This window comes from Populus nigra, chromosome 2 (genome assembly GCF_951802175.1).
Source record: "Populus nigra chromosome 2, ddPopNigr1.1, whole genome shotgun sequence".
Taxonomy (NCBI): Eukaryota; Viridiplantae; Streptophyta; class Magnoliopsida; order Malpighiales; family Salicaceae; genus Populus; species Populus nigra.
In genome coordinates, this window is record NC_084853.1 from 41,098,062 (window position 1) to 41,343,032 (window position 244,971).

Here is a 244,971-nt window from a genome sequence, read left to right on the forward strand (position 1 = left end):
GAAGACGATAAGAGCGTCCACAGCTGGAAGATCTCTGAATCTTGCATTTGGACTTGATTTGGAGCATTGATAAGTTGTCTTTCCCTAGATTCCAATATTTCAAATATATAGATATATATGCAATCGCACATCAAATAGTTTTTTTTCTTTGGGTTATACAAGTGAAATAATTAAATACATACCATCAATACATGCATGCTACTTACATTTTACTATACATCTATATTACAATTACAAATAAAATTAAAAGGAATTAGCACTGTGGATTGTACATAGTATAATCTATAGTAAAATGTACTGGTCACTCCCTTAAAAACATTAAGGGTAATTTTATATTTTTATATCTTTATTGTATAGTGTAATTGCTTCTATGTACTTGAAAAAAAAAAAAACACAGCAAATATTTGAGAGGTTTTTTTAAAATTTCACTTTTTTATAATCTAATTACCCAATGATCCTTGGGATCAACTTTTTTTTCCCCTAAGATAAAAGGGTATTTTCTGTTTTTTTTAATCTCAATTTTTTTTGTAATTATCACATGGAATCAAGAATGTTATGGTCTATTTATAAATAATAATAAAAAAAAAAATGGTTGGTGTGTGCAAAACATGCACTAGTAAGTGAGAGAGTCCCATGCTCTTCGGGTGACATCTGCGGCACCTCCTGAATTATATTACTTATCAAAATAATACTATTATTTAGTATTTCTTTTATCTGATGCAATTATATTTGTGTTTGGACTTTCTTAATGGGATCCTAGCTCCCCTTCAAACAACTCTATCGTTAGCACCGCAATCTTCATAATCTTATAGATTGAAGAATCACAAACACTAGTATTATGAGTCCTAATTTCTTTATAGATTGAAGAATCACAAACATCAAATTTCTTTATAGAACTAGCTGGTTGCAAGTTTTCAAATAAAGGAGCAGTGCATGGTGATCAAGATTCCTTCTCGATTTGCAACACTTTAGATGCAAGATTATATGCAAGGACGTATTTGTTAAATCTTTTTAATTAAGAATAAATCATATTGTTATGTTTTCTAATTTCCCCTCGCTGCTCCTCGTAACAACAATACAAGGTAACTTTCATTAACATACATGAATGAAAGTGCTTAAAACACACATCAGTTCAATCAAGATCTTAACTATCCACTTGAATTTATTATGTTAGAAGGAAAGGCAGAGAGATTTAATTTTTCATCTTGATTGGCCTTCGCGAAGAGCAGCACCATCGAACATTACTAGCGACACTTTTAAGGACATTATATATTGGCCCTTGGATTGGATGCATGAGTGATTTAAAGGCAGGAGAACTCAAATTTTAAGGGCTAATGAGCCAGGTATCCCCTTCGACATAGTAAGTTCCGATGAAAGGCCGGGCCTCTTCATCTGTCAAAACACGAGCCCATGCCACGCGTCCGGTCAGGTTGGCTCCAGGTCCAGTACACATGTATTCTCCATAATACACTCTCCTGCCAAACATTATCGGAACAACAAAGTACTCTATAATTAATATTTGATTTTCTTGATTTAAATCTTACATGCAAGTGAATATAATAGGAGAATATACCGGAATATAATCTAATAATTTAGATTTCTAGGTTGAATATTTCTTCTTTTTTTTAATACCAAAAAGTAGATAATTATAAAACTATTAAATTTGTACAGATGATTGATTATATTAACTTACGAATCGCGTCGCTGGTCACCCCAGTCGTTCCAGCCTTGAGGAAGAATTATTTTGTCCATGAAAGTGTAAGAGAAAATAACTCTGGAATAATCACCCCAAGCTCTGCCGAGGTAAATCAGACCACTCCCAGTTATTGTAGAATCCTTGAAGGAAAACCCACTTGCCAATGACGAATTGCTGCGCTTTTGAGCAGTCAGGGATGCCACTTTCTTGGCAATGGAATTCAAATGGCAATTCTGCACATAATGTTTTACGTGCTTAATTTGCTGTTAGGAGGGCACAAATCAGAACTACTAGCTTAGCAGACAAAAATCAAAGCCAGCATTCACTTCAGAAAGGGAAAGAATCAAGGGAAGACAGTCCTATAACAATCCCCACTGTACATCTTCAGATTCCATGGGCCTCCAGTGGACCCTTAATTATAAGTTGATTAGTTATAACCAGGCGATTATATACCCTTCAACAAATATTCTTGACACTCACGAGCCAGACCGTAATAAGAACTAACAATAGGGACGTAGACTAACCTCGTAAAAGGACCTGCCAGAGCCGAAAATAAAATCAACCGAGCCTTGAATGAAGCAATTATTGAAATAGTGAAGACCCTTGTGGTCATATAGAGTGTCTTGATTTCCAAAAAAGCTACAGTTATAAAATGCCGCCTTGGTCCCTGATATACGAAGTGCTACGGCTTGCCCTTGCTTGGTTCCAATCACATGTGGAGCTGTGTTCTGCATCAATTCACAGAGATTTCTTTTGTATTAATTAATTGCAATTCAGTTCCATAATTTAACCCTGTTGCTTCTTGTTCGGTCTTCCTATGAAACCTGGACGTATATATACTCCTCTGAGTGTGAGCTCATCATGATGTAAAACAGGGAATTTATCAAGGACAATGGACAATATCATCATCAAAGGATTTGCAATTTAATTTATAATTGCTCCTGGTTTTATTCGAGCCCAGTTTTGCAGTCCCGTGAATAGACACTAGTTTTTGTCGGGAATTTTGGAGTTCTCGAGCAACAATGGAATCTTTGTGACGACCAACATGTCATTTCATACGTGTGAAGCGTTAGCTAGGCTGCTGAATTGCCGAGCAGATCCAGTTTTATACAAGGCATGAGTTGCCTTAACAAAAAAAAAAAAAATACTTCTACTTTATATTCTTAATATTTCATCCAAATGTCGAGGGAAAAAACGAGAGAGAATATTAAGAAACAAAGTTACTATCCACACAATTATAGGAAACTTGCCAAAAAAGGCGCTTAAAACCTGGTCTTTAATCAAGCCTTGTTTTGATCATGACTTTTAGCTCTTACCTCAAATTTCATGCTGATGGCAACAAAATAATTTGCATCTACGGCAACAGTTGCACTTTGATATGTTCTCAATGGCTTCCCATCTTTTCCTGAAACCGAGGCAGTGTCATTGCCAGTAATAGCTGGTGGCTCACTCGAGTCGCCTAGAAATGTAACAAAGGGCAATGTTCTAGGGATAAAAATCTTTTCCCTGGAATAATCCTCACATCAAGTTAGTATCTTCATGAGTAGAGACAATTAATCCTGTATTAATGTGATGTACAGCTTTGACATTTAGTGGATTGAAAACGTACCTATACACACCAGGTTTGATTGCAATTATAACCCTTCTGGTGTTGTATGGTGGAATGCTATTGATAGCTTCTGTTATGGTCTTAAAATCTCCAGTCCCGTCTTGGCTTACAGTCACCCTGACACTGTTCATCTCAGCTTGCCGTCGAGAACTAATTTGCCATCAGCGCCTGGGGTCTGAACGGTAGATTTTGCCATCAACATGGCCCTCTTTTGGTGATTATTAACATTCCATGACACCCACCTGCTGTAGTCTCTTTCTGTGTCTAATAAACTCCACGAAGATGACTTTAAACAAAAGACAGATAATAAAAGAAAGAAGAGAGTATTTAGATAAAAATGGGATTTTGACGCCATAAGATTGCTCGCAGCACTGCATGATTTCTTGCCATGGTATGGGAATATAAAATGCCAATGAGGAGAGGGTTTGAAATCGACATTGTCCAGCACTGTATTTACAACATTATCCCTTTTGCGCGTGGTCTCCACAGATATCCATTATGATCGAGCTTTGAGGCTGGATATCACAAATTTTAGATATAAAATTAGCAAAGCAAAAGGGATGAGATATCATGCATGATGAAAGATGCAGAAAACTTACAGTAACACAGGATTGAAAATTACATGGAATCTTGAAAAAAACTTAATGCCATACTGATACGATTGATACGATAGGGGCAAAAAAAAAAAAAAAGTTAGATTTGGATTCTGATATAAAATACATAACTGTTTAGTTCCATAGCAACAATTATAATTCTCAATCCAATCGTTAGATCGGGTTAAAATTTTATATGGAGTATCCTGACATGCTTTCCTATCTTGAGTTAAAATTTCAGGTCAATCAGAGTTCAAGAAGACATCACAATATTGGTCAACAGAGGCTGTATGAATTTTGTTATTTACTTTTTTTTTGACTTGTGAACTTTTTATTTGGCTAAGATTCTTTTCTTAGAAGGATATGACAACTGATTTTGAAAAATTTGTAGTCTTGCAAAGATATTTAACAAGCAACAATATAGTTTTCATGTGTGGTATGAACTCCATATTAATGTGGAATCCTTATGGTGTATGAAAACAATTATTCTATCATTATTATAGTAGAAATCTATCATTAAATAAGTTTTCAAGTCAGTTAAGAATATTTTACAAACAAGAAAACTAAAGAGAAGACAACTTCAAATTTGATTCTCCTAGCTTATATGGAACTTCTAAAGGGCAACAAATCTGATCTTATCATATTTAGGATATTAAATTTGAATTTATTATTGTTATTATTATTTTCTTCTTAGTTTAGGGTTTATTTATATTATTTAGGTTTATTTGTAAATGAGCATCTTATAAGTCCACATAAGGGGTCCATTAGGGTTTGTTCAGTCTAGAGTTAGCATAAATAAAAGCATAACCAAACATGTAAGGTTAGACAATTCAGATTAATAAAACTTCTTATTTGCCACACTTGTTGTGTGCTGATAGGATAATCTCCCTTTCTTGGTTCTCTAAAGAACTAAAAAACGACTTTTCGAAAAACAACTGACTTCGTGGCGTCATCTTTATACTTCTCGTTCGCGAATTAATATTCGTTGAGTGGAGATTTTCATTTTCAATAGTGTTGGTGTCTAGGTACAATTTATCTTTGTGTCACACTCTTATTAGACCTAATTTACTTGGCTTTCCAGGAATTGATGTCTTTGCGTATGGGTTGCTTGACCGCGTGTTCAAGAGGTTTGCATCATTATGATGAAAGATGCAGAAAACATACAGTAGCACATGATTGAAAATTATATGGAATTCTTGTAAAAAACTTAAAGCCATACGATTTTTATATGATGAAGTCCCAAAAATCTAAATAGTTTAGGAATAGGGTTTCCAGATTGGATAATCAGTTAATCAATTGGTTCAAATAATATCATTCATTTTCTCTAGCTAAGATGTTTGATAACTTGTATTTGACGCTTTGTAAGCCAATATGGCTTGTAGCTGGTACCTGTAAAAGATCTCCTTTAGTGGAGGTGAGACTCTCCGATACTTAAATAAGTATCTTTTAAGAGAAAGAAAATATAATAATATTTTAGAGAGAGATAACCTGAATATATATATGTAATAGAAAATAAAAATTGTGAACTTTTGTTTTGAAAGTCTCATGGTGTATTTATAGCTAATACGTTTTGTCTTTTTGTGAATAGGAGGGTCTGGAGTGTAATTTTACCCTAATAACATTTAATGAGAGATAAATATTCCTTATATCTATATCAATGTTTGATGGGATTATGATGTGTCCTTAGGGGACTTTTATACACCTAAAAAGTGTAAGAAAATTAGGGTTCAAGAAGTCAAATGTAATTAAATTCATCGAGACTGAGTTCTTCTTCTAAGTTAGACCCAAGAGAGGATGTTCATTCCTTTGGGTATGTCAAGGGAGAATGGTCATTCCCTTATACTTGCCCAAGAAAGGATGCACATTCCTTTGGACCTGGCTAACTACCAAGTCCACGGGCTTTAGGTTTGACATGTTTGTCAGATCCACATTACTTTGGACCTAGCGGATGACCAAGTTCAAGTACCTTGATTCTGACATGTTTGTCAGACCCATGTTATTTTAAACTTGACTGACTGCCAGTCCAAGTACTTTGGGTCTGACATATTTGCCATATCCATGTTACCTTGGACTTGGTGGACTGCTAAGTCCATATGTCTTGGGTCTGGCATGTTGACCCATGTTACCTTGGACTTGGCTAAATGTCAAGTCTAAATACCTTGGGTCTGACATGTTTTCTAGACCTACATTATCTCATTCCATTGGATGTGCCAAGGGAGGATGATCATTTTCTTAGGCGTGCCCTGGGTTTGGCACACTGCCTATCACAATCGTGTCTGGATTTAGCTAGCGTCAGACCCAACATGCCCGGGGCTTAACATAGTGCCAAGTCCAATCACTGCTGAGTCTGGCTAGTGTTCGACCCAGTGTTCTTAAGGATCGGTACACTGTCAAACCCAATCATGTCTTGATCTGATTAGCACCATACCCAACGTGCCTAGGGCTTAGCACACTGCCAAATCCAATCGCGACTGAGTCTGGCTAGTGCTAGACCCAGTGTTCTCGAGGATCGGCACACTGCCAAGCCCAATCATATCTTAATCTGGCTAGCACCATACCCAACGTGCCTTCACTAGAACGTGCTTGTTTTCCTAAAAAAATATACTCGTAAATCTTTTTTAATCTAGTGTTTTTTTGGTTAAGATATACTAATAAAAACTTGATTGTGTCTGAATGTTGCAATAATATTAACTGGGAGAATCAAACAGGTTTGAATCTTCTTCTGTATAAAATATTGATAATCGGGTCATAATTTGGAGTATTTAGGTCGTCATCATGTGTGCATTGAAAACACATCTTTGCTTTTTGCGGATTTGTGGTCTGAAAAGTGAAAACACCATATTCCTTGAACCATTGGTGATCAATTGCATTCAAATGACTTAATTGGCCTTCAATTATGATTACATTAATTTTGGGTTCCCATGAAGATACATGATGTTAAAAGTCCTATGCTCCCTTTCTCTGAGATCATTATCGCCATTAAATTGAGGCTAGCTCGATCACAATTCATGGATTTAAAAGCTAGCTAGGTTGATAGATTATAGAACTTCTAAAACAATTAATCCATACTTCACATTTTAATGTATAGAGTGCATCTGTTCATGTAGATATGCAGACGTCCTCATATTAACGAGGGAGAAAAGGAAAGAAGATGCACAAACCAGCGAGAAAGGGGCATTCTCGGAAGAGGGCTATCAATAAACCATTGAGGATTGGTTGGATGGGGTCCCCTACTCTTAATTTGCTAAATTTACAGAATTTGGAACCTATCTCATCCCTCAATGGTGGAGTAGGAGTGGGAATGGGAAAGTAGCTGTCTTCCATTTTCCTACTGGAGCTTGGGCATTCTCTCATGTAGGTGGAGTACCAGAGGAACCAAGTCTAGTGCTGTCCAGAGATTAGCCATTTTGTGAATATCATGCATGTGCCCAGCAGGCCACTGATAAAAACTTACCACATGGGTGATGGTGCAGAAAAGCCACCTTGTTGGCTTCCAGAGTTCCATTGCCTCGATCGCTTTAAAGCCAGGGCCTGAAGGACTACTCAAACCAAAGCGAACGATTTGGAGCACTACAGAAAGCCAACACTTGCATATGTATATACATGAGCATGGTTGTCCAGTTAGTCTGTATAATTACGAATCCCTTCTTAAAACTGTTCTATGGCAAGAATTGGTCAGTAGAGTCTATTCTTTGTTTCTCTCCTTTTGTGATCTTCATTCATAAATAACAGTCAGCTAAACATTCCTTATAACCATATCACCGGGAAAATCCAAGAGGAAAGAAAATGAACGAAAGACAATAAACTTTGGTTTTGTTTCAAATTGTAAGAGATAGTCACACCCTCGAAACAATGTGAGCACATCTGTTCATGCATGTACAATTTAATGTTGAAAACTGTACAGGTCCAATATCATTCTTCATTTTCCCCAAGGAGTGTAATTTCTTGAAAATGGGACAAGAGCCAACCCCACACAACTATTTAGCACTGGAATCAGGTAGACTTGTTACTTTTGTTTCTTCAATCTTACATCTTTCATGTGTACTTAATTGCTTATGAATAACTGTAAGAAGTAAGTTGATGTTAGCAACAAGATTACTTCGAGAAATAATCTAATTAAGTAGTTTAAATTTATATAGTTTAAATTTATTTCTACTAGAAAACATATTAGTGATATCTAAATGTTTTTTATGTTAAAAAAATTAATATGACTTTTAACACGGGAAATAATCTAAGTAGTTTCTAAAACTACAAGAATTAATTAATTAGTTTTATTAAACTACAAGGACTAAGTTACAGTATAATTCTAAAAATTTAAAACTCGGTTATACAAATGCAAATGACTCATGGGAAAAATTATAAAAAATAAAATAAAAAATAGATATGCCAAGAAATGCACTCTATTTTCACTATCAAAAAATTAAAAAATGTCAATGGGATATTTTGTCGATGCTTAGTTAAAATTCTATTGGTATTAACATTGTCAATAGAAAATTGTTATTGAAAATTATCTTATCAGGTTTTTTTGTTTCATCAAAATTTTCATCAACAATCGCTAATACTGACATAATTATCAACAAAATTTTTATGTAAAAAAATTAAATTTTACCGTTTATTTTTCATCGGCACTTAGATTTCTAATGGAATAAAAGATTTTAAAAAAATTGCAAACCGTCACCAATTTCACCACCATTTGTTTTTTTTTTTGGCAACATATGCCATTGATAATTTTTGTTCCGAAAGTCCTAAACATTCCATAAGTTTTGTCAAAAATTCTAAAATGGTTGTGAGCACTCCGGTGGAATTTTCAACAAAAATACTAATGGAATTGCGATTTCGTAAGTGTTTTGACTGTTGTTTTTTCTTGTTATAATCCTCAAATCAAGAATTGATAATAATAATAAAAAAAAAGGCATAACGAAAGGCATCTTTACAAGTCAACAATAACTCACAACTACAAAAAAATAAAAATAAAATAATGAATATAAATTAGAAAAATATACAACAAAATTATATGAGATTATTCAAAGTCCACGGCTGCTATAGACAATGTGACATGTATCCTCTTTCATTTTCACCAAAACTTAATTGAGTGAATTATTATAACTTAATCGATATATAGTTTAACAAAATTAGTTAATGGACCCTCATAATTTGAAAAATAATTATATTGTTTCTTAACCATCTTGGCCACTAAATGCCTAATGGGTTTATTAATTTTTCAATAATATTTAATTGTCTTTTCATTCATATCCATCTTGAGTTTGTTAATAGAAAATAAATAAATAAATGCAAAACCCATTAACTTGAAAAACATTCATTGTAAAAAGTTTGATTATCCTAACATTACGGTCAACTTAATGGTTATTTGTGTAGCTAATTTTTTTTTAAAATATTTTTAAGGTCAGAAATCCCTTCATAAAGCTGCATTTAAGTCGTGCCTCTCTGCGGCCTCGTTTCCACTTGGTGTGGTCACGCAAACGTAAGCAATGACTGCATTTTATCTCTTATAAAATTGAAGCAGCCTCAAGTTTTCTTACCACCCACTAAACCGTTTACTTGGAGTTTACTAAGCAATTTGTCACTGCATCTAGAAAATTGGAATTTTTTTTTCCTTCATGCGTCGAGTCCTGTATTTTCGTGATTCAGAAGGCCTTCACCGAGTCAGAGGCAAGAGGCTTTTGGCTGCTATTATTTTTTTCTAACGTACTGTTTAGAATTATTATGCACCCACTCAGATCATTTGGTGCGTGCACTGAATTTCTGCAACATGAAAAATTTATCAGAATCGCTCGTCAAACCATCAGATGTCCTTCACCAAACCTCTCCATTGCTCGTGTTCTTCTTTTTCACCCTCCCCTTTTCGACATTACAAAATATCTTAACCTGTTAGCTGTTCCCAGTGATAAACGCTCACCGTTATTTCTCTGAAGACCAGGACAATTCTTGACCTCGGAGGCTGAGACCTGAACGACCAAGGGCTGTTTGGGGTTGCGAGTCAACTCATGTTTTATGATTTTTTAAGTGTTTTTTTTAGTAAACACATATAAGTAAAAGTAAAATCATTAGGATACACATGATTCTGATCACATAGCATTCTTGAATAAAAAACAAACGCCTCCTTTGGATTACCAAAATTTGCATAGGCTTTTATCATGGTAGTATACATAATTAATAAGTTTCTTGGGATATCAACAGTATCAAACAATTTTTCAGCATAATTAAGAGAGCCCAAATTGTTAAATGAAGCAAATGACAATAAAAGGCGGCCAGATGCATGTTTTTCTTTGATAAAAGAGGTTTTTTTGAGAAGGGTGTGTAGTTGTATTGGTTCTTTGGGTTTTTGTTGTTTTGGAGAAGAGACATGGCATGGCCAGGTTTGCTTAGTTGTTGTTTTTGTTTTTGTGAAGTGTTGTGGTTTTGTTGGGTATTGGTAAGAGTTAAGGAGTGGAAGAAGATATGCTCATGTCTGGCAATCTTGGTTTTCGAAAGAAAAGAATGAGATGAATATTTTTGAAAAATAATTTTCAATGTTAATTATAATTGAATTCTTCATAAACCAAATCAGAGGTTGCTTTTGATTTGCTTTTGGTAATATTTATAAATTGAATTTCATTTTAAATTCAAATTAATATCCTAAAACATTTTTCAAACATTCGAATTAATTTAGCCATATGAATTGAATTTAATTTCAAGGCCACAAACAGCTTGTATAGCTGTCCATATTAGCCAAAGTTTTTTTTTCATTTTTTAATTGTAGCCTTTTATACCTAAATAGATGACCAAATATTTGAATTTTTTTAAGAAAAGAAAAAAATTCAAAGATAAAAGATCAAAGTGTAAAACTGTTAAGGAATAATATAAAACCAAATCTTGAAACCCATTTAATAGCTTCAGCTTTTAGGTTGATCCGATTCTTTATCATGATATCAGAGCCTTATTGATCAAATGATTACGAGTTCGAATCTCATCATCTTCATCTTATTTTAATTAAAATTAATAAATAGCATGAGGTAATGTAAGCCTTTACTAGTTTCAAAATAAAAAAGCTTTCAATTGAGGTTGTGTGTTAGAAAATAATATAAAATAAAATTATAAAATTTCACCTAACAACTTAAGCTTTTGGGATCTCACCTAATAACTTAAACTTTTAAGTAGAATTGTTTTTTTTTTTTGTAAATAACAATGATAAATGTCATGCCAATCTTAAATTTGCTTGAAAAAAATTATGTTCAATCAACTTATTTTCTTTTTTAGTACTCTACATTTCCTTTAGTTTTTTCAATTTTATTTTGGTTCAAAAATTTATTTTCTTAACATTTCAATCTCTAAGTTTGATATAGGAGAGAAATGAAGAAGAGAAAAAGTTAGTGAATAATCACTTTTCGGTGATGAAACTCATCGTTATTTGTATCAACGATGTTAATTCGATAATGATTTTTTTATATATATATAAACATGCTTGAAGAAGTAAATCATGTTTCATTTATATTTTTTTTATTCGGTTGATTTTCATAGTGATTTTGAGGTTAATAAGTGGTTTATGGAGTTTTTTTTTATGATGTTGTTAGGTGAATACAAGTTAAAAAATAAAGTTTTAGAAAAAAAAAAAACCCAACCCTATGTTTTGGCTACCATAGTGGTGTGACTGGATTCTAGACCTAGTATGTGACATGTCTCCTCTTAATAATTAAAAAAAATGGAATAAACAATGCATATAAAAGAAATCAAGCACATGCTTGAGTTTTTTTTTTATTATTCTTTTTCATTAATTATTTTTTCTATTGAATTAGTTTTGTATTTTATATAGTGATTACTCTTTTTAGTTGCATAATATTTTGAAAAGATTAGTTTAATTTGTCATATAAAAAAACTTAAAATAAAGAGGATAGCTGGTGTAAAACACTTGCATAACATATACATCTATTTTTTATTTATATTATGAAGATTATCTCTCTATTTTAATATTTAATTAATATTAACAACTCTTTTTTATTTATCAGTTCATATATTTTGTAATTTATTTTATAAAGCATAAATAAAATCTTTTCATTTCTTAATTAAAAAAAATTAAGAATTGAACTTCATAATTTGTTTCGGTTTACTTTCTATAATGTTATTGCATTCTCAAACAAATATCTTGACAATGGATTAATACTTGATATTTCGAGCATCAATTTGTTATCATATAAATAAATAAAAAATATTTTCGCTAAATATTTTTTATTAAATTCAGTAGAGTCCACGACTATGATCTCGAGTTTAGTGGATTAATAAATTGACAAAAATTGATTTAATATGTTATCGTCTCAATATTTTAAAAATCATATTATGTTTTTATTAGTCGTCCAAGTTGCTTTTGAATATGTAAAGTTAACCGCATCATATCAAAAAAGCTCATAGAAGATTTGATTTTAAAATTGAGTTAGGTAAGGAATTGAGTCGAGAGATTTTAAATTTAACCGAAGCTTGATAACACTGTTAAAAAAGTTTTTATTATTTAAATATTATTTTTTTACATTCTAAAATATTTTGGCCTAACCTAGAATATAGCATGTGACATTTATCTAATAACTACCTCTTAAATAAAAGCTTCTTCGGCAATCTTAAATATAACAGTCACAACTATTAATTAAAAAGCTTGCTTAACAGGAGCCTGTACAGGTCCTCTAAAACCTCAGTCCTAACTTGATCTTCTTAATTGTATTTGATTGTTAACAAAAGGGTTGGGTTTGCTATGGTTACTTCAAATCACTTAATTATAATGATTTTAATTAAGGTTAGTGAAGTAATAATATAATATTAATTAGGATGCGCGCGGTAAGTGTAAATACCTAGAAATTTGTAACCACTTACGAAGGGTTTCTTTACAGTTTTTTTTTTATTAAAAATATTATTTTATCTTTTCGTAATTTAACTAACTACTTTATTAAAAATATTATCGTCACTTAATAAATATAAATATTTAATAGCTTGTAACTTGAAAACACTAGTATAGTTGTCGTCACTTAAAATAACCATAGCAAACTCTATAAAAAGACGGTGAAGATTAGTGATTTTAGAGTGTTACACTCTAAAATCACTAATCAATCAATCAATCACAATCAATTAATCACCGATTTTTTTTTTTTCTATTTTATTTTCTACTAAATTATCCTATTCACACCATGAGATTTGACAACCGTGCTCGAGATTGTAAGTGTTTTATTTTCTTGGATTTCTTTTGTTCACTTATTTCTTTTTGATTTCGACCTTTTATATTAAGATTGCTAAGAATTAATTGTTTTTTTTTTAATTTATTTTTTATAAAGCTGATTTGATCTATTATAAATTTAACATGTCAGTACTTAAGGTTGATTCGAGATATTTTATATATTTTATTATTTTTGTAATTTAATTTTTCAATATTTGATTATTTTAAGATTTAACTTTGTGATTTTTTTTAATATTTTTTTTTATTGTTATCAATTTTTTTAAAAGATTCGATTTATTTATTGTTACTGTTTTTTTCATGAACACGAATTTTTTTCATTCTTTAAAACATCATTGCAGTGCCCAAGCATCGATTTTTTTTACGTTATAGAAAAACCTATGTAGTATTTACAAAGACTTGTAGATTTACTTCTTAATTTCTCATGAATAAATCTATTAAACTCGATCGGAAAAAATATATATTTGTTCCGATGTACGACGATGGTGTTGTGAAAATAAAAATGACTATGACTAATGTAATATGTTTGATAATTTTACAGCTGACTCTGAGTTGGTCTTCGTTGATGTTCACATTGAGGTATACGTATTGAAGTATTAGAGTCGTTTGCCCAATGAGTGATTGCTAATAGACTTTTTAGCATCTCAGGAAAGCTTTGTTTCAAGAGTTGCGGCAGGTAGTGCTTCAGTCGAGGAAGCCTTTACCAACCGCTGAATTAATCCTTATGGCTGCCGGAGAGGGACCCGTCTGATGTCAATGCATCCATCATCCACGTTTACATTCTGTGTTAATTAGCTAGTCTGCCGTTCTAGAGGATTTTGACTCCAAATTAAACACTTTACATAAAATGTGTAATTTGTGAAACTGGCAGCCAAATACTATGTCGATTGATGATTTCTTATTCACTTTCCTTCCTTTGATCTTAACTTGCCGACCAATCCTTCTTCTAGGTCGTGTTCCCTTGATAAACTTGTTGTTTGCATTTTTCACTTAAAATTAATTGCAGATCCGTTCTTGAACTGATGTTTAGACCGTAAAACACACAAGTGACAGGTTTTTTCTCTTACTCCACCATGCGGGCCAAGTTCAAACTCCCACAGGAGTCTCATCAGAAACCTTTTCCTTCCAGCGTGGGTCCCGACCTCTACCAATCCGACTCTATATTATTAGACTTTGATGGTAAAGTATAGTTGTCATGACTCATGATATCAACTTTTTTTTTTTTAATGATAAGTATCATCTTGGTAACTATTGCTAGTTACATGAAGACAATCTTATATATTATGAACGGAATTCTTAAAAGTGATTTAAGCAATAAAGAACTTATCGTTGCGATCCTAACCCCCTTGAGAGTGAAATAATTAATTTAAAATTGGAGGTGGAGAGAGAGGAAAGGAGCAAGTGATTGTTGCTCGCTCATCTATATATAATCGAAGCACTTTATTGATTTTGTTACGTCCGTCTATGCACACACACCATGCCATATGAAATTTACATAAATTAATATTGAGACCTTTGATCACATGTAGAATCGCAAAATGTTGAATGACTTGATGCGTCACGTAATTAAACGGATTGATTCACAAGTCCTAAGCCCCCATGTGAAAATCATGATGATCACATTAGCTGATGATGCAAGAACCAAATATTCTCTTCACTCCACAAATTCTCCATGGAGTCACCGCCACCTGTTAAGCCATATCTTCCTTGCTCCATGCCTTGCATATCCACTCCATGCTGGTCCCAATCCCATGACACCGAATCATTTTCCGGGTATGAGCATGCCCCGTTTTGCGTATAGTGACTGCAGGGTGGGTTTTGAGAATTTGTCAGGTCCGACCCGGAAGAAACCTGGGCATCCAAGGAGTCTGAGTAAGTACAGTTACTCGATATCTCGGGCATGAAATTCGGGCCGATCAAATCCGACCCGGATTCACTTGCAGCAACTGGGATGTCAATCTGGCTGGAATGGTATGTGGGAGTGCTGATGATGGATTGATCCACGGGAGATTGGGATTCAGCCTGGATCCTTTCAATTAGCCGGGGTATCCAAGCATAACGCATGGTGTCTCGAAATTGTTTGCTATTAACATCACATTTAAGCTGCTTTGCCTGCTTCTGGACTCTGGTTCTCCAGTAGTTTTTTATCTCGTTGTCCGTTCTGCCTGGTAACTGCTGTGCTATTTTCGACCACCTTAAATGTTTTAAGAAGAAACAGATATTAATTAGTGTAAGCTAGCGCTCTTCTTAGCAAAACAAATCATGCAGTAATTATATCGCAAGAAGTAGCCGAATATATATACCTGTTGCCCCAGTGAGAATGGAGTTGAAGAATCAGGAGCTGCTCTTGAAGGGTTATATTCCCACGTCTAACATTTGGGCGCAAGTAGTTTAACCATCTTAATCTGCAGCTTTTACCTGTCCGCTTCAGCCCTGCAAATGTTTATAATCAGCACTAAAATCAAATAAGAACTGATAAAATACTTATGCCTGTGAAAATTCTGATGCTGGGAAAGCAAGTCCTTTCAAATATTTCTAATACTAACCTGCACAGCGAGCAGCCGTATTCCATTGACCTTCACCATGGTTGGTAATGTAATGAGCAAGCAAGGAGTCTTCTTCAACTGTCCATGGTCCCTTCCTCGTGCCCATATCATGATCTTCAGTACTTGCTAGACCATGCTTTCTTACTCGAGCATCCATTTCTTACTAATAAAAGTAAGGATTTTGAGAGAGAGAGAGAGAGAGATTGGAGTTTTGGGTTTCGGGTAGTATGAGAGAGAGGGGGGATTCTAGTGTGGATTAGTCTTGAAGGACAATTGATCATAGATAAGGGAGTATTATATATAGAGTGTGGCCAAGTGGAAAAAAACCGAGGGAGAGCAAATTTAATTACTAATATGATAATCTATTTTTCAACTAGATTAGCATGTTTGGTCCAACGCGTAACTAGTTAACTATCATGCTTAGGTCAACTTTACTATTGTATAAATTATAAAATTTTCTTATCTTCTTTAGAATATCCTTACGTATGGAGTTTGACCCCTTGACTTTTCAACATTTCTAACAGATGCACACTGGCACAAGTTGGAGGGTACTATCATATGATGAAAACCATGGTCCAAAGATGATTTGTTTTTGTGTGTGTGAAGCATTCTAAGATGAGTGCTGAGTGCTACCCTTTTTTAAGATGTCAAGATCATCATCGTCCTTTTTTTTTTTTTCTTTTTCTTTTTCAAGGTGTTCGGATGTCTTGCAATGTTTTGCAACATGTGACGATGATGACAACCCATGGTTTCAACGAGGATTATACATTTGTGTGACCGACCACTATATCAAGCTCCTTAGCCTCCGGTGCTTCAAGATACTGTCTCCCCTATCCACTGGGCACCGTGAAGATCCGGTCCAAAAAATTTGTTTGCTGCTGAAAAAACCAAAATCAAGAAGCAGGTGAAAGAAAGGATTCCAAAAAATTGAGTTTATTATAACTGACTGAGTTCTTATAGTTTTATCAAAGCTAATTAATTAATTAACTAATTCTTATGATAATAATTACATGATTCTTTGATTAGTTTACGTTCATCATCTCCATTCAAGTGGTTTTTTTTTTTAAAGTACTTTCTTTTCTCATCAATTTTTATCATTTTTCCACTTCACTTTTCTTCTCCTACTTTTTTTTCTCAAGGATGAAAAAAATAAAATTAAGAACAGACAAAATTAGCAAAGAAAACTAAGTTATAAGTGAATCTAAAAATATTCAGATTCAACACATATATACACATATTAAAATTAAGAAGAAGAAAAAAAAACATCGATTGACATGGAAGAAGATTCAATGCGTCCCTAGACTTGTATTCACCACAAATACTACAATTACCATTTTACTCTTATAAAGAAAAATCAATTAACTATTTATTAAGGGTGAAATTGTTTTTTCCACGTATTAAAAAAAAATAATTTTTTCTTTTAACTTTTTTATTTATAGCAAAATGACTAAATTATTTTTTTTAAAAAAACAATTATCTATATGGAGCCTAGGGTCTTTTCTTTTACATTTCCCCTTTTAAGCATAAGAAAATCACTAAATTGCCCTTAGAAGTAAAACTTCTTTAACTAGCATCCAATGGCTTTTTTTTGTATTTTTATCATATTTTTTTAATAATAATTAAATTTACTTAGAAATAATTTGATCTTTAAATAAATATAAATATAATTTTTTTTAAAAAAAGTTGCTAGCACATGGAAAGTTCATGCACTATTTGTGTGGTGTGTGATGAGGTATTCAGTGCCAACGGTGGCTTCCATGGCGTGTTCGAATCGTCTCGATAGCCTCTTCATCACTAGGAGGTCCATGTGGCATACAGACCTCCGGTTTGACATCGGCAACCAAGGTTGTTAAAATCGCGTTTTAACTCGTAAAATCGTACGATTTTATGAGTCAAAACATGCTTTACGTGCTGAATCGTTTGAAAAAATCGAAAATGGGTGAAATCGGGTTGACATCGGGTGAAATCGTTAAAATCGAATGAAATCACGCAAAATCACGTTTCAAAACCGATTTTACAATTGTAACAAATTGCATGCACTGAAACAAAATGTCCCCCCCATGATCCATCTGTCAGACGCTTATTGGCTGTGGAAATACACAGTCACGCCACGCGGTCTTCACTCTTTAGCCTTCAGTCACAAAAGAGTCTTCAGTCTTCACTCCTTCTCTTTCACCGAACAAATCTCTAATCCCCTTCTCTAATTAACCAACCGGGCACCGATCACACCAGATAAGCTGCTTCCAGGGATTTCAGGCTATATGGGCAAACCGGTCATTTATGAGGCTAAAGAGATTATGAAGGGAACGATGGATCTAAATGAACATTATAAGAAAGGAGGATCAGTATATAGGGCCAAAATCAATGGCCGGGTCTTGGCAGTGAAGAAAACCAAGGATGATGTCACAGAAGAACTAAACATTTTGCAGAAAGTCAGTCATGCAAATCTGGTTAAACTAATGGGGATGTCATCTGGATTTGACAGAGAAGGAAATCGCTTCTTGATCTATGAATTTGCAGAAAATGGGTCGCTGGAAAAGTGGTTGCATCCCACCTCTAAATCTTCCTCAAGCTCTGCAGGTTTCCTCACTTTGAATCATAGCCCTATAGCAATGCAAAGCAGACTTCCCCCCGTTTCCAGAGTGGAGCAGAGAATTTCTTTTAGCAACATGATTGAGAGATGCTTGAAGTCATAAGAAAGCTAGAACTTCGAGTCGAGTGAAGAAAGAATTCTATTCTTGATAGGCGGCAGCTACCCTGCTAGTGTGGCATAGACTTTCCTCTTAGAACCCTTGGGTTAGGACACTGACCCAGCGTCACCAGCAAAGGATGATGGTAGCTTTATTTCATTTATGTACTAGTCAAAGGCTACATGTAGCACTAGATGTGGCCAATGGTCTGCAATACATTCATGAACACACTCAACCAAGCATCGTTCACAAGGATATTCGAACAACGAATATTCTTCTCGATTCCGCATTTTGGGCGAAAATAACAAATTTGATGTATTTGATTATGGAGTTGTTTTGTTACAATTGCTAATGAAAAGTTATTTAAATTATGTATAAATTTTTATTTGAACTATATATTTTAAGATGTTTGAACTATGTATGAATTTTTATTTGAAGCATGAATTTTTTGTTAATGTATTTTAAAATTCCTTACGATTTTACGATTTTACGATCCGTTTTTACGATCCGAGTTTGTATTGCATTTTCCATGCCATGTCAAAATCGTAATTTTAACAACCTTGTCGGCAACCTTTCTTTTACTTATTCCTTTTTTTTCTCTCCTCCTCAACTTCTACATCTGACCCTTTAAATTTTCAAAGTAGACCTTTAATTTGTTTTTTCTTCTGATTTGATCTCTCTTATTTTAATTATTATTTTTTTATTTAAAATAATTTATAAAATTAAAAACTTTTCAATTTCATCATCTTTTGATTTTTTTATCTGTCAAATTTGATCACTATTCTTTTGATTGTTATTTTTTTAATCATTTTTTTAATTGAATTTATTTTTCAATTTCATCTCTTGACATGTGATTTCATTTTACTTTTATGTCAAATTTTGTTTTTATTTTTTTAATTCCTATTTTTTTAATTTTTCATCATTTTTTATTGAAACTTTCTTTTTCAAAATAATTCCCCAACATTTTGTTGATCAAGAATTTGACTTTATGATTGTTTTAGGCTTGCCATCTATGGAGTAATCCTCACCTTTGGATATGAATCACAGGTTTGAAAGGTTAGCTTGGGTTGACTCAAGTATTATTTTAGGTTTTTTTTTAAATTGATTTTTTTTTAATTTTATTCTTTAATATTGGGTTTGTTAGAGATCAAGCTTAATTAATTTTTTCTCTTTTCTTTTTATGAGGTTATCTTGATCTCATATGTCAGCCATAGATTTAACAGGTTAAAACTTGGGTTATTGTTTTTGTTTGATTTTTTTGTTGTTATTGTCCTTTTTGTTTTATCATATTATTAATTAAATTAATTAAGGTTATTAGATCCAGTCTAATCAATAATTTAATTTTAAGAGTTTTTTATTTTTTTAAAAACACTATTATCGCCTAGCATCCTTTTATTTACATTAAAAAAAGTTCATAATGATTTTCACTGTATCTTCCTCATTATAGAAATGACAGTACGAAAATTACGTGGGAGATTTGGTTTTGTGGAATTGTTTATTTGTTTGTTAGATTATTGGGTTTTGAGTTTCTACTGTTAATTGTTGGAATTTGCACACTCGGATGTGAAAGTTTTAAATAATCTTGTTATACTTAAATTTGATCAGTACAATGATGTGTTAGTGTGTTTAATTATGATGATGGAATTAAGTGGAATAAATTTGTTAATATTGGTTATGTAGGTGAAATGTGAGAAAATAAAAAATATAGAGATTGATGAACCTGTGTAAATCTTGGGTGTTTAAAATAATATAGATTGAGTTTATAATTTAAATGGTTATTTATTTGAGGTCTTGATTGATATATTAATTTAGTAAAAGGATGATGAGGTATTTTTAAATTAGTATAAACAACGGGTTAAAATGATTTGGGTATTAATTAAAGATGGTTTTTTTAAAACATTAGAGGGGGCATCCTAGATTCGACTAACAGTTAAGAGAGTGTATAGTAACAAAGTTTCAAGTAAATGCCTATTATCTCACCTTTTTATTTATAGAAATCTTGTATCAGTAAAAATAAGCTCCTCCAAGCAATAAATTTTCTTCCACCTTAGTTAATTTCCTCCCGAGCCAAATTTGAGATTATGATTAGGGCTCATAATAGTCATTACAAGATCAATAAAATGTTGATATAACAATTAAGGTATTGTTATATACCTTTAAAAATAAAAATACAAGTTAGATATGTAGAAAGCGCATTTATTACCAGAAACAATTACGAACCTCGAATGAGACTAGTATCATCCTTTAAAAGGATGTGAGAATATCTGGATAAGAATGAAAAAAATAGTATCCACGGGTTAATTCACTTTAAATTAAGTGCATAGTCTATCCATCCTCCCAAGAGGCTATAATATTTGAAGCTTTTAGCACAAATTGATGAAATTCTCCATAGTAAGCCATGTATCATTTGCGAGTGCACTAAAGGCTGGAGAACTTTCTAAAGTATGATCGAATGAAGTCTCATTAGGAATGATTCTAGGCCTAAATTTAATTAATCCTCTAATTACTCCCCAAGGGGGGACACGTACAAGAATAAAAGACCAACAAAGAAAAGAACAGATTCTCTCCTTTTGACACGTATCCAATGTCTCCACTTTTGTCTTCCAGAACCGCTACTTTCCACAACCACGAATTCCTTCAGCACCATACATTTATCCCATATATGGCTGTGAACGACTACAAGTCCATTAGTGATTTAATTATAGTACTGGAAAGTTCCTTGTTAAGGTACATCCCGGCTAGAATGTATTTCTTTCTGTGTTTAAAAAATATTTATTTTTATTTAAAATTTTAAAATTTTTTAATGTATTAATATTAAAAATAAATTAAAAAAAATATTATTTTTATATATTTATAAGTAAACTTTATAAAACAACCACGGTTACAATTTTAAACATTATCTTGATATTATATGAACACTTATATCATGCGCTAGATAGATTGTCGAGCTTTATTGATTCTATGAAACATAAACTTTGTATAACATTTGACTGAAATGGTGAAAAACTAAATTAAATCGAGAAAGAAAGAAGAAGAAGAAAGAACAAAAGGGTCAAAAAGCAATATTGTCGATCGAATAGAACAATAGTACTTACCCGATAATGGGTGCGGTAGAAAATTCCCCAAAAAGATTAAGGGAGGAATAAATCCAAAGGACTTGCTCGACTTTAGTCTTCGTTATTGAGGCACTAGTTCCTTTTGATCCGTCAAAAGGAAGATCACCTTCTCTACCATGAGTTCCATGCATTAAATGGTTTAATTAATTTCCAAAGAGTACGTCCAATTAATTAAATCTCTGGAGGAAATTAAACACCTTTAAACATCTTAAAATCTAAAGCTACTTGTACTCCTGATCAACCAAGGTGTTTTAGCTTTGTCCACTCAATTTGTTTCTTTCAGGATCATGTGAAAAATACATGCATCAATTATTAATATATGCACATATAGGTTTATTATTGATTAAAAGAAATTAATTAAACTAAAGGATATATATCCAGTTTTTATTAAACTATACGGGGGTCATTAATATTGAACCATCATAAAACTAATGAAGGTTATATTGTTGGGATATCTAGTAATTTTGACCGTATCTTTGAACGTCTAATTATATATATATATATATATATATATATATATATATATATATATATATATATATATATAATGCAAGAGAGCTGCACCAAAGTCTCACCAACATGTAAGAAAGAGATAGATGCATGCTTTCCGAATTAAAAAGAGCCGAATTAAAAAGAGATCGGTTTCAAAAAAAAAGAAAAAAAAAAGAGATCGATGCTTGTCCAAATATTCACAATAAAATTCCCATTCTGCATTTGCTTTTATAATGGATTTAGGACTTAGGTTTGTTGGGTTTTTTTTATATTAATGTGAATATCCGAGTCAGTTTGCGTGCATCTTAACTAATTTTATAAATTTTAAAGTTAACGATCATGTAAGCATTCAATAATTTTAAAGTTTGTAAGATTTAAACTAGTAATTTTTGAAAACCAAATCTAATCAGATCAGTTGAGTTATATCTCTGGAAGTTTGGATGGGGTTCCTTTCCTAGTTAGGGTTAGGACACATGACCAATGATAAAATCACGTGTGGATATAGGAAGATGGAACAGTAGGGGAAGATTGCTTTTACATGTTGCAAATGGTGGTCACGACTTGGTGCTCTGTTCAGGAGCAACAAAGCGGGAGTTATTAGTTTGTTTTTAATAATTAAGAATTTTTTATTTAAAAACCATTAAATTAATATTTTTTATGTTTGAAAAACAATTTGTTACATTTTCAAATTAAAATTTTCTCGACAAGTATCTTAAAAACACTCGAAACAGAATACCAAACCATAATTCAATGAAAACGAAATGCAACGAATCAAACATGCTTAAAGAGAAAAAGGAGAGGGGAAAGGGTTAATTTTGACAACCATGATGCTGTATTCCTGGCAAGTTACAGTAAATGAGCTAGCTAGGTAACTTTCCTTCAGACCAAAAGCATCAATTATGATCATTAAATGGACCTTGGAATCGGGATTTTTCATCAAATTCGTTTAAATATTCTACCCAGAGAAAGAGGGATTTGTTTTAAAAAAACTATCACGGTAATTGAAATTTTTTTAAGGGACAACATGATTTGAAAAAATTGTAGTAAAATAATATTCTTTTACCGTATCATTTTAAAAACATGATATTTATTAAATTTTTTTAAATAATTATCATGTTTTTAAATAACAACAATTAAATATATTGTGGCCTCTTAAAAATATAATAACTTACGCAGTAGTGTGGTTTTAGCCTTACACTAGAAAGAAGATTAATTTGTTGCACAGAGAGAATGAAGTTCCATGTTTTGGAAAGACTAAAAATATATTGAGAGAAGATTAATTTGTTGCTGAAAATATGAAAAGGTTGCCATTTGAGAGAGAGAGAATGAAGTTTTGGAATTGAAAATTAGCAAGTTTTCAAGGAAGGTGATTGAAGAGAGAAGCTGTGAAATTTGGAAGTGTGAAATTTGGAAGGCAGTCAAAATGATCCGATTGTTTTTAAAAATATTTAATTTGTTTGTGTTAAAAATAATTTTTTTTAAAAAATATTTTTTTAATATATTTTTAAATAAAAATCACTTTTAAAAACAACCACTTATTCATATAATTATAAACAAACAATAATCCACAGTCTCCTTCTTTTTCTCTCATCAATTCACAAGCACAACCTCTCTCTCTCTAATCTCTAATCTCTATGTTTGATTTGCTTGTTTGAGAAGACAAACACATCAATTTAATTAATGGTGTAGTTATAAATCATAGTATCAATTAAATTTTAATTATATGTGGCATCAATTAAATTGATCTCAAAAGTTACAAATCGTAATATTAATTAATTTTTAAGGTTCAAAACATGAAATCAATTATATGTTGTATTTATGATATTTTGTATTTCTGAATTGGGAGATTAAAAAACGTGTTATTTCATCCAATTTTTTTATTTATGTGTTAATTTATTATCATTATTTAATTTATATGCTAATTGTCCGAGAAAAAGCTGCTACCCATGTATTGGAATATACATATTAACTCTCAATTTCCACAGTTCATAAGATGAACTATCAATTGGTACAGGGCAAGCTTGCTATTTAATCGTAAACTTTGGGCCTCAAGACATGTCCATATCCATTAGCATGTGCTTAGATGAAGTACCACGACTACACCTTCATTGCAACTCAGTAATTATGAATTTCATTCTCATGTGGCAAGTCACAAACGAACTAGCACCCCCAAATTCTTGGTACTGGCCTACTGGTATTGCAACACAGTATGTTTTTTTTTTTCCAGTTTACTTGTTTCAATCCCTGGAAAATGATACTTCTTTTTTAAAAGTTTGAGCCTTGGGAAAACGAGGATGACGTCGATGAGGCGACGTCATCAGAGCTGAGCTGAGGCCAAGGGCATTTCAGTTGACAAATTGTTGAAGCTGTGGATAAGATTCGTTGTTGTTTAAAGTTAAACAGGATTAGCTGGGAAACGTCCGACTATCTTTAGTATTCTCAGCTTGCAGCAGTCAAGGATTCTGAGGCATCTCAGAGTCGCACTGACACCAACTAGGAGGACACATTTTTGTAGCATTCTTTATTGTATTGTATCTCGTTTATCGTAGCTCCCTTTTATTTGCAAGTAACTTGGATGAATGAAGAGGCAAAAGTTTGTCAGGCCTCTTGTGAAAATCTCGCTGATGTCAACTAGTAAAGTCTCAACAAATTATCAAAACCATGCTCTTAGGCTCGACTATGAAATGTCAAGATAAAGAGAAGGCGATGTCAAGAGCCCCAAATGAGCAAGCCAACCCCGAGAAATACCCCACGCCCCGCACAAAAAAACAGGAGGAGAACTAGAACAGAACTTCTTGCCAAGAAAGCTCCAACTACTGCGAGCATATTCGTGTAAATTAAATTGACTTTGAAAGTCTTAACACCGCAATTAGTGCCTAAAAGCATTACATTTTCACAGAAGTTCGGTTTATTCAGTCCACCACTAACTCCATTATTCGCTCGCTGTATGTAACCCCACCAAAACCAAATTTGCCTTTAATTCTTTTTAAAAGCTGTACAACATTAATAGCCTATGATCCTTTTTTCTTTCTTTCTTTTAAGGAACTTTAAAGTGGCTGCCATAAGGCAAGACCTCTTAGGCTGACTCAGTAAAGAAGAATCATAGTGTTTCATGAATAAATCCCTTGACATGCATTCAAGTGAATGAGATTTTGGAAACAATCCATTTTGGAAACTAAGATGTTTAATGCTAGCTAAAAACTCTTTGAGAATCACAGAACAATTGTCATCTGTGTTCTTCATTAACTGTAAATGAGTTAGTGAATTGATTTCCTGTCCAACCAAGATAGATCTCTCTTGCTGACAGCCATATTCAGAGAATTTCAATATGGTATTCATGTCTTGAATGCATAAGAACGAGTGGCAAACAACAGTACAGTTAATGACATTTTTTTATTAAAGAACAGATGAATTTGGAAAACCTTTTGCAGCTTCTTTGTTCTCTCTATCTTTACATATATCTCTCGCACTGTCTTTGTGTATTTTAAAAAATAAAAGGGATTTAGAAATTCCAAAAATGACTGTACAGTGGTACTTACCCGCAATTGGCCATCACAGAAGCAGAAAGATGTGAAATATCTGGATAATTTCTGTTTAGACAACTTACACTGCACCAAGTGCAGACCGTATGGAAGATGTGAAATGAGACGCAAGAGCCTGGGATGCAAATCCTTGAATTTGCTTCTTGGCATCTGAATATGAACAGAGTACCCTTCAGTACAAGAAAAGAAAATCTAGTTTTGGACTGAAGCTTCAAAGTGGCTATGCATAAGATTGCTTTAAAGAATTTTAATTGTTCACATAGTAACCAAGAAAAACAAACTACAGTAACATGAGGGTAAAATCATTCATGCTAATAATGTTAAGGAACTGATGCTGTGTGGTATCAAATTATAAACCAAGAACATAGACAAAGTCCACTCCAAAAATGCAACTTCTAAACTGTAGTAATGCAGGCAAAATACTGTTGTTTTGAGCGACATAGGATTTATTCCACCAAGTTTTTATGCAAGAAACAGCTCCTAATCTTGTTCAAAGGCAAGTAAAGATTGTATTCGTGACATGCTTATGAAAAAAGTCTCACGGTTCTGGTGATCGCAGTAACCCGTAACCATTTCCCAATAAGCAAAAATTTTAGGACAACTGGACTTGTCAGAACAACATGGTATTTACTTTCAGTTGAAATCTGATCCCCAGCAGATGCTGCCAAAAGAAAGCATGGCGATATTGACACGATAAAACGTTCCCAATATTGACATAAAAGTTGGATAATACTGGCACAGAAAGTTTGAAATATCCAAACCTTTGCGGCACTTGGTGAATGCAACAATGTTTGCTATGCCGAGGCTTGCACAAACAGCAACTACAAGGACATAATCAGCCTCAAACCTTTTAACTGAAAATATTCCAAGGATGACCCAAGCAGCAGCCTATAATAATAAGAATCATGTAAAGTGCCAGACTAAGAGTGAAGAGAAGCTAAGAGAAATGCATATGAGGTTTCCAGCCACAGGTAATTTATCTATTTTCATGAACTTAATGCAAACAGGACCCAGTACAAGCAGCAGGGCACCATGCTTGACGCTTACACGAAATTAACCAAATATTTTTTTAATTTTTATTTCCTCTCCCAAGGTAGTCATGGGATAAACAATCAACTAAGTTTCTGTCCAAATACTAGAATGCCTCTATATATTGTGCCCTTCAAGAAATAGCACAACATTACTTCATTTCTCACCATATCAATCAACAGTTTTTTTGCCGTTGATCGCCCTCATCATATGCAGCATGTTGAAACCATATTGCTCCGTACTATTGACAAATTCAAATTCTTTGTTCTTCACCCTCTCTTGCAGACTTCAAGTTTTCGTGTAATGCATAATATAAGCATATCTTACCACTCATCTACACCAACATCTCAACATAATAACAAAAGATCCCAACATTTTTTTATTTCTTGCGCACCTGGTATTAGGCAAAACATCACCAAAGTTTTATACTTAAATGAGATGAATAAAATCAGAGCATAAGACAAGTATCTCTACTCTTATTTTATCGCAATTCAGATATCTAAGAATTTTGGTATGCTCCTAGGATTGTTACTGGCAACAAAAATAACTTCACCCATCATTCTAAGAAGAACCATGAGTATGTTATGGGTCATACGCAACAGCCATCCAATTTTTATTTACTCGCATGCACATTAAGGAATAATGTCCACCAATATAGCCAAGAATCCTTCTTGTTCAGACGAGCTAATGACTGACTGCATCAAAGAAAAGGAAAAGCATGGGATGCACAGAATCAATGAGCATTAAAAATAAATTGTTGTTGCTGTTGTTGTAGAAACCATTTAACTTAAAAAATTAGTATCATGTTTGAAGTTGAAACCTGACACTCTCACCCTGCTCATTCCACCATCGAAGCGCAACTAAAATCCAAAAATCAAGGGCAGCAAGAAAAACCATGACCGCAAAAATGATGACAAAGCTGTAAAAAAAACAGGGCTGAAAGTATGTAGAAGTCTAAAATAGTTAATTACAGGGAGGTGTAGATTCTCCAAACAAAAATTACATAGATGTACTGACCTGGAAGAGGACTTGAAAGAAACATGTCTTTTGATTCGCATAGGTTTCTCTCATAATCAGATCCATTATTTGCAACAGTGTAAAGAAACGTCATGATCTGAGAAATGAACACAGTAAAGATGATAAATCCATTTAAGAAGATTTTGTGATCTTTCGTGTAGGTGATTTTACTTTACTATAGGAATTCAGTTCAGATTTTAGGACATTGAATCAACATCAGCATTCGCTGACCTGCTGTTATTAGCCTTTTGAGTTGATTTTGTGCAGCAAGGAACAATAGGAAGAAAAGGAGAACAGTGAAGGCTTTTATAAATTTTGAATGAGTTTTTCTATGCTAATGCTGCTATGGTAACTGCTACAGTTGAACCTACAATTTGAAAAGAAAATGGTAATTTCTACAAGTATATGTGAGAATAAAAGAAATGAGAAATGGTAATTTCATTAAATGTTTTTAATCACCTTGTTGATATGGATGTATATGTATAAAATTAGGTGAAGCTCCTCTGTCACGGATAGAATAAAGAAAACAAACTATTTTATTTTAAGGAGAAGGAAATAGATTGAGGTTCGTTCGTGGTTTCTACAGTAAGATGATACCATTCATGCGCTTGATTTTCTGTTTATCACTATATTGTTTTTTAAAGATGATACCATTCTCATTATATTACAATTACATTACAAAATATATTAAAACATTTAAAGAATTCAATGTAGCAGTGAAATTTACGTCCTCAAACATTTTTTTTTATTTCAACCTTTTCTACCCAATTTGATAATCAATTTGTTAAAATTTATCAATGATATACCAAATTCAAACAAAGAGGATCATAGTATAAAATAAAAAGAAATCACATGACCAATCTAAAGTTCAGAAAAAAGCTCATCTTCACCGTCATATACTTTTATTTTTCTTACATTTCAGTTCATGAATTAAAAAGAGAAAAGAGAAGATTGCTTGAAAATAATAAGAACAAAGAAAGTTATTATTTTAGTCACTTTTTAATGAAGAAACTTTTTGTTTTTGGTGTTAATAAGTTTCAATCGACAAGAAAAGTTGATCAGAGTTCTATTTTAATATTTTTTATTTGATTTATTTTTATTTTTTGTGGTGAGTTTATAGTGTTTCAGGGTTGTTAGATGATTTAGATAGGTGTTTATAATGTTTTGGATGAAAATAGATTGAAAAATAAATTTTTAACCCAAAAAACTTCTTCCATTGATTTTCTATCACCTGCTTAAGAAAAAAAAAATGCAGACAACATGTTGCCCGCTCTTCAAAAAAGAAAAAGAAAAAAACAATCTCTTGAATGAAGAATGCCTTCTAGAGCTCTTGTAGTGCCACTATGCCTGGGCGAATTCCCGGACGTAAGTGGTTGCCATTGCCAAAGCAGGCCACCAATGTGCTCGACAGCAACCACACCCGTGGCACCTCTCATAGCCTGAATCCGCCATGGACCCCCACATAACCATTCATACTCTGGCACCAAAGCTTTATGCACACCTGTCTTTAATACTTTAATTTTATGGCTGACAATCTCGATGTTAAAAGTTGATGTTGATTTACCCAGATACGTCAATCTGATGCCATATAGCACACCTGATTGTTAGTTTATAGATATAACAGTTAATTATCTTGATGGCTCGACAAAGGAGAGCCTCAGAGCACAATCATAATCAAATTGGAGGCTCTAAATTGTTCAGTTACATTGACTTTGTAGCTGCCAGTCCAATCTAGAACCCTGAAAAAACACCCAATTAATAACTAGAGCACAAAGAGGCAAGGAAAATTATATGAAGTAGTTATTAGTCGAGCAAGAGGTAAGGAAAATTCAAGACGATGATGTCAGGGCCCGAAATGAATTCAACAAGTGGCACGAGAAGAGACAGATGCAGACAACCACGCAGCCTTGTGGCGTGGCAAAGGTCCGTGAGAATATGAAGCAGAAACTTGATGCGGTGGATCCATTTAAGCTCCAGACACGTTCCATGCAGTATTTTTATTTTTATTTTGTCCTTGGAGTTTCTTGTCTGTTTTGTTAATTTGTATAGGCATCACGTAATTTTGTGTAAACAGGACAAATTAAAGAGAAGCGATGGTTTGGCCTGTTATGCCTTGGTTTCATGTCATTCTTCCATGGCATTGAAGTGGGGTGCGTTTTATTTCTTCTTTCAAATAGTGATGGCATTTGATAGAAGACCGATTGGGTCATGAGTGGTGTTCAATTTGTGACTAATAAAGGTGTCAACACCTTCCACGTTTCCCACAATCAATTGTATATTTATTTATATATGGAATCACCTTGTTTCTTTCCGCAATTATTTGGACAAAATTAGATAGGTTCTCATAATAATAATAAATAAATAAATATACAGCCGTTTAGGCAACCCAAATCGCTGGAATTTTCGGCCTGATTTATCTAATCCTGCCCTGAGATACTATTATATATAAACTTTTCATGAACATAGTTTTTTTTATGCACACAACTTTTTCTATGCGTAGCATACACCATTTTATATGCTAATAATACTATTCATTACTAACATTTCTACCAATGATATGCATGACACTACTCATCACTAACATTTCTATCAATGACAAAAAAATTATGACAAGATCCAATAACCAACAAGTCACCACAACTAAACAATGATGGCACACCAATTTCTTTACCAATAATTCGCTCTCCTTCTCTTTAAAGGAAGTCGAAGATTTGAGTGTATAAATGAACCTAGTTACCAAGCAAAACTCATATCCCATCCTTGGCTATAAAAGTCAGCCATACAAAGTCATGCTATTCTAGGCAGGCTATAGGCTATAAACTCTTTCTTTTCATACATTTTTCTTTGTATATTTCTTTTTAAATACATCACAGCCCTCTTACACGTGCTGACTTAAGTATCGTAGGGTCTTCTATTTTAATAAGGATCTTGGTTTGCAAGAAAGCTCATGGACCTAAGGTCAAGCCTAGTCACACCAACAACCTAGATGCAACCAAGAAAAATCCAATTTTTATATGAAGTTTTTTCAACTACATTAGTGGCGATGTCTATAGGAAAATGAACATAAGCTAGTTCATTCACTTTTACCCGTCATACTTTTCTATGGCTAAAGAAATTCCAGAATGAGAGAGAGTAATCGTTCTCCCTACCATAGAAACTATAGCTCCTCTAGCTTTCCAACAACTCTTTCATTAAAAGGACAAAGAGAGAACAATATTGTTCTAGCAATACAAGAACAGCTTCGCACTCTTCCATTTTATCAATAGAAAATACAACATACAAATCTGTTACGTGCACTAAAAGCAAAAAAAGACAACTCCGGTTTTATGAAGGAACATGACAAAATAATATTCAAAATATGCACGATACTCTCACTTTAAAAAGAAGTCATTCTTGCTATGAAAAGCACTCCTCCACATATCCTAACTATAAGTGCGATTATATCTCTATCAATCATTATTTGACTAACTCGTTCGCATGCTCCCTGATAAAAAAAAACATATGTGATATGAGATCAACGATTGTACGACATTCTAAGAATAAACATCATTCTTACCAAGTGGGAGACTCTCTACTTTATCATATAGTGCTACACATCCATCTCTCTAAAGAATATATCGGTGCGTAGGCCAATTTGAACAAATACGATGACCTTATATATCCCAAAAAGCACATACAAAATATCATAAACATTCTAGAGATGTTATGTGCAAAATTCTCTCTATAAATCTTCACGGATCTTTTAGGGTATGGTTTCATAACTTTGAACCCAACTTCATTATTAACCTTTATGATCTTTGCATCAAGCTTATCTCTCATTTCAACACTAGCATTCTAGCTAAAATGAGCACGACTAAGGTTATTGCTATCATTCAATAAGAAGATGAACACCAAAGCTTATCTTTATAAATTTAACGGGGAAATGCTAAACATGGAAGATATACCTGAGCCACTTATCATTGAGACCCTAATCAATGAAGTTCATAACTACTCATTATGAAAACACTTATATACACTCCCTAACAAGACTCTTCTCAATGTAAAACAAGTAATAGAGAATCATATTCAAGTACAAGAAGCAGGTGTCACCAGACAGGGACACTCTTATTTTTAAATAGCAGAATCTTAACACCACCATCAATCTCATACCAAGGCATCCTCTAAGATGAGCACCAAGGGATTAATTCATGGTTGTTTGACATTCTTTAAGCTTTTGACCCCTCCTCTTATCATTACACGTATTGAGGTGTTTATTGCCATTCAAAGAGAGGATTTCATAGGACATCCACCTTTAATAAAGAATGGAACAAACACAAGGAGTTCTAACAAGTTCTATCACTTTCACCATAAACATGGTTGTAACACTAAAGAATGTCATGCTTTGAAAAATAAGATTGAAATATTAGTGTCTAGATGACACCTTTAATAATTTATGAAGAATGAGATGCAACTTGAACAAGCATGAAAAAGATTCTCATGATACGTAACTCGAGATCAAATAATTCTCAAAATTGTATCTATCTTTTGAAATTTTTAAATAAAAGCAATAACTTTCTTTATGTTTTCAATGACTCTAGTGAGATGTTTATTACAATCTTCATTGTGAGATCTTCATATCTTATTTGAATTCTTAATGTCTCTAAATGTATCTCCATAAAAAAAAATCTATAAAATGAGATTTACATTGAAATCCCTATAGCTCCATGAAAAAACTTCATATGGAAGATCTCCATATTTTCATTGACATCTTCATACAACATCTCCTTACATAATATTTTTTTATGATCACAAAACATTTTTCATTTTCTATATAATAATATTTTTTATTAGAATTTCATGAAATCTCCTCTCATTTGCACACAAAAAAAAAACTCTAATATTAACAAAAACTATAAAAGACAAACATTTATTTCTTGGCATGACCACAAAGGTAAAATTTTCATATAAACATAGTCATAAAGGTAATAGTTATACAATAAGTATTTTTCTCTCTCACTTTTACTGATTAAAATCTTCCAAACATGATAACCCATCACCAATATTTCCATCAAATGCACAACAACTATGACATTACACAGTAACCAATGATTTATCATGGCTAGCCAATACAAGGTCATGCCACCATAGGCCATAAAAGTTTTGGATATATAAATATACTTAATCACCAATAAAAATCCAAGTACTATATTGGTCATAAAATTCATCAATACAAAGTTGTGCCATTATAGACTATAAAAATCAACCATAGAAAGCTATGTCATTTTAAACAACACAAGGTTTTGTCATTCTAAGTTACTCTAGTCCATAGACTTTTTCTCTTCGTATATTTTTCTTATAAACCATACATCTCTTACACTTGTTGACTTAAATATATGAAGGTCTCATATTCTAATATGAGACTTGTTCTACAGAAAAGCTCATGGACTCATGATCAAGCCTAATAACACTAACCAACAAAATACAGCTATAAAGAATCCAATTTCTGCAAGAAGTTTTTTTTCTAACTTCATTAGATTTCTTGTTAATATACTTTAACATTGTTTTGACGTGACTTCGATCTTGAATATTGTACCCAATTTGTCATAACTAGGCAAATCGTAAAAGAAAATGATATGAAGGAACTTCATATGGCAATAATTAAAATTGAAGAGTGTAGAAACATGTCTAATAAAAACAATTAAAGCATGTGAGGAAAGCATTGTAGCCTTCCTTACAAAACACTATGAATTGTTACAGTATTTCTCCAAATTGGCTTTTTCCCCTTCTTTTATGTTGCTTGAACACATGGTATTCTTTTTTTCCTTTTTCTTTTGTTTTTCTTGTTATGATTTTTTTAAAAAATATTTTTATTGATTTTATTTTTTAATATTGGAATAGTTGAGAATTTATTTTTGTAATTTGTTTCTTTTTATTTTGTCTTTTTATGAGTTTGACATGGTTTGCAAATTTATCAAGGTAACTCAGTTTACCCCAATTTATGGGTTTGATGGGTGTTTTTTTTAATTAAACACAATGATTTCTTTTTATGCAAATTTATCATAGTATGTTTTTTTATTCTCATATAATTAAAAAAATAGTTTTAGATAAAAACCATATTATTAAACTTTTAAAGTAACAAAAATTGAAGGGTGTGGGAAAACCATTGTTCACCTACACCTATTGCATTGTGGATTACAATAGTAATCCATAATGTTTTTCTTTCTTTTTTTTCTTTTTGAATTTTTTTATGATTTTTTTTTCAAATTGCTTTTGTCGATTTCATCTTTTAAAATTTGAATGGTTGAGAATTTGGCTTCGTAATTTGTTTCTTTTTATTTTGTCTTTATACGAGGTTAGTATGGTTTGCAAGCTTGCCAAGATAACTTAGATTGCCCTAGTTTAAAGGTTTGGTAGGGTGTTTTTCTCCTTTTTAATTGAAATTGAAATCTTTATAGTCTATTTTTTCTTTTCATATAGTTACAAAAATAGTTTTAGAAAAAAACCATATTGTTAGACTTTTCTTGGATTTATTCCTTTTTAATTGTCTATTTTTTTCACATATAGTTACAAAAAAAAGTCATGTTATTAAATTTTATAAAGTTCATGGATTTATTCATGGGTTTGGTTGGTTGACCTGGTTCGTGGGCATGACAAGTTTAACTTTTCTTTTAAATTAGTTTTTTTCATTCCATCCTTAGATATTTGGTTAATTGGAAACTTAGTTTCATAATTGGTTTTGTTTCATCTTTTGTGAGGTTATCGCGATCTCAAAAAAACATTTCAGTATTGGATTGATGTTTGATTTTGCAATCGTCTATTTTTGTTATCATATAGTTAAATAAAAAGTAGTTTTGAAAAAAAAATTATAACCTCAGTGGAGTTCATAACCCAATTCACATGTTTTACGTGCTAGCATGGATTATCCAATTCACAGGTTTGATAAATTTACTCATTGACCGAATAATTTTTTTTGTTTTTGGTCTTTTAATTGTTTTTTAATTATTTTTTTGTTTCATCTTTTAATATTAAATTGGTTGGGAAATAGACTGAATAATTATTATTTTTCTTTTTATAGAGATAATTATATCGAATAAGTGTTTATTTTTAGGTTAGTGATCAATTTTGTGAATATCTATTTTTATCTTATAATTAAATTAAAAAAAATTATCGAACCCAATAGTATTCATGACCTGGGTCATGAGGGGACCAATGTTGATATAATATGTCCTTATTTCACTATTTTTTTAAAAAAATTAAAGTCTTTTTAAAAGTTAAGTTATAGTTTTACTTATCATGAAAGTTTGTTTAAACTTATGAAATCAATTAATTTAAATTAAGTTAATTTTTATATAATTTAATTCGAAACTGAATAGATAAAAAAAATTAAATTAAAAAATTTCAAAACTAACACTGTTAATCTCAGATTTAATAATACTGTAAAAATTTCTCCACGCTATTAATGATTTTTTTATATTTAGAAAAACAACAGGACAACCCACGAGTGTACAGGACAATAGACCAGCGCCCACTATTTTACGATCCAATTCCCAATTAAAGCATTTCACCAAAAAAAAAAAAAGTTAAAACATGAATCAGGGAAAATTAATATCATTGACAAAATAAACTGAACAATGACCGATAACGACTTGGATAAAGATTAAATAATAAATTTTTTTTAGAAGTGTAATATTTATTTGTTTTTGTGTTTTAAAAATATTTTTTATTTTAAATTAATAAATATTTTTTATTTTTTTGATATCTGATATCAAAAATAATTTTTAAAAAATAAAAAAAATTATTTTAATATGTTTTAAATAAAAAAAAATTAAAAAAATAACTGCAATTACACTTATAAACATGTTTTAAATAATTTCTTTAAATAAATGTGATTTTATTTATTTTTTAAAATATTAAAGAAATTATTATTTAAAAAAAAAATTGGAAACACCAACAGTTCATCGTAGTCCGTGTAAGGGATGATTACTGCACCACCCCCGCGTTCTTAACAAGTATAGCTTCTTCTGGTGCCTTCCTTGGCCCCATTTTTGGAGGGCCCTTTCCAGAACGTTCCGGGAGGGTCCAGCTCCACCGTTGGATCAGTCATAGGGACACGTGTAGGGCAAAAAATCCAACAACACAGTAAAGAAGTAAAAAAAAAACCACTTTATTTATCTTATTTATACCCCACTCTCTTCAACTAAAGCATCACCTCAGGAACCAAAAACACGAAGCCACCAGCTAAAAACAGTCAGCTTTAGTTTTTTCTCCATTTCGTCTCTCTCAAATTCTCTTTCAAACCCTTCTCTGTAACCCTCATTCACCGCCCTCTCCCGCAACCGCAACCGCAACATGGCTCCTGAGCTTGTCCAGGCTGCTTTGAAACCAGCCGGGTTCACCAAACCTGCTAGCTTACCTAGCCGGGCTTATGTAACATTCTTGGCTGGTAATGGAGATTACGTCAAAGGTGTTGTTGGGTTAGCCAAAGGATTAAGGAAAGTCAAAACGGCATACCCATTAATCGTTGCAGTTTTGCCTGACGTGCCAGAGGAACACAGGCGGATTTTAGAGTCGCAGGGTTGCATAGTCCGGGAAATTGAACCCGTTTATCCACCAGAGAACCAGACCCAGTTTGCCATGGCTTATTATGTCATCAACTACTCCAAGCTCCGTATTTGGGAGGTACGTACTTAGTTACACGTGGATTTGTCGGGTGCTTCTTTCTCACACGTGTCAATCTAGTGTGGGAGCTAGGCTTGATACTTGCCTGACTTGGGTCTCAGCTCTGACAAATTACGCGGTATATTTTTATATGGACGGAAAAGAGCTTGTTTAGTAATGACTGAATCATCTTCAAGGAGGGCAACCTCGTCGTCTAATGAATTTTATTTTATTATGTCTTGATAATTAAATGCATCGTGCCGGACATTTATTTATTTATTTTCTAGAAAATGTGTTGAGGATGTTTATATTAATTTTGATTTTAATTGCATGCAGTTTGTGGAATACGGCAAGATGATATACTTGGATGGAGATATCCAGGTTTATGACAACATAGACCACTTATTTGATCTGCCTGATGGTCATTTCTATGCGGTGATGGATTGTTTCTGTGAGAAAACATGGAGCCACACTCCACAGTACAAGATCGGCTATTGCCAGCAATGCCCTGACAAGGTCAAGTGGCCTGCTGAGATGGGTCAACCACCATCTCTTTACTTCAATGCTGGTATGTTTGTATTTGAACCTAGTATCTCCACCTATCATGACCTCTTGAAGACTCTCAAGGTCACTCCGCCTACGCCATTTGCAGAGCAGGTATGGTGTTCTGGTCCGTGATTTTGAATTTGATGTTCTTATTGTGTTTAATGAAAGTTAAAGAGTTTTTCTAACAACCTTTTCTTTCTTTTTCTTTTTCTTTTTCGTTGACTTTTGGCAGGACTTCTTGAACATGTACTTCAAGGATATTTACAAGCCAATTCCTCTAGTATACAATCTTGTTCTTGCCATGTTATGGCGTCACCCAGAAAACGTGGAGCTTGACAGGGTCAAAGTTGTTCACTACTGTGCAGCGGTGGGTATATCACTTTTCCTTATTTTGTATCATCTTCTTTTAATTTGTGGGAATGAAAATCCGTAGTTCTGTTTCTGATTTACTGATGTACATGTATCTATATATAGGGCTCAAAGCCATGGAGATACACTGGCAAAGAAGAGAACATGCAAAGGGAGGACATAAAGATGCTGGTGGAAAAATGGTGGGGCATTTACAATGATGAATCGCTGGATTACATGAAATCTGTGGCGGATGGTATTGATGCTGAGCCAGTGAACTTGCAGTCATTCATTGCAGCTCTCTCTGAAGCCGGAGCTGTTCAGTACGTCACTGCCCCATCCGCTGCTTAGAGATGGAAGAGAGAGAGAGAGAGAGAGCAAAGCAACAACCTATAGATTTAGAAATGATCAGGGTGAAAGAGAAATGTCGGAATCCTTTTACTCTTGAAATTGGGGGCGGTGATTTCTTGTCTAGAAAGGGAATAAACTTAATTTTGATCGATAGCAGTCCTTAATTATCTTCTCTCTTGGTAGTTAATTCTGTTGATAATATGTGATGAGCGTTGTATCATGACTGTATGCACAGAGGTGCGCCATTGTAAGCTACTGGAACAACGGTGAAATGAAAAATTTGCGTATGATTAATTACTGGAGCAAGAGTAGTTTAATTTACTCCTCTTTTTTTTTTCTTTTTTAACGTTTTGCAATAGAACGCACGTGGTTTTACTGCAGCGAGTAATTCTTACTTTTCGTCTAAAATTACTGGTGCTTGCTCTGATCCAATTAAAAATCTGCTTTGGTTTTTCTTCCTCATTGCATGCAGATCTCTCTCTCACCGTTTTTTTCTAGCGAGTCCTTTCATTTATGCAATGATTGCGCGGTCAAAATGATTGGTGAGAGGTGATTTTAATTTTTTTTAAAAAAACAAATGTATGATAATAAAATTTATATAGATTTTTAATATTTTTAATATTAACACATTAAAATTATTAAAAATTATTTAAAAATACTATTATTTTGATATTTTTATGGTAAATATAATTTTCAAAACTATCTAAAAATAATTTTAAATGCACTATCGAACAGGGGTGATCATCTTCGCTTTGAAGTTAGACCATCAAGCATCTGAAGTTATTGGTAAGTACTGGAAAAAAGCTGACTCTTCACGACGAAATTTTCTCAGGCCATGCCATTCATTTGCTGAGAAAATTCCCAAAACAAAATCTTGTTAAAAGGTCCCCCACGAGAATCCATGTTTGCTGGAACAGGCAACTGAGTTCGCCTGATCATATCCATAATTGCACCACAATTGATGACACTTGATCTCATCATTCCCATCACCGTGTGACTCGGAACCGGGCTCAGTGAAACATATAATTGAATTAGAGGGTTGGTTAGGTTTGATTTAGTAATGTTATAGTTGTTATTATGTAAAATGTTTTTTATTTGAAAATGTATTGAAATAGTATTATTTTTTTTATTTTTAAAATTTATTTTTGATATTAGTATATCAAAATAATTAAAAAATACTAAATAAAAAAATTGATTTGAAGAAATGAATAAAATAAAATAAAATAAAATATTCAATTTAAAAAAAAATACTTCTAATTAAAACACAAAAATAATCAAGCCCGTACAGTGAGAACTCAATTCGTATAATTCAAGGACATTGGGGTTCTACCAGATTTCTTAAAAGGCATAATAAATTTGAAGGAGAGAAGAATTATCATGTGGTGTTCATGCAACTTCATTTTCTTAATTCTGTAATGTTTGTGTTTTCTTATTCATCAACTTGGATGAAAATATTACAAAAATATAGATTAAAGAATTATCCCATATTATATTTTTTTTATAAAAAAAAAAAGCGAAAGCATTTATAAGGCTAATTTAGCTAATTCCCCGTCTTTTTTTCATCTCGAATTTCTAAGAATCTAGGACCCAGTAATCACAACTCGCAAAAGCATGGTATAAGGAAGACACCAAACAACATGCACGCGTAGGAGGTAAAAGGAAGGAGAACATTCCAATGTTGGTACAAGATGAGACAATGAGGGAAGTGTCCCCGGTTAATAAAATAAATGAAGACAGGAAAACACTTCACATCAAGAGTTCGTATACCAATTGTTGTGCAACATGAACCTTAAGATTACCAAACGTCACTAGCCATCATAGGCCCTTGTTATGCCTTCTGATTATTTCAACCGACTCTTCAAAATGATCTGATCCTTCTGTTTTTATCATTCAAACACAAGATATGAAAGTGGTAGCACAAAAACTAAGGTCCAAAGACGGGATTTTGATTATGGGTGCTTCAATTTAGTAGCTTCTACAAATATGTTGGATGCAGGTTTTACTATTTAAACCAGTCATTCCGTATCAACCTCCTGTCGTCATCCCTGTCTTTCCTCCAAGCTCACCTGAAAATCATACATTAAAGAGTCCTTAGATGTATTTAAATATATACATCTATGCTTTCATAGGAAAAAAGCATTGCCACTATTTGTTACAAAAGCAATGACTAACAGTATGAACACTTCATTACATCAGAAACAGCCACCACTGCGAATCAATGAATCCACATCAGAAGTTACCTAAGCTGTCTAATAATTCAGAGACCAAGCTTTATCTTCTTTCACATTTGATATGTACTTGCTACCACCATGATTGCACGAGGTATAATGTCACATAATTATGATGGTGAAGGCATGATCATAATTTCTCAACTTACATCACATGAAATGGCTAGCCAGCTTCATTCAACATAGCGAGCTTAACATCCTGGACTTACTACATGGCAATATCAGTTTTATCAAGTTATCTAGTGCAAATTGTGGCTTTCTGGTAGTTCACAAGACGAGGTTTAGATGAAGCTACAAGTTCTGATGAGAAAGCATGCCAAAAATCAAACTAGGTTTTGTTTGCTATCGAGCCAACTGCCATGGTCCAACAAGCACTACTCACATTCCAATCCTATACATACTCCACGAGTAACATGGCAATAGAGAAGAAAATAAGTATGGGACAACAGGAGGAAGGGAAACATCTACTGACACAGTTTCCTACCTACCACCCTAGTCCAAACTGTTATCTGTAGCTAGTGTAGTAAAGATTACTCGTAATTATTTCCGCTCAGGTGTAACATTTAATGCAGTTATAGCCACACAGAAACGACAGAACCTTTCTGCAAGCTGGAAGGTCAGTACGGAAGAATAAAATCAGCTTTTAGATAAAAGTTCATTTAATTGTTCATGTGTCCCTTGTCCTCTATTTCCCTAAGAGCAATTGTATTCATACTGGTCTAGCTTCATACCCTTAAACACGACACATAGAAAGGGCGTTGCAAATTGCCATTACCACCACAATGTTTCTCCACAACATCTCATCTATCTAAAATGCAAGACCTCACACAGGCACAAAGAATCCTGAGGCTCCCAAGAAAAGTTGTCGCTTTCATTTTCTCATTCACATTAGAATATTAGAACTCTGAAATACCTGAACTACCTAAAGCTGTAACATGCTACCAGAGATACTGAGAACTTCAGTACCTAAATCTAGTTCTTCCATTTAGCAAATGGTGCTGCTGCTGAGATATCCTCAAAACCATAGTGCGCATTAAGAAAGAAAACTATAGTGGATGATAATTAATGATCACATAAATGATAATTACTGATCACATATAGCTCGCCTGTATTCCAAAATCAAACAAAAAGTTAATGGCAGATCATATTAACATGTTAAATTGACACAAGCAAAAAAAAAATGTAAGAGTATAAGATTATTGGACAATAACTCAAAGTTGCCATGACCCTCCAGAATTTAGATGTTCAAATTAGAAAACTTTAAATCATTAGCTAATTCAAAGTTATACAAACCAAATCTCAATAAAATGACTGCTTAAACTTAAATTTATGATATAAATCTAAAGGGCGTGCCATTTTGGTTTCCCAGGGCAGGAAAAAAAAACAAAGCAGAGCAAAATTCTTCAAAACTTGAACCACAATTCTCTCATGTTCAATAAGGACTTAAAAATCATTCATAAAGGACCTACAAGTGATATTATAACCATTCTCAGATAGTATTGCTACCAAAACAAATCCTAAAACGAAATCACATGCACAATGTGAAAATAAATAAATAGAAACAGAATCTTTTTTTAATAAACCAGGTCATATTATTAAGACAGAAGATGCAAAAATTATCTAATCACTCTTCTGCAACCACAAAACAAGGCAATGTCAGATCATTCTCTTTGAAGAAATGAAATCCATTGAATGTTCTAGAGAATGAATCAAATTTCAAATTGGATAAAGAAGAAAAGGAAGCAAAACAGCTAGAAATCAGTCAATAGAGAGAGAGAGAGAGAGAGAGTGATTGTTTGTGTACATTTGCCTTGGCCCAAAACTTTGTGGACGTTTTTTCTCCCAAAATGCTGAAAAATCTTCGATTTCAGAGGCAAAAAACTGTCATTATCAGAATAAGAAGACAGATGAATCATGGCCATCAATCTTCTCTGTGATCTTCTCCGTCATTGTTTCAGACTGGTTCAAAATAATTTCGATGTGAATCAAACAACAGAAGACTAAATTTAAAAGCAAATTTCAAAATCCAAAACTGAAGACTAGAATGACTAATGTCCAAGACAAGATTTACCCAAATTGCAGTCACAGCACAAGTTTAAAGTTTTTCAAATTTGAAAACAACAAAACGGGACATTGATACTTTACCTCAAAGCAGATCATGTTCACCAATAATCCCCACAAGAGCAGACCCCATCTTTGAAATGGTGAAACCTCTTGGCATCTCGCATGATGAGTTGTCTGCCAACAAGTTTCGAGATGATCTTCATCGCATTGTGGCAATCACCACAAAAACGAAGATTCTTGACTACTCGAAGAGGAGAACGAGCAGCTGTGGTCAGAAGACCATGAGCAGTAGCAAGTCTCTCACTATGAGCAAGAAGAGCGTCCTCCTTGCTTTCTTCATCTATGTCATGCAACACAAATCTTGTTACTGGAATATAACCAGCATCTTTCATTTGTGCCTTCATACCCCTGAGCAGGGCATAAACTCTATCCCTGTCAGGAAAAGATGTATCCCCCGCTCGATATTCATGGACCCTGCTCCTAACATCTAAAAGATTTTGACTTGCTGTCTTCTTCTTTTTCTCTTTTGCAATGTCTGAAGCTTTCACTGGTACAAGACCTGCATTAGATTGCTCATTCGAGCGGGAGGGATCTAATTGCTCAATAAGCTCAGCACAGCGATCTCCAAGCTCCAAGTGCCCATGTGCCCTGCAGAGATTCATTAAAGTTTCCCAAACATCTACACTAGGCTCCATTGGCATCTTTTCAATGAATTCCAAGGCTTCAACCAGATATCCGTTACTTCCCAACATGTCCACAATGCTCACATAGTGCTCCATTGATGGGACAATGCTGAACTCTTTCCACATGGACTCAAAGTGCAGCAATCCCTCATTGATATCACCCAAGACATTACAAGCAGAGAACACCCCAACAAAAATTTGTGCATCAGGTTTCAGTCCTCCTTGCTTAAACTGATTAAACAGATCAATGGCATCCTCCCCATATCCATTCTTAGCAAGCCATGTTATCATGATATACCATGAAGTCAAATTGCACTCTTGCATGTTGTCAAATACACTGAACGCTTCATCCATGGCACCACATTTTGAGTACATTTCTAAGATCTTATTAAGTGTGCCAACATCTAGAGGAGACTGTGATCTTACAATGCAGTCATGAATCACTCTTGCTTCCTCTAGAGCTTCAGCCTCTCCACATGCCTGCATCAACTGCAAATAGCGTGATAGATCGACAAAAACACTCTGCTTCTGTAACAACTGCAAAAATTCCACAGCTTCCTTCACCTTTCCCTCCTTGCAAAATTCATCCAGCTCCTCCATAGAACCTCTACTCAAGCTACTTTTGGAAGATTCGGTTGAATCCCCTTCAGGTTTAGCATAGTTTGATACTTGAGAAGCCTCCATGCTGCTCTGAAAAGAATTACAGTTTGGCTGATATTGTTCAACGTTCAAATTCTGCTGGTGTTGTCCAAAATATTGGTTCTGCTGGTGCTGTTCAAAATATTGGTTCTGTTGATATTGTCCACCATTTACCATGTAATGATCATTGGGACCATGGTGAAATTTCTCAACATTATGAGTGTAATTGCTATTCAGGCTTCTTTGTGAGTCTGAAAGACCTTGCGAATAAAACCCAGGCTCGTTCCGACTCAGTTGCGCATTTCCATGTCCTCCATAATACCCATTTTGACGATGCTGCCCACCAACCCAACCATAGTTCTGTTGAGAACTCCCATTATTACGTTCATAATAACCACTAAAGTTTCCATTTTTCTCAGCTCGGTTATTATGATTCTCTCCCCTGCTTCTTTCCCAGGAAGCTCCATCACAGTTTTGCTGAAAATCTACACGATTTTTCCCATGAAACCCAGTAGAATTCCCATTTTTCCCAATTGGGTTGTTCCATAAATCATTTCTAGGGCTTTCCCTAAAACCCCCATTAGGGTTTAAGTTGTTTCCACCAGAGTTTTCGTTGTTATAACCATAAGGCCCATCTGGTTTATGGAAATGCTCATTAGAATTCTGTTCGTGATACCCCTTCGAGTTTTGAAAATCAAATCTTTCAGTGGCGGTGCTAAGATTCTTGAAAAAAGTGATAGACTCGAAGCTTGAAGAGCATACCTTTGATAAAGAAGCGATGGATTTGATAGTGAGAAGCGAAGCTCTCTTTCTGGACATCTATGCCTCAATCAATAATATAGGTCTTGCTTCAAAGAGAGACAGAGGTGAGGCTCAGCAATTTGAGTGGCGAGGTCTAGGTTTGTTGGAGTTAATTTTTGAGCCGTACCAGATAAAAAAAAACATAAGCTAATATATGAGGTAAATTAGGCCTGGATTTCTCCTGTCAAGTTCAATGTCTTCGGTTCACAAGGCCCATTTTTCAGCGTCTCATCAAGTGTCAAATATTATACATTGTTGACGTTGCATCGTTTGAATGATTTTTTTTTTTAATATGATCGATTGAAGTAATTTTTAATATATATATATATATACACACACACACACATTATTTGGGTATGGTTAATGTATATTTTAATTAAAAAAATCAAACAACATATAAATTCAACTCAGGTTATGAAATGATAATAATACCATAAAAATTAAAATAAAATAATTATAAAGTTTAATTTTCAATAACCACAAAGTTGAAAGATAAATTTGAAAAAAAAAATAAAAAAAACGATCCATCAATCTAAATTAACCTATCAAATTCATGACTTAAATTATAAGATAAATTGAAATAAATTATGAAATTCAATTCATAATCTACCTTATGTTGAATGATGAAATTTAAAAACAAAATGCAATAAAAAAAAGTTATAAAAAATCACACGAGTCAACCCAGGTGAACTTGCACCTTGGATCAAGAGACTAGGATAACCTCATAGAAAGTAGGTCAAAAATAAATTATGAATTTCAATTCTCAACCAACCCAATATTGAAGAATAAAATTGAAAAAAAAATCAATTAAAAAGGAACAAAAAACACTCGAGTCAACCCGAGTTAACTCACGACGTGGATAATAAAACCAAGATAACCCTATAAAAAACAAAAAAAAACAAATTATAAAGTGAGAATTTATACTTTCCCTCAAATTTATTTTTTATTTCAATTTTCACCTTGATTCTTTCAATTATTATTTTTTTATTTTAGATCATTTTGTTTTTTTTTTTCAGTGTTTGATTTGCTAAAGATTGAGTTTCGTGGTTTTTCCATGCATGTTACTTTTGATTTAATGACTCGGGTCACGAATCTGAAAGGTTAACATGAGTCAATAAGCTTTTTTGCTTTTTTTCTTTTCATCATTCATCATTAGTTTTTTTAAAAAAAAACAACAAATGATTGACTTTGTGGTTTTTTTAATTTTTTTTCTATCGGGTTATCTCGATCTTGTGACCTGGGCCATGGATTTTGCAAGTTAACTTGAGTTGGCTCGTCTCTTATTACCAAGGTTACATATATATTACATTGCCTTAAGTTAGGTTTTTTTCTCCATTTTTATCCAATTTCATACTTTCGAAATGTATTTTTTCCAAGCTATCGTGATCTTTTTTTAATAAAAATATTTGTTTATTATCATTGTCTATTTTTTTATTGTCTAATTAAAGTAAAACCAACTTATTAAACTCAATTGGGGCTATAACACGAGTTGTTGATTTTTCTTATTTCTTCAAAACGTGTTTGTGACACCTAGACATCGTTCCTTACGAGAGAAAAATATGGACCCGTAGTGTAACATGGACCCACGTCTAGTTAACAAAAGATAAAACATGCATGGAAAACACTTTATACTATTAGTGAAAACATTTTTCACTAGAACAATGTTTTCATAGTTTTACCTTTCCTACCAAAAAACTGAAATTTTTTTATTAGGGATATTGAAATCTTTTCACACGATTTATTAATCATTACTAAATTGATGAGGACAAATAAATTTTTTTTATTTTAAAAGCACAGTGAAATGACTATAATACTCTTTGAAGAAAAAAAATAAAACTAGCAACAACGGGATAGTTTTGTATTTTCACAATGATTTTTCATTATTATTAGGTTAGGTGAAGGGTAATTTGGTATTTTACCTTTTATATATATGTGAAATATCAAATTGCCCTTAAACTTACTTGATAATAACAAAATAGCAATGGTAAAAGATAAAAATAACAAAATAGCAACGGTAAAAGATAAAAAGGCATGTTGATAACAGTTTTAAAATTTTTGTTTTTAATTATTCACTGTACTTATATATATATATATATAGTTGTGTCAATATATAAGAGGCGTCAGCGCCCTTCAGGTGACGCGTGCAACTCCTTTCATTGCCCAAAATCCCCTTTCGCTATGTCATTGAAAATGTCATTCTATCCTTTCTTTTTAGGGTAACACATGTAGTCATTGACGGCACAGTTTGTCATCAGCAACATTTTTTTCTCTCTCCTTCCCTTGAAATTCATGTTGGCCATTCAAAATTATAGAGTTGTCCTTTATTTTATAGGGATTTCCACTTAATTCTTAATCTTTTGATTTTTAATTTTTGTTCATGGTTTTTTTGTAAAACTTTGATTTTTTTTCTATTTCATCATTCAATTCCAAATTGGGATATATAGTTTTTCCAAATGTGGTCCTCCTACTTTTGTTTTTTTGGGTTTTTTTTTAAATTGATTTCTCTTTTCAATTTCATCATTCAATCAAGGAGAAAATTTATTTTGTGTTTTGATTTTGATCTTCATTCTTTTAATTATTATTTTTTTGTAATTGAATTCTTTTTTCAATTTTGTCCTTCAACATTTGGTTGGTTGGGAATTGAGTTTCATAATTTTTCTAGATAGGGTGTTTCCAGTTTAATAACCTGAGTCATAAATTTGAAAAGTTAACGTACATTGACATTTGTTTTTTTAAATGATCTTTATGATATTTTTTTTACTATGTTATCTCAATCTTATGACTTGAACCACAAGTTTAACATGATAACTCGGGTTGACTCAACTTAAATTATCAGAGTTACAAGTTTATAATATTAAATCAAGTTGACTGAGGCTGTTTTCTAAGATTTTTTTTTTTACCTAATTTCACATTGAGAATTAAGTGAGAATAAAGTTGCACCATTATTTTTCATCTGTTATCATTGCCAATTTATCTTCCTTCTGACATTTGAACATCATTTTCTGTGCAAACATTTTTTATTAGGAAAAAAAAGCCTTTAGAAGTGCATGATTCATAACTAGTTATCCAAAAAACTATTCACCAAGCGATATTAATATGTCCTCAGAGACAAATTACTATTCATTGCAATAGTATAATTACTATTTTTTCCCTTGATCATTTTATAGCTTAGAGGGTAAAGTTCTCTTGGTCATGTTATAACTTTGAAGGTAAAGTCCTCTTGGTCATTTTATAGCTTCGAGGGTAAGGTCCTCTTTTCACCATGACACAAATATCTTTTTAATGTATAGTAAAATTACTAATGTAATGCTTCTGTATAAGGGCGTTTTTGTATTTTTATATTTTATAGAATAGTAGAATTACTACATTAGCTTTACCATTCAAATTTTTTAGCATTGGCTTTAAGAGTTTAATTGTAATTTCATCGTAGTTTACTTGTCATTATTGTTTAATTCTAATGGCATTTTCGGTTTTGTACAAATAAAAAAAAACAACAAAGTTGTTGATGCATGCGTTAGTGACCTTCTGGCGGCGCGTGTAACTGTTTTCGGTTGTTGTAACCGTGTTTACATTGTATCGTTTGATTTGTCTTGACATCATCTTTATTTCCAGGTGGTGTGTATATGATGTATATGGTGGTTAAACGTGGTTTGACCTAAAATTGTTTTTTTTCATTCTCTTTCTTCCTTAGATTGCGTGTTGACCAAGCAAAAAATTATATCAGCCCTTCAATTTATTTTTTTATTTTGATTCAATCCACCTTCTCTTATTTGCATTTGTTTTATTTACATTGATCGTTTCTAATTGGATTTTATTTTTTATTTCATCCTTGATCATTTGAATTTTTTTTAATTTGTTTTGTTTTGAATCATTTTTTTAATTGATTTGTTTTTTTTTCTATTCCACCCCTAGCCATTTATTTTTATGTCAAGTTTGGTCCTAATTCTTTGAATTGCTATATTTTTAATCATTTTCTTAATGGATTTATTTTTTATAATTTCTTCCCTAAATATTTAATTTCATTTGATTCTTATGTCAAATTTATTTCTAATTATTTTAATTGGTTTTTTTTGCATTGTTTTTCTGATTGATTTTTTTTTTATTAATTCCATTCCTCAATATTTGCTTGATTAAAAATCTTGCTTCTTTGTTTTTTCAAGTTTGCCTAATGGGGTCACCTCAATCTCATGACATGGATAATAGATCTGAAAGAGTAGCCTGAGTTGACTCTCATATTTTTTAAAGTAATTTTTTGAATATTTTTTTTGCTGATATTTTTTTAGCTTTCCTATTTATAGAGTCTTTCCAATTTCATGTCTTAGGTTACATGTTTGATTTGTTGACCCGGGTTGGATGTCGGGTTCGCTCAAAGCTTTTTTGTTATCTTTTTTTTTTGACAAGTTTTTGAAATTTATATTTTTAAACTGACTTGTAATAAACTTCTTGATATGACCCAAATTCAGGGTTTCATAAATTACGAGTTTTTTAAGATTTGACCATGTTTAAGATGTTTGTTCATATTTGCTTGGTTTTTGTTGATATTTTCAATTTCACCCTTATGATTTTTTTATCTTTAAAATTTTATTCTTATTTTTTTAATTGATATTTATTTTATTTGGGATTATTTTTTATTTTTTTCATTAAATTGCATCCTCCTTGGGTTTATTCTATCAAATTTTATCCTCATTCTTTTTTGTTGGTTTTGAAAATTTTTATTAATAATTTTCTACCAATTTCATCCTTTGAAGTTAGATTATTTGAGAATTATGTATTTTTATTTAATACGAGTAAAAAACTTCACGGGATACAACTTTTAGAGATTAGACCAAGTTTAAGAGGTTTGCTCTATTTTTTTCTCATTTCTAATTTGATATTTTTTTTATCATTTTTTAGCTTTTGTTTTGTTATTTTTTTCAATTTATTTTTTGACCTTTTGTTTTCTTATTTTTTTCAGTTTGATTCTATCGGGTTAACCCTCAACATTTTTTTTTCTATTTCACCCTTATCATTTTTTAATTTATAAATAATCTATTACATTACAAAATGATTTTCAATTTCACCCTTATAATTTTTTTTTAACATTTAAATTTTAATTTTTTAAATTACAATTTTTTTGTTTGAGATATTTTTTTTTTCAAATTTCATCATCGTTGGGTTTTAGCATAATTTTTTTTTTACTATTTTGTTTTGCAAGTTATTCTATTAATAGTCTTTTAACAATTTCATTATTCAAAATTAGCAAGTTACAAATTTTTTAAATTAAAGTAGGTTTAGAAACTCCATTTAATTTTTTTTAGCTAATGTTTTTTTTTACAAAAAGAACTTTTTTTTCTTTAGATTAGATTAATATTAAATTGTTCGATAATCTAATAAGCTTAAATATAATTCTTTTTTTCCATTAATTGTTTGTCAATTTTTTTGTTATTTTTTTTTATTTAATTACCACTTAGATCTTGAATTTTTTTAACCAATCACCTTTTTTCCATTAAAAAATCACTTTTTTTCCATTAAGAAAAAAATTGTTACACGGGCAACGTATCCAGTACTTTCTATTTCCTAAGAGGGTAATGCCCTTTCAATATCTAGTCAAATGAACCCACACACTGTGCTGCTTCTCTTTCCCGTGGTCACTGGACCTCTGCTCAAAATAAATTGCACAGTAACGATGATTTCTGCAAAAAATTTACCAAATAAAAATGCTCTCTCGAGTCTCAACTTGCGATGCCTCTACTGCCAGCTCCACCTTTTCTGATACCTCCATTTGCTTACAAGGTTGACTGACCGCTTAAATACATTCGTGCTAAATTCCATAGGCACAGCAAATACTTTCACTTAGTGGAACACTAGACAACTAGGATAAATGGAAAAAAGTCTCAAGATTCATTACCTTAAAAAATTATCTGAAAAACAAAACATGCTATTTAGATAACATCATGAACAAAACGAAAATTAATGAAAAAATCTGAAGCTACAGAAAACAAACGGAAAAGTTTGCAAAAGCAACCACAAACATGTTAAGACAGGTAAGCTGGTGGAAAATCCAGAATACAAAACAAATATAGACTCTGTATTCCAGCACTCATTGCAATCGAGAACTTGGGAGTTATGCCATCTAAGCCTGCAGTCAGAAAGGCACAGTTTAGCTAACCAAATTATCAACCATCACATTCGAATAATCCAAATGTAGAGATACCACATGATTCTACCTTGTTTGCAATGTTGTTTGAGAGCCAGTCCAATCCCTCATACAGCCCTTCACCAGAAGTGGCACATGTGCTTTGGATATACCTGCAATGAATGATATAAACAAGTCTGTTAACATGAGAATGGTGGAATGCTGGATAAGGGCATCTGACAGATACAAGTTAGCTTACCAGTGGCGCTGACGAAGAGAGTGAAGACCAAGCTTATCAGTTATCTCAGCAGCATTCATTGCATTTGGAAGATCTTGCTTGTTTGCAAACACTAGAAGCACAGCATCCCTCAACTCATCCTGTAAATACAACAGGAGGTATTATTATCACAGAAAAATCATGCAAAGGTAACAAGTCAAAGTACAGCATGTATATTCAAGTTTAATCTGCAGCTTTTCATGGTTCCGCCCTTGTTAGTCCTAAGAAAATCTGAAGCATTGTGGTACCTCATTCAACATCCTGTGTAGCTCATCCCTAGCTTCAACCACACGATCCCTATCGTTGCTATCAACCACAAAGATAAGTCCTTGTGTGTTCTGGAAGTAATGTCTCCACAGGGGGCGGATCTGGAGAAGTTAAATAATAGGTCATCAACTGATAAATAAATTAAGGGATAGAATATTAAAATCTTTTGACTGATTGTAATGCATCTGAATCAGTCTGTGCTTTTATGATTTGGACATAACAAGAAAAGAAATGGCACAGGGATAAGAAAGCAAGCATCACTAGGAGAATTTGGCAGAGGCCACGGTCATGCATTTGACCATCCTAATAATCAAGCATAAGATTTATAAAAACAATGTATAGCATGAAAGAATGTGATACAGCTGCTGATGTTGTCAAGTGAAGAGGTGGAACAGCTGGAAAACTCTAGCACTAGTGAGTGTCTCAAAATGTAAGCCACCAAATAAAGCATTTCCCTTGATAATCAAAGGCAACAGCAGAGCATACACAATGGCATAACATATTTAGCTTATGAATATGTTAAGTGCTGATGGAGGAAAATCAAAACAGCACTAGACCGTCCATAAGCACTCATTTTCAAGTACATAGATTCAATAACTAAAGAAGAAATTTCGAACCATGAAGGCTTAAGTTCTAGAATGCAAACATATTTCATGACGTTCCTTGTTATTGAACCCAACCCATTGAAAGATACCCCAAAATGATAATGACCTTCATGCAAAAGTAAAAAAAGGCAAATGCACACTCATTAAGATACACATACCTTGTCCTGACCCCCGACATCCCAAACAGTAAAGCTAATGTTCTTATACTCCACAGTCTCCACATTGAATCCTGATCAAACATCATCATCAGATCTAAGCCAACAGAGAATATATAGGGGATAATAAATTTAAAATCAAGGTAATTAGTATCTTCTCATAATAATGTGAGACTTACCAATAGTAGGAATGGTGGTGACAATCTCACCGAGCTTGAGCTTGTAGAGAATGGTTGTCTTACCAGCAGCATCAAGACCCACCATCAGAATACGCATTTCCTTCTTAGCAAACAGTCTGCTAAACAACTTGGTGAAAGACAGCCCCATTTTCTCACGTCTGCCGATTACAACAATCCAAAAATCAACTCACTAATTGTAAATTCCCATAGCTAAATCAAATGCAATTCCACATCATTATCAGAAAATAGATCTCAATCACCTTGATTTAAAACATTGCACATTTTTAAAGAAAAAAGAATCATGAATCGGAATCCTAACAAAAAAGAATCATATCAACACACTAGATATGAACCCAGAGATTATCTAGACATTGAGTCAAAAAAATCGCCACAAACCTAGAGAATTCAGATATTCAATACATAATACATTCAACTGAAGACAACTTAGACATGGATTTAGACCTGATTTCCTACAGATCAGGTGCCAAACAGGATGTGTTGCATCCAGTGATCTCCAAATCTAAGGTATCATCGCACGATTTGATGTCATGCAAAAACAAAAGCATAATATAAAGCAAGATCCATGAGGCAGCATCACATCAAAATTAAGATCAAGCCATAACGAAACCAAATCGCGCTCTAAATCTTATATCAGACAAAATCAACAACATAAAATCCGAATCACAGAAATTTAACAATTCGATTGAGAAAAATATGGCATGAATTGAGCAAATGATCAGAATATAGGGTTCCAGACTTAGGGATCATAGAAGAGGAGGGGGGGGGGGGGGGGGGGAGAGCTACCTCAGCAGAGAGAGTACAGGGAAATTAAAATGAGGAGGAGGAGCTGTCCTTCACGGCATATATTCACGCGATCCAAGAGACTAATTGTTTGTCTTTATAGGGCTTAACGTGGATCCTTTCCCTTGTGGCCCTTTTCTATTTTAACTGTCAAGTATGCCGTTAACTGTCACCAAGAGGTTACCTGTTTATGGGTTTCTTTTATTACGCCGTTAATACCACGTTGTGGCCTGGCCTGCATTAGTTGAAGATTGCTGCCTGTTTGGAAATAGGAGAAGTGTTTCTCGTTTCGGGATCAGGACTTTCTGATCCCGACACTTGGAAATCCTGTCTTTTCCTTGTGTGAGGATATATTTTTTGAATTATAGGATAAAATTAAAAAATTAAAAAAAAAAACTGTAACAATAATTGTCTTAGGCATTTTAGTTTATGTTATAACATATACTTGGTTCGGGTTTGTGCTTTGTTGCGGGTTAGATCAAGATTTAATGATTACAAAAAAATATGAGCATTATTATTTTTTTCTGCACGCGATAAAACATTTAAAATGAGAATTAAAAACTTGCTCAATATATCTGATAAAATTAATCAACTATCATATACATTAATAAATAAATTAAAAAAGTTGATGTGGCTTGTTTAACCTAATAGACTAATAGCGAATTAGTCACCCTGTTAAAATGACAATCTAGTTTAAAAAATCATGTCATTGTCATTTTAACGCCTACTTAACCCTTGCTTAAATGTGAAATAATGGAATGTTAAAAGATCAAATCACAGAAAAAAAAATAAGGAGCAATATAGAAAGATGGAGACATACTATATTGACACATGTTAACCCATGAAATTAACGACTCTTGGAAAATCTAGTTCTTTCTTTTTCCTATCTTTATTCTTCTATCGGCTAGACCTTGTACATAATTCAACTGATCCTGGTTTGATTAAAGAATGGGTATGAAATTTAAAAAATAAATAGATGCTCAAGGATAAAATTGAAAACACATTAACTAGAAAAAAAAACCAAGGAAACTCAAACAAATTTTCTAGACTAGGCTTAATAATCCAAACACGCAATCTATGAAATTCTAGACCTGAGTTCAATAAAAAAGCTCAATTCCTAACCAATTTAATGTTAAAAAATAAAATCGTAAAAAATCTATATTAAAAAACTTGTCAAAGCAAAAAAAAATTGCAGAAAAAAAATGGAGACCAAAGCACATGAAAAAAAAGGAGAATGACATTGTAAAAAATCTTCAATTCTAAATGTCATCTAAAACAAATCCAACCACACTAAGAAAGTTTTTTGTTAGCTACCACAAATGGTTGCATGTGCCACTTGAAAGCGGTAGAGTGCATGATATGTTGACATATGCTATACATATTTCAGTCATTTTTTAATATTTTTTATTTTTTAAAAAGATAGTCCTTTCCCTGAGTTAACATAAATACAACAAGAAAAAAAAAAGTGAAAAGACAAAAATAACACATAGGTGATAATTTATCATTTTTTTAAGGGTATAATTGTTATTTTTATATGCAAAATGAATAAAATGAGCATGGATTGCAATTTAATATCTTTTGCTTTTTAAGGGTAATTCTACTATGTTAAAAAAAATGAAATGATTAAGTTGTTTCTAGTTAATTTCATAATAACTAATAGATCACGTGTAAAGATCATATTACCCCTAAAGACAAGTTCATTGGTTTTTTTGGGAAGGGCAAAAATATAATTAGACTATACACCATCATAAAATATGTATATAATCACAATGTTTTCCCTTTAGTTTTAACTTTTTTTTTGTTATATATATGTTTTTTTATAAATTAATTGTTAATATATCATAAAAACTCTAATCTTAACTGAGAATTATGAGAAAACTAGATAATTTTTTTAAATATTTTAATAATTTTATTTAAAGAGTATTTTTATAAAAAAACAAAAAGAAAAAAAGAAAAAAAAAAGGATGGGTACAAAAAATTAGAAAGGCTCGCGGGCCTGCAAGTAAAAAAAAAAACCCCAGCATTTGAGGGTCTGGAAAGCCAGGACCCACACGTGGTCCATTAACAAAAGCCCTAGCGAATCTGGCCTGGAAGGATGTGATATATATAAAAATTACGGACTGCCCTTTTATTATCAAAATTCTTGGAAATAGTGTGTGTTGGCTATTGCTTTTTGAGGGACACTTCCAAACTCAGCAATGAAGTCTCACAAGATTCGAGTTACTGCAATTTGAAGGTGCTACTGGAAGAATAAGAGCTGGTGAAAACAGGAACGTGTAGAATCAGGGGAAACTCAGCAATGAAGTCTCACAAGATTAAAGTTACTGCAATTTGAAGGTCCTATTTTGAAGTACATGAATCTGTTGGTTACATATACAGTTTCCTCTGTTTGAATTGATTACGAAGTTGCATAGCAACAACGCTGAAGTTGCATAGTTCTCATAATCTCAATTCCCCGCTGAAATATCAGTCTTATAATTTACGTGCATGTTTGGTGCAGCTTGTTGATTGATTGGTATATGAGGTCGTGGATGGTACCAACAGCTTCCCTCATTTCCATGGCCCTTCTCAGAGTTTCATTCCTCTCTCTTTAGACGTAGTTATTATAGCAGAGAAGCTTGTTCTAGCTGATGGCCAGTTCAGTTGTAGTTTGCTGAGTTAAGCTGCTCCAATTCGAGATCTTGACACAGTGTGCAGTCTTGTTATGAACAAATTTTTGCACTGAAAATAAAGGAAATATGTTTGTGATCATAATGTGTCATAAACCGAATATATAGATACAAGAAGAGATAGTTTCAGGGTTTATTCTAAGCCTCTACAATATAGACGGCTAAACTCATGGCTGACCCTCGAACTAAGGGATTTGATACAGTTAAAGTTCCTATTTTCTTGATGAACTAGAGGTAGCAATCCATGATACAACAGATAGGATGAAAGTTTCTTCGTATGCATGATCTAATCTAATTTTTCGTGTAGTAAGAGGAAGTTAGGAAAGCTCTGCCCGACCATGTTCATCTAGCATCAGTGACAAGCCTTTCGATTGCTGAAATGAAGGAATGAACGAAACATTAAGATTTTACCCCAAAATTGAAAGAAAAAATAAAAGAGGGAGGAGGAATGGAGAGTCCCAAGTGCACCTCGTCAGTCTTTTCACTCCAAAAGGCCAAAGACTAGGAGAATACTCTGGGGCATATGAGCTGAAGGTATCTGTCATGTACATACATTATATATATCCCTATAAAACTTTCCTGGAAATCCTTCCATGTCGGCTGAACTTATTTCCCCGTGGAAGAAAAATGAGTGTGAATTAGAACTAATGGTTTAATAATTACATAACAATAAACTGACCAAATAGCGGGGATAGCTCAGTTGGGAGAGCGTCAGACTGAAGATCTGAAGGTCGCGTGTTCGATCCACGCTCACCGCATTTATATTTTTGGGCCGGGGATTTATTTATGCCTCTATTAAGTCGCTATATACCAAGCAAGGTTTTTTGTTGATCTCTCTCCCCGATACAACAAGCTTAATTTCTGAAACCACATTGAAATCTCTATCTCTCATTTCCCTCCTAGCTTTCAGAAAAGAAAATTTATCTTCTTCTTTTGTTTTAGTTTCTCTACAATCATGATGAAATCTTTCGGCGATGCAGCAGCAACGGTTAACAATCAAGACAATCTTATGCAGCAGCAGCAGTCGGTGCAGGTTAAGGATGACGATCATTTTAGCTGGTATCCGTGAAGTGCAATTGGTAAGGGATTAGCAGGTGCACTTCATAAACTTTTTCATTCTATTAATATCTATTCCCATTTACACTTGCTGCCGCTGCAGGATAAGAACAAGAAACGCAAGTTCAATGATGATGATATGAAAAGAACACTTTGAGAAAAAGGAGAACAAATTGATAGGAGAGATGAGTTTGGAAGGATCGTGACTGAAAAACAAGCCTTTAAAGCTGTTTGTCATAAGTTTCATGGTAAGGGACCAGGGAAGGCTAAGTAAGAGAGACGACTGAAGAAATACCAGCAAGAGATGAAACGTACCTTGCAGATTTCGGAACAAGAATTACTGTCCGTCTAGAAGATGAGGGAAGCTCACCCTTCACATACTCTCCCCACGTTCTTCTTTGTTTAAGCTTATTAATTATCCACCACTGGCCTATGTTTAAGATTAGTACTGGTACTTGATGATTTCGAGAATGTGTGTCAACTACGAACTAGTTCACGTGGTTTAATTCTTAATTCAATGTTAATGTTTTTTTACTCTAGTTGATTAGTTTTTAAAGTAATGTTGTTTTATATAATAGCACTACCGTCTGTTACCATGTTCCAGACATTTTCCTTTTATTTTTGTAATAATTTGGGTTTCCAATACATTGGGCAAAAACCATAGACAGCGAGCACGCATGTGAAGGGAAGAGGGAAGAGGGAAGAGGAACAATACTTTGTTTCTATATCACTATTTCCCATGCCTGTCCTAGAGTTTTTCCGTAACTATCGGAGTTGTATATTTCTTGATCCTTATTTCATCGTAATGCCTATCTTGTAATCATTCACAAGCCAACCGATCTCGTTCCGTTTAGTGGTTTATGATGAATTTAGTTTTGAGGCCTAGTGATTGACTGTTTGACTAGAGGACAAAACCAGGTCATCTCCTTCTTCATCTTGCTATTGGTGTGTTGTCGCCTGTTTTCATCACGGGTCTCCGATCATGTCAAGTAATGAGAATCACTCATCGAGTGAACCAAAAAAATGAATCATGCCCTAGTAATACTGTACTAGCAGTGTCTTTGTCCTGGGACGCTTCTGTTCCTGTGCGGGAAAACCAGTTGCGTCCAAATTCTCACCCATGGCGAAGCTTTCAATGCCTATATGATCAACTTCACTTCAGAAAAAACAAAAATACAGTTTTATAGTCATTCTAATCAAAACAGAGCAAAATGAGTGCAAATCTAATAAAATCTCCCCTTCTTTTTTCCCTCCTCTCAGGGCTCCTATAGTTATGGGGTTCTTCTTTCCCCTTCCGATTAACTGTCAGCGCTACAGAAATCCAGTAATATTCATCTTTGCTGACTCCAATTCTGACACCGGTGCTTATTATTCTGGGCTTGGTTTGATGTTTGGAATTCCCAAGGGACTCACATACTTTAATAATTAGCCATCAGGTCGACGATTATGCGATGGACAATTGGTCATTGATTTCGTATGTCATTAGTTCAACAAAGCCCTAGCCCTTCATTACCCAAAAAACAAAGCCCTTTGCATTTGTTAACCATCTTTTACTTTTAAGGAGTTTCTACTTTCTTCAGAATATTACGTAAAATAATGCTAATATGCCGCATCAAAATTGTCATCTAATGTACAGCATTCAGATATTTAGTCCAAACATTTTATAATCAAGACCAAGTTCGTTTGATGCCCTAGACAATTTTGATTTCTTCTTGTTCATCATTTTGTGAGTGTTTCATAGTCCACTCTTTTGTTATCTTCTCACGCGCGCAGTACATCACTGAAACGTATACATTTATATCTATGGTTCAAAAATCCAATATGTTCAGTAGAGACTTATTTGATATTTGGATAATGATTAATTAAATTTTTATATAAATATTTTATTTTTTATAGCCTAAGAAATATATAAGTGATGGTAAAAGTTTTGGTGTCTGTAAAATAGTCTTATTTAATGAGATTTAGAAACTCTTTAATTATAAAGTCAATAACTTTAAAGGAAATTGTAATAAATAAACGAAAGATTTTTAAATTTTCAAAATAAGAGTATTTGTTCTTATTTTTATATGATAAATGCTTTAAGGATTAAAGTATGAATGCTTGGAAAGTGAAAAAAAAAATCAACTTTTTAACTTAGTGATTTATAAGGTATTTATAATCCATGAACCTTGTTATTTTGATGAAATGAAGAGTCTAGAAAATCATTTTCTCCTAATAATATTAATAAAAGATAATTTTTTTTTATACATCATTAATAAAGGACAAATATCCCTTATAGATTATTAATAAGATGAAAATATGGTAGTTTCTTAAAGACTTTTTACACTTCTATAAATATAAAAAGATAATTATTTTTGACATGAATAATTCATATTAATACAGTAATCTTAAGACAAAACCTTATAGTTTTTATATGGATCTTTAATGACCTTTAGACCTATTGAGTTTGACGTGCAGCTAAATCCGAAGAAAACAAATTTGGTAGTTTGCAAGACCCATGTTTCCTTGAACTCAACATATTGTTGGACTAAAGTAAATTGGGTCTAACTAGTTGTTAGACATGTTATCTTGGGTTCAACACATTACTGAATTCAAGTTTATTGGGTTTAACAATTTATCAGATCTATATTGATTTAGGCTTAATAGATGACTAGACCTAAGTATATATATTGAGTCCAGTAAACTTCTATACTCACGTTGGTTTGTATTCAACATATTAACTGAATCCAAATCTATTAGGTGTGAAAGCTTTTCAAATCCATTCTTATTTACATTATTATCCAGTTATGAGTTTAAGTTTTTTTACGCATTATAAAAACAAAATATAGAGTAAAATAACTAACTCAGTCTATTGTAATTATTTTTTTGAAAAATTGCGTCTGCAGAACCTAGAAACTAGATCTGCCTGATGTTTGTGGTGTCAAACTGACCAAACAGCCCCCTCTCTCACAATTATATTCTGTGTATACCGCGGGCGAAAGTTTGAATACAAGTTGCTTGACCCTTAACTAGAACCAATGGGGTTAAATTTCAGAATTGAGTCAATTTTGCTTCTAGTGGTGCCGCCACTCAATCTAGATACAAGCCTTTTAGTTTAGTCGTTCAAATTCTTCAGTTCCCTCGATTCCGACCTCGCTCCCCAGAGCTAGTTTCAACAGGTACATTGTTAAAGAAGATTGAACTACACCCACGAGTTCCTTCCAAGAAGAATTTGAGTGCCTAACAGAGTTCAATTCTCTCTCTCCTTTTCTTCTCTTGCTTTTATTTTAGCCTATAAAGACTTAATTTGTTGATGATGATGCCTTCAAGGATGCACTTCATATTATTGATAATATTGGACAGAACGATTTTGCTGGTTCGTATGAATACCATTCATACGTACAAGTTATAAAAAACGTAACATCTTTCATCAAAGAAATCAACTATGCTATGCAGGTACTCTTCAGTCACTTTTCACTAGCAATGGTTTTTAAAGCCCCTTGAAGTGTTGTTCACATAATTGCCAATTCAATTCAAATGTAGAATATATATCAACATGGTGGAAGGAACTTCTGGGTACACGATACGGGGCCTCTGGGTTGCCTTCCAAAAAAGCTTGCTGCCTTCGACCAAAAAGGTAGTGATTTTGATCAGCATGGATGCCTCAAACCTCTAAAAAATGCAGCAACACAATTTAATGACCAGTTGCGCATTCTGTGTGAAGAACTTGAATCTGAATTGAAGAATAGCGTGGACATGTATTCCATCAAGTATGACCTCATCGCGAATGCTACTACATAATTCAAGATCCACACAATTTATCAAGCAAATTCAAGATATTTGCGTTAGTTTCATTGTTGAAGAGAATAGATCTTTCGTTTAGTACATGTGTGTGGAGCGCATGTGCTTGTGACCTCAAGCTGACAGTCTGATTAACAGGTTTTGAGAATTCATTGAAAGTCAGCTATATATGGTGGGTTAGAAAATAATAATAATAATAAAGTATTTTAGAATACCAGTGTTGATCAATAATTAATTAGCATATACAGCCCTCATCATCATCATCTACCAGCCTTTGAACCCTTGATGTGTGCCTGTGTGGCATGTGAATTACACAAGCCACTGAGCTACGAGAGCGGCTGGTTGACAAGACAAAACGGTATTTTGGAGTGTTGTATTTGTTTTTGTCCTGGTTAATATGACGTATCCTCGCCCTGTAGTCCATCTTGCCATCTCGTCTTCTCTTTAATTTCACTTGGAAACGCTTGTAGTAAGCTTTCGACTTTTGGGCTTTGGCAAATGCCATTGGTGATGCTCAGCGTAGCAGCCCTGCTTCAGAGGGGAGAAAAATATTTAAGTTATTAAATGAATTTTTAAAATATAATTTATATTATTTTTTAATATTGTTAGGCGGTTCACCATACAACTAGAATCCTAATATTGCATATGCAGCCGATCTGGTTACAATGGGATGGAGTTCACTACACAGAAGCTGCCACTGCAATCATCGCCTCCAAAATACTATCTTCTGATCGCTCTACACCTCAGATTAATTCAATTATTTCTGTAATACCTAGCGAGTTTGCAGCTTGGTTGAAATTGCTAATTTAAATATCATTGGAAATTTAATACTTGCAGGAACTTTACAAGCAAACCTAGCTAGTTGACGTGTGATTCAGTGAATGAGATCAACAGTTTTCACATTCCTGCGGCACATGGTTCTCCATAGCATCTACAAGAAAACTCCTTCGGTCATCTTGCAAATGGAGCGAGTATATTAAGAGAATGTGGTTTACGTAACAGAAAAAGAAGGTGGTTTTCACTCGCAACTGGATTATGCCAAGTAGACAGAAAATCAACGCCAGCAATTTCATTGAATATTTTGGTGGAAGTCTTTCCATGCTAGATTGGGAACAATTCTTCCGTAAAAAATACTACTGTGAACGAGAATTCTCTGCCTCTTTAAAACCCAAAGCTTGTATCCAATCTCTTGTGAGTGTAGAAATTGCTGCGCTATAGGGAATGGGTTATGTGGGATGATTCTCTATTTACTCCGTACTGGCTATACGGATATGCATCTTCATTAATGTGTTCGCATTCCCAAATTCTAGAGAGATGAGACCCCTTCTTATTAATTTTGGTGATTCGAATTCTGGCAGTACTGGAGGAGTGCTAGACTGCTAGCAGGCACTGGCCTTCCCCATGGCATTTCATTTTCCACAGAAGCACTGGACGGCTAGGTGTCGGGCGGCTTGTGATTGACTTTTTATGTGAGTACAATATCCCTGTCACCAATCTTTTTATGGGTTGAATATATATCCTGACCGAGAAATGCCGATCTTCTCTGAACTTTCACTTGCTTATGGGGATTGTTGTTACTCAGGAAAAAGAAATTCCAAAGAAATAGACACGCGATTAGGCATCTGTTTTCTCTGCAATAATTCATTGGAGTCGCAAGCTTATCTGAAATATTATTTTATGACTACCGGTGTTAACTGAGCTGTAGCAATCAAATAAAAGTGGGTCTGGTATATTAGATTCAGAATATTTGAACTTCATAATTAATCAAGTTTTAAGTAAAATAAATCTGAGAAACATGTTAGATCCAAAAAATTTAGAGATTAAATTGTAATATCTAAATTTTATACCTAATCCTAAACCATCCTTTATAATACAAGTGCTAAGGACATATTAAATTGTAATATCTTTATATCTAGAATAATTGTTTATATTAAGGTAATGATTTATTTATACTTATAGACGTATAAAAAGTCTATTAAGAGACCTACTATATTTACTATTTTATTAATAATATGTAAGAGATATTTGTTTTTCATTAATATTATAAAAAATAGATGACATTTTGGTTTTTTTTATGAAAATGACAAGATTCAGCGGATATAAATATCCCCTGAACCATCTAGGTAAAAAATTCCCAACTTCTTATCTTTTAAGATAAAAATACTTGGATTTCAGAATATTAACAAACTTAAAATTCAAGAACAAATATCTTTGTTCTTGGAATCTAAGGTTCTTTTAACTTATTTAATACAATTCCAATAAAGATACCGACTTTACCATTAAAGGGTCTTTAAATTCCTCCAATTAGAATTGTATTTGCAGGTACTCAAAACTTCTATTGTAAACCTGGAGTTCTTTAGATTAAGAAAAAAAAGTTCAAACAAATGAACATATTGATTAACCACTATTTCAAATGCTAAATAATCTTTTATTTATATATCTTGGATTTTAGTACATCTTCACTAATGAAATAGAAACTTGATTAGGCATTTTTTTTGTTTGGAGTCTAATAGTGGCAAACTTATCTAAAATATTATTTTATGACTAACCATGTTGATTTATCCCCTGTTTGGTATTGCGTTCTAAACAGGAGTTGGGAAAAAAATAATTTTTTTTTGTTTAGAATTGAAATTTTATTTATGTTTTTGAATTGTTTTAATATGCTAATATTAAAAATAATTTTTTAAAAATAAAAAATAGAAAAAGAAGTTCAAACACATGAACATATTGATTAACCACTGTTCCAAATGCTAAATAATCTTTTATTTATATATCTTGGATTTTAGTACATCTTCACTAATGAAATAGGAACTTAATTATGCATTTTCTCTGTTTGGAGTCTAATAGTGGCAAACTTATCTAAAATATTATTTTATGACTAACCATGTTGATTTATCTCCTGTTTGGTATTGCGTTCTAAACAGGAGTTGGGAAAAAAATAATTTTTTTTGTTTAGAATTAAATTTTTATTTATGTTTTTGAATTGTTTTAATGTGCTAATATTAAAAATAATTTTTTAAAAATAAAAAATAAAAAAAAAGTTCAAACACATGAACATATTGATTAACCACTATTCCAAATGCTAAATAATCTTTTATTTATATATCTTGGATTTTAGTATATCTTCACTAATGAAATAGAAACTTGATTATGCATTTTCTCTGTTTGGAGTCTAATAGTGGCAAACTTATCTAAAATATTATTTTATGACTAACCATGTTGATTTATCCCATGTTTGGTATTGTGTTCTAAACAGTAGTTGGGAAAAAAATATTTTTTTTGTTTAGAATTAAATTTTTATTTATGTTTTTGAATTGTTTTAATGTGCTAATATTAAAAATAATTTTTTAAAAATAAAAAATAGAAAAAGAAGTTCAAACACATGAACATATTGATTAACCACTATTCCAAATGCTAAATAATCTTTTATTTATATATCTTAGATTTTAGTACATCTTCACTAATGAAATAGAAACTTGATTATGCATTTTCTCTCTAACCATGTTGATTTATCCCTTGTTTGGTATTGCGTTCTAAACAGGAGTTGGGAAAAAAATAATTTTTTTTGTTTAGAATTAAATTTTTATTTATGTTTTTGAATTGTTTTAATATGTTAATATTAAAAATAAATTTTAAAAATAAAAAATATATTATTTTAATATATCTCCAATTAAAAAACACTTTAAAAAACAAATTCTTATCATACTCTCACACATCAACTTAGTTGCAGCAATTAAACAAACGATTGTATGCCTTCGTATTCAGAAATGGATCACGATATGGTCCTGCCTTTTTTTTTTCTTAACTTTCTATCAGAAAAAAATATATTTTGAAGTTGGGGAGGAGATTTGGTTGACACTTCATCGGTCTTATTCGCGTAATTAATCATGTAAACCTGGAGAAGTTTTGTATATTACCTATAGTTTCCATTTTCCCTCTTCTTTGCTATCTTAATTTATCTATTCCTTGGATTAAGAGACTCGCAGGATTAGTTTGATTGTGTAATCAGGTAGGAGAACACTTGAACTCGAGTTATTTGGATCCGTTGAGTGGAGTAGATTTTGCAGTAAGTGGGGCTTACTCTCCCCTAGTACTCTGTCCCTTTTGCACTGGATGAACGTTCACTTGTGACGCGTTTCAAGAATCGCTCCCTTGAGCTCCAATGAATGGGTAAGCACGGTGTAGACTAATGAAGATGATGTAAATCTCAGTGAAAACACAACACAGGTTCAGGAAATTACTTGATTGATATTGACCAGAACGATCTGTTAGTCGCCCTGTATGCATCAAACCTAACGTATGCAGCTGTTCTTGAAAAGATCCCTTCTCTTCTTGCAGAAATTAAAATAGCTATTCAAGTTCTCTGTCGGACAAGATATATATACCTCTCTCTAATCTAATTTGCTGGGAATGCAGAGCATATATTTATATGGTGGCAGAAAGTTCTGGATGCCCAGACAACTAGCATTACATCATGAAAACAGTGACCTTGATCAAATTCGATGCCTTTGCGTGCATCATGATGTTGTGAAAGCCTTTAATAAAGGACATCGCGAAATCTGCAACGAAATGAGAACAATCTTTGAAGATGCAACGATTGTCTGTGTAGACATATACAAGATCAGATACAATCTCTTCGTCAAGCATAAAAAATACGGTAATTCTGATGTCAGTTTGAGTTGAAATTAGAGGCTGCTTTTAATTATTGTTGTGTTCTGTGGATTTGAGTTGGGTGTGCTTTTACACTTTAAATAATTCCCACGCCTAAATGCGTAGGTTTTGATGATCCATCCATTCATGGCTTTGTGGCTATAAAGGGCCAACAAATTATTACAATGTTAAAGCAACGTGCGGCCACGCCAGCCTGGTTGCAACCTTTGCAAGAGTTCTAAAGCGTGTGAGATGAAGTTCACTGCACTGAAGCAGCCAACCGCGTGACTGCATCAAGTATTTTACCACTAGAATCGAGCCTGACCATTTATAGTAGATTTGACGAATCATGTGATAAGTTTTACGATCTTGCTAAACTATGAAAAAACCTGTGATTTGATGAACTATAAATGTTAAAAAATCTCAATTATTTTTAAAAAACAACATAATAACTTCGAAAGCAACAAGTAAAATAAAGAAATTCCCTAAACAATAACTTCTGAATCTAATTTGGACACAAATTACTAATTTTCAATAGATATAAGGCACTAAATTACTAACTGGGCACAAGGGAATTAGGCACTCCAGAGTCCAGACACTTCGCTAAGTTACAGGTCAACTCTGAACACCCCACCCATGCAGGTCCGTCCCAGTGCAATATCATACACGGAAAAAAAACACATAATTTTGCTTTGCAAGGACCCAATATCCTGCCATGATACTTAATCATGGGCCTGGCATTATGCATCTGAAGTATATGTTGCTCCTTTAATCCCAACAGCCTAATGAGAATTAGCTTGTTTTTTCCCCCTGTTAGAGCTCCCTCTTCCACATTATTAATCCAAAGAGAAGCAAGATAATATGCTAGTGCATGCATAAAATAATTGCAAGGACAACCCAGAACAAAATTGCCATTCATGTAGTTGGTGTGGATTCTGTGGAAGTGACCCATGGAAAGCTATATGGGCCTACCACTTAGTTCAATGGCTGAGATGGAAAATGAAAGCTCTGCCTTTATGGACAGATGGTTTTGTCTTCGCCTCACAAATCTCAATTATGAGTAAGAATAAAGTCTGTGCTAGACAAAATCATTTGAATGCAACTCCAGTCCATTTATTTTATCCCAAAAACAAGAAGAAAAAAATGTACGAAAACTTGCTTTCAAGTGGATGGGGGAGTTTGGTGTCTTTTGTTTCTTATGTTTTTTTAAAATATTTTTTATTTAAAAATATATTTAAATTAATTTTATTAGATTTTTTTTATTTTTAACATCAACATATAAAAACTATCATGAAAAACACTAAAAAATTATTAATTTAATATTTTTTCAAATTTAATATATTTTTAAAACACCACTAAACACAATTTTAAATTCTTTTCCCATCTTATTTCTATATTTTCTGGCGAGACATGGGCAGTAGTGGACTAGGAACTTTATTTTCATTATCATATACAGGACATGGATCATCCTGTCCGTGATTCATGAAGTGCTTGAAAGTGTTGAATCTACCCAAACTCAAAAAGCAAAAAAGGAGGAAAAAAACATGCTAAAAAATGAAAATAAAGTGCTAATAGTATATATAAAGGAATAAGCTAGAATCTGTAAAACATAGTTAACTTAAAAAAGAAGGAAAGAGACAATAATTCAACACCCAAGTTGCTTGCGCTTTTAATTGTGGAGATGATTATATAGTGGTGTTCGGAGGTGGGATAATAATTATGGTTCACGAGTGTTTTTTGTTTGAAAATGTATCAAATAATATATTTTTTATTTTTTTAGAATTATTTTTAATATTATTATGTCACCACGATTTAAAAATATAAAAAAATTAATTTTAAACAAAAAAAATTAATTTTTTTTTTAAAATACAGTTTAAATCACATTCCTAAATATTACCATAAATTTCATCCCGATACTAAAAATATCTAAGAGCCCTTTTATATATATATATATATATATATAAACAGCGAGGCATCTGATGGATGTAAAATATGAAAAGAAATCATTCAAAAAAACTTTGGAAACTGGTTGGACCTGACAGAACCTGGAGAACTCGAGATAAATTGGGTCCTTGGCGAGTTGAACCGAGAAGAAAATAATATGCCAACAATTCAACAAATTTGTTCGAACTAAAAGTTGCGAAGGCAGGATAAGTTACCTACCGAACATGAAGCCCAAATAGAAAGAGGAGGCTGAAAATCTTAGAAGCTAGTTGAGTCCTAATAGAACCAGTTCAGTTCATGATGAGTTGAAATCAAGAAAGAAAGTTACCACAACGGTTGATTTAGGTAAATCAAACCAATCCTGAACCAAAATGAAATTAGAGAGTCTACAAGGATTGGAATATAGTTTAATATTCTTTATATTTATTTATTCTGTCGGATGGTAATCAACACATAGGAAAAGAGAACATAATAACCGAAAAAAAAGTGAGGGGGTAATAATAATAATAATAATAATAAATCCCTCAAAGTTGTGGTTCAATAACCAAAGCAAATTTAAAAAATAAAAGAGAACTTAACTGTAAGCAAGAAAAAGAAGCAATTTTCTTAAGGGCTGTTGAAATAATCTTGATGGTCACATATCACTTTATTAATATAACCAATAAAATATTAATTTAGCGGTTAAAATATTATTATATTTTTATAAAAATAAGAATATAAATTTGATTTTCAAAGAAAAAAAAACATACTTATTAAAAGAAACAACAATAATATTATCTAAAATATTCAGATAAAAAAACACTTTATTAATAAATAATCTAGACACTTTATAGTAGTAGAACTCATGCTTGAATATATAATAATATAATTTTGCATCAGGAAGCGAAAGTTTCTCTAGTAATAATAATTTTTTTTTTAAGATGTGACATTTGATAAAGTTGATTCTTAGAAGCGATAAATCCTGTGTTTACTTTATATATATATATATATATATATATATATATATGTTAATATTTATTCATTCTTTATTGACATGGCATTTATTAACATGAATCCATACATGTCAATTACACGCCTAGAAATCTGTTATGTCTAGGATGATATATATAAATCCCAGGTCGAGAAGAAAATGGAACCATTTAACATCACCCAGTACTGTCCTATATGTGGCTTGTCATGCTGCATGTGTCGTTTTATTATTAATAATAATAATAAAAAAAACTTGTCATGCAAGAAGACAAGAAGAGTAGTAAATTTAACATCTTTTTATATATATATTTCTTTCTCATTATTATTTATCATCATCATCTTATTATTATAATTATTTTTTTATTTTTTTTTATTATCACCTTGATCAACTCACTACTATAATATTATTATTATCATCATCAATACCATTAATATCTTATCACCATTATTATTAAAAAATATTTTATACATGTAAAATGCTTTCTGTAAAAATATTTTTCAAGTTAAATATTTTATATATTTTATGTGAAATAAAAGATCCAAAGTACATTATTAGGCTTTGCAATGAGATTTGTATATTTGGTTTTCTTTGTACTCTGACATATCATGGGAAAAGAAGGTGAAAAGCATTTTCTGGTTTAGAAACGAGGATACGCAATAGAAGTCATTTTCCGATATGATTTTGAAAGTGGTTAGCATAATTATTAAATCTAAACGCACTTGGCTTGGTTTAATTCGGCAGCCAATGCCAAGAACAAGCTCTGCATTAATTATATATCTTTCACTCTTTAATCATATACGCCACGAATATGCAGGAACCATACCTTTGCTCTCATTTCGATCTCCGAAAGAAGAAAATTAAGTTCTTCCCATTTCAGTTCTGTCCCCTCCGACACTTATGTTCAGTGTCTTTAGCGAATCAAAACTCTTTAAGAAACAAATGCCTGGAATAAAATAAATTAAAGAATAATATAGATTATATTTTAAATCTGAGAAACTTAAATTTTTAAATTTAAATAATTCTTTGAAATGACATTAAAATCTTAATAACTTAATCTTATTATTTTTATTTATTTAATAAAAATTAAGTATAAAATAATATAAATGTTCACACAAATATAATAAAAAGGCATGGAAGGTTGAGTGGAGACAGGAAAGAGGAAAGAGAACTTCAAAAATAGTACCAGTTAGGAAGATAGCTAGAATGAGCTGTTCCAGTTTCCAGGCACATGGCAGCAATTGAATATGATAAATTATTTCGTCATTCCTAGTAGTGTTGAATCTGCCCTCAAAAGCATATGGAAATGAATCAGATTTATATATTTGGATAGCTAGAGAAAGGTCAACTGGTTTAATTATCAGTTACGAAAGGCATTTACGAACAAGTTGCAGCATCATTTTATCTTAACATCGATCCAATAGAGGGTGGGGGGAGTGGCTTTGATGTATTCGCGAGCTCATTAGTTTGTGATTTCGAGTAATCCCAGGACAGCAATTGCAGGATTCACTCATCCTTCAACACCAAGAATCTCCACCATATTCCTTCAAAAATAAAAACTGGACGAGAGAACATTTCATTATCTTACGGTGGACTATACATGCACAGAATGAACCAGAAAAAAGTGCAGTTGACCCCCTCTTCTTCTTCTTTTCAAATTTATAAAAAGGGTGCCAGCACTGTAATGTGAGGCACAAGTTCCTCTCCTCTCTCATAGATGCAAAAAAGACAGATTAATATTGCTCTCTGATATTGCCACATCAGATCAGACCTACCATCTAATGTGGGGCAAGATGCTTATATGGCTGCATCAGAGGGTCATGATGTCTACTGAATAATGAATTCACTCCATGAATCAGGCATCGTGATTCAGAACCGAAATAAATTCATTGATAGTCAACTGTAGCTCACAATGTGGCCATGAAAAGCTTCAAAATATACCACCTGTATTAAAAACTTCTTGCCTCTAGGCCAAATAAAATCCGTCAAATGGTAACTGAAGCTTCCTGGTGGATCCATACAGCTGACGTGGCCCAATTAAAAGGGAGAGTGCATGGAAGTGGAAATGATCAAGGGTATAGAGGATTGACACGCCCCAAGCTAGAGACTCTTCATTTCACTCGCATTTCATCTTGACCAAGCTTTGCTGCCTACACCAAATCTACCTCCACACCCTTCCAGGTAGCTTTTATTACTATATATATTTGGAGCTTCTTCTCCTTCAATTGCCAACACATTGGAACTCAAGAAGAGTCTCAAGAGGTTTGTATTGTTCTTGTTTGTGGAGACCAGCCCACCAACTTCTGTCCTCAACAGCGAACTTCTCCCCCTTGGCACTCTTTTGTCTTAAACTCTTTGCTGCCCATCGCATCATTATTTTACTTTGTTGTGCTTGTTAAGCCAGGTAGCATAGAGCAAGCTCACCTGTGCATTCATCTTTCTTTTTCTTTTTTCTTTTTTCTTTTTTTCCTCTAGTCCTTCTATAAGTTGACCAGATTGATTATTTTCAAGTTATGTAGCCTTTTCCACTAATCAGTTCCTCAATGAATCCATTCCTCCCTGTAAAATCCCAAAATTGTCGCTAGAGGGTATTCTGGCTTTAGCTTCTGAGTGTTTGAGTCATCTTTTGCAAGCTTTTAAAGAAGGAAGAGATTCAAGTGCAGCACTACTTTTCACCAGTTAGCTTCTTGTTGGATAACATCATGGAGGAGACATTTGTGCCGTTGCGTGGAATCAAGAATGACCTTCGGGGAAGATTAAGGTGTTACAAGCAAGACTGGACAGGTGGATTCAAATCAGGCTTCAGGTATCTCATCTCTTTAGTGATCATACAAAATCTTGCTGTGTATAGTTTGCAGTAATTGCCATTTTGTTGACAGATACATATATTCTTTGCATTTTAGGCCTTCTCTTTGTTGATCAATTTCAACATGATTGTTGGTGACAAAAATTTTTGATGTTCTTTTCAGGATTTTGGCTCCCACCACATATATATTCTTTGCTTCCGCTATTCCGGTCATTTCATTTGGTGAACAATTGGAGAGAAATACTGGTATTGACATGAACTCAGTGAAGAACTATTTTATCTCCTGTTGAATATTCTTTTTATTAAAAAATTGATGTTGCTTCACTCAAATCATGCCCATTCTTTTTCTCATACTTTATCAAAACATTTTAATCTCAAGGTGGGAAAAAGAAAAAGAAGAGACATGACTATTATGTAAAATTTTAGCACGTCATGAAATCTATCTTGCACTTGCAGATGGGGTTCTAACAGCAGTTCAGACCCTAGCATCCACCTCAGTTTGTGGGATCATACACTCAATTGTTGGGGGTCAACCTTTGCTGATATTGGGAGTAGCAGAGCCAACAGTCATCATGTATACATTTATGTTTAACTTTGCTAAAGAGAGAGCTGATTTGGGAAGGGATTTGTTTCTTGCATGGACTGGATGGTGAGCTGATTAACCCCTTTTTAGTGGTCTTAGATGATCCCCTTCCTCTGTTTGACAAAATTTACCTGGTTATATGATCTTTCAGGGTATGTGTTTGGACTGCACTCTTGTTGTTCTTACTGGCTGTCTTAGGAGCATCATCCATTATCAATAGGTTCACCCGTGTAGCAGGAGAGTTGTTTGGTCTACTTATTGCAATGCTCTTCATGCAACAGGCCATCAAAGTAAGAGTGGTTAAAGACTTTGTCTGCATTATGATGGCTTGTTGTGATTAATTTCTACTTGATATTATTTTTGTTTAATTACTAGTTAAACTAATCAATTGACCTGATTGTGAAGGGACTTGTGGAAGAGTTTCGCATTCCAGAACGAGAAGATCCAAAATCAACGGAGTTTATACCTTCATGGAGGTTTGCGAATGGAATGTTTGCTCTGGTTCTATCATTTGGCCTCCTGCTCACTGGATTAAGAAGCCGCAAGGCAAGATCATGGCGCTATGGGAGTGGTATGTAGATCAAAATTCGGGTTTCTGATAGAAAACTTAAATTTTACTAATTATGATCAGTCGGCAATCTTGATCACTTTAAATATTACTCAATTCTTTTGTTTTGAAAACTTAAAATTATTTTCCTGACAGGCTGGCTTAGAAGTTTAATAGCAGACTACGGTGTACCCCTCATGGTTCTAGTGTGGACAGCTGTCTCGTATATTCCAACAGGAAATGTTCCTAAAGGGATCCCCCGGCGTCTTTTCAGCCCAAATCCCTGGACTCCTGGTGCATATGAGAATTGGACTGTCATTAAGGCGAGTTCTGTCGCGTCTTATAGTAATCTGGAAATCAATGAATTTTATCTCCACATATTTGACTAAAATGATTATTTTAAACCCCATATGACAGGAGATGTTAAACGTTCCCTTTTTCTACATAATTGGAGCTTTCGTTCCTGCTACGATGATCGCGGTGCTTTACTATTTTGACCATAGTGTAGCATCTCAACTTTCTCAGCAGAAGGAGTTCAATTTGAGAAAGCCATCTTCTTACCATTATGACTTGCTTCTTTTGGGGTTTCTGGTATGCAGATATTTGTGTTTCCTTCTCCTCGAATTGTCCCTTCTAACTTTATTTTTTTCGATAATTCATAATATTTACATTTATGATGTCAGACCTTAATGTGTGGTCTTCTTGGAATCCCGCCATCAAATGGAGTCATCCCCCAATCTCCAATGCATACAAAGAGTCTGGCTACTCTTAAGTACCAGGTAATATATCCTGAAATCTCTCTAAAACTAAACGTTCTTTCAATAAAGCGATTAGTATTGAAGAAATTGTTTTTTGTTATTCAAATCATCATTTCCAGTCTTGTTGTCTCAGTGATAACTTTGTGCACTAAATCTGCTTATGGAAAATATTACGCAGTTGCTTCGAAATAGACTTGTGCAAACAGCACGTAGAAGTCTGAGAAAGAATGCCAGCTTGGGACAGTTGTATGGAAATATGCAAGAAGCCTATCAACAAATGCAGACTCCTTTGGTCTACCAACAGCCCGCTCAAGTATGTTTGTAACTAATGCTGCTGTTGACCATTTGGCTTTCTCTTGAAAGTAAACATGGTCATATTTTTGGAATTCCTCAATGAAATCACATTATCTGCTTTTGCAGAAAGTAATTGAGAATAGATAAACATCTTGTGCAGGGTCTAAAGGAATTCAAAGAATCAACCATCCAAGCTTCTACATGTACAGGCCATATTGATGCCCCGGTTGATGAGACAGTATTTGACATCGAGAAGGAAATTGATGATCTATTGCCTGTTGAGGTTAAAGAACAACGTCTAAGTAACATACTTCAAGCCACAATGGTTGGAGGTTGCGTTGCAGCCATGCCCTTCCTCAAAAAGATCCCAACCTCAGTCCTTTGGGGCTATTTTGCGTTTATGGCCATTGAAAGTTTGCCGGGTAACCAATTTTGGGAAAGAATATTACTGCTCTTCACTGCACCAAGCAGAAGATACAAGTAAAAACTTCAAATCCTGTATCTTTTACACTTCCACTTTATCTTGCATGCTTGCTTGTTATTCATCGCCTAAAATAACTTCCTCGCAGAGTTCTTGAAGATTACCATGCCACATTTGTAGAAACAGTTCCTTTCAAGACAATTGCCATGTTCACAATTTTCCAGACAACTTATTTGCTGATATGTTTCGGTCTCACTTGGATTCCAATTGCTGGCGTTATGTTTCCTTTGATGATCATGCTTTTGGTTCCAGTAAGACAATACTGTCTTCCCAAGTTTTTCAAAGGAGCACACCTTCAAGATTTGGATGCAGCCGAGTATGAAGAAGCACCAGCTTTGCCATTCAATCTCGCAACAGTAAGATTCCTTGTCCGACATAACGTACAGGAAAACCCATCATACATTGTTCTAAAAAAACCCATCTTGCAATCACTTTCGCTTCACATATATAATTTCTTCATTATGTAGGAGGCAGAGATTGGGGCAGGAGCTGCTTATGGAGGAGATGGAGAGATTTTTGATGAGGTTATTACCAGAAGCCGTGGAGAGTTCAGGCACACAAGTAGTCCTAAAATCACAAGCTCCACTGCAACACCAGCAAATAATTCTAAAAGCCATCAAAGCCCACGTCTCTCTTACACATATAGTCCTCGTGTAAGTGAACTAAGAGGGGAGAAAAGTCCTAAACCTGGTGCAAGAGGGCCTAACAGTCCAATAACTGGAGATCAAAAGTTATCTAAACTGGGGAAGAGTCCTTCAAGTTCAGAACAAAATTAGTGTCAAATTGTTTTTGGCTTATCTACCAGTAATTAAGAAAGGAGCTTTAGATTGGCTTGTGCTTGCCCCATTTCCCTTTTTAAGTGTGTTGTTTTTGTTGGAATTAGTGTAAAATATTCCTTCTATCTGATCTTCTCCTCCTTGAAAAAATTTGTATAATAGAATAGTTGCTTTGGTTGTAACAAGTGTACTGAAGTATATTGGTTCCGTCTATAGTAATTCAATGCATTGCTTTATGATGGAATTTAGTTGTTCTTAATTAGAATTCCAAATAGCCAGTTTATAATTCAATAAAGCCATACTTATTTTGCTTCGGCTGCAAGGATCCCATCTTGATATTACTTCCAACCACACTACTGATGCCTCAAACTCTTACGGTAAATATTTCCGGTATAACGGAGAGCATACTATTTGAACCTAAAACTACTATCACGATATCTGGCTGCTTTGCCGCCTGACCTAATTTCAGATGATGTTTTGGTTGATACATCGACAGTTATTAGAAGCCTCTGGTACTCAGTTTCGGATATCCATATCTGGTGCCAGTGCATATCCGATAAACATATCCATATCTGAATCCACATCCATCTGCAAATATCAAATGTCACACATGGATGCTCTAGGCAAAGTGAAGAACAGATCGAAGCAACATAAGTTGAAACTTATCTGATGTGTTCCATGCCATCAAATTTCAGCCCTCTCTGCCTTCATGCAACCCTAAGCAATTATTACAAGCAAGGATTGCCAACAAATGAAGCCGTTACAAACTTGTCAATGAGATTCACCTAATCATAAAACCAATTTTGTGAAGCAAGCTACCATTGTCGTTGTTCTGTTACTATCGTGTATATCACTTTAATAATTAGAACTGAAAAACAAAATTAGGTTCTGGTGTATTTCATTGTTGAAAGACTTTGATTCTCTTTAAAGAAATTATGAAATGCACTAGTGTTTGTTCAAACCAGATCATGATTTTGAAGGGACATGTAGCTGGACACATAAAACTGCTTGTGGCCCTAGACTCTGGCTCTTAATGTTTTTTTTTTTTTTGGGAATGCTGGTGTGTGTGAGGTCTGTTCTGTAATTATAAATAACTTGTAATAATCCAACCAAGCGTCAACGCTTCAATAGAAACGAAGCATGTAGAAGACTGGTTTGGAACACAAACTTGATATGAATAAAGGGACTTTTAGAACAGCTGTGGTAGAAAAGATGTGGTCAGAAGTTTTCCCATCGAGCATTCCAGGGAATAGAAGAACTAGAAGAGATAGCTGATTAGCTAAAACTTGTAAGGTCCTACACCCTCAAATTGAAAACACACACACACACACACACACACACACACACACACACACACACACATACGAGTGAACACTGCTGAACAGGGTTTGAGTGCTTTTCATAGCATAGATTTTGGTGGGCTATAGTTCTTCACGTCAGCCATTAATTATGAAATATAGGCAAGCGAGCTCAAGTCCCTTTCTAATGATTTCAGTATCTCTGTCAGTGCACAATTCAAAGAAACATTCCAAAAAGAATAGCTTGGTTATACAAGCATATCCTCAACTTTTAATTGCTTGCAAAAATAAAGTTGCTTGAAATCAGATGTTCCGAGTTTCCATTGGAAAAAGGAGTTGACCATCAGAGTTTTGTTGAGATGGAAGGAAACCGAATTATGAAAAGTCGCTACCATGTGTAACATCTGAATCGTCTTGAGTAAATATTGCATATGCACCACAATAAACCTGAGGAAATCATGCATACTAGCTGTCAAAAATATGTGGTGTGGTCTAAATTTATGTCTTTCTCCAGATATCTCCCTTTCTCTAAGAACTCGAAATAAAGCATATATTCATCCTTTATTTTTTTCTTATTATAACAAAAATTTAATCTTCTATTTTTCAAAAGGAGTCACAATCACTCAATTATTGACTATATAATAATAATTAAGTGTGACGGCAAATCAGATTTAAAAAAAAAATGACATGATATAGATTAAATTGGAAATTGTACCAGCATCAGTATCAAGAACGCTGGTAATCACAAGTAAAAACAGACATTGATGATACGGGTTAAAAAAATAAGAAACAATATGATATGAATTTGTGCAAAACACGCTAACTTGGTTTGCCTGGGTCAAAGCAAGAACAATCAAGCCTATTTTTTAGCTCGGTTCAAATAGTATAAGTCGATTTGATCATGGTCAAACCAAGCCCAAATTACTTAATTATTCACTGCAACACCAAGTCTAACTTCCTCAAGAAAATCCAAGTTTTCCCTGAGTTCCTAGTCATTAATGCTAGTAAAGAAATGTAATACCCTATGGCTAAGACATCTTATTTCCGTTGGGATCATTGCTTCTGTGCCATAAATAAGGAGAAAAGTTGTTTCACCAATGAAAATCTTCTGGAAACTTAATTTTTCTAACTTGATAAAGGTATCAACAAGATAAATGTAAGACTTGGTTTTATACCTTTGCCAAAAAAAAGCCAAAATCCTTTAAATAATATGTTTAAAGGTAAGTCACTCTCATTTAAAGAACTAGAGATATGAGTGGTAATGGTTAGTTATGGGGGATCAACAACCTCTTTACACGATGTATATAGGTGTTTCTCAATTTGGAATATAACTAGTGGAGACAACACAACTTATCCTTTAAGTTTAGTGAGATGAAAGTACTTAAGAAACTTCTTCGTAACCACCAGTATCATATCTTTTGGTTAGCCGAAGGGTTATCTTTGAAATAAAATTTATATGATATGAATACTAACCATTTCTTGTTTTTTCAAACTATTCTAATCTTGTGCTCATTTATTTTGTGCAATGTTTTAGATGGTCTAGGAAACTCATGGAGAGCTAAAAAATCTATTTCTCCTTCAAGCAGTTCTATATCATCATCAGACGATGAGCAGGAGAAAGAGGAGGAGAGCCAAGTAAATGTTGAAGATTCTGAAGAGGAGGTTGAAATGGATGTTGAGCTTTCTAGAATGAATAAGAGGAAGAATACTATAATGGATTTAACAACAAGTAGATATGCTCTTCGTAAAAAGAGTAGAAAGAACAGTGATTCAAGTACACCTTATTTGAGACCTCTTCCTAACCCTCTACCATCAACACAAGCAAGTCTTGTTCCAATTTCTAGTGATGTTGATTTGCCTAATACAGGACATGGCAATACCAACAATGATGTGAGTTCTAATTTTATGGTGTTTGTTGGTGGTAGCTTTAGATTTATATCCTTTTCTCCAACTACGATGAATAAAGGGAAGAATACTATAATGGATTTGACAACGAGTAGCTATGCTCTTTATAAGAAGAGTAGAAAGAACATTGATTCAAGTACACCTTCTTTGAATCCTCTTCCTAACCCTCTACCATCAACTCTTATACCATTAACACAAGCAATTCTTTTTTCAATTTATAGTGATGTTGATTTTCCTGATACATGATTTTCCTAATACAGGACAAGACAATACCAACACTAATGTTAGCTCTGGTTTTATGGCATTTGCTAGTGATAGCTCTGGATTTATGTCCTTTTCTCCAACTAAGGTAGGGAATCAATCTATTCTTTTATTAAATTTTGACAACACAAAGAAGGCAATTATGAGTGCTTTCTTTAAAGAAGACCCCTCAGCTTTAGATTGATAAGACAGAGTAATACAAGTTTTTACTAAGATGTCTTAATATACATAGGGTTGTTGAAGATGAATTTTGTTGGACCTAGGCTTTCTCAGCATATAATCCTAGGTGGGGTTACAAACTTCAAATAAATTTAGTTGGACCTAAGCTTTTTTAGCGGATAATCCTAGGCATTGTTACCTGCAAAAAACACTCTAATGGTTAAGTTACTATAGTGTTTTAAGATTGCTATTTTCTTGTATAGAGAAAAGATTATTGCAAGTAGTAAGTGAGAGAGAAAGATCACTCTAGATCATTTTCCTTCTTGCTTTACTTTTCTTTATATCACCTAAAAAGTAGCCTTTAAAAAATATAGAAGTAGCTTCTTAGGTGTGACACCTTATAATAACTTTATTGGTTGTAGTCACGTTGTATAGGTTAAAAGTAAAGCATAGATGTCGGTGTAGTGTATACTATTGATATGAATAATAATGAACTATAAAGAAAGATAACAAAAAGAAAGAGAAGATTGTTCAAAAGAATCAAATTTAATGTAGGCTCGATTAGCTTTGGTTTAACCAAGGTTAAACCGAACACACAAAAAAGTGTTAACCTAAACCCAAAATAAGTTTGGTTGGATTCAGTTTGATCTAATCAAATCAACCCAAGAATAAAGAACCAATCATGTTTTTTGGCTCAATTTGGGTTCGGTTTGACCTAGTAAAACCAAACCCAATAGGAGATCTTAGGTTTTGAAATAATCCTCTCTTCTTACTTTCTACATGCAATCATCTTTTTTCTCTACAAGAAAATAATACCCTCCAAACACCATAATGACTTAGCCATCAGAGTTTTTTTTGCAGGTAACACTAACAAAGATTATATGCTAAGAAAGCCCAGGTCTAGCTAAATTTATTTAAAGTTTGTAACATCGCCCCAAGATTATCTGCTAAATATAATACTATTCCACTCTCAGCAAGACAGCAACTACTCCTAAGAGTTAGCATGGATCCTGTGCAAATGATTAGTAATATCACGGACACCCTTTGAAAAGCTTCGCACCAATTACCTATTGACACGTTAAAATAACAATGATGTGGCACTTGGGTAATTGGAATAACAGGGACAATGTACTTGGGAAGATTGTAGAGGCGATGAGATCTGTAGCTCTCCATGGGAAGGTATGGTCTTCCTGTGATTCCTCTTGGGTCGGATGATCTTACCTTAAAATATTAAAATTTAATAATAAGTATTTTTTAAAGTGTTTTTATTTAAAAATATATTAAAATATTTTTGTTTTTTAAATTTTTTTTAATATCAGCGTATCAAAAAAATTTAAAAATATAAAAAATTAATTTTAAACAAAAAAAAATATTAAATTTTTAAAAAATAAAATTTCAAACACATTAAAATAATATTTTTAAAAATTATTTTTGACATCAGCACATTAAAATGATTTGAAAACATAAAAAACATATTAATTTAAATTAAAATAAAAAATAAAAAAATTTAATTTTTTTCAAAAACATTTTTAAAACACAGTAACAAACACCAATGCCTCACTGTTAAACCCCCAATTAAATAGTATAATATCACGTTTCATAAAGAAAAAAAAAGCTGGGATTAAATTATGCTTGGCCCGATGGATGATTTGAGCTCAGATTCGTCTTGTCTCTCCGCTTTCCACTACTTTCATTTTATTTTCTTTTTCCACTCTTCCTTTTCCTTTTCCTTTTTTTTTTTTTTTTTCTCCTTCATCTTTGACGTTAGACGTTATCAAACTGTATTTTCTTGGGCCAACTGACCTAAACCCCAAAACAATGGGCCTATAAAATAAAACATAAAACAAATTGGATAAACCCTATTTCTTTCTATTTCTGTTAAAGAGAAGACTGAATAAACTGCTGAAAACGAAATAGAAATTTGTTTTTCTTTTTTTTTTAAAAAAAAAAAGAAACTTCATATATTATAGAATCACATGCTGAGATATATAAGGCATTCAATACTGTTGGTAGAAAAAGCCCATTAATAAAACCTCGGGTAAGTGTAAAGTCAACATATTATCTGGAAACCTTTAAATTTTGGCAACAGGCAATTTCAAGTTCAAAAAAAGGGCAAGAAATTTTAAAAACCAGACCTAATTAATTCCTGTTCTAAGAACAACAGAGATTAAATTCAACAATAAAGATACCAAAGTCCTAAACCTCGGTACAAAGGTCTAAAATAATGGAGGATCACTTGTAACTTGTAATAAGCCCAGATGGAAGAATGAACCAAGGTCCGACTATTGCAAAGCTGGCCTGGCCCAGCAATTCTGAAAAACTCATATTCTTAACATGGTTTATTCTCCTAATTTGGTCTCCTTAACTATTCCTTAATTGGTTAAAAAAATTAATTTGAGAGGAAAATCTGATTAGTTGCCTAATTAACTGGATGGAACGCGGGGAAGGCATTTGAAGAAACAAATTTTACCCTTCATGTAATTTTAGAAAATAAATTAAATTTGCGGGAAGTTAAAAGGAAAAACTCAATTTCACGGTATCTAGTAATTTGTTCTTCTTACAAGGACTAACTAGGAAGAAGAGAAGAGGCCTTCTAAATTGATTGTCCTCTGTGAAAAATTCCACTTCAAAAGATGACACCACCAACTCGATTGTTGTTTCTCATCATTTATCTTTTTAACACTAGAGTGTAGTTATAGTTATTTTTTAAAATATTTTTTATATTAAAATAATATTTTTTTATTTTTAAAAAATTATTTTTAATATCAACACATTAAAATAATTAAAAATATAAAAAGAATTAATTTTTAACCAAAAAAAATAAATTTTTATGGAACTAAACGGTGCATGTGCTTATAGAAAACTTCAGATGAACGTAAAAACCACTCCACAAAAGTAATTAAGGAGGACAAGTTGGGTCGAATCAAAGACTCTTAAGGACACAGAAGTAATTAAGGTGGCGAATAGGTAGTGATGATGCAGAGGGTACGTCAGAGAAGCAATCCAGGCGCGTGAAAGAGAGATCGCGAAACTAGACCGGCTGCCGGGTTAATTTTGCTGACGTAAGATGCCTGACATCATGCATTATTAAGGTGTGGCTTGCATTTCTTCCTTGCTTTACGCTGCCTGCTGATAGTCCTATCGTTGATTTTGAACACTCGGAGCGCATCCGCTTTGTAAATGGGTTTCGCAGTATGATTGTGAGTATTTTTTAAATAATTTTTTATATCAAGATATATATTAATAATATTTTTTTATTTTTAAAAAATTATTTTTAACATCAGTATATTAAAATGATTTAAAATATATAAATTATATTAAATTTTAATAAAAAAAATTTTAAAATTTTTAGAAACATAACCTTAGACTTTCTTCCCGAGAAACACCCAAAATGTCAAGACCACTAATTGCGACTTTATAAATGGGATGATAATGTTAATGGACAATCAATCGATCATTAGTTATTTTTAAAAAAATTTAAAATTTAAATTAACATTTGAATTTAAATAAATATTATATTTATCACAATTTTTTATTGAGACTAATAATTATTTATTTTTATAGTATTATCTTTTAAAGATAAATAAATATTATTTTTATTTGATAATATTTTTTATTTTAAAAATTTAAAATTTAATGTAGGTTTTTAAAAATTTGTCCCTATCATATATTTTAAGAAAAAATTATATAGATATATGTGATTTTAGATGACACATTTAACTTTAGAATAGTAAATGGTACATGCTTGTTACTCTTCAAAATATAAAAATTTTATGGTGCTCAAAGAGTAACTAATGATATTTAAATATTTTCTGGACTCATTTTAAAGAAAAAGATAAATGCATACAAAAAAAATATAAAACTCGTTATTAACAAAAAATAATAAGAATTTCTTCACCTAGAATTTTTCTCTTCTAATTGTATCTATTTTTTTCTTTAAAATGAGTCCATTGAGTAATTACTAGAATATCATTAATTACTCATTGAGCATCATACAATTTCTCTTTCAAAATGTGCTATTTTTTAAAATAAGTTTTAAATTGTTGTATTTCATTAAAAAACAAATTCTTATCATGATATTAAAGAAAAAAACACTCAGGTTTCAAGCTCTAAACTTGAATTTATTCATAAGAAAAATATTTTGAAAAACAAAGATGTACAATTGAGGTTTATTATTATTATTATTGTTGTTGTTTCCTTTAAGTTGGTGGCCATCAAATTTTAAGGAAAGAATAAGATGGAAGAAATCATGATTAGCCCCTAATAAATTTAAATTTAATATATCTAAAAATCTCCATAAATAGCCGCATTCAACATACCTAGACACATCGGCTTCATGGTCTTCCTTTTAAGGGGGTAGCCCAACTCCATAGTCTCGCTCCAGAGGAAGAGCTCGAGTCTATGGTCTCTCTCTAAGGAAAGAGCCTGACTCCATGGACCTGCTCTAGAGAATGGGCTTAACTTCATAGGCTCCACTTAGGAGAGGAGCTCCACTCAATGGTCTCATCCTATAAGAGGAGCTCGACTTTATAAACTCGTTCTAAGAAGCGTGTCTGAGTCTTTTTTTTTATCTCTAATGGGCTCGAGCAATTTGCTTAAACTCAACTCTCCATTTGAATCTTTTAATATTTTATATTGATTCAATATGTATTATTTTGAGTAGAATACAATTTAAAATATCATAAGAATGAAATTACTTTTCAACCCCTCCTCCTCATAAAAAAACAAGACTCATGGGTTATAAACACATAATGAATCCTTTAACTCAAGGCTGATAATCTTTTTATTTTTAACACTTTCAGCATATATATTTTCAGAATCTATCTTTCTACAATATCATTGTATTTTCTTTCTCTTCGAAATTATTAACTTAGATATTGTAGAATCTCACGTCCATAAAAAAAATCTTTTTTTGTAGGAATCCGTCATCTTGATTTATTAGACACAACCTGCTACCAACTTCCAACCATCTGTATTTTTTATATTAAGTTATCAAACACTTTAACCAAACAAATAGATAAAATTACTTGAACTAAAAAATTAATTAATTATCCAACATGAAATAATTATATTAGATTTAGTTAGTCGTTGGTGAGAGGAGAAATCTTAGATGCCAAAGACGTAAGGTTGGAAATCAGCACAAGGCGGCCGCGGAGGCTGCAATTAATCGGCACCCCCAGCTACTTGGCACATCTTAAAATCTCCACCGACAACCTCAAGTACCTAAATTATTTACCTAAATTATTCATAATGCTTACGTCCATTTGTTCAAAATGAAGGATAATTAAATATCCTTAATTGCAATTATGCATGTCTTTCCTTCAAAATTTACATGGACCACCTGTTAGTTTTCACTAGTAAAAGTTCTCTAATATCCCCGACTCCCTTCTCTTTTCTCTTCTCTCTTCTCTCTTCTCTCTTCTCTTGGGCTAGGATACCAAACCCTAGTATAGGAATGCAGTGTTTTTTTTTTTAAAAAATTAATTTAATTTAAAAACTTAAACAAAAAAGTGAGATTTTAATATATAATTTATATTATTTTTTAACATATTTTTTTAAATAAAAGTTCTTTAAACTTGAAACTTGTACAAACTCGTATTATCTTATACTTAATTTTTATAAAATAAACAAGGATAATAAAATTCAAACTGATAACTGTTTAATTATTAAAATTATAATATTATATTAAAAAGTTCAATTCAACTATAAAATTTAATATCTTATATGTATTTATAAGATATAATTTATATTATTTTATAATATTTTTATACCTCGAAACCAACACGGCATAAATTTAACTCATCTCGAGCTCAAGCCATCAATCACTCAACGAGACATAAAATACTGTTGTGCTCAAGCACAGCTGGGACCATCCTTGCTCCTTTTGTTCTTTTCCCTTGCAAGTGAACTCAAATTTTACAATTTGATGTAGCGCTGCGTTCTTCCTGAAGCTGGATGAAAGAGGAGATTACACTTCAGTGCGATAAAAGTGAGCAAATCTCATTAGCCACTATCCAAGGTAAAAAAAAAAAAAAATACAACCTGGAGTAACTCTTGAGCCTGTCCTGAGAATCGTTTTCGACGAACTGATGCTTTGCATTTTTTGGAGCTGGTTGCATTTGGTATGAATTTTACAAATTAATACAAGTTGTTTTTTTTTTTTTTGAAATTTTTGGCTCAGAGAAAAACCATAAATATGCTTTTACTCTTAGAATTCATTTTTATTAATTTTTTGTTCAGAGAAAAATTATAAATAGGATTTAACTGTTAATTGTATATATACAATTGAGTTAAGTTTTTACTTAAATAAAAGTTAATTTTTTAAAATTTATTATTTTTAACTCATATTCTCTCCTTTTATCGTTTGAGTTTTTTTTTTTTTATGGAACACAATTTTAACTTAACTCATTTTTATCCTTGAAAAATAATTTTTGAATTATAACTGAATAGTTAAAATTAAGCTATTTTTTCATAAATTACGTCAGACACGTTTTTAATCATTTTAATTGTAGATCAATATTTAAATTTTTAAAGTTCTTTTTTTAAAAGAAAAAGTAACAGAAAGAAAGTCCTCATGGTGACTCCAGAAATCAAGTCCCTTAAAGCAAAGACTATTAAAAATATATAATGTCGGTATGGATGATGGGTCAGGTTCGGGTGGAATATTTTGTTCACAAATTGACTAACTAATTTGACTCTCTTTTCTTAAAGAAAAAACATTTATTGAAATCACATCCTTCTAAATAAAAACATAAAAATTAATCAACTTCAATCATGAATCACAACATCATAGGGTACAATTCATAAAATAAAATAAATAAACAATAAATTTCAAAATGCATACCCATACATAAGCAGTCATATACTAAATCATTCCTTTACAATACATTGCGAGTCATATTATTTTTTTATCATAAAAAATTCAAGCATTGCTAGCAAGTTTTATAGTGGAAAAAAAAAATCAAGTCGCGTGTGAATTGATTCGATACAACTTGATCAACTTGATAAATTTAAAAATAATTTGGATGATCAATAAAAATATAATTTAATTAAAAAAATTCAAAACAATATTTTTTTTTAATATTGGAAGAAAAACATATTAGATCTACTCAAATCAACTCGAGTTAACCTACAAAATCCACGATCTAAATTATGAGACTGTGAAGACCTTATAAAAATTAAATTAAACAAATTGTAAAGTTCAATCCCCACTCAATCTAATATTAAATGATAAAATTAAAAAAATAATTTAAAAATAGACACAAAAAATTACTCAGGGGTTAACCCACCAAACCCCTGAACCGGGTCATGAGACCGGATAACCTCATAAGAAAAATCAAAATAAAATTATGAAGTTCAATTCTCAATTAACTTAACGTTGAAGGATAAAATTGAAAAAAAATCAATTAAGAAATGAACAAAAAAAATTCAACCTAGGTTAACTTGCCAAACTCGTGATCCATAAAAAGAAGATCATTCATGACTTGTAACATTTTATGTTAAAAGATATGAGAATAAAATAACAAATCTTAATTCATGACCCAATATGGAGCCTATAAATATTATTAACTTCATATGTATTTGGACTTGAAATGATTCAAAATTCAATGTGATTGGTCTAGCAGCTTGTCAAACCCAGATGTACTTGGGCTCAGCGCGTAGCTGAACCCAGAGATATTAGGTTGGCAACGCACCAAACTCGCATGTACTTGGGCTCAACACAAAGCTAAACCCGAGGGTGTTGAGTTAAGCATCTCACTAAGCCCAAGTGCATTTAGGCTCAACATGTAGTTAAACTCAAAGGTGTTAAGTCTGGCATCTCCCTAGGACCACATGCACTTGAACTTGACGCGTAGCTGAATCCAAAGGTGATAGATTCGGTAAATAGTCTCACTCACATGTATTTGAGTTCAACGTGTAGTTGAACCTAAGGGTGATGAGTCTACTAGTTGGGCACACCCATATGTACTTGAGCTCAGTGCATAGCTAAATAAAAAGATGTTGAGTATGACATCTCGACGAACCCACATATACTTGGGCTCAACGCGTAACCGAACCTAAAGGTGTTGGGTCTAGCATCTTGCTAGATCTACATGCATTTGGGTTCTGCGTGTATCTAAACCCAATGATGTTGAGTCTGACACCTCGCCGGATCCACATGTACTGCCAAACCCACATATACTTGAATCCAATGGTGTTGGGTCTGAAAACAAGTCAGACCTATGTTATCTAGGCTTTATTTAGCTAATCCTAGATTTATTGGGTTATTATATTGTCTTTAACCTTTTTAATTATGGACTTTTAAGTGCCCCCCCCCTCCCCTGCCCACCCACACACATACACACACACACATATAGATATATATATGCAATGCGTGTTTCAAACAGACCTCTAGTTTGGCACATGCAATTCTTTGTTTTCTGTTTCCTTTCTCTCCTCTTTAATTTTTGCACTGGCCCTAAAAAACTTTAGACCATCCCTTTAATTTTTTATTCCTTCCTATTTGATCCATATTCTTTTGATTATTATTTTTTTTAAAATGATTTATGAAATTGAATTTTTTATCAATTTCATCTCCTTACAATCTTTTTATTTCAAATTTGATCCCTATTTTTTAAAATGATATTTGTTTTATTTGAGATGACTTTTAAAAGGGTTTTTTTTTTGCAATTTTATCCTTCTTGATTTTTTTTTTCCTACCAATTTGATCCTTATTAGTTTAATTGCTATTTTTTCTTACATTCGAGATTTTTTTAATTTATATTTTTTTCCTGATTTTATGCTCTAACATTGAATTTATTAGAAATTGAGATCCTTGATTGATTTCAAGAGTTGCGAGTTTGAATGATTAATTCGGGTTTCGAAAATGTATCTGAGTTTGTGTGTCTTTTTTTTAATCTCATTTTTTTTTAATTTCATCTCTCAATATTTATTTAATTGGAGATTTGACTTTTTTATTTTTTATTTTCTTTCTATAAGATTCTTCACTAATTTTGATAATTATTTATGTTATCTTGAGTTTTTTTATTTATCGTTCTCTATCAAATTTAGCTTTTTATATATAGAATTTTTTTCAATTAAATTAAATTAATTGATTTGATATAGCATAAGATTCACATCTCATGGTATATTTTTTTTAGTTTGTTTTTTTGAGTAATTGCTCTAACAATGCATATGATTTCTTTTGGTGTCATCATGGAGTTTTTCGCAATGGTATTTAAAATATCATGATAAGCTATTTTAGGTGGTTGAGCAGTGTCCACAATAAAAAGATAATAGTTCTCCAGCAAGTTTTTCTTTCTTTTCCTTTCGAGTATGATACTGACAAATTATTTTTTATGATTAATTATTGCTTTTTTGTGGTATTTATGATATTTTTTTTAAAATCATATTATTAAATTAACTAGATTTATTTATCCTATTCAAGTCAATAATTGGATCTTATATTATTCTCACTTCTTTAAAAACATTAACTTTGCCTTAATATTTTTTTATAATCGAAAATTTTTAACCCAGTCTCTGGCTTAGCAAGTATCTCCAATCTCGTGATTAACTAGCAAGAGCAAGCTTGTGATTCACTCATGGGTCACAAGCAATCAATTATAGAAGAAATTGCTCACAGCATGTTTCTCTTTTTATCTCCGAGACGGCCCTTTTTTATTTGAAAAAATATCCAGGCACAGCTTCTGGAAAGAAGATGAACAACCCAAGTGTTCAAGCGAGCAAATTATACATAGAAGAAAACTCCAGCAAATTAAACAAAGACTTTATATTAATAAATAAATATATTTACAAGCTTAGTAGTCGAGTTTATTCATGAAACTCGATTCTTTTTTTGAAGTCCCATTAAACTGAAAACGAAGAGACACAGTAAATTCAACGAGGAATCAATCAGACACATCTAGCTAGCTACATTTGTTTCCCCTGATAATACAACTATTATTATGACAAGAGCATTTGTTTTCCTCAATTTCTTAGTTCTATAGTTATTTAAAATTTATATTCTCTCATGTTTAAAGAAATTAAATATAACTTATTAACTAGCAAATTTCATTATCAGTTTTAAACTTCACGCGGGATCTAATTAAATTAGATGAGAAAAGAAAATAATTACTAAGTTGTTTTAATTTTAACATAAACCAACATCATTTGATTCATTTTAACTTTGATGATTTAAATTTAAGGAATATTATCAAACATTAGAAGGGAAAAAAGAAGAAGAAGATCCCACTTCATTTTTACAATCCATCTTGTTCGCTGGAACTAAAAAACAGTCACTCCTGGCGAGATGTATTATACAATCAATATGTTAAATTACAATAAGATAGTGCTGCTATACACAAAGCAACGAGTAGTGTTTCTTCTCACCTTCTCTGATACGTATGTAACCAGCCACTTCAATAACAAGGGAGTTGGGTTTCTGAGGACCTTCCAAACTGTTACTAAAATCAACACTAAAGTGAAAGGTTGAGGTCTAAACTCTCTTTATGCTCATCTTTCTCAGTAACTTCCTTTCTTTGAGAAGAATCCACCAAGGCCGACGCAACTGCAGCTGGGGGGTTTCTTATCATCTCAGTCTCTTCCATGAAGTCTTCACGTTGAAATGAGGGCTTCCAAGCAGTAAACTGCTTCGTCTCTTCCTCAAGTTTTCTTTTATTGTTCTTGGTATTTATCTCAAGCTTCAATGCGGGATCTGAAACATTCATTAGTCGATCACGGGCCTCGCGAATGCCCTTGATGAGAGCAAAGAATTCCTCTATCTTTTCTCCTTCATTTTCTTCATGATCAAGATCGTCATGGAAAAGTTTTCTTTTCTTGCTTGCACCATCCATGGATGTTGTCTGGTTGTTGTATGCGGGGGCTAGCTAGCCAGGGATCAGGAAATCAAAATTCACAGGCAGATTGTGAAATGCACCTTCTAGGTTGCTTCTGCGATGCTTCTCGGAGACTCGTATTTATACACAAGGTCAGGGTCAAGCATGTTCAATGATTTTCACTTTTGAACGATTGCTTTTGGATCCAATTTTCGTTGGACCTAAACGCCCCCCAACGTTACCCAGTGCCAATGTGCTGCCCGTACTCTAGATGCCCACTACAGTACCCTCTTTTTTTCAAAACTAATTTTAGAAAATTAAATGGAGAGAATTAGGCAAACAAATTCCAGAGTTTTTTTCAAGAAAAATTTATGACAAAATATATATACACACACACTCGATAAAGATATCAGTTATTTAAAATATTTACATAAAATAAATTAATTTAATAATAAATATTAGCCCACTAAAACAATTAAATATTAATTATATTAATATTAGCAATTTAAATTTTATTTGGTAACATCAAAATTCTGAATTAATGGCTAAGACAATAAAATATATTCACTATTAAAAAAATATTATTAATTATAATTTTAAATCAAGATTCTAACATTCTCCCAAATAATTTAAAATTATTCATTAATATAATAAATAAGATAAAAGTAAACATTTAATGATGTGTAATAGATATTAGATACCTCTAGGTTTTGAACCTATATTTAGTATTAATAAGTATCAACTTGAATTACCATAGTAACTATCATGTTTTAGAATAAGTCGTTGGCATGCCAAATCTTTAGTAGCAATGTTGTTTTTAGATTTGAAAAAATCCAAAGATATAATACCATGTGATATCAAATATTTAATGGATTTATATATAATGATCATGTCTTTTTTTTTCCAATAAACTTTTTACTCTTAACCTTAGCTATAGTAGCTTGGCTATTATAATGTATTAATATAGGTGGTATTGATTTAGAAATAAATGGTATATCAATTAAATTTTTTTAAAACCACTCAACCCGAGACCTGGCTGTCCAGGGCTGGAACCGAGCCGGGTGAAAAAAAAATAAGGAAAGAAAAAACCTGATGTGACCTGGCAGGTTGACTCTGCGACCCGATTGACCCGGTCAAAACCCGGTTGCAACCCGTTGACTTTTGTTTTTTTACTAAAACGATGTCGTTTTGATTTGAAAAAAAAATAAATTGACTTGGACGACCTAATGACCTGGTCAAAAACTAGAAACCGAGTCTTGAACTGGACCGAATCTAAAAACTATGATATAAAGTAAACACGTACTCATTAGCAGGTTTTTTTTAACCACAAATGCAATTAGCATCACCTCTATTATAGTAGGAAAACCCGTACAATGAAGTGTATACTAAAAAGTTCCTTTTAAATATTTAAAACTCCTCTCTAAAGAACTCCAATTAGAATATATTGTGTGTATATTTACCTCATCTACAAACCGTATATACTATATTAGGTCTATTATGATTGGTTAGATGCAACAAAGATCCATTAATATGTGAATATTTATATTAAGACACCCTTTTACCATCATTCCTTTCTTAATTTGGCAGAAGGTTTGAAAGGACTAAATTAAAAAAACACCTCAAAATAATTAAACCTTTTTAATAATTTTTCAATGTAATGTGCTTGAGTTATAGCAAAACCATTGCTATTTTTCAACAATTTAATGCCTAAAATAACATTAATTGGACCAAGATTCTTCATATCAAAATTTTTAGACAAAAAAGATATAGTAATATTTATAACTTGAATATCAATACCCAAAATCATAATGTCATAAACATACAAATATAAAATCACATAATTATTTTAAATTTGTTTAATATAAACATATTTATCAACAATATTTGTTTGAAAACCATCAAATAACATGATTTGATCAAATTTTCCATGTTTGAAGCTTGTTTTAAATCAGATTTTATAACTTCACAAACCTTCTTTTCTTGAACAGGCATAACAAGACCTTTTAATTGATTCATATAAATTTTTTCTTCTAAATCACCATTTAAAAAGGTTATTTAAATATTCATTTGATGAATTTTTAATATGTGAGAAGAAGCTAAAGCAACCCATAGCCTAATTATAGTGATTTTAAAAACCACTGCATATGTGTAAAAAACATTTACTCCTTTTTGTTTAAATGTATTGTCTTATAACCTTGAGGAAAACGAGTTAAAAACCAGGTCTTTATAAAAAATAAAGAATTCATTTTATCTTTTACCAATTCTTTTAAAAAATAAGCTTCAATAGATGTCTAATTTAAAATTCAATAAATGAGTCAAAATCTTTTGCTCTTTTATCTCGTGTTACTTTTTCTAAAATTATTACAAGCAGGATCATTAACAATGTATATTTTAGAAGAAGAACTATCATAAACAAGTATCATAAACAAGTGTAAATAATTTACTTTTCATTGGAAAAATATTTTCAAATAAAATCACATCACATGACTCAATAATTGTATTATTAATTACAATTTTAGGATTTAAAAATAAAAATCTATAAGTAGTATTATTCAAATAATATCTAATAAATACATAATCTATAATTTTAGGACCTATTTTTCTTTTCTTAGTAATTAGAATATTTACTTTAGTTAAACATCCCCACACTTTAAATACTTTAAAATATTTTAAAGAAGTTTTTTTATTCTTTCAAAATTTTTATGGTATTTTATCTATTTTTTTATAAAAGAACTCTATCAAAAAATATATAACAAGCATAATACAAAGCTCTACTTCATACAAACTAAAACTAATTAATATTGCATTAACCATATCTATTAAGGTTTTATTTTTTTCTTCACGATATCCCATTAGATTGTGATGAATAAGGAGATGTTACTTAATGTATAATATCATGCAATTCTAAAAATTCATTCATTTCATTAAAGCATACTTACCACCTCAATTATATCATAAAAAAGTATTTTTTCTCTAATTGATTTTCTATCTCTACTTTAAAAGTTTTAAACTTATCAAACAATTTACTTTTAGAATAAGTAAAATAAACATAATAAAGAATGACGAGCACAATACACGGAGGTGGACTAGAGTTTTTAGTTTGATGATAAATTAATTTTTGTATTTTCTGTTATACAATAAAATAAAAAATAATAATTTGATCTAATGAATTTCATAACCTGGTTGCTGGTTTGGAACCTAATCATTTTTTTTACTTAACATGCCTAATCATTAATGTCAAATTAGAGTAGATTTAACATAATTTAATTTTAAACTCGGTTTAAATAAAACAAATTGAAAATTTTCAATATTAATCTATTAAATCAAGTTTAACAACAATAAAAATAATTCTCTGTAACATAAACTTTTTTATGTTAATTTTTTTTTTATTCGGCGCAGCGCAACTTGTCTAAAGTAGTATATACTTAAAAACTTATAAAAAAGATACGCTGTAATGCTTTATTTAAGAAGACTGAGTATTATGGAACAAGTATTTAAATAATTATCTTAAATTGATTTATTGGCTAATGCATGTCAACTGTAACATAGCATGTAAAAGTCCGTGGACACGTCTCAATTTTGATTGCCCTCTTCCTCAATTAAACGAATAACAAATGTGATATATTTGTAAGTTGACACATATTCAGAATTTAATTTAGAGCCAATATATTTTTTTTAGTAAAAGAACAATTTAAGAATAAAAAAATAAAAACAATTTTCTTAACTAAAAGAACAAGTATATGTGTGTTCTTTATTTATGATTTTCTAAAAAAAAAATTGTTTCTTTACCAGAATATCTATAAAAAAATTTTTTTACTGAAAAACCTGTTTTTTTATTTATAATTTTTTCTTTACAAAAAAATATCTCTAAGTTAATTTTAGACACAAGTTAGCTTACAAGTATGTTACATGTTTTAAACTAAGTATAATTTGTTTTTTTTTTAATCAATGGATATATTCAACCGAGAAAATATAACTGAGAGATATAATAAATCAAAATAATAGTATAGAAATAGATTAAATTAAATTATAAAGATAATTGGGTACTTTAATTCTCAATTACGGACCTAAACCATTCGTTGGTCGTTTTATTATTGATATGATTGAATAAACAAATTGTTTTCCAACTAGCTTAGAAAAAGGGCAAAATGAAAAAGACAGAAACTTGTGGGATTTGAGTCCAAGCAAACATTTGAGCCCTGCAAACCTGTGGCATTTTAGTAAATTCATAAGGCAGGCACGAGAATTACGTTCATCAGAATCCATCCGCGTCATTTCAAATGCAAAGTGACGCGACGCTTCTTCACGCATTTCCATGCTCCTTTTCCTTTTCTTATTCTCCCTTGTTTACTGTGTCACTGGGATTTTGGATTTTGAATTTTTTTAAAAATAATATTTTATATTTAAAAAAAATTTAATACGTTGATATAAAAAATAAATTTTAAAAAATAAAAAATATATTATCTTAATATACTTTTAAATAAAACACAATTTAAAAAATAACCTCTCCCTGCTCACGAACAAGCTATCAATTATTCTCGAAAAAAGGATTTGCAAATGTAAAAAGGAAATGACCCCGAGTGCTCTTTATTAAAAAGAAAAGGGGAAAAAAAAAAGAAAGAAGAAAAGAAACCTCAAGCATCCACAGTCAAGCATAGTTGTTACTGGCTGGGCTTGATTTAACTATTTAGGATATGTTTGAAATTGTTCAATGATTGATTTTTAAATAAATATTTGTGTTAAAATGTAGGTTAATGATTTTTTTTTATTTTTTTAAAATAATTTTTAATATTAATACATTAAAATAATTCAAAACATACAAATCATATTAAATTTTAATTAAAAAAAATAATTTTTTGAGAACGTGGTTTGCACCGTGTTCCCAAAAAGTTTTTTAATATTAAAGAATTTTTCTTTCAATGTTTTGATAAAAAAAAATGAATTCAATGATGAGTGGATTGATTAAAATATTAATAATCAAAACTATTTTTAAATCAGATTCCAAAACAAATCTAAAAGCTATGTTCATCACGATGAAAGCAGCCAGAGACTTGTGGAGGACTTCTTTTTATGCATCAAACAATTGTAAATATGTAGTGTAAATTACAAGATAACTAACTCTGATTAATCATGGTTAGTTTTATAATAAAGAATAAGGAGCACAGAACACGGAGGCCGACATGAGGTGTTGCTCGGCTCCTACATTAGAGTGAGGAAGTCCAAGACACATAGATTAACGGAAGAACATAGATCACTTTTAGCACATGTCTGGTAAGCATATGATGCCGACGAAGACCACAACCACATGGATGGCTTGCTCTAGGTCGTGTGTATCGGACCGAAATAATAATAATAATAATTATTATTATTATTATTCCGTGTATTGTAAGAAAATAAAAAAAATTATAATTCCGATTATAGACATTGAGTCCAATAAAAAAATTTCATTATGGAAATAAAAAACAGCGTCAATAAATTAATTAAATAAAAAAAGATAAAGTGATAAAGTTGAGATGCAAAAAAAAAAAAAAAAGTTAAAAGGAAAAATTTTAAAGCTTATTTTCTACGCAACTCAATATTAAAAAATAAAATTAAAAACAATTAAAATATAAGAAGAATCAACCCGAGTTGGTATGTCAAACCTGTATTCTAGGTTGTGAGGTCGGGATAATTTCATAAAAAAATTATGATATCCAATTCTTAACAAATACATGTTAAAAAATGAAAAAAAAAAAATCAATTAACAAGATGGATCCTAAAATACAAAACACAATTATACCAGAGCAAGTTTACTAAACCTCGGGATCTAGATACTATGAAAGGCATAACAGAAGATAAAAATAAAATAAAAAAAATTAGCAAAAACACTATCTCTACTGTTTTATTTTATTTTTGGAACGGCACGCGCTATATAACAAAATCAATGTAATTTTGTTGGATATAGATCCCATATATCTCGACTGTAACTTTTCCATCTGAAAAACAGGTTCATCAGTCATGGAATTATCGTCCAACCAACAGATATGGGCTATCAACGGTGGTTGTTTTCCGATTCAATATATTTTTCAAAATGTTTTTTAAATTATCATATGAGAAATTGTTAAATAAATATTTTTAGATTTTTTAAACTTTTTTTTTATATATTGATGTTAAAATTAAAAAAAATAAAAAATTATTTTAATATATTTTTAATTATAAAGTATTTTTGTAAAAACATTACTATGTACACACTTAAAATGCTTTGTGTTTTTTTAACACTAAGACTATGTTACTTTTCAGGAAACTACTTTTTAAATTTTTATATATTTGTTTTCTATTAGAAAAGTTAGTCAACGAAAAACACTTTTCGATCAAAGAAAAATTTAGCTTGGTTTCCAGGAAAATATTTTCATTTTATTTTGGGCGAAAAACACTTTCTGAAAATTATGAAAAATTTAGAAATATCATATTATTTACTGATTATATCAAATTTGGTCCTCAAACTTTTGATTGGTATATATATTTTGTTTTGAATATATGTTTTTCAATTTTATCCCTTAGAATTTAATTTTTATATTAATTTTGATCCTTATTTTTATAATTGTTATTTTCTTTTCCCTTATCATTTTTTAATTGAAATTTTTTATCTATCAAATTTGGTCCTTATTTTTTTTTATTGTTACTTATTTTATTTGAAATAATTTATGAAATGTTAATTATTATTATTTTAAATTCTTTATCTTTTAATTTTTTAATTTTTTAAATTTGATCTCTATTATTTTGATTATTATTTATTTTATTTGAGATAATTTATGAAATTATATTTTTTTTTAATTTCATTCTCATTCAACTTTTTAATTTGTAAGATTTGTTCCTCATTATTTTAATAAATTTTTAAAAAATAAAATATTAATAAGTTATTTTCCAGTTTATTTTTCATGATATAACCAAATATTGAAAAGTGTTTCCCAACTTATTTTTTATTATATTATTAAATATTAAAAAATAATTTATTTTTTTTAAATTACTTTTCAATAAACAAACGAGTCGAGATAAGAACGTTATTAATAAATACGTTGTGACGTGGTCACACGGGTGTACTAGAAACAATTGATGAAAGTAGCACTTAATTTCATTTTCTATAAAGAAGTTTGTTACTGCATTAGGGCACGCAAAATTATGTGCAGAGAAAAGTAACGGAAGGTGATGAAGTCAGAAAAAGCTTCTAATAGAAATCAAGCTTTTTATGGCATGTGAAACTAGTTCTAGGCGTGTGAGTTACGTTTTAGGTTTGGATTTGAATATTTCTAAAAAATTAAATTTATTGTGGAATAAAGGATTCTCCAATACTTAAACGATAATAATAATAAAAAATAATGTTAAAATAAAATTATATTGTGTACGTGGCCACATTCTTACTCTTCAGAACTCAAAAAAGTGTACGGTGTACCGGAGACGTGAGGAAGAAAAAACAAAAATGGGGTGCCTTTAAGCCAGACCAAAAACTATTACTGATTGGGCCGGGACCCGAGCGGCATAGGTGCTGCAAAAGGCTGTTGTCGTTACAAATGTTGCCGTTTGGGCAACGTTGCCCAAACAACAACAATTGTTGTTTTTTGGGCTATTGTTGTGTTCGTTTGCGTAGGTGCTGCACCTCACACGGTTCAAACATGCAGCCCAAACTGCAATAAATTAATTTAATTAGTTAATTTATTTTTGTTTTTTTAGTTTGAATCTTGTTCCTCATCCTTGTCGGGTGTCGAAAGCTTCCCTATTTGGCCGTGCGTTCTCTTTCAATATTTTTCTTGCCTGTCTGCACCAAGGTAGTTTACGTGCCAGGAAACTTGGTTACTATACTTGTCGTTCTCATTTTTTTATGATGAAAACATCCTTAAAATAATTCACACGCCAATTAATATTAAATCTTTCTCAACGATTAGTTAAGTGGGTGTTGATATAAAAAAAAAGTTAGTGCGCTAGAATATTCCCTTTCCCTGTTTTTTTTTTTTTTTTCCCTGGATAACTCTGGAGGCAGCTTTCCGTGCCGGCCCATATTAGTGAAATATTCCCGCCCCCATCATCTTCCATCGCATTGAGAGCTTTAGTGACCTTTACTTTAGAAGCTGCAGACAAGAGCAATCCTCTTGAACCATGAGTCTTGACTTCCTCTACTCCTCTTCTTGTCCGCCATTGTCTTCTACTTCTTGAACTTTCGTTTTGTTTACTACTCTTAAAATATTCTTTCAAAGCCCTTCTTGCCCAATGCTACAGCTTACACATTAATTGTTAAATCATATTGGATACTCTTTGTGACATTAATTTGTGAGTTTGTAAACTCATTTTTTTTCAACAAGCTCTTTCATTACCAGTATATATGATCAATGCGACTTCTGTTCATATCAAGGATTCTCATTTGTGTTTTTATAGTTCTGTGGTTTGACTGTTACATGCGTTCTGTGATCATTTGAACAACAGCCAATAAAGTGAGATGATATTGAATGTTCATTACGTTCAAAGTATACAAAATATTTGTAATGCTTAGATAATTAATAAAGATAAATTGAAACAGGTATGTGGTTCTCTTTACAATGGGATAGGACGGAGTAAAGTTTCAACTCTATGCCATAGAAAATGGGGATCGAGCTGGTATTGGCGCTCCCGCTTAGGTTAACCGCACTCCAATCCTCTCTTCTTTCTCATAAACTGACCAATGTACCCTTCAAACTGCTTGCTGTTTCCTTTTCTGTCTTTGCAAAATGCAGGCATGCACTTAAAAGGACAAAAAACAAAAGCTTCCGCAACACCTTTTCCTTCCCCTCATGATCTGATTTGACATCGTGTTTGTACTTGATTTTGCTATTTAGCAATGGTTCGGTGGTGGTAATATATTGAAGGGATGGGTGAGGATATTGAATGCATGAAAGCGGTGTATATATATATATATATGTTATCTGTTGGGTTATGATAAGAAGTTGCTAGGAATCAAGAAATGAAGAGACTTGAGGATTTTCTGCGTGTAAAGAAAATGAAATAAAAGTTAGGGTTAGTTGGAGAAAATATATATAGGGTAATTTCGTTGATATATCAGAGATGGCATTAATTTGTGATTTTGTTATTTGAGTATTTATATGGACGAGAAATGAGGAGACATGTTGATATTTTGTATTTTGAATTTGTGTACAGGAATGTGAAATGTATTTTGATAATTAAAGATGAGGTTGATTTGGTGATGACCACCTGCCGTTAGTTGTTTTTAATGGACAAAACAGCAGTTGGACTTGAATTTCTTTCCTTATATATATATATATAAATATATTTGTCTTTTTTTTCATGTATTAATTTGATTTGATCATTGTTTATAATTTGAAGAAGTTTAATTTAAAGGAATTGTAAATATGGAATAAATTCAACATGGATCCAATTTTTTTCTTCTTTAACATGTATATATCTAGAAATCATTGAACTCAAGTTTTAAAAATATATTAAAGGCTATAATTCACAATAATAAAATAGATGATTTTTCCATGAATTTAGACGTCCGCTATACCCTAATATTAAAAAAAACAAAAAAACCCAGAATTTGGTGGGTGGCAATTGGATTTTAGCCCGTGCACCGACAGGAACTTTTTCAGAGCACGCAAGTCTACATGGAAGGAGTCATTTTCATATACTTCTATTCTATTTCCATAGACATCCTAATTTATGATTATACTAGCGACTGCGCGTGCAGCATGTTCAGAGAAGTTTGGCCCCACATCAGCACACCAGTATCCTCTGATGTATTCACTCACTCTCACAAATTATTCTTTTAGCTAGGTAGATCCTTCATCATGTCTCGTATACTTTACATATATGAGAGTTCTTGTCCCCATCTCCCTCGCCATACACCAACTCGCATGACAAGCGGAAAGTTGGAATATTCTACTTTCTGTTTTGATAATTAGTTTATCGTACATTACATCACTAACAGTAATGATATCGCTGCATCTATCTCTAAGTGTGTGATTGGATCATCATTCATCCATGCATAAATTGTTTAACCAATTAATTTTGACAGATGAAACAAAAACTTCATTACATTCAGATATGCAGTCCCTTTTAGAAATGGATGCTTTATCTTCTTGAAATCCCTCAAACAAATACTGCTATACTTTTCTTGCTGCTATGCAGTTTGGAACAGAAAGGAAAAGCGAAGCTTTCATTTTAGGAATTTAATTTGATAGACATTGGAGACATGCTTGAGTATTGATTTAGTCCTATATATATATATATATATATATATATATATATCTTGCCTAACTTGATATGATCCATACATGTATATTTATGTTCGAAAGAAAAATAATGGTGGATGTTTAATTAAGCTCCAGCTAGCATTCTAAATTTGCATGACATGCAATTTTGAACAAAAGTTGAAGAACTAAACTTGTCTTATAATATATTTGAGGAGAAGATCAAAATACGCCACTCCACGTTCATGGTTTCTCTTTCAATTATATAAATGCATATATAATATGGAAATCACTTTACATATGAATCTAGCAGCTCAACAATAATCCATTTCATTATTCAGGTTGGATCTGGGAATGCCCTCCATCAAGCAAGAAACTGGAGGAATAGTTAGAGTTCGGAAATTCCCATATGCATTCCAACAATATGGATCCAGTACTAAATCTCCTTCAGCAGGAAGAAGCTCAACATCTGAGAGTGTTAAGTTGGTACATGGTACTGAGTCACTACAGGCGAAATGCATTGGTGGGCTTCGAATGTTGTAAGTTCCTTTTATGTTTTCGTAGAGAATGTCTGATACTGAAAGAGCAGATGTTTGGTTGGTGCATCCCTTGCTGAGGCAGTAGAATTGGTCAATTATTATCGGATTCCTGACATTGTCCATGTGAATATTACTGAATGTTATTCCTGATACTGCTCCTGATCCACCTTGCCATGTCTTGATCCTTACTCCATTATCCGAGACTCTAATCACCGAATCCCTGACTGTGATATTGGAAACACAGGCTCGGGAATTGTGATTTCCTAGACTCCCGATGCTGTTTTAAATTCGATGAAAGGAAGAATTTGTAAGAGATTAGCTTAGAAGTCCAAAGAAAAATGTCATGGAAAAAATTCTAAGAAAAAAATCCTATACATGGAAAACCAGTAACATTCTGTACATACCTGATTCCATGACCCGGTCCACATGTAATGTTCCTTATGTCCACATCATAACAACCTGACCCGATTGATACACAATCATCGCCTATGAACAGGTAAATATCAAACAACTTGATGTTAGTGAGCTTTTGAGGGAAGCTATTAATGGATAAGGAGAAATATTTTTATGTCCTGCACTAACCATTAGAGATCACTGAATTATATATTTCCACACCATTGGTGTTCTCTATGTGAATTCCATCTGTGTTGGGACTTAAAGCAGGAGCAGTAATGTGAATTGATTCGACATGAACATTCTTGCAGTTGTCAAATCTGAAGTTGAACTGCGGGCTATTCTTGATTTTAAGTCCTTGCACGGTTAAGTTTGAGCTCATGAAGAACCTTATGGCCTGCATCACAAATGTTATGTTAAGCTGGATCGATCCAAAAGGTAATTTGCAATGAGCATGAAAATAGAAGTTGTGAGTGTTGATGACTTACAATTGGACTATCACATGGTCCAGGCATTGTTGTTCCATTTATTCCCTGTGCCATATATGAAAAGGATCAGCAGTAATACAAGTCAACCCTAATTTTTCCAGGTTGCAATAAAGTAGAATTTCAGCAATACCTTGTGGGGTTTACAAGGAAGATCCCACCATTTCTCTCCTCTGCCATCTATCACACCACCTCCTAGAAGTGACATTTCGTTGATTCTGTAAAATACAAGCCATTGACGCCTGCTGTTCTTCTGTGGCCAAGAGTCAGGTCCGTCAGGTGGCATAAGAGTCCCATCAACCTTCTCATTGAACAGAACGTAACCAATTACCAGAATTAGTAAGTCCTTACAAACCTCAAGAGGCACAAAAAACAACATGACAGGACTGACAAAGCATGTTACCTGAAAAACTAGGCCACCTTGACAAGGACCAGTGAAAATTGTAGATTGGATCATGAATGCGAAACCATAAGGAACAAGGATGACAGCAGAATCATCTTGGTTGCAGGCTGCGTCCCATGCCATCTTGAACGCGTCCGTATCATCTGTTATGCCATCACCAATAGCCCCAAAACTTCGTACATCAAAAACTCCACTAGAGTTGCCACTCCCGCCAGATGGATTAGCAGGCAAGGGTGGAGGAGAGGCAGGCACGGGTGGAGGAGAGGCAGGTTCAGGTGGAGGAGAGGCAGGCACGGGTGGAGGAGAGGCAGGTTCAGGTGGAGGAGAGGCAGGTTCAGGTGGAGGAGTGGGAGGTTCTGAAATGGTTGATGATTTGTGAAGATGACTATGCTTGTGGTGTTGTGCATGGTAATGCCGCCTAGCTTGGATGCAAAGGAAGAGGCAAATGAAAGAAATACCAAATACTAGTAACGAGACGCGAGAATGCTTCATTTTAAGCTCAACTTGGCCGAGTCTTAATTAGTGGAAACAAGAGAATTCTCTTCTAGAGAACGTCTTTCCACTTGTTGGAACTAAAAAGAAAACCTGTTCGAATTGCTTTTGCACTATGAATTATCTGAAACAAGATCAGAAGAATGCGCCTAAGTTGTGGGAAGTTGAAACAAGCCAGTGGCTTGTACAAGTGACTGTGAGCACCAGAGCAACTTGCCACAGATTAACTAAGTCTGTCTTTGGAATGTATGCAGCATCAGAAAGGCCTGATTTCATATTTATAATAACAGTGGATAGTGGAAGGGACTTCGAGGAAAGTTAATTTGCACCATACACGTTTTTTAATGGTTTCGGTGGCGGGAACATACCGAATTCCTTATAGGCATTTCTTTTTTATTTTGTAGAGAATGTGGAGTCTGCAGATGACTGTTCTGGAAAAAGGTAAAAGGAATTACAGCAAGAGCCGAGAAGCCCCCCACGTTCCTCCCATAACTTTCACTTTCATCAGTTATTTCAACAATGTCACATATTATAATGCCCATAAGCTTGACAGCATATCTATTCGAGAGGATCGAAATTGATTTTTGTGAATGGCCCTGAAATTTGTAAAATCTCTATCTAGATTTCAGCGTTGTTTAAATTAAGCAGCGTTGCGATTGAAGCTACATTTGAAAACACTTGGTTTTGAGCTTGTGTAGCGCAGCCAGAACTATAAAAATTGAGATTGAAACGAAAACAGCCTGAGAAAAATCCTGGACACCGTAGTAATCTCACAACAAGAGAGAAAAATATAAATATTATTCTAAATATATATATATATATATATATATATATATATATATAAAAGCTATCTGAATTAGATAGCAAGCCGGGCCTATATAGCTAGGACTAGAAAATTTATCAAATATGATAAATTCTGATTATTCAATAAAATAAAAATAATGTCTAAAACAAGTCGGGAAAAATTAAGCAAAAACCACTTAATAAAGTTCTGGAAATTAAAAAAAAATACCAAAAAAACTCAGAACTAAAGAATTGAAGACCTAAATGATGGAATCTAGGGTTCGAAAAACAATCCTCTACAAGTATAGCTCTTAATTTTCTTGCAGCGTGCACCCCAAAAACAAGCTTTCTGAATCAGAGTGATTTGTGTCATTCTAACACCCATGGTAAAAGTTATGGCCAAAATATTGAAGGGATGCACAAAACATTCCCAAATTGCCTTTAACTACATATCCTCAACTATCAAGTTATTAACATTATACTCTTTGAGGGGAACTTCCTCATTCAGAAATCATCCTCCTCTACCACGATCATGTCCTCCATGACCTCCATCCATGGAAATCAAAGAGTACAACATAAAACAACTGGAAAAGTTCAATTCTGATACCAGCTAGCTTAGTTGGAACTGTGAAAATTGAGATTAAAAAATAATCTGGAAGGGATTGAAATGAAAAGGGCTTGAAAAAACCTAGACAGTGTAGATAATCTCACAATAGGAGAGAAAAGCCTGAATATAATATTTTGAGTATCAAAACTATATGAATGGTTCCATAAGTTAGGCTTAAATAACTATAGTTGAAAAAATCACCAAATATGATAAATTCTGATTTATTCAATAAAGTAAAATAAAATTTTAAAACAAGTTAGCAAAATTTAAGTAAAAATTGAGAAAAAAAATCACAACAAAATAAAGTCCGGAAAAGTCAACAAAAATAGCAAAAAAACACAGAACAAGAAAAATAGAGACCTAAAAGATGGAATTTGGGGTTCGAAACAACCCCCAACAAGCGTAGCTCTTTGCCTGCGACGTGTGCCATGGAACAAGGTTTTTGAATTGCAATGATTTGCGTCATTTTGACACCCGTATCAAGAGTTATGGCCAAAATACTGTAGGGTGTGCAAAAACATTCCCAACTCAAGCTTGAACTAATGTTTTCTGCCATGCTTGTGTTGGTTTTCCCTGTCAAGATAGTCCAGCTCTATCAACTCCGTATCCGATGGCTAAACTCTTCCAAAATCTCTTGCATCAGTCTCTCTTGCATCATTAAGTACACTTAACACAGCTGATCAAAAGCCAGCACTCGGGGTTGCAGATAATTTATATTTGGTTTCCCGTGATGATGGAAAAACCCTTGTTTATGGGCAATCAGATTACAATGAATTACTTGCAATATTGCGGCAACGTTTGGGAACGCGGCTGGAGCTGTGTTTTCAAAAAATTTGAATGTTTTTTTTTGTTAAAATTTAATATGATTTATATATTTTGGATCGTTTTGATGTGCTGATATCAAAAATGATTTTTAAAAAATGAAAAAATATCATTAACATGCATTTTGACTCGAAAAGTTATTTGAAAAACACCTGCAACCACACTGTCAAACACGCTCGCAATATTCGTCTAGCTGTTGAGCTGTATATGCATCGAGTTTAATATGATTACTAGCAATCAAGCAAATGTTTAACCCAATATTATGTTTTACTAATTACCCATCGAAACATGGCAGATGCTAGCTGGTCTTCAAGGTTTTTTTTCACATAAAGTAGCATCTTCATAGGAAGAAATTTTATCCCAGTAAGAAAAATAGCCTGTCGTGTGAGCAATGAAATTGATGGGTAAAAGAACTAATATAGGTGAGTAACATCGCTCATGAGGTAACCATCAGGTTTTGATTGAAATAGCTTAAAAAACTTGATATCACTTCAACAGCATTTGTATGATTCGACAAAAAAGAAAAGCAGAGACCCACTTTTCAAAAGCGGGCGCTTTAAGAACTGGACGGTGAATGCCTGCCTAAAATTTAGTTATATTTCCTTGTAGTGGGAACTTCACTTAGAGCTCTGGTAAGGTTTGTTGAGTCTTATTTTATAACCGACCAAATCAATGCAAACCATGTCTGGTCATGGTTTCTCCATCGCTCCTTTCGGCGATATGGCCAATGATGTTCAATCTGATGTTCCCATTCTGCGATTGGGATCTGATCGCTTTCACTGTAAGATTGGATATCACTTGAGGAGTTTCAGTCTTCCCAGAAAAGAATTCAAGATGATGCATATATGCTGGCTGCATGTTATCTGTAGAGAAGAACAATTTTCAGAAGCATTTCTGCTAGTGATATTCTATGAAACAACATTTTCTGCAAGTTAGTCAAAGCAGAACAGAACAGCACATTAATTCAATTTCAAAGCCATAATCAATGACATGTCCATAAGCGAATTAAGCTTTTTATTTCAATCAAGACTAGCAAATAATGGAGGAATTTCCGATCTCAGGTGCTTTTTCTATGCTTTCTAGCCGTGCTTATAATTCTTTATGTATGCCTGCTGCTGATATGGAGATCAAAGATGGTGTTTTCTTTTATGGGTCCAGGGTCTGTATAAAGCTTTTGGTATAGATGGCTTGCATGCTGTTTTCGTTAGGTGGTGGTCTTGAGCATATTTCCTTGTCAAAAGCTAGCTTCTTATAAATCCCCTCACCAACCTCTTCCACAACTGTTGTCGGATAACTCCAGCAATCTCCCCCCTCACAAATCTGGCTTGAGGTTGAAGCCACGACAACCAGTTTTTTACTCTGATTGTCGGGTCCAGACTTGCTGGCATACATGAGCTCTGATAGCAATTGTTAGGTGGTCTTGGGCCTATTTCTCTCAAAAACTAGCTTGTGAGGTGACTCCCACCTCAAATACAAGGTTTCTGTGTCTAGCAATCAGATTTTTAATGCAAAGATTAGCTCGGATCACCATCATACCTTTTGATTCTGCGCTTAGAAGAACTTTCAATCTACTGAATGTTTTGTGCGACAGAATCCCAGACATTTCAATTTATAAGCTGAACGACCTTCATATCTCCTCTTCAAAAATTGTACTGCCTGGATTCCTGGTGCATTATCAATAAGACGAAGTCAGCACCAAGGCAGCGGATCTTATCAATAAATATTGCATTCATCTTGTGCAAAGAATAGATTGACTTTAGTCCTCGAAAGATTACTCAAGCTTCCTAAAGGCACAAGCATGCAAGGAAGGACTGACACGGAATAGACACTGTAGATTGCTAAAAATACATCTCCCCTGTTATATCTGAGGTTATTTTAATGATTTCCCGAACCACTTGAACCTGAAATGGAAAGCAGACTAGGATATCAAGTTCCCTTTTCACAAAATCCATATTGATGTCCCATTATTCTTTATGCGCAGAATTGCTAGGGCGGTTCCATCATAACTTCCAGCCCACGCATGACTAAAATGCGTTGTTGTTAGGAACAAAAAGCCTTTGATGCTGCTTACCTTTGAAATTTGGGACCCAACAAATCCCATATGCCTAATATGCGAGGACTAAAATTTTCAACACCATATACAGGGTATTCATTTGATTTTCACTTTCTCAACTTAAATGCTAACTCTTAACCATCCTTGTAGCATTTCATAGAATAAATCCTGTACGACAAGCCACAATGTTCAGACATCCATGAATCGTGTAAGAATGATAGAACAAGCAGAGTTGCATGATCTGGTTGGTAGCTAAATACAACGAACACCGAGGACAAAAAAACCTCCTTTCAATGTAAAATCCTCATCATATGGGGATCGAATTGTAGTCAAGAAAACTACATAAGCAATAAATTGTGGTATTGCAATTTGTCTCACTTCAAATTAAGGGTCAGTAATGCCATGGAAGTCTTAACAACAGACTAAGCAGAACCTTCCTTACCTGCTCTTTACACAAAGATGGAAGATGAACATAACCTAATAAATAATTATAAAAATGGAATAAAAGAACTGGGGATGCATAACAAATAACACAGCCTGAATATGATTCACTTTAAACAGACCACTAGCTACTTCTCTACAGCGCAGCACGTTTTTCTGCAAGGAGCAGACAGCCAGACAACAAAGTACCGCATCATAACCCAAGGAAGGCGCATTGCTTTCTAGCATGCTCTGGGATCAACTTGACAAGCATCTCAAGGGGCACTCCTTTCAGCTCTGACCAGAGTAGATAGACATCAAGAACAGTTATTAACAGGAACTTCAATGGAATAATGAAAGAACATTAAGAATTGGTCATACCATGAGGCTTAAAATTGAACAGTGGTGGAAGGAAGCGTCCATTTGGCAAACGGGTGTTAGGATCACGCAGCTCATCAAAGAAAGGATGGATCAAAGCCTCCAGCTGCATTGCAAAATAAATTATAAGAATAAATAAATGAAAACAAAAACATTACCAACAAAAAAAGGCAGCCACAAAACGAAAGCATACAGCTAAAACCTGAAGAGGCCCATTCATTCATTCAATCAATGCTACATTGCACATACAATAGAAAGCTCAACTACAAGTCTACAAGGTCAATGCCTAATTGGGGTTCCCCATTTCCCTAATATTCTGTCTGAAAATTAGTACATCTAAAGTGGTTATTCCCTCAGAGGACAAATAAGAAGTCAGTTCTGATTCATCTCTTAAATGAGACAACTGACAAAAAGATGCATTAAGTGCCTGGAATGACTTCAAAATACAAAGAGTGGACACACATGGCGAGTATCTTTTGTACAAGGAAACAACAATTTATGATCAGAAAATACAGTAGGAGTAGGTAATGGAGAAAGATAAGCACTTCAAAGAATAATTTTTCATTTGATCTTGCTGTGCAAAACAAAGAAAATAAATAACAATATTCAAAGGATCTTGCTGGAATTTTATACTCACAGCTGTGCTTCGGAGGTTCGGAGAATACTGTAATAGTCTGGAGACAAGGTCCACAGCTTCAGGGGGCGTGCGCTTGTGGAATATCTGTCAATCATATGCAAGCATATAGGTGAATAATTCATGTTATTTGTACATGCTTATTTTTTAGAGACAGGGCAGAAGTAATTTTTGCTGGTACCTTGTGCCACGGGTGAGCTTTAATTTGAGGAAATTTGAACTCTGTGTAATTAGGATTCATGCACTTAATTTCCTCCCTTGTTGGGGTACCCAAAACCTGCATGAGAATACATAAATTATATGGGAGAAAAGAGCCTACAATGGAGAAGAGAGCTAGAAATTTCCAATCTCAGCAACATAACCCAAAATGATCCCTCTAAATTCAATTTAAATGCGACAATACATATTTAAAATTTCGCCACTTCACCCATTGTTCAGGATGGGAATAGGCTCATAGGATTAGGAATTGTAAGGAACATCCCACTTTTCATGACACCTGTAATCAAGTGACGAACTGAAAGTGAATGCTTTCTTTATACAGACCAATCTAGCACTTTTTTTGTGAGAAGCATAGTTCCAAGCCTTCCTTCCTGCTCCCTCCTCCCCTCCCGCCCCAAAAGTTCTTTTTCTTTATTTTCATGCCATTACACTTTTTATCAAGGTATTGTATAGGAAACAATTATTACCTTTATAATTTCAACCAGCTGGTCTACTCCGCTCTCACCCGGAAAGAGAGGCTGTCATCAACAGAAATATTGGTGTCACTTGTATAATTTACTAACAAAACGCACAAGAAGAAAACCTTGTAAAAAACAAAACTACCTACCTGTCCAAGCAGTAATTCAGCCAGAACACAACCCGCGGACCAGATGTCAATGGCAGAGGTGTACTCAGTTGCACCAAAAATAAGTTCAGGTGCTCGATAGTACCTGGAACATATGTAAGATATGTTTGGTTCTCCTTTAACCTGTCAAAAGCAACCAAAATTAGAATGATTTACATTATGTGAATTGTAACTCAAAATTATGACATAATTCCAGAATAGGAAAATACAAACCAAAACTTTTGCACTTCCAAAGTCACATAGTTTCACTTGGTGCGTATGTGGGTTCACCTGTTCCAAATAAATACAACAGATTCACAATTAGAGAAAGTAATATTGCAAGTACATAATAAAAAGACAACAAAGTAGGATTGATATATCAAAAAACAATACTAAAATTTTGTATTAAAAGCACATTTATTAGTTTGCTGCACAAACATTCAACATTGGAGGTCTACTCCAAGTAAGACAAAAACCAAGTACCCTTGTTAACATACCAATAAGTTTTGAGGCTTTATGTCTCTATGGCACACTCCAATACTATTGTGAATGTAAGCAAGAGATCTACAAATCTGTCCATGAGTAAGGAAATAAGGTCAAATAAGAGCCATAAGTTAATGAACTTGCATCCGTTGAACCTCATATGAAATAACCTATATCTAACGAATAACAAGCACATCTCAGATAGGAAAGAAAGCACATATACAACTCATACCTGATAAAAGTAAAGTTTGACATATATCAATGGCATCCTTTGACTCATCTTACTGTAGTGTTTGATTACTCGGTGGATGGTCTCAGGGACATACTCAAGTACCAGGTTAAGATAGAGTTCATCCTTTTCAGTTGTTGAGAAGAAACAGTGTTTCAGAGACACTACATTAGGGTGATCTAGAAGACGCATGGTTTGCAGCTCCCGGTTCTTGTACCTTTTATCTTGCAGAACCTTTTTAATAGCAACAGTTTCGCCAGTCTCTAAACATTTAGCCTGAACCAACACCGCAGCAGAAAAGAAAATTTAGTGCCTCATCCAAATATAAATCCAAACAGCATGTGAGAATCAACCAGCTAAAAGCATGCAGATCAGCATTATATCTAGACAACAACTACCTGGAACACCACTCCAAAAGATCCGTGCCCAACAACACGTTCAGCCATATAGCTTATTGTCTGCATTCATCAGAGAGCAAATTATATCATATAAAAACAACATCAGAATCTATTTGACCAAGAGGCTAACATTTAAGGATAATAACCTGCTTTGGCTGGCCATTTTTGCCACCAATTGTTGTGACAATTATATGACCTGTCTCGGTTCCATTACCGTCAACCACAGTTGCTTCCATTTCCTGAAAAATCATTAGACATTTTCCTTCCAAGTAAATAATATTGCAACCAAGCAATCAACAAGTGGTGGGTGATGAACATGAAGGCAATCTCAGTTTAGTGGAGATGGCAGCTTGTGTACCTTGTCATCCCTAATTTTCATGTCATTCATCTCGTCAGGCAACTTATCAACACCAGCTGAGTTTCCACTTCTATCTCGCAATCCAGTAGCAGGGACAACACTTACAGAAGCCATTCTCTCAAAAAAAAGAAAGTAATAAAGAAGATTCTCTTAGGAATTCACCTTGCCGACTCAATCAAGATTCTGCAACTTACCTGTGTATAAGACTTATCACCGTTAGCTGTTTCATGTAAAAGAAAAGGAGCTGTTTCATGTGAAAGAAAAGGAGCATGTCATCAATGCATAAGCAAAATCTAGGTCCCTTTTGATACAAGTGCAGTTGCCAAGTTCGGTCAGTTATTTCTTATCTCTCTATAAACCCGTACAAACCAAAGGCATAAGAAAGAGCAAGATAAGTTTCACTAAGATGGGTTTTTTTTTTGTCTGGGCAGCCAACACTGAAGTTAGCTTGAAATGGGATTTATTAGCTTTTTTTTTTTTTCCTGTTAAGCCATTAAAACACATTTTGGGTAGAGGCGAAGCAAAGCCAAGGAAAAAAATTATATATATAAAAATGTTAACTGAGAGGAAAATGAAGATCCACAAAACTCCCAAATTTTTGCGTAGTTATCACAAGACCAAGAAAAAAAAAAGAGCACAACTAGTAGTAGCAAAAGAAATGAAAACCATAAAAGCAAAGATCTTTCCCGATGCACACACAGATCAAACAAAAGCAACAACGAAACTAACCTGATCTATAAACTAAAAACACAAAGATTAACTTCTTAAAAAGAGAGAGAGAGAGACAGAGAACCCACTTGAAAAAAAATCCATCAAAAATGAAAATCAGCATGGTGGAAAGGGAGAAACTTACTCAAGACTCGGAGATCAGGTCAAGAAATGGGATTGCAGGACGAGGCAAAATCATGACAGGATTTCACAAAATAAATGGTTTTCGGTTTAGATTTTGGAATAGGTCTTTTTACCAAAGTACTCAGTAGGACTGCCCTGTTTTGTTCTCCGACACAGGTAGAGATAGACAGATGAATGGATGGAGAGAGAGAAGACAGTCCAACAGCCCAAACATTTATGTGTTGTTCTTGTATTTCTCACTTTCCTTCTTTTTGACCGTTCAACCCTGTCTGGCCCCCACCCTTCCACTTTCAAACTTTCCCCGTCTCCTCCCTTTGAATAAATCAATTTTTATTTTTATTTTTAGTCTTCTCCCAATGAGGCCTTGCCACAGCCAAAGCGTAAATTAAAGGTAGATTCTCCAGTCAGCAGTCGAGACCAAAGATTTTCGTAAATAACACTTTAAGCTGTGTAGTTTTGTGGGATTCTGAAAAATATTTGACGGTTTGGATTTTTGACCAGCTACAGCCGGTTGGACTCGGTCGGATTCTGTTATAATGCCGTCTCCAATTATTGCTGGTAATGTATTTATGATGAAAAATGGCGCTGTTTCCACTCTGTAATTTTGCATACTGTTACTTCATTTAAAAACAACAATTTTTAAATGTTATTTTTTATATAAAATATTAATTTAAAATAAATAAATAAAATTTAATTTTTTAAAAAAATATTTTTAAAATACAAAAACAAAGAGGGCTTTTTACTGCTATTTAAGACAGCGTTTCAGGTGAAGTTTTTTTAAAAAAATTGGTTTTTAAATTATGTTAACATATTAGTATAAAAAGGTATTATTTTTAAATGAAAAAACTCCTAAAATTAATCATTATCATTATTTTAAACACCCTTAAAAAAAAGGATACGTATTCCTAGAAAAAATGGTACAGTCTTAACCTTATATTTCAGGACAGCGAGCATTCATGTGAAAGGGAAAGAAACTTGATGTGTGGTTTATGATACAGATTTTAAAGAATTTTTACAAATAATTTTTAATATTTGTGTTGTTTATTAGATTTCTTACAATTGGTGTTATAAAAGTTGTGATGGAGGAGGACAAGGTATAAATCCTCCCACGTAATCTTGGATTCCGATCTGCGCTCACTGACCTTTTCATTCATTCACACGCCACCATTTTTGAACGCTCCCCGAGCTTGCTTGATCCCATTCCATGGAGTCTAAAGTCATCTCTCTCTTCGGCCCTTGCCATCCGATAATGGCCCCCTTCTGCTACCACTAATATATTAGTTATTTTATATATAAAAAAAATAATTGGATATCCGGTTGATTTTAAATTAATTGTATATTTCTTTATTTAATGGAGCCATATTATGCCTTTGCCTTTGGGATTTCAAGGTACCTGTATTGAAATTAAATTCATTTTAAATTAAGTATCATGAATCCTTAATTAAAATTACCCTACGAGATTATTTGTTTTCATATTTTAAAAATATTTTTTTATTTTAAATTAATTTTATTGTTATTATTATTAGATTATTTTAATGTATTAATATGAAAAATAATTTTTAAAAAATAAAAAATTATTATTTTAATATATTTCAAATTAAAAATACTTTAAAAAACACTTACTCTCAACTATTAAATACCCACCGCTACTCTTAATTATATGTCATGAATCAACTCTCCCCGCCTTGATGACGTGGTTTGATTCCCTGCGTATTCTCGGGGACTGCAACCACGAGAGGAGGCTCAAATTGGTCCCAGCCAGGGCAACATGTTTTGAGGGTCCCAGGGAGGTAGGTGTGGTTAGGTATGGTCTTTTTTTTTTATGCATGCTATACTTGGAGATTGTTTAGAATCTCGTTTTAAACAATGTATTTAAAATTTTGAATTTTTTTTTTAAATTTTATTTTTTTTATCATTTTATTAATATTAAAAATAATTTTTAAAAATTATTATTTTAATATATTTTTTATTTAAAAAACAATATTCTAGCCTTGGAAAATCAAACCCTTCGTATTCTTATTTAATGGAAAAAATAAAATAAAATATATTATTCTGTCCACCTAAGCCACGTGGAATTGGCAACTTCGAAGAACACTGTAAAAAGCCACGTGGAATTGGATAAAGATTAAAAACCTCACTCCTCGGCAGCTTCGAAGAACACTGTAAAAAGCCACGTGGAATTGGATAAAGATTAAAAACTTCACTCCTTGGCAGCTTCGAAGAACACTGTAAAATACATTTACGTTTATGTGATCAATCGAGTCTTCATATTACTATTTTGATAAATCCAATCCTTCTACTTTGTTAGCGATAATTTAAGTCCGATTTGACGTGATCCTCAATTTCCAGAAGCAAAAATGTTTTCGAAAATGAAATTCATTTTTTAAAACATTTCAAGAATATTAAAAAGACAAAAAAAATTAGTTATAAGATTAGTTTTTAATTATTTTATTTTCCCTCTTAGTTCGATGGATAAAAATACTTTTTTTATATATTTTTATGTTATTTGATGGGGGCATTATTGGGAACTTCTTCAGGCTTTAAAATTTTAAATTTTCCATGTTTTTCAAAATAATTTGATGCCTGAATCTCACTTTTTTCAACCTTCTTACTTTTAAAAATCAAATACAAGTCCTATTTGAATCGATATCAATAAAGATATTCATAAATATAATTTGATCAAGTTTCAACTAATAATTATATTTAACTTAGATTTTAATATTTTTAAAATTATAAACCCAATTTATTTAATTTTTTTAGAACCGAGCAGATTAAATATACCGGGTTGATCTATTTTTTATATGAATATTATAGATATCTATATATTAAGCTTATATTACTAATTTACATAGGTTCCAAAGAGTAACATATAACATGAGATGTAGATGCAAAGAAACCTCTAATGCTAAGTTTAATTTGCATACCTTACACTATCATTAAATTCTAGTCCCTTCTCTCTCCTTTAAAGACAAATATTTTTTTTTACATCAAAGCAATTTAATAGAAAGTTCATTAATAAAAATTTAAAAGTCAAAATATTTATAAATAAAATAAAAATAAATATTCAATTTAAAAATCATCAAATATAAAAATATAAAAATATAAAGATAAAAAGATATACGAGAAATGGATTGGGTTAGATTAACTAAATTTTAAAAATTTTGACTCATCACTCAACCTATAATTTCTATTTTCTAGGTTTCTTAACATACTATAATCTTTAATATTTATATTATATAAATTGGATGGGTTAAATCAAGTTAAATAATATAAATATTATAGATAAATTAGTTTTTTTAACGCCTCTAAATATGGATGTTAGCCCCACATGACATCGAGCGAGGAAACCAGATATTAAACGAACTCTTGAATGGAGGATCCTCTTTGCATATGAAATACAGAGTAAGGAGGGAGGCTCAATTCATCAAATAAATAATAAAAAGGAGTCGACGAGTGAAACAATCATATCACAGGTATTAATTAATCTATTTATCAAAAGTAGAGGGACTGACTTGTAATTTACTCAAGCAAATAGGGGGGGGTGCTCAGGGCCCTAGTTGAAGCCATCATTGTCACTTTGAAAGTCAAGAAGTCTAATTTATGTGGCGTTTTAAATGGTGGTATAACCGTGTTTTAAAAATAATAATAAAAAAATAGAATTTAATTTAATTTTTTATATATTTTAAATCATTTTTATATGTTGACATCTTAAATAAATTTAAAAAAATAATAAAAATTTATTATTTTAAGTTATCTATAAATAAAAAACAATTTTAATGTACACGACAAACACCACCTTGATAGCCCCATCCCTGGACTTTGAATTGAACTCTTAAAAAAAAAATGACACTCCTCACCTAAAGTCATTGAATTTATTATAATATATGACTCTTTCTTAAACTAATTAAATTTTCATCGTAACATTTTTCTTCACGAGCATGCAAATTTTGACGGCTTGGGGCAGGCTTGTTGAATACCATGTTCTTATTCAACACAAACAAGGTGTAACATGCCATTTTCAAAATATTCAATGATATTTCATGCACCTGTAAATTTAAAATAAGCTGAGATAATCTCTTACGTCATCATACCATAAATAATTTTTTTTTTTAATATAAATATCCGAGCCAACTTGCGCGCACCTCGACTAATCCAACGGCTCTGAAGTTAATAACCATATAAACTTCCAGTGACCTTCATATTAGCAACTATAGGGTTCGAAACTGAGATCACAAAGAAACAAATCTTTTAGTCTCAAGCTCTTACCACTAGATCATCTATTAGATAATTTATGATAAATAATTCTTGTTTTTAAAGGTTAGGTTGGAACGTGTTTATTTTCCAGAAAAATAGAGAATGATATAGAAACTCCTTGATTTATATGCAAATTTTATAATTCACGATTAGATTTGAACCCATAGCAAGTTTTTGTTCAAATTTCTTGCAGTTCTATCTACCACAAGAATTGTTTTCTAATAGAACTAAAATCTACTGGGAGGCACATTAATGGACAACCCTCTTCTAATTTCTGCATTTTTATCTCATCCGTGCTGAATTTAAGCTGTATCAGCAACTTAAATGTTAAGGTTTCAAATTCTAGTTAAAGACAAAGAAAAGATTTTTTACTGATTAAAGCGAAGAGATAGTTTGTTTTTGTATTTTAAAAATATTTTAAAAAAAATTAATTTTAATTTTAATTTAATTTTTCATATCCTTTTGATATGTTGGTATCAAAAATAATTTTTAAAAAATAAAAAAATTATTTTAATATATTTTTAAATAAAAAAAATTAAAACTTATATTTTGAAAACGACATTCCAAGACCATTAAAAAAGTAAAAACCGACGCCCAGCACCACCTCTCTGACCTTGGGAGTGTATTAGGTTGGATTGGTATTGGGCTTTTCTTGAATAGCCTACTACTAAAGCCCAACACAGCAATAATTTAGATCAAGTAGGCCTCATAGCCCAGTAGAATTTTCTTTCCTTTCCTTCCCTCATAAACCCACTTTCATCGTCTGCTTTGCATCAGATTGCAAACAATGGAAAATATCTCTTTTTCTTATTTATTTTTAGTTCAACTTTTAGAATCATTATTCAGATAATTTTTAATTTCTTTAAATATACCATGCTAATATAAAAGATACGTCCTTATAATCTTTAGTATTTATTTTTATGGTTCAACTGTGGTTTTAAGAAGTTTTAAATATTTTTATTTCAAATTAATATTTTTATGTTTTGAGTTATTTTGGTATATTAATATTAATTATAAATTTTTAAATAAAAAAATATTATTTTAATATATTTTAAATAAAAAAAATTTAAAAAGTGATCTCTACGGTAATTTCAACCACAATTTGATTAACTCAAAGTTGTTTTGAAAAATATCTTTACTATAAAAAAAATTGAAAAAGATAAATAATTTGTTCAACAATTATTGTACCATGGCTGCAGGGGGTCCCTTCGAGACTAAGAATAAAACAGTAAAGTTGACTTTGATGGTCTTGCCTTTAATATTTTTATTTTATTTTATTATAATATATTAGGTCAGCTTGCGTATATCTTGATTAACTTCATGAGCTTTGAAATTAATGATCATGTAAACCTCCAGTGACCATCATATTAACAACCATAGAGCTCGAACTTAAAATCACAAAAAAAACAAACTTATTTATTTCAAGCTCTTATCACTAGACCACCTAATATTAATATTATCCCGACTTGAGTTTTTAATACTTACTCCATCATAAATTGTTCGGTATATTAATATTATCTGATTTGACTCCTCGACATATTCATCATGTTACATAAATTCAGATAATTAATTTTAAAATATATTATTAGGACCTCGTTTCAACAAGTTAGCAAGTGATTATTTAACATAATAGATTATGTTATTCAACTTTCATACATTAATCGTATGTATTTCTTTATTTGCTGCCTATTAAATTAATCCAAGCATGCCGTGCAAAGCAGGCTATTTCTTTCTTACCTAACGACGAGGATTTCATTCTCCATTCTTAAAATGGCACCTTTGTCTTTGTAAAATAATAAAATAAAAGGGTAATATTGCCATGCCTGCTCTGCACAGGCTCAAATAATTGGTCAACATCTCAATAATTGCACAAATTATTGGTTGTTTTGTGGGCAAGTTTGGGAATGTGAATCAATTAGTGGATGTTAACTAAATTGGATTGATTGCGAGATTAGCTAGTTAATGGCATGATTTTGCGAGTATTAATATCAAATTCACAATTATTTGATGATCATCGGAGGGGATTGAAATAATTCTTTTGTTGGTCAAGGAAAGAATTATATTTTTTTTTCTGTTTTGCAAAAGCATAGCCGGAAGACTTAAAAAGAAAAAAGAGAAGAAATTAACAACAGTATATGTTACCGGTTCATCATATGTTACCGGTTTAGGTAGCTTTCAATTTCACATCAAACTTGAAAAAAAAAGTAGGAGGAGGAAACCCAATTGACAGGCTCTTGTTTTGTTAATCATAATTTAATAAAAAATGTAATTTTTTATAAGATATAGTTTTTATACAATGTTTAATTTTATAAGAAAGGAAACATAATCTAAATGGTATCAGCAATTTATAATTTCACATCGAAAAGAGACTTGACATTTTATTCTTAGAGTTATGTGGTTAATAATTAAATTTTAACGTCTGGATTAATTGAGTTTAGATTAGGGTTAGTTTTATGGTTAATATGAGATTAGGGATTAATTAGGGTAAGAGTTTTGGATTATTATTAGTGTCTAGTATTTAAATTAGAGCTAGTGTTTAGAGTTCAAATTAATGTTAATTTATAATTTTTTTTAGTTTAATATGGATATTCAGGCCAGTTTGTGTGCACTTCAACGAATTTCACGGGCTCTGAAGTTAACGACCATGTAAGTTTCCAGTAGCCATCATATGAGCAACCATATGGCTCGAACCTGAGATCACAAAGAAAGCAAATCTCTTGGTCCCAAGCTTTTATTACTGGACCACCATCTAGATAGTTGTTAATTTGTGTTTTTTTTTTTTTTTTTGATTATCGTGGGTGTCCGGGCCAGCTTGCGCACACCTCGACTAATCCCACGGGTCCTGAAGTTAACGACCATGTAAGCCTCCAGTGGCCATCATATGAGCAGTCATAGGGTTTGAACCTGAGACCTAAGAGGGAGCAAACCCCTTAGTCCCAAGCTCTTACCACTAGGCGTTAATTTGTGTTTTTATTATTATGAGTTGGTGGTTAGTTAGGTTTAGGTCTTAGTTAGGGAGTTAGGGTTAGGAATTAGATAGGATTTGACAAATATAAATTGTGCAATTGTGCCAATATTTTTTATATTTATATTATTCTGACAAAACTTTAAGTATTTGGTGCTAAAATAAGCAAAAATAACGACTGAAATTATTTATGCAAAGAAGGGGTCACATAAATTTCAGCAACCATGAGAAGAGTCCAGATGCATCTTAACCGTCCAAAAGTATAATGCGTGTCCCCATGTTCTCTCCAAGAAGATGTGAACTACAGCCGCGTGTCTGAAATCTGAATTGATAAGCATGACACCCTCACATCGTCGAATCAGGGGCACCCTTGTCCATCGACAGATATTTCCTTCCCTCTTAGGTTTCCTGCGCAGTCTACGCTAGTACTCCAAGGGTAAACTATATTCCACCCCTGTAGCTTGCACATTTGTTTCATTTCAGTACTAATAATTTAAAAAATTATAACATCAATCGACTAGCTTCCAAAACGCCCCGCCCCCCAGCATGATTCCACATGTAAAAAGCTTCCGACAAGCTTTTTATGGAAATTTTATTTACGAGTATGTGACACCACCAACTTACACTCAAAAACTTGAAGATTACTCCTCCATGTATGTACAAATCAATGACTTGGTTCCATGCCCATAGCCCAACTTCTACTATTTAACTCATTATTGAACAGAAAAAGACAAAAGTAACCAAAGCCTGCTACTAGGTGTGCAACGAGGAGATAATACGTGCCGTTATATAACTAGCGGAATGTGTTTTAAAGTATTTTTTATTTAAAAATATATTAAATAATATATATATTTTTAATTTATTTTTAATATTATCATGTTACATTAATTTAAAATATTAAAAAATTAATTTTAAATAAAATAATTTAAATTTTTATACAAACAGCATTTTGGCTTGAATGCTAGACGCCCTATGAAAGCCAAGCCAGCATCCATAACAAAAGCAAGGAAAGCATACCGCACACCCAAAAGTATTTGTGTGTAACGGTAGATTTCTTTTCTTTTCTTTTTTTCCTTCTCTGTGAAGGAATCTTAGCCAAAATTACCATTACAAATGGACAGTTAAAGGAACGCATTTGAATTTTTTTAAATTAATTTTTTTTAAATTTAAATTATTTTAATGTACTGATATTAAAAATATTTTTTTAAAAATAAAAAAAATATTATTCTAATATATTTTCTTAAAAAAAATAAATAAAAAAAACAGTAACATACTCACCCACCGAGATTTGAGAAAAGGAAGATCAATAGTTTTTAAAACAGCGATGACTAATCATCGAAATTTTTATAGCTAAAAAATACAGAATGACAATTTAGTCATCAAAACATTATTGTTCTGTTATGCAAAGGGGACTGTTGTGTAATTTTGAAAATCCAATGGCATGATTAATTGCATTTTCTTAATTCTGTTGACTGTGACAATTTTTATGCAGGAACGACGACGTAATACTATCGAAAATTTTACGAAACATAATCTTTCTTTCCCACAAATGACCCCCCAACACTCTCCAAATCCCATAAACACCCCCAACCCGGGGCCAGCTCAGCCAAAAAACGTCAACGGGGACAGACAACTCATTAGTCATTACCTGACAGACTAAGAACGATTTTTAGTCACTGTACACGAAACGGCCTTCAAGATGTACCAAAGGTCGTGGCACGCGTCAACCAAAAAAGTCACGTGTCGATGAAGCTAACGAATTGGCGTGTGAAAACAACGGTCTCTTAAAACCCATGGCTCAAAAACTCACACGTGCCCAATTACCGAATTTCCATTTACCTGTAGCCACCGGTCGTCGGTCTCTTAAGAATAAAAAATCCTGACTCCAATTTATATACTAGTTCCAAGCCAGAATGGTTCAAAATTTTGATCGCTCAGAAAAACCAAAATTAAAAACCATTACTACTAGCCAGAGTAGGGAATTTGAAGTCTGAAAATTGATTGTTTTTTCGGTGAATGAAAGATGGTAGTTGAAGCAGAGGTAGTAAGCGTGCCGGTGTTGGATGTTCAATATTTTGCTGCTAAAGGTAACAGCCCTACTGCCGCTTCTGTTCATGAAATTGAAGATGTTGTTACTGTTTCGCCTTCCCCCAGAAGGCTAAGTCAAGTTCGCATCTCGGATTCTGTCTCCGCCGACCAATTGGTCAGTTTTCTTCATGATCGCCCCCTTTTTTTGCTAGGTTTTGTTTTATTAGAGAACCCTGAATATTACTAAGTAGATTTGAGAATTCGTAACTTGTTAGGTGTTGAATTGCTTTGTTATTGTTCTTTCATGACAGGTTGCTCAGATCGGGTTTTGTTTTGTTTATTGACAGACAAGCTGAATCTGAATGGGAATTTTAGCCTTCTTTTTATTAATTTATTTATTTGTAGCGAAAATATGAATAAAATAGAAATTCACTTCTGGGTTTTTTCCAATAAATTGTCTTGATCATGCTGTTAATTACTAGCATACTGTATAGTATTTTTAATTATGAATTTGATGTAAATAATAGATTTCGTCAATAATGAATGATTCCTAGATTTTTTTATTAGTTGTGCTGCTGTTGGTGGAAAACTTAATATTAAACCATCTCCTTTTGTAGGATATTATATCTTCGAAAAAAATTTCAGATGCAGAAGCTATTGAGTCTGCCGTCCTGCAGTTTGTGCCTAGTATCCGTTCTGGTAGCTTTGCCGACATTGGGCCTCGGAGATACATGGAAGACGAGCATATAAGCATAGATGATCTATCTGTGCAACTGGGCTTAGTCTTCAAGTTTCCCAAGCCCAGTGCTTTCTATGGGGTGATTGTTGTTGAAACTTATGGTTGTAACTATATTATTTTGATAAGTTTAAGGAATTCATAATTGATTGAGATTGAATTTATTTGTAGGTTTTTGATGGTCATGGAGGACCTGAAGCAGCAGCTTATATCAGAAAAAATGCAATGAGAATCTTTTTTGAAGATGCAAATTTCCCTCAGACATCTGAGGTTGACAATATCTTCTTGGAGGAGGTTGAGAACTCCCTACGAAAAGCATTTCATCTGGCTGACTTGGCTTTGGCAGATGACTGCAGTGTGAACACTTCTTCTGGGACAACCGCTCTTACTGCTTTTGTATTTGGAAGGTATATTCTTGCTCTTGAACATGGAAATATAACCATGTATATGGATTCCACGTTTTACCTTGTCAAAGCTTTGTTTTTAGGTATATTAGTGGTTGCGATGTTGGTCAATCACCATTTAGTTTATCTACATTAAATGTTTTATGAAATCCAGTATTCTATATATCAGTCTTCACATGTAGTCTTCTAAGATATGCTAGCTAAGGTGGTCTTGTTTTTTTACTTGCACATGATGTTTTCTCTTTCTTGCTTGAACCAGCAAATATTTGAGTTAACTTCTGATGTTTACATATGCTAGCTCCATATTGCATGTTGCCGTCAATGTTTCAGAAGGTTCAATGCCAGCCTTCCTACATCATTTTTTCAGTGCATAGCTCTAGTTGACTTTGGAAAAGTTAGGAGGAACTTTAAAGTACCAGTTTTTTTGGGCGCTCCAAGCTGATAGTTTATTAGTATTTCCTTGGATTTATTTTTGTTTTTTCACTGGCATCCTGATCATGATTTCATGTTCCAGGCTATTAATGGTTGCAAATGCTGGTGATTGCCGAGCAGTTCTCTGTCGTAAAGGAGAGGCAATAGACATGTCTCAAGACCATAGGCCTATTTATCCATCAGAGCGAAGGCGGGTTGAAGAATTGGGTGGGTATATTGATGATGGATATCTCAATGGTGTTCTGTCAGTTTCACGAGCCCTTGGTGACTGGGACATGAAACTCCCCCGGGGCTCTCCTTCACCTCTCATTGCTGAGCCAGAGTTCCGGAAGCTTGTTCTAACAGAGGAGGATGAATTTCTCATAATTGGTTGTGATGGGATTTGGGATGTTATGTCAAGCCAGCATGCAGTCAGCCTTGTCCGCCATGGGCTGCGGAGACATGATGACCCTGAGCAGTGTGCCAGGGACCTAGTTATGGAGGCCTTACGCCGAAACACATTTGACAATCTCACTGTAATTATTGTGTGCTTCTCTTCTACTGATTATCAGGAGCCATCACCACCTACACCTAAGCAACGGAAACAGAGGTGCTTTAGCCTCTCTACAGAGGCATTATGTAGCTTGAGGAACTTGTTGGAGGGCAGTGCCAACCGCTGAACGTAAATAGAATAATTTTCTAATTTCCATTGTTGTGTTAATAAACTGTTTCTGGCTGCTTCAGTCTGGAGATAGAAAAAGCAGCTCGCATTTTTGCAGATGACTGTTTTCAAACAGCAAGCATTGAGAATTGGTTAATGTACATAATAACAGTGATGGGTGGGTGCTGGCGGTGTAAAGATCGATTCAGATGTATGTATGTTTTATTAAAGCACGTTCATCATGGATGTATTGTTTTGGCGTTGCTGCCTCGTTCGGCTGCTAATTTAATATATTCTATTTTAAATCTTGATGTGTACCTGTACAGTTCGAATAAAAAATCTCTTGTTATTGTTTATATTCTGTCCTTCTCATCTACCATATTAAAGCTTGTTATTGTATTTTAGAATGAAACGTTAATTCCATGTTTCACGTCTTACGAATCTCTTCATTCATCAAATGACAAGCATATTTAATTCAAGATACATTCGAATTTGAATATGCCAACTTGCCTAGTATAAGTTGTTATTATCAAAACATCAATTAACAAAACATTAACACTATCCGTTATCCCTTCAACAATTCAATTTTTTTATTTAATTTTTCTTTCAATTTTATCATTTAATATTAAATTATTTTAGAAATTATTAAATTAAGAAAAAGTTCAGGAATTACTAAATATGTGGCTATTGGGGTGTATTTAATCACTGTTAATTATATTCACATCAATAAATCTTTCCCATAGCCGATTAGCTAAATCAAAATAGAAGTGGTTCATTAGCAGGCAAGGCTACCAGTTCCAGTGAGCATGAAGACCTGATCCAAAAACCTCCGCTCAGAATTTGGGAATTTCAGTTCAAAGAAATACAAGGGGCTCTAATGGAGAAACAGTTGCACAAGAAACAAGGAAGAACAACTAAACTTGGGAACTCTCTGGTAAAATATTCCGTATTTTATTGTTACTACCAAAATCAACAGAAGCATCTGATGGAAAGTTCTTTCAGGTTAGTCTCAAGTTAGCCATCTTGCCATGATCCCATACATGGAAACCTGAGGCAGGTGTATTAACCCTGTTTTCTGAAGTTAACACAGTAAATAATGGGACAACCAGTTCTATTTTCTCTTATCCTGACACATTCGAATGGTAAATCTAGTAGTTCAGAAACATGGGTTAGAAGGGAGTATGAAGCAAAAGGTGTTATTTAATTAAGCTACTCTTCTTTAAATTCGTGAGTGTTGCCAACCAAAGGAAAACTCAAGCATATATCATGAACTTTTCATTATTTTTGGAATTGATCAACAATCCAAAGTAAGGGTGCTGAGTACAATCAATGGCAAATTAATAAGAAAACTTCTCCCTTCTTCTACAGGGAACAATGCTGCCAGTGAAAGATAATCATATTGATTCTGTAAATATTCCAACTAAGAAAATTGTTGATGATCATTAGACATGAGTTCCAGCTACCCCATTTGAAGCGTGGAATTCAGTCTGCCAAAGTGCTTTTCGCAAGTGTTGCAAATCTTTCCAAACCCCCTCTGAGTAAGCTCTCAAGCAAAGGTTGGAGTGCCTGAAAAAGTGACAATAAAGTACAATGGACTCATCATTCACTGTATTGCAAGTGCAAGGACATATTCTTATACAAGACAATTTATATCTTCTTCTCTGCTGAAAACAAGCAGCTTGGACACGGCAACTGCTCACACCACTTAAATGCACATTACTGTTCATTTTTTACTTGAGCAGGCTAAGCATGTAGTGCTCCTTTCAAAGTAATAAAATAGCATCTAAATGGAAGTACGAATGCTTACTGTTGCTAGAGGAGCCAAAATTCGGGGAACTTCATATGAAACAGTTAGCTGAAAAGGAAAAAAAATTATAATTACAAAGGTCTGAGCTAAGTTTTGATTGTAAGAAAAATGATACACCATTTTCTTTTCCTTGTTATATTGCCACACATTCCTATCACAAGCCTGAGAACACACACATTGTCAGAGATTAGAATTAGAGAATTTGTACATTATTTTTCTTTCCGAGTTTATGGTTCTATTTAAAAAATAAAATTACATAAGATAAGACTATTTTGGCAAATTGGTGAAGGCATGCAGAAATGACAATCTTGACAGAATATTTAGTTGATCTGTTAATAAGAATCTAATTAATCCACTAAACTTAGGGTGATGAACTGTGATTATAATAGCTAACTAATTGAAAAACACAAATGCTGTAACCATGAAGATCAAACTGAACGTTATATATAGGAGCTCACTTCTACCAGACATGATGAAGAACCTTTTGGAAAAAATCGAACAGAGCCTCTGCAATGTAAGAAAAAAGTTAATTAACATTCTGCTATTATGTTAAGGAAAAATGAAATGATATTACATTCTGCAAGGCACTCAAATGCAATACCACATGACAACTCTTTCATTGCATGCTTAAGTTATATGGGCATGGATCAGCTCAACAATGTCAACAACCATACACATTTATTGCAAGCAATTTGAAACTTTATTAGTTAATCCAGATGAAATATGCTTCCCATCTACATTCATGAAAATCTCACTCAAATTGGTGTTAGCTAACAGCACCAGGTTTAACACTAAAACTCATCAACACGTAGCAATGAGAATTGAAAGAGAAATACAAGAAAATTCCCACCAAAATAAAAAAAAAAAACAAAAAAACTCAAGCAAGTAATTGTGGAAGCAAATTGATATCATGAACCAACATTAACGAACTAGATCTATGCATCTATGTTCATACCTTGTTCACCATCCCCTCTATCTAGTATATTCAGGGGAAATTTCTTAATAGCAAGCCTGAAAAAATGTGTTTGCTTCAGCATTACTGAGCATCTTCCAGGCACTTAAGAAGATTAATGGTGCCAGAGCAAATTCTATATATTGTTTTCATCCAATACTATAATCCCAAATTAATTTTTATCACATGATGAAATTTACAGTCACACACATACACGTGATAATTAGCTATTTACTGCAAGTTATTTAATTTCAAGTCATGTGAGTGTGTCAACAAGATTTCTCTAACCATAGGCAGCAAATACAATAGGCAAGAAAATTTCCATAATCTTGTGATGTTAGTATATTTCTGTGGAATACAGTCTAGGACATCTTGGACTATGAATTTAGCAAAGGAAATCTCATATTCTCATTAACCAATCATGCAAAGGCTAAAAGGTGCATCCTCTATTCTTGAGATTATGTGGTTAATCCTGCACAATTTGCTACCTGCCTTTTCCAGTTACCTGTTAGGAAGACCTTCCAGAGATCTCCAATGAATTTTCTGATTGGGGGTTGGCTGCAACAAGTGGAACACAGAATAAAAATGAATGGGAACATAGCAAGGAGGCACTGATTTCACCTCTGATCATGTAGCGAAAGCACTATGCATCCATTAACGATTAGTGAAAATGTTTCCATACAACACAAAGGATCATTACCTGCATATTTCTAGCAAGCCAAGAATATTCAAGTTCCTGACCAAGTGCTTTATACTTCAGTGACCACCGTGATAGGTCGGGCTTGTCTTTGAGCACCTATTAAATAGAACCAAACATCAACTTAACCTGAACGCAGACATTTATAGCTATAATATGTTAAAACAAGTTGAGATTTTTTCGTGATCATTATAATGTAAAATGAAATCATGAATGCACCATATTTTATAGCCCCCCTTCAAATTGAAAAACTAAAGTCACAGATAAAACCAGTCATGAGCTAACATTAAAACAGTAGTGCTTATTTAACCTGCCTAGGCGTTAGATAAGTCAAAAGAAGAAGAAAAACATCAAAATTGTTGCACACCTGTACAGATGAAATGAAGGGCATCCAACGAGGAATTGATTCACGATCTGAATAAAGCTTATAAGCCAACCCAACAGGCACATCAATTTCCATCTTAACCCTGCATTTAAAAACCATAATTTGGTTAAAATCACACAAACAATGATCATTGAAGACCCATATTCAATCACAACAAACTCCAATTACCTAGTATTCCTCCAATTTCACAGCCCAACAAATTGGAAACAATTAGTTAAAAGCAAAGCAAAATACTATTGGTATCTTACGTGCAATCCTGAAACTCCATGACTGGAGAAGAAAAGGGCTTGAAACCAGTAAGAATTGAGCTTCTCTTCGAGTATCCATATCCATATTGGACTTTACCGATAGACGATGATGATGTGATTTTGCAAGTGCGTATGGAGTTTAATAAGACTGCTGCGTTCTTGTTTTTAGCAGTTGACAAGTGGAGGGAAGTTGGGGTTGACCAATGCGCAACAGTCGTTGAAGCAGCAGCAGCCATGGTCAATAACAGGTATACTGAAAGAAATTGCTGTTGTTGTTTTTATTATTACAGAGACTGGAGAACAGAAGAAGGGGACTTGCCTGCCTGAAACACCACATTTAATGATTTTCTTGGAGGGATAAACTATGGGCCAGCCTGCGAATGTGCCATCCAATCATAAAGCTACAGAATGAAGCAAATGGTCTACGCGGCATTGAGGTGGAAGCCAAAGTTTGAAGATCGTAGGGGCAAGTTTTCTTTGAATCCGAGTGATTTTTCATCTAAACTATTTTTTGATTTTCCCTCCGATTTTATTTATTTGCATTAAAAAAATTTATGATACCCAATCTTTCCTTATCTAGCTATATGTGTTTACTGTTTTCTAATTACTCATTGATGCATGATCTTAATTTTTAACCCTTTAATTTCCATGTTTCCATGAATTTTATTTTGTGGTTGCCTTAATTACTGGCAATCCAATCCCAAATCAGAAAATTCATTGTATTCTTTCCATGATTATTACTATTAATTAATAAGAATGAGATTTCCATCTCGTGGACGTGCAGTAATAATATATTTTGAATTTAAAAAATAATAATTCAAGACTAATTTAAAATAAAGTTTAATTAAAATGTCATCTTTTTATAAAAAAAATATTAAGATAATAATATATTGAATTGATTTAAATTTTATTATTTAATTCATCAAATTTATAATTCAGATCAATAACTCCATTAAAATTAATAAAATTTCTTTTAATTTTCACCTAAAAAGTTTTTTTTTTAAAAAAACTGAAGTCGGAAGAAAGAATGCGGGCCGGGATGGCCACGACTCTTCCATAAATGCATGGAGACCCGTCTCTTTTCTTGTTTTTCTTCAGTGTTATCGCGTACGTGAGGAGAATCTACCAGAATATCCGCGACTGGTTCAAAGAACCGATCACTCTAAACAGCCTTGGTTCTTGTTCTTGTTCTTGTTTTTTTTTTTTTTTTGGGTTCTTGTTGATACTGCTGTCTTGGTTGTTGATAGCTCCTCTAGCTTTGTTGGCCTTTGAACTGGAAAAAAGAAAAGAGAGGAAAAATCTAGAGAAAAAAAGAGGTGCTAAGAGCTCATTGCACTCGGAATGATTTAATTTCTAAACTTAGGTGTCATAATAAGCATGAGTAGAGTAGAGGTGTCAAAAAACATTAGCTGAAACTATTTTAAAAAAAATATTTATTCAATAGATAAACTAGCTAATAAATCTAATAAATAATAATAAATTTCTATAATCCAATATAACTTATGTGAATTCTTAAAAATAATGAATTTTTCCTTATAGCCTTATAAAATTTAGTATTAAATTACGTAATAATGAGTCAATTTTTGAAAAATAATTCTCATCAGTATTAAATGAGAATATGCTAATATTTTAAGGCTATATAACATATGAAGTCATGATCTACACTCTCCATCCAACTTAGAGGACTTGAAAAATTATCAAGCTTTCAATTAATTATCTAGAATTTACAAGTCTAATGTTTTTATATAGCATACTTGCATTCATTGTAACTCCCAGTCTGCAACTCCAGTTTAGGCAAATAAGTCAAAGAACTCACGGTATACGGATTGTTTTAGAACCCGGACTAATACTTGGCTACAATTCAAGGCTTGAACTAGCTATCATATGATTTTTTCACAAGAATTTATTAAGCACTACTATATTGATGAGAAATAAATATTTTTTTGGGCATCTTAGTACTGTTGTTAGTTTATTTTTTGTTATTTTCAGGTTTGTTTAAGGGCAGTTTTGTAATTTAAAAAATATAAATATTAATTAAAAAAAGTTGATGACGTGTGCGTTGCCTGTTTCGGCATGTGGGCGGCCCTCGTGCTCTTCGGACAGTGTGTGTGGGGATGTCCGATGACCAAACATTGCTTTCTGTGACGGCTTTTGAAACATCTCAGTATTTCCTATGTGATGAGACAACATGTGTAGTTGTCTAGTTTGGCTTTGATGCTTTTTTTTATTCCTTTTCTCTTCAATTCTCTCTTCTTGATTTTCATGCATGTCTCTTCAAATTTTCAAAGCAACCTTTCAATTTGTTATTCTTTTCAGATTTAGTCTTTATTCTTTTTATTACTATTTATAAACTTGGAATTCTTTCTCAATTTCATTCTTAGTTATTTTTTTCATCTTTTAAATTTAATTCTTATTCTTTTGATTGCTATTTGTTTTATTTGAGATAATTTTTAAAATATTTTTTTATATATAATTTCATCATCCTTAAGTTTTTTTTCCTATCAAATTTGATCTCCATTATTTTGATTGCTATTTTTTTTATTTGGCATTTTTAAAAAAAATTAATTTTTTATTTCATCATTTAACATTAAATTAGTTAAAAATTGAGCTTTTTAATTAAGCTCGGGTTTAAAATTTCAGGAGTTGCGAGTTTTAAAGATTAACATAAGTGTAAGAGGTTTGCCTGAATTTGCCTAATTGTTCTTTTTCTTTTTTTAAGCTCATGTTTGTTTTAGTTTCTTTCTTCAACATTTATTAAATTGAAGGTTAGGCTCCGCTAACTTTTATATTTGTTTTTTATAGGATTTTTATTGATTTTAAAAATGACATGGGTTGTCTTGGATATTTTTTGTTGTTGTTAAATTTAAATTTTTAAAAAGATATTTTGTTTTTTAATTAAATTAAATTAATTGATTAGATATAAGTATGAGATGCGCATTTCATGATATTTTTTTAACTTATATTTTTGGATTTTATCCTTCAACGTTTATTTAATTGGAGATTGTACCGTGTTAATTTTTTTTATTTGCTTCTTATAATATTGTTCATTGATTTTGATTGTTCTTTATTAAATTTAGTTTTTTTTAAGAATATTTTATATTTATCTAAATTAAATAAATAAATTAATTAAATATAGACATGGAATCAATGTCTACTTCATATTTTGTCCTGTTACTTTTAACTTTAGTCGTAAATATTTCACAATAAATTTTTTTTTTCTTGTCTGGCTTTCACAACTTGCATGTACTGTGCATCGGTTTCAATTATCAGATCCACGAAACTTGCAGTGGAATTACAAATGGATCAATGGATGGATTATATAGTCCTTTTCGCTCAACATGCATGAATAGGATAACTTTGACTTTCGTAGAACTAATTCATCTGATGTGTAAATATATATATAAAACTATATTTGTTCAACATAGATGTGATGATGGAGTATATATCTTCAAATTAATATATACGAAAGAGGTATAGTTATTCTACTCATTAAAAAAAATGGTAAATCATGGCTTAATTATGTGATCCCATTTTAGAAGAAGAATTGAGAATTCTCAGGAACAGTTGACTTTAATATTCTGACAAATTTTATTTTGGTTACCATATTGTCATAATAAATGATTGATTTGAAAAAATAAAGAATAAAGAATAAAAATAATAATTCATCATAGTCAATATATACCCTATTATATATATAACCCAAAGCACGGCACTTGTGCATTTTCTACGAGTCATTGTCTCGAGCTCTGCAGCTTAATAAACCTAAAACCATTATAAACAGCAGATCCAACAGTCTTATTATTTAGAAGTTTGAGCAAAGTCGTTTATCAAGAGGAACAAGAGACTTTCACCAATGTCTAAGCCAAGGTAAGCCTTTTTCTTTCTTAATTTAACCCTCGTAGATCTGCCAGAGAGCACATCATGAACATTTTTATTTATTTCCTTCTCTTGTAAGGCTTACGAGTGCTCATTTACAGATACATAAATGTCCATTTGTTACTTACAAGTGGTTATATACACATGTATTCAATTGTGCATTTGATCTTTCAGGTTGGAAGGCAAGGTTGCACTGATTACTGGTGCAGCTAGCGGGATCGGCGAGGAGGCAGTGAAGTTATTTGTTGAGAATGGAGGTTTTGTTGTTGCTGCAGATGTCCAGGATGATTTAGGGCATCAAGTAGTAGCATCGATAGGGGCTGATAGAGCTTCTTACCGCCACTGCGATGTAAGAGATGAGAAGCAAGTTGAGGAAACAGTGAAATACATCATGGAGAAATATGGGAAGCTTGATGTTTTATTCAGCAATGCTGGCATCATTGGCCCATTAACAGGGATCCTGGAACTTGACATTGAAGGTTTTGACAACACCATGGCTACAAATGTACGGGGTGCTGCAGCAACAATTAAGCACGCAGCCCGTGCCATGGTGTCTAAAAACATTCGGGGATCTATTATATGCACGACTAGCGTTGCGTCCTCACTTGCTGGAACAGGGCCCCATGCTTATACCACGTCGAAGCACGCTCTGGTTGGTCTAGTCAGGGCGGCTTGCAGTGAGCTAGGGGCTTATGGGATTAGAGTCAATTGCATTTCTCCTTATGGGGTTGCGACCCCACTTTCTTGTAGAGCTTATAATTTGCAACCCAGTGAAGTTGAAGCTAATAGCTGTGCCTTGGCCAACTTGAAGGGTATTGTATTGAAGGCTAGGCATATAGCCGAAGCTGCTTTGTTTCTCGCTTCCGATGAATCAGCTTACATAAGTGGACACAACTTGGCCGTTGACGGAGGATTCACGGTTGTTAATCACAGTTTTTCAGCCATCTGAAAATGTGGGATAGCTTGTCACTTTTTCTTTGTTTTTTTCCCCCCATCAAAGAGAGCTAGCCAACATTTTTACGCGTGATTGCTTGGCTTTTTTTCTTTTTTCTTTTTTCTCTTCTGTGTAAAATTGAATATTACATTTCCTATTTAAGTCAAACCTTGTTACTAGCACTTCCCATGTGCATTTCCTTGTAATCTGCGAGATATGTTCTTTATTTATTTCTTTTTTCGATCCCACTCTCCACATTTCCTTCGGTCTTGTCTGCCCATTTTGAAGACATCTTGATTGAAGGTTCAAGACATTTCTGTAGAAACGGCGAATTCATAAGAACAATTTGGGTATTTGATCGGGGTAGGCGTCGGCAAAAGGAAACACAAGGGATAATCATGCACACTGTTAATTAATTATAGGTAATAAATTATCTTTATCAATTCACTGTTTCTACAGAAATATCTTGCACCTTTAATTGATATATATGTCTTCAAAACGGGCAGGCAAAACCGAAGGGAATTTGGAGACAGGAATTATTTTTTTAAAGTGTTTTTAAATTTTTTTATTTTAAAAAAATATGAAATTAATATTTTTTTGTTATAATGTACTCGTATAAAAATCAAATAATTTTTTTTAAAAATAATTTTAAAAAACATTGTGAACTATATTACTAAACATAAAATAAATAACATATCTAGCATATTACAAGAAATTAAACTCAAAGGAAAATCCTCGACTCACTCAAATAATTTAAATACCCTGATCAATTAACCTTTGGGTTAATTTTCTTTTGTTAATGATCAGGGTATTTGATCATAAATTAATCTCTGTTAATTAAAACTTAAAACTGAAAAGTAGAAAATCTTATTTTTTTTCTTTTTATTATAATAAATGAAGCAAATGCAGGGGTACGAATACAATCAATATTTGAACCAAATTGCAAAAAGGCCTAAATTTCTCCTAAAAATATAATATATTTTTATAGAAACAGAATTTACTTTAAAAAAAGATTCCAAGGGCCTTAAAAAAAGATTCCAACTCCCAGAGTCTACGTCTAGTGGGCCCTTTCTGACCGAAAAAAGATTGGCACTTAAAAAGGATATTGTTTGACCTAATATTTGTTTTTTCCGTTAAGTTAGATGGATGACACGTTCTTCACCTAATTGTTTTTTTTTTTTTTTAAATATCACACAGCGCATTACTTCTGGTTCAAATTCTTGGATAAAATAATTCATATCAACTACTTTTTATTATCTAAAAATACTATAGAAATCTTGATCATTCATGATCTGAAATTAGTCAAAAACTGGTTTCAAAATAGAAAAAAATTAAATTAAAAAAAAATTATGAGTTTGGATTTATTTTTTCAAGTAAGATAAAAGCTGAACAAAACACTTTAATTAAAAAAAAATTTTTATTGGAAGAAGCCCATTACTATAAATATGGGCTATTTTCTCATCAAAACTGGGCAAACCGACAGCTCCCTCCTTCTCTTGTTTTCATGTAATTTTCTCTTTCATATCTTGAATTCATGGTTTAAAAAAATAAACAAAACAAGATTTTAGATGAATTTTAAAAACTAAGGAGATTGCAAAATAATTAAAAAAAATAGTTGAATTAAAGATGATTATTTCATGCCAATTTGTAATTGGCCACTAGATTTCCCTTGTGTTTTAGTTTGTTTGTTTTTATTTATCTTTTTATAATAAATTAGAAGAAATTTGCCATCAATTTGATCACAAAAAGATGTAATTATTAAAAAGAATAAAATAATAAAATATGAGAGGGTGAGTGGTGCATGCATGTACAATTTATTATTTTTTACAATTATAATTATAATAATTATTTAATGCAGTCGGAGTTAAAGGGAGCAGCCCGTACGACGTTCATAAGTCTACTGATCAATAATTATTTGTTATAGCTGGGTAAAGAGGAACATTTAAGAAGAAAATAAATAAAATTCCATATTTATTTGTAGCTACTTGTTCTGCCTTTAATCGGGAAAGGTTTAATTTACTCGTACAAATTACTTACTGCAATGTTTAACAACTTAATAGTTTCTTGCACTAAGATACCAAATACTGGTTGTTTATGTGAATTCACGCTATGATTCGCAAGTATGTCATCGTTAGTGTAACAATATATATGTTATAATTATATTAAGAAGTATGAAAATTTAACCCCGAGGGGTATAGTTTAACTAATCAAGTTTTAAATTTGATCTCTAGAGATCACATGTTCAAGTCTCATAGTCACTGGAGATTTACATTGTCATCACTTCAGAATCTATGGGATTAGTCGAGGTGTACGCAAGTTAGTCTGAATACCCACATTAATAATAATAATAAAAAACATGAAAATTCCTTACTAATACGAGCTATTCATAAAATCATTAATCGACTTAAAATATATAATATATATTAATAAAATGTTAGAACGCTAGTGTTTTTAACATGATATATATATATATATATATATATATATATCATCAAACTCGGAAGAAAAACACTACAACACCACTAAGAGCGTGTTTGACAGTGTGGTTGCGGGTGCTTTTCAAATAACTTTTCGTGCCAAAATGCATGCCAACGATGTTTTTTCATTTTTTAAAAATCATTTCTGACATCAGCACATCAAAACGATCCAAAACGTACAAACCATATTAAATTTTAGCAAAAAAAAAAAACAAAAAATTTTCAAATTTTTTGGGAACGCGGCCGCAGCCGCGTTCCCAAACGGTCCCTTATGCGTCTAATGTTTTTCCTTATAAATATTTTTAGAACCTTGAAGATGTAACCGGAATTTATGCTGGGCGGGGAACAATTTGGTAGTGGTAGAATTGCAAACAATTTGTCATTTTGAGCTGATGTAAAATCAATCACATAATTAAGGGACTCATTTGTAGACAACAGTTTCTGTATGTTTCGTGCATCTCCACACTGGATTGACACTCAGTGATGGTGTCGTGGCGGGGATTTGCTGGCCGCTGATTTAATGAGGAGTCAACCTTTTTTGGAAAGGGTTTGTCATTACCGAGCCTCATCTTAGGCAGCCGACAGAGGACGACACCGTTTCGATTGCTTTCTTCATTGTGGAGTTGGCATTGCCTTATTGGGCGATGTTATTTATGTACATGGACCCATCCAAAAATTTCCCTCTCTTGTCGTCGTCGTCGTCGTCGTGGTGGAATGGAAGGAGTGTCTCTGCTTAAAAATATATTTTACTTGAAACTCGGATTAAAAAAAAATAAAAAAATTGCTGTCAAAGATTTAACTCTTAATTTTCCCTTGAGACTTGATTGTCGGCAAACAATATCCTTGTAAACAGTCTCACATAATTCCAAAAATTTTACTTCAAAATCGCATATCCTTTCAAACTCTGCGAATCAAACAAACTGATGACTTGATTTTCTCCCTATATATGACAGAATTAAGAACATGTAGCTCTAGAAATAAAAAGCAAGTAGAAAAACGACTAAAAAGGACTCCACAAGAATGCAAAAATTTGAAAACTACTTTTAGCAAAAAAGGTTTCCATGAAACAAATATAAGTCTAATTCAACTTGTCCCTTATCCTTTCCTTTTTTAAACTGTATTACACAAACATGTCGGTACAGAATTTTCCAACCAAACAGTCAAACCTAACATTCTCTTATCAAAACCTTCCAGCTTAATTTAGATCTCCTCCAGTTAAACAAGTTCTTACCTAGATGCAGTCAATGGTGCTGAGATTATTCAGCTTTTACCTCGAACATTTCGATCTCCAAGTTCTAAATTGTGGGAACAGTGGGTGTGGCTACAAATGGCACTAGTCGTATACTGGTATGATTTCGTTTGCTTTGGCATTGTTGCTGCGGCTCTTCTTGTGTCCTTATGGATGCTATGGAGGAGGGAACTTGCCTCGATAAGTGAAGATAATATCATGTATCAGAGCCTCCTCGTGGCTCGACCGGATACTTATGATCGGACCGTGCAAGCAATTGCAATACCAAGAAACCATGTTGGTTCTGCGCAACAATGGACCAGTTGTTGGAAAGGGGTGCACCCCGGGTGGCTCCTAGCTACTCGTTTCATCTCCTTCCTGGTCATGGCTGGATTCTTGTTGGCGGATTTCTTGGAATGGGGTGCCACCATATTTGTTTACTACACCGAGTAAGTTGTTCTTGATTATAAATTTCAATTTTTCGCTAATATGGCTTTTTATTACTCCATACATCTTAATTAGTTGATTTCATTGATCATAAGTTCATAAGAAGGCTTGGTAAGTAAGCGTTTTACTCATTGCTTAGTGGTTCATTTGGTTTTTGCTACCCAGATAACTGGGTTAATTAGATGAAATTCGTCACACAGTGGACTAAAAGGCACGTTCATGGCAAGAAATTCAAAAGGAAAAGAAGAACTGTTAACCCCTGTATAAAGGGATAATCCTCGATACATAAGAAATTATAATTTTATAATTTTGAAAAATATCTCTTTCTCTTATTATCTTTAAAGAGAAGTACCTAACAACAACTCAAGTTTAAATTATTATTACATATTCAGGGTTTAGAGTTACACATCTAGAAAAGATCATAGTTATTCTAACATGTTTTTTTTTTTTTTTTTTTTTTTTTTTTTTGTAGAATGAGAAATTTTGTCTTGTTGTTACTGGGGTTTTAGCAAATTATGTGTTAAATTTTAAAGATAATTTTGATAGATATTTTTGGAATAATATTTTTTTATTTAGAATTATCGTTGCAAATTAGATGGGTTTATTTATTTATTTTTTATTTTTTATGATTAGAATTCTATTTGAAATTCAAATTAATTTTTTTTTAAAATTTGAACATAAAAATTAATTTAATTTTTAAAATTATAAATAATTGAAATTTTTTTGCTGTCATCCCATTTAAAAAGAAAACGTTTGGGCTTGAAGTTATTATCAAAAACCAAAACTCCATGTAGAAATGAAATAGAGATTTTAATTTGAACACTAGTTTAAGTGTTCGATAGTGTGAATAAAATAATGTTTATTTAAAATTGAAATTTTTTTAATTAAAATTAATATTTTTAGTGTTTTATATTGTTTTAATATATTAATATTAAAAATAAATTTTAAAAAATAAAATAATATTATTTTAATATATTTTTAAAATAAAAAATATCTTAAAATAAATCTTCATTAAATATTCTAACAGGTCATAAATCAATGTGTATATACCAATATTGATAATGAAATAAGCTAGGATCATATCTCAATTTTTAACTAAGTCTACTAAAATGTGTTTGTGGCACTAGCATAATAATAATAATAAATAAATAAATAAATAAGTGATCTAAGAAAATAAATTAAAATGATGTTAATAATAGCAAAAATAATAGATCATGAAAAGTCATGTCATTGGAAGAAAGTTGATATCAGATGCTAAACATAGACACACCTAGATCGATATAACGACTGTTAATCATATAATTATTTAATTTGTAAGCAAATCAAGCATGTAAATATCATAGATCACATAAACATGATTATATAAGAAAACTAAAATAGTCAATGGAAGCTCCCTATGGTCCTTAGCATATAATTATTACCATGTTTTAATTTCATACACAAAAAAGTGGGCTAGTCTATTAATTGTTAGATTTATGTTGACCAATTATTTGTATTTGGTTAGTTTTCTACGACAAAATAGAAAAATATGAAAGAAATATAAATATATTTAATTAAAGAGATAAATATGTAAATTTATGTGAGATGATTTTGAACTTAATTTTGTATTTTTAAAAGAAGAAGTATAAGAAGACATGTCTATTTTATTTTCATTGTCTTTATCTATTTTATTTTGAGACAATAAAAAAACAAAAATTCTTTATCAAAAAATACTGTATAATATATCTATCACTCGTACCTCCAATCATTAATAAATTAAAACTAATAATAATATTAGCAATAACAATAACAATAAACACTAAAATACTACATTTTCAATATCCCAATAATATCAAGATTTTAGGCACACAAAGATTAAGAAATCCAAATCCAAAGTCTTTTTAAATATGTGAAATAAAATAAAAAATCCCAAATTAACTTATTTTCAATTAAGCTCAACTCAAGTTATTTAAACTTGATAAATCATTCAAATTTCTTTTTAACCACATAAAATATATAAAAATATTTTAAAAATAAAATCTTCAAGAAACATACAAAATTTGGATGAGAATTAAACATACAAAATAAGGGATTTATACACAACAATTAATAAAATAGGGATTCTATCTCTTCCGGCGTGTGTGTTACCGTGTGTCAAAGGGCGAGTGAATAATGCTTAGGCAAGCCAGACACGCGACTAGGCTTTAATGTGTGGCCCATCTTACTTGGACATGCTCTAGCTCTTTGTGCTTTTTTTTTTCTTTATTTTTTAATATTAAGGTCCTGTTTATTTGCTGAAAAATAGTTTTTTTTTGGAAAGTGAATTTCGAGAAAAGTAAATTCTAAAAAAGTATTTTCTGATATTTGATAGTGTAATGGAAAATAAATTGGAAAACACTTTCCAGTGTTTGGTTATATTATGGAAAATGAGCTGGAAAATAACTTATTAATGTTTTGTTTTTTTCAAGTTTATTAAAATAATGAGGAACAAATCTTACAAATTAAAAAGTTGAATGAGAATAAAATTGAAAAAAAATATAATTTCATAAATTATCTCAGATAAAATAAATAATAATCAAAATAATAGATATCAAATAAAAAATAAAAAAAATAAAAGATGAAGAAATTAAAATAATAATAATTAACTTTTCATAAATTATTTAAAATAAAATAAGTAATAACAAAAAGAATGAGGATCAAATTTGATAGATAAAAAATTTCAATAAAAAAATGATAAGGAAAAAGCAAATTGCAATTATAAAAATAAGGATCAAAGTTAATATAAAAATTAAATTTTAAGAGATGAAATTAAAAACTAAATATTCAAAACAAAATATATATAGCAATCAAAAGTTTGAGGATCAAATTTGATATAATCAGCAAATAATGACATTTCTAAATTTTTCACAACTTCCGGAAAGTGTTTTCCGCCCAAATTTTTCAGGAAAACACTTTCCTGAAAATCAAGCCAAATTTTTCTTTGACTGGAAAGTGTTTTCCATTGACCAACTTTTCTAAAGGCAAACAAAAACATGAAATCACTTTCCAAAAAACAAACACAGCTAAAAGGAAAAACACTTTTCTGAAAATCAAGTAAAATTTTCTTTTGACTGGAAAATGTTTTTTATTGACCGGAAAATGTTTTTCATTGATTATTTTTTTTAATGATAAATAAATACAAAAAAATTTAAAAAATAATTTTTCAGAAACTACTTTTCGAGAAGGCCTAGGTAGATAGTAAAAAGAAATAACAAGAATTGTACGAGTCTTTTCATCTTTAATCTAAATGAATAAAATATAATATTAGCAACAGTAAACTAAAAATATCGATATTATTTGAAAAAAAACTAATAATATTAATATTAGAAACTGCATCGTGGGAAGCTACTCTTTATAAGCAACATTTTTTTTTCTTTTTTGAGAAGAAAGTAATTATTCCTTCAACTTATTTAGAGAGATTTCCTATCATTTAATCTAAAAATTAAAGAGAATATAGTTTTATTGAGTTTTCGCTTTTCTTTGCTCGTCTTCTATGCTTTATAAGACTGTCTACTAAGATGCTGCTTTTGCCCTGTGCTTCTAAACTCAGTCAGATCAAAACCCAAAAAGCCAAAACGTTTCCTCTCTTGATCTTGAAATACAGCAATGTCATTGTGAATCGGTTTCTGATTTTGCATTACAATTTATCTGCAGGTGGACATTTACGTTGGCTTTGGTATATTTCGCGGTATGTCAAACACTGTAACCCCATTTTCTCTATTTTACCAACTGATATAAGTGAGTTTGACACTGCAATTTAAAAGTATTTTAAAAAAATTTAATTTTTTTATTTTAAATTAATATGTTTTTAGATTATTTGGAAGTGCTAATATAAAAAATAATTTTTTAAAAAAATATATTTTTTTAATATATTTTAAAATAAAAAATACAATTACTAATACAATCATGTAACTCCATTTTCTATATTTTACCGACGGTTAAAGTAGGGACTAAGACTTGTTCATTCGCTTGGCAACCTTATTCTCTTGTAGCTTGGCACTGTGATATCTGCATATGGGTGTTTTGTGTCTTTAAAGAAACCAGCTGCCTCTGGAAATGGCGAAAATCCTGTGTTCCTGGAAGGGGACGTGGAAGGGACTGGAACTGCTACCTCTATAACTTACAAGGAAGAGGATAGGAGGAGTACAGTCAGGTTGCAAAGTCACCGTGCTGAGGAGGCAATTCGAGAAAGAGCTGGATTTTGGGGATACCTTATGCAAATTATATACCAAGTTAGCCATCAAGATTTGCTTACTTCTTATGTGCATGTGTTATGTATTTATAAAAATAGGGATGTATTATGGCCTTCTTTCCTTGCAATAATTCCTCAGTGCTTTTGCCTTGATTTACACTTAAAACAAGTTTTCTACTGGCAGCACTGTGGAGCAAAATTCACAAATAAACCCTGCAGTTCTCACAGTCCCATAATCCTCTTGAATAGACAATAATGGTGTACATCATGAGTTTACACACAAAATTGCTTGTCGTTGAGGACTTTCAGTAGAGCTTTATTGATGCTTAGAAATGCCTTTCTTCTGGTTGAGCGATCTTATTTATATTTCTCTTCTTTTTTAACAGACTTGTGCAGGTGCTATCGTCCTAACAGACATTGTATTTTGGTGTGTTATAGTCCCTTTTTTATCAAATACGCACCTCGGCCTCAATGTGGTGAGAATCCACTGATAAACTGGTTATTAGCTCATTTTGGTGCTTGAGATCCTTAATTCATTCAAAGTTTTCTTGGGTTTATTTCTCTATACGTTACCTTCCAGAATTCCAAAATCAATTACATTGTTCACACTGCTTAGATCATATGATCTCTGGGAAATACTTGGAGCAAAAATTGTACCTGCTGCGATTCCCTGGTGGAATTCTTACTGACATTCTAATGCTCTTGTGCTTTGCAGTTGATGGGTTGCATGCATTCCCTGAATGCTTTTTTTCTATTGCTAGATACTGTTCTCAATAGCCTTGTAAGTATTTCCCACATAGAAGTGGAAGTCCTTTTCTAGAAATAAGCGATAGCTATTTCATATAGTTGAATATAGAGACTTCAAATGGGTTTTATAGCATCAATTTACATCGAAGCCATCATTGTATTTTCTTTTTCATTGGAAGAAATTTCGTCAGTCTCTGAGTATCTAGGTACTATAGATAGCACAGTTCCCTCAGAGGACATTGAATCCAATCAGGAGAACTTAAAAGAGAGTACGGAAGCTTTAGCTAACCGCTCTGCAACTCCATTAGCATTTCTACCAACGAGCTCATAACACAGTTAGAAAGCCTGGAAACCATTTGCTTGATATCATTCACATTTGAAGCAACTTCCCAGTCTGGATTATGTCCATTTGGGAAAATTGTGGCTGTGGTTTCTCAAAAGCTACAAATTGTTACTTCTGAAAATAACAAATTGTAGCATTTGAAAATAACTGTAAAGTCATGTGTGGAAGGGGTTTCAATATTAGCTTTTAAGTATTAATAAACACTTTGGAATTCTGCTTTTGAATGAAAAGACATGGAAACGAAAAAAAAGAAGCCAAAGCTGGTAATTCCCAAACGGGTTCGAAATTGCATTTACAGCTTGTGAGTGGTCTGATTCTATGTCAAAAGAGGCCACAATATATCTGTGTGATAATTTCTCTGCTTATTTGATTGCTAAAACCTTCATCTGCAAAGTAGAGCTGAAGCTACACTTACAAACTCTGCATATCTCACATAATTCCTTGGAAATCCTACTATTTATCTCCATACCTGATGAACCCCCTCCCTATAAGGGAAACAACATAGTTCAATTTGAAACAATAGAGCACAGGGGAATTCACCTGAAAATAAGAATTTCTTCTATGCCCCACTTGAAATTTCTCATTTTTGCAAGGAAAAAATATTGCTTTGATTGAAAGAAGATTGTAATGACTTGATGGCTTTGTCACCCAATGAGGCTTAGTTTTTGCCTAGAAGATGACATCTTTAGGTTTCCTGTGTAGTAATTTCTCCTTTTGTCCTGGTTTCAGCCATTTCCATGGTTCCGCATTGCATATTTTGTGCTGTGGAGCTGCCTCTATGTCATTTTCCAGTGGATTATTCACGCATGTGGTTTTACGTGGTAAGCATAATGTTTCTTTTTTGATTTCTTTTTCAATCAGTGGATAAGAAGACATGGTTTGTATTTGTTTTTATGCTGGCTGAAGAACTAGTAACCTTTTTTTCTGCCATCTCTCTCAGGTGGCCATACCCATTCCTCGAGCTTGACACGCCCTGGTCTCCCTTATGGTATATTGTTCATCTCACTTTCATCTGTTTTATTTTGACCTTGAATTGCATCACATACCACTAAAAACTAATGGATTTACAAATGCTACAGGTATTTTTTGGTGGCTCTAATGCACATTCCTTGTTATGGGATATATGCACTGATATTTAAAGCAAAAAATGCTATTTTCCACCGGTTGTTCCCTCGTGCTTTTGTGAGATCCTTCTAGTTTTTCGTTTTTTACAACCAACTTCTGTATAAGGTGATCTCAATTTGGTTGTTTGTTTGTTTGTTTATGTTTATGCATATAAAGAGGGAACAGTCATCCATTCCCTCGAAAGTGTGTTTTACGGACATCTTACAGATGAGAATATGAGTGTTCATGTTCTGGTTCGAAGCTCTACCTGCTACCATTCACAGGCCTTTTTTTTTTTACATCATTGCTTGGATTATGAATCTCAAGGAAAAAGAAGATGAATTATTCCTATTCCGTAATTAATTTCACAGACCTTATTTTCTGATTTAACGATATTAATCTTAGAAGATTGTTTTTTAAAATATATTTTACTAATAATTACTTCAAATAATATTATTTTTTTATTTTTTTTAAAATATTTTTAATATCCACACTTCAAAACAATTGAAATATATATATTTTACAAACATAATTCCAAATAGGTACTTAACTTATCTCAAATCTAAGTTAATTTCATGTAATATGGACTATGGAGCACATAGCTATAGCAAACTAAAGCTTTTCTTTTCTCAGAGGAACTCCAATGCAGGAGCTAATGGAATAGTCAAAATACAAAAAACTGATTTTTACTTATTATTTTTAGTTTGATAATTATATAAATAGCTAAAATACCTTTTTTTACTTTGAAATGTAATTTCTACACTTCCGTGTAGAACAACCAAAAGCAAGAGAAAGTATATACATAGCTGGTCAACGTTTTTTTTCTTTGTTTTTCTCTTTAAAAACAAAACAAAAAAAAAAAATAAACGCAAATCTCAAAATCTTATACCTCAACTTCTTTGTGGTTTAAAAAATAAGAAGCGGTTGTTCTCCAATTAATTAATAATATCAATTGTATCCTGCTTGGTTAAAAATTTTAAATTTAAATTTTAAATTAAATCTGTTAGCTTTCATATTACTTCATTAATTTTATATTTAATTTTATATATTACTCATATAATTAATAACATCATAATTATATTATATAAAAAATAACTAAATTAGTTGTATAAATATATTAAAATTATTTTAATAATGTATTTGGGAAGACATCTCGTAAGAAAATACTTCTAATACTGCAATATTTGTAAGCGTAGTGATTATTTAAATTCTCTTATATCTTGCATTACTTGTTATTTTCTCAAAAAATATTTTAATTTTTATCTGAATTTTATAGAAAATAATTTTTCTTACTTCCAAGTATTAATAATTATGTAAAGTATTTAAGATAATAAAAATTGTGGTTATGACAAAAAAAAAAAAAAATACTAACTATTGTGAATTTGCAAAGATAATAGACCTTTAAAAGACTTTGTGGATTTGCAAGGGTTACGATTCTTACCTAGTCCAGCCCAACCAAAGGGCCCAATATCCACATCCCAATTCCCAAGTTAGCCCCCGTAAACAACAAACAGCCCCATGGCTAAATCCGTACTTTCACGCCCTCACCCAAAACAAACCCTAATATTCCCCTCCTCGAGCACCCCTCTTTTATACAAAACACCGTCAGCCGAAACCTACTCTTCCCTATCCGCTCTGCATCTCCAAAAACCCCCAAGAAGCGAAGATGCAGATCTTCGTGAAGACCTTGACGGGAAAGACAATAACCCTCGAGGTTGAGTCATCAGACACAATCGACAATGTCAAAGCCAAGATTCAGGACAAGGAGGGCATCCCTCCAGACCAACAGCGTCTCATTTTCGCTGGGAAACAACTCGAGGACGGTCGCACCCTCGCTGACTACAACATCCAGAAGGAGTCCACTCTCCACTTGGTGCTTCGCCTGAGGGGTGGAGCCAAGAAGAGAAAGAAGAAGACCTACACCAAGCCCAAGAAGATCAAGCACAAGAAGAAGAAGGTCAAGCTCGCTGTGCTCCAGTTCTATAAGGTTGATGATAGCGGCAAAGTCCAGAGGTTGAGGAAGGAGTGCCCTAATGCTGAGTGCGGTGCTGGGACTTTCATGGCTAATCATTTTGATAGGCACTACTGTGGTAAGTGTGGGCTTACCTATGTTTACCAGACGGCTGGTGGTGATTAAGCTCATTTGAATGGCTTTTTTTTCTAAGTATGGAACAAGGATTATCTTCATTTAGAACATGGTTGCTGCTGAACTTATAGTTATGTTTTATTTGCATGGCTAATTTTGAGTTTAATTATATTTTTGTTTTATATTGTCTGCCTTTGTGCTTGATGTGGGCTTTGTTAGATGTGTTTCTGGTTATATGTTTGATCTGATGCTGGATTATTCGTTTGTTTAGTTTGATAAAAGGCTGCATCTCCTGGCTTTAATATTAGATTGAGGAAATCTTTTGTTCGGATTTAAAATTCAAGGGGAAAAGATTTTATCTAAGAAGTGCATCTTTTCGAGTTCTTTCCAATTTCGGGATTTTTAATGGCCTTGCTGAGCCATGTTTCACTCTGAAAACGGGGAAAGAAGAAGCTAAAGTGTTTGCAGTTCGATGGTGAATTTATCGTGATTGCTTATCACTATAATGGTTTCTGTTAGGTTACTTCTCTTATTCATGCTATGATTCTTCTTTGTTGGAAATTTGGGATATGTTAGGTCACGAGTATTAGAATAGAGCAGGTATCGTTGCCCAATAGCAATCCCTGTGGCTGTATTCTGAAAGCATCTAAATGTATGGATCCCAGAAAAGCTTCCACCATACTTATTCTTCTTGGTTTCCTCCATGCTGACTTTTTACACCCTATGTATCAGTGAGGTAGCATGGTTCCGTGTTGGAATCGCAGTTTCTTTGCTGTATTGCTTTGATATCTGAAGGCCCCTCTGTAATCGGCATGCGTTTTTTGGCAAATACGAGTGTGGTGTGTGTAAAAGGTTAACGACTAATCTATACACTTGTGAGGTTAGTCGGTTGAATTAGCCTTTATGGCTATGATCTTGTTTCTCGTGAAGAATGGAGCAACGTATCTGCTGCAAGCGGGTTTTGATCTGCTAGCGGATTTCATATGTTGACGATATATATTGCTCCCCACTTCAAAATTAAATTAACCTCTTGGGAAGGCTATATTATCGATAATCTGCAGGCCTGACTAGGAAAATCCTCAGGCCTGAGTATCTTGAGGGAGTAGTAGTTCGTTAACTCTGGAATAAGGTTGGAGGCAAAGGTTTAAACCCAATTTGGGGGTTAACTGCTCACAACCATTTCTCAGAAACCCCGGTAGAGACGGGTGAGTTGAGATTCAAGGCATTCGAGATTTCACGATTTAAGAATCTTAGGGTTTCAAGCTTTGATTTTGAGTGTTTTGTCGAGAGATGTCGCTCCGTACTACAAGAAGAGGAGACGGTTGTTTTGTTTGCTAGTGTGTAAAACTGAATTAACATGGTCCCTTATGCTTTGATATCGTAAAAGTGAAATGTTTTTATTTAATCACAAGGAGTCCTGTTCAAAAATTATTTTTATTTAATTTTGTGATTATTTAAATAAAATTTTATAATGATTCAAATGGTTTATGTTGTCCAGTAAAAAATTGTGTTTTTCAATCGAAGTTCTTTTCTATTCATGTCCTTCTTTCTTTTATCACAAAACATATTTTTATTAGAATTAAAGCTTTTAAATCAGAATTATCTTTGTTTTAATGAAAACAAAAAATAATCATGTCTCAATATTCTTTATTATGAACAAAAAAGATTAATTTGAGAAGATTATATAAAAAAGTAAAAATTAACAATAGTAAAATAAATATTTTATTGAGAAAATTACCTCTATTTTTTGGGAAATCATGGTTTAATATAGGGTCTAAGCAATTTAAAGTTATATAATATTTTATATCTTAAAAAAAAAATCAACAAAATAGTTTTAATTGTTTATAAATTATTATTATATTCCAGTTGATGACTAATAAGCCCTTGAGTGTTAAAATTTACAGATTTAGAAAATTGTCATCCCTTCTCTCTTACCCCATTAGTTCCTGCCTAGAAATGAAGATTTCACTAAGAATTGGAGACATGAATCTCAAACATTAGGAACAAAATATATTTTATATATTATTTTATTAAATTCTTAATTATATAATTAGATTATCTGATACTGTTTACATTTTACTTTATTTTCAATGAGATCACAAAAATGATTTAAAAAAAAATAGAAAATGTTCTTTTTATTTGATTATTTAGGTTGTTTTTTGACCAATGAAGTTAATTAAGACGACAATTTTTTTATAATTTAATTTTAAACTTGAATTAGATAAGAAGTTGGTCACAAAATATTTTTATTTCAATTTTATTTTTTATTTTTTAATTTTATCATTAGATTTTTTTACTAGTTAGCTAGTTTGCCTATAAACCTGTCAAATCAATTTGATTATGCTGGAACAATTCTTATATAGTTTAATTTTAAATATGAGTTAAATAAAGAGTTAAGATGGAATGATTTTAAAATTGACTTACTAAATCAAATTTAATAAAAGTACAAAACAATTCTTTACATTATATATTTTTTTGTCAAGTTGAAAAATAATATTGATTCCACCAACTACAATAAAAGTACCAGTAAGATATCTGATTTGGGATTATTTAAAAAGTTTACACATTAAATTTTGTCTCGGAGCAAACATTGGTTTCTGTTTCTAACCTCAAAGGCGTAAGGTAAATAATGTTAATATATTTTGTTTCCTTCCAAGAAGGAAAAGTAATACAATTTGAGGTGATTATGAACAAATAAAAAATAAGATAAAATTATTTGCACTCAGGTGGCATGGCCTTGAACCTGGATCTATCGTTACAGTAAGAGTAGAACATGAGCTTCCTTCTTGCCCAGTCCATTGCCACACTCTGTTCGTTTGACAGCCTAACAAACTCCGGTCCGTCAACAGGGTCCAAGCTCGAAGGATTAGCCTTAGAACATGAAGTAACGAGGGCAGTTTGGTTGAAAATGCAACCAGTCATTTCCATCTCTGCAAAGGAAACCACAAATGGAGCATATTTGTAGTTAACTGGGTATTTTCCTCCATGGGTTGCCCACTGAGAACCATCCCATATTGTTGCATAAAGAGACATAGGCTTTGATGGATACACAGAAGGGTAAGAACTGCTGTGGGCAAACTCTCTTACTGGTACGTTGTCCACTAGAAACCTGCATTAGTTTTGTAGCTGTCTAATCCCCGTATAACACTAAGTAAAGGAAAATCAAAATTCCAAGGCCAATAATTGTGCTGTGTAGGTGATTTTCTTACACAATGTGATGACTGTTCCAAATGATGCTGTAATGATGGTGCTGCTCTGTGGGATCAAACCAAAGATAGAATTTCTCTTCTCTTCCGGTGCCGGTACTTCCATTTGCGTAGACATTGGTTTGAAGGACCCAATCGTTTCTCATATCATGACCAAGAAGTTCAATGTCAATCTCATCATGGTTGTGCGGGTAATTATCTGCATTAGACAGCTGAGGTTTTTGGCCCCTATGTATTAGACATCAGTGTCTGTGCTCAATGTGCAGCAGCACGCAATTGAAAATTCAACCATGCTTTCCCATTAATTTGTGGCATTAGAGTGAACAAAACAAAACAAAAAAAAAGTGAAAAACGAAGCGCTAGCTTACATAGAAGGCTACTACAACACCAGGGGACAGACCAGACGGCAACTTTATGGCAGCACTAAAGAATCCATAGTAATATTTGTTCCGCGAGGCCAATCCCGAGCCTGCAAATTAAAGAACACAGAAAATAAAAAGTGAAAGTTACTTCATTAGCTCAGAAAGATCAAACACCATTTACCAAGGCACAAGTGATCTGGCTGTATACGAACCTGAGGATTTGTCAAGAGCAAGATTAGCAGAAGACCCGTTATTTAGCAGCTTAGTATTTGAGCCTCCAAAAAAAGTAGAATATTCTTGACCGATTGAGACATGACTAAAAGCATCAGTTAATCGCATAACATTAGGAGGCGTGTAACGCGAATGCCTGCTATGTGAAGAAACCGCTGCAGTCATGCACAGGACTAGAAGACCCAAAACTACGATTTCTTGCAGAAATGCCATTGACACTTGACGTGAGGTAGAATGACGAGCAAGCACACATGGCCTGTTAAGTTATAAATATTGGAGCAAAAGCCCTGCAATCTTCTGCTTAGTTGTTTCTAGCTGGCCACCACCACCTACCTAATCTGCAGCTGTTAGAATGTGATATAAAAGTCATGTGAAATGGTTTTAGGATAGATGGCAGAGCTCGTGGGGCTGCCTGTTAGTAAGGACCATGATAATTTTGACATTTACATGAAGTTTGGTGGATTCTCTTGCACTAGTATTAAATATGATGTACTGATTCAAGCGGTCACCATGGAAACAAGTTTGAAAAGTTTGTGATGCTCTTTTTTTTTTCTTTTTTTCTTTTTTTTTGCGGTTTGAAAAGTTTGAACCATAATTAAATATGTTTTTGTACGGGGTCAGATTTTAAAGAAATTATCATAATGTTCATAAGAAATTTCTTTTTCATGATCTTTTATTGAAATTAAATCCAAGATAAAATGCGGAGAAGGAAATACACTCATGGCAATTGTCATCATTTTTTTACTAATTATCTTTAATAGATCAAGTCGACTAAATTACATTAAAGGAATCAATTATCTCCTGCTATGGACATGATTCAATTCCTACAATTAGTTAGAATGTTAGGATCTAATTAGGCCTTGCAGATGAGAGACAGTACGTGAAATGATCCTGTGAAGGAGAAGACGATTAATCTTCTTTCCACGAATACAAAGGTAATTCCCAAATTAGCAGATTAATGAATATTCCTCCATGCTTTGATCGACATGATGTTTTTCTTACCCTGGATTTGATTAAATTCCCACAATTAGGTCACATGTTAAGATCTGATCAGGCCTTGCAGTTGAGAGACAATTACACATGGGAAGGTCCAACGATTTAGACTAGGCCAATCTTATATGTGTTGAAATTAAGAGAAAAGTAGTGATTAATTAGAGATCTTTGTCTCCTTTTCTTCTTCGATTTGATTTGTCATTTGCCAGGGATGTTTTAGCTGGCGTAGTGTTTTACTCATGATATGACCATTAACAACAACAGCACTGATGTAGAGCTAGTTGATTACTGTATACAGCCAGAAAAAAACAAAGAAGAGCAAAAAACAAAATAATTAGCATAAATGTCTGATTTTCAAGTATTAGGAGGCTCTCTATGTAAGATCAATGGCAACACCATCTTTTCTTCCACGCAGCAAAGAGAACCATGAGTTTCTTGTTCTCTCCATCCTTTCTAGTATCGTGAAGCTGCTTTCACAAATAATTACAACAGCTACAGTGGTAAGAAATAAACCCTAGTTTTTTTTTTTATAAAAAAAGGTTGTAATAGGACTTTAATGGGCTTTTTCATTTTATTTTTCTTTGGGTTTCTTCATCCCTTTGTCTCCAAGTTTAAGTTCAAAATCCTCAAAAAAATAATTTTTAACTTGTATATTTGTTAATTCCTCTTAAATTTTCAAAACTCATATTTTGCTTCTCGTTCTTTTCTTTGTATATCATTTCCTGTATTAAAAAATAATATAAATCATGTCCTAAAACTTCACCTAATAGCTTAAACTATTGAGTTGAGATGGTTCTTTGACACCCTCTTTGTTTTGTGTTTCAAAAGTGCTTTTAAAAAATTATAATTTTTTTTATTTTTTTGTTTCAAATTATAATTTTTTTAGTGTTTTTAGATTATTTTAATGCGCGGATTTCAAAAATAATTTTTAAAAAATAAAAAATATTATTTTAATATATCTCTAAGTGAAAAGTATTTTGAAAAATAAGTACAACCACACTCCAAACCAAGATAGTTCAATCGGTGCACGTAACTCAATCAGTATACATAATTTTAATATATAATTATCAATAAAAAGAAATATAACTCAATTTAAGTATAAGAAGTGGAGGGTAAAGATATTTCTAAATTTTTATAACTATAACCTACGTACAAATGTTTTATTTAATTTCATGCAATCTTACTTCTCCTTCCCTTGCTATCGAAGAGACCCACAGAAAATTAATAGCATCACAATATCCCATTATTAATCGTGCTTTGTATGTTCCTTTGTTTCCAAGACCATTAATAGACATGTTTTTTATTCCAATTAATAGGAAGCACAATACCTCATATTTGTATAACTTTCTTCCGCAACAATTTAATTATCACCCTTCATATTACCAAAAACACATGCATTTTACCTTGTCGTGTTCAACTCAAGAAAAACATTTGTATCCATAATTATTAAACCCGGTTTAAAAATTGACCCAACAACTAAAATGCTAGATAATGCAATGACAATATTTAAAGTTAAGAGATTTAAAGAGATTTTTAATGAATATTTTCAAGACACATTGACTAATATAAACTTCAAGTAGATATTAAATAATAAAATACAAGTCTTTCAATAATATATGAGGTTATATAGGTTAACTTGGATCAATTTAAAAAAAATATATATATATTTCTCAAAAAAAAAAAAAGATTTTAAAACAATACATATAATTGGTGGTTTGAAGGGGCTTGAGCTAACAAACAATTGTTGCCTTTTATTGCTCCCTTTCTGCACTCCAAGTCGCTGTTAAACAAGGTCTTACAGTTTCAGGCATTCTTTTGTTCTACATATTATATTAAGCCACAACCTCAACAATTCCGCGCCACAGCATTAACTTTTCTACACCCTCATAGTAAAGTATTTCTCTCAACTTCGTATACAGGAGTCAGCTTATTAAATTTTAAATGCATTTCCTCTTAATTTTGGGTGATATCAACAGTCTTGAGTAGTAACAGCATAATGTTATGTTCATACAAGATTTCTTTACTTGTTTACCTTATACTCTTCAGTTTCATGGCACATTTGCTACTCAGATGGTATGAGCGGGAATTTGGTATTAGCACTACCTTCCTTCTGATCTCTGCTAGGAAAAAGCTCTGCTACCCTTTGAGTTCTGACTTCACCAAATTCTACCTTTTCAGTTGAGGACTTAAAGCTTGTTCGGCAGTATGGTTGTGGGTGCTTTTCAAATAATATTTCGTGCCAAAATACATGTTAATGATGTTTTTTCATTTTTTAAAAATTATTTTTGACATCAGCACATCAAAATGATCTAAAACGTACAAATCATATTAAATTTTAGCAAAAAAAAAAATTAATTTTTTTAGGAATGCGGGTTGAACCGCGTTACCAAACATTACCTTAGAGTGTGTTTGGTATTGCGGTAGCTGTTGTGGTTGTGGTTTAAAAAAAATTATTTTATAAAAAGTACTTTTAGTTGTGGTTGGTTTGAAAAAATAGGTGTTTGGTTAAAACTGTGGTTGAAATTGAGATTGAAAAAAAAGTAGTTTAATGTGTTTGGTTAAGAATGTTTTTGAAATTGAGGTTATAAAATAATTTAAAAAAATATAAATTAATATTGATGGTTTTTAATTTAAATATTGTGGATTTAACTATTGCGGTAACATTATGAAATAAATCATACTTTATATAAAAAATTTTTATTGTTCTATTAAACTATCTACAATTCTATTACGTACAAAATTTATCTGATAAGAACTACAGTTTCCATAATTTTTAGCATGTAATAAAATTAAATAAAATATTATCATGTATAAAATTCACTCTAAACTAGTTTTTTTAAAAAAAAACTTAACAAAAAAAAAAAGTTCACGCAGTGCAAGAGAATTGCACTGCTCACTATTTTAAACATGAACAGTGCAATTTTCTTGCACGGTTCATGAACAGTACATCATTTTGCACTGTTCATGTTAATTGCACTGTTCATTGAACAGTGCAATTACGTGAACAGTGAAAAAAAAGAAGAAATTCTTACTTTTCAAATACTACATTTTCAACATAGAAAAAAAGTGAGATCCAGTGAATAATATACCTTATTTTTTTATAATTAAATAACTGCAACTGTGTCGCAGCCGCAGAGCCAAACGGGCTCTTAAACTTGAATGCTGTTGAGCGTTCAAGGGGCGTCCCTTATTTGGCCATTGGTAAACATCTCTGTGGGCCTGCAACTGGTGAGCGATATGTTTTAAAATTTCCTTTTCCCAAACATTAAATAGGACTAAAAAGTGATTATTTTTTTTGAATTTTATATCATTTTTTCCTCTTTTTGGTAGAGATTTGTTCCATTAAACATCTTCCTCTGTCATGTTGTTTTAATATTTGTGCTGCAGATTTGACACTGAGATGTTGCCTGTCTGAGCAATGGAGTCAAGATAGCATGCAAGATTGCAGGAGCAATTGTAACCTTAAAGGCCTTGCAATAGCAACATGCTGCCATCATCTTTGTCAGTGGAAACATTTCACAAGTAATCAACATACCTTACCCTGCATGCTCTTACATGCAATTTAAGCATACATGTGCATTTTTCTATTCATGAGCTTTAAATTTAACTTTTGTCGCCTTGCAGACAGAAAGTTCATGTCCGAGTCGGGGATAACCAAGGAACAATTTCATGCAATGACATGGTTCCCTAGCTGGGCAGTAGATGCTGATCATGGTTCAGATCTTTCTGATATTATTGATTGCAGATTGCATTCACAATCCAAGTAATCTCTTTGAACATTTTGATGCTCCTGATATCCTGATTCTCTTCCCGTAAATGGTTCTTTCTTCTCACTCTTCTGTATAAGTATTTCAGTAGGAACCTGTGAGGATCCACATCATTTGATTGACCAGCAACAAAATCCAGAGTGGATCACATTATGAAGAGTGACAAACACCCCCTAAGCTTGAGAATGTTGTGACTTTGATAAGACCAGTGCAGGATTTTAATTCCTAAATTATCAGTGTTGCTTTAAGCAAGTCGGAAAAGAAAAGGAATAAAAAAAGAGAGAGAGATAAAGCATTGAATTCACATAATTGAAAAAGTGGTATGTGGAGATGCGGGGGATCGAACCCCGTGCCTCTCGCATGCAAAGCGAGCGCTCTACCATTTGAGCTACATCCCCGTTTGTCCTTGCTTCCAATATGATGTTACTAGTAATGATACATAAGCTGGTTTTCCTCAAGGGCAAGTGCGGTCGAAAAGGGAGGAAGGAAACCCACCCCATTCACCCCTTCCTTTCTTCCTCGCATTATCTTCTTCAAACTCGCGGCTTTCCATATATAAAACAGTATGCACACACCGGGGTGGGGTTCGCCGCCGCTTATCTCAACCACTCCACTTCTCCTCCCTTTTCTGTTTCCCACTTCACTCTGCTCTCATTTATAATGAATCCAATCCAGAGACACCATTACCATCATCACCACCACTACCTCATTACGACATTTTCTCCTCCCTCAAACTTAACCAACCATCACTCTCTCCATATGACTAACATTCCATACCCACTTCCATCAACGTCCAACGATCAATTCACCAACCTAACCATGTCATCTCATCGTTTTTATCTCCAAACCATCCGCTTCCCCAAGAATTTACCAAACCCGCCCCCATCCATATCCCATTCCCTTTTCCAGATCTTTAGAAAATGGAGAGTTTGATGAAAAGAATGAGAGTTCTGGTGTAAAAGTGCAAGAAGCTGAGAATTATATGGATGGTGAACCAAAGAAAGAAGAGGAGGATGATATTGAGAAAGTTGACGAGAAAAAGGAGACTGAATCCAAGAAAATGAAGATTAAGGAGGGTTTTCATGTGTTGTAATTCCTTAACAAACATAAGCATATCTGGTTGTGCAAGCTTGGGAAGATCACCAAGGAGTAGTACTTTGTACAAGAGCTTGACCAATGTTTAGGCGGGTTATTTAATTGTGAAGAACTTCTCTCGTAAGGGTAATCTGAAGTTCAAGGATATTCTTTTTGTGCCAAAAAAGAACTCCATTTGATGGCAATAGTCAATATCAACTTTTCCATAATATTTTGATATCTACAGAAATGAGGTTTCCACAAGGTGCATCATTAGAGAAGTTGCATCCAAACTATGTGGATATGTATTATGCTGAAACCCTGTTGAGTGAATAGCATTCAAGGAGTTCTTCAATCACAGGTTTTTTGGGGAGCCAAGACTATTGGTGGATGCTATATCCCCTCTACTTCCACAAATGAAATTAGTAGCTTGATATGTCTACTTCCGATAAAAGGTCTCAATTGGAGCATCGCTTGCGCCCAGCTACCAAAAATGCAATATTAACTGGCTCATATGAGCATGACAACTTAACAGTGTTAACAATGGTTCATGATAGTACATCCATAAATTACAGTGTTCATGAGATTATGCCTAGTATTGTGCATGATAGGATGTGGAGATCTGTTGGTGGTAGCCAATCTTCATTGGATAAACTTTGAGTTGTTGATTTAATGGAGTTCGTCTTAACTCAATTTTAACCCTCAACTTTGTATAATCCATCTTCATTGGATCCTTTAAATTTCTTCCACTCTTAGCCAAATTAAACCATTTTCAAAATTTCCTCTTCAACTGAAACTGATTATGGCAAAAAAAATATTCTCAAACTCAATTTTTTTACTACTATCGCTGCTGCAGGAAGTTTACACATCTCCTTCCTCCAATTAAGTCATCATTGAAAGTAAATTTTACCACTCAATCATAAACACAATTTCACAAACTCCACTTTACTTGTTACTTCATCCGAACAATTAAAATTATATCTGCTTTCTTCATTCGTGATGTCTATGAACAATTTCTGGTATCAACCGTGAGAGATGGACAAACCCATCTCAATTACATTAACGGTAACAAAAGCTTATCACCTAATTGGTGAAGTGAATTCAAAAATGGCATCATGTTGCAAAACCACAGCAACCAAAGGAGTTGCTGGAATCCATTCCATCTCTAGTTGTGCGTTTGTTTAATACCCGTCTCTCTTATTTACTATACTGAAATACTGTTCATGAAAATAGCTTTTGTCCCCCACCTTTTCGCCAGACTCCACGCACAGGTCCTGAATTATCATTATCATCTATCCTGTTTTCCCCCGTGTTGTGAGGATCAGGATCAGAGTTTTGGAGATCCAAAAGGGCTGCCATAGAACCATCACCTAGCCTCACTCTATGAAACTTGGAGGTTTTCTTCCGTTGCTTCTCATTACCCCCATCTTTTATATTTTTACTAGATAAAGAATCATTTTGGATTCTTGGTTCCATTTGCAACTCATTATGAATGACCTTTGACTTGCCTTTGGCAGTCCGATACCCATCCTTCGATAGCTGCACCTCTTCTTCCACAGGCTTGTAATTTGACTGCAGAGCCCGAACAGAGTTAATAAAGCTATCCGCCAACCTATCCTTTGAACTGCTATCTTCAACGGCTATTCCCTTGCCTTTCTTAGTAGATCCATTAGTAGTGCCTTTTAAATGGGCACTACCACGGCCCCAACCATTCTCTTTCTTCCCATTGCTTCTCAAACTAGCATTGTAGGTGTCAACAAGCTCTTTCTGCTTCTGAGCATCAGGACAAAGTCTAGCCAACTCAGGAATTAAATGTGACAGGCCAAATTGCTGCACATAATCCAGGTACTCTCCTGTGCCAATTGAACCCTGACGATACTGTCCAGATATATCTTTAAAAAGAGCATATCTATCCTCGTCATTTTCAAGAGCAGCACGTATCCTTTCCACCAATGACTTGTTTGCAGTTTGAACATCTTCCACATTCAGCACACCCTGGTTACTGGAGGGCATCTTGTGCATCTGCACTGCAGAAACTGGAGGAAAATCTGAAATAGAGGGTTTCAATGATCCAGTCTCAGCAAGATTTGGGGCTGATGAAGAGTGGCTCATCCTACCTGTGCTGCCTGAGCTCCCCAACAAACCAGCTGGGAGATGCCCACGAACCACTAAGGGTCGGGCCTGAGACTGAGCCTGAATTGAACTTGCATAACTAGAGAGACCAGGTCCACCAGCAGAACTTCTTGAACTCAAAGGCAATGCATTTAACGTAGGCCTATATAGTGCTGAACTACTTGATACATGCCCATGGCTTGCTGTCGGCCATTGCTGAGGTGAATTGATTAAAGTTGCATTTCTGTTGGCCTGGCGCCGGAGATGTGCTGCCATCGTATTATTAGGCAAACCTTCTGATTCATCTTTGGAGTTTTGTTGACCACTGGTAGGAATAGTAAAGAGAGGAGGAAAGGAAGATTCTTGCAAAGTTGCATTACTAGAAGAGTGCCCCAAGGCTTGAAGATATCTCGATGTCGTTTCAGGATCTGTAGCAGTTAATGATTCAAAAGGCTGAACTATTGGATCAATATCATTTGAGTCCACATGATCAGAGATCACTTGCGCCCTAGCTGATCGATCACGAGATGTGCTTTCAGAATGTGCTGTCTCCAAGCTAGCTTGAATGACTATGGAGAGTTGGTTATCAGATTGATCACGACAGAATGTCCGTCCCCTTCCACGACGATTATCTTGTTCATTACTTCGACGATATCGAAAGCTAGTTGGAATCTGATTCATGGAAATCAGCAAATGAATAACAAGAGAAACAAACTGTGACATCCAAATAACTACAAAAGGTGCTCCTAAATGAGTGAACCAAAAAAGAACAAATGCTGGTCCGATATCATCAAATGAATAACAAGACAAACGGAGACATCCAAAATAACTACAAAAGGTGACCATAAATGAGTGAAACATAAAGGAAGAAATGAGGCGGTCAGATATCATCTAGAAAGAACCACATCCTTAAGGATGGGTTCTAAAAGTAAAAATAGCATGTACCTGGAGAGCAGCATTTCGCTGAGAACGAGACATATGTCCAGCATGTTCGATTGTATTATGTCTCTGAAATATAAAAACAATATTAAATGACTTGAACTGGTCCAGTAAGCAGTAAGAGAGATCTAAATCAACAAAGACCCCCAACCCCAACCCTGCCCCTGTGATCACACGAACAAAGAAATTTTAGATTGAACAGTATACATAAAGAAACTAAGTCAGCAGAGCATTCTCAATTACCTTCAACTCTGCTTCAGTTTGAAAGACAATAAACTTTTTGGCAAGACATTCCTCATCATCACATAGAAAATGGTCTCGACGGAAATGAATCTGTGACAGAAATTCACTTGTTTAGATAAATATTCTTAGTTAAAGAGAACTTAAAAAAAAATGTCAGCGTGTTAATCTCAAACATTGAAATATATATATATAAATAAATGTAAAGACCATTCTTACCTCTAGATCATCATAATTCTTGTAATATTCATATTGTCCTGGATGCTGCCTGCAATGAACATTATAGAAATTTATTTGAGATTATCTAAAAATGCATGCACCTTATGATATCATGTGTACAAACCATAGCATCTATTACCTCTGGCATAGATGACAGGTATAGTGTTCGGTTGACATATGTGTGTACAACTCATTATCTCCATAGAATGGTTTTTTACAGAATTCACACATGGGATGTCCCATAAAGCCACCTCTTTCACTCTCACTCCCATCAACCTCGGAATCACCTGTGCTTATATGCTGATTCAATTGTGCTCTAGTGTATAGTTTTTGCTCACAAAGAAAAACCTGTTAAATCCAAAAGTTGTTACAGAGCCAAAAAAATAATGTGAATTGGTTTTAAGATAACATTAGTAAAACTATCCAGGATAAAGTAGTTAGAGCCTCATGTAAATCAATTTGAAAATTACATTAAATAAGATGCCCAAATAATAAGAAAAAATGCCAATAATAGCATTACAAAAAAAAAAACACGTGCACAAATTCTAAGCAATCTCAACTTGATTATACCTGAGAATAACTTTCAATGTCCAATCAATTCAAATAAGAAAACATATGTCATACATGATAACAATCACTAAGATTTTACCTTTCGTCCTTCCAAACATAGACTACACATATGTAATTTATGTTGATGAAATAAATGACCCTTCAGCTGATTAATATTCCTAAACTTCCCCCGGCGCTTGGATCCATCATTTGATTCCTCCTTGTCACATAAACTACATGACAGTTTGCACATGGCCTTTATCATTTTGTAATGGTCAACATCATCAAAAAATGCCTGTGTGTCCTCATGGTACCAGTAAGATCCTATTCGACCCTCCTTTGGTTCGGATGGCAAGACTGAAAAGTCATTAATCAACCTTGTATAATCTCCTAAAGCCTGCAAGAACAGCAAAATATAAAGCGCTTTGTGTCATTTATCAATAAAAAATATGAACGAAAGCAGTGAGGCAAATTGAAAAACCAAGTAGACAACTACAAGTGGATATTACTTAATACCACACCTTAAATGTATTAGATTTTAAACTACAATAAAAAATAAAAGTATAAAAGGAAACTAAAATCAATATCATTCACATTAAGCCCAAAATACAACAAAAGCGTTCTTGACCATATATTATTTTCTGAAAGCAAACTCCATCTAACAAATTCTGAATGATGAGTCCTTTGTCTTCTAAATTGGATCGCAGGGATGATTTGTGCCTAGAGAAATGATATTTGATATTGAATTTGACTACGAATCCGCTGACTCTACATTGCTTCAGCAATAATCCCTTTAAAAAAAAAACTAAATGATGTATGCACAAAATGCTTGTTTTCTACAAAATCTCCGGGGAAAACTACCTATGAGGTCCAGTCCCCTGGCAATAGCCTTTTGCTTTCAAGGTGCATGGATGTTCTAGCTTCTATATACCACTCTACATTTTCTTTTGTCATTATTCTTAAGAGATAGCATTCGCTGCCACATAGCAAAAATGCTTGAAACAGTCCTGAAACTAGTGGATTTTGTCATAAATTCTTCTTTAGTGATGGAAAAGACCCTTGAATGTTCAAAAAATAGCTGCTTCACTATTACTACTTCCTAAGAGGGTCTAAAAAAACAAAGAAGCTTCACATAGCTTGGTAAAGATTCAAAACCAGCAATCAATCGGGCCTCTATTTAAACCAACAGTTGCAAATTAGTCCTTTTTGAGGCAACAGATTGCGCACTTGCTTATTCAAAGCTGAAGAAAACAGCATAACTTCAGTGATTAGCAATTAACCACACCCATCATCAAACTCAAAACGAATTAGCAATCAAAACCAAACAAAAGAAAAGGAATTTGAAAAGGCAGGCTTAACCTTGGTGACAAAAACAACAGATGACTCGGTCTTGCAGATGCAGCAGCGGCGATCGTCGCAGATGAAACGGAGCCGAGCCACGCACGTGGAGCAAACTTCACGATGGCCACACGCGCCGTAGGCAACCCATTCTAGAACCTCCGCGCACACTGCACAGCTATCATCCATCTCCCTCTCTTTCAAAACTCACAAAATACACCAGAAAAAAAAGACAAATAAAAATCGATCGCCGGGAGAGAAACAGAGATTGGAGGTTACGAGGAGAGATCTAGGGTTGAGGGTGGTGAGTTGAGAAAAATAAAATAAAATTAGGTACCAAATTTTTGTATGTCCTTAGAAGAAGTGGTTTGGTTTTGAGGATTTTGGAGAATCCTGTGCAATTCAGGGCACCGCAGGAGTCCTGATCCAACGAGGGCAATCTTGTAACTTTACGTTTTTCTTTCTTGGTTTATTAAAAAAGGATGCCCTGCTATTATTACCATTGAAGGGAAGGCAAAACTTACTTCCCAAGTATTGGATTGGATTGGATCGGATCGGATTGGGTCTCAGTCCACGGGGCCCATCAGCCACCTTTAGTACTTGTTCGGCACCCGATGATTCGGTTTCTTTCTACTTTCCTTTCCCCTTTAAAAAAGAAAACAAAACGAAAGAAAATGGTGTTTCTGCTAAATTTGTGAAGTATATGCCACGTAAACAATAATTTCTTGGCAATTTTTTTTTTTTAATTTCAGAAACATTTATAATCGGTTAAGCTTAAGAATTTTTATAAGGATTCGAGCCTTTGGAGGTCCATTATTTTGCATGCTTTCTGAAAGCAATACATTTAGTAGCTAACTAGGTCATGCGCCGGAAGTTGCATTAATTTTATTTTTTTACATAAAACAATTATCCAATTGATAACATGTTTTTTAATAAAATAATTTTTAAATATAATACACAGTGATAATTTTAAAATATTGATCCAATAATATTAAAAAATATTGAAACTATAATGTGTTAACTCGGGTCAATCTATCAAATCTATAACTCGAATAATGAGATCATGATAATAAAAAAATAAATTATAATAAATTATAAAAATCAATTTTTAATCAATCCTTTATCAAAAAAATAAAATTAAAAAAAAGCTAAATTAAAAAAATAAAAAAACTACTCTAGCAAACCCATCAAACTCGTAATTTAGATCATGAAATCAAGATTTCTTTATAAAAACAAATAAAAAAATTATGATGTCTAATTTTCAACTAAATATTAAAGGATAAATAGAAAAACAAAATCAATTTTAAAAAAATTAATTCAACTGAGATAATTTTATAAAAAATAAATATAAAAATTTTATTTTAATAAATTCAATATTAAAAATTAAAATTAAAAGAAAAATAAAATTTTTGCAAGTGAAAAGATACTACGTGTAAGCACCATTTATCAACACACACAAAAACTCAACATGGAAAACACATATTCATGGCTTGTTTGTTTTCATGAATTTATTTTTTTGTAAATTATTTTCTTCACTTTCTCATATTTGGTAAACACAAGAAAAATTAGTCAAAAAATTAAATTCCAGTAAAAATAAAAAGTAAAGCTTTGTAACAGGAAAGTGTTTTCCTTTTCTTATCTTAAAGAACACACTTTTCTTTACTTAAACAAAATAAAAGTGTGCTGTCTTCTTGTGATAAGCGAAAAACATGTATTGTCTCCTTCACTTTTATTTTTTTTATTTTTTTATTTTTTTTATTTCCCAGTGCTTTGTTATTTCCTAGTGCTTTGGTAATAACAAATAAAATAGTGAAAATTTTAATGACATGGAGGATAAATGAATATGAGAGAGACGAGAATATAAAATATAAAATGAAAATAAGATTTTTTTAAAATAATATATAGTTATACTTCATAAAATAAACTATATATGAATATAGGATATAATAAAAATTCATCATTACATTTTTTAGATTTAATTTTTTTTATTGTAAGTAATTAAATATTACATATAGTAAGAAAACATTATTATAATTGCGCACAGAAAAGAAAAACAACAAGAAGAGGAGACTGCAGCAAAAGTTAAAGAAGGAATGAGAGGTAAAAACAACGGGACTTACGGGAACCCGAAGGGGGTACTTAGCAATAAAGTCTTGTGATTCTTCCAGTCTTTGTTCTGTAAATAATTAAGAGCATAGATATTAGCTTAAAAGAAATCAAGAACATTGAAAGGATGGAATCATAATAATAATAAGATGGAAACAAACGAACTGAAAGTGAACTCAACCTTGAAAGACTTTCCCATTACTGTCGTTTTGTTTTTCACTTGATTACAGAGAGAGATGAAAGATGATGACGACAAAGCAGCCAGGATGATATTAGATGTTATATGGCCCGAGAGAAGATCCCGAAAGAAACGGTCAATGCTAACTGTTATAATAGAATAACATAGTAAATATAACTGAAACAGGCAGCTAGCGGGGATAGCTCAGTTGGGAGAGCGTCAGACTGAAGATCTGAAGGTCGCGTGTTCGATCCACGCTCACCGCATTTTCTTCTAGCCAGAGTATTTTTCAATTACTTTTCATCTAAGAAAATTAACTTTTTTTTTTTTAATTTTAATATAAAAAAAAGATTCTAAAAACAAAAAAACCGGCCCACAGGCCACAACACCCTCAACTTTTTTATAATTAAAATAAGTCAGTTTACGGTTTGTGCACAGGCACAAGCACAGTAGCAGTCATGGAAGAGCAGCAGAAACAGAGCAAGTGGAAACTAGAGAGAGGACGATACTTAGGCGAAGTATCAGCTCTCTCTGTCCTCCTCGCTGTTATTTTCTTTGTTCCCCCCCCCTTTTTAACTCACAGCTCTCTCTCTCTCCTTCACTTCATTATAGTCTCAATTCTGTGTATTTATAACATTGTTTCTTCTGTGAATTTAAAACAGGCACAGGATCGCAGATCCTGTGATATAATATAGAATCAGGAACAATAATAGAATCCTTTCAAGATTTTGATGGAATTCGTATCCATGGACTTACTTGTAGCTTCAACGAAGAAGAATCATGGCCTTTTTCTTCTTCGACTGTTTCTTTCAAAATCGCTGTCTTCGGTGAAAAAAGAGTCAAGATGAGAAATAAACTCTATTAATAACCTTAAAACTTGAGAATTGAAACCCAAATATTTTGCATATTTTCTTAATTACTCGAGAAACAAACTCTATTAATAACCTTAAAACTTTTATTAGAGAATTAAGATGTGTTTCAATACTCACTTGTTGAATTGGAGCTGTTCATTTGGAATTTCTTGTTACTTCTTTTTTTTTTCTATGCGTTTATATGTAACTTAATCAACCACCAGAAACACTAGTGGAGTCAAGTTTTAGACCTGTAGAATGCTAAACTTATTGGTTTGGGGTCATAAAGTTTTGATTTTGAATTTTTTTTCTTTTCAAATATGCTGGCATGTTACTGGACATAGAGAGAAATATTGCAATAGAATATTAGCTAGAAGCCTACAGTTCAATCTTTTTCTTGGGACATTAAATTTAAAGTTTGGGACTCTGTGATTTTCACTAAACTAATACATGTTATCTGAGATACCATCAATGTCCTGTCCATAGTTTTCCTACTAGTAGTCTGGGATAGTTGACAGTTACAATCCATTTAATTTCTAGCTCCGAATTTACTATCCTTTTGCTTTTATTTTGCCTTCAATGATTTAGAGAAGTGTACTAATTCCAGTTTTGGATGGTGGAGATCTCATTACCCTTGCAAATACTTGGACTGGGAAGACAATAGCCATTGGCATTCCGAGTATTAAACGTCTTAGCTAAATGTCTGAATTAAGAGTTTCACAAAGGTACCTGCTCACTATACCACGCATGCCTTTTCCCTCTAATAATTCTGTGAATTCATGAGTTCAATGTCTTTCTTATAGTTTTTTTTCCGGGCGAGCTGGTACTCATCCTGGAGTTTTGGTCTTAGCACCTACTCGGAAGTTAGCAAAGAAAGTAGAGAAAGAAATTAATGAGTCTGCACCTTATTTGAATACTATTTGTGACTATGGAGGGGTTTCTTCTGTCACACTGCTAAATGCTCTTTCTCGTGGGGTTGATATTGTGGTCGGAACTCCAGGTCGAACCAATGACCCGCTAAAAGTTAACAGCCTCAAACTGGGAGGGTTGTTTGGTCCTTGATAAAGCTAATCATGTGAAGAGGGTTTTGGAAGTTATTTTAGGAACTCTCCATTCGAGCGGCAGAGCATGCTTTTCTCTGCAACCAATGCCTACCTGGGTTAAAAAAATGGCAAGGAAATATTCGGACAATCCTTTGCAGATTGATTTGGAATAATCCCTTTTCTTTTCTTTTATTCTTGTTCCTTTTCCTTTTATCATGCTCATGCCTATGTTGATTCTTGTTATTGCAAGTGTCTGCTGTTACTGGATAATTGAAGACTTCACTAGCACGCAATAAATTTCCGGAGATAGCCATGGGAAAAAGAAAAGAAGAGAAGAGAAAGTCATAGTTAGTTGTTACTTTTAGAGGGTGGTTAAGAAGGTCATTAAGTTTATCCGATTTACCTTGGTGATGGATTTAAACCTAAGAATCTGTTCCTTCTTTTGCAGGTTCGTGACGAAGAAGAAAAGCTGGCAGAAGGAATCAAACTTTATGTAATATCAGCCAAAGCAATTTAAAACCGGACCATTCTTATCAGTGATCTTGTAACGGTATGAGTTGGCAGGCCCTGTCATTCAAAATCTATTTAAGGATGCCTGAGCCTGCAGGACGATTGTCTTTCACTCGAACCAAACAAGATTCTGATGAAGTCCCTTTGGCGTTAGCAAACAGTGTTGTTTCTGGGTCATGATCAGGGCTAAGAAATTAGCAACCAAATATTTGGACAATTCCTGTCGTTCAAAACCGGACGATTCTTCTTCTTCTTCTTCTTCTTCTTCTTCTTCTTCTTCTGGTTCATTGAGAGATTCATTAATTTCAGGCTATACAAAATAATCCGAATCGCCACAAATTAACCTCATCCACCCATTTTTAAAATTTGATATTAAAATATCCTTCATTTAAAAAATCAGCATTTAGATATAAAACACTTGCAAGGAAGCTGGAACATATGTTATATAAAAAATTATTAATCGTAAATCAAAATGGCATATGAATCCGGGACTACCCATGCAGAAGGCAAACTCAAAACACCAATAAAGTAAATTCTCAATGAGAAAATATTCTCATGTTAACATGTTAATCCTAAAACTATGGGTATAAGATTTAGATAATTCTATAAAAAAATAAAAAGCAAACAAAAATTAACGAAGACTAATTTTATAAAAAATAAATATTAAAAGATAAAATTAAAAAACAAATATAAAAAAACCTTCAAAATATTAAAATCATCCGGTGTTACCTTCAAAACCCATGACTCAAAAAACAATTCCAAAGAAGAAATTGAAAAAAAATATATAATAAAAAATATTTGAAACAAAATAAAAATTAGTAAAAAAATGGATTTCAAATTTGATATAAAAAAAAAAATCAAATGAGGATGAATGAAATTGAAACAAAATTTAATTAGTGAGAGGATTGAAAAATATCAAAAGAATAAAGATTAAATTTGATATAAAAATCAAATGAAACTTAATGATAAGGTATAAAATTAAAGAACAAAAAAATAAATTAAAAGAAGATAAAAAAACAAAATAAATATTAATAAAATATAAAGACTAAATTGGATATGAAATATAAATAGTATGACAATCTCATATTTCTTGGCTAAACACTTTTTTCTTTTTATTAATTTTTTATATTTTAAAAAAAAAATTCATAAATCAACTTGATAGCAATAAAAAAAATCAGAATGCAAAAACAAAAAAAAACCTGAAGCTTTATTTTTATTTCTTCCTAGGGTAATTTACTAATTTAATTATTCTAAGAAAAGGAAAATGTCTAAAAAACCCCTAAATACAAGTTAATGGTTTTTTAGTTGTAAGGCTAATTAAGTCATTGTATTGTTCATAAAAAATGCAAGAAGTCAATTTTACCCCTAATCAATAACTATTGTGCCCTTATAAAAATACTAAATTACCCTCAATTTATAGGTTAATAGCTTTTTTTGTAGGGACAAAGTGGAGAAAGTACTTTTTATAGCTTAGTTTTATTACTAAATTTGATAAAAAAAATAAAATAAAAAAATAAAATAAAATAGTAATAAAAAATTAAATACTAAATTGAATATAACATATGAATGGCAGTACACTTGCATACTTTCGTATACTTTGAAGAACTACTTTTCCTTGTTATTAATAATTTACATTTTATTAATATTAAAATGAGACTTGCTAGTAAAAAAGTCAGTGCTTTGATTTTTCCATCATTGATTAGTACATGGAATATAAAAAGATCTAAAAAATTTTAATTTCTAGCTAGTCACGGAAAAGAAGCAATATATTTTTATTGTATGTTTGATATTGTTTTAAAATAATTTTCATTTGAAAATATTTAAAAATATTTTTTTTAGATTTTTTTATTTTTTAAAAAACAGGACAAAAAAATAATATATTCTTATTTTTTTAATTTAAAAACAGGACAAAAAAAGGCATGCACTTAGCACCTTTGTGTCACACGAATTTACTAATATAATAAAAGCTTTAAATATAAAGTTGGTTGCTTGGATATTAATTATATAGGAGTAGGTAGACATTTTGTCCTTAATACACCATGGCCTACGGGTACAATGGACACATCAATTAAAGTGTTAAAATAATGATACGTGATTGCGGAAAGGATGTTTAGGAATAATTAGAGTGACTAATCAATCGAATCCACTCTCTAATTAAAGATAACAAAAAGCAAGAGACATCCACGAACACGTCATCATCATCATGTTTTCCACCTAGCTTAATCTTTCCCACGTCATTGCATAATGCTTCTTCTTTTTTATTATTGTTATTATTTTTCCACTCTAATGCTTCTTTTTTCCCTACCAACCTCCTTGAATTTTTGGATTTTTTTAAATTAACACATTTAAAAATAAAATGAGAAAATTAGCACAAATAGGTTTTTTTTTTAATTAGCACAACCACAAAAATACTACAATATTTTAAGAAGTCATAGTTAGAAATTCTGTCATTCCCTTATATATATACTATTTTTTAAAAATATTTTTTTACTTTCATTGTTTTCTAAACTCTATTTGCTTATGTTTTATTCTAGTTATATATTTGAAAGTATTTGGTTAATCAATATACTGGGTTGATTAAAAATTAAATTTCATGATCTGTGTTGTTTGCTTTTTATTAGATTATTTTGATCTCATGATCCAAAAATAATACTTACCGAGTTAACTTGAGTCATTTTTATTTTATTTTTTTTAATTAAAGAAGGGTTTTTATTACACACTTCCTCACAAAACACTATTCATTAATAGTGTTTTGTTTGTTTGTTTTTTCTTTGATTTTTTTTTAATTTCATCATTTAATATTAGATTCGTTTTTTTATCCGGTTATCTTGCTTTCATGATGGATAAAGGGTTTAGCAGATTAACCAGATTGACTCGGATTTTTTCTTATGTAACTTTTATTTCTCAATTTCATTCTTTAATATCTAGGTAATTGAGAATTATGATACATGATTTGTTTGCTTTCTATTAGATTATTCCAACCTCGTAACCCGAATATAATACTTAATATGTTAATATGAGTTGACTTGAATCATTTTTTATGTTTTTTTTGTAATTGATTTTTTTTAAATTCATCATTTAACATTGGATCGGTAAGAAATTAAGCTTTGTAATGTGTTTTGATTTGCTTTTTATGAAGATATATTGGTCTCATGATTAGAGTCGCGAGTTTTGGCATTTTAACGCCAGTTAAATTCGGTTGTTTTTATTTTCTTTCTAAAATGTTATTTCAGTCTCATGACTCGAGTCATAGATCCTTCAACATTGGACTTGCTTTGTATTGGGTTGTTCTCATCTCATGATCCAGGTTGTAAGTTTGGCAAGTTAACCTAGTGGACTTGTTTTTTTTTTTCTCTTTTTAATTATTTTTTTTTAATTTCACCATTTAATATCGTATTTGATTAGAATTAAATTTCATGATTTATTTTGGTTTATTTTTTATTAAGTTATCTCGACCTCATGACCCAAGAATCATGTTTAACGAGTTAACCCATATTAACTTGGCTTATTTTTTTTGTCATTTTTAAATGAAATTTTTATAAATTTCATCTTTCAACATTGGGTCTGATAGGGTCGATTGAGAATTGAGCTTCATAATTAGTTTTGAATTGCTTTCTATGGGTTTGGCGAATTGACTCGGTTTGTTTTTTTATGTTCTTTTCTTAATTGAATTTTTTTTAATCTTATCTTTCAACACTAGGCTGATTGAGAATTGCACTTCGTAATTTATTTTGATTTATTTTCTATAAAATTATCTCAATTTGATGAACTAAGTCGCGGGTTGACATGTTAACTTGAGTTGCTTTTTTAGGTTCTTTTTGTGATTGATTTTTTTTTTAAAAATTTATCACTCAACATTAATATTAGGTTGATTAAGAATTAAATTTCATAATTTGTTTTGATTTGTTTTTTATGGGGTCATTATAGTCTGATAACCTAAGTCATGGATTTGATATGTCAACCCAAGTCACTCAACTGTGTTATTATCTTAATATAAAAAAAAATATTATTTTAAAAATTTTATGGTCAAATTATGTATTTAAAGTTCGTTCAGATTGTTTTTTTGATCCTTAAATTTAACTAGGTCATATGGAGTTAACCCTTGCATAATTAAAAAAAATTTATTAAAAAAATGAAATAACATTTAAATATTTTTTTATATTAAAAAAATAAATCCTACCTGCAGTAATAATACAATTAAATAATATAATGTAAAGTATAATCCCAAATCTGCCAAAATGTTTTACGTCTGTCACCTGACAAGTCAGCTCACCGTACCGAAGACAGGCACTATCCGGTAATCGGTGAGCCCAACCTTTTTGGAATTCCATGTAAATGCTTTTTCTAGGTGTGAACCGCACCTCGCTTAGCCCCTAAAAAATCCCAACTGCCCCACTTTGTGTACTTCCCACTTTGCCTAGTTGTTGCCACCTCAATTTTTAAGGCTAAAATCCCATTCGGCTTGAGCCCGACTGGCTTGAGCTCCTTCTTCTTGTTTTTTACTCTTATAATCATAATGTCGAAATAATAAAAGCAAGTGGCTCGCTATTTGGTTGGTGACCAAACCCCATCCACAGCCAAACTTGAAAAAGGAGCTCAGGTTTCTGATTTTTTCCTCGTCTAGTGTTGCATTTTAAAAAATAAAAGATAATATTTATTTTTTATTTAAAAATATTTTATATATTTTTATATTTTTTTGGTGTAGAGATATCAATAATATTTTTTTATAATAAAATTTTTTTTATTTTAATATATTTTCTAATAAAAATTATTTAAAAAAAAACCACTATCTTATTTTCAAACAGAATAATAATAATATTAAAGTTGGTGAGACTTACCAACCCCCTATCAATTCTAACACCTTTTCTTAATATTATTTTAAGTTTATTTTGAAAATTGAGTCGTTGTAGGTGTCAATTACCATATTGTTCTTGTTGAGTGCACACATGTTATTTATATATAGTATTTGTACGGTTGGCACGTGAGCTTTCCTAATTTATGTGCATCATTTATTGGGCTACATAGGAACTCTCATTGATCCAATGAGGGAACGAAAAAAATAAAGAAATAAAGAAAACTAAATTATAATAAATAAATTTAATTTTAAAAAAAAACTCCTTACAACCACCAAAATAAACGGGGCAATGTCTTTCGATCATCATCATTTACGGCGGTGCCATTTGCCCATGCCCATCTATTACCTAGAGAAAACTTCGCTGATGAACGAGGACCACCACCAATAAACCTCCATGCTGGTGCAGTAACGCGTCATGCTGCGCGTGGGATTAACCATTAGCAGTAACCAGCCAAGGCGGTTACCGGCTACCGGCTAAGGTTGGTGAGTAACTAGTCATTCCGGTTATTTCAATCAATAAACAAAACAAATCATTAGCAGTGACCAGCCAAGGCGGGTCTGACTATAGTGTTTTCTTTCTTTTTTTTCATTTTCAAAGACAGTATTTCTTAAACAATAATGTTAAATATTAAAAAACAATAAAAGAAATTTAAAAGTACACTCGACCCTTGAATTAGTGAAATTCATAATTGAATATCCCCTTAGAATCACGGTCAAATAACCTATTATTTTCTTGATTTTTTTATTTAATATTTAGTAAATTAAATTGTATGATATGTAATTAGACTCTACCAAACTATCAGTTTTTATGAAATTCAGTCCATAATCTAAACTGTTTAAGATTTCATATTGAATTTGGAACGAAAAATCTGGTAAAAAAAAGCATCATATAGTTTTTCAAATGTAATTAAAGAAAACCGCCACAGTTTTCAACACCTTGAAAAATGAATTTAATTTCTCACTCCACGTGGGAGTGTTTCAGTAAATTATCATATTTTTTTTAAAAAATTATTTTAAAAAATAATACAAAAAAAATAAAAATAATTAAGAAAGTTGTAAATTAAATTTACGACACTTGTTTCACTAATAGAGATATTGATAACAATCTATTAAACTTCTTTTTTAAAATATAATTGACACAATCATAAATAATCAATTCTCCACTATTAAAATACAATTCACATAAATAACACATAATATATTTAATTATAAATAATAAATATACACTGATAATCAAAACAACATAGCATCTTATTAAAAATAAAACTAACTATAATATCCATACTAGTTTACTAATTATATTTTAAAATATATTACTTTATTTTTTTTATGACGATGAAAAACAAAAAAAAAATACCCAACCCATCTCCCACCAACCCAGCCCCCAAATTCTGACATCCAACGGCTATGTTTTGCCCTTTAAGTAATTAGCACCACAAGATACAGATTCCTCCGTAGATTTAAAAGAATCCAAGCCACCTAATCCGGTAACCAGTTGGTAGGGTAGTTGGTCTATAAATACAGATTAACTAAAGCCGTTTTATTGTACCACACTACCACCGCCTAAGAAATCTTGAGGCCTGGTTAGGAACACAAACACAGGCCGACAAAGTCTTGAGGTTTTCTTTAGATCTGTACGGGTTACTCTAGTCTAAGGTATTATCTCGTTGCACTTTCTCATCTATATTTAGCCTTCATGCTCTCTCTTTATGGCTTTTGTTTATCAACTCTAGAAAAATGAATGTTAATGTTGGTTTTCAAATTCAAAATAGTGGTCTTTAGTTTTTGAGCTAACTTGGTTCAGACAGTTTCAGATCTGGGTGCTTGCTGGTCTTTTAATCTATTAGTTCAATCAGTTTGGTTTACTGCTCTCTTCTTGTCGTGCGGTCCATGATGTCTGGAAGATTGAACTTGTCATGTGTTTCACTTGCAACATTGCAGTAGAGTGAAGAAGATCTGGTTTTTATTTACAATTCGATAGTTTTCTTAGGGGTAAAAGTGTTTAGAAATATATCCAGCAGAGTCGAAAAATGTTTTTATATAATTGGAATGGACCATTTATGGTCGCAATCATAATCGTCTCAGTGTGAGTGGCTTAGATCTGGTGTTTCTTATTCATTTCTATCGTACAATTGGATTAACAAGTTATGCCAAGAAAAAGCTAACTTTGCACTTCTGCAAGTAATTGAGGCACGTTTGGGGTCTCTACTTTTGATTAATGGTAGAAAAGAAACTGTTGTCAACTGTGCGAAGCGCCCCTGAATTTCACTCTGTGCGTGAAGCTAATATTTTTGTTTGCCGTTCGGTACTTTCACTATAGCTTGTTAATACCTGAGTTTTACTGTCAGTAGATCTGTTGTTGGGTCGTCGATTTTTCTTAACTTCTGTTTTTGACAAGCGTGATTCTATAGGAGTTTATCTCATTCCAGTGCTAAAGGAATCTATTTCTTCTTTGTTCCTTTTTTATTGCTCTCTTTCAAGAGTATAGATTTTTGAGATTTTGTCATTTCTTGTACTTGGATTATGCCCTTATTAACTTGTTTTGTAAAGTACGAAGAATCTAAATCAATCTTGAGGATATTTTTGGCTCTTTCTTCCCCATATTCCTACGCGTAGATGGAATGTTGCCTGCCATAGTAATTAAGCACACAGTTGCCACATGTCACCATAGTAAGAGGTCTTTTGTGAATTTTGTGATCTGCAGCTTGAGAAAATGGAAACCTTTCTATTCACATCCGAGTCAGTGAACGAGGGCCACCCCGACAAACTATGCGACCAGATCTCTGATGCGGTGCTCGATGCTTGCCTTGAGCAGGACCCAGACAGCAAGGTTGCTTGCGAGACATGTACAAAGACCAACATGGTCATGGTCTTTGGAGAGATCACCACCAAGGGCAAGATAGACTATGAAAAGATTGTTCGTGACACATGCCGTAACATTGGATTTATTTCTGATGATGTTGGTCTTGATGCTGACAAGTGCAAAGTCTTGGTTAACATTGAGCAGCAGAGCCCTGATATTGCCCAGGGTGTCCACGGTCACTTTACCAAGCGGCCAGAGGAGATTGGTGCTGGTGACCAGGGCCATATGTTTGGTTATGCCACCGATGAGACCCCTGAGTATATGCCTTTGAGCCATGTACTTGCCACCAAGCTCGGGGCTCGCCTCACTGAAGTTAGGAAGAATGGCACCTGCCCTTGGCTAAGACCTGATGGCAAGACGCAGGTTACTGTTGAATACTACAATGACAACGGTGCAATGGTCCCTGTCCGTGTCCACACTGTTCTCATCTCCACTCAGCATGATGAGACTGTCACAAATGATGAAATTGCTGCTGATCTAAAGGAGCATGTCATTAAGCCTGTCATCCCTGAGAAGTACCTTGATGAGAAAACTATCTTCCACCTAAACCCATCTGGCCGTTTTGTTATTGGTGGCCCTCATGGTGATGCAGGTCTCACTGGACGCAAGATCATTATTGACACCTACGGTGGCTGGGGAGCCCATGGTGGTGGTGCTTTCTCAGGGAAGGACCCAACTAAGGTGGATAGAAGTGGTGCTTACATTGTTAGGCAGGCTGCCAAGAGCATCGTAGCAAATGGTCTTGCTCGTAGGTGCATTGTGCAAGTCTCCTATGCTATTGGTGTACCCGAGCCTTTGTCTGTCTTTGTGGACACCTATGGCACTGGAAAAATTCCTGACAAGGAGATCCTTAAGATTGTGAAGGAGAACTTTGACTTTAGGCCTGGAATGATGACCATCAACCTGGATCTCAAGAGGGGTGGCAATAGGTTCTTGAAGACAGCCGCATACGGACATTTTGGAAGGGATGACCCAGACTTCACCTGGGAGGTTGTCAAGCCCCTCAAATGGGAGAAGCCCCAAGCTTGAGTGATTTATCATATCCCTTTAGTTCAATGCCTGTTTTATTGGTCCTTGATGAATAATTTGACTTGTTTTCTTGCTGCTGGTCTATAATCAATAGCAATCTGCCATGGTCTACACTACGATATCCTCCCTATTCATTTTCCTTTCTTTTACTATTTGGGTTTTTTTTCCCGTCTTTTTTTCCCCCGGTGTCGGTGGTGTGAAAAAGTGTGATAATTTTGGTTGAATTTACGGCAATGGAATTAACAAATGCCTGTTAAGCTTGCACGAGGTAGCTGTAGAGCAGCAGCAAAAATGTAGTAATGTGTTCTTGGACGAAACAAACTGTTGTACTCTCTCTGTTTTCAATACCGTGCATTACTGCATTGCAATTTGATTGCCATGGCTTTCCTTTCAGTTTTCAGCGTGATATGACAGGCTGATGTGAAGTTTCTCTCTCTGTGATGACACGTAATGTATATCAGCTGGATCATGTCATCAGCTTTTAATGTGGAAGCCTTAAAGAAGGAATGCCCATATTGCTCCGGTGGCTTCCCTAAAATTCCTAAACTGGCGTCTACGATTATGAACACAATGAAAGTTATGTTCGATGCCCGTACCAATCCTCAGTCATATTACAAGGAGATCAGTGTGATGAATTTCATGATCTCCTTGGAGTTATCAACCATCAAACAACTGAAACTCGCATTGTGTAAAAGACAATGGCAATGGGTATACGTTTGCATTATTCATCCTTGAACTCAAATTTTAAATTATTATCCATACTTATCTGAAACTTGACTGGTATAGGTTTTTGATATCCGATCATGACCTGATTGAGTTTCAAGTATTCGGGTATTCATAACCCGACTTCAACCCTCTGCACAAAATCAATAAAAAACAACAAATTTCTTATCATACCATATCCTGCTTCAGTTGTTGGATGTATGAGTTTAATATGTTGCAGAATATCTGTCACTTAATTTGTTATAATGTCTCTTCAACGGTGCGCTGCGTGAGATTGCTGAGGCTTATCTAGGCAGCCCTGTGAAGAATGCAGTGGTCACTGTCTCTGCTTCACAAAGGATGCTTGTTTGAATGTCATGTGTATTATCAATGAGCCCGCTGCCGCTACCATTGCTTATGGTTTGGACAAGAAGGTAAAATAGACGTGTCTTCCTATCATTTTTAAATTTATTTCAACATTGAATTTTTAAAGATTATGATTAATGATTTTAATTTATTTTTTATAGAGTTATTATAATTTTATTTTTGATTCGTATATTTGACAATTAACTTGGTCGATTTAATATATTGTAATCTTGATATTTTTTTTAAAAAATATTTCAATATATTATCTTATTAATATTTTTTAAAAATATCATTTAATATGCATCATATTTTCAGTTTATAATTAAATTAAAAAAAACACATTATCAATTTTTTTTTATTCATCTATCGCTAATGATCTGATATTTAATGAATCGTGTGATTAACGCGTTTGAGAACGTGGTTGAAACCGCGTTTCCTCAAAATTTAAATTTTTTTTGTTAATTTTTTTTTATGTTTTCAGATTGTTTTAATATGCTGATCTTAAAAATAATTTTTAATAAATAAAAAAAATATTATTTTAAAGTATTTTTAAACAAAAAACATTTTAAATCACAACCGCTACTATAATTTCAAACAAATCTTTAAAGTTGTTTCCAATTACACATGCTCATCACAACTTTCTACTTGCTAGCAAAAGATGGGCCAATCAACTGAGATGCAATAATAAAATTTTTGGACCCCTGTCTATCATTTTCATTATTTTGAAATGTAATCGGTGGAGAAAACTTCTGTGCTTTAAGCTTTACGAAAAATGTTGTCTTCGACCTGAACAGATCCGAGCAGTCTATGTTTTTCAGTTTCCAAAAGGAGAAAAAAACTGCACTTTGAAAATATAAACAAGAAGATAGTCGAAGTCAAAGGAATGCATTGACACCATTCATCGTCGTTTCACAAAATGAGATTGTCTCTCTTTTACCCATTACAAGATGGGAAATCATAATTTTGGATCCTTTAATGAAAAATTATTCAAACTACTAATAAACATGAAGACCCTTCTTGTCTCGAGCTGATCTCTTAGCATTACAGGGGATAGGTGCAGGTACCAAAGGCTGCAAAAGACATGAAGATTCATCCTTATATTGGTTAGTTGTCGCTCAATGACAAGGACAAATTAAATATGGTTATTTGAAAAATTCCCAGGCACAAGAATCTCAACTGGTGACTTACATGGGTCCTGAGTAACAACAATGCCAGTACCATTGAAATGGCAATCCCATGGGTGCTTTCCTGCAGCCTTGAAGAAGAGATTCATAGCGTAGGAGGCATGTCCAAAGGCAGTGTCTGGACGAAAGCAGCCACCACCTGGTTGAATTTGCCCGCAGTCCACTCCATTTTGCCCACAGCTATAATCTATGTTGCGCAAAAGCTCAAAATTATATGCCGATGGTTTAGCAATGCACCACCTGCTCTGAACATCATCTGCCTGCAAATTAAGTATAAAGCATTTTATTGATTTATTAGGACCTATGAGAGGGGAAATAAATAAATAAAGGGGTGGTGTAATGCCATGGCCCCATCACAGATACACTATATGTCCTTTACCCTGATCTGGTCCTGGTTTCCTCCATGGCCATAGGATTGTGACTCTGCATGGTGGGAGACATACAATTCAGAAGTATGCAATAAGTTAAACTTGAAATTAAAAGAAAACATATAACATGAGATGCAAAACTTGCTGACCTGTAGAAACAGCAAGACAAAGAAGCAAAGCAAAGGCCAGAGGAAGGCAGGCCGAGGGATACTTCGCAATCTCCATCCTAGCTATATTGTTGGAGTAGCCAAGAAGTTTTGAGAGCGAATGAGTTAGTGGGCGTTGATGGGGAGAGTGTATTTTATACCGGTAAGATTAGAAAACGCGATATAGATGATTAAAATGTCAGTAAGGCCATTGTGACAGGAGTGCCATGTTCCAAAGGGATTGCCTAGCTAGCAAGGAAAAGAGGGAAAAAGGAGCAGATAAAACAGCTTTGAAAAAGTCCAGAAGGGTACTGATAAAAGCAGAATCAATGCACTGTGCTCTGGTGGAAAGGAAGTCCTGTTGCGTGACTTGGTGTCTCGTAACTGCACAGAAATGGTCAAGCGTCTGTAAACAGGCTGTGGTTTATGCGTTGTCATTCATGCAGCTTTTCAATTCTGAGTTTGGACAGTTTCTCGTTCCTAAGGTCTCCACTCTCATGCACCACCGTTTCTGTCTTTGTTTTTGGTTCAATCCTCTCATTTGCCCCACAAAATTACTCAATGTCTCCAGCATTCATGCTCTTGATCTCTCACATTTATGCAAAGACTTGCAATTAATTTTCATGAATTTATTACAAGTAAGCATGTAAATACGATTAAGAGCCATGGTTTATATTCCTAATTGTGATTCCTTAACCCACAGTTCATTGTTCTTCGTTTCCTTGCAATGATAAATATTGCTAGGGGTCCAAAGGGAACCTCCACTGATGCATACATACATCAAATGTTCTAAGGAAAGAATGCTTAACTATTGAGTGGATAGATAAAATGTTTTGTTCACGTTTTCATTTTTTTGCAAGTTGTCTTTATTCAACTTTTCTTACGAAATAATTTCTTGAATTTTGTTTCACATGTTTATTATTTAATAAATTTATGATAGTTTTTTTAGTAAATTGCTTAGAGTTATTTATAAAATGAATGATTTTGAATGTTTATTAAATAAACATGTTTGATTTTCAAATAACTTTATATGAATTTTTATAATTATAATTAAAATACTTTGTTTAGTCTTTGAACCATACAGAATTGTTTTTAATGGATTTAAGTAAATATTAGGAACATAAATTGAATTACCTTTTAAAATTTAAATGTACTTCACTCTTAAAAATAGTAACTAGTAGAACATTTTCACTTAATATGATATTATTATGAACATTTTTTATTTTAAATATATTTTTCAATTATATGAGATGTGAATTAAATTAACATTATTACATACATGAATAAAAAAAATTAGAACATCTTATGATTCTATTTAGAACCGTTGTAAATAATATAATTTAATATTATTTAAGAAGTTATTTCAAAAGATGAAAGACAATATCTTTTTATTTTTATATTAAAATATTTAAATCTAATAAGTTTTCAATATCATATTAGAAAAACAAGATTTTTTTTCAGTATTTATATAATAAACTATGATATAGATTAATAACCAACTAGAAAGGATGATGGACTTGCACATATAAAGTTGGATTGAGTAAAAAAAACTACAAACTGAAACCATGGTTTTTAAGCTCCTACAATTTATAGTTCCAAGAGTTATATTTTTTCCCAATAATTATTTTATTTTTTCTAATATTTATTTTTCTAACAACTATATATTTTAAAGGCCGGCTGCACTCTATTAATTCTATTTTAATTCTTTATTTAATTTTTTCATGGATGTTACAAATCTTAGACCTGTATATAAACACCCGTATTTTTTGAAGATAAATATATAATTTATTTGAGGTTGCTTGACTTTTTTATTTTACCCTGCCTTCCCTCAGTTCTAGTGGAGAAACCTGTTAAATCCGTAATAGCTTTTGATAGAGAAAATATTCTTAAAAACAATACTGTAGCACGCCTCCATTGTTTCTTAACCTGCAAGAAGTGTGTCCTCTATCCAATTCCGTGAGCAATGTATGGCACACCCTGTGTATCGAGCCACCAGAAAATATTGATATTTTTTAAACAATCCAAAAATCATGTGCTAAAAAACACCCATTATTCCTTAAAATATCACTCGGGGGTCTTTATTACGTGGTCATTCGGTGGTTGCTCGAATCATTTGGGAGTCGAGACTTGAAAGCATGGATGTTGATTCGGATTCGGACTCCCCGGAAGCAGACCATTCGAATGAACAAGCTGTAAAGTTACTGCTTTTTTTATTTCCTCTTTTCAAACTTAATTTAGTACTGATAATTGCTGCAGCCCAAGAAGAATAAGAACCTGCTCAGCATGGATTTGATGGAATTCAGAATAGATTTCTTAATTTATTTGAGGGATGTCGGTTAGGGTTCTGAGAATATAAGGCAACACCAATCGAAATGGATGGATCCCTTGTTATATATTACGAACCACATTTTGTTGACAAGATTTATATATATTATCATAACCCCTGTTAATTTCAGCAAAGAGTTTTGAGACAGTGATGAAATTGATGCCTACTTCTCCAATCGGTAGCCTAGCATCCTTTGCCACCGTTAAAGTATTGTTTGTGATTCTTACAACAATTATTTTTTAAAATATTTTTAATTTAAAATTAAAAAATTAAAAATTTTTAAAAATATTTTTTATATGATCCTACCTTTACCTGATTTATATGTATTGCAAAAGAAAAAAAACAATGTTAATGTTTTTTTTTCTATTAGGTTGAAATAATTTTTTAATATAGTATCAGAATTTTGATGACCAAATGGTCATAAGATCGAATTTCACCATCTTTATTTATTTGATAAAAATTAAACACAAGGTAGCGTGTACCTGTGTATATTTTTTTTTACCTTCTTTTCTTTTCTGATACCGATTATTGTTTTTTTTTTATATTTTCTTTCTACTATCAATATGAAAGTAAAATCAAATCAATTAATTAAAAAAAATAAAATTACCAGGCATAAAATACTTATAATTATCATAATATATATATATATATATATATATATATATATTATTCTTTGAGAATTAATATCTATATATGTTTTCCTTAAATCTTTATATTTCTACACAATTTACTCGTTTGTTAGTTTACGTACATAAATTGTCACATCTTCACTTTTTATTTTATTTTTGGATCTTATTGTTAAGAATATTTTAGAATAAGCTTTGATATATATATATATATATATATATATATATATATATATATATATATATATATATATATATATATATATAGTGATTAAATTCGTTCTTGGTTAGATCCTAAGCAGGTTATCTATATCTAGCTAGGTGGTGCACATGTTCACGGTTAATTATCTTTTTTATCCCTTTAGAAGTTCACCCCTTTAATTCTTATGATGGATTATTAAATTATATATCCCAATAATATATATAAAAGACCAACTTACCAGTTGAGGCGTGCAAATTCACTCTCTCGAAATGTAGATCGCGCTCGCTCCTCAGAGATTATTTTTTATAAAGATTTTAGAGAAAAAATCTCTTTTATAATTAATAATCCATTTTCAAGAAATAATTTTGTTATAATATTCTTGAAAGGTGGGTTATATCATATTAATTTATAGTATAAAATATGACCAATTTAATATAGTTATTGTGACTTAAAACCCCAAATAAATCTGCAATTAAAACTTGATTAATTAATAAATATATAACTATTAATAAATCTGCAATATTACTTGATTCCTTGCAAGCTTTTCTTCCAATTCTTCCTTTTCCTTCCAAAATCCTTTGTTTCTATCTCTCTCTAAGTTATAACCTCTTTCTATCCTTCTTAATCCACAAATTTAGTAGCAATTCCTACCTAAAAACCTCACTTCTCTTGCCATTCACCCACTTTCTCATAAAAAATTTTAAAAAGAAGGAGATTGAAGAAAAATGAAGAAATATTGCCCTCCCCTCTCTTTTCATGCTGGAACCGTCGGCCAGCAGCCATAAATAGGGGAGGAATTGTCTTCCCTCAATTTACATAAATGCCACCAATTTTATTTTTAGCAAAGTAGTTTCTGTAAAACCCACAATCACGGAATCTTTCATGCACTTTTCATTTAATCCAGTATGAATTAATATTTTACCCCAATTATAATAAATTTTTTCTTTATAATTCCCGTCATTTTTGGTTAAATATTTTGTGATTATACACAGAGTTTAGATTGGCCATTATCGTTATTCGCAAGTAAAATAATACATTAACTTGTTTGAAGTTTCATTATTTTTTTTTTCTAAATATTTCCATCCCAATTTACAAAAATCTTCCTTTAAAATAATTATTTTATCCCATTATAAAGTTTTACGTGATTTGTTGTTGATGACTGATGTTTCATATATATATATATATATATATATATATATACTGATTTGTTATTTTATTTCATACAAGATTTAAATAAATTTACCGAGTATTTTCATGCCAATTCATATCAATTTTTTCTTTTAATTTATTATTTTTCAATTAAAAATCACTCTATTTAACATTGTTTTATCACTTTTTAGGTCGAAAGTTTATACCTAAGTTCTAGCTTTGGTTATATGAACTAACAGGCCACACATCGTCGTCTTATAGCCATGTCAGCAACTATAAAAAATCACCAGTTATCTTCATCTCTGAAAAATCTAATTCCTAGAGAAATCACATCCCACCAAAACCCTAACCCTTCACCACCATCTCTTTAACCACTGTAAATGTTCACTGCTCTAGCCACCATCCAACTCTTTTGGTTTTGTTCTCATACGGGCTATTGCCAGCTGCGAAAATTCAAACCAGATAATTTTTTAGAAATAAAATAGTAAAAGAAAATAGGATGGATAGATAGGAGGGAGGAAGGGTGGTGTACGGGGCTGGAAGGTAATATATTTTTTGAGGAAAAAAATAACGATATAATTAAGAAAAATAAATGTAATTAACAAAATATATTCAGTGGAAAGAAAATCACTACGTTTACTATATTAGCCATAGCGTTATATATATTCATTATTATTATTATTATAGAAAGACAATGCAAAATCTTGGTCTTATCTCAACGAATATATATTGATGATAAAGCATCACAAGGTTAATTCTCCTTTATAGTTTTAATTATACAATTCACCTTCCCAAAAAACAAAGTCAACAAATTGAGAAACAGTCTTCAATTATGGATCAGTAAAAGATTTGCATTTTGCTTTCTTTCTTTGAACTTGACAGAATATATATATGTGCAGTTAATGAGCATGAATCTGGCTAAATCAACAATCTATTAATGTTAAATTGGTTTTAACCGATGGTTAATTACTCCTCTCGAAAAGGGGGGAGTCTATGTTCAGAAATTAATCAAATTAACCAGATATATAGTACATTAATGGTGAAGAGATTCTTACATTAATTAGACCTCAGAAAGAAAATGGTCCAAATTCAAGCAAAAGGTGGTTATTACCATGTATATAAATTAATGTTAATTATACTGAAATACGATTCACCTAAAGATGTTATTAACCAAGTGAAAGGATTTAAAAGGAAAATCCATGCCAGCCGAAGATCAGTACTAGATGAGAATCGATGTACATTGAATGGAAATACGAATATGCATCGAATCCATTCAAGATACGAACTCCAAAAATACTCCTTGCATGCATCCGGATAAATATAGAAAGGCAATAATTACTCTCAAAATCTGTAGATATTTATACAGCCCAATCCCACCTTGAATCCATCAAGCAAACATCCTCGACGACGTCTCTATAGCTAGGCCGAATATTCCTATAATGGCAGCTTTTCAATCTCCTCTCTCTTTTGCTCTAGCAATTGCACTTCTGTGTGCTTCTAGCTTTGGCTGCATCTATGCCCGCAAAGTTGGCTTCACTGTGGACCTAATCCACCGTGATTCACCACTGTCCCCTTTCTACAACTCTGAAGAGACTGACCTCCAGCGTATCAACAATGCTTTGCGTCGATCCATTAGTCGTGTCCACCACTTCGATCCAATTGCTGCTGCTTCGGTCTCTCCTAAAGCGGCTGAATCTGAAGTTACATCCAACGGAGGTGAATACCTCATGAGTTTATCCTTGGGGACACCGCCTTTTAAGATTATGGGTATAGCAGATACAGGAAGTGATCTGATATGGACACAGTGCAAGCCATGCGAGAGATGTTACAAACAAGTGGATCCTCTTTTTGATCCAAAGTCTTCCAAAACTTATAGAGATTTTTCTTGTGACGCAAGGCATTGCAGCTTGCTGGATCAAAGTACTTGCTCTGGTAATATTTGCCACTACCAATATTCTTATGGTGATCGATCGTACACCATGGGAAATGTTGCTTCTGATACTATCACTTTGGATTCCACAACAGGCAGTCCAGTGTCTTTCCCTAAAACTGTCATTGGTTGTGGACACGAAAATGATGGAACCTTCAGTGACAAAGGTTCAGGTATCGTTGGCCTTGGAGCCGGTCCACTGTCCCTTATTTCTCAAATGGGTTCTTCAGTCGGTGGCAAATTCTCCTACTGTTTGGTGCCACTTTCCTCCCGAGCTGGAAACTCGAGCAAACTAAACTTTGGTAGCAACGCTGTTGTTTCAGGTCCTGGAGTTCAATCTACCCCATTAGTATCTTCAGAAACCATGTCCACCTTCTACTTTCTAACTCTAGAAGCCATGAGTGTTGGAAATGAGAGAATAAAATTCGGTGATTCTTCTTTGGGAACCGGTGAGGGAAACATCATCATTGATTCAGGTACAACTTTGACAATTGTTCCAGATGATTTCTTCTCCAATCTTTCAACAGCGGTAGGCAATCAAGTTGAGGGACGGCGTGCTGAGGACCCAAGTGGATTTCTGAGTGTTTGTTATAGCGCTACTTCTGATCTCAAGGTTCCTGCAATCACTGCACATTTCACTGGCGCGGATGTGAAACTTAAACCCATTAACACCTTCGTTCAAGTTTCAGACGATGTTGTGTGCTTGGCCTTCGCTTCTACTACATCAGGAATTTCAATCTACGGAAACGTTGCACAAATGAACTTCTTGGTAGAATATAACATTCAAGGGAAGTCCCTGTCTTTTAAGCCAACAGATTGCACCAAAAAGTAATTCGGTAGCCATATGATAAATTTACGTTTTATTGCTTTGCGCACGTGTTTACAATATATCCACATTTGTATTGCTGGCCTCTGTTCTGGGATTAAAGCCGGTTTGAATTGTGATATCAAGTTTAAAATATTTTTTTTAAAATGTATTAAAATAATATTTTTTTATTTTTTAAAAATTATTTTTAAAATCATTATATTAAAATAATCTAAAAATATTATTTTAGATTATAAAAAAAAAATCAAACGGAACACGGTTTGCATCCCAAACAAGCACTAAAATTCATATAATGCCACCCGCCACGCCCACAACGGTTATAATTACTGCTGAAAGTTGACGGTGATGGTATAAATATGTCAATAACATAACTGAATCTTAACTGTGCACGTCCAAGTCGATGGTTATACAGGAAATCTCAACTTTACAGTCTAAATGCATACAAAATAATAGACACCTATTCATATGTCATTACAATGAGCGTTAACGGGTCTCAGCTTGTTCCGTAGTTTAACAATTCCCACCTGAATGGACGGAACACATACAGTACCTCAGGACAACTCTTGAATAAAAGAGCCACACAGACACAAACCGCAGCAATTGCCACCATTGAGAACATTGCAGGCCTGTACAGCTGAGACCTGTTGGCTGTTCCATAAACCACCTTCTGACTGCAAAGTTTGCAGTTTCGCTGAATGGGTCTCAATTCTGTATGTCCAATCTCAAAGCCACTGGTCAACCCTTCATTTTGCTTCTCGTTAATGGCAATGTTACTGTTTGAAAGATTGCTAGGGATGTCAAGCACCACATGCCCAACAACTTGTCTCTTACTTTTCTTTTGTACCAGATGGATGTATGAGTAGTGACCACGCAAGCGAGCATAATCTTCAGGCGAGAAGCCTGTGCTGTCACGGGCATTCTTCCATGCTACAATACCCACCTGAAATGTAACATACAAGTGAAGTCTTATATAAAACGAAGACAAGCTATAAATCCCCGCCAGATATGTAACAGTGATTGAGAAGCAGTCTTGGGTTCAATTTCCAAGATGTTATTCAATGACTGCTGATAAAAAAAATTTGCTTCCTGTCCAGACATAATTTTTTTTTTAAAAAAAAAAAAAAACAACAAATGAAAGCACCACGAGGAATGGAAAACCATCCACTGGCTATGCAAAATAAAGACAAGTAATATAAACCTTGAGAAGTGGAATGATAACAAAACAAGGCCGCTAAATTAAAGGCCAGAATATAAAACAATCAAATGAAGCAAGATTTCACTTCAAGACATCGTCTATCATCACTAAATTGAATTAAAAAGATAACTCCAGGAACAATATAAAATGAGGGGAACATATAGCTAAATCAACACCTCCTGATTAACTTCTCGATCTAAAGCGATCCTGCTCATCAAATTAGGTTTGCAAATCAAGCGATCAAAAAAGATTAGATTATATTTCAATTACTATCACTGATTATTGCCGAGACAACATAAGTATGAACACAGTGATCCAGATTGAAGAGGCACAGAAAATACAACTGGTGGTGGTAAATATTCATGCCAGAGTATAAATGCAAAATTTATGAGAAAGCTCTCCTCAGAAGGTCCATAAATTAGTTTATTAGAAAAAGAATTACCATTCCAGGATCTTCAGTTAATGCATCCAGTACATCTTCAGAACCATCTTTACCAGCTGCAATGTGAAGAGGTGTCAAACCAGCAGGGCCTATGACATCTGGCCTAAACAAAATGCTCTCATGGCTTCCACCACCCAGTGCCTTGTCTTTGGATCCAAATTTATCAGGAACATATCTTAATAGGAGCTCCACAAGAGACCTAGAATTCCTCCTCACAGCTCTGTGAAGAAGACCCATTTCTGATAATGCTTCATTCAGAGACAACTGGTCTCCAGTACAAACAATTCCGTTGTGCAGTATGTTCAAGAGTTTTCTCACAACAGCACACCATTCATGGTCCATGGAGAACTCCATGAGCCAATTGAATCTTCTTAAAGGGAAGAGATCCATGCTAGGATTCAAGTCGCCCAATCTGGACTTTAGCTGGCTTCTGTGAAGAAGCCAGCCCATTTCTTGAACGAAGTCCATCGCTTGATTTTTGGCTTCCATTTTTTCAGTTTCCCCAAAATCTGCATCTGTTTCAGTAAACTCCAATGCACCCTCAAGCATGCGAATCTCTGAACATACATCTTCCTCTGCAACTAAAAAGGGAAAGAAGCTGCTGCTAAAGCCATGATCTTCGATCTGGATAGAAAAAAGATTGAATTTAGCATACAGAGAGGCATGTTCAAAAAAGTACAAGTATTCTACGATTGCAAATGCTTGAAAATACTAAAGAATCGAGATGACTCAACAGAGGGGTTAATTTAAAATACAGTTTCAAGAAAAGAATTATCCTTGAGAGAGTAATGAATTTCGCTCCAGACAAGCGTAGATACATCTAGTTCATAATCTCCTTGAGATAGTAATGAAGTTATCCCCAAATCAACCCAGATATATCACAAAGCCACATTAGAAGTACTTCAATAGTCAATCTGTTCACTTATTAAGTTCCACTTTAATAAACACACGTATTCAGTGGAAATAAGAAGAAAAAAATCTTAGATTCGAAACTAGCATATATCCAATGCTGAATAAGTAAGGATAAGAAAAGAACAGGATTGAGAAGAGAAGCAGAAGGCAACACCTCAATGAATCCTCTTCCAGTCAATGTGGGGATAGAGCAAGATAAGTTCACACATTGGACCTCATCATGACCTTTGAAGCTACCAACATCATCAATCAACTCCTGAGCATTATCTTGAACCATATAGTTCCCTTCTACCGCACAGAGTAATCTGAAAAACAGAAGGAAAGCACAAAGGTAGCTTAGTGGCACATTAAACCAACACAATAAAAAAGAGACTGCACAAAATATAGGAAGCCAAAGCTGCTTCTTAAACAATTCTATGTCATATGAAAACCAGCAATCATCACCTTGTGGCAGGCCGAGACAAGTTGAAGCCCTTAATACAAAATTTAGCTTTCTCAGATGCAGATATGGCAATTGGCTTGACACTCAAAATTTTGCTATAGTTGTTGCTTCTGAGAGGTAAGGATGTATCAACAACAACCTGACCTGCAACACAAAATTCACAATATTTCATTCATAAGTCTTGTTATTACTAAACCACTCTTCTAGATTTCTAAATTACTTGGACAATCAAAGGCAACAGACCATTATAAGCAAATGCTATCTGATGTTGCACCCTAATGTAGGCCCATCCAGTTCTCCAGAAAGTGTTGTCCGATACATCCAGAAGCCTGCTCAAACTGGAGCCAAGATCACAGCAAAGCTATACACAGGAAAAGTAAATTGTAAGGCCACAAATGTTGTCTGGAGAAGTTTGGATCAATAACAATGATCAGAGTGCATGAAGCGTACATCCGCCCATGCAGCCTCAGCCTGACGAAGATAAATGGTCAGAATGATACAGCCAGGCCTAATGTAGCTTTCAATATCAGTGGGACTATGAGATAGCCAGTCCAGAATCTGAAAACCCAAACATTTCAGAGAATCATATTTTGTAAGGAAAGAAACATCAAACAGCAGCACTGAACAAATTAAATTTTGAGTACCTGGGAACGCAGGACAAAAGGGAAATCATTTGGTTCTTTCCCAAATAATTTAAAAACTATTCGATCTGTGCGGCTCTGAATGGTAGAAAAGGGAAAAAGTTTGCTGATGAAAGTCAAAAGACAGAACAGATGCTTCATCTGCATAATGAAATATAAATCTAGGGACAAATACAAGAAATCAACATTTCACCAAGTCTCAGCTGAAAGGTGAGATGTTCTTCTAAAAAGAAATGCCTTACTACTTAAAATGGAAAATTTTGGGACAATTGTGCTACTCTAGAATGATATAACATCGTAGTGCTAAAATATTACTTTCAATGGGACTATAGGAATATATTCTTGGTGCCAGCATACCTGAGCTTCTCCACTGGAACTAGAAGGTGACTGTGCGGAAGCTGAATCTGAATTTCCACTTGTCTGAGGAGGACTCGACTGACGGGAGTCTTGTTGTACCCATGAAGGGCAATCAAGGGAGCTAGTCCTTGCATTCACAGGAGCAGGTGATCTCTCTATATCTTCAGTGCCATCATCTGAGTCAATATAAATGTCATTCAAATCAAAGTTGTTCATCTTGACCTGTCCTGCTGTACTCTCTCGAACTTCTGAATACGTTGCAAAGTTGTTTGGAATGCTAGGTTTCAAGGAAGATGCGGTCTGTATGTTTGCACCATTAGCATCATGCAAATGCTTCACTTGTTGCGGCATACCAGACATAGGTACTGTCAGGTGCTGTTTTAAAGGCTTTGAGGGTCCTTCACCATTTGAGAGTAAAATTGAATCTACCGCTGAGTTTCCAAATGATGTGCTCAAATCTCGAGGTTCCTGCAATTGTCCAAAGATGTTTCCTCCTCTATGTTCAACGTCATGGCTTGCAAGGCTCCTTAAAAGATGAGATAACAGATCTTGATCAGTTGTCTGGTCTGACCTATTGGCTGCAGTTCAAAAGGGACAGAATTATTAAATATCAAATACACGTTACTCATCCAACAAGATAATACAGGGTGACCCAGGTTTAGAGGGAGCAAATGAAGCCCACAACACGAAACAGCAAATCAAGGTAATATCAATGGACAAAGTGGGAATCCTCGAGGAATTAATTCTGATAAGTTCTAATAGGAGAAGCATGGAGTTCCTTACAATGCATGTTTGAGAGTATCCTCAAGAGACTTATCAACAGATAGCCACTGGTCTGATCATCATTCATCGAACTTCCATTGCCAACAGCATCAGGATTTGTCTTCCTCCTCCTTTTATTATGGCCAGCCAGACGTCTACGACAACTTCTCTTTCCTTCATCGAACTCTTGAAGGACATGAAACCTGCAAAAAAGTTGACACGGCATCGGTTAAAAGAATATTTTTGGAGGAATATAAGGTACTGCAAACCATAATATGTATAAGATATTACTATTTATGTTCATAATATGTACCTGTTCTAATATGGCAGTAAATAACCAATAAAGATCAGAGCATCGAGCACTTAAACACATACCTGCTGCACTGCTGACAGAAACGCTGCATAGCATTTCCCACGAGAGCTTTGCTCGCCTTGGAATGCATCTCGCAAACCTTATGCCTCCTGTGATAGTCCTTGGCATTGCTCAGATCAACCCCACAATCCTCCACCTGACAAACTGCACGGCTCAAGCCACTCCCAACTAATTTAGTCTTCTTTCCAATGCTTCCCTCCCAATTCCCTGCATCCCTTTCACCACCAAGCTTCAAACTAAGGCCGCCAGTTTCTTGATCATTCAAATTGTCATCATCAATGACAACAACCCTTCTCCTTTTCTCCAATTCCCTCTTTCCTTTCTCAGCTCCCAGATTCACTTCATCGGAGCATGAGGATGAACTCTTGGACGAATTACCGGTGGCCAGAATTCCTGTCCCGACCCCATGAGAGGAAAACTGCCTACTGATACCGGTTGATGGTACCGGATTCAAAGGGCTTGCAATAAAAAGATCGCCATCCCATTTCCAATCATTCAAATCCCATTCTAAACCTCTCTTCCCTACTGTCCGCATATCGGAGGGGGGCGTAGCATAGAAATGATGAGCTTCACCTCCAAATCTAGCCTCCATAACGAGTACCCAAAAGATCCAAAATTTCACAAACTGAACCAACACTGAGAACTAAAAAGAAAAACAGCAAAACCCCAGATAAACTAAACCAAAAAAGACGAAAGATTTAAATGAAAACCACACCTAATCAGCGTCGCTTCTTCCCCAAAAGTACAAAAAAACCACACCCACACACCCATGATTCCAGTTAACCGCAACCCACATACCAGATTACCCTTTAATCAAACTACCTATTCCTCCAAAACCCACTTAACAAAAAACCAAAAACCCTTAGCCGACTTCCAGCTCTAGAATTTCCTCAATTGAATCAATCATAGAAAGAAAAGTAAGCAAAAAAAGACTTCACTTGCCAGGAAGTAATTTAATAATCCTGTCTAAAGAGAAGGAAAAGAGATCGGACTTGTTGCCGGAAAGTGATGTCAAGTGAGCGAAAAGGTGGTGTAATGATGACGATGATGATGTAGAAGAGATGTGGAAATGGTAAGGTGAGAGGTATAGTACATAGAAAGATAGAAGCAATCAACAATCTTTAGTTCTTTTATTTACCTAGACATGAAAGTAAAAAAAAAAGTAATGTGGAATGAGAGGGGGAGAGAGAGACAACAACAGTACCATCCAACAACACCAAAATGGTGGGTCCCTTCTCACACCGCGTGTCTATCTCGCCCTCCCCGGAACCAAAACTCACAAAAAGAAAAAGATGCCTTCTTCCTCCACTTTTTTTTTCTTTTTTTTTCTGTTATTTTTCTCTCATCTCATTCATGTTGTCGTAGCTGTTGTTGTTGCGTGGACTGCTAGTAAGCAATGAAAAACAGTGTTGATACGATGGTAGTTTTGATAACACCCCATATTTCTTAGTTTTGAAAGTTTTTTTGACCAGCAATGAAATGAGGTTTTGGAAAAGTGTTTTCGAGACTTGTTTGTAACAGTTTCAATCATGCCAAAAGACAGCGAAAGCTATCTTGGTTTTACCAGTTTGAGATCATTTGATACGATGGTAGTTTTTGTAGTGTACAGGTAATATATATATATATATATATATATATATATATATATATATAGTTATTGCATTGTTTCTTCGTAAAAATTAAAATAGCTTTCACTTTGAAAACACATCAAAGCTTTGATTGCAATATTATTAAAATAAAAATAAAAATTAACAAGATAAATTTAAAAATATCATAAAAGGTCATAAAAAATAATCAGAGTGGGTGACACTCTCCTCCCAAAGTTTTTGTTAATTCCATGCTAACCTATCGGGTTAAGTTGCCTCTGATAGTCTCACGTGAACATTATACCTACGTCAGCTTTATTTTGTATGGTCATTTCCCCCTCCATTTCGGCTCCATTTTTTGTTAAAATGGCAAACATGACGTTCTTTAAGCTTTCACCGGATAATTGACATTAAAAAATTTATATATAAAAAAAATTAGGAAACGCTAATTCATTTTTTAATTAAAAAATTAAATTATGTGTAATCATATAAACAAATTAATAACTTGAACTCTCAATCAATTTAATTTTAAAATATAAAATTAAAAAAAATCAATTGAAAAATATAAGAAAAATCAATCTAAATAAACTTGTCAAACTCGTATTCTAGATAATGAGACTGGAATAACCGTATAAAAAGTAAACTGAAATAAATTATAAAGTTTAATTTTTAATTAACTAAAAGTTGTATGATAAATTTGTTTTAAAAAAAAAATAAAAACAAATAATTGTTACAATAAACACTTGGTTGTGAAGAGGGAAATTGTATTATAATTTATACAAATATCACGCCACTCCTTGAATATCAAATTAGACCATCTTTTGCTTAAATATTTTTTTAGCATAATTTAAAAAAAAACACCAAACTAAGACTAGACATGCCAGCATCTTTATGCATTAATCTATCAAAAGACATGTACTTTTTTTTTTCAAGATCTGTTGTATCGTGAAATATTTTTTTCTGAAAACAGAAAGTTAAGTTTTTTTTATATATCTAAGAAAGAGTGTTTGCTAAAAATAAACTGAGGTAGGGAAGCCGTCTTCAAATAGCATATGGTGGTGATAATAATTTAAAATATTTTTTATTTAAAAACATATTAAAATAAAATTTTTTTATTTTTAAAAAATTATTTTTAACATCAGCATATCAAAACAATTTAAAAACATAAAAAAAACTTATTTTAAATAAAAAAATAAATTTGAACTTTTTAGAAACACGGTTTATACCGCGTTCTAAAACACACATAAAATCTAGTTATAAAATGCAGACATGTCTTATAGATCAATCTAAAACCTAGTACATGTTTTATAGATCAATCTAAAATCTAGTTGATTCAAGTTTAGAGTAGATCAAGTTAAAAAATCCGTTAAATTCTTTTAGTCAAAATAATATTTTTTTAATTTTTTTTAAAATTAACTTCAATTAACCTTAATCAAGTCATACACAGGTTGGGTTTTAAGCTGTCAAGTACAAACATTAGTCACACGATCCATCTACAGTTACAGTGAAGATTAGAGTCGATGCAATAAATTTCTTGGAGCACTTCCATAAAAATTAAAAAACACGACCATTCTCTTTCTTCCTCTCTGTCCCGTACTCTTGAATGTTTAACTACAGTAAAGATATCCATGGCTTTGATATTTTTACTGTTGCTTGGCCTCTTTTTACTTGACGACACAGTAATCTCTAAATATGCTTTCTTGGGGTATATTTATTATAATCACTGTCCAAGATGAGAAATGATTAGACGGAAAATCTTGAAATAAACACAGTAGGTGGACGATATGGAAGGTTCTTGATGGATGGCTACTTTTCTGATACAATACACATGTATATCCTACGCCACGAATATAAATTAATAGAAAAGCTAAAAGGTATAGTATTTTTTTAGTGGATTTGCTTTTGTTTATTGTGGATTTTAATAGTAGAATAATGATTTTATCCTTTAAAAAAACTCTAGATTACTATATTTTTAGGAGTAAAATAGTATTTTTATTTGATTTAATTGTTATTTAAGAATTATTCAAGGGTTTTATTATCCTTTTCTCATACTAATGCCCGGTGAAATGACATTGATAAACTTAGAAGCAAATAATCATTCATCTCATAACAAAAGGTTTTTTAAGTATTTAACCTTTTGATTTATGGTTAAATTATAAATTTACCCTTTTGTGCAAAAAACATTAAGTCACTGACACAAGGGTAATTCTATCTTTTCACTTAAGGTTTTTTTTTGTGATTATTAGATTGACTAAGGGTAATAATGTAATTTACCATTTAAATATTAATTTTTAACTTGAAAAAGCTATTGGCGCGTGCAGCTCATCGCGGTAGTTAAAAATATGATTTTGTCGTGTAGTTTTGTTCATTTCCATGTCGTCTTCCTATAGAGGTGGCACATGTCACTCAAAAATGATTGGTTTATCTCTAGTGGCCTTTTCTATTTCCTCCTCGTAAAGTAAAAAAATAGTTTAAGAGAAAAGTCATATTATTTAACTTTATAAAATACATTGACATGTTTATAAATTTGGTCGGTTGACCTAGTTCACAGGTTTGACGAGTTTAACTCTTTTTTTTGTTTATTTTTTAACATCTTAGTATTGGTCTGGTGTTCGATTTAGCAATTGTCTATTTTTTTTATCATATAATTAAGTAAAAGATAGTTTGAAAAACAAAACAAATTATAATCCCGCTAGAGTCCATAACCTGGTTCACAAGTTCGGTGTGTTAACCCAAGTAACTTGATTCACGAGTTTGATTAATTTACCCACTAAACGAATATGATTTGTTTTTTAATTTTTGGTCCTTTTATTTTTTTTTAATATTAAATTAGTTGGAAAATAAACTGCATGATTTATTTTTTATTACGTTTCATAAGGTTATCACTATCTCAAATAAGTGTTTATTTTTAGGTTGGTGTTCGATTTTATGAGTATATATTTTTATCATATAATTAAAAAAATAGTTTGTAAAAAAATTATTAAACTTAATATAGTCCATAACACATGTTATCGGGGGACTAAGATCAATTCAATTTGTTATCAACTCAATATTTTCTTTTTTAAAAAAATTTATCATTTTAGAGTTTTTTAAAAGTTAGGCCATGTTTTTACTAATCCTTAAGATTGCATTTGGACCCATGAAAATGATTGATTTAATTCGGGCTAGCTTCCGCGCGGTTTAATTGGAAACTTGAGTTAGACAATGAGCTAAATCGTGAGGTTTCAAGATTAACTAGTTCGGTTAGGTTTAATAACATTGTAAAAAATTCTTCAAGCTCTTAGTGTTTTTATATTTAAAAAGATTTGTGGGTTGCGTGTTTTTATTTCGTTTAAAACAATCTAGGATCATTGGGTTAGGGAAATCCAAGGTTAATGAACCAATAGATTAAAACTAGATCTTTTGCATGTGCTACGTTGTGAGTTGAATAAAAACAACTAACATAAAACATAATGTCTGAATATTGCTAATGTTTTTTTCTAGTAGAATTTATTTTAAATTGTTTGGAGATTGAGCAGCTCTGACTGAATATTTTATGTACCGTGAAGTACACATTTTAATTATTTATGATACTTTGTTTAAAAGAGAGACAAATACTACTTGTATTTAATAAAAATAATTTCCTATTTTTATAATACTAGTAAAGATTTGAGTTCTAAACAATTAATTAAACTACAGGAGCTCTTGGCACCTGGCAGTTAGACATGGTTTTGACTTTGGAGAGAACAGAGCAACTGGATTTTTAATTAGCAATATAATATCTGCGTGCTTATTTTAAGGTCTGTTCATGTAATAAACCAGATTCTTTCTTCATGGGGCGATATATTTATACATTATTAGCCTCATTTCTTGGAGTATTCTATACTTTAAATTGCATCGTGAGTGTGTACAGATTTTTTTCAGATGTGTATAGATATGAAAGATGCAATATTATATACTAATATATAATTAGTGTTCATTTTAGCTTACATATGCAAGAAAAAAGGTTTAATGACATTTTTTTTACCCTTCTACTATTAGGGCTGTGGCACATTGAGGCTTGCAATATCAATTTTATCTTTGAATTATTAATTAATGGGCAAATATTGTTTCTTACTTTGATTATATTGTTATTTTGACAAAAAATCTATTTTTAAAAAATAAATTTTGGTATTTTGATATCTAAATTTCACATATGCTAATAAATATTCAATATAATTTCAGAAATAATTTTTTTTTCAAATCATTACTTTTTATACATATTTTTTTATCAGAAAAATTACTCTGAGTTTCCAAGATTTACTCGCGATTACACTTTGTCTCTATAATTTTATAAATTACAGTTTACTTACTATAGTTTGTAATTTATATAACACTTTATATATTGATTGAAATGTTAAAAAAAAGTTAATAAAATAGTTTAAAATAATTACGTGACTGTTATTATAAATGAATTAATGAGACTACAAAGCTCTTAAAGGTCAAATATTACAATTTTTTCACAAAAACTAAAAAAATAAAAAACATAGCAACCACCATCTTTCTTTTTTCCTCGCTGTAATCTGCATACCCAAACCCACCATACCACGCTATGAATATTTTTTTTTTTGAAACAAAATGGCAAAAGAAAATTTATCAAAGAAAACAAAAATTAGAATCCAATCGAGTTCAAGTCAATGTCTGGTGCTCCCGAGTTTCTCTACTTTCCTAGCAATATCCTTCTTCTCTTTTGACCGCTTTGTCGCCATTAAAGTCAAATGTATAGCTTTATACAGTTCACCAGGGCAACCCCTCCCAACAAGTTCTATTGGAGTCCATGAAAGTTCATGAATGTTAAAGAGCCATAAAAAAGATGTAAATCTCTGATTAAACTTTCAGTTGCCCAGGAGTCTCTTATGGTAGAAAGTGATGTTTTTTCAAGAACGGTAAATCTTGTAACTTTTTTCCCTTGAGCTATCTCATTTGTGTTCGTACTTCATACCTGTTAAAATTAGTGATCAATAGATTATCAATTTGCAAATCAATGAAGCAATTCTTAAAGCTTTTGAAGGGGGAAATTGGGTTTTGAAATAAAATTGTTTCTTTTAAGTAAAAACAATTAATTTATAACTCAGAACCTAAGTGAAATACATCACAAGTAAAGAGAAAAAAAATCGAATAAAGACAGGAGATTATGTTTTTGATTTTTATGATATTTTGGGTTCACTAGGAGGAGAGAAGAAATCAATTAGATTTTAAAATCAATTTGGGGTATTTTTGTGAAGATTTGTTGTTTAAGTTGTATATTATATTATTGATAGATGTTTTAAAATCCAACATTCCTAGGAATAGAGATTTTTGGGTGGTTGGATTATGAGTTTAATCAAATGTTATTGCTATTTGATTAATTATTCATAGCTAAGAAAGGTGGTTGATTGACGTAAGAAGCTAAATATTTATAAAATAGTCTATTTTGGGTGAATTTGCAAACCCTTAGAAGTTTAGTATATTTGTATAGAGATATTGCAATAAATATACAAAATAGCATTAAATCTCAAGAACTAGGTTGTTTGTTCTTGTTCTGGTATGTATTAAATACTCTTTAAAAGAAAACGGTGTTTTGTGTAAATAATAGATACAATATGTTGAGAATATAGAAAAATATAAACCTTTTACGATGGTTTATGAGGTATTTTACCTATAAACCTTGTCATTTTGCTTGAATGAAATGATTATTGAGTTATTACACCCTTGTAACAATAATGAAAAATAAGCATCTCTTATACATGCATTAATAAAGTAGAAATGTGGTAGGTCATGCGATACTCTTGTACATTTAAAGGTGTAAGTGGAGTAAATGCTTGCTGAGTAAGTCCCTTATATTGTATGTAATAAGTCAAACAAATATATATACCAAACTCCCCAATGATAGAATGCATAAAGTCCCTTGACACTTTAGATCTAGGCTAAAAAGTCTAAATTTAGTTAAAAATCTAAGGGGACAAGTGTTAAGCTCATGCCACATGCCTAAGCCCGAATAATGTCTGAGACTAGGCCCAGGTCATGAACCAAGGTCTAAGGGTATCAAGATATGAATCTAGTGTTGGGCTCAAGCCGCAAACTTGAGTCTAAGGGGTAACAAGCTAGGTGGCCTGGTGCTAGACTCAGATGCAAGGCCTGGGCCCAAAAATATTCTAGGTCATTAACCTAGCTCAAACTTGTTCTTGAATCCTTATTGAGCTTGGATTGTCATGAAAATAGGCTCAGGCTAACAAAAAATAATTAAAAAATATTGATAAATCTTGATCTATTAGTAACCCCCAAGTCTTTACAGTAAAAAAAATCATGGAGACTTAAAGATTTACCTTTTTTTTTTTACAAGATCGTTGATTTTTCCTTCTATAAAAAGAAGGGTGTACATCCCGGGGCATGTCATTTGAAATTTCATGTATAGAGGTATGCACCATGATTAAAAAAATATTTTTTTTCAAATAAAAAAAATACTCAAAGAAAAACTTTATGGCAGTTAGTTCAAATTCAATGATCTAATAAAGGTGGCTACATATGTTGTTGATCAAGTGAAAAAGAAAGGAGGCCTTCTACTGCATAAAGTTTTCCTCTTCTTCCATTCCACACTAAAACTTTTTATCTCTAAACTTCTCTCTGACCGTATTAGTTAAGAATTTCTAACAATAAGTTTTGGGTGAAGTGTGTTTTTGGTAGAGAGTAATTATGTGGAGCATGTGGCCTTTTGCGTGAAGTTAAATGTGGATAGGATGACTTAAGGTAATCCTTTATCCTTTATCATTTACTTAGTTGCAAACTATGGACCTGATGGGTGGTAAACAAGCTACTTTTATGAGTGATTTTATATTTAGAGTAGGGTCATTAAAACCTGAGGGTTTTAATATAGGGTTTAGGTTTGTCAAATTTGGACCTAATATAGAGGGATTGATGCCCATCTGCTCACATCTGGGATGAGTTTTTTTCCCAAGTACATCGGAAGCACCCCCATTGATCATTAGAGAAGCTCTCCTAATGATACGATGAACAACACATGTCTATAAAGTAAGTGTCTAAGGTTAATAGCCAACTATGGAAGATATATGTAGTCATTCTCCCTTATGAGTTTGAAAGGATAAGTAAACAATTTAAAGGAGCTTATAGAGGGAATACTTAAATCATAGCCCCACTTTGTATGTTTGAGTTAGGGCACATTTTCCCTTTGTATGGATTTGTGGGTGATGTTTTCTTTCATTATCGCATATACCCTTGCCAACTACATTCGAACGAGTGGATCTTACTTACAACCTTTGATGAATACTTTAGGCTTATAGGGTTGGTGCCTACCATAGCAATGTTTAGGCACTACTATACTTTAAATGATTGTTCTAATGGTGGTTATGATATTTGTTAGTTCTTTACCTTTTCCATCCAACCAAAAGGGCACATAAAAGATGTAATGTAAGGTAAGATTATCCATATGAAGAAGTGGTGACGGAAATGGTTAGTCATCAAGTATAATAGAGAAGTTCCCTAAGTGGGAGCACATAAGTTGTGGGGATGTTCCTTTTTCTAATGGATTCCTAATCAAATATAAATGTGAGGCAAAGTCTGGATGACCTTGAGAAGAGTGTCTGTCATGGCTTGTCACAAACCATTACTCACTTTTGTCATAACCCAATTTTCAACCCCTCATTTTTTTTATGTATTTTGAAAAAATTAGAAAAATTAAAAAATATGTTTTTCAGTAAATCTAGTTAATTTTAATCAATTCTTTATTTTTATTTAATTCTTTATATGTCAAAAAATCATAAGAAAAAAACAAATAAAAATATAAAAAAATAAAATTAGGGTTGAAATTGGACCAATAATTAAGCGCGAAAGTGAAGAATGGAAATTTTTAGGTCACAATTAATGTATAAATTTTTAGGTCACCATTGAAGAGGAAATTGAGAAAATGGCTTAATTTGGTTAAAATTGAAAGAATATAAAAGTTTAAAGATGGTTTTAAAATAAATGGCTTAATTTGGTTAAAATTGAAAGAATATAAAAGTTTAAAGATGGTTTTAAAATAAATAGCTAAGTTAAAAGTCAATTAAAAGCCTAATTGAAAAAGTAATTTGAAATTTGGAGTCAATTTGGTTTAAAAACTAAGATTCGAAGAACTAAGAATGAATTTACAATAAATGGTTAAATTTAAAGGTATAAATTGATTCAATAAGGGGTATAACCTGGTCTCATAACCCCGGAGTTACCCTGGTCTCATTACCCGAGTCACGGGTTTTGCAGGTTAACCCAGGTAAATTTAGATTGCTTTATTGTGTTTTTTTTATATTGATTTATTTTTCTAATTTTATCCTTCTATATTAGATTGATTGTGAATTAGGCTTCATGATTTGTTTTGATTTACTTTTTATAGAGTTATTTCAGTTTCTTGACCTAGTCGCGAGTTTGGCAGGTTAACCTGAGTTGACTCATGTTATTTTTTGCTTTGTTTTCTACGAGTTATCTCAGTATCATGACTCAGATTATGAGTTTAGCGAGTTAACCTAGGTTGAATATAGTCATTTTATTTGTGTCTTTTTTTAATAGATTTTTTTTAATTTCATCATTTAACATTGAGTTGATTGAGAATTAAGCTTCATAATTTATTTCGATTTACTTTCTATAGGATTATTCTAATACCATGACTTGGATTGTAGATTTGGTAGTTTTACCTGGGTTATTTTTTTTATTTTTATTTTAATTTCATCATTTAATATTAGATTGATTGGAATTCAATTTCATAATTTGTTTTTATATACTTTATATTGGGTTAATATGGTCTCATGATCTAAGACATGAATTTGACTGGTTAACCCGGATTGATTCAAGTCGATCCAATATGTTGTCGTCTCTATATATATAAAAATAAGAATGCCGCCTTGAATTTTTTTATCAAATTATATTTTTACCTGTCATACAACAAGTTATTTTTGAATTTATTAAGTTCTAAATCATATCAAGTTAATCCCCATATAAATTTATTTTTTTATTCTTATAAGAAAAACATTAATAATGTCTAAATTACTATTTTTATATTTTAAAAAATTAATCCAACCCAACTATTCTAAAACTCGTTAAAAAAACATAGAATCCACAACAATGTTTGCGGTATTGAGTGATCTGGAGTTTAACATACAAGTCCAAACACCCAATACCTGTCATGTCATATAATTTCACGAACATGTTGATAGTTGTAAACTCATTCAAGTGCTTAAAATTGATTCCGTTAAGTGTTGTTTGTTTCGTGTTGGATTCTTGCTTCGATAACCGATCTCTCTTTTCGTTTCACGTGAGCTCTTCACCGAGTGATTATTATTGCAATAGGAACCTCAACAAGTGAACTGTTTGATCATATTCAATATAATTATTAATAATAATTCGGCGCTAGTTATGATTGGGTTAGGGGCTGGAGTGGGCACAAGAGCCCACGAATCCGACCAATCGGTGCAACCTGTATATTGTTCGCTTTTCATTAATATTATATTATAGCTTAAAAAGAGTGGGTTTTTTATTATTATTATTATTATAGAGGCAAGTACTGTTTACAAACATATAAATCATTATGGATGCCATTGTGTATTTGTTAGAAATTTATTTTGATCGTAAAAGTTTTTTTCCAGTGATTTTATTCTAATTGAAGATTAACTAATTGTGATTTTTTAGGAAAATATGAGGTTGAAAGAAGAGGACTGGAATAAAAAAAGCATCAAATATGAGTGGTCGTACCATAAGTTTTAGCAACAAATATACTTTGGTATTCGAAATTTAAAAATAACACAAATTGTATAATTTTAATACCTCAATATTTTTCAAGTTCAATTTTGGTAAAAAAATTTATTTTTGTTATTTTTCAGTTCCTAACTAGAAAAAGGAGAAAGATAAAGACCACTAGATTCTAGTGATAGAGAGAGAAAAATGACATTGACATCAATTTAGATCACTAAAACTGTTGATATTTATATCAAATGGTTTCATCTGATGAAGGGAATTCATATTAAGTGTTTGTTTGCCTTGAAAGTCCTTGAAAAAACAAATCTAAACTCGGTTTGATTTTTTTTATTTCGAGTTGATTATGGTTTTTGGGGTTTTTTTTTTGTTTTTTGAGGTCATAGATAGGTTTATTACGATTTTTAAGGTGTTTTCGATAAAAAATAAGCAAAATTTTTTGGGTAAAACAATATATCAGGTGACGTGCTGTTTAATTGTTTTTCGAAAAAAATTGAGACGGATGACATGTTGCCCACCCCAAATGCAAAAAAAAAAAAAAAACATAAGGGCTCAGTCGCCTTGAAGAAAAAGGCTAGGCATGCTGGCCTTTTTTATTTTTTTTCAATTAATTTTTTTTTATATATATATTTTAATTTTTTTACTTTATTTGAATTTAGATTAATATCCATTTTTTCTTTTTTATTTAGTTTAAGGAGCCTTTTTTAAATGATAATTATTTTTTTGTTATGCATTTAATTTTTGAAAAGATTTTTTTATTCATCTATAAATTTTTTTTATCTTTTGTGTAGATAAACTTTGTTTTGGAGAGGAGAAAAAAATTATTTGAAGATAATATTTTTTTCTCTTTTATTTTATTCAATCAATTAATATGTGTTTATTTATATTGTCATTTGATCGAATAAAAAAATTATTTTAATAAACAAATATGAGTCACCAAGAGTCAACTCCTATGTGGGATGATTTTAAACCAAAGCAAGGAGTCGAGTCAAAAGTTTTCAAAGTTGATTTATTAGGCTGAGTTTAATAACAATACTAAATAATTTTTTTTTCTTTTAAAAAATATCATCTTTCATTTTTTTTCTTTCAATTAAGTCGTTTTTGTCCTTTATTTATTTATTTTATCTTTCAATATTTGGTTGATTTTAAATTAGTATTCATAATTTATTTTGATTTGCTTTCTATGATATTATAGCAATTTAGAACAAACATCCCGAAACCAAAAATAAAATCAACAAACAAAAAATATCTAAAAAAATAAATCCAAACTATGTTAAACAACCAAACCTCGTGGCTCGGATCATGCTAATGAAGATAACCCAAAAAAGCCAAAACATGAAAAACAATGAGGATTAATTTTAAAGAGGACAAAATTTTGAAGTACAAGACCATAAAAATATTAAATGAAGAGAACAACATCGTAAAAAGACCCGAGTTAACTCGTGTTAACCCTTCGAACCCATGACTCGGGTCACGAGATTAAGATAATCTAATAGAAAAGAAAGCAAAGAAAATCACAAATTTCATTTAAAAAAAATACTAATGTCAAATAATGAAATTGAAAAAGAAAATAAATCCAAAAAAACATTAAAAAAATAAAAAATGATATTTTTTTCAATATTGAGATAGTGATGTATTAGATTGATCTAGATCAATTTGTTAAACCTGTGATCCGTGTTGTGGACTCCATTAAGTTCAATACTCTTATTTTTAAAACCTAATTATACAATAAAAATATATGTAGAATAATTAAAAATTTGAACATATCTTTAATTATAATTTGGTTGCACATATAGATTATGTATATTTTTATAACTGTTTTTTTTTTCAGAAAAATAAAAAATAAATCTTGATTTGCAACTCAAATATTAATTTTAAAAATGTGAAAATTATATTAAAAGAAGTTCATGGCGTTACTTACACTATTAAATTAAAAAATAAATCCTGATTAGCAACTTAAATATTAATTTTAAAAATGTGCAAATTATATTAAAAAATTCGGGCGTTACTCTCACTATCAAATTAGATTCAGATGATTTTTTTTTAAATTAGCATATTTTTTTAAATGACAAAATAACATAGCTTAAAAAAATCATGGAAATAGTGTAATTTGATAAGAAAATAAAAAGGAAAAAAATATATTAAAAACCATGTCAATAAGAAAAAAGACTGTAATGCAAAACTCTTTGTACTCAAAACACGTAATAAAAAGCAGCATAAAAGAAGAAGTTAATTTCAATGCGAAACACCAAAGTCAAGTCTGGCTAGCTAGCTGACCAACATAAACAAGGAAACCAAGATTACAATAATAATAATAATAAAAATCTATTAATTAATTTGCAATTTTCCTGTATCAACTTGAACTCAATCTAACAAAGTAAAAAAGGAAAAAATCTCTCTTTCCTCACTCAATCTCGCCTTATCCTGCGCACCAGCCGGCTTCCACCTCTCAGATCCTCCTGCTCTCCTACACACTCTCTCTGTACTCACCGATCAAGCATAGTAATCGTCAGTTATTTGTACGGATCCATCTGCTCAGCCTTTTTTATTTTTCATTTCTTTTTCATCATGCTTAATTACTAGAGTTTGCATGCGATTAATCTGCCGGTCATTTTCTGTTTGTAAATCGAAACCTTGAATTCAAGAATGTCTTGAATATTCTTCTAATCTTATTTTTTTTGGTACTATGTAGTAAATATTAGTATTTGATGTAACGATTTTTATGCACTTTTGGAGTACAGTCAGTTACCTCTGTTTCATATGCCAGTTTCAATTACGAATATTATTCTGAGGTATTTTTTGTTGTTGAAAAGTTGGAGAAACTGGGAATTGTGGAATTCCAGTAATTTCATGGTATACCCACTTGCTTTTAATTTAATTTTTAATTTTTAAATCCAAATTGATCTCCTTTGTAGAGAATACTTGATCATTTTTTGTGGAGTGTGGATGACAATCTTATGCGCTTGTGTTAATTCGTTCCCATGGTATCTAAAATGTGTTTTAATTTGAATTAACTCATTTCTCATGACATGGTTTAAATACAAGTGGAATCTTATTGTTTTGAGCATATTATTTGTGTGATGATAACCATGTACACGTTAGCTCTTCTGATCTATTTACTGTTCCATTTTTATTTGTTTCTGTGTATTTTTTGATGATCGTTGGTGTCGCAGAGTGGGATTTATAACGGTTTTGAATCATGAGCTGCTTCGGTTGTTGTGAAGAAGATGACGTCCAGAAAGCTGCTGACAATGGAGGTCCATATGCAGTTAGAAGCTCAGCAGGTAATATCTGCTTGCCAAGAAGTTAGAAGTGTTGTAGCAAGAGTAATTTATTTCAATTTAATGGATACCTTTATCAATTTGAATTTGCTGAATGAACTTTAAAAGATTTTTATGGTGTAAAACACTCTGTATGGTTTCAATTAATAAATGTGCATTTTGTTCCTTTTTTATAAATTGTTTTGGTGAGAAGTTTACTCTTTCATTTTTGAATTCAGGTATCATTATTGATTCTATTTACTGATTTGAATTTGACCAAGCAGGCCATGTCGGAAATTATCATGCATCAGAAACAGCTCCCAGGGGACCTCAGGCTGTTAAAATCCAGCCTATTGAAGTCCCTGCAATATCAGTGGATGAACTAAAGGAAGTAACAGTTAACTTTGGGACAGATTCTTTGATAGGAGAAGGATCATATGGAAGAGTATATTATGGTGTTCTTAAAAGCGAGCAGGCTGCAGCAATAAAAAAATTAGATGCCAGCAAACAACCTGATGATGAATTCTTAGCCCAGGTTTCTTTGAAATCCCAAATTGTTGCATCTTCCATTTCAATTATAACTTTGGAGTTACATATCAAATGTTTGTATGACTTCAACAGGTCTCCATGGTTTCAAGGTTGAAGCATGAAAATTTCGTACAATTGCTTGGGTATTGTGTAGATGGAGGTTCCCGCGTACTCGCATATGAATTTGCTTCTAACGGATCTCTTCATGATATTCTTCATGGTATTTTTTATCAAGCCTTTCAGTGTCAATTCTTCTGATATGAAAGTTTAATAGTTCATTTCATTTGTGCAAATACTTCAACTTTTTTCTGATACTGACCTGTTTTATATGCTTAGAGCTGGAGGATTTTTTAATCCCTTTAGAATCCATAATTGATCATGGTTCTCATTCTTTTTGAGTGCTGTTCTATGTAATCAGGAAAAGAGCTACCATTTATCATTGCAAAATCATATGACATGGCATCTTTATTTGATATGGATGGACTCTTTAGCCATGTGAACTTGTTTTCATTTGATTTTGCACGCCTAAAAAATCTTTGGGTGGTAGACACATATTGCATTGCAAATGTTCCTGGTTTCAAAACCTAGCAATAAAAACCTTGGCTATTAAAAAAAGGGTCCGGTGGAAATCCATCAGCATTTGCTTGCTTGAAATTTTAATAGATGTCAAAACACCAACATTAAATGATTTTTAACGAAAGTATTTCTACCTTGGAGTTGAGTGTTTACAATGCTTTTATAAGATTTCAAATACTCACATGTATTCTTTGGCTCTTACATTGAAATTGGTTATTATTTGCTATGCTTTTATAAAAGTGCAAACACTCACATTTATTCTTTGGCTCTAACAACAAAATACTGGCTCATATTACTTGCATGATTAATGTTCTAGTTGTCAACGTTAATCAGGGAGGAAAGGTGTTAAAGGAGCACAACCTGGTCCTGTCCTTACATGGCCACAGCGTGTAAAAATTGCTGTTGGCGCTGCAAAAGGGCTTGAATACTTGCATGAGAAGGCTGATCCTCGCATCATTCATCGTGACATTAAGTCCAGCAATGTGCTTATTTTCGATGATGATGTTGCAAAAATTGCCGACTTTGATTTGTCAAATCAAGCTCCTGATATGGCAGCACGTCTTCATTCCACTCGAGTTCTGGGAACATTTGGTTATCATGCTCCCGAGTAAGCTAGTGGTTGATTATTTATGGTTATGTTATTTTTGCATCTTTGTTTTACCATGTCAAAAGCTGTTTTGGTATTCTAATATGTGGTTATGAGGAACCTAAAGGACCAAGCTGCTTATTAGATACCTATCTAAGATTTTTACTTGATGATTTAGTTTCCCTTTTGGAACTTAAAATTGAGTAATGCTCCATTGCTTGCTAGAAAAAGAAAAAAAAACATGTATGTTTCTGATAACTGTTCTTAGTTGAAAGCTTGTAAATTGTAGTTACAATTTGATTTCCTCGTGTCCTTCCCTGCTATCAACTTAAACATTAGTTTATTTGCTAAGATAACCCGCTTTCAAAATCTTGATGTGAGAGTGCAAGGCTTGATTGCTGTGCATTGACCATCTTTGTGGTTGGCAGATATGCAATGACTGGACAATTGAATGCAAAGAGTGATGTGTACAGTTTTGGTGTTGTCCTGCTTGAGCTTCTGACTGGGAGGAAACCTGTTGATCACACTTTACCACGTGGACAGCAGAGTCTAGTGACATGGGTACCAATCACTATTTGTTGTCTCTTGGCTAGCACTTATTCTCTACTTTCAAGCTTTTGAAACCTGTATGTTTCTTCTTCTCTTCATCCTGGCTGACTACTGAGTTTTTTCACGTGTCAGGCTACACCAAAACTCAGTGAGGACAAGGTTAAGCAGTGTGTTGATGCAAGATTACAAGGAGAGTGCCCGCTCAAGGCAGTTGCAAAGGTATTTACTTCACCCTTCTAAAATTACTTTGTGAATCAAATAAAAGGACACTTCTATAATTTAAAAATCAGCTCGTCAATTTGTTCAATTGTCTCCAAAACTGCCATGAGAAACTAATTTGCATCCTATTCAAATGGGGCTTTGCATTGCTACGTGATTCATGTGGCCTTCATGAGGTGGAAATCTTCACGGCATATATAAGGTGCTGGACTCAGGTATCTACAAGTGCTACCTTTAAACTCTCTGTGTCTTCATTACAGATGGCTGCTGTTGCTGCCTTGTGTGTGCAATACGAAGCTGATTTCCGGCCAAACATGAGTATTGTGGTTAAAGCCCTCCAGCCCCTGCTAAATGCCCGGCCAGGACCTGCTGGAGAATCAGTAGGCATGTAATTCTTTCTCCACACCCTCAGTGTATGATAGTGCATGTAAAAGCGCGCATCCATATGCAAGCGTAATATATCAAGGTTTTGTTACTTGCGCATGTAGCAAAACATTTGGACACCTTTCCCTGTGCTCCCATTATTTGACATGCATTTGATTTTATTTTTTTCATGTGTGAAGCTGCCCATCTTGTCATATGATTTTACCTCCTCTCTTTTTTTTTGTTGGCTTTCCCAGTTAGTCATATTATATCCTCTCTTACTCTTAAAGTTGTTACATGTTTACTAGTTCCTTTTTTTTATACCATCTCTCAGATGTGAAGTAAGAGGATATTCTTATCCAGCTTGTAAATGAGATTGTTTACGTGAAAATATGCCTCGGCAGAAGTCAAAACAATTGAAGTTATTTGGGCTAGGTTTAATTTGTATTTAGACTCCATACGGGCTGAGTTGTCTGAGCCTTGATGTTTCTGGGTTTTCATCATATGGGCGTCTCCTTTTCTTACTCACCTTTTCCCCTTCTATTTTATGACGGGTCTATCTGTCGAAAGAAATGGTTGAGGATAGGCTCGGAAATAAGCAGAAAGTGGGTGTATAAACTGGGTACCCATAATTTAGTCTCAGCAGAGACCACGGGCATCGCTGCTTCAGGAAATACAGCTACTGCTGTACCTCCTCTCAAGCAAAAATGGGATTTACCATGAAAAAACAAGAGAATTATTTGCCACAGAAACTTTGGAGTTCAAAAAGGTAGTTTTACCGAAAATATCCCAATGAAAGTGGAGGGTAAAGAATAGTGCCACACTAGCTTTGGTGCTTCAGTTTAGCAGTGGGGTTGGATATAATTTTAAATGTATAAAATGATGTTCGGGTACTGAAATCCGGTAAAAAAAATTAAAAAACTGGTTATGACAAACTTGTAACCGATTGAGTTAATTTGATATATCTTATTATGTTAAATTTGTGATCAAGATCATGTAATTGAAATTACTCTCGATAAAAAAAATAAAGAGAATTATAAATTTTTTTTTAAAACAATCATATTAATTTTTCAAACCCATGATCTGAATGATGACTTGGAGCATTTAATATGAATAAACTATAAAGTTTAATTCTTAATCATGGAAAGATAAAATTGAAAAAAAAAATTTAATTATACAAAAAGATTTTTAAAAAATAATAATTAAAAGAACGAGGATTAAAATTAAAATACAAATTAAATTTTATATTTAATTGAAATGTAAAATTAAAAAAAAAATCAATTTAGTAAAATGACAAAAACAAATAAAAATAAAGATCAAAATTGACATAAAAATAAAAGCAATATTGTAATTAAATGGTGAAATTGAAAAGAATAATAACTTCTACAAAATAGTCAAGAAAAAAAAACAAAATTCAAAAAAATAAGGATCAAATTAGAAAACAAAATACTATCAATTTGAATCGAAAAATAAAATTAAAAACAATAAAACTTTTACAAAAAGGCTAGGTCAACAAATTAGAAATCCAAAAAATAAGGACCAAATCAGAAAATATAATATTTAGTAAATTATGATTTAAGGATGAAATTAAAAACAAATTAAACTTTTACAAGACCAAAAATGATAAATCAAAAGAACAAGAATTGAAGTTGAAATACTAACAACCAAGAGGCTAGGCTGTAATTTTTAAGGGAGGAGAAAGAGAAAAGGGGGAAAAAAGACCTACTGGCTAAACGCGCCGCACCAACAAGAACAAAACACAATGGAAGGATATTTTTGGACGCTTGGAGGTGCCACACCCGTCCCTGGATGTGCCACACGCAAGCTGTTTTTTTTTTTGTTTTTTTTTAGCTAAATACTAAAGTATTTCTAAGCTGACTTTCTAATTAAAAAAAAAACCATTATGAAAAATAAAAAAAACTCCCCTTAACCTCATGCTTAATTTGTGTTTGATTTTAATGCTATTCTCATCGTTTTACCATGTATTTTAATTGTTTATTATTTTTTATATTTAATCAAATATCAAATTGTCCCTCGAGTTAAATTATAATAACAAAAAAACTATTGTGAAAATAAAAAATACCCCTTGATGCCATGTTTAATGTTTTTTTTTGCTTCAAAGAATATTTTAATAATTTTATTATTCAATTAAGATGACAAAATATTTATATGTTATTTTTTTTGTATGTATTTTAAGGCTAAAGAAATAGCTATAGATAAATTGTTTTCAGAGAAAAAAGGAGTGTGTGATGGTTAATGAGAGAGGAGGATTGCTTTTGTCGAGGGAAATAAGAAAAGGCTAGATTTTATTTCATAACATCTTAAGTTACAACAATTTAAAATCATGATATTTTATAAAGTATTAATTTTTTTGAGATTGTGCTATTTCTGCTAGTTTTTTTATGTGAATAATATTTTTTTTTTGAAATGAAAGGTTATCAACATCCACATGCAAAATTAATTGTGGAACTCCTCCATCAATTACTCTAGAGGGAAAAAATGCACAATAAAGTATTTTTGGTGATTCATGATTATTATATGCTATTTTGGGTCACTTTTTCATGTTCTATTACATGCTTTATTTTACTAGTTTAACAAACCTTATAATTTATTTAGACAAGAATTTTAGGATGTATCCATTAACAGAAATTTTTTTTTTCTTTTTTAGTATTTGTTTTCCTTTTCATTTACCCTTTTTCTAATGAAAATTAAAAAAAAATTGTTCATTTGTTAAAACAAAAATAATTGTTTTCACCAAAAAATAAGAAATACATTAAGATTACAACTATTTTTCATAAAAAAATCAAAACTATAATTTATAATAGTCATCTTAATATTTTTGTATTGTAGAATATTAATTTTATTTCATTCAAGTTAAAAATTAAGATGAAAAATATATTGTTAACTAAAAAAGAAATATTTATATTATGTTTATAATAAACATTAATTATGAAAATATATAAAAATCAATTTTAAAATTTTACATTGCTAAATTGTATATAAAAGAAAAAAAAAGACTATTGCTCATGTTTTTTCTTCATTTAAAAAACATGAAAAATAAAAAAACTATGAAGAGCTTCTAAAATATGTTTTCCATACTCGGAATAAATTTGAAAAAGTGTAAAACTAGTTTTTTTTTTTTATTTTTCTGGATAGAAAAATATTGCTTTTGAACAGTAATTTAAGTTTTCTTTTTGACTAGTTTTTCAAGAAAATTAGAGCTTGACTCCATTTTTGAGTAGCTCCTTAGCCCTTGACTTTGCCAACATTCTCCCAAATGTCTTTAATTTTGTCTCTCTTACGATTTCGTTTTATTATAAAATTGAGTATATAAATAGATTTACCATAGCTTAGCAGAAAACAATGTCTTGTACATCAACATGTATTTGAAGGAACTTCGTCACATTTATATCGAAATTAACGCTTGAGTATCTTTGTAATAGAGACTATTCGAACAAGGCTTGCTGATCTTGGTGAGCACTGAGTCGGTTCATCTTGAACAGTACTTCGTAAATATACACTTCAGCGAGCACGTCGCTGAAAACGGTCTTTTTACCTGGAATTATTTGTAATCATAAATCATAATCCTATGGAGCATTGGGAATCCGTGTTCAAGGATACTTTTTATTGTTCCTTTATCCGAGTTGAGCTTCGTTTCGGTTTCTCCTCCTTTAATTTGTGTTACTGGTCAAATGATCAATGATACACTACTTCCTGGAATTCTAGACTTGGCCATGCATGGGACCTCGCTCTGCTTTTTGTGAGCCCTGAGAAGCAAAACAATCAAAGATTGATGTGACCACATACTCCAGACATAAAGCTTCTGGCTAGAAAATTGGCAATCCTTTGGGTTGACACTGGTAATCACGAGGTGGCATTTAACCTCCCCAGTCCAGCTGTTCCCTGAGTAAAAAAAAAGGGATCTGAATCAGAGCACGATTACTTCTTCCACCATGTGCTCTTGGCACTCCAGTCTTCACAACTCGAGCATAGGTAGCTAAACAAGACAGATCATGTTTGATAGAGGAATAATTAAAAAGAGAAGGAAAGAAAACGAACTTGCAAGTAAGTTTAAAAGCAAAGTTACCTGAAGCTGAACCTTCTCCTTTTGCACCTGCGGTAGCCATAAAATGAAACTCTTAATAACAACTCAGTCTCATTGGTTGTCAGCTGTTTAGCTAATCAACCGCTTCATAATCTTCGGAACAAGGCTATTAAAGCATGAATTGTGGTTTGCAAACTCATCCGAAGGGCATGGTCCAATAAGACACTCCGACTGAATGATCCCCAACAAAAAAACTCAAGGGCATTCATTTGATTTTTAAAGCAAATGGAATTTCATTTCCAATGTTTGGGTAAATGTTTTTTCAGGAACTAGACCCCCAACCATCAATATGAATCTGTAGTTTTAATACGAGAGGCATTCACTCATATTACTAAAATAAACAAAAGAATAAGAGTTAAAAAAATACGTGCATGTCAAATGAGAATAGGCAGAAGTGCATCATAGACAAGTGGACCTATACTGTCAACAACATCAAAATACCAAATTCAGAACATACTTACCAAGCAAATAAGAGTTAAAAAAACAAATCAAACAAACCAATTTGATTGAACGATGGAGACAATAAAAACAGGTTAGATAGGTGGATCAGCTATTGTGAGGAAGAAATAAAAGATAGAAATCAGCATAGGGGAAGACAACCTGGAAATGAGACCGCATCAATTAGGACTCTATGAAGACCTTAACAATCACACAACACATAACAAAATACAATATGACAAAACTTTGGTCTATGATGATACCGATTCACTTTGTTATCAAACTATTAAATGTGTATCTCACAGCTTACTCCAGGTTTGATGAGCCACATACATATTAACTAATCTGTCAAATCATCATCAAGAAAATCAAGACCGTCATCTTCTGTGGTAACTCCTCCGGCAGTAGGAATAACATCCAAAGGCTCAAGTACCCCCCCTGCCAATGTCACCATATCTGCAGGTCTCTTTTCTTGATGGTCATTCTCATCCATTACGTCTCCATCAAATTGTTCCATCTCATTATAAAGGATCTCCTAAAACAGGATGAGAGGTCTCAGGAAGTTCTCAAGCACTCCGTGAAGAATCAAGGCAGTGTGCAAAATAAAAGGAAAAAAAAGAATTTTTGGAGAAAAAGTAGATATAATTCGAGGTACCTCGTCTTCTTGCATGGGTTGTTTGTCTGACTCCACAAGCCAGTCATCCAGTATGTTTTCTGTAATTAAATTGTCAAATGAGATCACATCACCAGGCTTTCTTCCTTGTTGTCGTTCTCTTAGTCGCAAATTGTAATGGACATAGGTAAGCTCATTCCATCTCTTCCTAGACACACTACTATGCCTTTTACTGTGAACTTGATCATATATACTCCACGTGTGTTCACATACAAGAGATGAGCATGTCTGGCTTAGCATGCGAATGGCAATTCGTTGAAGCTCCAAGCAATTTATCCCATGTTGCTGCCACCATGCAGCTAATAAGAAATTGACAAGTGTACGCGTTTAGATCACTCCTTGATTTTGTATAATAATACAAGAGAAATCACACTAGAGAATTCAATTTATGCTTAATTAAGATGCATGGCATCTCAGCCAACATTACCTGGATTGAGCTCCATTCTAGTACTTATAGCCAAATCAGTTCCAAAATCCGCTTTGGCAGACACAAAATCAGGTATCTGCTTGGGTCACACAACAGAAGATCAACAAAATTAAGAATACATAATAAAACTAAAATTGATGAAAATGAAAAAAACAGATTTGGCTGCATTTTGTGGCATCATTTAATGCAGCACAAATTAACGGAAGCCCAACCTTCAGACGCCAAGTAACTAAACAAATATAGCTCTAACATTAGTCCAGTCCTAAAAAATGATACAACAACAACCAAAAAGAAAAAAAGAAAAGGCACATTACCTGCATGGATGCAGAAACTCTTTTCCCGGTGTCAGCTTCTAATCGAACAATGCATTCATTTAGACCACGAATAACCTCAGGATTCTATAACAAATAAATGAAATAAGGACAAGACGGAATGGCAATAAGCTTAAAACTAAAAGGGATGTAGTTAACATAGCTCATACCAATAGGAAATCAGGACGATAGCGGTAAGATGGATTAAGAAAGTAAGCAGCCACATAAAGAGGGTGGTGAAACAAGGAGCTCCATTGGTTTTCTATCACACTCCAGAAAGGTCCATATTTTCGTGCATCATCCCCATGAATAGCTTTAATTGCATGTTTAGCTCTACACATGTCATTATATATATGTGCTATTGATTGGGTTTCATCACTATCTATCTTCTGAAGAACAAGTGCAACTGGTTCTAAAGATTTTATCACATACTGTATCTTCTTCCAGAATGTGGAATTTAAGACAATTTTTTCGACTTCTCTACCATCATCTGATTTGGTAAATCGAGAGGATATCCATTTATTTGATTGGAACATTCTCTTAAGACCCACCCTTTGGTCCAAAATACTTTGTAAAGTGAAGAATGTAGTGCCATATTTAGTAACAGCTGGCCTGAGAAGTTCCTGTCCCTTTGTGAACTCTTTCTTCATATAATTCAACAACCAAGTATTGTTGTAAATGAACCTTGTAACTCTTTTAGCTTTATCTACGCACTCTCCTACCCATTTTATATTCAAAAAATCCTCTACCATTTGATCAATGCAATGGATAGCACATGGTGTCCAAAATAAATTTCTCCTTTTCTCTTCTAGCATCTTCCCAGCGGCCTTAAAACTGGCAGTGTTCTTAGTGATTACCTGTGATGGAAGCAAGAAGAAAACAGCTAATTAGGCATCCATTTATGAGTACATTTGAAACAGTGCAACAAGAGAAATATTAGAAAGAGATGTTTAACTACCTGAACAACATTTTCCTCACCAATCTCTTCCACCACCTTGTCCAACAACTTGAAAAGGCTGGCGGCATCTTCTATTATATCAGTGGCATCAACAGAAGAAACAAAATATACACCTCGGGGACAACAGACCAAAAGGTTTATTGATGTCCTACCCTGGAGATCATTCCAACTATCAGCCACAATAGAACAACCAGTAATCATCCAAGATGCCTTAAATTCTTCTTGATACTCTTTAATGGTAGTGATCTCATCCTGAAGAAATCGACCAGATATCAGTCGGCTGGAAGGACCTTGCAGACCTGGCCCATACTGGCCAACCAACTCCAGCATTTTGTGGAAATATGGGGAATTTGCTGCATTTGAAGGCAATCCTGCATGATAAAAGAATTTGCAGATAGCAGAGATCACTTCCTTTCGAGCTTTCTTCTCAAAACCCATCTTTGCTTTTGTTTGCCTGTAGTGTGATGATGTTTGGCTTTTAAGAGACTTCAAAAACACTGAATCCAATCTTGATCTTTTCATTGGTGGTTCAGCACCATTGCTGCTGCTACCAGGGGACCTCCCCTTGATGTTATTTCTGATGTCATTGTCAGAAAATTTATCATCAATGACCAGCAAATCTTTACTTGAATATTGCAACAACCCTCCCTCATGTTCCTCCTCTTCCTCCTCATTGTCTGAGTTGGTATAGAAAGTGGATATGTCTTTAGATTCAAGTTTCCGATTCCTTCTTCCAGTACGGTGCCATTTCATGTTCTCCTTGATTCTAAGGTACACTTCCTCAGGTGCCTTGTCACAGTAGGCAACTTCCCCAGGGATCCTAGCCAGATGTTGTTTAAATCGGTTTATGCCTCCACTAATAATTTTTTCACAGTAGTTGCACTTCACCCTTTTCTTCTTTTCATCTTGAGCAACACAGTGTTCCCAGCCCGGGTCCACATATCCTAAGGATCGAAGAGAAGCAAACCTTATAACCAAGTTCTTGTCACCCACCACCCTTTTGCCTTTTTGTTTGTAACTACAAGAAGCTTCTTCCATGTCATCATATTCATTAGAGTGGAAAGCTAAAGATGCCTGTTCATATTCAGTTTGCCTTCGTTTTCGACCTGAACGGCATCCTTCCAGGTTTTTTCTCATATTGAAGCATACTTCCTCAGGAACCTTAACACAGTGAGTAACTTCACCAGAAATTCTAGCTAAATGTTGCTTCAACCTGAATATTCCACCGCTGACTATTTTCCCACAGTAGTTGCATTTGACCTTCTTCTTTCTTTCATCTTGAGCAATGCCATGCTCCCATCCAGGATCAATATATCCTGAGGACCGAAGTGGAGCCATTTCTTCAAACATTTGGCAATCAGCACTGCAGCAGCAGCTTATATCCTTGACTGTTATATTCAAAGAAGCATTAAAATAAACAAACAGCTATAAGAAATGAAACATTTATTACCAGCAATTTTAAATTGTTGAGCAACTGATAATTTACTTGGAGGGGGGGGGGGGGGGAAGCACCAGAGAAAGGAGCATTCCCAACTCAGAAACAATAATATTGCAACAAAAGAGATATACACTATAATAAAATCATCTCCTGATATGCTCATGGGATTGGTACTTCTAGTTTACTGGCAAATGTTGAAAAAGGATGTGCAAATCTGTAAAACCCTCCATATTATCACTGGTCTTTTTGTAACATTAAAAAAGATGAAGAAAAAAAGATCCGGCTAAGATAAAATGAGCATGGCTGAACAAATTATTATCCCAGAGACAAGCTAGGTTAACCAAATGGGTGATGAATCTGGTGGTGGAACACAAATTAGGGACTTCAACTTGACATGAATTTCAGTCTTAAAACAAACTAAAACAAAATCTTTAACACCAACAACGAATATTTCACATATTCTGCCAGATTTGTATAGAATTCCATGTGAAAGATAAAGTCTTTCCAATGACAGTACTTCAGCAGAGAAAATATGACACTTGCTAAAATACCAACACCGGCCACATCTACAGAATAAAAAAAATAAATCAAAAGAAGATAGAATAGGCAATTCTGACTTCTGAGTTTCATGAATAGCATGCAGCAAGGAAATAGGAAAGAAATTCAGTAATAGAATATATTACCTTGTTATTACCCTGTAAATCCTTTCTCCAGAGTCTCCTGCTGCATCTACGTCAAAACCTAGTTGACTTGTGTTTCTTCCTCAAAAGTCAAAACCATAAAATGGCTCTTTCAGATAACCCTGTGCTAGTTACCAAAAATACAGTAACCAGTGAGTTGAGAACCCAAAGAGCAAGCAATGAACATTAAAACAAAAAAAAGTCAAACAGCCAATTTACTACAACAAGGTGGTCTCAGCAGGCAGACAGAAAAACACAGCATGAAATGACACATAGTATTTCTCGAAGTTTCTATTCAAAGTCAATCAATATCTCAAATATCAAATACAGATAAGCAAAAATCATGAGAATAATAATGCAGGTACATCCACTTCCACTAAATTTTCTAGTCCATTTTTCAGAGCTTGCAAACCATGATTTATGTTTTTCGATATATCTCATAATACAAAAGGATACAAGAATTACCAGTCTGCAAGTAAGTGTACTTCTGAAATCTGCAGGAAATGCAAAAAAAAAAGAAAAAAAATAAGAAGCAGTCAGAACCAAGAAGAGAATTAAGAACAAGGATTACCTGGCACGATATGCACATGCACAGAAACTAAAGACTTGATGACATTATTTTACAAAAAGAAAAATAAAAAAAGGAAGGTATATGAATTCTTAATTACCAACTTGAACTTTGACTCGGCACCGGGCTTTTCATAAAGAGGAAAGAGGTCAGGATGAGATTCCCATACTTTCTTTCTGTATGCAGCTTTAACCTAACACATAAGAAGAGCACACACACAAAAATAAAATGTTAATTTGACAACAAGAAGCGATGAATGAAGAAAACAAAGCGAAATGGCCCAAAGAGCTTAGCTTAAAAACCAGCAATCGAACATCAAAGAAAGTTCAATTGTTGATTATGTATTCAAACCCTAGAATTAGCAATTTTCTTAATTAATTAGTAGAGCTCATAAGAAAATATAGCAGCTTATGGATTCGGAAGAGAAACAATTAAGGGATTGGGTGCGGTGTTAAAATAAGAAATTGAAGGGGAGAGAGAGAGATTTGACCTGAGAGAGAGTGGGGCGGGAATTGGGGGGGAAGCCTACCAAGACCCTCTCCTCATCGCCCTGCATTTCTTTCTGTAATAATCTCCTTTTTGGGGGGCTGTTGTTGGTCTTTGCTGCTTCTTTTCTTTCTTATTTAATAAAAGGGTTTATCTCTCTCCTTTTCTCAAATAAATTAATAAACAAAAACAAATTAATTTCTTTTTATTTTATATCTAGGAATTTAGTTTTCTTTAGATAATTTGTAGCCGTATTTCTTTTTTGCTGTCATGCAAGTGGCAAAATTATGTACAGGCTACCTCTGCAGGACAGGTGTTTGGTTCTTAATTGAGGATGAAAATATAGAGGGCATGGGAGTTGTCTATTAGGATGCGCGGTGACATGACCACGAAGCATGTGTGTGTTTGACCTTTTTTGTTGGACTTTTCTCTCTTCTGACGTCATGTTTTGAATGAAAATTTAATACCGAGGCCCAGGACCAGGACCAGGACCAGGACCAGGCCCAGGCCCAGGACCAGTATCAGTTCATTGTTTCTAATCCGAACGAACGGGTTGGTCATGGGCTCTCACAAGCCTGTCTTGCTTACCAAAGGAATGGAGGTTACGTTTAGCGAAGGAGACGGTGTGTTGTGAGACAAAAAAATATTCAAGTGCAGTTTGGTGTTTGTTTATGCAAGCACGGCAGCGGGCGCCGAGGGTGCTGTGGAACATCTTATTCTTTGCGGCTTAGGAAGGCGTAGGAAGCCGAGACAGAGCGCGTCACTCACCTCATTTCACCTCCTGCTTCCAGAGAAAGACTCGCGAATCACTACTAGTACAAAATGAGAAGAATTCATGGAGGAGGAGGGGTAGGGTTTAAGTGGAGCTTCAATTTGTTAAAGCAGAAGCTTATCCAATCGGGGCGAAACACAAATCATTGGAATCGAACATCCTTTCTCCAGTCCCCAATTCCCAAACATTTTTCTCGCTATTACTCCACTGGTCCGTCCTTTTCTTTCTTTCTCTTTCCTTTTTCTTTTTAAAATCTGAAAGAAAGATTATGATTTTTTTTCTTTTTATTTTTCCTTTGGGCATCAAAGCAGAATCGCAACTGCAGTTGTCCCCGAACCTAATTAGAATAATGGAACAAAGACTATCCGCTATTGAACACAGGAGTGCTTGTCTTGAGAATTTCATGAACCAGGTCATTTAATTTATGCTTCTTTTCTTTTCTTTTCTTTTTTAAAAAAGAACACTGCATTTATTGTTGTCAAATGATGTCTTTGTATTTTGATTGACGACAGCCAGAAGCCTCACCTACAGAATTTTCGAGGGCAAATAAAGAGCTTCGGAAACTCAGGGGTTCAATGGAACTTATAACCTACCTCAGGACCAAACAGAAGGTACTGTTTACACAATCTCTCGGCTATCATGGAGAATGCTCTTATAGGAACAGGAAATATAATTTTATGTATTCTTGTCTTATCGTTTTTGCTTTTCAGCAATAACTAGAGGAACCAAACATATCATCCTCTAATCTTGTGTTTAAAGTAATATCGTTTTAGTTGCTTAGGGTGCTTCAAGTTTCAACCATTAGAGTCCAAAGTCCCGAAAAAAGGCATGCTTTTGCAATTTTTCTCAAATAAGTTAGTACGCAACCAAAACTAGTCACCAAAAGATGCCGGTCATTTCAAGTAAGTTTATGTCTCACTAAACATCAGGAGAAGAGAAAACAATGGGTATGCTAATCAGTAAGATTAACAAAGTAGCAATCAATACAAGAACACCCATTTGGAAATCTGCCTTGTTTTTTTTAATTGGATATGGGCCTCGCTTGCTTCAAACATTTTGTACTGGTTACTTTGGGGGACAAGACATTGTATGTATGAGGTTTGCTTTTTTAACTTTCTAGGAGATTGATGGTTTGAGATCACTGATGACTGAATGCCCAGAAGATAAAGACATGCTTGATATGGCAAACGAGGAATTGAGCCAGGCCATGGAAGAAGAGAAAAGACTGCAGAATTTGCTGCTGAAGTCATTGCTTCCCAGGGATGATGCTGATGAGAGGGACTGCATTTTGGAGGTGAGAGCAGGTAACAATACATCTATAGATAGCATTAGAAGTTATATTTCACTTACACCTATGGTTTTGGTGTCAGAACCATTAAGCAGTTTTTCTGCATTTCTCCATCTATTCTATTTATACTCTTGAATCTGACAAGTTTTAATCAGGATCTGGAGGGGAAGAGGCTTCTTTATTTGCGATGGATATATTCAAAATGTAAGATGTTGGAACATGTTAGTATTGTAACTATTTATGATTCCCAAGTCCTCTTTTGAGAACAGAGACCTTGTTTAAATTATAACAGGTATGAGAGATTCTCTCAGAATAACGGTTGGAAATTTGAAGTGGTATATATAACAGAATCTGATTTGAAAGGATATAAGGTATGCTTCCTTCCTTTGTTGAACGATCTGTGTGTGTGTTGTATCCATTCCAGCTCATTTTTTTTCTGCAGAGGATTTCAGTTTTGAATATCACATTTTAAGGGGAGTTCATCTTGTGGCTGTCTGACAGATATCACTTCTGCTTCTGCTTGGCAGGAAGCTAGTGCAGCAATCTCAGGAGCTGATGTCTTTGGGAAACTCAAATTTGAGAGTGGAATTCACAGAGTTCAGGTCTCATTACTACTGTCCAATAAACTATGCATGGCTTGTAACATAAGTGACAGATAGTTTGCTTTTGGCAGCGTGTTCCAGTGACAGAGAAGTTGGGTCGTGTTCACACTAGTGCTGTGTCTGTTGCTATCCTTCCTCAAGCTGATGAGGTGCTAAATCTGTAAATGATATCCTGCAATATGTTATTTGGAAGATTTTGAAAATTTATCACTTGAGGCTGGTTTGTTAGCATCTAAGCATTTATAAGGAAGAGCAATGTGGTCATCATAATGGCCACAATTACTGCCTATTCATGGTCTTTGGTCATTATTGTATTTGGAAGTATACATCTCGTTTTTGCCCTCTCATTGATCTTTTTTTATTTTTCAGTTCCAATATGATTGGATTTTGGACTTCTTTTGATTTATTGTTTTTGGGGCTTCTGCAGGTGGACCTTCATTTGAGGAATGAAGATTTGAGAATTGACACGTATAGATCTGGTGGTTCTGGCGGTCAGCATGCAAATACCACCAATAGTGCTGTTAGAATAACTCATCTTCCAACCGGGATAACGGTTTCCATACAAGATGAACGATCCCAGCATATGGTAAAGGATTTTCATTGATTACTACTGTTTTGGTTTCTGAGTGTTTCGGATCTTTGGGTTGCAACTGGCCTCCTCATTACATTTATTTGAGACAATCTTTACTTAAGCTTGCAGATGTATTGCATACTCGTTTCCTAATTTAACAGTAGATTCTTCAGGCCACCAATGGTAATTTGATTAAATGGAGGAGTGGAGGATCTGGTTATTGAACCACAAATAGCATACAAATGGATGCTTTGAGCATCCAATCATTAAAAGTTACCTTGGATCTGGCACTCGACCAGCGTTCTCAAACACACTCCATTGTCAATTTCTGCCTTTTAATTTTTGCTTTTCAGGATCAATTGGAAGGATGAATTATGGGTTGTAACTATTTCAAACCACTCACTAAGTTGCTAATGTATCAGTGCTTTTAATAATGGCTCGTTCTGTTTCTGCTATTTTTCCAAGCAATGAAGCAACAAGCATATGATTTTAACTGTCAAAGGTTCACTTATTATATTGCTGCTTTCTGGCTCTTCATAGAATAAATCAAAAGCCCTCAAAGTGCTATGTGCAAAGCTGTATGAAATGGAAAGGTCAAGACTTCATATGAGTAGATCAAGACTTCGATCAGAGCAGGTTTAGAACAACTATGAGATACTTGTTTGCTAGGTTTGTCTTTTTTCTCAAGTGATTTGGAAATCTTATGCATTGTTGAACAGATTGGTAGTGGAGACAGATCTGAACGCATCAGAACATACAACTTTCCTCAAGGACGTGTCACTGATCATCGTGTTGGCATCACTCATCATTCAATAAATGATGTGATGCAGGGCGAGAGTCTGGATGTCTTCATTGATGCTCTTCTTCTACAGCAGGAAATGGATGCAATTGCATCATTTGGTTCTATTGAGTGAAGTTGGCCAAACCCTGGACGCTGGACCTCCTTTTGTTGGTGTTATTTCGTGGGGAGTGTTCGCCGAATTGGTGCTGAGCCCCTAATTGGTTGCGGTAGACTCGTTATTTATCCCATATTTCAGTGCCGAGCCCCTAACTGGTGTATTTTATTTTTTCATAATAAATTTATGATTTTTTAGATAAGTGAGAGATGAAGTCATTATTTTATGTTGCTCGAAACTGATTGTATCTTTCAGCGCTTACATCGTGCATTGCACTATCACGTCATGTATCTCGATTTTTTTTCACTTCTGAATCTGAACTATGAACAGTAAATCCTTGCTGGCATTCTTGTGGACCTTGTCCTACCTTGTGTTGCTCTTAATTCCCCCCTTCGTAGTTTGGCAAACCATCTGGAAATTCTTGATCTCTTGTAAATGAAAAATAAGTTATTGATCGTATCTACACCCATCAAATATCGTCCAGGAAAAGCTTGCTTCGACGATGTCTTTCTACAAATGAAAAAACCATGACATTCCTAGACGGAGCTCTTTTTTTTTCGTCTTTTGTTTTTCTTGTGCGTGTCGTAACCTTGCAATTCTCAAAGGAAAATGAAGGGGAGGTGTGTATTCTTTCATGGGCCGTTACTCCAATCCTAGCCCATGACTAGGTTCTGTATCATATTTTCCTTCTTGTAGGTTGTTCAATTTCTGTAAGAGTTCATGTGGGATTCATTGTGGCAGCAATGGATGACTGTAACATGACGGGAGCAGTTGTTGACAGAAAACATTCCTTCTTCCTTGCCGGTCGTTCAAAACGACAAGCTCAATCAGGGCTGCTAATTAGGCGGGCAGAATTTATGATCTCCAGGCGATAATCCTTACCCCACCAACCTACTTGCTTCAAGGATAGACAACGCTAAAAGGTCATCCTCTCTTCCAGTCAGGAGAAGGAATGTAATTATAGTGCACCCGACAGGCAAGTGGATGATAAAATTGATGGTTCTTAATCTTATCTCGAACCCCAAAGAACATTAGAAGATAACAAATCATGATTTGTTGTATCTCAAAAGAAAAAACCAAAGGTTAGGACCTTTGAGAAGCCAAACCCATAGGATGAAAATTGCCATACAAGTGGGGTATGGTGTGCATATTCTCTCTGCCTTTTGGCTGATATCAACTCTTTTCTTGTAAAGTTCGCCAATCTTGACCTAGAAAGGTAAGAAAAACAATATAGGCTCTCTTATTCATGGTTGTGATATCTCAATTCGCTTGTAAGTCCCTTGATTAAGAAATGTATATGTTGCCTCTTGCAGAAAAGATGATGGAATATATAAAGCCATGAGCAAAGCCCAGAGATATGGTGCAAATCCCTTGGGGTCCAAGCTGTCAAGACTGAAGGAGACAAGCGAACATACCTATCATAAAAAAGCTATGAGCTACCTCATCCTAGGAACCGTAGTTAATTAAAGAGAGAAACAAGAAAAGAAGTGGGGGGTCTGGTTTAGGTGGTCTACTTACCCCATTTCCATTGAAAGAATAATCGTAAAAATACCATTTCCTCTTCTTTTTTCATTTTTTTACCATATTTAAGACTCATTCTCTTACAGTCAACTAGCATTTCTCTCTTCCCACGTTAAAAGTCCATGAAAATGACCCAGTTGTTAGTTGTGATTGCTTGGAAATGTAGAAAAGAAATCAGCTGATATGCAATCCTAACCACAAAAGTCTCTTTCTTTACTTGCAAGGTTGAAATCTTGAACTTGTGAACGTGCTGGTTGGCTTGAGATGAAATCTGTCCGTTCATTTCCACTGCTGGTTATTGGATTTGATATCTAATTAATAAAAAAGAATTATATGTGATAACATATCTAACAACAATAAGAATCCAATGCTAAAAAAATAATTAATCAGATTCTATTTCTGGGTGTTGCAAGAAATGGTTAATGAAGTATCAAGCTTTGTCGTTTTTTGATTATTGGTATCCTGATTTGTACCGTAAGGATTAGTATTGGTTTCTTCCATTGTTGAGTTTATTACCCAATTGCTTACGCGTAGAGCTGGACTTAATTAGCAGGGCCATTTGTCTCTGATACAAAAAAATTGACCCTCTCCTATAAAAACAAAAAGAGAAGATTTTGCAGTTCATAACAAGCATATCTGACACAACCCCAAAAACTGAAGGGGAGTTAGAATCTGAAAACAGAATCAAACAAGCTACCAGAGAAAATTCCATCAAACTTCTTCGATGAATACTATAATGTGAATGACCAACTGGGCCTTCCTTATTTTCCTGAAAAGTTCAAGCAGGTGTCGGGAGTGACCAGAACTAAAAGGGGGATTGGATTGGATTGTTTTGGTTTGGTTTGGTTTGCTTACCTGCGTGATCTGGTGATATGGATGATTTTCCAAAAGTTATGTATGGGTGGAGCTGGGAAGAAAACAAGCTGTTTGAGATGGCTTTGGCTGTGGTTGATGAAGAAGACCCAGATAGATGGAAGGTGGTTGCAGCCATGGTTGGTGGGAAGAAGAGTGAAGAGGATGTGCAGAAACATTATGTGATCCTTTTAGAGGACTTGCAGGTTATAGAGTCCGGTAAATTGGATCATAAACTTGTCGGAGAAGCTCAGCCTTGTGTTCAAGTTGACTGCACTGAATCTGTATGTTGGACTGATGAAGATCACAAGTATGTAGTAATCTTTACTTGTTGAATTGAATCTCTTTAGCTTACTTCGCTTGCTTTGTTTTATATTTTTTTCCTCTCTTCCCTTCTCTTTTGGTCTGTGTTGCCATGTTTTCAAAATTAAAATATTCTGGTTCCCATTGGATGCTCCGTGCCTGTTATAGATAATCAGAACGGCTTCATTTAATTCTTCTAAAAAGATTTTTCTTCATATCCAATTATGGGGTCTGAAGTCAGTAAAATGCGTTCTACTCACCGGATAATAGTAATCTTACTATCGGACATTCGATAAAATTTCTTGCTGTTAGGAGGCGCCTGATTATTATCTTGGGATTTCTAATTCATTTTCTATTCAGAATTTCATTTTTAATCGGTTGGTCAACCATGTGAATCCAATATTGCTAGTCTGATCAATAAGGGGCGGATTACAGGGAAAATGTTGTGGTCATTCCACTGCTTTCTACCAAGGGTTCTTTGGTCAGCAAACTCCTCAAGAAAAATGCATCAGGTTCTTGCTTTTTGTTGTCTGAAGGAAGTGATTTCAGGTTGATGCATTTTTATTCTCAGTCTCATGAAAAAGATAATACAGTTCATTTTTGTGGAGGGTTCTCAAATGTAATCCACTGTTCGTCACTCATCGTATGGCAAGCCTTGAGGAAACTAGGTCTAAAACCCCTTGTAATAAAGAAATTAAGCATAGAAAGCACAAGGGAAATCAACATCTATGTCTCAATAGATTGATCATTTTAGCTTCCATTAGTTGTATGTTATGTAGCGGTGACTGGAGCCTGCTATCATGGTTTATTTTATATCTTTATTCCTGGATATGTCAAAAATTCTCCTTACCAGTAGCTTTTTGAGTTCCTTTGGAATTTGGGTTACATGTCATATTTCTTCTGTTAAATCCCTAAACTTTACTGTATCTTTGATTCCAGGTTGCTGGTACAACTGGACATAAATTGATTGCTAGGCCTCAGGAAGATTGCAAGCCAAGAACATAATTGATGATGGTAGGAGTATTAATTCTTAAACTTTATACGTAGTTTGGAGTAAGCTACCACTTTTAATCTACTTTGTAAGGCAGAAGTTTCCACCTAAAAGTGGATCAGAAGTACTGTTGATCTTCCAATCTGTAGGTGAAAGATGGATCGGAGATCTTCCTTCTATCTCTTTTTTTCCTCCCACCTTTTTTGAATTCCAAGTCTTAGATAGTGTTAAGAAACTCGTTTAATTCGTTTTTTTTAAAATTAAAATTTTATTTTTATTTAAAATAAATGTTAAAAAAATTATTAAAAAAAATATTATTTTAATATATTTTTCAATAAAAAACACTTTAAAAAACAATAAACACCCATTTCTAGATATCCTCTTAACCAACATCAATTAGTGTTCCACTGGGTTCGTCGTTTACAGCGTCTTACCAGTAGCTCTGGTGTTTAGTATTTCACAATTGTCCAGAACCATCTTTGAATTATCTCATTCTGACCAAACTCAGGCATAAGATCAAGATGTCTGACGTCAGAAATGGTTTTTTGGATTCCACAAGACCACACCAATTTTTGTCCATCACCATGTCTAGTTTACGAAGAAAGCGAGACACTTGTGAAAATGGACTGTTAAGAAAAGTAGAATATGCTCTTCAGCCGTATATGTACTCCTTGGGTCCCGAAAACCGAATGGTCAGCATCCCTGCATTTTCCACAGCACAATGTGACGTTGAAGAAGCACAGCATGAGAGCATGGAAATTGTAGTATGGCCATCGATTTTGGGATGCGAGAAGGGTCTATAACCCTTTTCTGTTTTGGAGTTTCTGGGTTATATTCCATGGAAAAAACTAGAAGAATTTGTAGAAAGAGAGGAATTGAACTGACTTTTGTTCAGAAAATTTCACAGACAGTGCCATGAAAATCTTCATGTAATATCTCCATGAAAAACTCGCCATGACATTTTACTTTCTCCATCCATGGTTAAAAGAACTTCCTTGTCCAGTTACAATGTGATCTCTTTATAAAAACAAGAGACAACGTTGCTTGATATAAAAGATAATCTCCATCTAGGGCTAAGACAACATCTAGTCCAAGTACAACAATGTGTCTATACGAGCATAAAAAAAATATTTCTTCAAATAGAATGGGGAACACATACTTAGAAGTTTCTTAGAAAAAATTCGGTAATAAATAAACATGAAATCTCCAAGTTCATTCACCCGCTTTTTTTAAAACGTAAAATTAAAATAACAAGATTCTCAACAACTCACAATATAATTTGAATTTAAAAAAATTTAAAATGATAAAACACTTTATAAAAATCAAATCAAAACTAATTAATTATACAAAAACCAAAATGAAATGTTCAAAATAAATCAAATACCTAAAAAAAAAATTAAAATGATAACATATTTGATTGATCCGAGTTTTGCGGTTAAATTTGTCAAGCTCGTGATTTGGGTTATGAAAAGCACTAGATTTAATAATTTTTTAATTTGCTTTTTTTTTTTTACCTAAATATAGGATAAAAAAGAAAGAAAGCAGAGCTAAAGAAAGAAATTAGAAGAAAAAACACTGGAGGAAAAAAATTATAAGATGACTTTGTTTATAAAAAATCAATTGACACGATGAAAAGTGAAATTACTCGAGTCAATTCAAGTTAATCATGAAACTGTGAAAATCATATAAAAATAATTTTTTAACAATTTAATCACAAAAAAAAAATGAAACACATGGTGAAAATAAAGTTTTGTATGTATGAAAATTTAGTTGACGATAACCAAAGGAATTGATTGTCTATTAACTAAAAAAGGGTCCAAATTGAATTTTTAGTATGGAATTCAAAGTTGCCTCCTATATTTTCTTTTTATTTATCTTTGATTCTCTATCTTTTAATTCAATTTTTTTTTATTAAAAGAAGAAGAAGCAATTGGATATTAATTTGGGTCAAATGGTGCAATTAAGTTAAGAAAATGTTTAAGGATCAAAATTGATATTTAGAGGTGATATGTTAGAGAGTGTATAGTAAAAAATGCACATTAAAATTGTCTCACCTCTTAGCTATCTTTATAATTATAATTTATTTATTTATAAAATAATAAAAAAATCAAACGAAAGCTCATATTTTTTAAATATTCATACATCCTTTAAATATGACCCATGAGGTCCTAGGCTGGTTTTCTTGATGGACCTTGCCTTGTATTTTATGCTGAGACCTGACGATGAATGGGACAAGTCCTGGGCTTAATGTTGGGGTCGATATTACGCCCATTATTGTGTGTTCAATCTAGGCCCTAAAATGAGGGTGTTAAGTCTGAACTCTCATCAATAGCCCAAAGTCTGTGTCTTTGGTGAAGAAAAACTGTCTTCTATCCTAAACACTATGACAAAATCAAAGTACAGGAAATCTCAAAGGCCAGCGCATCGGAGCTCGACAAGAAGGCAAAAGGTTTATGTAACAATGCCATTTAAGGCCCCAGATAGTCGTAGCAAAATAGGAAATTACAATCCTCTGGAGGCAATAAAAAGTAAAATACTGATGCCTTTTCAATTTGATTTTCTTCAAGGAGGGGACTCGATATATCAGACAATATCAAAATCAAGATGGAGGTGTTGATTCTAAGCTTGTGTAGTGTCTAAACAAGGATCTCAATTGCTATCGATCAATGCCTCATCTGGTAGCATTTTGATCTATAATGTTACAAAAATCTCTCTTGAGCTTCATGCTCAATGGAGCTGCCTGCAATGGAAGTTCGTCCCTGAAAATTGTTTTCCAACTGCAGCAACTATGTTCATATCCTCACGGGGCATAAGTTTTCCTTGTCCAAAGATAACAGCAATCTTACATTCTCTCAATGATTCGAATACATGATATTCAACTTCATCTGTCTAAAAGTGAGATTTTGATCTCATCATTGGTTTATGGTTCGGAGGTGAACAAAGAATAGTTGTGCAAATCTGTCCACATACAGCTAGTGATGATTTGTTGGTATGTGATCTGGGAAACGAAAATAGCAACTCCACTGAATACCGAGTTTCTCATCCCAGCTGAGTCCATTCTAGATTAATGCAAGCTACTAGCGGTTCCCAAAAGGATCGCTGACTATTGAGTTTCATAGTGATAGCATATGGTTCTTAACAGACGGCTCAAACTGATGATGAGATATCTCAGGTTTAATCCTTTGGCGAGCACAAGTGAAAGCACAAAGGTACTTGCAGAAGAAGCAACAGCTAGAACGTGGGGAAATACCAAAAGGATCAGGGTTGATATGTTATCAATCAGTAAATGAGCCTTAAAGCTACGCGAACATCTACCTGGATAGAATTTGAATTGCTGATATCCTCTAATGGGGGGCACAGGAGAACACACCAGATTCGTGCACATACCATGCCTGTTACAACATCCCAGTAATAGTAAAAGGCATATTCTGATTGGCTACCACGGAAACCAGAAGGCAGGAAAAACATGGGTTTGTCATCAAAATCAAGGGATGCAAAACAAGTGCCACACTAAAATTAAAGCCTGCACAATCCGACCACAGTACATACCCTTAAAAGTCACTCACATCAGAGTGCAACCTAATTTTCCATCTAACCTATCCCTATGCTAAACAGGCAGCCTTATAACGATCTATCTGGCATAAAAATTGAATTACAACTCTATAAACATGATTCATCTACGAGACAACATTGCACGATACTTTATTGTGGCCTTCACCTTTGCACCTGCTGCAATGCAGTGGCCTTTTAACCACTCCTCTTGACCGGATTCTTCTCTTCTTGGGAGAGCCAGAGACACGACGAAGAGGGGAAGGGTTTACCTGAACCTCTGATGATTCTCCAAGCACAGGCTTATCTACCGTTGGAACAGGCTTTATTGATTCAGAGTATGTTAAACGAAAAGCTTCAGTTGTATAGTACTTGGAGCAGTAGTCATACACATCCCTACCAATGTGCTGAAGCACCGCCACAGCATGCAAACATGGGAAACCGTTAAGTTGCCATTCCCTGCAACTACAGTCCCATGCATCTATGTTAACGACATTAACTGCACCCAGGAAATCTTGTACCTCAAAAGTGTTACTAGGTGAAAACATAACTTGAAGTGACTGTGCCTTGAGAATCTCTTTCTGTAATTTATCCTCCACGGATGGAGTTAATCTTGTTAGCCACTGATCTGACTCCACCTTTCGAGTGTAAATTAGTTCCATCAGCTTATGGCGAATGGTCTCAATAATCTTTATTATTGGTAATGCTGCGAGCTCAGTTAACCAACTGTAAAATGACTCGGCAATGCCTGATGTTATATGGTTGTACCGCGCACCATGGAAAAGTGAGTTTGCCCAGTTTTCAGGGTCACTTTGCAAAATCCAATCATAGGCTTCAGGTGAAATACTCTTGATGCTTTCAATGCACTTTCGAAATGCATCAAGTGTGGGAGCATATGCAGCATCATAAAGATGTCCAACGATGACTCCAATAATTTCATGAATGCATGGACCCTTAAGATCCCTCTTCAGCTCTTCTGACAGATAGCGAAGGCAATAAGCATGGTAAGAATTCTCAAAAACCACAGAAATTGACTGTCTTAACCCCATCTGTCTATCAGCCACAAATGTTATTGGCTGAAATGTTGGAAGAGCAGTTTTCAATTGTACCAAAAACCAATGCCAGTTATCATCATTCACAACATCCACTATAGCAAAAGCAACAGGGAAAATACCATAATTTCCATCAACCGCTGCTGCAGTCAGCAATTCTGACTGATATTTTGATTGCAGGCTCATAGTGTCAAGGAAAAGCAAGGGGCGACAACCACTCTGAAAACCATGTAGTGAAGCATGAAAGGCAATAAATAACCGATGAAAACTTAGGTCCTCCCTGGTGTTAAGAGAGACAGCTGTACCTGGATTTGTCTCTACAATCTTCTCACACAACCATGGTAATTGATTGTACGCCTCTTTGTATGAACCCTGAATCTCCTCCGTAGCAGCCTCCATCCAACGTCGAACCTGTGAATATCTCAATTCAATTCCAAATTCCTGCTGAATTTGATTGGCAATTTCCTTGGGTTTGACATTAGGACTATCACGCAACTTTTCCTTGACAATACCTTCCACTACTTTCTTTGAGGCTCGAGGATGACTATCTGTACTGGTACCAGCACCACATGTGTGAATTTCATTCAGCCTTTTAATTCGGAATAAGTGTGTGGTAGACAACCTTGATGCAAAAATCCTCCAGGGACAACCATCAACACTGCACTTGGCACTTACACGCATGCTATCATTTTTCTTAAACTTGATCGTGAATCCCTGAGCAATGGAATACTTGCGGAAAGCATCACGGACTTCACGTACATTGTTAAACTGCTGGTGAAGGCCGGTAATGCAATTCTCCCATAACTTAACACGTTTCATCTGTCCACCACTCTGAATTTCAGTAGGTACTGTAGCCAAGGAGTTGAATCGCCCAGCATTCTCAGAAGCAGAAGCAGAAGCAAGAAAAGCAGGGGCAGGAGCTTGAGCAACAGGTGTAACATTGAGAGGATACTCTTGTTGGATCACTCTCTTCCTTGTGGACCTGCAAGACCAATCATGCATTAATATGATATAAAATACAAGTATGCCAGTTAAATCAGTTTGGAAACCATTGTACCCACATGGTCAGCTGCATCTCATTACAGTTAAAATTAAATGCCAGACCCTATTGCCTCTAAATACAACCAGAAGCCAGGTGAACCATTTAACGGAGTAAAACAACATAAACCTTCAACATCCGCATTCCAAGAACGTATGCAAGTTACCTTTTACGAGGAGGCACAGGTGTGGCTTCAGTTGTACTAGGCGTAACTGCAGCTAATGCTGTTGAGCTTTCATTCTTAATGACAAAAACGTCCACAGTCCCTGAGTTTCCATGAAAATCAAGAAAACGCTGGACGTCTTTGTCACTTGAAATAGTAATCAGAGTCCGCTTGTTATTGGGAAGAAAGTACTTGATGGTCATTGAATCAGTTCCATACTTCCACATATCTGCAATCTCCAACCTCAATTCATCAAATTTAGTCTCACGACTTACACTAATAGCATGAGCATCTCCACCAACATACGACAAGGAACCATCACTAGCAGTGGAAAACTTCCCACCAGACTGACATATCACAATAAGGTTATTCATGGCTTTTTCTTTCCACTTATTTGCAGCGAGAGTCAATAGTTCGAATACAATAAAACCAGAGAAAATAATCTGTCCAAAAAAAAACAAAAAATCCATCAACCACTAGAAAAGGGAAAATGCACATGCAATTGATATATATAAACAAGACATTGGTAGCAGTAACAAAATTATAAAATTCGAAAGACACAAATCTAAACAACTCATGACCTTTGTAAACAGAAGTATCCAGCAGATTCAAACTGTAAGCATTTTAAGCAATTGTTAATTAAAAAAAAATCTTTCTTGCAAACAATGAAACAAAAATTGCAGGCAGATATAAGAACGGGTTTCACAGTACCTAAATTCAATACATGAACGCAATGTAGTACCGAAGGATAATAACTTTGAAAGAAAAACAATTAAGAGAAAGCAGAGAGAGAGAGAAACAAACTGATCCAGAAGCGAAGATTGCAATAGGCAGCCGAAAACCGTAGCTTTTACTCCATCGAAGAAGAAAAGGGAACCCTAGATTTAACGATTTGGGGGGGTTTAAGGGTTTGAATTAAGGTGGGTTTTGGGTTTTGATGGTGAAGGAGGTGAATTGAAATAAAATTGTGGTTTGGGATTGTTTGGAAATTTTGGGGTTAGGAATTGGACTTTTGGGGATCTCTCTCTTTTTCTCTCTGAAAAGTAAATGGAGAGTAGGATGAAAACGCAAATTCGCAAAAACAAGAGTGGCTGACCTATAAAAGGACAATTTTACTCCTCGTTTTCACTGTCTGTGGGCTTTACATTTGGGCCTATGTCGGTTTAAAGGGTGCAGAGCTGGACCCTCTAATCTAATTATGGGCCTAATTGAATGCAGCAGACCATGTTGCTTTTTTGTTTCTTTTTGATTGTGTTGGTAGATCATCAATCAGGACTTTTTCTTCCAATCGCAGTCCAAAAGCAACAATGTTTTGCATGGAAACTGTCCCAAAAACAAGAGATGGTTCTTCTTTGGACATGGGGTTTCTGGAGATTCAGTTCACTGCCCAATACAGGGCCAGCGGAGAGATTGCAAGGATGTTGTCCGGTATAAATTATAATTTTAAAAATTATAATTTTTTATTTCAAATTAATATATTTTTAATATTTTTAAATTTTTCGATACGTTAATATTAAAAAAAAAAATATTATTTCAAAAATATTTTAAAATATAATCATAACTGTACTTTTAAATATTTTAGACGTACTTTAGCTGCGCTAGTGCGCTTGCATCATCAAATTATCTTCATCTTTTTAAATCCCGTAAAAAAAATGTATTTTATCACGGCTAAATAGGGACGCATAAATGAGAGTCTTATTAAACAAAAAAGACGGAGAGATTTTATTTTACTTCTATTCACAGGATGCTATGCATTTGAGTGTTTTTGTTTTCATTTTTTAGTGTGTGTTTTTTTTTTAATTTTAATTACATTCTTGATTTTATTTTTAAATTTTTATCCTTTGTTAATTAAGTTTTATTTTTCAATTTCATTCTTCCACGTTGAATTTATTAAAAATTAAACTTTATCATTTATTTTAATTTATTTTTTATGAGATTATTATGATCTTATAACTTGACATGTAGATTGATAGGTTAACTCGAGTTAATTTGAATTGATCTAATATGTTTTCGTCTTAATATTTATATATAAAAAACTCATTTTAAATATTTATTTTGAGTCAAATTATATTTTCACCGGTTATCCGAGTTGTTTTTAAATTCATTAAGTTGAACGGCTCATACCGAGTCAATTCTTATACGGTTTAAAATAAAATCTACTAGAAAAAACATTCCAACACCTATATTTTTTTTTTACGTTGAAAAATTACCTACAAAGTAACGTAGTTGATGCTATCATTGTTGGTCTGTACAACCTTAATTAATTAGAGCTACAAAACATACTAAAATGTTTAGATATTTTATTACAGCAATTCACCATATTTATTTTATTTTTATCATTATTTTTTTTCCAATTGCATCTTTCTATAAATTGACAATGTTTAGATATTTTATTACAGCAGTTAACAATGTTTAGATATTTTTTTTTACAATCATGTTAATAGTGCCAAATTTATATATATACACACACAATTTAAAACTTTTTTTATTTTTCAATAAGTAGAGTGATACCTCACTTATGAGCAACATTTAACCACCTAGATTCTCAATTTATGAAGGAGAAGACTTTCCACTTTCTAACAAAATTCCAGTAGAGTTTCTCTAGAACAAATCTCCCTAAAATCATCATATCCTATCACAACAAAAATATTCCATCATCCATAAAAATCATATATAATTTTAGAATAAATGCTTTTTTTGATGACAACCATTTTAAAGTATCATATATCTAAAACCATGACCATTCATACAATTAAGTACATCCTAAAACATGTATAAGATTAATTACATAATGTGTTTGTAAAATTATAAAATATTACCTAACACAAACTTTGTATACTTAAATGAGCAATCACTATTGTGGTGGATGATAAGAATAACTTGAAACATACATTTCAAAATAATGTCAATTATAGAATTAATTATATTTACATTTAAGTATATCCCATAAAACGACTACATGTACAAACTATTTTATTTTCCTGAACCAATGTCCTCAATATATATAATCCTTGCCCCCATTCATATGACCGGCAAAACCTTTTGTATGATAGCAGCCCCCGTTCCTACGCCCGACTGAACAATTGAGGAACAACAGCCCCCGTTCCTACAATGGACCAAACCATTAAGATTTAGAAAATAACAACTCCCGCCCTTACGACCAACTAATCATTTAATCTACTAATTGGGAGGAGGATTGTTTAGATCATGGTGATGGGTTGTCAAACATGGGGCATGATTAAGAATTTTCTATATAATCACTAAGTTCATGGGAACATGTAAGAAAAACTGTCCAATAATTGCTCAACTAAATTCACGGAGATCATTGAGGAATGAAAGCTTTTGCTGCGTAGCATACAAGTTTTGTGCAGAACACACATAAATGTGTTATATATTCTCTTTGTTGAGGTAATAATAAAAGGGATTTTTCATGAATATGTTATGTACTATTTTGTTTTATTGCTTGTGATAATAACGCTTGCATATGACAACTTAAAATGTGAGAACCTTCTTTGGTAAGCGAAATATATAGTTATAAGTAAATACAAGAAAAAAAAATAAAAAAAAGGCTTAGTATAGTGGGACTAGACTGCCATGTGAGGTTGAAATTTTGAGTGAAAAACTTGTCCCTGTAACAAATTCTCTCTATTTCTTTTCAATTTTGAGATCACTACAATTTCAAGAATCAAAGTACTAAGATATCTACACTCTCCATGACTGTACAGTTGCTTGTTCAACAGCTTCAGGCAACCTAATGCATCTTTTGCTAGGACTATTGAAGATAAAATGTACACGTGTACCAGTGAACTTTGATGCCAAGATTTCTGCCTACCTGCACTTCCCAGAATAAAAGGGCATTTCCAAAGTCTTCTGTCGAAAACAAAAAATAAAGACTGATCTATGTGATTAATTGTCACAATCGATTCTCCAAGAGATCAGGCAAAGTTATCTTTCCCAGGTTGTTCGGGTCAAGCTTGCTGAATTGATTGCAGATCTGCAATATATCTTTTTCGCCAATCTTTCCCATTTCTTTGAGCTTGTAGATTACGTACTCTGATTTACTGTAAAACAAAAAAGGTTGAAAAATAAATGAATCATGGCTCCATCTAGATTGAAAGACTGCATATCTAATTTATTGTGAAAAACAAAGAAACAAAATGAATCAATAGAGGATCTATCCAGCGTGCCAGATTACATATTATGATTCCCATAAAGAGAATCCATTGTAAAGCCCCAAAAAAAGATCAATTACATCGTCTGCAATGATATAGGTCATGAGAAACAAAAGAATGAAGATATTAGGAAGTTTAGAGGAGTTGATTGATATCAGCATCTCGATCTACACATGTTCCACATAACATGATGGCTTGGAGCAGCTATGAAGAGCCCTTGCCTTTTCAACTCAAATGTATTTGGATAAAAAATATATATCCAGGAAATTAAAGATTAACTACTCCAAATACTATATAACTTATCATTTGAGAAGAACTAGTCAAAGAGTGACCTTGCGCGTTTAAATCCATAATCTTTAAATACTAATGGAGTCATAAATATCAGACAACCTGCTCTCCTATGTTGTTTTCCATTCCAGTAGGAAACCTATTGGCAAGATGGACCGTCGAGTCTCCTGAGATCATGCAATCTATGAGACTATGATAGATTACTGTCTTGCAGCACATCATATTTAGCTGAAGTTTCAAAAGACCTTCATGCAAATAAGCAAGAAAGGTTTTAGAATGTGACATGCTATATGCTAAACCATCCTAACTATGCTAAAGGTCTCCAAATCCAATAGAGCAATTACTTCACAAGACAACAGCCCATCACACACTGTCCTCAATTCATGAGCCTGTCACTAACAATTAGAAGGCAAGAACCAGGTTAACTTGGCTCATAAACAAGAGGAATTTAAGATTTTAATTACTTTTGATCTGTGTTTCAATGTTTGGGAACATAATACATCAGCAGTTTCACTAGAATTTGCTTATCTAAAATTCGCATCAGCACAATGCTCAACCCACCCAACAATCTGAGAGTAATTATCGAGGATAGTTAGCACAGAAATAGAAGGAAGAGTTTAATTAACTTTCGATATCCATCTCCTAGAGCAGCATTTCATCAAGATTCCATCTTATCACACATTGCCCCCAATTCAAAGGATAGGCTACTAAACTTCTGGTAAGAAGCGGATTACTTATTCTCTTAGGTAAGAAGCTATCTCCATCTACGTGTTCATACACATGGTACTAATCAGCTATTTCTATATACTCCACAATACATATTTCAACAATTTTTTCCTCAACTAGAAGAGACCCGAATTCTATACATAGCCTAGTTAATGTTTTGAGGATTTGTTTTTACCTAAATTATCATATCATTAATTAAAAAAAATTCCCAACAAGAAGAGCTATACATATCCAGAAATAAAAGCAATTAGACAGATAAGAACAAGCAAGAGATCAATATAGAGCCGTACCTAATGAAACCGTTATTGTTCATATCCGCAGCAAGCAAATCCTCCACAGTGATATCTCTATGCAACACCCAATTGGTAATCCTCCTGTGCCTCTTATCAATCCTAGCCTCTGCCAAATAAAGAAATGCCCTTGCTACCGCTAATGTCGAAACCAAAAGCCAAATTGCTGCGAACAACCTCCCTGGCAAGGTCTTAAACGCCCTATCACCATACCCAACAGTCGTAACTGACATAACCGCCAAATAAACTGAATCAATCCAATCAAGATCCTCCAAAAAGTACAAAACCAAGGTCCCAATTCCAATACACAGAACCACCACACCAAGTGCCAATCCAACCTTCAATCTTATCCTCATCCTTCCCTTTTTAACATCAAAGATATAATCAGTAGCTGAAAATCCTTCGTGATTTCGATTTTTACGCATTTCAATGCCAGTCAAGATCATGCTTTCTTGCAAATCAAGAACGTAATTAACTAGCCCACTGAGCAAGATGTCTATAAATCCAAACCCAACTAGCACAAACACACAAGCAAAGACCTTTGTCACTGGTGTTAAAGGAGTTATATCACCATAACCAATGGTACACATAGTGACTATACAGAAATACAAAGCGTCAACAACCGGGTGAGTCTCAATACCCGAAAAATGATCAGTGTTGAAAGAGTAGATAATAACTCCAAGAAGCAGATACATGGATAGCAAGAAAGTGGCTTGCCTGATTATAGAGGTAGAATCAGGCTGTGGTTTAGGGATTTGGGGCTTTGTTGGTTGAAACTCTCGCATGACAACCATAGCAGGAGCTGTTTTGCACCTGTGAAGAGTGCCGGGTTTCTTGAAATGGGTATTCGGAGGTCCGAGTGGAGGAGAAGGAGAAGTGGATGGTGTTTGTGGGGCATCTTGGATTTCAGGGAATAGTATTGGGGTTGAGAGAGACTGAGTGAGAGTGATAACGGGTCGGGGTTTGTAACTTTTTTGGTTACCGAGAAAAGGCTCATTCTCCATCTCCAGAAAAGAAGAAGAAGAAGAAAAACGGGTTCGTAACCTTGTTTTGGACAAGGAGAGAGGGAGTTTGTGGTGGACGACGAGGAGTTGGAGACTTCTAATGGGTTTTCATTTTTCTTTCTGAGAGGCTAACCTCTGGTTATCAAGTCTATAATGACTGGAGAGCAGTCTATTTTACGGTGACAATGACCCCACTTACAGGCAGATGGACAAAAAGAAAACGTCATGTTTCTTATCGATGCTGGGTTCTCAATTTGTCATGGCTGGCTATGCGTGGGTTCGGCGTCAGGTTTTACTTTGACTGGTGAATAAGCCGGCGCATGCTACTACATCTCCAATCTCATGGGAAAAGGATGAAGATCTGCATCTGCCGATGAGCATTTGAATCATGTCTCCCTCGTTTTACACGTATTGTGAACTTGATGTGGCGATTGTATTTACCAGCAAGAAGAAGGGGAGTCTTTTTTTATTTTTTGGGTGAAATATTGTATTTTTTGTTTTTGAAAAGAAGGGGTCATTGACTAAACAAGAGAGGAGAGGGCGTCTATCGATCGTTTTATACGGCGTTGTTTGATTTTTCTGCAAAAACATTTTTGAGAAAATTTATTTTTTTTAATATTTTTAAATAATTTTCATGTTATTAAAAATATAGCTGTATCAACCAAGTTTTATTACATGAATATATGATGCAATTCAATTAAAAATTAAGTGAGCTGGAATTAAAAAGGGTGGAATATAATTTCACTCAAATTTGATGGATATTAATCTAAATTAATAGGAATAAATATGGTTTTTTTTTTGTTGGTTCGAGTTCATATGATATTGCAGGTATGGATGCTGCATTGTGCCGACCCAAAACCCTACGGAACTACATAAATAATCTTAATTTTTTTTAAAAAAATTACATGTGTACCGAGCATATATAAATTAAAATATAGGGTTCTTTCTACTTTTCAAAGTCTCTCCTCTCTAGCCGCTGTTTCAGTTTTTCTACCTTCCATATTGCTCTCTCCTCACTACCCCCATTGGCATAGTTGAAAGAAGAATCAATCCCAGAAACAGAAGTAGGAGAAGAAGGCTAATAAAGGGCATTTGGAAGCTCTTTGGATAAATTCGTCCAACAAATTTTGAACAGTTTCAAGATCATATTCCCATGGCTGAAGTGGTTGCAGATGAGCTTGGGTTTCGATGTTATGCAACCGGGCTAGTGAAGCCATGAGAAGGAGAGAGGATCCATGAAGAACGTGGATCAGATGATCTAGAGCTTACGCTTGGGAACTCAAGAACTAGGTGAGGTGGCATGATATCTGATTAAGGCATCGTTGCCGCGTTCCCAAAAAATTTGAATTTTTTTTTTTTTTACTAAAATTTAATATGGTTTGTACGTTTTAGATCGTTTTGATGTGCTGATGTCAAAAATAATTTTTAAAAAATAAAAAAACATCGTTGGCATGTATTTTAACACGAAAAGTTATTTAAAAAGCACCCGCAACCACACTGCCAAACACGCTCTAAATAGATCAAATCTACTGTTGTTTACGTGAATCCCTAGCTATAAGTGCGAAAAAGGGACACCGCTCGCTCACAGGTTGTCGAAGGATTGGATGGATGGATGACTTTTTATAAAGCGTTGCTACTGGCCAATAATTATTGCCCATTTCTCACTCTCCACTTTTTTTTTTTAACTGGTATACCTTTTAAAATATTAAAAAAATACATTTAAAATTTAAAATTTATTTTTGATATAAATGTGAAAATTAAAATGATTTAAAAATATTAAATTTTAATTAAAAAATTAGTTAGAACTCACTTTCAAACAACTGATTCATGTGATATCGCAGCCACGGAAGAAAGTGGGGGTGGACTCTGTCCTCTCGCGTGTCACTACAGTATTTCTTCTACTCTTTTTTCTATAAATTGGCTACCGTAGAAAATTCAATGGGAGTTTGATAAGAGCAAAAACATGAAGCCAATTATGGGAACCAAACTGGATTTATTACAAGCACCAAAACACGCAGTCTTTTGTTTTTTGTCAACCTTCATGAGAGTTGAGATTGGATTGCTCTTGATTGAGCACTTTAATCTTCATTTTATTATAATAAGGAGGCCACTTGGCCACTTGGGGTTAAGAGTAAAATAAGTGCTTCTCCTTATCAACACTGTAATTATAAAGATCATCGAGACATTACCTCATCGAGTCTGCATAGGTCCCAGCCAGCGACACTCGACAAACATATTTTATCATTCTTAAAGTTTCGAGACGTGATGGAGATCTCGTTGTATTTTATATACTGATTTGTTCGTTTGACAAGGAGGTTTTATAGTGACTTTCAGGGAATAGACTCCTGATACCGTCCCTTCCTTTCCTTAAAAGGCAACCAGACTCGTCCATGGAGCCTCTCTGCCCTACCTTTAACTTTAAAATATTAAAAAATCATTCACTTGGCAGACGTGAGGGGGGCACTGATTTCGAGCATCTGGACTGCTTTCAACGGGAAGAAATGCTGGTGATGCCCTTTTCTTCTGTTTCCCCTCTGCAGAGATACAAGTTGGAATTTATTAAACAGAAAAATCCTGAACATTCAATACAATGGTCGAGCTAATAATAGACGGGAGAGGTTCCTTTAGACATTCCTCGTCCTCTTCTATATTTCTACCACAAGTGACTAAGGCGTAAGGATGGGCCACTTTCTTTATTCCCTGAGCGTTCAGTGAGACATCCTCCAAGTTCCAAGCATGCTACCTATCTTCTCTTGCTGTCAAAGCGAAACTAGACTTTAAAGCCAAGCAGATTATATTTTTATCTATTCAGCACTCCTTGTATAAAAGGTAATGGTTATGTTATGACATTGTACATCAGTTCTTGTTAGCGCTTCCTTATCAGCAATCATATGCCCATGGCTTTCTCCGTAATCAGATCAAGCCGAGGCCTGATTAGGCCGCTTGAGCGGACACCATCCAGCATTCTTGATCTCTCAGTCATTGACAGATTGCCTGTGCTAAGATGCAATGCTCGAACACTACACGTGTTTAGGCACGGTCCTGAAGCAGCACAGGTGATCAAAGAAGCCTTGTCCAAGGCATTGGTTCCGTATTACCCTCTTGCAGGATGGCTTAAAGAGTCCAGCCAGGGTCAGCTTCAAATTGAATGTTCTGCACAAGGTGTATGGTTCGTTGAGGCATCAGCTAATTGTACTCTCGACACTGTTAGTTACTTTGATAATGTCATGTCTATCCCCTATGATGATCTGCTTCCGGATTATGTTCCTGAAACTGAAGGGACAGAACCTCTTGTGCAAATGCAGGTATGGTTTCTAAGATTCATGTACATTTGATATTGATAAGCCAGAGTCCCCAAGGAACAGCAGAAGGTTGAATTTAAACTTTCAATACAAGTGCACGTGTAGGAGGAACTCAGAGGATGAGGGAGGACTACTTTCCACACAGGACCTTCAACAGGAAGAAAAAACCTTCGATACATTAGGTTATATTGATTTTTAAGGTTGATGGAAAAGTAACAAGTCCTTCATAGCCAAGAACATTTATTACAGACACTTGCGTTTTGGTGGAATATAGAACACATGAGTGCTAATTGAAGTATCCATTGTTTATCTAATTTTTCCTTTTCAGGTTACTCAATTTGAATGTGGGGGTTTTGTGATTGGACTCATATTCTGCCACGCTATCTGTGATGGCCTCGGTGCTGCGCAATTCCTCAACGCTGTTGGGGAGAATGCTAGAGGCCTTGAGCATCCAAGCACTACACCAGTGTGGTGTAGAGACTTTTGTCCGCTCCCACCCCAGCAAGAAAAGATGAATACTTTGCCAATACTACCACCAACAATGCCCAATTACAGGCTACAACATGCTAACATAGACATTTCTCTTGATCAAATTAAACAGGTCAAGACAGAATTTCATGATTCAACTAATCAAATGTGCTCCACATTTGAAGCCGTCGCGGCTACATTTTGGAAATTCCGAACTTTAGCTGTCAACTTCGAGCAAAATACTGAGGTCAAGCTTGTTTTCTTTGCAAATTGTCGTCAGCTCTTGGAACCTCCGTTGCCTAAAGGATTCTATGGCAACTGTTTCTTCCCAGTGACAATCACAACTTCAAGTGAGACACTAGCACAAGCATCAAATGTTGAGGTGATAAAGCTAATACAAGAAGCAAAGGGTAACCTACCAGTAGAATTCTCCAAGTATATGAAGGGTGACTATATGAAAAATGGAGAGGACCCGTTTGCACCACCGCTAATCTACACCACACTGTTTATATCAGAATGGGGCAGATTAGGATTCAATCAGGTGGATTATGGATGGGGTCCTCCAGTTCACATTGTTCCAATTCAAGGGTCTAGCATTATTCCTGTTGGCATTGTTGGATCACTACCATTGCCGAAAAAAGGCATCCGTTTGATGACATGGTGTGTCGAAGAGGTCCATCGCCAACCATTCATCGATCAAATGATGAAAGTTATTTGAATTCCTGCAAATGCAAATTTGACATAATAAAACAATAAATCGTTTTACTCTGAATTTGTATGTTTTTTTTTTAACTATGAAATAAAGGAGGATCGATGAAATTTAAGCATCTTTTTAAAAAAAAATGATAGAAGTAATGGTCCAAGCCTTGAACAGGTATGGTTTCTATGTGGGCTTTTGGTACAACCTTGAATAAAATACGGATCAGCCCAAACTTTTATCAATGGATTGAAACTTAACATTTTTTGCAATAGAGGAACTATGACGAGCCTCTGAAAATCACCGTTTGGCTTGTTAATCACCAAAAAAAGTGTGTTTCCTTTTTCAATTTTGAGTTTGAACTTTGAGTATAACACTCGGATAATTTTTTTTATAATATAAAATTATGTTCTTAAGATATTAAAAATTAGTTAATTGAAGTATAATTTTATCAAGTAATATTTCTGATTGTTCAAATAAATAAAATAAGTTAAAAATACAAAAAAAATAATCATTATATAATGCTACAGTTAATCGACTACTTACTATATCATGCTTGTAACACAATTATGTTAAGGCCTCATTTGTTTAACGAAAAGTGATTTTCTAGAAATTATTTTTTTAATTTTTCTATATTTGTTTGTTATTAGAAAAGTTGATCCACGAAAAACACTTTTCAGTCAAAGAAAAATTTGGCTTGATTTTCAGGAAAGTATTTTCCTTTTATTTTGGATGGAAAACACTTTCTGGAAGTTGTGAAAAATTTAGAAATGTCATATTATTTGCTGATTATATCAAATTTGGTCTTCAAACTTTTGATTGTTATATATATTTTGTTTTGAATATTTTTTTTCAATTTCATCCCTTAGAATTTGATTTTTATATTAACTTTGGTCCTCATTTTTATAATTGTTATTTGTTTTTTCCTTATAATTTTTTAATTGAAATTTTTTATCTATCAAATTTGATCCTCATTCTTTTAATTGTTATTTATTTTATTTGAAATAATTTATGAAATGATAATTATTATTATTTTTATTTCTTCATCTTTCAGTTTTTTTATTTGTTAGATTTGATCTCTATTATTTTAATTATTATTTATTTTATTTGAAATAATTTATAAAATAATAATAATTATTATTTTAATTTCTTCATCTTTCAATTTTTTTATTTGTTAGATTTGATTTCTATTATTTTGATTGTTATTTATTTTATTTGAGATAATTTATAAAATTATATATATATATATTTAATTTTATTTCCAGATTATAATTTTATTTAAAATTATATATATATAATTTTATTTCCATTCAACTTTTTAATTTGTAAGATCTGTTCCTTATTATTTTAATAAACTTGAAAAAAATAAAATATTAATAAGTTATTTTTCAGTTCATTTTCCATGACATAACCAAACACTGGAAAGTGTTTTCCAATTTATTTTCCATTACACTACCAAATATCAGAAAATAATTCACTTTTCCATAATTCACTTTCCAAAAAAAAATTATTTTCCAGCAAACAAACAGGGTTTAAGTTTGAAAAAAAAATATACTCTCTTTTTTTTCTTTTTTGCTTATGTTTTTCTTTTCTTTTCTTTTTTATGAAAAAAAATCAAATTCTAGAATTTAGAGAAAGAAGGGATGCTAATATCGATTGAACTGCAACTTCTTTGTAATATATATATATATATATATATATATATATATATATATATATATATATATATATATATATATAAAGTTTTCCCCCACCTAGTTTTGTTTTTTAAAGAAAAAAGAGGTGATGTATTATCTACTGTCACAAATTACAGCCATCATTGGTGGCTGAAAAATCCAGCAACAACTCTCTAAGAGTAAAAACTTTATTTTAATCTATTTTTTCAGTTTAAAACATTTAAAAAAAATCATAAAAATATCAAAAAACCAAATTTTTGATATTAAATCACCATTTAATTGATTAAAAAAATAAAATATCAACATGAATTAAAAAAAAATTAAGGTCGATCTAATTTTTTTTTTGAAAAGAAAAATGAAACATAAGATTTAAATGAAACTCTACTATAAGTTTCATAGCAAAAAAATGAGTGTTTTTAACTTTTTCTTGTTCGTTGTAATCTAATAACTCTATCTTTTCTTTGAAGCTTTAAAACTCAAATGAAATAAAAATAAAACTTTGGATTTAATCATATAATTTCAAAACTAAAATGATCAAAAATAATTTTTGACAAAACAAAATGCATAGAGGCGCCAACCATTTTTTTTTAATATATATAAATAGGATGACAAATAATATTATTTTTTTAATATTTCATTGTCATTGAATGTTGGAAAGTTCCCTCTCACCAGCGAACCGCCAACCTCATCTAATTGTAAACTTGGTGCTAAACATCAAAAGTTTGCAGGAGAGGCAACTTTCCCAGCACAAGAACCTTGTGATTGTGCAGCTATCTATCCTCTCAATAAAACTTATCTAATTTCATATCATTGAATGTTAATATTCCGCTTCTGTCCGCTTTTGCTTTCTAATTTCTGGATAGTGAATGAAGGATATGCCCAGCACGATTGATGCCATTCGTGACTTTCAGTGGCTTTTGCTACCATGAAAGAGACGCACTTACTATATATTTCACTATGCCCCTTTTCTTTCCCAAACTCATGGCCTCAGGTAGTGGGTTTGCAGCTTTGGATTTCCCTTTGCATGAAACCAATAGCCAAAAAGGCTAGCAACATATCCCTCCTCAATCCAGAAAATGGGTTCCATGTCGAATTATCATTTTACTACCTGGCTCTGTCGCTTCATCATGACCATCCATGGCCCTCTCTTCATTTTCTTAATATATAATCATCAAGTACGAACACACACATGACTACACAATAAAACATTGAAAAAGGTCTGCTCCTGGTGGTTGAGCTCACCTAGTCGGGAGCTCCTCCTGAGTACAAGATCTGTGGCAAAATAACTACTGCGCAACTTTAGAGACCTGATGACAGTGCTTTTAGAATGTGTCCAATTAACACTTTATCCAGATGTCAGGATTATTTGGGAAGCTAATGATGTCTGTATTTACAATTCTAACTCTGCCTTTCATCAGCGGGAAATAATTTCTTGGTGCTATCAATATGATTGCAACATTATTTCTCCAATTTACTCAATGTTTTATTCTTGGTAGTACAACCAAAAATAAAAAATTTAAAATACTATAAACTTTTTAAATTATTAAAATCATATATAATTTTTTTATGATTTTTTTTCTTATTTAGCCTTCTTTTTTTAATATTTTGTTTTTTTAATATTTTATATGTATTTAAGTTTTGAAGATATCATTTTGATTCATATATAATTTTTTCATGTTTTATATAAATGATTTTTATTTTTAAAAATAAAAATATTTATTTTTAGATAATATTTATAATATGTGCAGTTTTACATAATATTTTTTTTATTTAATGAAATCAATTTCAAATGTGTGTCTATTTTTATTATTGTTTTATTAAATAAAAAATCAATTTTAATAAATAAATTCAATAAACACAATTATATAAATATCACATGTTATAAAATCAAATATTTTGATCTATATATGTCTTTTAATTTTTTTAATTTTATTTTTAGTTATCATTAATGACTTGTGTTCATTTATTTTTAAAGATGGTTCTCAATTTATTTAATTAGATGTTTTCATTATTTTTTTTATTTACATTTAATATTTTTTATATATAAAAAAAAGCATTGGAAAAGCTTGTATAATTATTTTTTGTTGAAAAACAAATACTACTCGCAACAGAGAAAAGGTAAAATAGCTAATTAATGGGTTTTTCTTCTATAATTTTAAGATATTATAATTTCTATCAAGTTTAGTTTATTTTTTTCTAAATTAATAAAAATACTAAAATAAATGGTGTTTCTGAACAGTGAAAATACTATAGAAATGATGCAAGTTTTTTAAAATCTTCAAGTTCATGTGGTATATATATTTTTTTCTTTTCTCATTTTCCTTTTCTTTTGTTTTTTTTACACTCAAAGTTTTGATTTTACTGCTACACTAAGATAGTGTTTGGCGATGTGGCTGCGGCTTCAGCTGCGTTTACAGAAAAACACTATCTATATATATTTGGTTATGGTATAAACACAGTTTGAAGTTTGTGGGCTCCATTATAATTTGCGGTTAAACTGCAAGATTTGCTGAAGCAACTTCAAGCTGCTTTGTTGCAAACTGTGTTACAACACAGTAACCAGAGACGCACAAGAAGAAGAGCAAAAACAGAGCAAAAAGAAAGTTAATAGTGAACAATGAATGGTGGAGAGCATTGGACCGTCAGTTCACCACTGGCCTCTGCCATTTCCACCGCCAGCGTAGTCGACTCTTCCCTTTCTTCTTCTTCTTCTTCTTCTTCTGCACTTCCCTGTCTCCACTGTTTTGCAACGTGAACAGCGGAAAGCAGCTCCCTCACCAACACCTTACATGCCTAGGGCCGCCAGCTCCCTCACCACCACCCTACACGCCTAGGGCCGCCAGCTCTTCCCCTTCCCTTTCTTCTTCTCCTTCTCCTTCTCCTTTTACACTTCCATGTCTCCATTGTTCACGTTGAAGAACAATGGAGAGCAGCTCCCTCACCACTACCATCAGCGCCCATAGCCGCCAGCTTTTTCCCTTCCCCTTCTTCTTCTTCTTCTTCTTCTTCTTCTACCGTATTTAGCTGCTCTCCACTGTTCTGCAAAGTGAACAGTGGAGAGCAGCTCTATTGTTCATGGGCCAGACGGGGTCTAGCCCAAACCTAAATACATTGAACCAGGTTCAACCCAAACCTAAATGCATTGGACCAGGTGTGACCCAGTAAAATAAAAAAAATCCAAAAAAATTTCTCAGATATTGTGTTTTATTCGAAAAACTAATGTTTAACATGATTCAATAGCACTACATAATTAAATTTGAAGGAGATCTTATGATGACGTAGTATTTGAAGAATTTGATCGCAACCCAATTTTGTTCCTGATGATATTTTACCTGATGTTGTTGCACGCTTAAGAAACCATGAAAACTATAGTCCTTATCGGATAGATTTCGTACGTAATGAAATTGCACATAGTTTAATGCAACAATAAAAAATACTTCATATAAAGTATTGTTTATTACATTATGTAATAGTAGTAGTTAAATCTATAATATTTCAATTAAAAACCATCAATATTAATATATGTCTTTTTTAGTTATTTTATAACCTCAATTTGAAAAACATTCTTTAACCAAATACATTAAACTACTTTTTGTTCAACCTTAATTTCAACCACAGTTTTAACCAAATATATATTTATCTAAACTAACCTCAACTAAAAGTACTTTTTATAAAAATAACTTTTTTCAAATCACAACCACAACAGCTATCACAATACCAAAACACCCTAAATAAACTAGAGTTTCCCCCTGCCTCTCTCACTGTTGATATGAATAGTAAAGGAGATGGTTTTTGTTTTTGTTACAATAGCCTTATGAGTTAAGAATTGATTAGGAAAAAAAAAAGGAGACGGAGAAAAGTCTAAAAGAGGATATTCGACCATGCATGATAGCCCTAGAAAAAAAATATATGAACCTGCTTCGAAGCCGTACTCAAACTCAATAGAAACCCGTTCATATGATGGTCTCCAACATCGCAGTTTATCCATAAGATATAACAAGTGTTTGTTTTTATGTTATAATTTGTTTTTTCTTTTAAAATCTTTTTTCAGTATTTTTAAATAGTTTTAATTTGTTGATGCTAAAAATAAAAAATATTTTAATATATTCTTAATTAAAAAACACTCTATAACACAATATCATACCATGTGCATTTTAATGTAAATATCATTGAGATAGTGTTTGATATTATGATAACGGTTGTGTTTATGTGTTTTTAAATATAAATATATTAAAATAATATATATATTTTTTATTTTTTACATTAATACATCAAAATAATTTAATAAAATTAAAAATTAATTTTTTTAAAAATTACAAACTAATTTTTTTCATTGCAAAAATAAACATTGACAAGAGTAGTTGAATATTTGGATTCATTGCATGTACTAGTTGGCAACAGGAAACCTTTTCTTCTTGACCATGCAAGATAAAGGGCAGAAAAAATCCAAACTCTTTTTGAAAAGAGGTGAAAAGCTCGCCTCTTTCTTGGGCACGTGTGTAATTAAAGATTCTGCTTTAAGAAAATCCCACATGTGAGAAAATTCAAAATTGAAATACGTCTATTTTAATAATTAAATAAATGGTTGAACTGAATTTTATTTTTTTTGTCAACGTCATATATACTAAAATATATTAAAATATATTAAAATAATATTGGGGTTTTGAGTGTGATATTGTTTGGTTTTTAATTTATTTTTAAAATATATTAAAATAATATTTTTTTATTTTTAAAAAATTATTTTTGATATCATTATATTAAAATAATTTAAAAACACAAAAAATCATTTAAAATAAAAAATAATAATTTAAAATAAAAAATAATTTTTTTTAATTCTTATTTAAAATGCAATACTAAACAAGAGTTAAGTTGATTCGAGGCCACCAAAAAAATTGATCTAATATAAGAAGAAGCTAAGACGGTTTATTTTATTTTTTTATTTTTTTATTTAATCTTTGAAACTCCTATTTAAATAAGTTTAATAATTTAACAAAACAGCACACTTTTTCATGTAAAAAATTAAGAAAAATAAATAAAAAGAATCAGGTAATCAGGTAATTATTAGAATAAAAAAAACAAAATAATATCAAAAATGCTTTTTTTATAAAATAATATTTTTTTAAAAGTCATGATTTACCGCTACAATTAATTAATGTCATGGTATATAATTATAATATTAAAAATCTTAGTGTCAGTTTAGTATTGAAGATGGACATGTTTTTTTTATTAAAATTTTAAAAAAATTTAAAATTAATTTTTATTTAGTAGTTTTAAATCATTTTAATATATTAATATCAAAAATAAATTAAAGATTTGGGGTTTATGAATAAACAACATTAAGGATTTTGCTCCGGTTTGTTTTTGTATTTTAAAAATGTTTTTGAAAAAATTTAAAATTAAATTTTTTTTATTTTTTATTTACTTCAAATTAATATTTTTTTGATATTTTTATATCATTTTGATGCACTAATATTAAAAATAATTTTTTTTAAAAAATCTAATTT

The 244,971-nt window shown here is 33.0% G+C and overlaps 26 protein-coding genes, 2 long non-coding RNA genes, 3 other non-coding genes and 2 pseudogenes across 54 annotated transcripts; 16 read left to right on the top strand and 17 right to left on the bottom strand.

Moving 5' to 3' along the window:
* Positions 1-1,067: 1,067 nt before the first annotated feature.
* LOC133682252 (probable pectinesterase 53) lies at positions 1,068-3,701 on the bottom strand (annotated as a pseudogene).
* Positions 3,702-14,530: 10,829 nt separating this feature from the next.
* Positions 14,531-15,910, bottom strand: LOC133681413 (transcription factor MYB108-like). Its single transcript, XM_062104455.1, has 3 exons — positions 15,656-15,910; positions 15,413-15,542; positions 14,531-15,303 (listed from the first exon to the last, which is right to left on the bottom strand). The coding sequence occupies exons 1-3, from the start codon at positions 15,810-15,812 to the stop codon at positions 14,727-14,729; spliced, it is 864 nt and encodes a 287-aa protein (XP_061960439.1). The 5' UTR covers positions 15,813-15,910; the 3' UTR covers positions 14,531-14,726.
* A 9,355-nt stretch (positions 15,911-25,265) lies between these two features.
* LOC133682157 (Golgi apparatus membrane protein-like protein ECHIDNA) lies at positions 25,266-28,154 on the bottom strand. 13 transcript variants are annotated; one of them, XM_062105423.1, is made up of 5 exons: positions 28,001-28,154; positions 27,773-27,908; positions 27,542-27,638; positions 26,257-26,383; positions 25,266-25,665 (listed from the first exon to the last, which is right to left on the bottom strand). In XM_062105423.1, exons 3-5 carry the CDS (start codon positions 27,605-27,607, stop codon positions 25,289-25,291), a joined length of 570 nt encoding a protein of 189 aa, XP_061961407.1. In that variant the 5' UTR covers positions 27,608-27,638; positions 27,773-27,908; positions 28,001-28,154; the 3' UTR covers positions 25,266-25,288. The 13 variants fall into 13 exon arrangements, 5 of the variants coding, with proteins under 5 accessions (XP_061961407.1, XP_061961408.1, XP_061961406.1 ...); XR_009836624.1 differs by adding an exon at positions 26,692-27,443 and having other exon boundaries at positions 25,328-26,383; XR_009836630.1 differs by adding an exon at positions 26,692-27,460 and having other exon boundaries at positions 25,328-26,383.
* A 7,552-nt stretch (positions 28,155-35,706) lies between these two features.
* Positions 35,707-37,717, top strand: LOC133681871 (galactinol synthase 2). The gene is made up of 4 exons (XM_062105047.1): positions 35,707-36,199; positions 36,515-36,835; positions 36,957-37,091; positions 37,199-37,717. The coding sequence occupies exons 1-4, from the start codon at positions 35,870-35,872 to the stop codon at positions 37,421-37,423; spliced, it is 1,011 nt and encodes a 336-aa protein (XP_061961031.1). The 5' UTR covers positions 35,707-35,869; the 3' UTR covers positions 37,424-37,717.
* A 1,395-nt stretch (positions 37,718-39,112) lies between these two features.
* LOC133682806 (pentatricopeptide repeat-containing protein At2g34370, mitochondrial-like) lies at positions 39,113-43,976 on the bottom strand. Of its 2 annotated transcripts, XR_009836725.1 has the most exons (3): positions 41,797-43,976; positions 41,456-41,610; positions 39,113-39,489 (listed from the first exon to the last, which is right to left on the bottom strand). XR_009836725.1 is itself a non-coding variant. In XM_062106336.1 (2 exons), the coding sequence occupies exon 1, from the start codon at positions 43,854-43,856 to the stop codon at positions 41,814-41,816; it is 2,043 nt and encodes a 680-aa protein (XP_061962320.1). In that variant the 5' UTR covers positions 43,857-43,976; the 3' UTR covers positions 39,113-39,489; positions 41,797-41,813. The 2 variants fall into 2 exon arrangements, 1 of the variants encoding a protein (XP_061962320.1); XM_062106336.1 differs by lacking the exon at positions 41,456-41,610.
* Positions 43,977-49,695: 5,719 nt separating this feature from the next.
* Positions 49,696-52,351, bottom strand: LOC133681534 (ADP-ribosylation factor-like). 2 transcript variants are annotated; one of them, XM_062104598.1, is made up of 7 exons: positions 52,241-52,351; positions 51,437-51,594; positions 51,261-51,331; positions 50,479-50,598; positions 50,213-50,331; positions 50,045-50,126; positions 49,696-49,956 (listed from the first exon to the last, which is right to left on the bottom strand). In XM_062104598.1, the coding sequence occupies exons 2-7, from the start codon at positions 51,582-51,584 to the stop codon at positions 49,951-49,953; spliced, it is 546 nt and encodes a 181-aa protein (XP_061960582.1). In that variant the 5' UTR covers positions 51,585-51,594; positions 52,241-52,351; the 3' UTR covers positions 49,696-49,950. The 2 variants fall into 2 exon arrangements, with proteins under 2 accessions (XP_061960582.1, XP_061960583.1); XM_062104599.1 differs by lacking the exon at positions 52,241-52,351 and adding an exon at positions 51,899-52,194.
* A 3,240-nt stretch (positions 52,352-55,591) lies between these two features.
* Positions 55,592-55,664, top strand: TRNAF-GAA (transfer RNA phenylalanine (anticodon GAA)). Its single transcript has one exon. It is a non-coding gene; the product is annotated as a tRNA-Phe (tRNA).
* Positions 55,665-63,509: 7,845 nt separating this feature from the next.
* On the top strand, positions 63,510-64,634 carry LOC133682983 (GDSL esterase/lipase At3g62280-like; annotated as a pseudogene).
* A 4,824-nt stretch (positions 64,635-69,458) lies between these two features.
* LOC133682833 (boron transporter 1-like) lies at positions 69,459-73,792 on the top strand. The gene is made up of 12 exons (XM_062106364.1): positions 69,459-70,109; positions 70,273-70,355; positions 70,566-70,758; positions 70,844-70,982; positions 71,098-71,263; positions 71,396-71,562; positions 71,657-71,830; positions 71,923-72,018; positions 72,176-72,310; positions 72,452-72,771; positions 72,861-73,128; positions 73,240-73,792. Exons 1-12 carry the CDS (start codon positions 70,006-70,008, stop codon positions 73,546-73,548), a joined length of 2,154 nt encoding a protein of 717 aa, XP_061962348.1. The 5' UTR covers positions 69,459-70,005; the 3' UTR covers positions 73,549-73,792.
* Positions 73,793-98,376: 24,584 nt separating this feature from the next.
* On the bottom strand, positions 98,377-100,763 carry LOC133683062 (polygalacturonase At1g48100-like). The gene is made up of 6 exons (XM_062106569.1): positions 100,017-100,763; positions 99,747-99,914; positions 99,617-99,661; positions 99,318-99,525; positions 99,140-99,221; positions 98,377-99,012 (listed from the first exon to the last, which is right to left on the bottom strand). Exons 1-6 carry the CDS (start codon positions 100,506-100,508, stop codon positions 98,511-98,513), a joined length of 1,497 nt encoding a protein of 498 aa, XP_061962553.1. The 5' UTR covers positions 100,509-100,763; the 3' UTR covers positions 98,377-98,510.
* Positions 100,764-105,061: 4,298 nt separating this feature from the next.
* LOC133682785 (shaggy-related protein kinase alpha-like) lies at positions 105,062-109,579 on the bottom strand. The gene is made up of 13 exons (XM_062106305.1): positions 109,350-109,579; positions 108,497-108,690; positions 108,285-108,377; positions 108,139-108,198; positions 107,744-108,016; positions 107,526-107,600; positions 107,263-107,319; positions 107,032-107,172; positions 106,892-106,942; positions 106,387-106,482; positions 106,209-106,292; positions 105,575-105,677; positions 105,062-105,490 (listed from the first exon to the last, which is right to left on the bottom strand). The coding sequence occupies exons 2-13, from the start codon at positions 108,608-108,610 to the stop codon at positions 105,408-105,410; spliced, it is 1,230 nt and encodes a 409-aa protein (XP_061962289.1). The 5' UTR covers positions 108,611-108,690; positions 109,350-109,579; the 3' UTR covers positions 105,062-105,407.
* An 8,857-nt stretch (positions 109,580-118,436) lies between these two features.
* Positions 118,437-121,163, top strand: LOC133682840 (probable protein phosphatase 2C 49). Its single transcript, XM_062106375.1, has 4 exons — positions 118,437-118,770; positions 119,213-119,413; positions 119,503-119,738; positions 120,250-121,163. The coding sequence occupies exons 1-4, from the start codon at positions 118,591-118,593 to the stop codon at positions 120,824-120,826; spliced, it is 1,194 nt and encodes a 397-aa protein (XP_061962359.1). The 5' UTR covers positions 118,437-118,590; the 3' UTR covers positions 120,827-121,163.
* A 906-nt stretch (positions 121,164-122,069) lies between these two features.
* Positions 122,070-125,387, bottom strand: LOC133682012 (uncharacterized). 6 transcript variants are annotated; one of them, XR_009836595.1, is made up of 8 exons: positions 124,897-125,385; positions 124,631-124,730; positions 124,267-124,362; positions 124,072-124,124; positions 123,570-123,625; positions 123,073-123,121; positions 122,615-122,662; positions 122,281-122,373 (listed from the first exon to the last, which is right to left on the bottom strand). XR_009836595.1 is itself a non-coding variant. In XM_062105243.1 (8 exons), the coding sequence occupies exons 1-7, from the start codon at positions 125,130-125,132 to the stop codon at positions 122,659-122,661; spliced, it is 588 nt and encodes a 195-aa protein (XP_061961227.1). In that variant the 5' UTR covers positions 125,133-125,387; the 3' UTR covers positions 122,283-122,373; positions 122,615-122,658. The 6 variants fall into 6 exon arrangements, 5 of the variants coding, with proteins under 5 accessions (XP_061961226.1, XP_061961224.1, XP_061961223.1 ...); XM_062105243.1 differs by having other exon boundaries at positions 122,283-122,373; positions 123,079-123,121; positions 124,897-125,387; XM_062105242.1 differs by lacking the exon at positions 122,615-122,662 and having other exon boundaries at positions 122,070-122,373; positions 124,897-125,387.
* Positions 125,388-128,622: 3,235 nt separating this feature from the next.
* Positions 128,623-129,949, top strand: LOC133683093 (short-chain dehydrogenase reductase 3b-like). The gene is made up of 2 exons (XM_062106610.1): positions 128,623-128,763; positions 128,947-129,949. Exons 1-2 carry the CDS (start codon positions 128,750-128,752, stop codon positions 129,719-129,721), a joined length of 789 nt encoding a protein of 262 aa, XP_061962594.1. The 5' UTR covers positions 128,623-128,749; the 3' UTR covers positions 129,722-129,949.
* Positions 129,950-133,184: 3,235 nt separating this feature from the next.
* On the top strand, positions 133,185-140,523 carry LOC133681630 (uncharacterized). Its single transcript, XM_062104721.1, has 8 exons — positions 133,185-133,860; positions 137,531-137,564; positions 137,869-138,108; positions 138,455-138,544; positions 138,784-138,849; positions 139,888-139,979; positions 140,099-140,146; positions 140,238-140,523. The coding sequence occupies exons 1-8, from the start codon at positions 133,511-133,513 to the stop codon at positions 140,353-140,355; spliced, it is 1,038 nt and encodes a 345-aa protein (XP_061960705.1). The 5' UTR covers positions 133,185-133,510; the 3' UTR covers positions 140,356-140,523.
* Positions 140,524-141,838: 1,315 nt separating this feature from the next.
* On the top strand, positions 141,839-142,530 carry LOC133682871 (ubiquitin-ribosomal protein eS31 fusion protein-like). The gene has a single exon (XM_062106414.1). The coding sequence runs from the start codon at positions 141,929-141,931 to the stop codon at positions 142,397-142,399; it is 471 nt and encodes a 156-aa protein (XP_061962398.1). The 5' UTR covers positions 141,839-141,928; the 3' UTR covers positions 142,400-142,530.
* A 2,436-nt stretch (positions 142,531-144,966) lies between these two features.
* LOC133681990 (probable xyloglucan endotransglucosylase/hydrolase protein 33) lies at positions 144,967-146,401 on the bottom strand. The gene is made up of 4 exons (XM_062105208.1): positions 146,129-146,401; positions 145,923-146,023; positions 145,558-145,766; positions 144,967-145,457 (listed from the first exon to the last, which is right to left on the bottom strand). The coding sequence occupies exons 1-4, from the start codon at positions 146,358-146,360 to the stop codon at positions 145,061-145,063; spliced, it is 939 nt and encodes a 312-aa protein (XP_061961192.1). The 5' UTR covers positions 146,361-146,401; the 3' UTR covers positions 144,967-145,060.
* A 4,831-nt stretch (positions 146,402-151,232) lies between these two features.
* Positions 151,233-151,305, bottom strand: TRNAA-UGC (transfer RNA alanine (anticodon UGC)). Its single transcript has one exon. It is a non-coding gene; the product is annotated as a tRNA-Ala (tRNA).
* Positions 151,306-152,910: 1,605 nt separating this feature from the next.
* On the bottom strand, positions 152,911-157,839 carry LOC133682487 (uncharacterized). The gene is made up of 7 exons (XM_062105834.1): positions 157,400-157,839; positions 156,141-156,437; positions 155,631-155,839; positions 155,492-155,540; positions 155,276-155,365; positions 155,039-155,101; positions 152,911-154,765 (listed from the first exon to the last, which is right to left on the bottom strand). Exons 1-7 carry the CDS (start codon positions 157,565-157,567, stop codon positions 153,203-153,205), a joined length of 2,439 nt encoding a protein of 812 aa, XP_061961818.1. The 5' UTR covers positions 157,568-157,839; the 3' UTR covers positions 152,911-153,202.
* A 2,016-nt stretch (positions 157,840-159,855) lies between these two features.
* TRNAF-GAA (transfer RNA phenylalanine (anticodon GAA)) lies at positions 159,856-159,928 on the top strand. The gene has a single exon. It is a non-coding gene; the product is annotated as a tRNA-Phe (tRNA).
* Positions 159,929-160,699: 771 nt separating this feature from the next.
* On the top strand, positions 160,700-162,318 carry LOC133681476 (uncharacterized). Its single transcript, XR_009836524.1, has 2 exons — positions 160,700-161,238; positions 161,317-162,318. It is a non-coding gene; the product is annotated as an uncharacterized LOC133681476 (long non-coding RNA).
* Positions 162,319-168,417: 6,099 nt separating this feature from the next.
* LOC133681434 (S-adenosylmethionine synthase 1) lies at positions 168,418-171,206 on the top strand. Its single transcript, XM_062104479.1, has 2 exons — positions 168,418-168,577; positions 169,626-171,206. Exon 2 carries the CDS (start codon positions 169,635-169,637, stop codon positions 170,811-170,813), a length of 1,179 nt encoding a protein of 392 aa, XP_061960463.1. The 5' UTR covers positions 168,418-168,577; positions 169,626-169,634; the 3' UTR covers positions 170,814-171,206.
* A 1,541-nt stretch (positions 171,207-172,747) lies between these two features.
* LOC133683143 (major pollen allergen Ole e 10-like) lies at positions 172,748-173,835 on the bottom strand. The gene is made up of 4 exons (XM_062106674.1): positions 173,583-173,835; positions 173,445-173,488; positions 173,070-173,325; positions 172,748-172,951 (listed from the first exon to the last, which is right to left on the bottom strand). The coding sequence occupies exons 1-4, from the start codon at positions 173,656-173,658 to the stop codon at positions 172,923-172,925; spliced, it is 405 nt and encodes a 134-aa protein (XP_061962658.1). The 5' UTR covers positions 173,659-173,835; the 3' UTR covers positions 172,748-172,922.
* Positions 173,836-179,321: 5,486 nt separating this feature from the next.
* On the top strand, positions 179,322-180,644 carry LOC133682266 (aspartic proteinase CDR1-like). The gene has a single exon (XM_062105549.1). The coding sequence runs from the start codon at positions 179,322-179,324 to the stop codon at positions 180,642-180,644; it is 1,323 nt and encodes a 440-aa protein (XP_061961533.1).
* A 340-nt stretch (positions 180,645-180,984) lies between these two features.
* On the bottom strand, positions 180,985-186,937 carry LOC133681386 (squamosa promoter-binding-like protein 1). Of its 2 annotated transcripts, none has more exons than XM_062104423.1 (10): positions 185,765-186,937; positions 185,411-185,592; positions 184,628-185,205; positions 184,274-184,411; positions 184,080-184,187; positions 183,873-183,990; positions 183,632-183,773; positions 183,342-183,492; positions 182,276-182,899; positions 180,985-181,578 (listed from the first exon to the last, which is right to left on the bottom strand). In XM_062104423.1, exons 1-10 carry the CDS (start codon positions 186,352-186,354, stop codon positions 181,132-181,134), a joined length of 3,078 nt encoding a protein of 1,025 aa, XP_061960407.1. In that variant the 5' UTR covers positions 186,355-186,937; the 3' UTR covers positions 180,985-181,131. The 2 variants fall into 2 exon arrangements, with proteins under 2 accessions (XP_061960407.1, XP_061960408.1); XM_062104424.1 differs by having other exon boundaries at positions 184,274-184,348; positions 185,765-186,934.
* A 12,460-nt stretch (positions 186,938-199,397) lies between these two features.
* On the top strand, positions 199,398-203,352 carry LOC133683148 (pto-interacting protein 1-like). The gene is made up of 8 exons (XM_062106680.1): positions 199,398-199,599; positions 200,254-200,364; positions 200,625-200,875; positions 200,962-201,088; positions 201,778-202,051; positions 202,459-202,591; positions 202,712-202,798; positions 203,059-203,352. The coding sequence occupies exons 2-8, from the start codon at positions 200,280-200,282 to the stop codon at positions 203,188-203,190; spliced, it is 1,089 nt and encodes a 362-aa protein (XP_061962664.1). The 5' UTR covers positions 199,398-199,599; positions 200,254-200,279; the 3' UTR covers positions 203,191-203,352.
* Positions 203,353-206,488: 3,136 nt separating this feature from the next.
* LOC133683127 (uncharacterized) lies at positions 206,489-211,459 on the bottom strand. Of its 2 annotated transcripts, none has more exons than XM_062106656.1 (8): positions 210,074-211,459; positions 209,286-209,972; positions 209,119-209,202; positions 208,805-208,880; positions 208,360-208,676; positions 208,038-208,239; positions 207,249-207,275; positions 206,489-207,064 (listed from the first exon to the last, which is right to left on the bottom strand). In XM_062106656.1, exons 1-6 carry the CDS (start codon positions 211,421-211,423, stop codon positions 208,045-208,047), a joined length of 2,709 nt encoding a protein of 902 aa, XP_061962640.1. In that variant the 5' UTR covers positions 211,424-211,459; the 3' UTR covers positions 206,489-207,064; positions 207,249-207,275; positions 208,038-208,044. The 2 variants fall into 2 exon arrangements, with proteins under 2 accessions (XP_061962640.1, XP_061962641.1); XM_062106657.1 differs by having other exon boundaries at positions 206,489-207,158.
* An 825-nt stretch (positions 211,460-212,284) lies between these two features.
* On the bottom strand, positions 212,285-213,243 carry LOC133683128 (uncharacterized). 2 transcript variants are annotated; one of them, XR_009836754.1, is made up of 3 exons: positions 212,860-213,243; positions 212,657-212,685; positions 212,285-212,313 (listed from the first exon to the last, which is right to left on the bottom strand). It is a non-coding gene; the product is annotated as an uncharacterized LOC133683128 (long non-coding RNA). The 2 variants fall into 2 exon arrangements; XR_009836755.1 differs by having other exon boundaries at positions 212,291-212,318.
* A 576-nt stretch (positions 213,244-213,819) lies between these two features.
* On the top strand, positions 213,820-217,720 carry LOC133681595 (peptide chain release factor 1, mitochondrial). 2 transcript variants are annotated; one of them, XM_062104680.1, is made up of 11 exons: positions 213,820-214,227; positions 214,326-214,429; positions 214,530-214,628; positions 215,138-215,321; positions 215,461-215,509; positions 215,598-215,676; positions 215,833-215,907; positions 215,979-216,056; positions 216,335-216,493; positions 217,019-217,114; positions 217,198-217,720. In XM_062104680.1, the coding sequence occupies exons 1-11, from the start codon at positions 214,068-214,070 to the stop codon at positions 217,390-217,392; spliced, it is 1,278 nt and encodes a 425-aa protein (XP_061960664.1). In that variant the 5' UTR covers positions 213,820-214,067; the 3' UTR covers positions 217,393-217,720. The 2 variants fall into 2 exon arrangements, with proteins under 2 accessions (XP_061960664.1, XP_061960665.1); XM_062104681.1 differs by having other exon boundaries at positions 213,821-214,227; positions 214,329-214,429.
* A 1,540-nt stretch (positions 217,721-219,260) lies between these two features.
* Positions 219,261-221,220, top strand: LOC133682228 (protein RADIALIS-like 4). The gene is made up of 2 exons (XM_062105514.1): positions 219,261-220,057; positions 220,990-221,220. The coding sequence occupies exons 1-2, from the start codon at positions 219,768-219,770 to the stop codon at positions 221,015-221,017; spliced, it is 318 nt and encodes a 105-aa protein (XP_061961498.1). The 5' UTR covers positions 219,261-219,767; the 3' UTR covers positions 221,018-221,220.
* A 3,313-nt stretch (positions 221,221-224,533) lies between these two features.
* On the bottom strand, positions 224,534-227,904 carry LOC133683160 (uncharacterized). Its single transcript, XM_062106697.1, has 3 exons — positions 227,649-227,904; positions 226,848-227,287; positions 224,534-226,624 (listed from the first exon to the last, which is right to left on the bottom strand). Exons 2-3 carry the CDS (start codon positions 227,216-227,218, stop codon positions 224,719-224,721), a joined length of 2,277 nt encoding a protein of 758 aa, XP_061962681.1. The 5' UTR covers positions 227,219-227,287; positions 227,649-227,904; the 3' UTR covers positions 224,534-224,718.
* A 2,563-nt stretch (positions 227,905-230,467) lies between these two features.
* Positions 230,468-233,821, bottom strand: LOC133682027 (two-pore potassium channel 5-like). Its single transcript, XM_062105265.1, has 2 exons — positions 232,321-233,821; positions 230,468-230,905 (listed from the first exon to the last, which is right to left on the bottom strand). Exons 1-2 carry the CDS (start codon positions 233,322-233,324, stop codon positions 230,758-230,760), a joined length of 1,152 nt encoding a protein of 383 aa, XP_061961249.1. The 5' UTR covers positions 233,325-233,821; the 3' UTR covers positions 230,468-230,757.
* A 2,162-nt stretch (positions 233,822-235,983) lies between these two features.
* LOC133682020 (acyl transferase 4) lies at positions 235,984-237,921 on the top strand. Its single transcript, XM_062105255.1, has 2 exons — positions 235,984-236,629; positions 236,955-237,921. The coding sequence occupies exons 1-2, from the start codon at positions 236,216-236,218 to the stop codon at positions 237,810-237,812; spliced, it is 1,272 nt and encodes a 423-aa protein (XP_061961239.1). The 5' UTR covers positions 235,984-236,215; the 3' UTR covers positions 237,813-237,921.
* Positions 237,922-244,971: the final 7,050 nt, after the last annotated feature.

What these genes read in the sequence shown, in the direction of transcription:
- LOC133681413 (XM_062104455.1), bottom strand. Translation starts at nt 15,812, where the DNA reads ATGGATGCTCGAGTAAGAAAGCATGGTCTAGCAAGTACTGAAGATCAT. An exon ending in TACGGCTGCTCGCTGTGCAG is followed by an intron (nt 15,543 to 15,655) that starts GTTAGTATTAGA and finishes AAACATTTGCAG; the next exon opens with GGCTGAAGCGGACAGGTAAA. An exon ending in CATTCTCACTGGGGCAACAG is followed by an intron (nt 15,304 to 15,412) that starts GTATATATATTC and finishes AAAACATTTAAG; the next exon opens with GTGGTCGAAAATAGCACAGC.
- LOC133682157 (XM_062105424.1), bottom strand. Translation starts at nt 27,607, where the DNA reads ATGGATCTGATTATGAGAGAAACCTATGCGAATCAAAAGACATGTTTC. An exon ending in TCTTTCAAGTCCTCTTCCAG is followed by an intron (nt 26,384 to 27,541) that starts GTCAGTACATCT and finishes TTATTATTATAG; the next exon opens with GCTGCTGCTTGGGTCATCCT. An exon ending in ATTCACCAAGTGCCGCAAAG is followed by an intron (nt 25,666 to 26,256) that starts GTTTGGATATTT and finishes CTTGTACTGAAG; the next exon opens with GGTACTCTGTTCATATTCAG.
- LOC133681871 (XM_062105047.1), top strand. Translation starts at nt 35,870, where the DNA reads ATGGCTCCTGAGCTTGTCCAGGCTGCTTTGAAACCAGCCGGGTTCACC. An exon ending in CTACGCCATTTGCAGAGCAG is followed by an intron (nt 36,836 to 36,956) that starts GTATGGTGTTCT and finishes GACTTTTGGCAG; the next exon opens with GACTTCTTGAACATGTACTT. An exon ending in TTGTTCACTACTGTGCAGCG is followed by an intron (nt 37,092 to 37,198) that starts GTGGGTATATCA and finishes ATCTATATATAG; the next exon opens with GGCTCAAAGCCATGGAGATA.
- LOC133682806 (XM_062106336.1), bottom strand. Translation starts at nt 43,856, where the DNA reads ATGTCCAGAAAGAGAGCTTCGCTTCTCACTATCAAATCCATCGCTTCT.
- LOC133681534 (XM_062104598.1), bottom strand. Translation starts at nt 51,584, where the DNA reads ATGGGGCTGTCTTTCACCAAGTTGTTTAGCAGACTGTTTGCTAAGAAG. An exon ending in CACCACCATTCCTACTATTG is followed by an intron (nt 51,332 to 51,436) that starts GTAAGTCTCACA and finishes ATGTTTGATCAG; the next exon opens with GATTCAATGTGGAGACTGTG. An exon ending in TCTCTTCGTCAGCGCCACTG is followed by an intron (nt 50,127 to 50,212) that starts GTAAGCTAACTT and finishes CATTCATTGCAG; the next exon opens with GTATATCCAAAGCACATGTG.
- LOC133682833 (XM_062106364.1), top strand. Translation starts at nt 70,006, where the DNA reads ATGGAGGAGACATTTGTGCCGTTGCGTGGAATCAAGAATGACCTTCGG. An exon ending in GCACCAAGCAGAAGATACAA is followed by an intron (nt 72,772 to 72,860) that starts GTAAAAACTTCA and finishes ACTTCCTCGCAG; the next exon opens with AGTTCTTGAAGATTACCATG. An exon ending in TGCCATTCAATCTCGCAACA is followed by an intron (nt 73,129 to 73,239) that starts GTAAGATTCCTT and finishes TTCATTATGTAG; the next exon opens with GAGGCAGAGATTGGGGCAGG.
- LOC133683062 (XM_062106569.1), bottom strand. Translation starts at nt 100,508, where the DNA reads ATGAAGCATTCTCGCGTCTCGTTACTAGTATTTGGTATTTCTTTCATT. An exon ending in GACCATGTGATAGTCCAATT is followed by an intron (nt 99,526 to 99,616) that starts GTAAGTCATCAA and finishes TTTGTGATGCAG; the next exon opens with GCCATAAGGTTCTTCATGAG. An exon ending in TAATTCAGTGATCTCTAATG is followed by an intron (nt 99,222 to 99,317) that starts GTTAGTGCAGGA and finishes ACCTGTTCATAG; the next exon opens with GCGATGATTGTGTATCAATC.
- LOC133682785 (XM_062106305.1), bottom strand. Translation starts at nt 108,610, where the DNA reads ATGGCTTCTGTAAGTGTTGTCCCTGCTACTGGATTGCGAGATAGAAGT. An exon ending in TCAAACTTTACTTTTATCAG is followed by an intron (nt 107,601 to 107,743) that starts GTATGAGTTGTA and finishes ACTCATGGACAG; the next exon opens with ATTTGTAGATCTCTTGCTTA. An exon ending in GTTCAATTTTAAGCCTCATG is followed by an intron (nt 105,491 to 105,574) that starts GTATGACCAATT and finishes TACTCTGGTCAG; the next exon opens with AGCTGAAAGGAGTGCCCCTT.
- LOC133682840 (XM_062106375.1), top strand. Translation starts at nt 118,591, where the DNA reads ATGGTAGTTGAAGCAGAGGTAGTAAGCGTGCCGGTGTTGGATGTTCAA. An exon ending in AGCCCAGTGCTTTCTATGGG is followed by an intron (nt 119,414 to 119,502) that starts GTGATTGTTGTT and finishes ATTTATTTGTAG; the next exon opens with GTTTTTGATGGTCATGGAGG. An exon ending in ACTGCTTTTGTATTTGGAAG is followed by an intron (nt 119,739 to 120,249) that starts GTATATTCTTGC and finishes TTCATGTTCCAG; the next exon opens with GCTATTAATGGTTGCAAATG.
- LOC133682012 (XM_062105239.1), bottom strand. Translation starts at nt 125,132, where the DNA reads ATGGCTGCTGCTGCTTCAACGACTGTTGCGCATTGGTCAACCCCAACT. An exon ending in CCTTCATTTCATCTGTACAG is followed by an intron (nt 124,363 to 124,630) that starts GTGTGCAACAAT and finishes TCTATTTAATAG; the next exon opens with GTGCTCAAAGACAAGCCCGA. An exon ending in TTTTGGCTCCTCTAGCAACA is followed by an intron (nt 122,374 to 122,614) that starts GTAAGCATTCGT and finishes TCACTTTTTCAG; the next exon opens with GCACTCCAACCTTTGCTTGA.
- LOC133681630 (XM_062104721.1), top strand. Translation starts at nt 133,511, where the DNA reads ATGGCACTAGTCGTATACTGGTATGATTTCGTTTGCTTTGGCATTGTT. An exon ending in ATATTTGTTTACTACACCGA is followed by an intron (nt 133,861 to 137,530) that starts GTAAGTTGTTCT and finishes ATTTATCTGCAG; the next exon opens with GTGGACATTTACGTTGGCTT. An exon ending in TGGCTTTGGTATATTTCGCG is followed by an intron (nt 137,565 to 137,868) that starts GTATGTCAAACA and finishes ATTCTCTTGTAG; the next exon opens with CTTGGCACTGTGATATCTGC.
- LOC133682871 (XM_062106414.1), top strand. Translation starts at nt 141,929, where the DNA reads ATGCAGATCTTCGTGAAGACCTTGACGGGAAAGACAATAACCCTCGAG.
- LOC133681990 (XM_062105208.1), bottom strand. Translation starts at nt 146,360, where the DNA reads ATGGCATTTCTGCAAGAAATCGTAGTTTTGGGTCTTCTAGTCCTGTGC. An exon ending in TGCTCTTGACAAATCCTCAG is followed by an intron (nt 146,024 to 146,128) that starts GTTCGTATACAG and finishes TTTAATTTGCAG; the next exon opens with GCTCGGGATTGGCCTCGCGG. An exon ending in GTGTTGTAGTAGCCTTCTAT is followed by an intron (nt 145,767 to 145,922) that starts GTAAGCTAGCGC and finishes CAAAAACCTCAG; the next exon opens with CTGTCTAATGCAGATAATTA.
- LOC133682487 (XM_062105834.1), bottom strand. Translation starts at nt 157,567, where the DNA reads ATGGATGATAGCTGTGCAGTGTGCGCGGAGGTTCTAGAATGGGTTGCC. An exon ending in TATGTTTGGAAGGACGAAAG is followed by an intron (nt 155,840 to 156,140) that starts GTAAAATCTTAG and finishes TGGATTTAACAG; the next exon opens with GTTTTTCTTTGTGAGCAAAA. An exon ending in ACCTGTCATCTATGCCAGAG is followed by an intron (nt 155,541 to 155,630) that starts GTAATAGATGCT and finishes TGTTCATTGCAG; the next exon opens with GCAGCATCCAGGACAATATG.
- LOC133681434 (XM_062104479.1), top strand. Translation starts at nt 169,635, where the DNA reads ATGGAAACCTTTCTATTCACATCCGAGTCAGTGAACGAGGGCCACCCC.
- LOC133683143 (XM_062106674.1), bottom strand. Translation starts at nt 173,658, where the DNA reads ATGGAGATTGCGAAGTATCCCTCGGCCTGCCTTCCTCTGGCCTTTGCT. An exon ending in TTGTCTTGCTGTTTCTACAG is followed by an intron (nt 173,489 to 173,582) that starts GTCAGCAAGTTT and finishes CCCACCATGCAG; the next exon opens with AGTCACAATCCTATGGCCAT. An exon ending in TGTTGTTACTCAGGACCCAT is followed by an intron (nt 172,952 to 173,069) that starts GTAAGTCACCAG and finishes TGTCTTTTGCAG; the next exon opens with CCTTTGGTACCTGCACCTAT.
- LOC133682266 (XM_062105549.1), top strand. Translation starts at nt 179,322, where the DNA reads ATGGCAGCTTTTCAATCTCCTCTCTCTTTTGCTCTAGCAATTGCACTT.
- LOC133681386 (XM_062104423.1), bottom strand. Translation starts at nt 186,354, where the DNA reads ATGGAGGCTAGATTTGGAGGTGAAGCTCATCATTTCTATGCTACGCCC. An exon ending in GATACTCTCAAACATGCATT is followed by an intron (nt 185,206 to 185,410) that starts GTAAGGAACTCC and finishes TTTGAACTGCAG; the next exon opens with CCAATAGGTCAGACCAGACA. An exon ending in GTTCCAGTGGAGAAGCTCAG is followed by an intron (nt 184,412 to 184,627) that starts GTATGCTGGCAC and finishes TTCATTATGCAG; the next exon opens with ATGAAGCATCTGTTCTGTCT.
- LOC133683148 (XM_062106680.1), top strand. Translation starts at nt 200,280, where the DNA reads ATGAGCTGCTTCGGTTGTTGTGAAGAAGATGACGTCCAGAAAGCTGCT. An exon ending in TTTGGTTATCATGCTCCCGA is followed by an intron (nt 202,052 to 202,458) that starts GTAAGCTAGTGG and finishes TGTGGTTGGCAG; the next exon opens with ATATGCAATGACTGGACAAT. An exon ending in AGCAGAGTCTAGTGACATGG is followed by an intron (nt 202,592 to 202,711) that starts GTACCAATCACT and finishes TTCACGTGTCAG; the next exon opens with GCTACACCAAAACTCAGTGA.
- LOC133683127 (XM_062106656.1), bottom strand. Translation starts at nt 211,423, where the DNA reads ATGTTTGAAGAAATGGCTCCACTTCGGTCCTCAGGATATATTGATCCT. An exon ending in GTGAGGAAAATGTTGTTCAG is followed by an intron (nt 209,973 to 210,073) that starts GTAGTTAAACAT and finishes CTTCCATCACAG; the next exon opens with GTAATCACTAAGAACACTGC. An exon ending in TAGAATGGAGCTCAATCCAG is followed by an intron (nt 208,677 to 208,804) that starts GTAATGTTGGCT and finishes ATTTCTTATTAG; the next exon opens with CTGCATGGTGGCAGCAACAT.
- LOC133681595 (XM_062104680.1), top strand. Translation starts at nt 214,068, where the DNA reads ATGAGAAGAATTCATGGAGGAGGAGGGGTAGGGTTTAAGTGGAGCTTC. An exon ending in TTCTCGCTATTACTCCACTG is followed by an intron (nt 214,228 to 214,325) that starts GTCCGTCCTTTT and finishes TGGGCATCAAAG; the next exon opens with CAGAATCGCAACTGCAGTTG. An exon ending in TCCTTCCTCAAGCTGATGAG is followed by an intron (nt 216,057 to 216,334) that starts GTGCTAAATCTG and finishes GGGCTTCTGCAG; the next exon opens with GTGGACCTTCATTTGAGGAA.
- LOC133682228 (XM_062105514.1), top strand. Translation starts at nt 219,768, where the DNA reads ATGGATGATTTTCCAAAAGTTATGTATGGGTGGAGCTGGGAAGAAAAC. An exon ending in TGGACTGATGAAGATCACAA is followed by an intron (nt 220,058 to 220,989) that starts GTATGTAGTAAT and finishes CTTTGATTCCAG; the next exon opens with GTTGCTGGTACAACTGGACA.
- LOC133683160 (XM_062106697.1), bottom strand. Translation starts at nt 227,218, where the DNA reads ATGAATAACCTTATTGTGATATGTCAGTCTGGTGGGAAGTTTTCCACT. An exon ending in CCTGTGCCTCCTCGTAAAAG is followed by an intron (nt 226,625 to 226,847) that starts GTAACTTGCATA and finishes TTGGTCTTGCAG; the next exon opens with GTCCACAAGGAAGAGAGTGA.
- LOC133682027 (XM_062105265.1), bottom strand. Translation starts at nt 233,324, where the DNA reads ATGGAGAATGAGCCTTTTCTCGGTAACCAAAAAAGTTACAAACCCCGA. An exon ending in AACAATAACGGTTTCATTAG is followed by an intron (nt 230,906 to 232,320) that starts GTACGGCTCTAT and finishes TTTGTTTTACAG; the next exon opens with TAAATCAGAGTACGTAATCT.
- LOC133682020 (XM_062105255.1), top strand. Translation starts at nt 236,216, where the DNA reads ATGCCCATGGCTTTCTCCGTAATCAGATCAAGCCGAGGCCTGATTAGG. An exon ending in AACCTCTTGTGCAAATGCAG is followed by an intron (nt 236,630 to 236,954) that starts GTATGGTTTCTA and finishes TTTCCTTTTCAG; the next exon opens with GTTACTCAATTTGAATGTGG.